General features: G+C 49.9%; 10 protein-coding genes and 3 pseudogenes across 14 annotated transcripts; 5 read left to right on the plus strand and 8 right to left on the minus strand.

Moving 5' to 3' along the window:
* The first annotated feature begins 12,153 nt into the window (after window positions 1-12,153).
* MANEAL (mannosidase endo-alpha like) lies at window positions 12,154-18,763 on the plus strand. Of its 2 annotated transcripts, XM_045859284.1 has the most exons (4): window positions 12,154-12,755; window positions 13,944-14,053; window positions 14,929-15,005; window positions 16,715-18,763. In XM_045859284.1, exons 1-4 carry the CDS (start codon window positions 12,206-12,208, stop codon window positions 17,349-17,351), a joined length of 1,374 nt encoding a protein of 457 aa, XP_045715240.1. In that variant the 5' UTR covers window positions 12,154-12,205; the 3' UTR covers window positions 17,352-18,763. The 2 variants fall into 2 exon arrangements, with proteins under 2 accessions (XP_045715240.1, XP_045715241.1); XM_045859285.1 differs by lacking the exons at window positions 12,154-12,755; window positions 14,929-15,005 and having other exon boundaries at window positions 13,983-14,053.
* A 199-nt stretch (window positions 18,764-18,962) lies between these two features.
* Window positions 18,963-23,270, minus strand: YRDC (yrdC N6-threonylcarbamoyltransferase domain containing). The gene is made up of 5 exons (XM_045858470.1): window positions 22,879-23,270; window positions 22,199-22,313; window positions 21,954-22,073; window positions 20,179-20,321; window positions 18,963-19,870 (listed from the first exon to the last, which is right to left on the minus strand). Exons 1-5 carry the CDS (start codon window positions 23,268-23,270, stop codon window positions 19,798-19,800), a joined length of 843 nt encoding a protein of 280 aa, XP_045714426.1. The 3' UTR covers window positions 18,963-19,797.
* On the plus strand, window positions 23,262-24,521 carry CUNH1orf122 (chromosome unknown C1orf122 homolog). Of its 2 annotated transcripts, none has more exons than XM_045858473.1 (3): window positions 23,262-23,396; window positions 23,619-23,820; window positions 24,048-24,521. In XM_045858473.1, exons 2-3 carry the CDS (start codon window positions 23,773-23,775, stop codon window positions 24,141-24,143), a joined length of 144 nt encoding a protein of 47 aa, XP_045714429.1. In that variant the 5' UTR covers window positions 23,262-23,396; window positions 23,619-23,772; the 3' UTR covers window positions 24,144-24,521. The 2 variants fall into 2 exon arrangements, with proteins under 2 accessions (XP_045714429.1, XP_045714428.1); XM_045858472.1 differs by lacking the exon at window positions 23,262-23,396 and adding an exon at window positions 23,406-23,531.
* A 5,061-nt stretch (window positions 24,522-29,582) lies between these two features.
* Window positions 29,583-72,330, minus strand: MTF1 (metal regulatory transcription factor 1). Of its 2 annotated transcripts, none has more exons than XM_045858469.1 (11): window positions 72,237-72,330; window positions 70,158-70,616; window positions 52,529-52,767; window positions 51,188-51,319; window positions 49,150-49,223; window positions 48,576-48,712; window positions 41,554-41,631; window positions 35,750-35,846; window positions 34,458-35,053; window positions 31,468-31,528; window positions 29,583-30,331 (listed from the first exon to the last, which is right to left on the minus strand). In XM_045858469.1, the coding sequence occupies exons 2-11, from the start codon at window positions 70,563-70,565 to the stop codon at window positions 29,901-29,903; spliced, it is 2,253 nt and encodes a 750-aa protein (XP_045714425.1). In that variant the 5' UTR covers window positions 70,566-70,616; window positions 72,237-72,330; the 3' UTR covers window positions 29,583-29,900. The 2 variants fall into 2 exon arrangements, with proteins under 2 accessions (XP_045714425.1, XP_045714424.1); XM_045858468.1 differs by having other exon boundaries at window positions 31,468-31,531.
* Window positions 39,435-39,528, plus strand: LOC123832426 (annotated as a pseudogene).
* A 1,065-nt stretch (window positions 72,331-73,395) lies between the features above and the next one.
* On the minus strand, window positions 73,396-125,055 carry INPP5B (inositol polyphosphate-5-phosphatase B). 2 transcript variants are annotated; one of them, XM_045859510.1, is made up of 24 exons: window positions 124,977-125,055; window positions 124,221-124,285; window positions 123,749-123,843; window positions 122,808-122,905; window positions 122,641-122,670; window positions 121,332-121,442; window positions 117,626-117,706; window positions 96,146-96,242; window positions 94,339-94,506; window positions 93,389-93,490; window positions 92,347-92,461; window positions 91,875-91,991; window positions 91,045-91,232; window positions 89,473-89,584; window positions 83,948-84,057; window positions 83,071-83,206; window positions 81,115-81,225; window positions 80,019-80,181; window positions 78,985-79,220; window positions 77,822-77,935; window positions 76,456-76,549; window positions 76,028-76,155; window positions 74,510-74,621; window positions 73,396-74,264 (listed from the first exon to the last, which is right to left on the minus strand). In XM_045859510.1, exons 2-24 carry the CDS (start codon window positions 124,275-124,277, stop codon window positions 74,149-74,151), a joined length of 2,691 nt encoding a protein of 896 aa, XP_045715466.1. In that variant the 5' UTR covers window positions 124,278-124,285; window positions 124,977-125,055; the 3' UTR covers window positions 73,396-74,148. The 2 variants fall into 2 exon arrangements, with proteins under 2 accessions (XP_045715466.1, XP_045715467.1); XM_045859511.1 differs by lacking the exons at window positions 117,626-117,706; window positions 121,332-121,442; window positions 122,641-122,670; ... (2 more) ...; window positions 124,221-124,285; window positions 124,977-125,055 and adding an exon at window positions 117,333-117,452.
* LOC123831637 lies at window positions 99,471-101,460 on the plus strand (annotated as a pseudogene).
* Window positions 125,056-126,528: 1,473 nt separating the features above from the next.
* LOC123832071 lies at window positions 126,529-129,803 on the minus strand. The gene is made up of 9 exons (XM_045859584.1): window positions 129,772-129,803; window positions 129,286-129,394; window positions 129,027-129,094; window positions 128,845-128,943; window positions 128,359-128,539; window positions 127,711-127,775; window positions 127,439-127,534; window positions 126,878-127,042; window positions 126,529-126,615 (listed from the first exon to the last, which is right to left on the minus strand). The coding sequence occupies exons 2-9, from the start codon at window positions 129,326-129,328 to the stop codon at window positions 126,529-126,531; spliced, it is 804 nt and encodes a 267-aa protein (XP_045715540.1). The 5' UTR covers window positions 129,329-129,394; window positions 129,772-129,803.
* A 3,665-nt stretch (window positions 129,804-133,468) lies between these two features.
* SF3A3 (splicing factor 3a subunit 3) lies at window positions 133,469-148,080 on the minus strand. The gene is made up of 17 exons (XM_045859097.1): window positions 147,884-148,080; window positions 147,546-147,593; window positions 146,170-146,222; window positions 145,959-146,064; window positions 144,774-144,846; window positions 144,309-144,400; window positions 143,095-143,177; window positions 141,701-141,839; window positions 141,120-141,188; window positions 140,630-140,697; window positions 140,346-140,453; window positions 139,238-139,307; window positions 137,249-137,413; window positions 137,043-137,153; window positions 136,075-136,165; window positions 134,994-135,049; window positions 133,469-133,766 (listed from the first exon to the last, which is right to left on the minus strand). The coding sequence occupies exons 1-17, from the start codon at window positions 147,977-147,979 to the stop codon at window positions 133,689-133,691; spliced, it is 1,506 nt and encodes a 501-aa protein (XP_045715053.1). The 5' UTR covers window positions 147,980-148,080; the 3' UTR covers window positions 133,469-133,688.
* An 11,379-nt stretch (window positions 148,081-159,459) lies between these two features.
* Window positions 159,460-159,632, minus strand: LOC123832388 (annotated as a pseudogene).
* A 2,453-nt stretch (window positions 159,633-162,085) lies between these two features.
* Window positions 162,086-169,665, minus strand: FHL3 (four and a half LIM domains 3). The gene is made up of 6 exons (XM_045859074.1): window positions 169,449-169,665; window positions 164,728-164,901; window positions 164,466-164,640; window positions 163,300-163,469; window positions 162,989-163,175; window positions 162,086-162,862 (listed from the first exon to the last, which is right to left on the minus strand). Exons 2-6 carry the CDS (start codon window positions 164,881-164,883, stop codon window positions 162,708-162,710), a joined length of 843 nt encoding a protein of 280 aa, XP_045715030.1. The 5' UTR covers window positions 164,884-164,901; window positions 169,449-169,665; the 3' UTR covers window positions 162,086-162,707.
* A 5,161-nt stretch (window positions 169,666-174,826) lies between these two features.
* UTP11 (UTP11 small subunit processome component) lies at window positions 174,827-184,438 on the plus strand. Its single transcript, XM_045859132.1, has 8 exons — window positions 174,827-175,025; window positions 178,093-178,154; window positions 179,333-179,435; window positions 179,822-179,935; window positions 180,422-180,515; window positions 180,612-180,742; window positions 183,230-183,340; window positions 184,054-184,438. Exons 1-8 carry the CDS (start codon window positions 174,963-174,965, stop codon window positions 184,135-184,137), a joined length of 762 nt encoding a protein of 253 aa, XP_045715088.1. The 5' UTR covers window positions 174,827-174,962; the 3' UTR covers window positions 184,138-184,438.
* An 18,500-nt stretch (window positions 184,439-202,938) lies between these two features.
* POU3F1 (POU class 3 homeobox 1) lies at window positions 202,939-205,095 on the minus strand. Its single transcript, XM_045859327.1, has one exon. It carries the CDS (start codon window positions 205,038-205,040, stop codon window positions 203,688-203,690), a length of 1,353 nt encoding a protein of 450 aa, XP_045715283.1. The 5' UTR covers window positions 205,041-205,095; the 3' UTR covers window positions 202,939-203,687.
* Window positions 205,096-280,789: the final 75,694 nt, after the last annotated feature.

A 280,789-nucleotide genomic window follows, 5' to 3' on the forward strand; every position in this document is an offset into this window, starting at 1 on the left:
ACTCCGTCACCCCTCACCCCTGTCTTCAAAACCAGGTCCCCTCCCCTTGGCAGTCTCTAAGGTGCCGGCCATCCAGGGACTTCAGCGCAGAGGCTCTGACCCGTGGTGCTAAAACGAAGTGCAGACTCTGTAAGCTCCGCAGGGATTGTCCCTGAGCCAAACCTACAGGGGAAGTTTTCTGGAGAGTCATGCAGAATGCCCCATAAACCCCTGGTTGTCGGGAGTCTGGTTCCTGCCCTCTCCCACCACATACACCTGCAGGCACCTCGGGGGAGCAGCCGGCTCTGGACCCTAGGAATGGAGGAGAGGAGAGAAAAAGATGTAGTGAAATAAGACTTGTCTTTCTTCTTCTGGACAATGCATTTATGATAACAATAAAACGGAGAAGCCCCAGAGTATGCGGATATATGCAAATCAGCCGGATCTGAGTAAGAATTGCGCCAAGGTGGGGCTCCCCTCTACCAGCAGGCGGCGCAATAGACGCCTCGTGAAGGAATTCACAAGGGCCTTAGAAGGACACTAATTCACGGCTTATTGTGCCTTTTAAGAGCTGGGGGCCAGTCAACCAAGGGCCAGGTTAGATCCCTCCCTGAAATAGTGGGCTTGGGAGTAAGTCGCGGGTGGGGTGAGGGGTGTGAGTATAGGGAGGAGCTTTCTGGCTGTGATTCTGAACCCACCAGAGTCTGGATCCTGCTTGCTTTCTTTCTTTCTTTCTTTCTTTCTTTCTTTCTTTCTTTCTTTCTTTCTTTCTTTCTTTCTTTCTTTCTTTCCTTCCTTCCTTCCTTCCTTCCTTCCTTCCTTCCTTCCTTCCTTCCTTCCTTTCTTTCTTTCTTTCTTTCTTTCTTTCTTTCAGATTTTATTTATTTACTTTTAGAGAGAGGGGAAGGGAGTGAGAAAGAGAGGGAAAGAAACATGGGAGAGGTACATCAATCAGCTGCCTCTCACTCACCGACAACTGGGACCTGGCCCACAGCCCAGGCATGTGCCCTGACTTGGAATTAAACCAGCAACCTTTCACATCAGAGGGTGGCACTGAGTCCACTAATCCACACCAGCCAGGGCCTGATCCCCCGTCTTCAGCTGGACCTGGGACATCTCTGCTACTACACTCTGATCCTTGGCCTGGGGCTGCTGTGCACTCCTCCAGCCGATAACCAACATCCAGCGGTTGGCGTCTCCAGGAGACCAGCAGCCTTACTCCCTAGGGTAGGAGCCGAGGGGCTGGGAACCAACACAGAAGCTTCCGTTCTCTCTTCTAGTCCTCCCAGACCCCGTCCGAGATGGGACAGAAGGGACGTTTCTCTCTACGCCTACCTCACTGTCTCCAAGGCAATGGGGGAGAACACCAAATAATGATACATTTTCTTCCACGGAGCAGACCCAGCTTTACTGCAACCTCCGTCACCAAGTTACTGAACGTCACACACCTAGGAGCTGAAAAATTGGTCTCTTTCTTTTGCACGGATTCAGAAAGTACATTAAGCCTGGCAAGACAGGACAAGCCCTCTCCTCCAGGGAGAGGACTGAGCCTGCTCCAGAGAAGTCGCGGCCGAGCCCTGGGCTCCGGAAAGAGGACGGGGAAGGAGCAAATAGCCATGGGGAGCCCTACTGCTCACAGGAACATCTCCAATTTGTCTCTTTCCTCTTATCCACCTCCCATCCCCTAGCTTAAGAAAGAAATAAATGTATCTAGGGTGGATTCTTTTTCCCCTTCTCATAAACAGTTTCATTCAGTTTTAAGAATCATGCCACACTTCATAAATGTTGCATCCTTGATGTCCCCACTCTGGTGCGCCCATGCGTGTAACTCCAGGGAGTGAGGGGGTGCACAGACAGCACACCAGTACATAAGTGTGCAGATCCTAAAGCAAAGTGAGCAAAAGCATGCAGGCTCAGGTGGACAGGACACTAACTCTCTCAGGTGAGATGGCTTAAAGTGTGCAGGTCTGTGCCCAGGAGATGTTCCAGCAGGGGCATGAGCTCTGGCTGGTGGGGGGAACCGGAGAGGGGAAGGAAGAAAGGCTCTGTGAGGGAGCTGGGCCCCCACACCGCCTGGGGCCAAGGGAACGCAGACCTGAGTGTGGTGGGAAGCAGCCACAGGCCTCCAGTCAGGGCGAATTCTTTTCGAGGACAAGCGACTCTCTGGCAAAAGTAAGATGGAGGATATAAACAAATGTTTCAACTGTATTTTTCTATGGTAAAAGAAAACACTTTTTTAAAAACATAAACAAAACATTTAATTTATCAACTTTGATAATTAAGCAAAGAGCTCTGTGGATTGAGCACTGGCCTGCTAACCAAAGGGTCATTGATTCGATTCCCAGTCAGAGCACATGCCTGGCTTGCAGGCAGCTCCCCAGTGAGGGATGGATGAGAGGTAATTATACATTGATGTTTCTCTCCCTCTCTCCCTCCCTTCCCCTCTGTCTAAAATAAATAAATAGCCCTGGCTGGTGTAGCTCAGTGGATTGAGTGCTGGCCTGTGAACCAAAGGGTTGCAGGTTTGATTCCCAGTCAGGGCACATGCCTGGGTTGCGGGCCAGCTCCCTAATGAGGGGAGTGTGAAAGGCAGCCACACATCGATGTTTCTCTACCTTTCCTTCTCCCTCCTTTCCCCTCTTTAAAGTAAATAAATAAATGAAATCTTTAAAAAATAAAAAAAAGAAAATTAAGCAAAAAACCCCTTCAGACTATCAAGCACAACATAACCTCATGAGCCTCTACTCTCTCCTCTGTAAACGAAGAATGAAAATATTTGTCAGAGTTAACGTGAGGTCATAATATAATTTTTTAAAAGATTTTATTTATTTGTTTTTAGACAGAGGAGAAGGGAGAGAGAAAAACATCAGTGTGTGGTTGCCTCCTGCATGCCCTGCACAGAGGAACGTGGCCTGCAACCCAGGCATGTGCTCTGACCGGGAATCGAACCGGTGTCCCTTTGGTTCATAGGCCAGCAATCAACCCACTGAGCCGCACCAGCCAGGGCAGGTCAGAATATAATTTATAGGTGGCCCAAACAGTGTTTAGCACATAGCTCTGGGATGTTTTATTATTCAACTCCATGGTTAATTAAGGTAAAAATCAGAAAGAAAAAAAGGAAAGGACAAAGGCAGGTTAGGTGGTGAAGCAGGAAAAGAGAGAAAGAGGATTAGAGAAACTGTCATGAAGAAAAGACAGACTGAGGGCAGGAAAGAGGCAGCCGCATGAGAAGCATGGGACTAGGAGGCAAGAAGCCTGAAGGAAATGTGTTGAAGAGACAGGAATATTGTCAGGCCAGGCTGGCTGGCCGGCCAGCTGCCAAGTGGCCTCAGAGGCGACACTTACCTCGGTGAATTCTTCGAGGCCCGAGCTCATACCCTTGACCTACCAGCACTAAGAGAGAGCCTGTACACTGGGGGGTTGGGGGGCAGATCATCCCAACTCCGCTCCTGTCCTGCTGTCAGGCCAAAGAAGCAGTGCACGAACACACAGGGAGCAAAGGAACTGCGGACAGCCGGAGTGCTCACGTGGGGGAGAACAGCAGATTCCTCCTCTGCAGGAGAATGTGCGCAGGAAGCCCACCTAGGATGTGCCGGCTGCTCTGAGGGTGCGGGGAGGTGGAGCGGGGTGGCTTAAACACCCGGTGGCATCGTCAGGCTCTGAGAGCCTTGTGCCTCCAAATCCTCAGTGGGAACGGACTGGCCCCGGGCACCTGAGGGACAGCAGGGGGCCGGGCATGGGAACAGGCCCACCAACACACGCTTCTCTGACTCTGCTTTTAGAAAACCTTAGTTCTGTTTCTGAGCAGCCAGCTTCAGGATTAGAGCAGTGCTTTTAAATTACCAAAGCAACATAACCTATTCGAAATTTCATGAGTAAAAAGTGAAATACCCATTCGTTCCACTCTACACAGTCCCATTTCAAAGTTTAAATCATGCTACTGGGTTGGTTCACACCCTTCGTGATGTTTTCTACACACACACACACACACACACACACACACACAGAAAATGAGCATATCTGTTGGCGAGGTAAACAGTGTTGATTATCTGCCCAATACCTCTCTCCGCTCACATTATTCGTGGTTGAGAAATCCCCAGTTTTGTTCAGATGCTCATCTACTGTGACCCTTTGCTCAGAGCAGATGACACACCCCCAAGTTCAGGGATGGACAGACTGTTATTGGCTAACCACCCCGTGTCTCAGGGGGAGCTCAGGCCTGGGGATGTGACACAACCCCGGCCTCCTGAACTGGGGGTTCTAGAAACAGTTTTTCCCCCTAATAAAAGGGTCACACGACAGGCAGCATCTCCTCTCTGTAGGTCAGGGCAACATTTGACACCTGGACCTGCGGCAGCCACCCTGACTCTGGGGACGGGGGAGGGTCAGAAAGGCAGGAACACCAGGGAACAGGAGTCATGGAGACCACTCCGGGGTCTGTCTGCCACAGACAGAAATATTTACTTATATTTTTTAATGAACAATTCTTATTTTAAATTGATTTTATAGGGAGAGCTAGGAAGGGAGACGGTTGGGAAGAGAGAGTGACAGACATTGTTATTCCACTTATTTATGCATTTATTGGTTGATTCTTGTATGCGCCCTGGCAAGGGATCACGCGCCCAGCCTTGGTGTATCGGGACGACGATCTAACCGGCTGAGCTACACAGACAGGGCTCCAGACAGAAACACTTAGACCTCCTCCAGGGAAGGGGGGCAGTTACTGGCGGATGGAGACACCTCCCAGGGCTGAGCTGACCCTGGCAGGACATGAGCTGGGCCGGGAGGCCGTCACAGACGGGGGCAGCTGCTCTGTCCTTTCTAAGAAGTCTCTGCTCGCTCTCTTTCTCTCCTCCTAGGGTCAAAGTTCTCTGGTTTCTTCTTCATTTAGCATGGTTGGTGCATTTTCCTCTTTGTAGACAGAGGGCTCCCCTCAGCCTGTGTATAGCCTCTGCCTCCTTATAACTCTGATCTGCCCGTGACCGTGGCTTGTCATCGTGTCTGCTCTGGCTTCTACTGTGGCTCTGACTCTGCATAACCTTTCCACTTACCTTCCCACAGCGAGTTTTGACAAATTCCTTTTCATTTATTTAATTTTTTATGGGTTCTCTGGGTATTTTTTTAAACTTATTTATTTTTAGAGAGAGGGGAAAGGAGGGAGAAAGAGAGGGAGAGAAACATCAACATGTGGTTGTTTCTTATACACCTCCTTCTGGGGACCTGGTCTGCAACCCAGACATGTGCCCTGACTGGGAATCCAACCAGTGACCCTTTGGTTCGCAGGCGGATGCTGAATCCATTGAGCCACAGCAGCCAGGGCTGATTTTTGACAAATTTCTTGAGGGAAGAATCTAACTGATTGCCTAGCTTGGGTCAGACTGATGCCGATCCAGAAGGCTTTGTTTGGGGGAACAGGACCTCAGCATAAAGGGGTGGCCACTTAAGCAAGGGGCTGTGAATGAACAGGTGCCTGATTCACGCCTGTTATTTCCTTCCACTGCATTACACTGGCCAGCAGCAAACGGAGGGGCCTGCCTTGCCAGAGGCCTCAGCCTGCCTGGGTTGCTCTTCTGGTCATTGTGACATTTGTGGGGTGGGTGGGGAGCAACAAGGCAGTGCGCTGTGGGAGGAGCACCCACTGGTGAGCAGCAGGCAAAATGGATCGGAGAGGGCCAGGGTGGACCCAAGGGTGGCGCAAGCAAACTTTGCCTGGTCCTCCAGAGACCCGGCTGAGGGTTTAGAGAAGTAACTTCACGTGGGCCTCAGTAAGATAGAGTTATCCCAGATCATCTCTAGGGGCCCTTGCAGTCCTATCTGTAATCTCTACTGCCGTGGGATTGGTGTGGTGGACAGTGGGAATAGAGGAAAAGAGAAAGGACGGTACGGTTCTGCAAGTGGTATCAATATGACTTGGTCACCATTTGGATCCTGGGAGCAAAAAAGTGCTCCGATGGTGACTGGAGTTGGAACATGGGTGCCTGAGAGGCTAGGAAAGCGGGTTGTGGAAGCGACAGTAAACCACGCCAGGGGAAATTCTAGTAGAGGCACACTTCTGTCCCCAAGAAACCGGACTTGCTGTTCCCTCTGCCTGGAACTCTCTTCCTCCAAAGGTCTGCCTGGCTCCCTTCCTCTCTGCCTGCAGGCCCCCCTGGCAGTGAGGTCTTTCCTGACCAACCTGCTGGAAATGGCACGGCCTCCGCCCTGCACTCCCTCCCCCCTGCTGAGGCTGCGCTTTACTCTGGGGCACTTAGCGCCGCCTGACCACTCTGTTTTATTCACTGATTGGCAGACGTCCTACTATGGGAACTGAGTAGAAAACAGTATTCAAAGGAGGTTTACAGCTGTGTTGGAGAGTTCAGGAAAAACAACTAATGAGAAAATAAAGGAAGCAAAAGGGAATTGTTCACCCCAGGAGAAACAAAAATTGGACAGGAAAGGAAATGTAATCATAGTTTACACTTGGCTAAACAATAAAAATGTGATGCAGTGTAATGTATCCACCGGGGATTTAACCTAAAATAATGGTACACCTGGCTGGCGTAGCTCAGTGGATTGAGTGTGGGCTGTGAACCAAAGCATCACAGGTTCTATTCCCAGCCAGGGCACATGCCTGGGTTGCAGGCCACAGCCCCCAGCAACCGCACATTGATGTTTCTCTCTCTCTCTCTCTCTCTCTCTCTCTCTCTCTCTCTCCCTTTCTCCCTCCCTTCCCTCTCTAAAAAAATAAATAAAATCTTAAAAAAATAAAATAAAATAATGGCACAGCCACATGAGGGCAATGAAAGGGGAGCACAGGGAGGCCACCTGACCATTTCAGCCACTCCGGGGCTGCCTGCCCTGGGCTGTCTCCCTGCTCCTGCCGAGGCTGCTGTTTGAACCTGCGTAACTCCCATCCCGAAGCTCCCCAAAAGCTTTTCTTCTGTGTTAGATTTTTTTTAAACCAGAACCCAAGTTTCCCCTCACCTTTTTTACTTGCCTCCTTATTGTATCCTTTGGTGGTTTCCTGAGAAAGGAGGCATAGGAGGAAAAAATTATGACCTTGTATACTTAAAAAAAATGTCTCTATTTTCTCCTTCCACCGTAAAAACTGGTTATAGAATTATAGCTTCAAAATTATTTTCTCTTAGAATTGTGGAGGCAATTCTCCCGTCTTCTGGTCTCCAGTGCCATTCTATTTCCAAATTCCTGGCATATGACTCCCCCAGACCTGCAAAAAGCTCTTTGGATTTTCTCTTTGTTTTCAAAAACCTTTTAGAAAAGATTTTATTTATTCTTAGAGAGAGGGGAAGGAAAAGAGAAAGAGAGGGAGAGAAATATCCATGTGTGGTTGCCTCTTGCATGCCCCTAGCTGGAGACCTGGCCCACAACCCAGGCAGGTGCCCTGACTGGGAATTGAACAACTGTCCTCTTGGTTTGCAGGCCCGCGCTCAATCCACTGAGCCACCCCAACCAGGCTGTCCTCACTGCCCCCACCCCTTTATATAGCACTTTGTTCTTCTTTCATGAATGTAAAATTTCTGGCATATTAGATGACAGTGTTTTGTCATTTGCTTGTTTTATTTTATTTGGCTTGCTACATCATTTCTGTTTCCTCTGTTCTAGTCACTTTTGTTCTCTCGCTTTCTTTTCTGTTTGTTTGCTTATTTTTGTCTCTGCCTTTCATGGAAGAGGCTTTCACTAAATGTCTGGGAATCACTGGCTGGTTCTTCATGTTTACAGTGAGGCACTATTGAGCTGATTGCAAGATCTGAATGACAAACAAAACAGAAACAGACTCACAGATACAAGTGGACACACTGAGGGTTGCCAGATGGGAGGGGTTGGGGGACTGGGTGAAAAAGGTGAAGGCAGGAAGAAATTACAAAATAGCCTCAGGGATGTAAAGTACAGGGGCCACTAGAACTATCAGGGAGATCACTTCATAAACTACGAGATTGTCTAACCACTATGCTCTATACCTGAAACAAATACATATATATGTACACACACACACACACACACACACACACACACACACACACACATATTTAAATACAAGGGGCAGATTTGCTGACTCATATATTTCACTCTGGATTGATCGGGCAGTGAGCTGACTTTTCAGTATGTGTGAGATTTTTCTCAAAGCTCTTTCCTTTTCCCCGGAGAAAAGCCATTCAGACTTGTGCTTGGAAGGAAGCTTCCCAGGGCCTGGGCTTCCCACCACTCTTTAAGCTTAACTGTGTTTTTCCCCTGGATTTCAACAGGGCACCTCACCCCTCCCTCTGCTGGTGCCTGGTGCCCGGAGTCAGGAGGCTCTCTTGTTCCACTTTTCCAGAGTAGATGTGCCATCTCCTGCCACAGGGTGGGGGTGTGTGTGTGGAGGGGGGGGGCTCTCTCAGCATAGTGAGAAAAAAGGGAGGCATAGGCTCCAGGCAGACAGGAGGGGCACTTCTGGCTGTTTACCCAATCCCCACATCTTCCCTTCTTTCTGATTTTATTGCCCTTCTCTGGATGGCCTGGCAAGGGATTGGCTTAAGCATGAGCACATGACACCATTCTGGCCAATGAGAAGTGATGGGAAGTCAGCTGAGAGCTTCTGGAAGAGTGTGTCTTACTCTTTAAAAGGGTTACAACACAGTCACTTCCTCGTCTGGATATTGTTTGGTGGGAATGTGATGCTTGGACGTGCTTCCATTCGTTCTCTTTTCTTTTTTGAGTTAGAGAGAGAAAGAGAGGCGGGGGAGAGAGAGAGGGAGAGAGAGAAACGGAAACGTCAATGTGCTGTCCCACTCATTTACACATTCGTGGGTTGAGTCTTTTATGTGCCCTGACCAGGATCCAGCAGCTACCCTGGCGTACTGGCGCATTGGGACCATGTTCTGACCATCTGAGCTACTGGCCAGGCCCCCATTCCTTTTCAGCCGTGAGGGCAAAGCCAACGAAACCACAGACAAGACGATCTGATGCCCCAGTGCCTTTGACCTTCTGGATTAACCATCCCGAAAACCAGCCTACCTACGGACTCCTCAGAATGTGGAGTGACAAGCCCACTCTACTGTAAGTGCTAAAATGTGGTGGGAGACCACCAGAAGCACACCATCTGAAATCTTAGTAGAAGTGCAGAATCTCAGGCCTCGCCCTTGACCTACTGAATCAGAATCTGCATTCTAACAAAATCTCCAAGGGGCTGATAGGCTCATTAGAGTTTGAGGGGCATTGCTTTAACCTATATTTAGCTATTTCCCTTCCTAGTTGCAGCTGGACACATTTTACCTGACAGAGTGACTACAGCAAACTCCTTTGAAGCCACATATCATCCCCGCCCCCCCACCTCGCCCCCAGCCACCATGGCCCACTTTGATTTCAGCAACCACTTCTGTGATAGGCAGAATTCTAAGGCTGTCCCCACCCCCAAGATTCTGTCCTCTTACTTCTTCAAACACTAATCTAGTTACTGTTGCCAAGGGACTTGGCAGATGAGGTCAAGGTTATTACTCAAGTGTCCTTAAAATAGAAAAATTCTTCCCAAGTATCCAACTGAGCCTGACGTATCACAGGAGCTCTCAAAAGTGGAAGAGGAAGACAGTGGAGATGAAGCAGCAGAGGAGGAGGTCGGAAACATTCCAAGTGTGAGAAAGACAGGACCTGAAGTTGGGCTTTGAAGGTGGAAGGGGGCCACAAGCCAAGACATCCCGGCAGCCTTCACACGTGAGAAAGACCTCTGACTCACAGCCAGTGGGCAATGAGGGCTTCAGTCTTACAGCTGCATGGAACTGAATTCGGCCAATGCTCTGGGACATGGATTCAGTCCTGAAACCTCCACAAAGGAGTCCGGTCCCGCCAACGCTTTGAATTGGGTTTTGTGAGTCTAGGCAGAGAACCAGCTGAGCCACCCTGTGCCTGCACTTTTGACGTAGAGACACTGTGAGATAACGCATTTCTGTGCTGTTTTAAGCTGCTAAGCTGGTGGCAATTTGTCATGGCAGCAGTTAGGGCGGACGGCTCTGTGCGAGCCTAGACTGACCTCTCACCAGCAGCACCCCACTGCACGTGACAATATGTCTGTCTTTGTGCTTGCCACAGCACCTTCCCTGGTGTCAGGGGAGCCTACTTGGCACAGTGGAGACCAGGAGGCCGGGGACATTAACAGCCCTGGGGAAACTGGCAAACCAGTGGGGGAGGGGCCAGTAGCGTGGCTTTAACCTTGCAGCTGCTAGTTCTGGGTGGCATTCCTGGTGGGACTACGGCCCCATTATCTGTAGCACGTTAGTTTGGCTTTTCTTTTGTGTCTCATTCTCCGTAATTCCTCACTCTTGGTCCCTAGGATTACTTCCCAACTGACCTCCCTGCTTCCAAGTTCCTTTCCCAGTCTCTGCTGGGGATTGATAGGCAACCAACCAAGTCTGCTCCATGAGCTCTTCTTGCTTAGAGTAAAAGGGTAACTTGCTGGAAGATTACTTAGTGTTTCACACTGGAACCAGGGCCCAAGGAAGACGGGGCTCAGGGGCCCCAGCACCACTAAGCTCTTCTTTGTCCCTTGCTCCTTGTCCTCCAGTGGCATCGCCTCTGCAGAGAAAGACTGAAGGTATCCTCGGCATCAGAGAGAAGGGCTGTAATCGATGGCCGTTGGGTCAGTGTCCACGATTGGTACAGTGGGAAACGGGGCACTATCTTCGGTTCATCTTGGGTCAGAATTTAGCCCTGGACTGAACAATTATGGCTGTTTTGTGACATCAGGGGAGTGGCTTTGGAATGAAGGGGGGGCGGGGCAGCCGAGCAGTGAGGAGGAAGCCCCTCTGGCTCCTAATGACATTGTTGAACCGTGGAAGCTGGGCACTCTGGCCTGCCAGCCGGCCTCCGGCATCACGGGATGATCCATTTCCACAGTGACTTCGCCAGTGTGAATCAGCTCTGCGGCTCAGAGCGCGAAGCATTCCCCTTAATTCACGGCGATTACCACGAATTCTCTCAAATTCACTTTCCTGATCTCCAGACCTACCCACATTTCCCAGTCTCCCTCCTCCTCCTCCTGGGTTTCCTACAATCAGCTACTTAAGAAATAAAAATCAGGTGCCTGCTGTTAGGCCAGCTCGGTTTTAGACACTACAGCGTGGCTGACGATACATAGTTGCTGTCACTGTGGACCAGCGAAGGAGGCAGACAATGAGCAAAACTGTTTTCTGAATGAATCGAATAATGAATAATGCAGAGCAGGAACTCAACCAGAGTTATCTTTGTCTGCAGTATACCACACCACGGCCTAGTTCAACACACGGACCTGGGAACTGAGAGGCAAACCCCGTTCTTGCAGCCCTAGAAATCTAAAAAGGGAACTACGACCCGGGCCGGCCCTCTGAAACTCCGAGTCCAGGAAGAACAGCGAACGTGTATTCGGTGCTAGTTTTGACAGGCCCTGTAAAACGTGCTTTTGGGGTAACCCTCTCATTTAGTCCTCACCGACTCTAGGAGACTGTTCAAGGACAGACGGATGGCTCTGGAGGACAACAAGCCCGAGACCAGGCAGCCCTGACAGCGAAAAGAGCTCTGGCGAGCCGGTCCTGACTCTGGGGTTTAGACCTGCTCCATGTGACCTTGTGCACGTCACAGTCCCCCTCGTCCTTCCGTGCTCTGGCCCGCGCGTGGCGTCTGACTGCACCCCGCCCCCCAGCCTCCTTCCCCAGGGGCGTGTGAGAGGGGTTCTCTGAGATCCGTAGGGAGGGTCGGTGGAGTCAGTAAAGGGTGAGCAGTGGGGAAGGAGACCCCTGGGGAGAGGGACAAGCATGGACACTCGCGTCTTCCCCACACTGTCCCCTGCTCCCACACCCTCCAGCGTCGCTGCCAAGACGGACCTTCTCTGCTCCGAGAGGAAGGCATTCCTGGCCCCCAGCGGGCGCCTCCATCCTGCCATCCCAAGCTGAAAGGCGACAAACCCGCTGGGGGCCCCTCGGCCTGACTTGGGGCCCTGCTTCTTCGGCCCAGGAACGCGCAGTTCGGCCCCTCTTCGTCTGTCCTCCGCGTCCACTCCCCCTCGGCTGGCGACCACTTGGTCTGCGCCGCCTGCAGGCTCTGTGTGCCGGGCCCGCCCGCACTGCGGGGTTGAGGCAGGAGCCGCCCACGCCGCGCCCGCCGCACGGCAGCGCCGTCTCCCTGGGACGCGCGCGGGCTCCGCGGCGCGGGAGCCGGGCGGGAGGCCATGGCGCGGCGCGCAGCGAGGTAACCTGCCGGACGCGAGGAGCGCAGGGCCGCCATGGCCCGGCGGCGGCGCCGCGCCTGCATCGCGCTGTTCCTGGTGCTGCTCTTCGCCTTCGGCACGCTCATGGGCCTGCGCACGCTCAAGGCCCCGGACGGACTCCCGGCGCTGGGCCCGGGCCTGGAGGTGGCGTCCTTTGAGCGACGCCCGGAGGGGGCCCCCGCGCCCGCCGCCCGGGCCCCGGCCGCCCCCGCCGCGCCGCCGCCGCCGCCGCCCCCGCCTCGCACGGTGGGCCCGGGCAGTCCCCCGGGACCGGCCCCCGCAGAGGCCGAGCCGGTTCCTAAACAGAGTCTGCGCGTCTACTCGGACTTGCACGCCTTCTACTATTCGTGGTATGGGAGCCCGCGGCGCGAAGGCCACTACATTCACTGGGACCACGTCATGGTGCCGCACTGGGACCCCAAGATCTCGGCCAGCTACCCCCGCGGCCGCCATAGTCCCCCGGACGACTTGGGCTCCAGCTTCTACCCAGAGCTGGGGCCCTACAGCTCCCGGGACCCCGACGTGCTGCGGGAGCACATGACCCAGCTCAAGGAAGCCGCCATCGGTGAGTCCCTCCCACCCCTGGGCGTCCCCGACCCCCGGCCTCGCCCTTCTTTTCTTCCTGCACCGCAACTCCCGCCGCTCCAGTCGCCCGGCCTCCGGCCCCACTCACCCCTCGGCCTGGCTTCTTATCCCTTCCCTGAGGCACCGCCCCTCCTTCTGGTGCTCAAACGCACCCCTCTGCCTTCTGACCCTCAACGTTTCAGGGCCCTTTCCTAGGCCGGAGCTGCTGGGAGAGCCAGTGGAAGGCAGTTGGGCCACAGCTGTCTCAGTGGGGACGGCGAGGAGAGGGAGCAGGGTCTTCATGTCTGTTGGGCGTCTAGGTTTGGGTGAGTGAAGCCTGGGTCTCCTGGCCCCGAAGGAGTCTGGGATCCAGAGGAGTAGCGCCTGGGACCGGGCAGGGCAGCAGCGCGTCCTGCTTCTGCCGGCTGCAGGAAGGAAAGGTTGCCCAGGTTGCATGATGGACGCCGCTCTGTGTGGGGTCCAGGAGCTCTCCATCAAGTCCTCTGCTTGAAAAGAGGTCCCTGGGAGACTCCTTGAGGCAGCCTGGGGTGGGAGGCTCACCTGTTTCAGATTTTGTCACTGAATTCTGCTGGATTTTACAGTGCATTTCAACTTCTCTGGAAACAATTAATGAGTGAGGGGGAAAAATCGAATTCCTGAGACACTGGGAGGAGGAGTTCACAGATAAATAACACAAAGCCTTTCCCTCGGGACTTTGCAGTCTGGAGGGGCAGGCAGCCTAGACAAATGCTGTTTCCCTCAGGAAAAATAGGATGACCTCTCGTTCAGGGCTCTTCTCAGCTCAAGGAAGCTGCCATTCTATTCTGTCCTCCATTCTGGACCTCAGGGGTGCACCTCTCTCCCGGGAGAGGACTGTAGCTTCCAGACGGGCGTGGCGTTGTCCACCTATTTCCCTTTGTCCTACTACTTGCTAATGTCAGCAAAAGCCTGGCTCCTGCCCGGACTTTTCTCAGGCTCCTTCCAGGCCTGACACGTGAAGGTTCCCCAAGCCGCTGCACTTCAGCACCGCGGGCGAGGACAGCTCCAGGGCCGGCACAGGAGCAGGGCAGGAGCCTTGCTCCGAGACTTCCTTCAGAAACCATGTTGCAGCCGGGTTCGGCTTGTGAGGAAAGAGATCCCTGTTGCGGAGAACCTGTGCGTCTCTGAAGGAGCGTGTGTTGTGTCCCAGGTGTCCTGGTCCTGTCCTGGTACCCACCTGGCATGGCTGATGACAACGGGGAGCCCTCAGATGACCTGGTGCCCGCCATTCTGGACACCGCCCATCAGTACGACATCCAGGTGAGTCTCCAAGGAGAGATCGAGCGTCCCCTGGCCCATTCGGGAGAGTCCCCACCATCCCCAGGGACAGTGCCTGCACCGAGTTCTTGGCACTAGCCCAGCCATGGCAAGTAAGTAGCAAGCGTGGTGTTAGGGGGGCGAGGTGTCTAATAAATACTTCCTACCCACTCTTATTGTCTTCAATCCTGAAAAAAAGCTGGGAAAATTAAATATAGGAGACACGGGAGACTAAAAATCAAAACTGTAGAGGTGAAGTTGGAGACCCCGACCCTGGATAGAAGGCAGGCCAGGGCCAAATGGGCCCACACGCAGCTCCAGCCTCGGCGGCCTGCCCGGGGGCAGTGCTGGGCCTCAGGGAGCAGCGTGCTCGTGTTCTCCGCAGGCAGACCCCCTTTCCAGAGGGGCGAGGGAGCTGAGCTCCCCGTGCCGTTAGCTCCCCAAATGGACCAATCACATAAGTCCTTTCCCTCTCGATAAAACGACAGACAAGCGCTGCATGCGCGTTCCTGAGCCCATCGCTGACACGGCTATCGGGCTGTAGCACGTTTGCTCATCGGCACAGCTTCCGTAAATGTCTTCCCATAGTTCCAGGCACCTAGTGCCGATCACATGGGACTGGCACATAAGGTGAAGCCTATTAGACGTCCTGTGCACCACAGTGATTCCCTGATGCCCAGCGTGGGAGGTGGGCAGACCTCCTGCCCTTCTTTCTTTGGCCCTGAGGGCAGGGGCTGCTCCTATGTCTGTTGTGCCCACCATGGCTAGGCCCTGTCCTGAACTCAGCTTCACCCCTCGGCCATGCTGGGACTGTGAGCCTTAAAGGTTGTGATCCCTGGACAGATACTCACCTGACCAGTGTCTCCTGTTTGTGGCAGGTGGCCTTTCATATCCAGCCCTACAAGGGCCGGGACGACATCACTCTGCATGACAACATCAAGTACATCGTTGACACGTAAGGCTGCTCTGGTGCATGGATTTGGGTGGGGCTCAGAATGGCAGCAGGGATAGGTTTGCAGGGGCAGGTCAAGAGACAGAGGGCAGAATGCTTGTGTCCCGAGCAGTTGTTATTATTTCTAATCCTTACCTGAGGACATTTTTTCTTTGCTTTTAGAGAGAGAGGAAGGAGGGGAGAGAGAGGGGAAAAAAATCGATTGGTTGCCTCTCATAGGCTCCCTGACCCCTGTGGGGATCAAACCCACAACCTTTTGGTGTATGGGGTGGCACTCAACCTACGGAGCCACACCGGCCAGGGGCCCCAGCAATTATTTTATAAGAAGTGCTGGGCTTAGAATCGGCAATGTGGGTTTGAATTCCGGTCCTACAGCCTCTAATCTGTAGTCAGAGGTAAGCCTCTTTACCTTTGAGTCTTGTGAGAGTTACAAGTTAATACGTGTGAAAGTGGCTTGTACAGTGCTTGCACACTCATTTGTTCACTCAAAAAATATTGAGTGCCTCTGGTGTCTAGCACTGTCCTGAGCCCTAGTTGTACGGTGATAATGGGTAGGACTAGCAAAGTTCACATTTTAGTGTATGTTGGGGATGCAGTGGAGCGCAGGAGTTACATACGGAGTCAAATAGGGACCTGTACTATGGAGAGTGATAGTAAAGAATGGAGGAGGGCATTGTGTCGGAATGGGTGGCCAAGATTGCTTTCTGAGGAGACGACATGCGAACTAACAGCTAAGTGAAGAGGTGGCCCTGCGCAGATCGGGGGCAGGCAGAAAACTCCAGGCAGAGGGCTGTGGATCCGAAGGTCACAGGACGGGACAAGCCTGACAGCAGAACAGAAAGCCCAGTGTGGCTGCAGTGCAGAGGTGGATGGGGGAGCAGCCTGGATGGAGGTGGGCAGGGCCAGACCAAGTAGGTGGGGCCTTACAGGTCTTGGTAAGGAGCAGTCAGATCTGATTTAAATGCAGAACGGAGCCCTGGCCAGTGTGCTTTAGTTGGTTGGAGAGTCCTCCTGTAAACCAAAAGGTCACAGGTTCGATCCCCAGTCAGAGCACAGGCCTAGGTTGCAGGTTCAGTCCCCGGTCAAGGTGCACACAGGAGGCAACCGATCAATGTTTCTCTCTCACATCGATGTTTCTTTCCTTTCTCTCTCCTTCCCTTCCCCGCTCTCTAAAATCAATGGGCATGTCCTCAGGTGAGAATTTAAAAAAAGAGAGAATGTGTTATAAGGAGGTAGAAGTGGAAGCTGCTGTCCAGATGAAAGATGGTGGTGGCTTGGCCTAGGGCAGGGGTTGGGGGTGAGGCTTAAATAAAGAAATGACAGGCTGGGCCCTGGCTGTTGTGGCTCAGTGGGTTGGGCATCATCGGGAAAACTGAAAGGCTGCTGGTTCTATTCCTGGTCAGGGAACATGCCTGGGTTTCCAGCCAGATCACCAGTTGGGGGCATGCAAGAGGCAACCAATTGATGTTTCTCTTCCTCTCTTCTCCTCTCTCTAAAAATAAATAAAATCTTAAAAAAAAAAAAAAAAGGAAAAAGAAGTGCCAGGCTGGGGAGAGGAGGCAGGCAAATAGGTTCTTGCTTAGAGCCATGACAGTCCAATTATGGAGACTGGCTGGATCCAAAACTGTGCTCGGGCATCAGGAAAGCTCTCGTCCACGGCTGGCCCCACAGTTGTGCTGCCGTCTCAGGCTCTTCTTCCTCCTGCTCTTCAGGTATGGCTCCCACAGCGCATTCTACCGCTATAAGAACAGCATGGGGAAGAGCCTCCCACTCTTCTACATCTACGACTCCTACCTGACAACCCCCGAGGCCTGGGCCCATCTGCTGACACCAAATGGGCCCCACTCAATCCGCAACACCCCGTATGATGGGGTCTTCATAGCGCTGCTGGTGGAGGAGGGCCACACTCATGACATCCTGGCCGCCGGGTTTGACGGCATGTACACCTACTTTGCCTCCAATGGTTTCTCCTTCGGCTCCTCCCATCAGAACTGGAAAGCCGTGAAGAGCTTTTGTGATGCCAACAACCTCATGTTCATTCCCAGTGTGGGGCCTGGCTACATCGACACCAGCATCCGGCCCTGGAATAACCACAACACACGGAACAGGGTCAATGGCAAGTACTATGAGACGGCCCTGCAGGCGGCCCTGACAGTGAGGCCCGAGATCGTCTCCATCACCTCTTTCAATGAGTGGCACGAGGGCACCCAGATCGAGAGGGCCATTCCCAAGAAGACTCCGACTCGTCTGTACTTGGACTACCTGCCTCACCAGCCCAGCCTGTACCTGGAGCTGACTCGCCGCTGGGCAGAGCACTTCATCAAAGAGAAGGAGCAGTGGCTGATGTGAGGGGCCTGACACAGGGCACCAGGTGCTGCTGTCCCAGCCACACAGGAATCCTGCTGCCACGCGGGGCTCAGCTGAGGTTACAGGCCCTTGCTGTCCCCGTCGATCAGCGGCTGGGTGCTTCTGGGTGGACCAACGAGCCTGGGCCCGTGTGGGAACAGAGCCTGTTCCTCAGGCAAGTGGTGCTGGGGCTGCTCTGCGGTGATGGGAAACCAGGGGTGTTCTGGAGAGGGAACTGTATGTAGAAGCTGGCAGAAGATTGGACTTAGCCCAGGGAAGCTTCACATCCCCAGTCAGAGCACTTTAAAATGATCCCTTCGGCTTCAACCTCGGCAGGTGGGTGCGGTGTGGTGTGGTGGCTTCGCCAGCCCACTGCTGTCAGAAGGGCGTCAGGGTTCTGTGCTAGCATGCACCCTCCCCTTCCTGCCGGCCTTCTTCTCTTCAGGCCTCCTCCCAACATCACCTATTTTCTCCAAGTTAGGGGACCATATCTGAGACTTTCTAGAAGGGAAATGCTAGGTTTAAGCTCTTCCCAGTAGGTTCCTGGACCCCATTTTCAGGAAATAATCCAGAGCATCCACACATTCATCAGACTGAGCACGTTACTGCGTGCTGAGCAGATACCAGGAGCCATTCCCGTCTCCGGCTGCCTCCGGGACCCGGCTTCCCTCATCTGGTACGGCCTCGTGGCCAGTGCTGAAGCACAGCCACGGGGTCTCCTTTTCGCAGTTTTCCCCCAGCTGGGAGTTGTTTCTTCCAAGAAAATACCTCTGTGCTCAAGCTGTTTTCCCAGATGAACATTCAGCTCCAGGGAGAGGTCTGGGACATGCCCCTCCCTTCAGCTGCCTAAGCTGAACGCGGCCCATTCACTAGAGCCATGTTCAGTGCGACTGTGATTTGTACTAATTAAATGTCGTATTCTCAAGCAAGCACTCTTCTTGCTCTCTCCACAAACCCTGACCCCTACTCAGATTCTGACAGACACACACGTGGGATGGCTGGTGTTCGCATAATGAGGAGGGTGCTTAAGAAATTCCAAGATCTCTAGAAGGAGTATTTAACAAACCATTGCTTCTTTCCAATAAACTAATATGCTAATTGCAGAGACACTCAAAAACAGGCCCTACACTCTGGGATACCTTCTTGGCAAGATTCTTAGGATCTACTTGAAAAAATGCCTATTGGAAACCACTATATTGAGTTTATGGGCTCAAGACTGAAGCCCATAAATTCTGGGAACTGGGGTCCCAGGGAGAGGGGAGGCGGTGAGCCTACGGGGTACCACAGGGACTCCCAGCTGCATCAAGGTGGCCCACACTAAACCTGGCTAAGGGCGGGGTAGGCCTGCTCACCTTGCTTGTGACGCAGCTGCGGAAACCAAGGTGAGCAGGGACGGGTGAAAACGGGTGGATGGTGAGCCGCAGTCATTTACCGAAGGAGGAGCACTGAGGCCTCATTTCGCAAATAGTTTGAAAAATACTAAAAGTATGACAATGCTGAAGGCAACCTGACTCCGTTCTTTTGAAGGCTTATCTGTGTCAAGGGCCATAGGAATGTTCATACACTTTGACCTACTAATCCTACCCCAAGGAAATAATTCAAAGAAAAACAAGCCATTTTCAAAGATGTTTAATAGCAGCATTATTTTCTATTAAAGAAAAACAAAGTTCTAATGCCCAACAATACTTATGTTTCATGCTTGGGATACATATAAATACAGATGAAGGCTGTATTCACATGTAGACACTAGACTTAAATAAAGGTATTACAGGTATAATTCATTACCATTTATTTCACGTCCAAAAGAGAGAGTAGAGATTTTCCAATACTCTTCAATCTGGATACCCCCGCCCCAATCTCACTCCCTGCCCACTGAGCTGACGTCCGGTCACCAGACCGCAAGGACGACCCTCGCCAGGCAAGCAGAGCCGCCGCACCGCCAGCTCCTGGCTCAGAGGAAACCACGTTTGGCCCGCGGCCCTGCAGCCTTTACCTTAACCTGGTTCTCGCTTCAGGAGCACGCACACTCGTGTCTTTGGTCATTTGAGACTTAAACAGCACCAACAGCTCTAGCTCATTTGGACCTTAAGTGCCACCACCTCTCACTGAATTCCAAATGTTATTTAAGTTGTACTTCAAAAATTTTTAAAAAGAGAAAAGAAACTTATCAGAATAAGAGCATCCTAGGAATGTTCTTAAAGTCTCTAATCAGCTTTTGGCTGATATGTGAGATTGCAGATAATAAATATAGCCCCCTCCCCTGGGTGTGAGGCTACACCAGCAGCTTCTGGGGCCCGGTCTACAAAGTTCAGAAAGACAAACTGCCTTAAAAGCGTCAGACTGGCGACACTAGCCTCAGTGGCCTCTGCAAATAAGGCCATGCCAGCCACCAGCAGACAGACACATGGTGTCCAGCATCAGTCCCCGGGCCCTCCTGCCCCCCTGAGTTTCACACGCAGGATCCGTGCGAGGGGAGCAGCCCGTACTTCTGCTGGAGGACAGCCGTGGTGCTTTCCAGGGCACTGAGGAGGAAATGGAGGACAGTTAAAGAGTCCAACTTCTCAAGCCCACCAGAGTCTGGTGATCAGGGACCTCAAACTCTGGTGTTACCATATTCTGATCATCAAACCCTCGATGAATCCTTTTGAATCCTGAAAAAGCCAGCAAACGCCAGCGAACACCAGCAAACTTAGTCTCACTCCACCCACCACTTCCCCAAACCTCCCCACCGCCAGGGCAAGAGAGTGTGCCCACCTTTGTCTGGTCAAGGCCTCGTCTGCATCTTCCAGCCTCCCTCACATTCCACCCCCAAGCCACAGGAGAGACTCACCAGCCTGGACGAATGATGCCGAACTTTCCAGGCACAGACAAGTCAACCACAGTTGAGCCCAGGCGACACTCAGGGCTCTGGCCATCCCCAATTGGTCCCCCGTCAATTACCAGGGACAACTGAGGCCACAGGTCCTGGAACTCCTAAGGAGGGAGAGAGGAAGACTATGGACACTGCCCTGGCCTCCGCAATGACTGCATACTGCAGGGAGGATTCGTAAGTCAGACAAAGGCTACACAGTCCAAAGACAGTGGGCACCTTCCTCCCAGCAGGGGAAGGAACCTCTTAGCAAGGTCAGCCATGCTAAGGACACAGCATTAACCTAGGACACGACTTCCTATGATGTTTGAAGCCCCTCCCAACCCCAATTAGTACCCCAAGTAGCACTAATCTAGAGCTTGAAGAGTATCTTTTTTTATTTACTTATTTTTAGAGAGGGGGGAAAGGAGGGAGAAAGAGGGAGAGAAACATCAATGTGTGGCTGCCTCTCTCGCACCCCCTACTAGGGACCTGGCCTGCAAGCCAGGCATGTGCCCTGACTGGGAACTGAACCAGTGACCCTTTGGTTAGCAGGCTGGCACTCAGTCCACTGAGCCACACCCGCCACATTGAGGAATATCTTGCTGTGCCTACAGGAAATTCCACACATTGTTTCTGGTGTGCAGATATAAGTACAATGACTGGAATCCCAGGCAGGGGCCCAAACATGTGGGCTCCAGCATGGACCTTCCAAATCTCCGTGTGACCGCATTGTTACTTTAGGCTGTAAAGTAAGAGAGCTGTACTAGGTGGTCCCTAAGGGCCCTCCTGGCTCTAGCACTCTGACCCTGGGATCTCAGTGGAACTCTGGGTCGTGGTACAGAGAGGAAAACAGGGTGTACTCCCCAAGTGCATGCCACCAACAACACTCAGTCCTTGGGCTGTGGGAAGGGTGCTCCCTTCTGGGCCAGACAGAGCACTGCCCACCCCTCACCCAGCCCCAACTCCTGATGAAGACACTGCAGTGCCAGTCAGGCCTGGGAGTCTGGGATGGGGGATGGTGACTACCAGTCGGGTAAGTCAACTGCATGCTGAAAAGGTAGGAATATCTCCCGTCACCCCCTCCTCCACTGCCTTGAGTATGGCCACCAGGACCAAGTAAAAGCCTACGGTCTGAGAATACGAAGGGATGCTAAGCTTTCACTTTCCAAGACTCCTGAACCCACTCCCTACGTCTGGGCATGGAAAACCTCATCACTTTACTATGCTCTACATTCAAGTTCAGTAAGAAGAAAACAGTGTGATAGGTTTAATTTGTGTCCTTACTTGTTCTAAGCTCTGCAGCTAAGATGGGATTAAGGACGATCCTTTCTCTGACCTGGCTTATGGCAGAGGTAAGAAAACAGGGTCAGGAGTCTCTGGGACAAGTGATTTCACTTTTCAGAGCCTTAACTTTCTTTATGGCACTGTGGTAAAGACTATTGTCTAACTGTCTTCTCCAACAACTGCTACCCCCACAAAAAGGAGGAAATTGATTATACTTATAATATTTCTTTTTTCAAAAGATAAGAAAAAACCACCAATCTTCACCCTCACTTCTTGAACTTTGTAATGAAACCTTTCCAAAGTTCTTGGATTCCCCCCACTCCACCCCCTGCCAAATGGGCAGACTGCTCACCACTAGACTCTTCTGCCTGGCAATTCCAGCAAACCTCAACCCCGCTGGCTCAGAGAAAACTGTGGTGGGCCTGGTGACACTTCTGGTGGGGGGACGGACGGGACTGGATAACTCTCACCTCGACATTCAGAGAACTGGCTTGGGAGCTGAGGTTAGCGCTGGTGAGAGCAAGTGGTCCCCCAAACATCTGGGCCAAGTCCTGCATGAACGCATGGTCGGGAATCCGGATGCCTACAAGCTATGAAACAAGGTGAAAGGGGAGGATGAGAAAGATAGAAGGGGCGGAGCAATGGGTCCAGCCTGGATCGCTATGAAAGCCATTTAAATGGCAGGAGTCTGGGGACGAAGACAAATCTGACTCACAGGAGTGAAGGGGTTCAAGTCCTTATTGAGCCCTTCTGAGCGTTCCATCACCAGGGTCACTGGTCCTGGCAATAGGTCTTTCAGGAGCCCCTCGGGTACTCTCACATGACAGTACCTGGGAAACAAAGCGGGCACAAATTTATCCAAGAACGAAGGGCCACTGCTGGTCCTAGGCCGACTTTAGGCAGATCTAGAAAAGGGGACCTTAGGGACTACAATGGAAACCATCTGTCTTCCCTCCTCTCCTAAGAGCTTGAGCAGGTTGGGCCAGAGAAGCCCCAGGCTTGGAGCCCACATGCCTCCGGTCTCTGAGGCTACAAACAACTGCACCGCTACCACGCTCCAGGTTTTATTTTCTTCAAAGCCTTCCCTACTAACCTAGACTGCTGTGTTTCCTTTACTTTCTGACCAGGGAGTGCGGCCGACCCCCCGACCCCCTACCATTAATCACAAAAACGTCAGGAGAATAGGGCCCTTGCCTGCCTTGTTCATCGCTGCGTCCCTGCATCTCGGTCAGGGCCTAGCAGACGTTAAGTGCTCAAGACACGTTTCCAGTTCCGGATTCCTGGGTGAGCCTGGACAAGCCCCTCCCGCTCTCTGCGCCTCAGTCTCCCAAGCCTGTCACCGGAAGCCCCTCCCGCGGTGCCGCCCCCAGCGGGGCCGGGTCGGGGAGGCCTTACCTGTAGACGTCGGCCACGCGGCCCAGGCACACGGCCAGCGGCTTGGCCTCGCTGCGGCCCTTGAGGCGGTACACAGCGCCCAGTGCTGCGGAGCAACTCGCCGAGCAGGCCAGGCCGTACAGCGTATCGGTGGGGACGGCCACCACGGCGCCGGCGCGCAGCTCGGCCACGGCCGCCCGCAGCGCCTCGGTCCAACCGGCGCGCTCCGGGCTTGCGGCCCGCACGGCCCCGCTCCCCGGGAGCCGCAATAGCCGGGCCCCCGGCACCGCCCGAGCGGGACTCGGAGGGCGGAGAAGGCGGCCGCTCCGAACGGAGCCCGCCGGCCCCTCGCTCAACCCCACGCTGGCAGCCACCGCGGCCCTCAGCCCCTTGCACGGACGCGCCGGAGACATCCGCCCAGGCCCGCTTCCTGGAGGAAGTGACGTACCCAGTCAGCTTCCGGTCCGGGAGGCTCGGCCCCACCTCCACGCCGGGCAGCTTAAAGGGACCACGACCCCCAGGAGGATTGAAGGAGACCGGTGGGGACGGGGCGGGGCGCGGCTTTGCGGAATCTTAGCGCGGCGCTGGGGAGGGGGGGGCGGCTGAAAGGGGGGCGGTGGTCTGGCCGCGCAGGCGGAGATGGAATGGGGCCCCGGCTCAGACTGGTCACGGGGGTGAGAGGGGGCCCGTCGGGGCGGGGGGGAATGGGCTCGGACCCCGCGCCAGCGCTGGCCCTGACTGTCTCGCTCTCTCCTGGGCAGGGAGGCTGCCGGCGTGGACCGTGGGAAGGCGGGGCTGGGGCTCGGCGGGAGGCCACCCGCGCAGCCGCCCCGGGATGAGCGCGCCCAGCAGCTGCTGGACGCGGTGGAGCAGCGACAGCGGCAGCTCCTGGACACCATCGCCGCCTGCGAGGAGATGCTGCGGCAGCTGGGCCGTCGGCGCCCGGAGCCGGCTGGTGGCGGGGTCAGTGCCCACCCCTGGCTGGGCCTGGGAGGTGGGGACTTTGCTAAGCCCCTTGCTGCCCCTAATGGGTGAAAGTGGCTCCCACCGCTTCACTTCCCACCTTTTACCTGGGTGAGAGGCTCTGAAAAAGTTCAGTGCTGTCCATATGCCAAGTGGCCATATCCTTGTGGGGCCTAATCCAAGGCCTTTCCTCCCAGTCTCACTCTTTTCCTTTCTGTTCCAACCAGAACGTCTCAGCCAAACCCGGAGCGCCCTCCCAGCCAGCTGTCTCCACCAGAGGCAGCTTTCCAAAGGATGCTGGTGATGGAGCTGCGGAGCCCTGACCGTCCCCGAGCCGGTGGCCCTGAGTTCTCTCCCTCTTCGGGGCTGGTGGCTGGACTCTGAACAACTGCCTTCAATAAAGGAGCCAGTCCTCACTGGCAGTGGCTGGAACTTGGCCCTCAGCCTGGGGTGGCAGCTCTGCTAGCAGCTGGGTTCACTCCCACTTCATCCTGGCTGAAGGCAGTGCTGAGCTTTGAAATGTAGCCAAGGAATACCCAGTCTGAGTACCCGGATTTGGGCAGCCCAGCAGTGCTCTCCAGAGCGGTGGGGCCTGCTTTGGGGGATCCAGGTGGTGTTACGTGTCCATTTCATGCTTTGGGGGCTCCTACCCCCACAAAACACTTTCAGCAGAGCCTTGATTAAAGGAAACCTGCAGACTATCCTGGTGACGGACCTTTCCTTTCTGTCCCCTCTGTAAGACTCTGATGGCTGGGGAGGAGGGAAGGGGATGATCACTGTCAACCGGGGGAAGGGTTGGGAAGAAATACCACGGATAACTACCAGATTTAAATAAGCATTTAATTAGGATTTCATTAGTATTTAATATTGCTTTTTAAATTCCAAAAAGTTAAATTTTCACTTCTTAGCAGATATTTTAAAGTACAATATTAAGTTCATACAAAATGAGCAATTAAGCAAACACCATTATTTCACATTCTTCAAAAATACAAATTCATATTTACTCTTTTGGGTTTGGAGTTTTCTTCCTTTGGAAGTACTGAACCTGTAACGTTTTCATATCGCTCAGTGGAAGTCCGTTGTTCCCATGTTTCACACTTTAAATGAATTTGATAGGCTTTGCGTAATCCAAATAAAACTGGGACTGAAAGAACTGTCACCAAGACCTCCGGCCAATGACTAGTGTGTGTCAAAAAAAAGGAGGCTCGCGTGGGTCTTGCCTTTCCTGGCCAGAAGATCTGAGTCAGAGATTCAGTACATCGTGTTTCCAGCCGCCTTCCCCAAACAGGTACTAGGAGTTCACAGGGAAAGGAAACAGCTGCCTTAAACTCTGACCCTCACCCCCACATTCACCAAAAGACAACAAATGACTAGACTGTGGGGTCAAACATCACCCTAGGGGAGGCCTGAGGACACAGGGGAGAGGGCAAGAGAGGCCTCTGACTTGGCACCACTACGAGGATAACAAGGATATTGCAAAAAACACCCCTGGGTTTTGGTGAAAAAAGGTTTTATGAAAAACTTTCCCATAAGAAAAAGTAGAAACTGCACTGAGCTGAGAAAGTGACACTACGTTATCACCCAATTTTTGGCCCAACAGGCACACCACCAAAAGGGCAGTGTGTGGTTTTAAACTTTGCATCCAGTAAAAAAGCTTGTACTATGTACACATTGACATAAAGATCCAGTTTAATTTGCATTTTTCAGTGCAGACTGAGAAGCTCTCCCCTGAACAGGAGTAACAGTGAGAAATGCCCAAACAGTGGTCATCAGCTTCCCCAAAGGGTGTGGGGAGAAACAAGGGACCCTTTTCCCTCTCCCCCAGAACTATCAAAGAGGAAACAGGCTAAGCTGATTACCAATCAGAAATATGCATAATTTAGTTTTGTTGCCTCTTCCCTCCCCAATATTGAGGAATGAACAATTCCGATCTATGTCACAGCAGAATCATGTGCATATTGGATCTCTGAAAATCTTTCTGCTTTGGCCGAAGTGTATTTTAAAACTTCTCTACTGTAGCCTGAGAATGAAGATAAAATGCAGTGGGAGGGGAACAAGAGAGGAGTGAGGGGAAAAGAAGAAGGCTGGTAAAGCAAATTATTAACAGCTTTGTTTATTGGATTTAATGAAGGCTGGAGGCCTATTTGTTTAAAGAGCCAACAGGGGGCAGTGCAGGAGCAGTATGGAAATGGCTCCTGTCCATGCCCCACTGCTAACACCTCCCTGCACATATTTCTGATTGGTGTCGTAGGAACATTGTGAAGTCTTTGTAGCAATACTGTTGCAGTTTCACAAATCAATGGTTTCTGTGGCTCTGGAGAAGTCTTTAAGATTAAGGACAATGGATGTGATTACAAATACAAAAGTCTAGAAGGTGCCAGGTTTCTACATAGGAACGGTCTGTTCCTTCCTTTCAGGCATCATTCTGTAATGGTGAAGGGGGGAAAGACAAGGAAGGGTGCAAGAAGTGGTGAGACAGGACCCACAGCAGTTCTGTAGAGAGCCTGAGGGGGCGCCCTCAGGCACACTGGGAAGGCTTGCATAGATTGACCAGTTGCTGAGAATGCATAATAGTGTTTCCCTTTAGACAGCCTCCGGGTACAGGGCTGGTGGAGCAGAAAATGCGGCCAGGCCAGGGCCACATGGGACAACGACCGTCAAGCTACACATATTGCACCAAGATAAGTGCTTTTCTTTTCACACCTCAATTTAACTTTTTATTCTGAGCAAAAAATAAAACTTTGTGAAGAGTGTGTATATATATATATATATCTCGATATATATATATATATACACACACGCACAAAAAAAATTGCAGCAATTGGGTTAAAGATAAAATAACCTAAAGTGCTTTTTATTTTATTATTTCTTTAATATACCAATATGAGGTTCTGCAAACTCGTCCCTCTGGACACATTCAGCATTATAACATAGTCTCTCGGGAAAACCCACCCACCCTCCATCATCCCCATTGATCCACTGCCTTGACACTGAGGGTACAACTCTCCAAGCTACTGGCTCCCAGAGGTGGAGAACAGAAGTCCCTTGCTTCTACCCAGAGAGGTCTCCACCCATTAAGGCCCCTCCTAGGCTTTGTACCATGATCTCCTTATAAAAGGATGGTGGGGGGTGGGGGGACCAGGGGATTCAATAAATGACACCAACTCCTGTCACCAAACGTGATGCCCTCATGAGGTTGACCAGACCCTGCCAGGAAAGGTAGGGCCACTTTCCCTCAATGCCCCTCCCCCTTGCTTGGGAAGGGCCAAATTCACTAAGGCAGTTTGGCGGGGCCAGCCAAGTTTCCTACCAGCCCCCCCCGCCCCCCCCCCCAGCCCATGAACTCCAATTCCTGATGCTGACTGGCACCCTGTAAAGGAGAAGCAGAGCTAGAGAGGCTCGTGGGAACTGGAACATAAATCTACAGGGTGAAAATGGCTGCGGTTACCATGGGAAGAAGGGCTTCATCTCACCTGCGAGAAGTCTGCAGCCCTTCCCTGACCCTACCCTAGGCTCATTCCTGGGTTTAGGAAACCACACTCCCCAGGAAGGCTCTGTCTGGCTCCCCTGTAGCCAGCTGCCAGCTCTTCTCTGAGGTCCTTGGCACTGAAGGCCAGGCCTACAGAAGGGGGAGTGGGGAGAGAGTGCTGGAAGAGGAAGGAAAGACCGTCTACCCTATGGAAAAAACCTACTCTTTACGACCACTCACTAACATTTTAAGCACACTCCTGATTTTTCAAAAGCTAATTGAATTTGATAGCCCCCCTTGTAATCTTAAGTCACCCCCAAAAGGCAGACACTTCAGCTGGAAAAGTCCTTCAGCCTCAGCACTGTTGTAAGATGCTTCTTCACCACCCCATCTTTGGAGAGCGGAAAAGCCACTGCCCTGGGTAGGCCCAGTGTGGTGGCACAGCCCTGGCTAACTAAGAAGCAACGCTTACACCATGGACACTTCTAGTGGCTTTTCCCGGACTCCCGATTCCCACCGCAGCTCCCCGGGAACTGAGGCCCAGGTGACCCTAGGCACCTAGGAGGAGGTCATTCCTGCCCCCCTCCCACATACCTCTGGGATCCCATTGTGCTGCTCTCTCTCAGAAGAGGTAGAGAAAATAGCAAGGGTCCTGACCTCAAAGCTTCCTATGGGTTCAAGGTCCAGAGACAGCCAAGGACAAGCCATGCTCGGCAGTCAGCTTTCCAGGACGAACCTGCTGTGCTAACAGAAGATTCCCCCTGCCTTATCAATTTCTGCGGAGGTCAGTGGTCACCAGAACCCACCAGCCCTGTGGGGAGGGGAGTGCAGAAGGTCAAACCAGTTCTCCCGCCTAGACTCCTGGAATGAGAAGCCGCGAGCTGCGTGTGGGGGAAACCCACTGCTCCTCATGGCAGCGATGACGCTCACCACCACGAGCCCTAACCCTGACCTTTTGTTAAAGGCAGAGCTTCTGGTTCCCAAAGTGATCTGCTCTGGATGCTGTTGTGGCTGGCCCTGAGTAATGGCTCAGAGAACAGGAGAGACAAATGCAGATCTCTGTACACTAGGAAGCGGAGAAGGAAGGCAAAATCATGGCTACTTCCGCCTAACATCATGGCCCTGTCGGTGGAACCCTGCTGCTCGCTCTGGGCAGGGAGGCGGAGGCCTCGTCGAGACCCTGGGCTGTGCCCAGCCTCTGGGCCCAGCGAGCTTGGTGAGCACTCATGGTTACATTAATAAAGCCAGTTGAGAGTAACTTCCCGTTTTAGCGTGGATTGTATTTTAGGTTTTATGTTTAGAGGCAAGGACTTGGAGCTAAAGGCAGACAGATGGATGTAATTCTATACACAAATCAAAAAACAATTCTTCTTTCCTAAATATAACACAACTTAATCAAACATTCCAAATGAGATAACTTATTGCAACATTTCAGGCTTTTTGGTGGAAGGGGAATTTTGTTTTACCCTGAGTAGAAGATCATCGTTTTGTATTTTTTGTTTTTGTTTTTGTTTAGAAATCTTACGACTAAGCTGAGCAAGTCACACCCTTCTTTGCACTGTACTAGGCTGTATGCAAAACCCAGAGGGGTGAGGGGCTGAGATGGGAGGGGCAACCGAAAGCCCGGCTAGAACCTGGAACCAGAATACCTGGCCTGCCAATGACACGCCACTTTAAAAAACCCTCCCTTAAAGCTACACCTCCTGATGAGCAAAATGCAGCTCTTCTGCTCTGAGGAAGAAAAATGCCATTGAAGGAAGGCGCAGCACAGACCAGCAGTTGGCCATAAGCCCACGTGCCCACTCTAGGACAAAATAGGGATGCTTCTCCAGAAAAACTCACTGCCATGGCCACCAACTGACCGAAAACACCAGGAAGGCAAAGGCTGTGATCGGGCTGCTAAAGCCTGCTCTGCACACACCAACGGATAGCAAACAGCTCACCTGGGGCCCCTGCAGAACCAGACCATCCCCACGGCTCTGGCCCAGGCTTTCAGCTGCCCACTGGTGCTGCGGCTGGATGCAGAACGCACCCGTCACAGCCACTCCGAGTCCCACCAACACCGAGCTCGAACACAACCATCTCGCCCAGCTCCCGCCAACTCACAGCTGTCTGACACGCTCTGCCACTCCCCTCTCTGGTGGAGCGAGGGTCTGGCCTTCAAGCAAGCTTCAGCCTCAGTCTCAAAAGATGCACAGGGAGGAGCCACACTAGACACACTGAATTCCACTGCCCAGTCCACAATGCCCCAGTGCAAGCGATGGGCAACATCAGATTGATGGAAACCACACCCTTTCATTCAGAATTTTTATGCATACAAGTAACCTTAATTTCCAAGTTCACATGACAATAAGCAAAAGTGACATACAGTGCAGCCAAACAGTTCATTTATAACTTAGCTTTTTTTTTTGTTGGTTTTTTTTTCCCCCAAAGATCAGTTCCTTAAAATGGATGCTCCTGGGATATGAATAAAGAAAATACATCTATCTGAAAGGTGAGGCTTTCAAACAGTAGATCTCCTCATCCTTCAAACTGCTGACTCCAAGATGGGGCATCACACCCTGCGGACGCTTCCTGCCGGCCCTCTTCCCGGAGGGGAGCCGCGGCCCTTTCACTTGGAGAAGCTGCTGGTCAGGCTCAGCTCCTCCTCCCCCTGCAGTAGTGCTTCAATGGGAATCAGATTGGACGGTGTGTCCAGGCTCTGGAGGGACAGGAATTCTGACACATCCATGGCACTTAACGTTTCTGTCTGAGGGTCTGGAGGAGTCTCTGCTTGTCTGCTCTGCTCACTGGAAGAGGGTACGCCAGGGGACGAGGACAGCGGGGCGGAGGGGGCGGGAAAAGTCTGTGGTGGTAGCTTCAGGCCAGGCCCATCCGGAGGCTGGGGGCTCGGCTCTGGAGGGGGCGGGGAAGAGCAGCCCTTTCTCCTGCTGGCAGCGCGCTCCTTGGCAGAGTCCCGGCACGCGCACTGACACTGACATGCCTCCTCTTGCTTGATGATGATCACAGGAACACTGAGGCCGATCTGCTGTACAGAGCTCCCTGCGAGAGAGGCGAGAGACACTGCTCTTCAAGTGGCTGCAGGGCACAGGGGGTCTAGGCCAGGTGAGAGCTGAGTGCCATGGAGGCGGGAACGATGGAAAGGCCGGCTGCCGTGCGCCAAGACCAACTCTCTCTTCCTTAGAAAGCCACACACACCATCTGGATGCACCGTCCATTTCCAGCCTCGCTGCCAGCCACCCTCCCCTCTCCCCCTCCACCGCACCCTCCAAGCCAGCCACAGTAGATGCCTCTCTTTTCCTGACATGATCTTCTTACCACCGAAGACCCAGCTCACCCTCCTCCTCTCCTGATGCCTCCAGGCAACGTTACCAGCAGGCTTACACCCAGGGCCTGCGGGAGGGTGGCGGCCTTGTGTAACACACAGAGCTGGAGTTCCCCGTCCCCTCTGTCCACACTGTTCGAGCCTTGTTCAGTTCCGCCTGACCTGGCGGCTCTGAGCTCCTCCCGCATGTCTCACTCCTCTACACGGACACTCTGTAGGTGTCCACAACCTCCTTCTACACAACCAGCCTTGCGTGCACACACACTCTGAACTCAGACAGGCTCCGTGTGTCTGGAGAGAGCCAGAGACCAAGGGGCAGGAGAACCGCGTGGGCGCTGGGAGGCCTGAGCACTAGTGCTTTGGCTCTGCCACACGCTCATCTGTGACTCGGGGGAAGTCATTTAATCTTGAGGGCCCCAGTTTCTTAATCTATAAAATAAAGACTTTGGGGGAAAAAAAAAAAAAAAGACCTTTAGCTCTATCTAGTCACTGACCCAGATGCTATTTCCTCATCACTGTTAATTAGAAGAGAGTCCAGTGAATTAACAACTGCCCTCTTTAGCACTAACTGTGATTCAAACTTTTTCTCTGGCTACATTTAGAAACTGATTCTGAAAGGGAAAGAAGTCGATTTACTAGTTAAAAAACGTTAAGTGTGGTATTTATGTCCTAAGTGCACTAACCTCCAAGATTTATGAGAATATGAAATACTCTAATAAGTAAACAATACAATCTGTTGTTTGTGACAAACTTGATTTTAAAGTTTTAAAAACCGAGGCAAAGCAACAACTAAGTGTGCCTTGAGGAGCCCAGAGAGTTGACTTCCTTTCCAAGCTCACACGGAAGAACGTACCTGTGCTACTGGCTACTGGCACCGCGGTGGTAAAGAACACCTTCTCAACTTTCGATGCTTGCTGCTGAAAAAGAAATCACATTTATGACCACTAGAATAGAGCAGATCTGTCACCCCAATAAATTAAATTTAAAAAAAATATGGCAGATCTCCAAGGACCTGAAGCCTCGCCAGTTGCAATGGTCACCCAAGAAGACAGAAAACCCTCAGTGTTAAGGGAGTTTTGCACTGAGTGATGTTTTGTTTGTGCTCTGACATGAGGTCAACCCACTGTTTGACATTCAGCTCGGACAATGGAGCCAGCTTTCTCCTCCACTACTTGGCTGTCCCCAGCTGCCTGCTCCAGGGCTTCCGTGTGCCCAAAGGCTCCTCCGAGGTTGCTTTTCCCAAGCTGATAATCTTCTCAGAGGGAGCCCCGAGGCTGGCTTCGCCCCAAGCTTTCCGCCATTCTCCAGTTTTCTCTGAGGCTGGAGAGTTCTGCCCCCACCCAGAAGGATTAAGCTGCGCGCTAAGGACACGCTCAGACTCCCTCTCACAGGCAGAACAGCCCTGCCAAAGGCCCTGAGCACAGGGCAGTGTCTCAAGGGTGGGCCTGGGACTCCGCCACCGGATTCAAGTCCTGACTCTGCTCCTTATTAGCTGTTGAGGTCAGGCAAGTGTTTGAACCTCTTAGCATCTCAGTCTCCTTCCCCATTTGTAAAAGTGGGGATGACAACCAAAGAACCTCCCAAAAGAGCCCTAAGAAGATGAAATGAGAGGATGCATATGGAGAGTCCTTGATACGTGGTGAGCCTTCGGCAAACAGCAGCTACTTACACTGAGTATCGTTACCAAGTAGGACAATAAAGTCATGCCCAGAAATCAGCCTAATCACTTCAGTACACTTCCTATTAAGTTGGCTACAGAGTTTCTACTTTCTTCAAGTCTTATCTTAAAAAGGCTTTGTTTTCTATCTCTTCAGAAAAAGGCAGGAAGTCCAGGAGGAACATGAAAGCTTCTGGTGCAGTTGCAGAAGATGACACTACAAAACGGTGACGGAAGACCCAGGCCCGTGTCTAAATGCGCGGGGGCGGACTGTGTGGGGAAGGGAGGACGCCACCAGCTCCGCCTGCTCCCCAGGGCAGACTCAGAACAAAAGGGTCGGAGGACATGGAGGCGGACTGGGTCACAGCCCTGAAAGGACCTTTCCCGAGACTCTGGGCTTCTGAGATGGCACTGGGTCGCCCCAGAGGTGGCCGACACCCCACTTGTGGAATGTGAGTGCTCGCACTGTTCAGCCCTAAATAGTTTGACATGTTCAACTGTAACAGGTGGATGTTCCAGAGCATCCACCACACATCTATCCAGACATTCTCTTACCTGGTGTACCCATTTCTACTCACACCTCAAGGCTCACCTGGCCACTGTGGCTAGCCAACAAGCCCTCAGTCTCTGAAGCCCTCATCAAGCAGCGGGATGTAGCAGTCAAGGGCACAGGCTCTGGGATCAGTCTGTGCTCAGACCCCCCAGCTTTGCCACTTATGAGTTGTGTGGCCTTGGGCTAGTCCCTTAACTGGGCCCCTGCTCACCACTGGTGAAATCACACCTACCTCCTAGGACTGCCGAAATGCATTAAGAAGTGCTTAGTTGCACAGTAGGTGGCATCTAAAGCCACAGACATACAGAAACAGTCAAAAGAGCAGCGGTTGCTGGGGGAGAGGGAAAAGGGATGGAGAGGTGAAACTGGATTTTTAGGGAGGTTCGAGTATTCTGGATAACGTGACAGTACACACAGGACACTCCGCATTTGTCAGGTAACGCCAGAGAACAAACCCTAATATGAACCATGGCCTTCAGTTAAAAATAATGTATCAATACTGATTAACCAATTATAGCAAATGTACCTCACTGATGCAAGACGTTAATAGGGGAAATGCGGGGAGGGTATATGGGAATTCTCGCTACTATCTGTTCAATAAAATAAAAAAAGTGTAACTTAAAAATAATGTACATAGGGTAATCACTTACAAATTAGATCCTCAGGTTAAAAAAGTGCTTGGTTAGCACAGTAAGCCCTTACACACAGTAAGGGCTCAATATATCATAGCTATTATTTTTTCCATTACAATTTTTATTATTATTTGGCACTTTACCTACAGGTAGTACTTTTTTTTAAAGATTTTGTTTATCTATTTTTAGAGAGGGGAAGGGACAGAGAAAGAGAGGGAGAGGGACATCTATGTGTGGTTGTCTTTTGTGCGCCCCCTACCAGGGACCTGGCCTGCAACCCAGGCATGTGCCCTGACTAGGAATCGAAATGGTGACCCTTCAGCTGGCAGACTGGCACTCAATCCACCTGAGCCATACCAGCCAGGGCTAGTAACACTTTCTTTTAAGCATTTTAGCCTCTTTAACTAGAACGGTAAACTTTTATGAAAAAGAGATCATGGTTTTCACTTTTCAGTACCCCCTAGAGTACCCATGTGGTATCTGGTAAATACCAGGCTCTCAAGATATATCTAATCGAAGGAGCAAATCATTCCCTTATCATCGAGACCAAACACTTCTGCAGAACATGGCTCTAAGTGGGCTCTGGTAGCACAAATCACTTCTCTGACTTGGCCATCTGACGGGGTCACGTCAGTCCCTCACATCAGTGTGACTCTGCCTTGGACACGGAACCCGCTTTCCTGAAATGTCGTAGGGCCCCTGGAGTTTGTTGACTGCTCTCCTGCCCTAGAAGACAGGATTAGACTGCAGGTGGAGTATTTGTCCCAGCGCCTACTGCTGCGGAAACGTGAAGGCCATTTCCCCGCCTCCCCGCTGCAGGTATCGACCACAGCGTTCCCTGGATTGATACCGCCGATTCTGGAGAAAACGACTAAGAGACAGAATTCCATGTTTCAGGTCAGATGAGACAGACATCTTCCCTTTTGAAGTAAAAGCCTCTGAGCGTGTCACCCATGTAAAAACACTTCACCCCACTGGATCTGCTCATCCACAATACTCACCATTTGTTCTTGGTTTTGCGGTGAAGTGGTGGCACCATTTAAGATCCACTGTAAGTTCTGTTCTCCCATGACGAGGCTGGACTGCAGGATAGCCGTGTTGGGAGTTGGGGTGATGGTTATGGTGGGGTTATTAGTTAGGACAGAGTTGGCACCCAGGGGCAGAGTCTGGACCATGGCTGGCAGGGGCTCAGTAGTACTTTGTGGTTGGGGCGGTGCTGCCACGGCCGATGTCACTGCCGCTGCTGGTGCAGAAGCCCCGGCAACAACAGGAAGTCCTGGCACGATGGGCTGTGGTGCCTGGGGGTGCGGAAGAAACTCTTGATGATTAGCAGCAAACTGTGTGCTGTGGGGAACAGGCACTTCTGGAGGTTGTAAGAGAGCAGGGGGGTTGCCAAATGCAGCTTGCTGGGAACCAGTTCCTAGGGAGGGAGCAGGCGGAGGAGCGGACGGTGCTGATGCTGGTAGCAGAGGCTGGGGTGGCTCGGAGATGCCAGGCTGCAGTACAAGTGGAAGAGATAAAGATGCTGAATTTCCTGTGGGTGGCGGAACATCATTGACTGAGTCTGCATCACCATTAAAACTTTCAATCAAGGCAGCTGGCAAGAAAAAGAAATAGAAATATATATACATATCCCAAGCCTTATAGGAGCCACAAAAACACAGTCACTATGGAATAAATCAAAGACAGCTGAAGTCTGTCTGAGCCGACTCCCTCATCGCTAGCAGGCTGGCTTTCTGCGTTTCATTTAATGACGCCTCTGGTCCCCACAGCATGCTTCACGGTCAACCTCACTTGCTAAATGTGAAGACCTATAGTGGAGGTCTCAGCATAAGAGATGTGTCTTAAGGCTTTTTAGGAAGGGGGCTAGACATCCTTTTCTGCCACGACCAGGGTGCACACTTGGACTCTTGTGAAGCTTCTGAGACAGACTCTCAGACAAACACAGTGCGATCTCTGCATCTGACAGCTAAGCCTCCGGGTCCCACCCTCTCGTGCACAGTGTGTCCTATCAGAAAAAGAGCTCACAGCTCCTCTCATTTTTTAAAGCCAATGAGAGCTTTTCAAACAGGAGACCCTCTTTTTCTGAGGGTCTAGGGAAGGCAGGCCCTCAGGCAGACCCTTGCAGAGGGAAGTAGGGGAAGCAGCCTTTACTTCTCTCACGGCTCACTGAAAGTCACTCCAGTCAAAGGGACTGGGAGTGTTCGTCATGCCTGTCATTCAGTGTGCGAGCAGTGTGAACTCCCACCCCCAGGGCTGAGATCTGAGCCGGAGGAGAAGCTGTACCACAAACCTGTCTGTTGAGGATCTTCCTGAATTGCCGAGTCGTCTGAATTCTGGAACATCGATTTAAAGATGATTGCTGGTGAGAGTGTGCCGAGATCCGGGCCCTGTGGCAGACGGACAAAGACAAAGATGTGAGACCTGCCGTCAGAGGAAGCTCTCCACCATGAGAAAACCCAGAGCTGCAGAACTATGATGACCTTTTGATATGCTCCTTGTTTCTTCTCCCTCTTCCTTTTTCAGCTGATATGCATGTCCCTAAACGTCAGACACTCAAGATGTGGGTCCTCAGATGCTCTAAAGAACTTGACAAGGCAAGCAGCAGGCCGAATGCCTGTTTTTAGGAAGTTTTACTGGAGCACAGGCATGCTCGCTCACCGGCTGCCACGTGCTCTCGGCCACAACAAGCAGAGCTGAGACAGAGACGGGATGGTCCACAAGGCCACAAGTGTTCACTGTCTGGCTCTTTACAAACTAAAGAAAGTGTCCTGACCCCTGCTCTGAAAGACCAAATTCTACATGAAAATGGGATTGAACACTATCTACTACCTGCAACTTGTTTTTCTCATGTAATAATATACCGTTAATTCCTTCCAAGGTCATTAAATACACTCTATTACATACACACGGTAGTGAGCCAAACCATGTAAAGAGCTTTCCATGACAGGCAGCGGTGACCGTCCTGTATGCGCTACTGTCTGTCATCACACTGACTCTTCAAGACTCACAGTGGAGACAAGACTGCAGGCATTCGCAAAGGTAAAATGTGAGAAAAACTAACAAACAAACATAACTGCCCGAGGACCTGAATCCTGATAGGCACCAAATAAAATGATCACCTCCAGGCTTCCCTTTCGTTAAGGGAAGGGGAAAAACCAGCAATTTTTTTTTTTAGATTTTATTTCTTTATTTTCAGAGATAAGGGAAGGGGGGATAAAGAGAAGGAGAGAAATGTTGGTGTGCAAGAGAAACATCAGTCGGTTGCCTCTCGCATACTCCCAACCAGGGACCTGGCCCACAACCCAGGCATGTGCCCTGACTGGGAATCCAACAGGCGACCTTATGGTTCACAGGCTGGTGCTCTGTCCACTGAGCCACAACTGCCAGGGCAGCAATTCTTTCATCTGCAACCCACCTCCAGTCCACCTCCACCCATGCCATTCTGTAGAGCAAGAGTGACAAAGGCAACCTCCAGGAGTCTAGACAAGTAATAGAAATAAGTGAAGCACGGGGCAGGGACCAGGAAGCTATGGCAGACTGGAGAGCAGGCACCCAGTCACCGGAAGGGCTTCAGCGGAACCTGGCCAGGGGGCTCTCTGTAGGCTGGGGAGCACCAAAGCTCAAGAATAGTCCCGAATTTGCATTTTTGGAGGAATCTACTAATTGGTAATTAAAAGCAAGCAACTGAAAGCAATTTAAAAGCACTGTGTAAACCAAACAAAACCTATCTCCAGGTCGGATTTGGCCTCAGTGCCAACTTGTGCTTTAAGGTCATTGTGTAACAACCCTGCCTCTGGGAGGGAGGGGGATTCCACTGGGGCTGCGCACAGCAGTGAGCAGACTGCCTGCCCGACTAGGGGTCCTCAGGGAAGACGGTGCCCTTCTGGGCCAAGAGGGGCCTCTTATTCTAGCATGATTCCACCATCTGTAAGAACAAGAGAGGAAGATGGGTGACTCTGACTGCCTGCGTGATGGAGGCCGAAAGAAGAAATCTGTGTCAGGGTTCCAGCTTTCGGTCCATAGGAAGCTAAGAACCACAGGAAGTACAGTGGCCGTCAAACTTCTCATCACGATGCAAAGTAATACATTTGACGTTTCAGAGTAAATGTATACACACACACACACGCTTCATATTACATTCATATCCATGTGTATAACAGAAACGAAAGCCTATCCTTATTATGTGCGATCTCTTCTAATACTTCTTAGTCTGATGTCCATAAAATGCTGATTATAAATACAGTTTTATAACCCAATTAAGAGGCATGACTCAGTTTGAAAAATAGTGGGCTAACAACTATCACAAAGCTATAAACTTTGCAACTTCCTCGTGGTTGTTGCTTTGCTGTTGTTGTTCTACCTGCTTGCAAACCATCAGCAATAACACTGATAGAAAGAAATGAGCCTGTGTGACTCCAAATATCATGGACAAGAATGTCCGCAGCAGTACGACTCATACTGGCCCCCTACTAGAAACTACCCAGATACCCCAGGGAAGTAGAAAGAACAAATTGTGGTGTACTTACTTAGTGTAATACTGTTCAATGAGAATGATCTATTACTTTATGCAACAACATGGATTGATTTCTTAAACATAATGTTGCAAGAAAGAAACCAGCATAAACGACTATGTACCTCACGACTCCAATTATACAAAGGACAAAACAGTCCAGATTCCTTATAGGCTGTCAGAAGTCAGGCAGCAATCACCCTCAGGGGGAGGTAACAGCTGTTGGGGGTGTGAAGAGGGTGGCTGGGGTGCTGGGATCATTCTGCTTCTTGATTTGAGGGCTGGTTACACACACGGATATGATGAACTGTGATGAGTCATTAGGCTGTACATTCATGACAGGTGTACTTTTCTTTATGTATGTTAATGTCAATAAAAAGGTTTTTAATTAAAAAAAAAAAAAAAGAAAAGTGCTGAGAGGACTGTGACTCGGCCACTGCCAGGCTTCAGGGCAAAAACCCCAGGAGCAGCTCCCAAAAGGAGAGGAACAGAGAACAGGCTGAGCCTCCGGGGGCCTGGGGCAGAGGGAAGAACACTGGGAACTGTGTGGGACTGGACGGACCCTGCTGCTCACGGCCCGGAGGCCCAGCAGGCCATGCTCCCCGCGCCGCGACCCTCCCACTGCCACCTGCCTCTTACAAACATCCGAGCTAACCAAAGCTCACTTCTAGGACCTGCTGGGCAGCCCAGAAACCCACAAAGTGATGATCGCATGAAATTTTATCATTTAACATTCCATCGTTTTTTTTGAAGCAAAGTAAAATAAAGCAAAATTAACCTTATGCCTTCAAGGAAGTATGGCCTTAGCTTGAAAGGCTAAAAATGAGGCTATTTCCAAGTCTAGGGTAATGCTGGACGATGAGGGCACAGTACGCAATTGACCCCCAGGGTAGAGCAGCCTAGGCTCTGTCTTGCTGGCAGAACTTGCGGTAGAAAAGGAGCCCCTCTTTACAAATGCTCCAAGTTCTCTCACACAGGGTGCCTCCCCTGCTGGCCCCACGGCTCCGGACAGCGCATCAAACTTATGTCACAGCCCTAGCCAGGGAGTAACCCCACCATCTAACACGATTATCTAACATCTAATCTCTGAGATTGGAGAGAGAGTGTAACCAGAAATCTTAGGCTGCGTAGCTCAAAGGTTATCTAGGCCACCCAATACAGAAATTTCTCTTAGAGCATTAGCTCTGAAATGCGCATGTGCATAAAAATCATACGAAGTGCTTGTTGAATATTTTTCTTTGTTTTTCAGATTGGTTAATTTCTACTGATTTATCTTCGGTGTAACTGATCCTTTCTTCCATCATTTCCAATCTGTTGTTAAGCTCATCCAATTAATTTCTTATTTCAGATAAATTTTCAGTTCTGGAATTTTCAGTTGGTACAGTTTGCACAGTTTCTATTTCTCTGCTGAGATTTCCCATATATCCAATCATTACCAGCCTACTCCTTTATGTCCTTGAGCTACTTAAAAACTGTTGCCCAACTTTGGAACACTGAAACAGGCTAGGAAAAATGGATAGAAAATATGACTCTATTCATTTATCTCCCTGCCAAAAAAAAAAAAAAAATCAGCTTAATCTCACATGTTGAGATTAAACATGCAAAAATATCAAGTACAAAATCAAGGCTCTCAAAACTCTGAAAATCAATAAACCACTCACAGCACTGACTCATCATTTCCTCACCTAAAAGAAAAAGCCTGGTCCACTGAGCCGCTCAGTCTAACATCCGGCTCACCTCGAGGCCTGTACAGATTACCTTTTCTCTCGCGTAGGGGTAATGGTGTGCTGTTTCTTTTCAGGTTTACTAATTTTGGATGACCCTGCACATCGCCAATCACACATGATAGAAACGCGGGGTGCTGCTACCCTTCTGGGAGGAGTGTTTGCTCCCACATCCGCTGACGGGGCTGTCCTCCAGCTCCACACTCCGCCTCCCCTGCAGTGGACAGCACTGCCATCTTCGTCCACTTCCAGCCTCAGTTGGGCTCCTCAGGGTCTGCCCTGTACATCTACAGTTCAAGGGTCAGCTAGAGATTTGGGCAGTTTAAACAAGAACATGGGGCTCCCCATCTGAGGTTCTCTCCTTTCTGGGCTACGCCCCCTCATCTTCCAGGTGCTTTGGTAGCCCTGACCTCTGTCCCCTGGCTTATCATGCCAGTGAGGCTGAGTTCTGGCCACCCTGTGCGGTGTCAGCTGGGGCTTGCTCTGAGTGGCTAAGCCGTAAAGCCTGAAAGCCCATCCCAGTGCCTTTGCTGTCTTTCAAGTGGCCTCTTCTTCCAAGTGTTACCTCTGCCTCTCTGGGTTGCTCTCTGGTGCCTTCAAGGAGTTGCTTTTTATATTTTACCCGACATATATTGTTTTCTATGCAAGAGTTGGTCTGATAGGAGTAAGGTCTTGGGGTGCTCATATGAAAGTGCAGTGTCAGATGCTACTCCCGGGGATGCTGAGACTCATCAGGCTGGGGATGAGGTCCAAGAACCTACGTTGTCCTTAGTGCTGCAGATGACTCCACTTTGAGAAACACTTTTCCATAGCATCCTGAGTCATTTAGTCTCTGTTCCTATCACACTGACCCGTTCTTATTTATCACGCACATACTCAGAAAATCTAACCTAAGCTACATTCTTTTAGCAAAGAAACACATTTGCACACTTAACAATCAGCGCTGGTGACACACTAAAGCACACAGGTTCTCAGAAAGCATAAGCTCGGGCTTACTGCAGTGGTTTGCAAGGCGCCTCATGGAGCCACGGCAAAGGTGGGGAGATTCCGAACACAGTGCCCTGAAGCAATCAGGTCTAGGACAGTGGGGTTGTGCTTCGGCAGCAGGCACAAAGTGGGGTTGTTCCTTCACAACCCCAGAGCGGGGAGCTCAAAGGAAGGGGAAGACTGACTCAGGCAAAGACTGGCAGGGCTTGACAAGTCTAGAAACTGGAATTTTGGCTCTCCCATATAGGGTACCAATTTTTAAAAAAAGATTTTATTTATTCATTTTTAGAGTGAGGGGAAGTGAGGGAGAAAGAGAGGGAGAGAAACATCTATCTGTTGCCTCTCACACGCCCCCAACTGGGGACCTGGCCCACAACCCAGACATGTGCCCTAATGGGGAATTGAACTGGTGACTTTTCCGTTCGCAGAACAAGGTCCAACCCACTGAGCTGCACCAGTCAGGGCAGGACTCATTTTAAGCTTCTCAAAGACAGACCACACCAACATTTTTACCATACAAGCTCAGCACCAGCAGGCACTTGGTAAATACTTGTTAAATGAATAAAGAAATAAATTTTCTGGGGCCGAAAGGTTGTCAAGTGAACGACCAGGTCAAAAGGCACTAGGCACCAGAGAGAACAACCTCTCCTATGAGAGAACTTTAAAAACAGAAGAAATAAGAAAAGAAAAAAGAAAAAAGAAAAGAAAAGAAAAGAGAAGAGAAGAGAAGAGAAGAGAAGGAAGCCTAAACAGTAATTGGACACGACCAAATCTGGAACATTTCAAAAATGTGCCTCCCTCAATTCCCCCACTAAAGCAAGTGCTCCGTCCTCGCACTCACTCTCCTAGCACCCATATCACAGGTATACTTACTGCACTAGAGTTTTCTCGCAACTCAGAATCTGTGGACAGAAGGCTCAAGTCACTCAGACAAAGAGAGTGATTTGCATCCTGTGAAAGAAATAACACTTATTGAGTAACAAAAAATTAGGATTTATAATAGCATATTATGTGATAAAACACTTGATTACAATGTCCCAAATATCTAGATGTAAACCTCCCAAAGCAAGGACTATGTAAATTATTTCAATTTTTAAAATCCTGATATTTTTAGAAGACTCTTACATTTCTTTTTTATTTTAATGTATTTTATTGATTATGCTATTACAGTTGTCCCATTTCCCACCTTTATTCCCCTCCGCCCTGCACACCCCCTTCCACCCACATTCCCCCCTTTAGTTCATGTCCATGGGTCACACATATAAGTTCTTTGGCTTCTACATTTCCCATACTATTCTTAACCTCCCCCTGTCTATTTTCTACCTACCATCTATGCTACTTATTCTCTGTACGTTTTCCCCCTCTCCTTCCCCACTGATAACCCTCCATGTGATCTCCATTTCTGTGATTCTGCTCCTGTTTTAGTAGTTTGCTTAGTTTGCTTTCCACCCCCCACCCCCAATTCAGTTGTTAATAGCTGTGAGTTTGTTGTCATTTTACTGTTCATATTTTTTATCTTCTTTTTCTTAGATATGTCCCTTTAACATTTCATACAATAAGGGCTTGGTGATGATGAACTCCTTTAGCTTGACCTTATCTGGGTAGCACTTTATCTGCCCTTCCATTCTAAATGAAAGCTTTGCTGGATAGAGTAATGTTGTATGTAGGTCTTTGCCTTTCATGACTTGGAATATTTCTTTCCAGCCCCTTCTTGCCTGCAAGGTTTCTTTTGAGAAATCAGCTGATAGTCTAATGAAAACTCCTTTGTAGGTTACTATCTCCTTTTCTCTTGCTGCTTTTGAGATTCTCTCCTTATCTTTCAGCTTCGCTAATGTAATTATGATGTGTCTTAGTATGTTCCTCCTTGGGTCCAACTTCTTTGAGACTCTCTGAGCTATCCTGGACTTCCGGAAAGTCTATTTCCTTCACCAGATTGGGGAAGTTCTCCTTCATTATTTGTTTTCAATTTCAAGTAAGTTTTCAATTTCTTGCTCTTCTCCTTCTAGCATCCCTATAATTTGGATGTTGGAACTTTTAAAGATATCCTGGAGGTTCCTAAGCCTCTCCCCATTTTTTTGAATGCTTGTTTCTTCATTCTTTTCTGGTTAAACGTTTCTTTCTTCCTTTTGGTCCACACCGTTGATTTGAGTCCTCGTTTCCTTCCCGTCACTGTTGGTTCACTGTAAGTTTTCCTTTATTTCACTTAGCGTAGCCTTCATTTTTTCATCTAATTTTCAACCATATTCAACCAATTCTGTGAGCATCCTGATTACCAATGTTTTAAACTATGAATCTGATAGGCTGGCTATTTCTTCATTGCTTAGTTGTATTTTTTCTGGAGCTTTGATCTGTTCTTTCATTTGGACCTTTTTTTTTGGAGGGGGTTTTGTCATGCCTGTTGCATAGTAAGGGGCGGAGTCTTAGGTGTTCACCAGGGTGGGGCAACCTTCGTCTCTGCAATGTGACACTATATGTGCAGGAGGGGTCCAAGAGGGAACAATGCCATTTGCCTCGCTCTCTGCCAGTTTTCAGTCCCTTCCCCTGCTACCCACAAGCAAATTGGGCCCTTCTGGTACTGATTCCTGCGGGGGTGGGCTTGTGTATGTTCTAGGACCCTGTGGGTCTCTCCAACGAACTCTCCTGTGAGGCTGGGAGTCTCTCCCACTGCTGCCTCCACCCCCACAGGTGTTTTCAATCAGAGGTTTGAGGCTTTATTTCCCCTCACTGTGCTGGGACCCTGGGTTTGCAGTCTGTCTCGCTCCCCAGTTGTTCCTCCCAGTTTATCTACACGTGAATATGGGACCACCCACACCATCAGCCGCCGCCTCGCTGGGTCTGCCAGCCGCCGCCTTGCCACGAGTCCTTTCCACCCAGCTGCCTGTCTCCGCCCCTCCTACCAGTCTGGATGAATGTTTCTTCTTTAATTTCTTTGTTGTCAGACTTCCATACAGTTCTATTTTCTATCAGTTCTGGTTGTTTTTTGCTTTTAAAGTGTTGTCCTTCCTTTGGTTGTGCGAGGAGGCAGGGTGTCTACCTACGCCTCCATTTTGGTCAGCAACCTTTAAGAACCTTTACATTTCTTAAAGATGGTTACTAAAGAGATTTTTTAAAAGATTTTATTTACTTATTTTTAGAGAGGGGGAGAAACATCAATGTGCAAGAGATACATCAATTGGTTGCATCCTGCATGCCCCCAACTGGGGACCTGGCCTGCAACCTAAGCATGTGCCCTGACTGGGAATCACACTGGCAACTTTTCGGTTCACAGGCCAGCACTCAATCTACTGGGTCACAGCAGATAATTCTTAGAACTCTTGCCCTTGCACAGCCAGGGCAAGAGTTCTAAGAATTATCTCACAATTCAAGCTCTAATGTAACAAAAGCCATGATAATGTGAAATTAATAATATTTGTATAACTGGTCTTATCATTTACAAAGTGACTTCACATCACCTCATTTGATATTCATATGAAACTCTGAATATTATTTTACGTTCTCATTAATGCAAAGAATGGCAGTGAACTGTCCAAAATTATACAGCTAATTAACAGAACACAAACCCAGCTCTTCTGAGAGTCCACCTTCCTCCTATTATGTCACTGTGTCCCCAGTATGGGCCTCTCACGGATCCTTCCTCAGAGTGTTTCTGAGGATTTACTGTTCAAATACAGCTGCCTAGGCTAACTCTGAACTCTGGATTCCTAGAATGCCAGTTGCAATTCACACACTTCATGTGGCAACCCTGCTTACCTCACTGATTAGATGTGCCCATGCATCAACAAATATTCACTGAGCATCTACAATGTCTTAGGCACCAGGCCCAGGGACACAATAATGAACAAAACAAAGTTCCTGCCACTATATAGCCTACATTCTAGCGAGGAGTTTGGGGTAGGGGGAGGGACGAACAAACATGTATTTGTACATAAGATAATAATAAGCACTGTGGAGGCTAAGGGGAACAAGGACTGCTGGGGCAGGAGCCGCCCTTTTGTTATACTAGGGAAGGCCTCTTAGACAGGGTGGCATCTGAGCAGAGACTGAAGGAAAGCGGACATCAACCAGGCACATATCTGGGGAAAGTGCTCCCAGCAGAGAGTTTGGCAAAAGGCCTGGGGCAGCAGTGAGCTCCCTCTGTCCAAGGAACCACAAGCACAGCATGGCTGAAGTGAGAGGAAGAGACGTGCCTGAGCCAGAGTGCAGGACCTTGCAGACCATTGCAGAGACCTGGACTTCCACTTTAAATGGTGCAAGGAGCTACCAGAGGGTGATGAGCAGAGGAAGGACATTATCTGCCTTATGGTTTAGAAAGATCACTCTGGGTTATATATGCAGAAAAATGTGTCAGGGCAGCAAGAGTGGGGAGAAGGGGAAAGATGCTAAGAAGACCACTTAGCAGGTGTCTGCAATAATCCAGGAAGAAGATGAGAGTGGTTTGAATGACGTAACCTGAAGACACGATCAGATCCTAGATACATCAAGGTAATGCTAATGGGCTTTGCTAGTGAATGTGGGATATGAAGGGAAAAAGAGGAGTTGAAGCAACTTCACAATTTTTGGCCTGTGCCACTAGAAAAACAGAGGTGCCATTTGCTGAGATGGGGAAAACTGCAGAAGGAACGGGTTTAGACACGTCAAGTTTAAGAAGAGCAGATGAGCCCTGGCTGGTGTGGCTCCGTGGACTGAACGCCAGCCTATGGGCCAAAAGGTTGCTGAATCGATTCCCAGCCAGGGCACATGCCTGGGTTGTGGGCCAGGTCACCACCCCCAGCTGGCAGTGTGCAAGAGGCAACTGACTGATGCTTCTCTCACACATTGATGTTTCCTTTTCTCCCTCCCTTCCCCTCTCTCTAAAAATAAACTTTAAAAAGTATTTTTTTAAAAGAAGAATAGATGATATCTGGGTGGAGATGTCAAATGGGAGGTTGAACATACAAGTCTAAAGTTGAGAAAGAATCATTTCTCAGCCTTTTGACTAAGACCAAGTGTAAAGTGGAGGAAGAGATCCAGGCTGAATAAAAATTTAGTACTCAAAGGAAATCCAGATGGCATCTAAAGGCTGGGACAAAGGTTTGATCTCCAAAATATATAAAGAACTCACACGACTCCCCACCAGGAGGACAAATAATCCAAATAAAGAATGGACAAAGGCCCTGGCTGGCGTAGCTCAGTGGACTGAGCGTGGGCTGCAAACCAAAGTGTCGCAAGTTCGATTCCCAGTCAGGGTACATGCCTGGGTTGCAGGCCATGACCCCCAGCAACTGCACATTGATGTCTCTCTCTCACTCCCTCCCTCCCTTCCCTCTCTAAAAAATAAATAAATAAATACAATCTTAAAAAAAAAAAATGGACAAAGGACCTGAACAGACTCTTCTCCAAGGAGGACATACAGAGGGCCCAGAGACATATCAAGGGATGCTCAGTATCACCAGTCATCAGAGATGCACATTAAAACCACAGTGAGATACCACTTCACACTGGTCAGAATGGCCATCATAAACAAAACGACAAAAACAAGTGCTGGCGTGGTTGTGGAGAAAAGGGAACCCTACTGCACTGTTGGTTGGAATGCAGACTGGTGCAGCCACTATGGAAAACAGTATGGAATTTCCTCAAAAAAAACAAAAACAACAAAAAAAACCCTTAAAAATGGAACTGCCTTTTGACCTGGTGGTTGCACTGCTGGGAGTATACCCTAAGAACCCTGAAACACCAATTCAAAGGAACCTTTGCACCCCCATGTTCATAGCAGCACAATTTACAATAGCCAAGTGCTGGAAGCAACCTAAGTGCCCATCAGTAAATGAGTGGATCAAAAAACTGTGGTCCATTTACACAATGAAATACTTTGCAGCAGAAAGAAAGAAGGAGCTCCTACCCTTCACAACAGTGTGGATGGAACTGGAGAACATTATGCTAAGTGAAATAAGCCAGGGGGTGAAAGACAAGTACCATATGATCTCACCTGTAAGTGGGACCTAATCAACAAAACAAACAAGTGAGCAAAACAGAACCAGAGACACTGAAATAAAGAACAAACTGACAATAACCAGGGAGGGGGTGGATAACAGGGGGAAGAAGGGGAAGGGTCATCAGGGAACATGTATGGACAAGATCTATGGACAAAGACAATGCAGGGGGAGGACTGAATGTGGGAGGTGGGGGTGGGTAGGGTAGGGAAGAGTAATGGAGGGAAAATGGGGAGAATGGTAACTGAACAGTAAATAAATAATTAAACAGACAAACAAATAAATAAAGCCTGGGGCCAGAGGAGATTCCCGCCACTGGAGAGTGACTCATGATCAGAGAAGCTGAGGTCTGAGCACTGTGTGCTGGGGCCTCCAATGCTCAGGGGTGGTCAACAGTTGAACTGTCCCTGGATTGTTACAAAAGTGAGAAAAATGATCATGACTTAATAAATGCAGCTTATGCCCTGGCTGGTGTGGCTCAGTGGATTGAGTGCTGGCCTGAGAACCTTTAAAAGGACACCAGACCGATTCCCAGTCAGGGCACATGCCTGGGTTGCAGGCCAAATCCCCAGTGGGGGTACTCGAGAGGCAACCACACACTGATGTTTCTATCCCTCTCTTCCTCCCTCCCTTCCCCTCTCTCTAAAAATAAATAAATAAAATCTTAAAAAAAATAAATAAATGCAGCTTAGCAGGCAAAGACTCTCAAACCTTAACATTTACATCTGGTTTTACAGACAAAGAGACTGAGGCATAAAGAAGCCATTTGCCTAAGGTAGGTCATCCGCTTAGTGGCTAAGCTTAGATCTGAATTCAGGCAGGGGAGCTTCACAGGCTGTAATCGTCATAACTAATGCTGTCTTCTCTCTTACAACACAGGGATCAAGCACCAGGCTCTGGAATCTGCCTACCTGCCTAAATAAGACTAATTACAAACTTTGGACACTTAGGCAAGTAATTTCTCCTTGCCTGCAGTTATCAGTGATATGGGGATAATAACAGTACTGACCTCACAGAGTTCTTGTGAGATAAAACATATAAAAGCACTTAGCACAGTACTCGGCACACAGTAAACATTCAGTAAATGTTAGTTATTATTACTAATACAAAACACAGGGAGAGAGTCCTTTTAAAGGGGTCTTTTGCTGTTTAAAAATGGCAAACCACAGAATTAAAGTATGCTGCCTCTCCCCAAATCAAAATCATATTACATACTTTAAGAACCTCATTACCCAAAAGGGGGTCAGTGTGTTTCAGTTTCTTTACCTATGAAGCAGTAAGATACTAATAGGACTCACTTCCTAGGTTTAAGAGACCTATGGTAAGTGCCCAATTCCACATTAGAAGTAAAAACAGCAAACTTATCCCAGGATCTCACCGGAATGATCTGTAGAAGGAAATATGGTGGAGGAGCTTGTCAAGGAAAGGACAAATTACCCAAAACTTTGCAGAGGCTTGTTCTGTGGTTCAGTGCCTTAAACTTGGGGCTCTCGAACCTTTCAGCCTGCAGACAGTTCAAAAGGGCAAGGGACAACCCAGACTCTTCCTAGGTCTTCAATGATAGATTAATAGATGTGTGAAGTAAAGCACTGACAGATATACCATTTTATAGATATGAATGGGAAAATAACACCCTTTTAGAGCATCTGGCTGGCCCTTTGGAAGCCATTCTCAGACCTCTGGTTACAAGACCTCTTCCGCCGTACCTGATGAAAAGGAGATGGAGCTGAATCACAGGCTGAGGCACAGGGAACCTGGTGAAATTTCTGGCTTCTACCACCCCATCCCCAAGTCACAGATCTTGGCCAACTTCCTCCCTCTCACTAACAGATACATAGAGATATTTTGACCTTTTATTTTAATATACACACAATGGCTGCTGTTCTGTGGTGCCCAGATCAAACCCAGAGACAAAACACTACACACCTCTGATCCATTGTGAGCTGGAAGTGCATTGTATAAGTGTCCTTTGTTATCGTGACCTTTCATGTGACTTTTGAGGCTGTACTGAGTGCTGAATGTTTTCTCACAGCCGTTACTGGGGCAGAAAAAGGGCCGCTCACCTGCAAGAATGACAAAGTAGTGTTAATTTTACCATGCAGTCATTTCACTAAATTAAGACACATACTATTCCCTAAAAGAGGGAAGTATTCTTATGAGGGTTCAGGTAACAGTTGTTTTAAGTTGGATAAATTGTATGTTACCTATCTGTCCTAAAACTTAAGGTAGAGTACAGCTTGTGAGACATTTAAAGAGAAGATTTTTTTTTCCCCAGGTTCTTTTTTTTTTAGTATCTTTGTATTGCTTTCATTGCTTAAGGTTGGATTCCTGAGTCCAACCTTTAGATCCTTTACCTCTGAAAGGAAGTCAGACATTGCAGGTGAAGGCTGAGCTGATCAGGCGCTCTCCCTCCACAGAGCTCTGCAGGCCTCCACAGAAACACGGATGTTTGCTGGCTCCATGAAGGTGAAAACAGAAAATAAAAACAAACCACACTCACCAGTATGTGTACGGACGTGAGTTTTAAGGTGGTGGCTCGCTGCAAATGCCTTTCCACAGCCGTCATGATCACACCTAAGGAAGCAATTGAAGCAAAAAGAAAACAGCAGTCATCAGCAATAGACCTTTACCTTCAACATCTCCTGTGAACACAAACACAAACTAAAACTAAAACAAATGTTAGGAACAGCAGGACCACATCAATGAAGCTGGTTTCAGGCATGAGAATGATGACAGGTCCCTGGAAAAGTAAGGTGACAAAGCTGAGATCAGAGGGAGCTGATGGCCCAGGATAAGTATTTCTTGTCCCCCAGGTAAGGCACATGTGGAGAGCACTGAAAATAATAGCCTTTGGATGACTCACTTAACAGAATTCTATTGGCAACGAGAGCCCCCTGGAACAGCTCCTGCCGGTGCACTATCAGAAATGCCGACAGTGGGTCCGGAGGCTCTCACAGACGCGTGGAGCCTGAACTGGAACACAGGAACACGGCTAGAGCCCGCTGGCTGTCCTGACTTACCCACCATCTTCAGTGTTTACGTCAGAGACACTTCTTCCTCTATTTCTTGATAATCAAAGCTAGAAGTAATCTGTCCCTCCTCTGAACTCCTAAAGCATTTAGCTTTTTTTGTGGCACCTGTCATTTCCAATCTTGCTTTATCTCCGGTCTATACAGTTGTTATCTGTTCTCCAAGACTGTACATTCTTTGAGGCAGGGTCCAAGCAGTTCTCCACATCCGCTGCAGTTCTTGCACACAGCAGGCGTTCAGTGACTATTTATATGAATGAATGTTTTTTCTTGTAAGCCAAAATATCTTATTTCTTTTAATAGCAAGCTTCTCTAAAGCATTTTACTTTCTGATTACATGTAATCATTGTGTTTCAAATCCCAGCGAATATTCAAGAAAAATCAGCAGTATTATCACAAAAATGCATGTGACTGAACTGAAATCAGAGTCTCTTCAACAGCCCTATGGGAAAAAAGCAAGGTAAGTGTCCCAGCCTCTGGAGACTAACCAACTGGCCTCTAATTATTTCTGCTTTTAGAGAGGCCATGACTCAGAAGTGCACCTGCAATGTTAAAACACAGTTACTTTTAACTGGTGTTTAAGAGCTGACTGTCCCTGAAGACTCTTTCACTTCCTGGTGCCCTGATGCGGAGATGGGTGGTGCGAACGGGGGAGCAGCACCTTCAATGCCGCGAGTGTAGCAGCCACCTTTCCTGACGGAGTTCAAAGATTCTGCCGGTATGGTTTTCAGTAATACGTCTATATTATATTTAGGGGGAATCCTTACAAACTGATTACGTCACTAAAATGTCACATCATCATCCCTAAATTGTTTCTGAGTCCCTACTGAATACCCAGAACCATATTACATGCCACAAACACAGAAGAAAGTAGATGACACACGTTTTTCCTTTAAGCTTAAACATTTATACTTATATCTATTAAATATACATGTACCTAGATGCATAAATTGAAAAATATGTATATAAGAAATGGATATGCCTGTTTGTGTATATGCATGAGGTATTACAAAGAAACAACTGAACAAGCAACAAAATACTTGCACCACTAGCCTAAGGATTGCTGCCCCTCACGTCCCCTCCCACTCTGCCCACCGAGTCACAGGCAGGCGTCCCTTCCCCTGTGCTCAAAGTCCTCTGAGCGTCTCAGTCTCAGATACGGTCTGGTTACCTGTGCTTCTTTTCCGCCAGACAAAATTTCACGAGCGGAAAACTTATGTCTTAGTATTTCCCTATCACCAATAAAAATACCTACCCTCAAGTGAGTTTCAACAAATACTTCTTTAAAATAAAAGGAAAAATGAAGCAGAAAACCATCACCCAAACTGAGGATGCTCTTGGAACCCACTGCCCGTTCTGCAGCCTGCAGGTCATAGCTGTCCTGTGGAGAGCTAACACTGCCCAAGAACCAGTGAAGGGAATTTCCTTTCCATTTTGAAAAAGTTTAGAGTGCATCAAAACACCCAGCTGAAATCTGGTCAGTAACAAACAGAAAACAGTAAGACCTACCGAAATGGCTTTTCTCCTGTATGGGTTCGGATGTGCTTCCTCAGATCACTGAGTGTGGTGAAGTACTTGCTGCAGCCTTCAGATTCACAGTTAAACGTTTTCCCTGTGTGAAGCCTCTGATGCGCTTTCAGCCTGCAAGATCCCCAGAGAAAGTCCCTCTGTCACAGCGTATTGCAGAGCCTCCCCACATCAGCTCAATAGGCTTCAGGACAAGGGCATAAGCCCACGGCCAGTAAAATCTTTTATGAGAGAACCAAGTAATTTTACGTATGGCCAAATAAATACTAAATACCAATTTAATAAAAAAAATACATATATACTGGAAATAAAATAATTACATTGGCAGAATGGGCTTTGGGAAGGGTGCCAAGTGTGGTGGAGACAGGAGAGGAGGAAACAGAGCTCCCTTAACTTCCACAGTGGGGAGTCAATATCCTAACATGGAAAAATCTAGAAGGAGCAATATAAGCCTAATACTTAAAAGCATGTAAGTATAAAAACATTAATATTAAGCTAAGAGCAGAGAAACTGGTTGCATGTGAAGGGGGAGAAATGGGGAGATGCATCTTTTGTATCAAACCTCATAGACCTACTCTGTAAATATTGAGAATCTATAACCTTATTAAAATTATAAGTGATTTTAAAAGATTTTTTAAAAGATTAAGTGCATAAAAATTCTATATTTATATATATATTTGTTCCAATTCTTTTCCTCAAACAGAAGGACATGTAAGCATGGTTCTAGAGCCAGACGGCCCGGGACCCAACCCTGGTCCCACCTCCCACCGATGGGAGATCCTGAGCCAGTTACAAAGCCTCTCCAGGCTTCCACTTCCTCGCTGATGCTGTGACAGTTGGCACTCAGAGCAGTGCCCGGCACACAGGGAGGGCCTTAAAGTGTTAGGTATTGTTATGTTTGTTATTGTCTACCCAATGGTGAAGACTAGTAAGTCTCCCGAAACATTGAGAGGACCACTCCCCCTTTCTCAGGGTAGAAAGAAATTAATCTTCAAAGTGAGAGGGGAAAGAACATGACGGAAGCCTCGGGACCAAGGCTCTGCACCAGGGAGATTGTACTCTATGCCGAATACTCAAATCCCCAGACCAGAATGCCACTACAGGAGATACAAAATCCAAACACAAATGTACTACCGTTTTCAGCCAACCCAGTACGTGCCAATCTTTAAGTGACAAGTTTCTCTAATGGCTTTTAAGCAGTTGAGCGCAACTGTGCTCCTTAAAGCCCCGAGAGTGCCCCCTGCACTGCTGCAGGAAGGAGTGCTCTGCCACCGTGATGCAGCTGGGGCCAGAGGCTGGCGGCGCAGTGGGAGGAAGGCTGACCTGTAGAGCGTGTTGAACGCCTTCTCACAGCCCTGCACGTCACATTCAAATGGCTTCTCCTTCGTGTGCACTCGCACGTGGATCCTGAGGCTGTAGGAGGTGAGGAAGGCCTTGCCACAGCCCTCCTGATTACAGACAAAGGTGTATTCTCCTCGGTGAGTCTTCTGGTGAGTGCGCAGGTTGCCTGCTGTGCTATAGGTGCGGGGACAGCCCTCAAAGGTGCACTGGTACCGCTTTACCTAGAGATAGAAGACACCTCAGCGACATGGCAAACAGCTGCCCAGGGTCTAACTACCCGCCCCCTCCCAAACTTGGTTCCCAGAGCTTGGTTCCCAGGAGATGTGGATGACACAAAACACGGAAAATCACCTCTAACAAGGCGGGGCTATCTTCCCATTGGTCGAATCACACCTGGGCAACAGAGACTGAGTAACGGGGAACAAGGAAGCTTGCAGGGAGGTGAGTATTCTAAGTGAATGTAAGAAGGGTGTTTCCAGACTTCAGTACACATCTATCCTCTAAAGGAGGATACATAATCTTACCTATATTCAAATACAATTTTAAAAATATTTTATTTATTTTTAGACAAAGGAGAAAGGGGGGAGAAAGGAAGAGAGAGAAACAATGTGTGGTTATCCTGCACACCCCCACTGGGAACCTGGCCTGCAACCCAGGCATGTGCCCTGACTGGGAATCGAACTGGGGAATCAAACTGGTGGCCCTTTGGTTTGCAGGCCAGCACTCAACCCACTGAGCTACACCAGCCAGGGCTCAAATAAAATTTTGACTTCACTTTAAGTCCAACGTCCTGCCCTCTGGCACTATACCTTGACTGGAACTGACCAATGTTAAATTGCGTGCAACACATCCTAAAATTTATATACTCAGGCATACATATTAGCAGGTATATACTAGCACAGCTCCCACTGAATATTTTTCTAGTCTACACAAGGAAAATAATGTATCATGCATTTCTTGGAGTATGACATTTCTCCAACCACCAGCCTCTGGGTTTCCTTTCACCATCCAACTTAATGAAAGGGTAGTTATCACTCCTGCCTCCGTTTCCCGCAATGCCCATTAACCCCTGCCCCTTGGTGAGCTGGCTTCACTGCACAAAATTACCCTTCTGAGCTTCCTGGTGGTCACCCTCTTTCACCCTCTCCACTTTCCTTCATTATTTGCAAAAATATCTTATGGACGATGCCCGCTCCTTCTGAAAACCTGTCCTTCAGCACACAGTAATTCCTTGGGGCTCTCTTTATCTTCTCTGAGCTACTCCTTTCCTCTAATCTTACATGTAGGTTCATTCCAAAGCTTCTCTCTCATCTCCCAAACCTTCCCCATCTCCACACTGATGCAGAGGAAGCAGCCTTAGACTTGGTGGAAGAAGACTAGGTTCTGGTACTTGTGTCCAAGACTCCGAGCAAGTCATGTCACTCTGAGCTTCAGGCTCTTTATCTCCAAAATGTGAGCATTGATACCTGCCCTGGTAGTCTCACAGTTCTTCTGAGTGGAACAAAAGATGATAAAACATTTGTGAAAATACTTTGTAAATTCTCAGCTTTAGCAAACATCTTTTTTTTTAATTTATTGATTTTAGAGAAAGAGAAAGAGAGAAAGAAAGGGAGAAGAGAGCAGAGAGAGGGAGAGAAACATCGATCTGTTGTTCCACTTTTTATGCATTCATTGGTTGCTTCTTATACATGCCCTGCTGGGGGAATCAAACCCGCAACCTTGGGGCATAGCAAGACAACACTCTAACCAACCGAGCTTCCTGGCCAGGGCCTAGCAAACATCTTTATCCTTTAATGCCAATCCTTCTCCAAGGCAAGCTAGATACCAAAATCTGCTTCTAAGGAATGCCAATTTTAAGGAGGCAGCGGTGCACAAATGATCATACACTGTGCTGCGCCTGACAACAGACACATGCCCGAGCTGCGTGCCAGCGTAAAACAGGAAACCTCCCCTTCTCAGAAAGACTAGAAATCCGTGAAGGTTGAGACCAAGTACTCTCTCTGCACTGAGGGTAGTTCTTTGCTTAACCTGTAAAAGCCTATATTTTTAGGGTCAAACTGAAAAGATATTCCTCAGACAAACCGAGGACACTCCAGAAAGAGGCAATGCCTTTCCAGTGCATGGAAAGATGGATGGGTTTGCTGGTACAGTGAACCACAAACATGCCTGCAGTATGTGAGAGACCAGCAGGGGAAGAATCTAGAAAAGGAAGGCAAGGCCTCCTTAGTGAACCTGTGGAGCAGAGAAACAGGACAATGGGGAGCCATCCACAGGTTTAAACCAAGACGACAACACAATCAGGCCTGACGTTTAAGAGAAATCATTCTGATGTCCTCGTGGAAGACGGACTGGAGTAGGAGAAGGGACAGATTACGAGAACAGGGACAACAGTGCAGGAGACAGATGAAAAGAATCTGAGCTAAGGAAGTTAATAGTGGCCAATAAGAGAGATGAGTTCCGGAGAAATTAAAGGGGGAGAGATGACAGGCTGCAGCGACGACTGGGTGCTGAGCAGTAGAAGGGGCTAGGGAGAGACAGAGTTGAGATCGACCCCCAGGATGATGGCCTGGATGGCTGAAGAGAAGGTCACACTAACAACCTGGGATGGAGCGGGGCTGGGGGAGACATGAGTTGGGTCGGAGGTGCTGCTAGGACTTGTGGATGGAAATGTCCAGTAGCCAGTCAGACACACAGGCTGGAAGCTAAGAAGACAGTCTGTGGCCGGAGGCTTGGGTACACAGAGAAAGCTGACTTCACCTGCACACCACGGCAGGCTCAGATTCCAGCCCCAGGGGCTGCTCACCGTGTAACCTTGGGAAGATCACTTAAGCTTACTGAGCTTCCCTTATTTATAACATGGAGGAAATAAAAACCTATCTTTTTAGGGTTGTTGTCAGAGTTAGGGATAGTTTGTATAAAGCATTTAAATATAGTGACTGCCATATAGTAGGTAATCAGTAAAATAATAGCTTTTATAAGAGGACAAAGGCTAGACCCATGAAAGTCACCAACGTTAAAGATACTCATAAAAGAAAAGAAGCCATTGATGGGTGAGCGGGAAAAGGGTTGGGAAACAGAAAGAGAAGCAAAGGAGAATGGTGTCACAGAAGCCTATAGAAAAAGGGTCTCTGGGGAAAGAGAATGATCAAAATGTTAAATGTGTAAAATATAAATAAGCCCTAGCTGGTGTGGCTCAGTGGTGGGAGCAGCATCCCATAACCGAAGGGTTGCAGGTTCGATTCCTGGTCAGGGCACATGCCTATGCTGCAGGCTCATCCCGGGTCCAGGAGCTGGCACGTGTGACCCCCAGTCCAGGCTCCAACAATCTCCAGTCTGGGTGCATATGAAGGCAACCAATCAGTGCTTCTCCTGCATCAATGTTTCTCTCTCTCCCTCCTCTCTCTAAAAAAGCAAATGAAAATGTCCTCGGGTAAAGTAAAAAAAGAAATTAAAAAATGTTAAATGTCAGCAAAAACAAGAAAGATAAGGACTGGGGAAACTACTGGATCCAGTAGCTGGAAATTCACTAACGACTCAGCAAGATTAGCTTCAAGGGACTGGACTGCCGGGGGCAGAGGCCTGGGCAAAGGGAACTAAATGCAAGGTGAAGTGGAGGTAGAGGCTAGCGGTGGAGAGCAGCAGCAGAAGCGGACTTCCGGGTCGATGAAGTGTTTTCTGTTTGTTTTTGTTTCTTGAACAGTGCGTGTCTTGAGCATGTTTGGGAGGGGACAGGTTCTGGGAGAAAGAGAAGCTGAGGGTCTAGGGAGGGACACAGAGAAGAGAAGGGTTAACAGCCGGGCAGAGGGGAAGCTTCAGGTAGAAAGAGAGACGCTGAGCTGCATGCAGAGAACAGAGGGGTGAGGTAAGGTGGGTGTGGGTCAAGCGTGGACAAGGTTCCCGTTTCAGGCTCTGTGGGCCGTGCAGTCTGTTACAACCGCTCCACTCTGCACGTGAAAGGAGCCATGGGCAGTACACACGTGGACAAGCAAGGCCGAGCTCCAAAAAACTACTTACAGACAATGAAACCTGAATTTCATATCATGTTCACATATCATGAAGGACTGTTCTTATTTTTATGTTAAAAATATCATTTAAAAATGTAAAAAACATTCTACAAAAACAGGCATCTGGACAGACCTGGCCTGTGAGTGACAGTCTGCCAACCTGTAAAACCCGTGGGGGGGGAGGGGGAGCAACTCCTCCCTTCTCTCCTCCCACTCCTCTCTCACCTGTGCAGCCTTCAGTGCGGGCTTGCACAAGTCTCTGGGTTCCTCAGGCAAGTGTTCTCTCACGTATGCCTTCCTGACCCTTCCCACTGCCACACAGGAGGTGTTCCATAAGCATCTGCTGAACTGAATTACTGGCGCAGTAGTCCTGGCATTCTCGTGTCTCAGTCTCTGGTTTTGAAGCCACTCACTGCCAGATTTATTCAAAAACAGTGTTCTACACATGCCACTGCTCTACTTGAACGATAAAGTTCCAATTCCTCAGCCTGACGTTCCAGATCCTCCCCAGCCCTCCTCCACCTTCCACTAGCTGCTCTGGAACATCAGGAGGCTCTGTCTAGGCCTGCAGGCGACAGCATACCCCTCCCTAAATGCAGCACTGAAGTTCCACTTGCCTGCCTTTGCGTTCCCTTTTTCTTCAATGGGAGTGCCTGCTTCCTCCGTTCCTTCCTTCTCTGCTTATCTGAATCTCTTTTCTTCAATTTAAGCTTTACCGCCCTACCTCCAAGGCCCTCCATAATCACTCCCTGTCGAAATGACAGTGCCCTTCTCTGAATTTCAGTATTTAACCGTACCATTCACTGGACACCTTGTTTACACTGTTCATTATCCTTTCACACATGTATCCTGGTTTCCCACCAAGATTAAAAGTCTCTCTGGTGCTGCCAGATAGAGATTTCCAAGCAATCACTGAGCCGGAAGGAGAACCAGGGCTGTGAGCGCTGTGGCCACGGCGTCCACATGTCCCAGTCACAGCACTGATGAAAATGATGAATGGCAGGGGCAGACTTTCATCCTAAGATGCTACAGCAGTTGATCACTTTACAGGTAACTGCAATCAATAATTAACTATCCCTCCCTATCTCTCTGCCCTTCCAACCCCCGCTCCCATCCAGGGTTTTTACTTGGCCAATTCCAGCTCCAAATGAATGTTCCTTCCCCAAGGAACTCTTTCCTGACTGACTCCCACTGCACAGTAGAATAGGTATTCTTATAGGTTCTCAGAGCTTCCTCTAGTCCTTGAAAGCCTACAATACCATTTGGATTAAATAATTTCATAAACAATCTACGCCATTATCTATTTAGTTCCTAGACACAGCAGTAGCTAAAAAACAGGAAGCACGAAACAAATATTTCTTTAGTTAAATGAATGAACGCCTACTCTCCATTTGAGCTATTGGTTCCCTGAGAACAGGGACCACGTGTGTCGTGTCTGTCTTGGTCACTGCCACAGCCTCAGGGACTAGCCCTGTGGAGAAGTGGCACTCGATTCCTACTTGAGTGAAGGAATAAATGACAAAGCAAATGAACAAAATAAAACCAGCAGGACTTAATGCTGAGGCATTATAACAAGGGCTACAAGTGACAAAGGAACAGAGTTTCAGAAGGATACTAACTAGGTCAAATGTAGCAGAGCTGACTGATAAAGCAATTCTCTGATTCTGCGGACTCACAGTCATAATTGCCCCAGCAAGACTAGCTTTACTGGAGGAACAGAAAGGACAATGTAATGGGCTGAGAAGTAAGGAAAAGCAAGGAGCTGGAGACAATGAATATAATCATTCCTTCAAGAAACTTGGCTAAGCCCTGGCTGGCTCAGTGGATTGAGCGTGGGGCCTGTAAACCAAAGGTTTGCTGGTTCAATGCCCAGTCAGGGCACATGCCTGGGTTACAATGCAGGCCATCATATCCCAGTATGGGGTACGCTAGTGGCACGCTAGTGGCAACCACACATTGATGTTTCTCTCCCTCTCTCCTCCCTTTCCCGCTCTCTAAAAATACACAAATGAAATCTTAAAAAAAAAAAAAAAAACAAAAACAAAACCTTGATTAAGAATAGAGAGGGAAAGACAGGAGAGAGAGTTAGGAGAAGACACAAACTAGGAAGATATTTGTATTTAAAGGTGGGAGCCCAGTTGCTAGGAGCATCGTCCTGTACACCAAGAAGTTGCAGGTTCGATTCCTAGTCAGGGCACATCCCTAGGTTGTGGGTTCAATTCCTTGGTCAGGGCACATAGGGGAGGCAGCTGATCCACGTTTCTCTCTCACACTGATATTTCTCTCTCTTTCTCTCCCCCTCGCTCTCCCTTTCTCTCTCTCTCTCTCTCAGTGAACATATCCTGAGGTGAGGATTAAAAAAATAAATGCATAAATAAATAAAATAGAGGTAAATAAATAAAATAGAGGTGGGAGAGATGACAAAAGCAAATGCCTGCTCCCTCATAATATGCTAAATAACAAGTAATCTCTCACCCATCTGCAGGGAGCCAGTAAGTGGAAGTCACTATTCTGTCCTGCAGAATCATGTTAAACAGCACCAGATTTCTTTTTTCTCTCTTTTTTCTTTTTTATTATTTTAATCATTGTTCAAGCAGTTTTCTCCCTTTTACTCCCATCCCATCCCACCCACCCATCCCTCCCCACTTCCCTCCCATTACTACCCTCCCCCTAGTTTTTGTCCATGTGTCCTTTAAATTTGTTCCTGTAAACCCTTCCCATTCTCCCCTGAAATTCCCTCTTCTCTCCCCTCTGGTCACTGTCAGCCTGTCCTCTATATCAGTGTTTTTGGTTATATTTGGGTTGTTTATTTGTTTTGTTGTTTAGGTTCCTGTTAAAGGTGAGATCATATGGTATTTGTCTTTCACTGCCTGGCTTATTTTGCTTAGCATAATGCTTTCCAGCTCCAACCATGCTGTTGCAAAGGGTAGGAGCTCCTTCTTTCCTTCTGCTGCATAGAATTCCACTGTGTAAATGTACCATAGTTTTTTGATTCATTCATTTACTGATGGGCATCTAGGTTGCTTCCAGCACTTAGCTATTGTAAATTGTGCTGCTATGAACATCAGGGCGCAAAGGTTCTTTTGGATTGGTGTTTTAGGGTTCTTAGGATACAGTCCCAGCAGTGGAATTGCTGGGTCAAAAGGCAGATCCATTTTTAGTTTTCTGAGGAAGTTCCATACTGTTTTCCATAGTGGTTGTACCAGTCTGCAGTCCCACCAACAGTGCACTAGGGTCCCCTTTTCTCCACAACCTCTCCAACACTTGTTGTTTGTTGCTTTGTTTATGATGGCCATTCTGACCAGCAGCACCAGATTTCACAAAAAGTAAAAACTAAACCTCTTAAAACTGGATCAGAACAGGAAGTTGCAAAAAAAAAAACCAATGTAAATTTTCCTGGCTACATAGAGGAGGTATTGCAACATGTGGTACATTTAAATACAATTAAGATTTATCATGTATGCATACATTCAAAAAATTATGTTCCAGGGTATATACTGTCTCAGGTGCTAGGAGCTCAAAGTGAAGAGGAGAATCAAACAAATAAACAGACAAGAGCAAGATAGTACAAAAAGTTGTGCTGGTAATGGATGTCAGAATATAGAGAAAGGTAGAGAAAAAACATTTAACTTAGACTTGGGGGTGACTAAGAAAAGATTCTCAAAGGAGTTGATGCCCAAGTTAAATTCAAAGAACTTGAGGGAGAGATGACTCATATTAATATGCCTATCAAAATTAATTAGAGTATATATAACGTGGACATAATGTCCCTACAGATTCCACTGGATAATAAAACGTGTTTTTCCAAAAGAGCTTACGAACTGCATCACTTTAATTTTCCTTAACTCAGCTGTCAACTGCTCAGTTAAGGAGCTCGGAGAGGGAGCAGGTTAGACGCCGAGCACCTGAGACGGGGGCCTAACGCTAGCGACAGACAGGCAGGAAGCCTGAGCTCTCTGGGAGCTGACGCTGCTTCACAATGTTCTAAACAACTCCAGAACAGAGAGATGTTTAACAACGCTGATTGCCTTGTTCAGTTAATAGAAGCAGAAAAGGAAAGGTAAATGAAATAAGCAAAAATGAGAAAGTTAAACCCTGGAACACAAGGAGACAAAAACTTTAAAACATTCAGGAAAGAGAAAAGGTGGGGTTTCTGCTTCTGCTGGAGGAAAAAGAGACGAGTCAGAGAGAATTAGACCTGCGCGCATCACCAGCACCACACCAGGAATGGGAGTCTCTGACTCTGAGCACCTGGCATGTGAGCATCCTTACAAATAAATGACCGGCCGAGATGTGGTGGCTGTAGGAGCTGCCTTTTCCTCCCCATCACTAGGGACGTCCCCTTCTCTCTCCCTAATACAAACTCATTCCTATGCTGGCACTGATCTCATTTAACTCTCATAATGTGCAACCACAGTGCTCAAAGGAGAAGCAGAACTGCGAACTGACCTTATTTCTTCAACAGGCCTTCCACTGCCCATCGCCAGAGCTAAGCTCATACAGCTGTTCCTATTCCTCCACCTTTTATCCCTACGAAACTAATGGCATCCTGCTGCCCCTCATTTCGCAGCCCTTTTCACGGCTAACAGGTATTAGTGTCCCATTCTCCCCATCTTTGCAAAAACAGTGTGTTATGATAGAAAATCGTAGGCACTGGCATCCAGAAACTCCTCAATTCAAATCTCCGTTCTACCACTTGCTCATGCAATGTTCCTAAGCCTCAGTTTTTTCATCTGTAAAATGAGCGTCAATAGTACTTACTTTGTAAGATTGCTATGAAACTTAAATACGAAGTTACATTAAAGCCCCCGATGCAGCAACCAGCACAGAGTCGGCACTCCACAGATGCTAGCCTGCGTGTCCCCTCACCATGGCCGCTGCCAGTAGGACCAGGGGTCCTCATTCTTTAGCTCTGGGAGCCTCAGCTTTGCCTGGTGCCCCAAGTGCCCACCATGGAAGTAAGTTCCAGTGGCCTGGTGCTCACAGGGAGCCGAGTACGTGTGCAGAAGATCACCTGGGGCGCAGGCTGGTGTGCACAAAACCCCTGTGGTAGGACTCCAGCCCTGTTCTCACTTTGAAATGCGGTTGTAAATGGTGATCTTTCACACTCTGCAGTGGTGTTAATATGACCACGCAGCTAGTCAGGAGTTGCCAGGACTTCTGCAGGCTGCCCTGGAACCCAACCACAATTTGCACCCTTATTTTAAGGAGAAAAGGCTTCCCTCAGAGTTCCTAACAAAGACCACTGTAAACTCTTCTCAAACTGGAGATGACCTCCATACCTCCTTCAAGACCCACGTGGGCCTACAAGACAGACAAGTAAATGAATACTTAGTGAAAAACCGTGAAGCACCAGACGTCATACTAAATGTTTTATGCTTACAGGGTGGTATAATTATATATGAATAAATCTCATTTCATCTTCACAAAAGGCAATGAAATATTTTTATTTCGATTTTACAAAAGGGGCAACAGAGCAACTTGCCCAAGGCTACATAGTATCTACCAAAACAAAGATAGAAGCTATGTCCAAATTATCCCTGTGCAAACCACAGAAGGAACAATTTTAAGAATAAGCTTGGTTTGAATAAGAGAAGGCCATGAAAATATGAGTTCTTTCTCCAAAGTTCTACAATAGCAAAATTTTAGCAATACAGAACAGGCACAGCCTGTATAAAATGTAAATCTGAGACCTGTTATTCTTACAGTACCATTTGGGAAAACTGGTATGCACACAAATGACCCTTGTCCCCTTTTGAGGCCAGCAAACCTCATTGAGGGAATCGCTGAGGTCCGCAGAGAGGTCTGTAACACACGCGGGCTGCGGGGAGAGGCTACAACAGCGTTGTCTGGAGGGGAGCGGAAACGCTGCAGAACCTGGCACATGTAGCTTCTAGCGGTCTTCACACTGGGCTCCAAGCCCTCAGGGTAGGAACTATTTCTTTCCTGGTATTTGACAAAAGTAGGTGCTAAGTAAGTAAAAGCTTGAAAGAGTGAATGAATCCTTAACATTAAAATTTCAAGCACAGTCTCTGCCTGTCCTAGTTCTGAATGACAATTCCGTGGGAGTTCAGAAGGAACCTGTAAAGAAACATAATGCTAATATGCAAAGATTGGAAGTGGGCGGTTCCCCTCGGGAAAGTCAGTACCCTAAGGGTTTGTTTGAGTAGATCACCCCACGGCCTGAGGGATGGGTAATAAGGAATGAGATCAGAAATAGATCTCCCAAAGTAAAGGGCCCTTTGCAAACAGGTTCCAAAACAATGAAGACAAATATTCTCCCTTACTCTTAGAATGTGTCTCACTAAAAATGGCGAGTCTCCTCTTTTCACTAACCAATATAGCAAGCAGCATAATTCATAAAGCATCACTGTAACCGTGCTTCTTGGCAGAAAAGGATATTCTTTCTCAATCAATGAAGTGGAGTACTTGGTACATGAAGAACATTATTTAGGGAGACTTCCAAGATGGACGCATGGGTAGACACACTGTGCCTCCTTGCACAACCGAAAGAAGACAACAAATTTTAAAACAAAAAACAACCAGAACTGACAAAAAATTGAACTGTATAGATGTCCAACAACCAAGGAGTTAAAGAAGACACATTCATTCAGACTGGTAGGAGGGGCAAAGACTCTTGGCAAGGTGATGGGCTGGCAGACTGGACAGTCCCACAGGTTTGCATGTAGATAAAATGGGTGGAACAACTGGGGAGCGAGACAAACCACACAACCCAGGGCTCCAGCACGGGGAAATAAAGCCTCAAAGCCTCTGATTGAAAACACCTGTGGGGGTGGAGGCAGCAGGGGGAAAAACTCCCAGCCTCACAGGATAGTTTGCTAGAGAGACCAACAGGGTCCTAGAACATAAACAAACCCACCCACCCAGGAATCAGCACCAGAAGGGCTCAGTTTGCGGCTGCGTAAGTGACTGAAAACCAGCAGAGAGCCAAGCAAGCACCATTGTTCGCTCTCGGACCCCTCCCCCTCATATAGCATCACAATGCAGCAACCCAGGTTGCCCTGCCCTGGTGAACACCTAAGGCTCCACCCCTCATATGTAACAGGCGAGCCAAAACAAAAAACAAACAAAAAAAAATGGCTCAAACGAAAAAATAGTTCAAAGCTCCAGGAAAAAAATATAACTAAGCAATAAAGAGATAGCCAACCTATCAGATGCACAGTTCAAAACACTGGTTATCAGGATGCTCCAGGAACTCACTGGGTACTTCAACAGCATAAAAAAGACCCAGGCAGCAATGAAGGTTGCATTATGAGAAATAAAGGAATATCTACAGGGAACCAACAGTGACGGGAAGGAAACCAGGATTCAAATCAATGGTTTGGAGCAGAAGAAAGAAAGAAACATTCAACCAGAAGAATGAAGAAACAAGAATTCAAAAAAATGAGAGGCTTAGGAACCTCCAGGACATCTTTAAACATCTGAATCATAGGGGTGCCAGAAGGAGGAAGACCAAGAAATTGAAAACTTATTTGAACAAATAATGAAGGAGAACTTCCCCAATCTGGTGAAGGAAACAGACTTTCAGGAAGTCCAGGAGGCTCAGAGAGTCCCAAAGAAGTTGGACCCAAGGAGGAACACACTAAGGCACATCATAATTACTTTAGCCAAGCTGAAAGATAAGGAGAGAATCTCAAAAGCAGCAAGAGAAAAGGAGATAGTAACCTACAAAGGAGTTTTCATTAGACTATCAACTGATTTCTCAAAAGAAACCTTGCAGGCAAGAAAGGGCTAGAAAGAAGTATTCCAAGTCATGAAAGGCAAGTGCCTACATACAACATTACTCTATCTAGCAAAGCTATCATTTAGAATGGAAGGGCAGATAAAGTGCTACCCAGATAAGGTCAAGTTAAAGAGTTCATCATCACCAAGCCCTTATTATATGAAATGTTAAAGGGACTTATCTAAGAAAAAGATAAAAAACATGAACAGTAAAATGACAACAAACTCACAGCTATTAACCACCAAACCTAAAAAAAAAAATGCAAACTAAGCAAACTACTAAAACAGGAGCAGAATCACAGAAATGGAGATCACATGGAGGGTTATAAGTGGGGAAGGGGAGGGGGAAAGAGGGGGAAAAGGTACAGAGAATAAGTAGCATAGATGGTAGGTAGAAAATAGACAGGGGGAGGGTAAGAATAGTATAGTAAATGTAGAAGCCAAAGAACTTCTATATCCAACTCATGGACATGAACTAAAGTGGGGGAATGCGGATGGGAGGGGGTGTGCAGGGCAGAGGGGAATAAAGGCAGGAAATGGGACAACTGTAATAGCATAATCAATAAAATACATTTTTAAAAAAGGAACATGTTTAGTGTATGGGTGCTGGCTTTCTTCATACTTCTTGGCTAACTACTGAGCAGAAATGTGACAAAGTCAGTTAGCCACAGGGCTGGGGAGGCCAGGGGTATAGTGCTGCAGCAGGTGGGGGTACGTTACTTTCACCAGTGCATTTCAGAGAGAGATGGGTGAACAGGTAATAAACCGCCCTGGCAGGTTCTCAGGAAGGGCACCGATGCAAACATGGGAAACCCTGGACTGCATGGCCCAACTAAAGGGAACACTTCTCAGAAACCTGGAGTAGGAAGACACTCAAGTAGCCACTCTTCAGAATGCTGATCTTGAGCAGAATGACAATATTTGATTGCAAATTTTTCAAAGCTACCAAATCAACAGGTAGGCAGTAATGAGACAGCAAGAACGAGAAGATGACACATGAAATTAGAGTCAGAATGACCCGCGTCCCTGTGGAAGGAAAAGACAGCATCTGTGGCCAGGTTCTGGTTGGTTTCTCTCTGCACAAGGCAAGCACGAGGCAAAAACAATGAAGCACCGTCTTGTGCCACTCAGTGACAGGGATCCATTCTGAGAAGTGCGTCCTTAGGCGCTTTCGCTGTTGGCAAAGGCCACAGAGTGCACTCACACAAACCTAGATGGTTCTAGCCCACCGCATACCTGCACTGGATGGTACAGCCTGTTACTCCCAGGCTACAAGCCTACACGGCCTGTTACTGTACAAAACAATGTGAGGTTAAACCAAGCGCGAGAGAAGATACAAGGTAAACACGAGATGTGCGAGGCTGCTGTCGGCCTAACCAGCATAGTGTTCTACAGCAAACTTCTTTTTTTTAGTAGAAAGAGTACACTCTAAAATAACAATAGAAAGTATAGTCTAGCTGTATACTAAACACATAAACCAGTAACGTAGTCGTTCATCGTCATTATCAACAAGCACTATGTACTGCACATCCGTTGTATGTGCTGTGCTTCACACAACGGGCAGTGCAGGTCTGTTCATTCCAGCAACACACAAACCTGTGAGTAATGCATGCGCGCGGACGTCACCATGGCTATGATGTTGGCATGGCTAGGACATCATTAGACGATAAGAATTTTTCAGCTCCACTATGCTCTTATGGAGCCACCACTGTATATGAGGTCGTTGTTGACAGGTTTATCGTGCTAGAAACATTGTTATGAAGCATGTGACTGTAATAGGTAATGCAACCTCACACTATAGAAAGCAATGGAAGGATCAGGGGTAAACAGGAAATTCAGGATAAAATCTGACTCAGAAAATAAGCTGCTTAAGAAGCCAAGAAAACTAACTAGTTTTCAAATGATTCGATTTCTCAAGAGTAACACCTGGGAATGGGAGAGGGAGAAAAAGACTAAGTTTAAAAAGAGAGGGGAGGGGGCACTCCCCCTTCTCGGGAGCACGCCTGTGCCCTTCTTTCCCCAGCGGGTGTGGTACCTTTGCCCTTCTCTCTCCTAAGCTCCAGGGGCCCTCCTTTTGCCTCTGTAACTTGTTCCCTGAGCCCATTTCTTCTACGGCTCACTTTTTCTAGCTCTGTGACTTTCTAAATAAACTTTCTCTTATTAAAAAATAAAAAAAAGAGGGGAGGGAAAGTAAAGAAATCATGAAGAGTGTTATCAAACAGTCACAAACATTGACCTCTCCAGGCCAATTAAATGGATTTAAATGCTAAAAAAATAAAACCACTGTTAAAGCAAAAGCTACGATAAGATGGTGCTTCAGGAAGGCCAGTCTCCTGAATGCGTAATCACTTAGCAACATTTTAAAAGACTAAAAGCCACTGCTGCTTCTCTCTCAATCCCCAACCAATCCCATACCTAATGATTTCAAAAACAGTTTCTAGAATCTTCCATGTTGGTCTCATGGACAGAAAGAAAAAATGTCGGGGCAGGGGAGCACAACAGGAGAAAATTGGGACAACTGTAATAGAACAACAATTTTAAAAAAATGTGATGGAAGGAAAGTCCACTTAGCTAAATCCACAATAGACTGAACAAGGTGCGCATAATACTCTTGACCTTGTCCTACTCAACATCGTTATCAATGACCTGAAGACAGGAATGGTAAATCAGGCTTGTAAGTAGCACAAAGTGGGAAGGTGACAGCTAATATCACTGATTGCATAATCATTCCCTCCCTGCCACATCCTCTTCTGCCTAGGTCAGCAGATCCCAAAATGTGTTCCACAAAACACTGACCCTGAAAATGGGACTGAAAAATGGTTTCCCAAGTTCAAAACATCTGGAGAATTCTTGCCTTTCCTTCCTTCTTAGTTATTAGCACATCAAAAGCTCTGAGAAACCTTGTAAAAAACAAACCTCTGTCCTGATTTAACTTCATGTTTCCCTTCCATTTGTTCTTGAAACACTTTCAGTAGCAATCATTAACATTGGCCCAAAGCTAGGTTCAGATTTTCTGTGCTAAAGAATGATTCAGTCCCCTTGAGTTACTACTGCCTTATCACTCTTCTTCCTCCAACTACCATTAAAAAAAAAAAACAAAAAAACCAGAAAAAACTTGACAACTTGACACTTCCTGCCTCCTGTTTCCTCACCACCTAGTCATTTCTCCAATGCGCAAAATCTGGCTGCAGCCCCCAGCGCTCTGCTGAAAGTCTTCTCCTGACATGATCAACTGCACAGGTAGAACTAATGGCTTCTCTTGGGTCCCTCAGTCCCTCTTCAGGGTCACAAAGACGTAGTCACACTTCTAGAAACTCTTCCCTCAGCTTCCACAACACTGAATCCCACCCATCTCTTTATGTGATCTCTGGTTCCTCTTTCTCTTTCTAACTCTCAAATTCTCAAGTCAATCATACTTCTCCCTTGAGTGCCCCGCCCACAATTTGAAGTGCTGCCCCTTCATGGATCCACAATCCTAATCCCAAGCCATTTCCTTGACTTTAGATTCACATTTCCAATGGGCTTCTCAATTGCTCACTTTACTTTCCTCCAAGAACTATGCATTCAGCATACTCCAAGCAAACTCATCAATTTCCCCACCAGACTTTCTCCTCTTCTTGTCTTCTTGATTTCTGTTATGGAATCGCCATTCCCAGAGGGCGAGGAGGGCAGCAGAATCAGCTGTCTTCTCAGCATGCACACGGCGTCATGAATATGCCTCTGTTAAAGTACCTATCGCAGCTGACTATAACCACGCAGCTCGTTACCTAGACTGCAAGTTCTGTCAGTCATCTGTGTGGCCCCTGGGCTAAGACAGAAGAAACTCGACACAATGGAAAATTGAATGGATCCTTTGAATCATACCCAAGTTATGGCTCACTCTTCACACTCTAATAACATACCGAGTTCCCTTATATCTCAAGAAAAACTCTAGATTTTTTTCCATATGCAAAGCCACTATCCTTCATCAGACTCAAATGAAACCTCAAACCTAAACTACAATTATCTCCTAACTGGGCCATCAAACTACCACTGCTACCAGAGCAATCCTTCTAAATGGCTTCTCGGACCACATCACTCCTTGGCTCAGACACTTCCAGTGGTTTCCTAGTTCCAGAACATAGTCCAAACCCCTTAGCATTCTATCACTGCCTCCCCGGTCTGGATCTCCACTATTTTTCCATCTTTATCTCCTGCTCCCTATGTTCTAGTCCAGGGGTAGGCACGTTACAGCCAATGCCCATTTTGTAAATAAAGTTTTATTGAAACATGGCCAACTGACATTTTGGGCCACATAATTCTTTGTCGTAGGGGGCCGTCCTGTGCACTGTAGAATGTTTTAACAGAATCTTCGGCCTCAACCCACTAGATTCCAGTAGCACTTCCTCCATATGACAACCAAACGTGTCTCCATACATACCCAAATGTCTCCTGGGGACAGACTGTCCCAATTAACAACCACTACTTTGGAGGTTTCCAAGTGCGAGCTGAGAGTATGATGTCATGGCTCATAAAATACAGACTATATGGTAATTGTCGTACAGTGTCCAGATTAAGAGATAAGAGCCACATAGTATTCCGTGCTGGTTGACTTTTATCTGTGAGACTGTCTTAATCATGAGTTTTCAGAGGTATTAGGAAAACTGGAATTCATACAATCAAAGGTGACTCAGCTGATGAGAAACAGGAGGGATATTTAAATAAATGGAGGTGTTTAGCCTGTACAGGTGAAGATGAAGAGAAACCCATGATCTTTAAATATCTGACGGGTTGTCCCTTGAGAGGAAGGTCTGACTTACTGTTGCTCAGGCAGGCAGAACTAGAGAGAGTGGGCAGCAACTGCAGGAAGGCAGATTTTGGCTCTATACAAGTAAGAGCTTTCTAACAATCAGAGCTGGCCAACAAAGCTATTAGGCCAAACTGTGAAACACTGTCTTCTCATCTTTCTGGAAGTGTTCAAGCACGGACCAGATGAATGGATGTCAGAGATGCTACAGAGATTCCTGAATTGGGGAGGGAGGTCGGACAAGATGGTCTCTTTAGGGCTTCTTCCAGCTCTGAGATCCTAAGGCCCTAAAGGAAAGGATCCTAAAGGAAAATCCATATGCCACGAATAAAATTCCCCAGTTCTAAGCCTTTAATTACAAGAAAAGAGAAAACTATTTTGCCAATTTATCCTGTGTCTGTCTGGTAACATTTTACATTTGGTCCCTGGCATTGCAACTACCAGTGATTAGAATATTTTTCTAATTGGCCTTCAATTAGTTCCCGGATAATGTACGTCACTACCTTTAAATCACACCTCTTATTCTAATAATCACCACTAGTACAATGCTTTGCGGTTTTGTTTTCAAATCACTGTGACATGAAGTACCTTACTCACATTAGCTAAATATAAGCATGAAAACTTATTTTAGACGACCTGTTCTCATAGTGTCTCTTGTCTGAATTTCTTAAAGAAAGCTAGCCTTTAATATTCATAAAACATTCACTAAAAAAAATCATATTCCAGCAGATACTCATCTCCAAGACAAATTATTTATATATAATCCCGAGGTAAGCCAAATGTAGCCATTTCAGTATCAGATATATAAATTGACCTCAGTGAAATTTCTATTTTATGTGTGATGTGAGGAGGAAAATATGAAAAATTATAATTCAGACTGCCCAAATTTCAACGTAGCCTTGAATGAGAAGTTCCAGAAAGCAGTCACAACAAAACGTGAAGTATATGTGTCCCTGACAAGCAAAGCCACCGGAGGTCCTAATTCCAGGGGCTCCTTTGTTGGCTAAAACTGCCGACAAGAGCTGTATGAGGACATTTCCAAAAGCCAGACTGAGCCCTCACCCGCTGCTTTACTTACTTCTTTACGTTTCGTTTCTGGACATTCCGATTGCAGAGTGAGCGTTGCACCTTCGATATTTCTTGGCATGGGCGTGGAGCCAGGGTTAATTGTTAAATGAATCTGATCCGGGGAGATAATGTGTTGCACATAACCCTGGGACATTGCTTCATGATCTATTAGATGAAAGCCCTCTTCACCCCCTACTAGAAAAGGCAAGTGTTCTCCACACTGTCCATCGTCATCTTCATCCTCCAAAGTGCCAGGGTCCTGCTCAATGAGAACAGTTGTCCTATCATAAACAGTTCCAGATGAGGAAGGCACCAGTCCGTTTCTCTCCACAAACCTGAGCATCTTATCATCGGGGGTCAGCTCATCTTCCTCTGCCTCAAAGTAGATGATGTTGTTGTCTGGACTGTGTTCCCCCATGGTTCAACTGTGCTCAGCCCAATTGTGAGAAATGGAAAGGTAATGACCTGTCTGCAACAGAACAAAGCCCAAGTTAGAGCCATACCACAGGACCTCGGGACCTTCTCAGCAACTACAGGGCTATTCCCACCCCACCCCCACCCCCTCAATTCAAGGGCAGGTCAATGAAAGATCATCTTCCCTGGAAATACTTTTTAAATTTCACTTTGAAATCATTAAGTCATTTTAAAAGTAATGCCTTTTTTAAAAATTGAAGTCATAAATAGCAGTTCACAAGACCTTCCAAATGTGCCTTACTGCCAAACAATTTGAAGGTTATTAAAAAATAATTAAAGGGGTAAAGGGGCAACGAGTCTGAGTTGCTATATATCTTAAAAGTAAGGAAACCCCACTCAAATATAGCCCCAAATCAGACCATGAAGCAGTGCAGCCCACAGAGGAAGGAGCAGAGTTTGGAAGGCAGGGTCCCCTACCTACAAATTCCATCTTTGCCACTTACTACTTGGGGAAATTTTCCATGCCTCACTTTTATTACGTATAAGGTGGGACTGGTAATTCCTGTTCTCTCAAAGTTATGTGGAATGAAAGCAGATAATGTACATTAAAGCAACAGTAGAGGAAACAAGTGTGAATTCATTTCTCCTTTCCAGAACAGATGTTTCAGATTCTAGGGTGAGGGGCTAATCCCTCATCAGGCATATCTAATGAAACCCATTTTATCTGTTTATCTCCTAAAACAATCTGGTGTCCAGCACCAGCCATGCTGGTATCATATGCTCTCTGCAGTGAGGGGATGATGAGTCTTATTTTTGTTTCTGGGGTCCCTAGCACAGTACACTGACACTAGGAATTCAGGAGAAGTCAACTAAATGAATGAAACACCTACAGATACACTCACTTGGGAAGACATGCTCTCTTGGGAAAAATACCAAATCTGAAGCTTTCTTGTTTTGGAATATTGATTCATTTACCTGCAAACACAGAGATTCTACAAATGTGGGTTTGGCAGGCAGTACAGAGATTTTAAAAATAATCGCATCACTTTTAGTTTTCAGTCTGGATTTGCAATTTATCTTTCTCCTCTGCTCCGGATTAGAAAGTGAACCTTTTACGTAGTGGGGCGGCTCGAGAGAGAGATAGTTACCAGAGACAGGCCAAGGGATCGGATCCGGGAAGAAACCGCCCGACCCCTTGCTCTGGCTTACGCAACCCGGCAGATGCACATTTCGCTGCATCTGCGAGGAGACAGAGGAGTACCCAGGGCCCCACTGGGCTGCCCAGGCACCATCAGCGGCAACGTGGAGACCAACTGTCCGAAACAAACAAGACCAGGAGATTTGAGGATGGCAAACGAGGAGTACAAACAGAGAACCCCTGAGAGAAGGTTGGCAAAGGAGCCTGCCTGGGACAGCTCCCAGCCTGGGCTACACAGAAAAACTGAAGACAGGTTGGGGGGCTCCAAGCCTGGCGAAGAGGGGCAGGGTCCGTCCGGGTCTCCATGGAAACAGGGGAGGGGGACTGGATACCCATTCCCATGGAAACGGAGGAGGGGTGGGGTCCCTATGGCGACCTGACTGGGGTCTCTACTGGGAAATGCTTCAGGAGGGTGCCTAAGTCCCGAGCCCCCCGGGGAAGTCCCCAGCCCAAGCAGTGTCTAGTTTCGCCTTTTACCTCCGTGGCTCCCGGCAACGGCGGCAGCGGCAGCTTCTCCCCTCCCCAGCGGCACCATGATTGCCCCCACCTTCCCCGGGCGTCACTTCCGCTTCCGCTTTCCGGAGGAAAAGGGAGATACCGGTTCCGCCTCTTCTTGGCGCTTCTGGTTGGTTTAGAGACTGTGGGGGCTGAGCTCGAGCATCCAATTGGCGAGCGGGAGGGACGGGACACCAAAAGGCGTAGACTGACAGTGAGCTAACCGGCCGTAGGCAAGCGCCCCCCGGGTCTGTCGCCCAGCGGGAGCCTGCGGGACTTGGAAAGGGGAGCGAACCCCTGCACTAATCCTTAGTCTTAATCCGGCTTGTGCTGGCCCCATTCACCATGGCAACCACAACAGGAACGGAGAGGACCAGTCATCCCAAATCAGGCTGTGACACTCCCGCCATTTCTCTGTGGCCCCAGCTTTCCCTCATCACTCATCGGAGTTAATTAATATAGGCAGGAGGGCCCAAGAAAGGAAGATTGAACCCACGTGACAGAACTAGGGCGCATCCCAAACCCAGCCAGAGCTCGCCGCCGCCTCTTGCCCTTCTCGTAACGCTCTCATAGTAAGAAGCGCAGTTCCCTCACACTCGTGCCCAGCTGAGCTGTCGCCCAACTTTTTCTCCAGCTGAGGATTGTTTGCTCTTAACCCGACTCGCGCAGGAGCCAGCGTACGCCACCTACTGGCCACTCCCTTTCTTTAACCGTTCATTGTCACACGACTGGCTCGTAACTATTGTAAATCACATTTTTACAGTTCTTCCAAGTAGTGGTGTTCCAGGTCCCAGGAAGCGATTCTGGTTGTGCTTTAATTATGCTCCTGTCTTTTCTAAATCCCTGGAAGATCTAGCTGTTAGAACCTCCCAGCACCCACAGCCTGTTTTTCCCCTAAGCTACTCCTATGGAGAATATTCATAGTGCAACAAACTCCAGAAACTAACTAGATCAGGGGTCAAGGGGTTCAGGCCATGCCTGTACCATCTCTTAATTGAAAAATGTGAATAGTGACTGTACACACCGGACGCCAGGCAAATATCTCTTTGGCCCCCGGCCAGCTGCCCCAATGCTTAAGTGGCAAAGGTCCAGCTGCAGAGAGTTGCCATCTCATAATAAGAGATAAAAACATGCAAACAACCACTGTTAAAAATACATTTATCATTAAAATATATTACACATATGAGAGAGGGGATGAATCATATACAGGTTGGAGGCTTTGCTGGCCCAGAAAATCCCACTTGTTTAACCAGAACACCAATTTCTTCAGTATTTTCATTTCCAAGCCACTGTATCGACCTCAGAGGCTGCGCGGCCAGCCCTAGTTCTTGTGCCACACCCGAGTAGGAAAGGGGAGAAGGTTTGCAGATGCATGGACACATGTCCTCAGACAGCGTGCTGGAAGTGTCTGGGGTGGCTGTGGCCTGTTCATCCAGCAGCTGCCACTTGCATTCTTACTGTTGAGCTCATTCTCTCTTCAGTTCCACAGTGTGTCCAAATATCTGACCATGGGAAGCTCAGCCCAGGCTATGGGGGATGGCTCTGACTATACTCAGCAGGCAGGCTGAGTGAGCACAAGAAGTACAGTTATTTAAACATTTCTAAAATTAAAAAAAAAATAGAGATCTATCTGTGTTAAATTAACTAAAGTCGCACATCGAATGTCAGTTTTATTGTGGTGGATTTCTCCTCATGTCCTCACAACTCCCAGCAGCACTGAGTGTGGCAGCCACGGCAGGGGAAAATGGCCCGGGCTCACAAAACAGGCACTGCCACTCTTGCTTCCAAGTGGCCTCTTGCTTCCAATGGCCAGCTTTAAGGCCATTCCTGAACTGAAACAGGTAGGGCTGGAAATTGGCTGCCTCCAGTGAAATAGGAGAAGAGACAAAGAGGCTCAGAGTGAGTTGCAGAGGAACTGGTGAATAAATTCTTGAGCCTTCTTCTTCTCTGCCATTTCAAGCTTTTGGTGACCAGCTGGGTTTCGAAGCAGTAAGCTGCCAAATATGCTAGCTGCATGAAAAACACAGAAAACAAATGATTCAGCAAAAGAATGTACTAATTCTTTGTGCTATTAGGAGTGGGGGAGGGTGCCCAAAAGCAAATTTTCTGCTTTAAAATCTATTTGAGGGTAAACTGTACCCAGAGTTTGAGACTTCAGTTTTATTACAGTGGACTTAGGACCTACCTCAGCCACATTTCTCATAATGAGTCTCTCAGTTGGCAGAGATGCTTTCCACGGGTACTTGGATGCTTACCTAGAATATTTTGATCCAAATGATTTTTTTCTGAAATTTTCAGCAATTCTTGCAAAAATGCCATCAAGTAGTAGAAGACATTTTTGTGGAATGTGGGGAGAGTAGAAATAACCTGAAAGAGGGAGAATTGGGATTGGTCTTTCCATTCAGTCAAGTATTTGTCACGTGTCTGCTCTATTCCAGGAACTGAGTACATGATCCAAGTACATTAGTAAAACTGTGCACAGAAAACCTTGATTACGTACCATTTGGCACAAGTGCCAAAAGAGAAGCACAGATCAAGTGCTACATGGATTTAGAGGTCAAACTTCCACCTAAGTGCTCTCCAAAGACAGGGAATAGAAGACATTTTAGTTGGGTCTTTTTTTTTTTTTAAGATTTTTTTTAGCCCTGGCTGGAGTGGCTCAGTGGATTGAGTGTGGGGCTGTGAACCAAAGAGTTGCCAGTTAGATACCCAGTCAGGGAACATGCCTGGGTTGCGGCCAGGTCTCCAGTAGGGGGCACATGAGAGACAACCACACATTGATGTTTCTCTCCTTCTCTCCTTCCCTTCCCCCCCTCTCTAAAAATAAATAAGTAAAATCTTGGGTTTTTTAAATACAACTTAAGAAACCATTTTTTTGGTTCACAGGCTGGCACTCAATCCACTGAGCCACACCAGCCAGGGCTTTAGTTGGGTCTTGAATGTAAGACAAGATTAGACTTGCAGAGGTAAGGACTAGGGTATTTAGAGCACAAAAAAAAAAAAAGTGTAAAACAAGGGAAGAGAAGGAAAACAGTGAGATAAGGAGACAGAACATACTGGGAGAAGTCATTGTTGGCAGAAGCATAACTGAACAGGTGCTAAGCCTGGACTGAATCAGGCTAGAATTCAGTGAGGACTCCAGCTATCTGCACATCTGAATCAGCTAGGAAGCTTGTATAAAATATATTCCCAAAGAGATTCTGATTCAGCAGATGTGGGGTCAGAAACTAGGACCTGTAGTATTAGCAGGTTTTCTAGATTTTCCTTCTATGGCCTGTTATATATGTGAGCAAGCAGAGTGGATCATAGAAAGTCTTGAATATTTAAAAAATCATTAATTGGCAATGGAAAGCCAAGTATGATCTTTGACCAACAGTAACACGATGAGAGCTTTAGAACACCATCTAATGGCAGTATTCAAAATAAATCAGCACAGGGAGAGCCTGAATACAGGGCCTTGCACCAAGGAAAGTGGAACGAGAGTGGAAGAAAAAGATGGGTGATAGATCAAGGGGGACTGGGCATGTAGAAGGTGAGAAGTGTAGGAGTCAGAAATGACTCAGGTTTCTGGGCTGAGTCAGTGCAATTAAGTATGATGCCATTAAAAGAAAAAAGGAACGTGAGAGGAAAAACAGGTTTGGGAAGGGAAGATACAGGAGCTGAGTCTCTAAGACACTGCATGTGACGGGCTGGGAGACTACTCTGCTCCCTCAGGCCCCACGAAGCCTGGGGGCTACAACATGTGTATGCTGATACTCAACGCTTCCCCTCACCTGTTTACTTGCTGTGTAGTTGCCAGAACACTCCAAGCAGTTGTGATACGCGCTGTAACAGATGACGGGCTCTGGCAGGCTCTCCAGGAAAAGCAGCAAGGCTTCAGCTACAGAATGATTGTTAATGGCTTTTGGCCCATCGTTAAGGAACAGGTGATGCTGCTGCCCATGATTAGGAAAAGGCCCAGGAACAAGCACACGCCAGAAGTGCTGCCTGCCTGATAGCCTGAAGGGGCCAAGCCCTTTGTCAGCTTAGTTGGGCCCTCCTGAGCTCCTACTATATTGGCTACTTAAAGTTGCAGAGTCTTCTCTGTGCAAACTTTAAGAAAGAAAAACATGGTAGCTGAGGACACAATATCTGATTTTGAGCCTTAAAATATTATTCTTTCCTTTCTCTCACCTCTGTTACACACACACACAAAGGATACAGAGGATATCGAGGGTATCAGTCATTCCAGTATCCAAAGAGTCCCTGATTTTCTCAAATTCCAACCGCAGGCCTGGCTGTTGAAACAGATCTTCCTATAAAAGGGAAGAAAGTCACAAAGTAATTACATTCTCAGAAAATCGGCAATGATTTCCTGACCTAGAAATACAAGTGCCAGCAGAGAACAAAAAGAAGCAGTGTCGTGAGGCCTCTGAGCCGCCCTGGCAGACAATCTTATTGAGGCTGGTGTGGCTAACTCATCTGCAGGCCTTCCCAGGCATGTTCCCACAACAGGTCTTTAGAATGATAAGACATCTCTTATAAAACTATGGGTGGGGCATACCATACAACAGCAAGATCCAGGCTAAGGGAAAACTTAAAAGTAGCTATGTTTCCTGTACTATTTATTATAGAGGGATTAACCAGAAAAAGAAAAATATGAAGAAATTCTATCATTTATAAGATGAATAGAACTAAGCTCATTGCTTTATGAAAACAATATTTATGGCAATAAAGGTATTTCTGGTAGTCCTAAGGGACTTTATATTTATGTGTTTTATAAAATGACTTAATGCCATCCAACTGTGTTAATAATGACCATATTATATGTATCACTCAAAAGTTACACTGGGGAAGAACTCCACAGAGAAGGCAGAAAAGCATGGTACTTAGGAATGTGACTTCTATAGCCAGACATGCTGGGTTCCAATCCCAATCCTGCCCATTTATCAGCTTTGGGACCTTGACCAAGCTGTAAAACACTTAGGATGAGGTTTGGAACATTGTAACACACTCAATAAACGTGAAGGAAAAAAGTGAAAAGAGTATCACAACAATATATGTTGCTCTGTCTCCCTAGGACCTATATAAATGAATCCGTGAAACTGGCCCATCTGATTTCATGAAGTTTGCCCAAGTCACTCTAGCAATCAGGCCTCCTGACTCATGGCCTGGGAATTCCACCTGGTCTCCAGCCTCTGTCTGGCTTGACAACAAGTTAGTCCCTCCCATTTCCGGAATCTGGGGCGGGTTCCTCAAAAGGAGAGCAGGCTACCAGCCTGAGAAGTCTCCAGATGGCTTTCTACCCAGGTGACCCCAGAGGCCAGGGGAGGGAGCACACTGCACTGGGAAAGCCATCCTATGTAAGGTGGCTTCCCTTGGAGGTAATCAAGTATTCTGTGTAATATCACCACCCCACAAGGGTGTAAAACAGGCACCTATTTATCCCTCATTCATTCCCTGTGGGAGGAACAGCTTTCCACAGGTTCTCTGGAGTAAATGCTTCTTATGCCAGACTCGTTGGGACTGATGCTGGTTCTCAAGGCAGCCTGGCTTCAGTCAGGTCTGACTGCATAACCATCACCCACCTGCTGGACAGCATTTCGGTACAGGTAATCAACCATCATCCAGAGTTCTTTAGGGATTTCCATGGGCTTCTCCAACTGGCTGCCATCATCTTCAGTCCAGAGCGGCATCAGAGTCTGGAAAGAAGTAAAAAGCGTAAGAAGCCCCACCCATTGAACCTGTGCCAGGCTGGCTTTAGGACAACACATGAGGTGGGGACAAGAAACCCGTGGAAGAAGGGAAGCATTTCAATGCCCCTAAACCAACATTTAACAGTCAAAAATGAAATTAGGTGGTACAAAGTATAAGGTGATTTTTGAGAATTGGGAGTGGATTATAGCAAGAAATGTCAATGAGTCAGGTGAAATACGCATCAACTTCTAAGGGAAAAAAAAACCCTGCCTATACCATTTCACTGTCAGAACTAAAAGGCAGCGTGGTCCAGTGGAAAAAGAGCACAGACTTGGGGGTCTCAAACCCGAATGCAAGGTCCAGGACCAGTGTTAACTTGCCATGTTACCTGTGACAGATCACTCTCCTTACGGGGCCTCTGATTTCATCTATATAATGGAGAGGATGGTGTTCAAGGGTACCAAAATAAAAGAATGCATGGGTCGGAGGAGCATACATATTACCATAAAGCTGCTCCAAACTAGTTCCCTTGTATTAGAACTGTCTCCATAGGAAGCTCTGAGATCTCAGAAAATTAAGTTTGGGACAAGATACTACCAAGTAATGATTAAAACCAGAAAAAAAAGGAGTGAGATCATGGGCCAGGGAACCTTCACTACATCATATCCCTGGCTGAGTTTCTCTAATGCACTATGTATGAATGACTGAAAAGCATGGCTACAATATTTCACAGCTGTTCCTATCAAGTGATGGGGTCTCTTCCCGCCCTTGAAATCTGAGCTGGTCTCAAAATCTGCCACATTCTGATTACAACTGCACAAATGAGCCTGAGCAAGACGGGCAGCAGGGACACAGGGGAGACTCAGAGAGTCAGGAGAAACAATTACTTGTTGCTTTCAACCATTAAAATTTCAGGGTGGTTTGTTACAGGGCAATACATAGCTGACACAGTAAGCCAGCTTGAGGGAGGCTGAAGAATCCTCAGGTCCCCGGGGAGTGTGACTGGCTTGGTCACTGCACAGTAGCAGATGTTTCCTTGTGGCAGATAACTCACCAGCTCTCTGACAGTTTCAAGCGGCAGGTCCAAGATCGGCTCCCTCATGTAGCACAGTGTATGAATGGGAGTTCCGAAACAGCTGGGCAGGTAGTTCCCAGACACAGACAAAAAGTAATCTTTTCCCCTGTCCAAGTGCAAAACGAGAATGTCCTCAATTTTATCTTCACCCGAGTTGAGCTTCGTAGCCATGGTCTTATTTACAAACACCTCCAATTCAATCTCAATGGAAGATTCTGAAGAAAAATTTAAAAAGTAATGTTGGCTGGTAAGAGGCTGAGAGAAAGGGGGGAACGGAGACAGAGGGGAAAGAGAGCCAGGTTTAAAGGGCTGGGGAAAGGAAAAAAAGAGGGAATAAGAGCCAACCAAAAAGTATTTATGTGCTTAGCACTGAGGAGACACATGAACAGAGTTCATAGTCCAAGGGGGAATATGAAAACAACCACCAAACTACAAACTTCAAGTTCTAAGTAGCAGAGCTCAACTAGAAATTATTACTACACTACGAGGGCAGGGATCAAAGAGCCTGCCCTGAGCAAGGTCAGGTGAAGACACCTGATCCAGTAGAAAATACAATGAAACTGTCAGCCTATGAACTGTCCACAAAACAGGCTTAATTCCGCTGCTACACAGCACAATGTAGAACAAAGGAGAAGTTACAGGGTCAGATGTAATTTCTGGATTACCACCCCGTTATCCTTCCCCATAAGAGCAGATACTTGGGAGGTGATTTCACTCAGGCAGAGAGTGAAAATGGTTCTTTTAACAGCAGCTCCTGAATCACAGGAATCTCAGGTTTTTTCCTTCTGTGAAATGATGGAACAAACACATGACTGAGAATGCTTCTGAAGCAGAACTCACGCTCTTCACTATTTTATATTTTATTTATGGGTGACTCGTCCAAGGACTTTTCAAAAGTTTCAAGCAGATGACAAAACGCTAAGAAACAAAAAACTTATATCTGGGAAGTGAGCAGAGATAGGGTAGAGTGTCCCCCAAATCAGTAACCTGGCGCCTGGAAACAGAGGCCTCACCTGGCAGGAGGAACCCTCTGCTGGGGTTGACATTCAGCCACGGCTTACAGTAAGACTCTTCGTCAGGCTTGTTGATGAACTCGAACTGACAGGGCACTTGTCCATTAAGAATGGTGAAGGATTCCACTTGCAGCTGCATGTACTTCACATCCTGAAAACAGAACTGGGAACAAGCCCGGCACCTGTCAGGCCAGCGCGCTCTTCCCGGCAACCTGTCCAAACGCCCAGCTGGGCGATCCCTGCCCTTTCTGGAAAGAAAATGAAGGACCACCTCTTTCAAATCATAATTTCTGCTCTAAGTATTTACCTGGGAGGTCACAACTACCACTAATGACCATTTGTCTATGTTTAACCCAGAAACGCCAAAACTCAAAGAACTCATATTGTTTTAGAAATAAATTTCCTGAAGTAACCTATGTTTACATCTTCTATACCCAAAAACCATCTCCAAAACACCCTTCACAAATTCTACCCCAAACAGGAAGACCAAGCTTATCCTTCCAAGCAGCTGGACATCGAAGATATTAAAAATACTTTCACTGTAAATCCCCACTTGACTGACTTCTTGGTATTGTCCATTCTGAATGATGTACACTGTGGCCCTTTCATGACAAATCCTTGGCCCTAACTTTACTCCTCCCACTGCCCACTGCTTTTCTAAACTGCTTTCTCTACCATCAACTCATGCACACCCAAGAAATTCAGACTCAATTTAACCTCAAAGAAAGCATCAGTCGGAAGACAAACGCAATGAAAGAATGCACAGCAGTTTTACCAAAATCAAACACAACACATTTTGGATCACCCATGCCATTATTTAACACATAGATGGCCCAAATGTGGGTGAAGTATATGAGCCACAAAAGGTTAAAGACTCCTGGTTCAGAAGATCAGGAGATGAACATAATCTAAACCAACAACCCCTCTCTTCCCAGCTAGCATCATCAGCCTCCCCTCCCCTAGAAGTAGCCTATCAAGAAAGACTAGAGTCCAGTAGGCCTTGGGCACCTGCTGGAATTCTGAGCCTGAGCACAGGAGATGTAAGCTCTATGAAGAGCAGAGCCTGATGCTGACATTCTTAACGTCTCCTTCCTACCTCTCGCTTGGAGAGAGACACAGAGGGGATGTTGGCATTCTCCATCTTATCCAGGGAGCGAACAATCTCCTCCAGCGTCTTCCGGTACAGGTCTTCATCTTTAACCCTCACCTGGAAGGAAACATCAGAGACTGAGCATCAGGACTGGTGCCCATTTCCTCTTCCTCAGCTAGAGGACATTCCGGCATTGGGAAACAGACAGCAATACAGAGAGTAAGACTAAACACATGTAATTAATCCACAAAGAACCCAGTTAACAGTACACACAGAAGGGTCTCGCGGAGGCAGAGGAAGATGTGGAGTGAAAGCCTGGTTGGCGGTTCTCCTCGGTCTCGAGACCAGGCAGGGAGATGCTCGGTGTCTGGCTCCACTTTGCTTGCTGCTGCCAAAAGGCCTGCAGTGAAAAACTTCTCTAGAAACTTTGATTTAAAGTGGCATTTTAAAAAATAGCATTTCTCAAGCTTTCTAAACCTGTGCTCCACCAACCAAGATTTTGTCAGGTTTTCCCTTCTGTATTTTGAATTATAAATTTAATTTTTGTCACTTTCCAATAATAGAACTTTAATTATAATATTCATTAGGCTTTTTTTCAAATTACCCACACCCTCGTGGATGCCGATATGCCTCTACTGGCACCCCTGAGAACTGGTAATATGAAGAAACACAAGTCACTGAAGAAGAGATGCAAAAGGGAATAAATGAAAAGATGTTCAACTTCAGCAGTAACCAGGGAGATGTGATCTGAAATAATGAAATATCTTTTCCTATTGGTTCACTGCGTTGGTAGAAATTTAAAAGATTGCTAAAACCCAATATCAGCCAGGGTGTGGGAAAATAAGCTCATACATGGCTGGCAGAAGTGTAAAATGGTAAAAACTGTTGGTAGGATAACTTAGCAAAATCGAATAAATTTAAAATATATTTTTTCATTGAACCACTAATTTTACCTCTAGGAATTTCACTCTATAGAAACTCACACTGGTACACAAAAATGTATGTGCAGGGTGGTCACCACAGTACTGTATATACTAGCAAAACTTTGGGAACAACTTAAATGATCATGAGTATATACATTAGGGTTCATCCATACTGTGGAACATTTTGCAGCCTTTAAAAATAATAAAGAGGGCCTTGGCCAGTGTGGCTTAATTGGTTGGAGCATCATCCCATAAACCAAAAGGTCACAAGTTTGATTCCTGCTCAGGGCACATACCTGGGTTATGGGTTCAGCCCAGGTCAAGGCGTGTATGAGAGCCAACCAATCCATGTTTGTCTCTCACATCAATGTTTCTCTCACATCAATGTTTGTCTCCCTGTCTCTTCTTTCCTTCCCCTGTCTTTAAAATCAATAAGCATGTCCTCGGGTGAGGATAAATAAATCAAAAGTTTTTAAAATAAAAATAATAAGGAGTGGCCCCGGCTAGTGTGGCTCAGCTGCTTGGGTGTCATCCGACAAAACAAAAGGTCGCCAGTTGAGGAGAGAAGCTCTATCTTTAGTGTCATATAAAGATCTCCTAAGACATAATTAGTAGGGAAAAAAATGTTCTCAGAACAATATGCACAATATGATCTCCTTCACAAAAAAGGAAAAACATCCTCTAAAAACATCCTCTTCTATGTTATATATAAAATACCGACACACATTTGTAAATGCAGGGGAAAAGGTCTGGAAAAAGTCTAAACAGTAAGAGAAACTTCTGTGTATACAGAAACATACAGTAGTAGTATGCCAAAGCAATCATGAATTAAAGTGAAATTAAAACAATTTTTCAGAGACCAGACAAGATTAGGTGCATGCTGCATGATTTGGCTGTAGACTGAAATTAAAACAACTTTTAAAGGAGCTACATCACATTCAAGGGAGGAAGACGATGCCAGAAAGATGAAAGTGGACTTGGTTGTGAGGACCTGCTATGCCCTATGAAACCATTACAATGGCACCAGCAGCCCACCTACCCCAATGTCAAACTCTGAGCTGACAGGCTTGTGGTCACTGGTCTTCAGGGCCATGTGGCTCTGGTAACTCAGCTGAGTAATGTTCTTCCCTTTCCAGAGGATCCGGTCACACCAGGCAGGAGCACGACACTTCTCACTGAAATGCAAAGTCCAGACCGGGGCCGTCACAGGCACAGCGGCACGCACTGCCTAGCCAGCACCCCGTCTCGGCTAGGGAGTGACAGGGCAGAGCCCGCAGGTCCCCACAGCCCCACAGATCTGAGGGGGCAGGAGCAATTCGGGCACACCAAGAGATAACACATATTCCGTGGATCATCCAAAACACTGTTCAGAATGATTCCCTGCTCTTTAGCCTCCTATGGGGATGAGGTGAGAGTCAAAAGGTAATCTGACAGTAAGTACTCTATGATTCTGAAAAAATGGTGGTCAAAACAGGCTCTGAATTCCTACTGCCTGGGTTCAAATCCTGGCTCTACATTTGCCTGCTTGGAACACTCTTAAATTTTTCTATGCCTCAGTTCCCTGACCTAGAAAATGAGAATATTAAATGAGATAATACAAGTAAAATGTATCGAATAGGGCATGGTATACCATAGGCACTACTATATGAACTATCATGCACCGTAAGCATAGCATAAAAGTAAATCAGTCACAAAAATTATTAAGAAACAAAGGAAAAGGCAGTAAAAAAAAAAAAAAATGGAGGAAGGCAGGCTGCTTAATGAACAGATACTGAGAGAAAAGGTTTAACCCAAGTACCAAACATGGGGAAGAAGTCACAGTAAACCTATCTTCTTCTTTAGGCCCACGAGGGCAGGTGCTTCCCTAATTTCAGGGTTTCCATTTGCTCGACCCTCTGAGGCAGCCCCTGACCCACCTGGTGTCCCACTCGTCGGAACCAGTGTCATACTTATACGTAGGCTGGAACGTGAGCTCGCCTTCCGTGAAGCCTTCAAAGACAGCCTTTGCAGCCACCTGAATTTTTAGCTATACAAAAGGATGGAAGAAAAAAAATCTCAGAATAAAAAGGTCAAACCTTTTGTTCTAAACCTTTTGTTCTAATTTAGAACAAACCTTTTTGTTCTAAATTAGCAGAGGAAAGGAAATTAATTTGAAATTTGAACCCTAACCCAAAGGGACTAGGCCCATGACAAAGCTACTCTGTGAGATCTGGAGTTAACTAACTTCCAGGAATATGAGCAAGCTAACGTTTCCTTTGCTTTTATACAGTTTTTAAGGCTTTTATGTAAGAGTTACCTACATCCAAGGGGCCTGAGTACCATCTTACTGAGATGTCCCTATGGGGATTATGTACCAACATACCAGAGTTTTTCCCTTCTAGGCACCAGGTGCTTCATCTGGGTAGCACAGTTATTACAATTACACAGAGATAAAACTGCACAGAAAAACAGTTTGGAAAGATACAGTCCATAAAGCAAAGGGGAGCTTCTATGCATGTAGAAATACAGGGTCTGGCAGAAGTAAGGCCTGCTTGAGTGTGGCTGGTAGGGTGATAACATGGCTGTACTAATTTATAGTTTTTAATTTGAACATTTCACCTAAAAAGTCACATGGTGTGCTTGAGTGTGATATTGTTATGTTACTGAATTACATGCTTATGATTTTGTAATAAAAGGTTGTGTAATAAAAAAGGGGTGTTATAGCCCTGGCTGGTGTGGCTCAGTGGCTTGAGCACTGGTTTGCAAACCAAAGGGTCACTGGTTCGATTCTCAATCAGTGCACATGCCTGGGTTGTGGGCCAGGTTCCAGGTGGGGGTGCCGCACAAGAGGCAACCACACACTGACGTTTCTCTCTCTCTCTTTCTCCCTCCCTTGCCCTTGCTCTAAAAATAAATAAATAAAATCTTTTAAAGGGGGGGGGGGGTATTATTTGTGCCAGACCCTCTGTATAGTATAAGTATACCAAACCAACTATGAATTAATTTAAGTTAAAAACCACTTTTGAAAGAAGCTTGTCCAATTAGTTATATGAACCAAATGAAGCTGTATGCCTTGGTTTCCCCATCTGTAAGTTTTGGATTCACAATAGAATCTGCTTCACAGGATTGCCGGCAATGTGCGCCATCAACTTAGAACAGTGCCCGACACATTGCAGTAATAGCTAGCATCCTTCCTGGGGCACTGATTCTACAAGCTCCATCCAAATCACACTCTCAGCAAGAGATTAAAAAACACAAGTGCCCTACCTCTCTGTGCCCCCAGCACTCAGCTTGGAACTGAGCAGACTGCTGAAGAACTGCCAGCTTTAACATAGAAGGTAACAGCTGCCAAATTCCCCCAAATGTAAATTCCTAATATAAAAACTATTAAAGAAAAAGCAACAGGAAATAATAAAAATGTAGGCATTAAGGTAAGCTGATGCTCCTTGAATGGGTACATATAGACCTTAAAACCACCTGGAAAGCAGAGAACACATAAAACAAGTACTTTTACTGGAGGAAAGACCAAAAAAGAAGGTAAGAGAAGATGAGCATTAAACTCCCGGGGAAATGAGAATGCCTTAGTCCAAAATACAGAGGCAATGAACAGGCAGTTATAGAAGAGAATAAACTGGGTTAGAGCTGAAATGGGGATTATAGAGAATAAAAGTAATTTACAAACAAAAACAGCTAGAGAGAAAAAATGGGCTAATAAAAAAAATTATTACATAGAGAAAGACATACAGTTGAGGGGTTTTCCCCTCCAATTGACCTATACTGGGGAAAAAGGTAACAGAAAGATTTAGACTAATGATTATTAAAGGGGAACATAGACTAAAAAGAAAAAGGAACTTAACATTCTGAACAATTCTGACCAAGGAACAGGTCTTCAACCTACTGAGGAGGAGCCTGAAGAAGGTCAGAGAGAAACTGATTTCTTTTATCCTGTGAAATGGCTTATGCTCCCAGACAGAAATGCTAACCCAATCGATGGTGAGAGAGAAAAGCAGGTCACAGAACCGATTCCCATTGGGAGTGAAGAAAACCACTCAGGAAAAGGAGCTGTCATTCACACTGGACAGGTCTGGGGAGGAGGAAGAGAGAGGAACAGGAGGCACATTCAAAAAACATTAGTAAATCATTTAAAATATACCGAGTGTCATGACTTCTGGTCAAGACGGCAGCGTACGCAGACATGGCTCTCTCTCTTTGCACAACCACATCAAAATTACAACTAAAATACAGAACCACCATCACTCAGAACCATCAGCAATTGAGTTGAACAGAAGTCTGATAACTACAGAATTACAGAAACCACATCCATCCAGAATGGTAGGAGGGGTGCGGACACAGAATGGGCTGGTCCCTCACCCAGATGTGATGGATAAAAATTTGAGAGGGATACCTTGGGAGTGAGGAGTCCCAGCCCCACACTAGGCCCCCCTGCCCAGGGTTCTAGTGCCAGGAAGATAAGTCCCCACAACTCATGGCTGCAAAAACCAGCAGGGATTGAGTCAGTGAAAGAAACTGCTGGAGCCCCAAGCAGTTCCTCTGAATGAACCCACACACGGACTCACCTACTCAGACTCAGTCACTCTGAGCTCCAGCACCAGGGTAACAGCTTGAAAGGCATGAGTGGCATACAGGGAGGAACTGAAGTGTCCAGCATCAAGGTGAGCAGATGCCACTGTCCCTTTTCTAAACCCTCCCCAGAAGAGCTAGCAAGCTCATGCCATATCCGGGACTCCATCAACTTGGCTAACACTGTTTGACCTGCCTTGGAGATTCCCAGAGACTCTATCCCACCCAACTTGTGGGCTCACCCAAGCTGCTTTTCCATATGAATGGCTGGTATTAGCTCATACAACTTCCTGAATCCTCTCAAGCAAACAGCTGGCCTCAGTGAGCCCCAGGCCCAGCACCAGCAGCAGCCAGCCTAGACTCACAACATGGCTTCACCTGGGAATCTCCAAGCCCAGCACAACTAGCAGCCATCTCAGACTGCTTTATAGCTCAGGCAGTGTGGCCCTGGGCAGAACACAGATGGGGGCTGACCTTGGCCTGCATCACCTGGGAAACCACAGGGTCAGCATACCCACTGGTCAGCTACAGACCACATTAGAGCACCACTACCCTGCCCTTGCACAGTTGATCCTCCATGGAGGGCAGAGGTTGGTGGGGACTAGTCACAGCCAATAGCTGCAGCTGACTGCCTGGGTAAAACCCTCCCATTGATCTGTCAACAGCAACCAAGGCTCAACTACAAGAGGAGGATGTACTTAACCCACACAGAAGATTCACCTTGAGTACTCAGCGTGGGTAATGGGGAGGCTGTGGCACTGGACCCTACAGGACACCTCTACACTACCAAGACACAGAATCAAAGCAGCTCTACCTAATACATAGAAACAAACACAGGGAGGCTGCCAAAACGAGGAGACAAAGAAACATGGCCCAAAAGAAAAAACAGATAAAAACTCCAGAAAAAGGACTAAATGAGATGGAAATAAGCAATCTATCAAATGCAGAGTTCAAAACAGTGGCTATAAAAATGCTTAGTGGACACAGTGAGGACCTCAGCAGCATAAAAAAGATCCAGCCAGGAATGAAGGCTACACTAATGAAATAAAAAACAATTTACAGGGAAACAACAGTAGAGTGGATGAAGCCAAGAATCAAATCAATGATTTGAAACACGGAACCAAAAAACAACCAATCAGAACAACAAGATGAAAAAAAGAATCCAAAACAATGAGGATAGTATAAGCAGCCCATGGGACAACTTCAAGAGGTCCAACATTCATATCATAGGGGAGCCAGAAGAAGAGAAAGAGCAAGAAACTAGAAATCTATTTGAAAAACATCCTGGCTGGCATAGCTTAGTGGATTGAGCGCGGGCTGAGAACCAGGCATCGCAGGTTCAATTCCCAGTCAGGGCACATGCCTAGATTGTAGGCCATGGCCCCCAGCAACCGCACATTGATGTCTCTCTCTCTCTCTCTCTCTCCCCCCCTTCCCTCTCTAAAAATAAATAAATAAAATCTTTAAAAAAAGAAACTATGGTAATTTAACATTAAAAAAAAAGAAAAGAAAAAATAGTGAGAGAAAACTTCCCTAATTTGGTGAAGGAAATTACATGCGAGTCGAGGAAGCACAGAGAGTCCCAAACAAGATGGATGCAAAGTAGCCCACTCTAAGACACAACATAATTAAAGTGCCAAAGTTTAAAGATAAAGAGAGAATCTTAAAAGCAGCAAGAGAAAAGCAGTTAGTTACCTATAAGGGAGCTCCCATAAGACTATCAGCTCATTTCTCAAAAGAAACTTTACAGGCTAAAAGGGATTGGCAAGAAATATTCAAAGTCATGAAAAGCATGGACCTACAGCCAAGACTGCTCTACTCAGCAAAGCTATCATTTAGAATCAAAGAGCAGATGAAGAGCTTTCCAGAAAAAAAAACTAAAGGAGATCACGATCACCAAACCATTATTACATGAAATGTTAAAGGGATTTATTTAAGAAAAACAATATCAAAATTATGAACAATAAAATGGTAAAAAGACATATTTGTCAACAATTGAATCTAAAAAACAAACTAAGCAACCAAGGAGCAGAGACAGAATCACGGATACGCAGAGTGCTTTGATGGTTGTCAAATGGGAGAGAGATGTGGAGCAGTGGGTGAAGAGGTGAGGGGATTAAGAAGTACAAATAGGTAGTTACATAATAGCCATGGGGATATAAAGTACAGTACAGGAAAGAGAGTAGCCAAAGAACTTATATGCATGACCCATGGACATGAACAATGGTGGGACGATTGCCTGAGGGAGCAGGGGTGCTGGGTGGAGGGAGGCACAGGGGGCAAAATCAGGACAACTATAATAGCATAATCAATAAAATATAGGGTCTAGCACAAGTAACACCTTTTTATTACAAAATTGTTTATTACAAAATCATAAGTGTGTAATTCTGTACCATAACAATATCACAAGCACATCTTGACATTTTAAATGAAATGTTCAAATTGAAACTATAAATTAGTACACCAATATTATTACCCTACCAATCACACTCAAGCAGGTGTTACTTCTGCCAGACCCTGTATAAAAATAAAATAAAATAAATCAAGTATCTTATTTATGAGAAGTGCCCTTTTAGTCCCAATTTGAATAAATGAATGAGCACACACAAGAGAGAGAGAGAGAGAGAGAGAGAGAGAGAGAGAGAGGACATGATCCTGCTCCCAAAGGAGACTAGGCACCTCCAGGGATGAGCCACAGAGGGGACAACTATGGAATGTGTAAGAGGGAAATGCAGGTGAAAGAAAGCCATGACTAGACACCAGCTCTTCAGCAGAACCTCCCAAGTCAAGGAAGAAGAGGCTGAGAGTTGGAAGCCAAGCTTTCCTGTGCCCTCACAGTGTGGGGACAGCTGCCTGAGAGGGCACAGGTGGCCATCTGTACCTGGTCATATGCATGCAGAGTTTGAAAGGCTTTCTCTTCAATGAGCTTTTTCACTTTTTCCACATCCAGCTCTTCTATCCTGTAGTTGAGGTCCCCCAGCCATAAGATCACACTGTGAGGACAGAGCACAAAGGTGACAGGGTTTAGCAGGGACTTTTCCCATCTTATCCAGTGGGCTTCTCACAGAAGGCCCCTGAGGCTCAGCCTCTTGGGAGCTGGGCAGGAAAGCAATGCAGCTGCTCAGGAATCTTTCTCTCTTTAATACCATATCTAACATGCTGCTTACTCAATTATCTTGGTCCAAGTTAATTAAAAACCACCTTGAGTTCTCCTTGACTATTTTATTTTTGTATGGTTGCAAAGACAGTGTAAGAGGATCTAAAAGCAAGACAATAATTTACTTCGTTCTTGGGAAGAGGAAAAAAGATCCAGTACTGAGAGTCTTGTCAATCACCCAGGAACCCCGAACTAGATGATACCACAATGTCACCTCTGCCTCCATGCACACTCCAGTCCACAAAACACACTTTCAGCCTTTGTTTCTAGACCTGAATTCCTCTGAAACAAAGCTCAACCTTTACAGGAGAGTCTGGGTTTAACCACCACCATAGCATCAGTTGGTTGTTTTTGCAGAGTGTGACAGGTGTTTTATTACCCCTGATGCTTTGGGGGAAAAGATAACTGAATGCTCCTAGATGATACTGCACACCCCACTGAAGTCCAATGCTGCTCTGTCAGAAGCCAAGCACCAAGTCATTAGAGAATCTACACAGCAGTATACACACCCCAAAACAAAAGCAAAGTGACATGCAAGTTGCAACCTCACAAACTAGGATGCTGCAGGTTTAGCAGGAGGGAAGACACCTTCCCTGCTAGGTTCCCTGGAGAAGAAAAGCTGTCCGGTAAGCTTCTAGGACACCGGTGAGCTCAAGAGAGTTCCACCACGGCAGCAGGCAGGATAAGAGGCTTGACTCTGTACACCCCCTGGCAGACACCACAGCCCCGGGGGCTTCTTCCTCTTTACAAAAGAAGTGGCGCAAGCTTCAAGTGTTACTTTCAAGTCTGAAATTCTAAGATCCCTTAAATGTAGACACAGAGGAAGTTTTAGAGATAAATGAAATGAAGAGGATAGACAAAATTAGCATAAGATGCTCCTGGCAGCTGCAACTATGTCTTTATAAAGCTGAGGTACCAAAGACTAAGTGAAGGCAGCCAAATGCAGTCATCCTCAACTACATATGCTACTGGAAAGAACTTACGTATAAAATGCTAAAACACACTTCTAAAACCTGGAATTGAGGTGCTCACTCTTGGTTGTTTTCCTTGTGATGTTATATCAAGGCAGACCCATATTACAATCAATCTTATACATTTTCCAGGGACAAGTAATTTGAGAACAATACTAGATCTGCCAGATGGCAAGTTGGGAAACCTCACATTCCCAAGAGGCGTGATCCACGCGGAACTGGGAGCTGACTAGAGCTCCCACTCCAGCAGTGGCAGGCCTGCCCCAGCCACCTCCCTCACCAAACAGAGAGCCCACAGCTCTGCACACCAGGAGCCCAGACTCACTCGTGCTTGCTGATGGTGAGAGGAGGAAGGCTTGGGTCAACCTGGCAAAACTGCATCCGAGAGCAGATGTCCTTATAGTCCTGGTTCCTCCTCTCGTACTCTTCAGTGTGGGCTGCCAAGTGAGAGTTCACAACGCAGATGCTGGTGTTGTGGAACTGGAACCTGATCGCCACTCCTCCTTTGTTGCCCTACGAAAGGAGCCCAGAGAAATCCAGTTCACCCCCTCATCGTGTTAGTCGTTTAAACCCGCAGACTTTCGAGATGTTTTCTCTTGACTAGTCTTCACAACAATCCTGAGAGGTAAGTAAAGCAGTGTTATTGTCTGTATTTTACAGGTAAGAAGACAAATCCGAAGGCAGAATGACTAGCCAGTCCGTGGCAAAGCTGAGTTCACTGTCCACTAAACCACAGGAGAGCTACATGCTCTCCCTTCTCCACAGAAAGCTGAGCTCTTGCAGTAGAACCTAAAAGCAACACTTCCACAGCCTCAAGAAGAGGAAAATGCACATCTTCATTAGCATTCTTTTGTTTCCTCTGTGACCCAATATAGTCTCTTCGATGTGTTTCACAGCTTAGAGGCGGGGATAAACTAGAGGCGCTCGTGTGGAGCAAACACAAGGATCTGTGCTAGTTGGACAAATCAGCCAGCAGTTCCCCAAAATATGATTTCTAAATGGTCTGCTTGGTCTGGTCCTGCTTGAGGGTACAGCTGACCTTGTGATACTAGCGTTCTCAAACTGGACATATGCAGTCAAGGCATCATGAAAAGTGGGGTCAAAACCTCAGGGAGCCAGGCCCTCAGAGTGCCAAACACACCACCAAGAACTCACCATCCTCCCCATGATGCCTGTCCCCACGGTCTCAGCTTCCACCTCCGAGATGTGCGCTGCATGTTCCTGTTTGACGTATAACAGCAGCATGATCCCAACCAGTCGGATGAGCTTCACCTGGAAAACAGAGCCAAACGTTCAAGTCATGGTACTGAACAGAGGTTGAAAACAGGGATAAATACCGCAAAGGAAAAGTGGTCTCAAAGCTGGCTGAGGGTGGTAATGTGTCTCCTTCTCCACACTCGTACCCAGAGTAATCACTCATTCAAATCACTTAACATGTTCTGTGGCGATCTAAACAGCCTGTAAGTGCCGAGACTTAAATCTTTCCCACCCACAGGTGCCTCTTATGGAGGACCTAGAAGCGAAATAGTAGGATAATTAGGACTGGCTTGTGGAAAAAGTGAAAGATTGTCTTAGAACTTCCCTGCGTGACAACCAGAAATTCAAAGGTCCCTGGCTCCTCTCTTACCTTCGCGTACTTGGCATCGGGATGAAGACTCTCTGACACGACTTTAAACCACTCTTCCTCTTTTGGGGTGTCATGGAAGAAAAAGGCCTCCTTACTCAGATCAAGCTCCTGGAAGCTGTCAGGAGAAGCAGGCAGTCAGAGAGCAGAGAAAGGTAATATGCAAGGTGACGTGTTCTCAGATTCCTTTGGGCGTGTAAATCCTAGCTTTCTGATTAAACTGCAGGGCCCTCAAGAGGAAAGAAAAACAAACACTTAGAGCTGAGGGTCAAAATGCTAAGGAACTTACCAGTGCTTTCACAGGCAGCCGGCCATTTCTCCTTCATGACCGGCCTGTGATGCAGCTGGAATCATCAGCATTTTACATCTGAGACCACGAGCCCACAGAAGCACCAAGCGGCAAATGGGTTCAAACCTAGGTCTATGTACACCCCAAATTCTCAGCCCGTTCCACTTTACCATACAGGCTTCTTTGCTGCCCTCTTGCCATCAACAATGCCCAGTACAGTGGTAGGAGAACAAAAAGTGTGAAACAAAAGGAACGACTGATGGGACTTTTTTTTTTTTAAAGCTAACCTTCCTTCCTTGGAAAAAGATACTTTTGCTTTGTGATCAACAAAGTGTTGAAATGTTAAGTAATGCAAGTCAGTTCAAGGTGCAGTGATTTTAACAGAGGATCATACTAAAAAAGTCAACACTAGCATGTAAATGCCAAGCACATCACTGTAATCATGCCAGAAATGTGGTTACCAGGAGGAAGAGCATCACACAGAGAAGCAGCTGCTATTAAGCACATGTTTATTCTTCAATTCCTTCACCTGCTGTGAAGGCTCAGGTATGTACAGCAGTGGGCAAAAGTAGGTTTACAGTTGTAAGTATATGAAACAGTTTATTATCATATCATTATTTATATTACTTATTGAATTATTTTTCATATCAAGAACTACAAACCCGCTTTGGCCCACCCCGTACTCATGTCCCCGTCCCTTCAGCTGCAGCCATGCATTTCTGCGAACGCAAAGGTGACTGGGAGAGAAGCACTCACCCCACACAGTACACGTCTGGGGCCTGGGTACTGTGACTTAGCCAGGGCCGGAGGCATTCTTTGGGGGACTGTCCGTTCACATTGTATGTTCCCACAAAAAACCTGTCGCCAAAGAGAATCAGTCAGTCAGTCGGGAGGACTGTGGAGACAACCGGGGAACACATTTTATGCTGGTTTCAGCCTCTCTGGAGTAGGATTTTATGACATAAAAAAATGCCACATCTAACCTGGACCAATGACTTCAGTCTGCTGTGATATTTGTTGCTTTTGTGATAACTTCAAACAGTACAGGCCTACTCTGAACATTCCTACTTAGGTTTAACAGCCATCAGAAAGCTGTAATCTACAAAATGATTCTTTACCCTGTGCATGCTACAAACACAAAAATAATGAAAAGCACCTTGGTAACTCCTTTCAGAAGGAAAGCAACCGCAGTACTCACCACGACTGACCCCTTCCGTCCCGAGAAGCAACGTTCCTCTGTCTTATGGTCATGATGCAATACTTTTAAAAGATCTAGCAGAATCATGCAATCTTTATTCATTTAACTTTCAATAATCTTACCTAAAAAGTTACCAAACACTAACTTCATCTTATTAACTTCAACTTAAATCCCTTTCTTCAAAGACCCAGAATAACCAGGGGATACACCAACGCCAGGATAGTGTTCCTTCTTTTGCACCCACACGGCTCCTCAGAGACTCCTATAACTACCCACAGGCTGTGGCGTTCCCGCCATGCCGCGCCTCCCATAGGGCCTGGCCAGAGAAGGCACAGAAGGCTTGCTAATGAAGAGTGAAAGGAATCACTCATTTAGAAAAGTATGGGGGACATTCTGTAGTAGGATTTGCTTTCAAATCCAGGGTAGTAGGGATAGGGGAAAGTACTTAAATTTCAGAGAGCTGAATGACCATCTTCCTTTGAGAATAATCTAAGACCCAGTTAGCTACCTGAAGTTCTGGATATAGGTATAATCCTCTTCTTTCTGCATCAGATGTGATTTCACTATTGTATCTCTCAGTCCAAACTTCTGCATTGACAAAATATGAGCCTTGTCTGATACTGTGATAGTGGAGGAGCGAACCATGTCATTCATTTCTGACCTGCATTTAGTCTGTCTAGAAAAAAAAACAAAAAAAAATTTTTTATCATATTTTGATGAGTCTTTCAGCACAAAAATACATAAATATAAAGCTAGAAGTTTCCACACACAAGCATCTGAGTCACAGAAGACTAAAGGAGGCTACAGTAAAACTTACTCGCCAAAACAACACTACTTCTATGTTGTTGATTATATAGTATATTGGTCCAGAGATTTTCTGAAAATAAATTCAGAGAATCTCAAATATCCTTGAAGATAGTCTAATCTAACCCCCTCTTTTTTCAAATGAGAAAAGCGAGAGCCAGCATCAATGATTCATGCAGCTGGACGGTGACAGGGCACCTCACATAACAAGACTACGGAACAGTCCAGACCCTCTGACTTGTTAATTCTGCCACATCTCTATTCCAAAGGAGTAATTCCCCCCAAAAAGGCAATGAAAAGTTATATCTTGTTCTTATTTGTGCAGTTTTAATAGTTACACTAAAAAATATTCAAATGCCAACTTTAAAGTTAAACAAAGTTTGACATGTACAGAATCATAATAATAGCTCCAGAAACTTTTGTTGAAGATCACTTAATGAATTAAGATATATAAAGCATTTGAAGTAATTTCTGACACTAAATAAATGCCACATTAAATGTTTGATATCATTCTGGTCATGTACATACAGGCGGGGTAGCAGCAGGTTTGCAGTTGTGTATATGTGAAACACAGAGTTTATTCTTTTATTATTACTTATTAGTTATATTATTTTCTATACAAACAACTATAAACCTATTTGCCCTACCTGTATTAATTAAGGCCATGTAAAACTGTATCTATGTGGCCCTGGCTAGATGGCTCAGGTGGTTGGAGCATTGTCCCATACACCACAAAGTTGTGGGTTCGATCCCCACTCGGAGTGTGTACAGGAGGCAATCAATGTTCCTCTGTCATATCCATGTTCTTCTCCCTCTCTTTACCCCTCCTCTCACACCATCCCTAAAATGAACTTAAAAAAAAAACATATCCTCAAATGACAATAAAAAAAATGTGTCTATGTGTACTAAGAAGGCTTAAAGTGAACTGAGAATGGTAGAAGGCTACTAAGTTAAAGTTCTTAAATACAAAATTAAAAGACCAACACAAGAAAGTATTATCTTGACCAGAAGATCCTGGCTACGATCAGTAGGGGGAACCAGAGTCCAGACTAAGTTTGACAGCACATGAGAAAAAAGAAAAGAGTAAATAAAAATGGAAAGAAGACAACTCTTCAGGGTCAGGAAACACCTAAAATAATAGGAGGGAGAAATCAAAATGTTTCTAATCTTCTACATTTCTAAGGTAGAGTGAGGCTGCCAGTTTCAAATCCTAGATCTGCTACTTGCTATGTCTACATCTTGGGTGAGGTATGTAACCTCTCTTCTCACCTGTTTCCTTAGCTGTAAGGCAGAAAAGATCATGGTACCTACCTGTGAGGTTACAATAAGATAATCCGTGTAAGTGTACGGTGCCTGGCATACACACTAAGGGCTCAATAAATATCCCACATTTCTTAGGCCAGCAACCTCAGGACAGCTTATGCAATACAGCATGCACAGCAATGGCTTCAGTTCTATAATGAGGAAAACCTCAGTCCTAAGAGGCAGCAGTGAAAGGAGAGCTGCATTACCTTGTCAGCAAGCTGTCTGGTTTATCATGACCCCGGGAGTTTTGGTCCACAAACAGGCCTTTCCCATTTGGCCTCAAATCATCCAAGTGAGAACCACCTAAGGGGAGAGAGAAGGAATTGAAACATACTTACATATACTCTAACATACAGGCCGCAGCTTCTCACATTGTACTAGGAGTTACTGGTAGTCCACATATTGCTCAAACGCATAGGGAAGGCCTATGCCAATGTCTGGCTGAAGCTCCCACAGAGCATACCAAGAGGGGAAAAAAGGGATTTCATCTAGACATCTTTATTGCTGAACACGTAACACTCACAGCGAGTCTGACTCCCTTTTGTTAGAGACAGAGTGCATTACAGAAAGAATAAAGCTAAATTATCTGCAAATCTAAGTTCTACCCCCAGCCCTATTATTTATTGTCCTCTAACTTTGGGCAAGTCACCTAAGCTCTCCAAATCTCAGTAACTTGACCTGTCCTATCTTCCTCACAGATTTATCGTAGGCATCAAATAATTGACATGTGAGTAAGCACTCTGAAACCACACAACAAATTATAAAATATAAGACAGTGATCACATTATCACTTTCTGCAAAGCAGACTTCAATTCCAAGGCAGAAAGAGGCAAGGGTTACATAGCTAACACTGGAAAGGCCCTAAGTACCCTAGAGAATGAGAAGAGTTTGTCACTGTCAACAAATTGCCTTTGAAAACCAAAGGGACCAAGCACTTGCAACTAAGAAATATTTCGGGAAAGCTGTTAAAACAAGGTTAGAAAATTAATAATTAGGAAGTTAGACTTCCAGCCAAGATGGAGGCATAGGTAGATACACTTTGCTTCCTCACACCAAAAGAAGGACAACAAATTTAAAAACAAAAAAAACACTAGAACTACCAGAAAATCAAACTGTATGGAAGTCCGACAACCAAGGAGTTAAAGAAGAAACATTCATCCAGACTGGTAGGAGGGGTGGAGATGGGCAGCCTTGCAAGGAGGGGACAGGTGGCAAGCGACAGACTCAGCAGGAGAGATGGAGACTGACGGACCAGGCAGTTCCATGTTTGTGTGCAGATACTCCAGGGAGAACAACTGGGGAGAAACAACTGGAGAGCAAAACAGACCACGCAACCCAGGGTTCCTGCACAGGAAACTAAAGCCTCAAAACCTCTGGCTGTAAAAACCTGTGGGGGCTGAGGCCAAGGGAGAAACTCCCAATCTCACAGGAGAGATCTCTGGAGAGACTCACCTGGGAATCAGCACCAGAAGAGCCCAATTTGCTCATTTGACCCAAGAGCCCATTTGCTTATGGATAGTGAGGGAAGCGACTGAAAGCAGGGCAAGGGCGGAGCAAGTGGCATTGTTCCCTCTCTGACCCCTCTCCCACATACAGCGCCACAATGAAGAGAAGTGAGTTGCCCTGCCCTGCCCTGGTGAATACCTAAGGTTCTACCTCTAACAACGTAACAGGTGTGTCCAGACAAAGAAATATGACCCAAATGAAAGGACAGATGAAAACTCCAGAAAAAGAACTAAGCAACGAGGAGAGCCAACCTACCAGATGCAGAGTTCAAAACATTAGTAATCAGGATGCTCACAGAAATGATTGAGTACAGACGCAAAATAGAGGAAGAAGTGAAGGCTATGCAAAGTGAAATAAAGCAAAATGTATATGGAACCAACAGTGAAGGGAAGGAAATGGGGACTCAAATCAAAGATTTGGAACAAAAGGAAGAAATAAACATTCAACCAGAAGAGAATGAGGAATCAAGCATTCAACAAAGATTAGGAGAGCTGGTGTAGCTCAGGGGACTGAACGCCAGCCTGCAAACCAAGGGTCGCCGGTTTGATTCCTAGTCAGGGCAGATGCCTTGCAGGCCAGGTCCCCAGTAGGGGGCACACAAGAAGCAACCACACATTGATGTTTCTCTCCCTCTCTCCCTTCCCCTCTCTCTAAAAATAAATAAAACTTTTTTTTAAAAAAATGAGGAGAGACTTAGGAACCTCTGGGACAACTTTAAACGTTCCAACATTCAAATCGCAGGGGTGTCAGAAGGAGAAGAGAAAGAGCAAGAAATTGATAACTTATTTGAGAAAATAATGACGGAAAACTTCTCTAATCTGGTGAAGGAAATAGACTTCTAGGAAGTCCAGGAAGCTCAGAGTCTCCCAAAGAAACTGGACCCAAGGAGGAACACACTAAGGCACATCATAATTACATTAGCCAAGATGAAAAATAAGGAGAGAATCTTAAAAGCAGAAAGAGAAAAGGAGACAGTTACCTACAAAGAAGTTCTCATAAGACTGTCGGCTGATTTCTCAAAAAAAAAAAAAAAAAAAAAACCTTACAGGCAAGAAGGGGCTGGAAAGTATTAGAAGTCATGAAAGGCAAAGACCTACATCCTAGATTACTCTATCCAGCAAAGCTTTCATTTAGAATAGAAGGGCAGATAAAGTGCTACCCAGATAAGGTCAAGTTAAAGGAGTTCATCATCACCAAGCGCTTATTGTATGAAATGTTAAAGGGACTTATCTAAGAAAAAGAAGATCAAAAACCATGAACAGTAAAATGACAATAAACTCAAAACTATCAACAACTGAAACTAAAAGCAAAAACAAACTAAGCAAACAAGTAGAAGAGGAACAGATTCACAGAAATGGAGATCACATGGAGGATTATCAGTGGGGAGGAGAAGAGGGGAGAATGGGGAAAAGCTACAGAGAATAAGAAGCATAATTTGTAAGCATAAAATAGACAGGGGGAGGTTAAGAATAGTAGAGGAAATGGAGAAGCCAAAGAACTTATATGTATGGCTCATGGACATGAACTAAGGGGGAAAATGTTGGGGAGGGCGGGGCGTGCAGAGCAGAGAGGGATAAATGGGAGAGAAAAAAAGGGACAGTTGTAATAGCATAATCAATAAGATATACTTAAAAAAAGAAAAAGCTATTACTTATGGGCCAATAGCTTCTCTGCACCTTAAAATCCAGATCTCTTGTCAAGAGAGAACAGCATGAAGGGGCCACAGAAAGATGTTGCTTCCATACTCAAGTCATAAGGAGCACCAGAGACATGAAACATCACTAAAGAATTTTGTTCTGAGGACTGTCACTCAACATGGACTTTTAAACCATGCATTCACATGAACCAGAAACAAACTTTAGAGTGAAAAGAAAACACAATCATTTGAAACATGAAAATAATGATAGGGCCCACATCTTCCTCCTCCTCCAGCCACAGGGCCTGATACCCTGACGGTGCCTAGCTGTGCCTTAGTCTGGCTGGTGCCACCCATCCCCACAATGCCCTCCAAGAAACAGGCTCGGGATGGGGACAGCTAAAAGGTGGAGCAGGAAAAAAAAGGAGATTATCGAAGACAAAGCTTTTGGCCTAAAGAATAAGAAGGGAGCAAAGCAAAAGAAGTTTATCAAGGCTGTCACTCATCAAGTTAAATTTGGTCAACAAAATCCACATCAGGTAGCATGAAGTGAAGCTGAAAAGAAATGAAGGAAGATAACAAGAAGAACTGCAAGAGCTAAATGAGCTGTTCAAAACTGTAGTTGCTGCTAAAAACAATGAGTAAAGGTGCAGATAAGTGTAAGTTCTCTCATGACCTCACTCTGGAGATGAAGTGTGAGAAGGGAAGTGTTTGTTTACATTGATCCAAGAGATAAAGAACTTGAAAAAGATACTATGGATAATTGATTGGGATGGGAAAAAAAACTGGAAGAAGCAGTGAACAAGGAGCACAGTGAGTCCTGGCTGGTGTTGCTCAGTGGATTAAATGCCAGCCTGTGAACCAAAGAGTCCTTGGTTCAATTCCCAGTCAAAGCACAAGCCTGGGTTGCCAGCCAGGTCCCCAGTAGGGGGCGCATGAGAGGCAACCACACACTGATGCTTCTCTCCCTCTCTTTCTCCCTCCCTTCCCCTCTAAAAAATAAAATAAATAATATCTTTTTTAAACACAGTGAGGCAAAAATAAAAAACAAAAACTCAAAATAGTGTGCAAGTACTTCCTTGAAACTATTGAAAACAAATGTGGCTGGTTTGCAGAATGCCCTGAAGGGGGCAGTATTTGCATGTATCGTCATGCACTTCCTCCTGGATTTGTATTGAAAAGAGATAAATAATCACAGTGCCAAAAAGCGGGTTAAGGCTTTGGTTCACGAGGCCACCAGTTATGGAGCAAGGGCTTCTTGCTACAACCCCCGAGGTAGGTGCTCTTATTATCTCTTTATATTTCAAAGAGTAAAATGACTCACCCAGCTGCTGACCCCTCATCACTAAGATTCACACCCAGCTCAGTAGGAGGACGAAACTTGGATTCTTAACTACTCTACATGCCAAAGCAAAGCTCCCAAGGTGAATCTTGAAGATGTGATGGGCCAAATCCCCGAAGGGCTGTCAGGGGGCCCAGGAGAACGCTGGCCGGCCTGTCCAGAGCTGGGCTCTCCATCAAGGAAGCTGCGGCCACGTGAGGGGTGGGGGGCTCCTGAGCACTCGGAATGGGGCCGGCCCTGACTGAGATGTGCGGGAAGTGTAGAATACATTCAGATTTTGAAGGTTTAGTATGCAAAAGAAAGGCCATTAAAAATATTGATTATAGGTTGAAAAAAAAAGAAAAAAGATAAATAGAAAGAAGAGAAAGAAGATGAAATTTCATTAGAACATTTAATTGAAAACAGCATTCCGCCCTAGTCCAAATTTTACTAAAATTACTCGTGGAAGAAAAGACAAGACTGATAAGCTTAAGCAAGATGTGAAAAGAAGGAAAACAGACTTCAAAGCAGGCAAAAAGCATTAGTGATCAGTGATCATGAGGTGTTTGAATTTCATCCTGAACTGATTAATGATGATGAGAAGGAAGCAGATGATACCCGCTACACCCAAGGAACAGGTGGTGATGAGGCTGATGCTTCAGTGGGCATAAATGACATAGATTTAGGCCTGTACATCCCAAGAGATGTAGATGAGACAGGTATTACTGTAGCCAGTCTTGAAAGATTCAGCACATGTACTTCAGAAAAAAGATGAAAACAAATTAAGTGAAGCTTCCAGATGTACAGCTGAAAACAGTGAAGTGATTTAGAGGGGTGGGCTGGGTAGAGGAGGGAAAAGGGGGAAATTGGAACAACTGTAATAGAATGATAATTAAGTAAAAAAGAAGTGATTTAGAAGAGGACAACTAAGGGAAGGGACAGGTAAATGGAGCCATCGATGCTGTTCCTGTTGATGAAAATCTTTTAATGGGAGGGAGGATGGCAGGGAAGATGTGGATGAGCTAGAAGAATTAAACATGCTTGATTTAGAAGAATGACATCAAACAAGTCAATGAAAAGAATGAAGCCAGTTCAGCATGAATTGAAATTGACATTAATTTTTTTCCACCTAGAATTCTTCAACTGGATATTTATTTCCCACACTGATTTTGGACGGCTTAGTCTCCTCCAAAAAAGGAATATTCTCCCTATGTCTTGTCTTTGGCTACAGCTCACAGTAAGTTCAGAGTAGTTCATGAATTGAAGATACGGTCATTGCAGAAAATGATTGTTTTTAACTGTCCACTCAAGTAGGAAGTGTTACTGCTTTGCCAGCTTTTGATCTTCATGGGCCATGTTACTACAAAAACAACATAAATTTAAATGTAAGATACCCTTTCTTTAATGCAGTTTTTAAAGGGTGGTTTTATTTCTTTTTTATTTCTATGTTTAAAAGACTGCCTAAAAGATGAGAACTGCACTTCACAAAGGAAACGGCATATGCAGATTTTCCTGTATGTCTTTGGACAATTAGATGAACAATTAAAATGAAACTGTAATCTGACAGGATCAGCTGCAATGCCCTGTGATGGTCTGTTTTACAAACTTATCCTTCTTCTTTTTTGCCAATAAAGTTACAAATAAAGACCACTATACATTAAAAAGAAACGAATTACATTTCAACACCCCCAATGAATCACCAAGGCCTTTCAATTTTGCTTCCTAAATGTCTCTCAAATCACTGTCTTCCTACCCCCAGTGTCACTGTACTAGTCTGGAGCATTTTGTAGTATCAGGAGGGCCTAGGAGCAAGAACACGCTGGTAGCAACGACCACACTTTATAACCAAGTCTTGGTTTCTAACACCATTCTCCAATATAAGAATCCAGGGCTCCTTGAGATACAGTTATTTCAGGAATGTGGCAAGAAATATAAAAGATGAGCCTGGAGTACTTGGTAGTACCAGAAAAGAAGAAAGTGCTCGAAAAACAAACACAAAAACTCCACCATGATCAGGGTATGTCAAAGAGACAGAGGAGCCAACTGAAAGGCAGTTGGAACAATTTGAGCAACAAAATAAAAAAGCAGTATTGGGTTATAACTCAAAGTATAAAATATCCATCAGTCCATACTAATATAAATAATTGAATGAAAAATTAATAGAGGAGAAAAAACAAACTCCTCTGAAAAATTCCAGATAATTTAGGTAAATAGTCTGCATTCAAGGAAAGGAAGCACGATTCCCCACTCCTTACATATGGGCTACACACGGTGACATCCTTCAGAGGAGAGGAGTAGGCAAGGGCAGAAGAAAGGCTAACTGCAGTGGAGACGCCTGGCCAACGTGACCTCAGCTGGGTGAATGAGGTTCACAGCAAGAGCGATGTGGATAATACACTTGTGCGTGATGAGAATGCTGCTCCACTTCCATCACCTTCCTCTCAAAGCCTGTAACCCCAGTCTAATTGTGAGAAAAATACCAGCCAAATCCAAATTGAGGGTCCTTCTACACAACAACTGACCAGCACTCCTCAAAACTGTCAAGGCCATCAAAAACAAGGAAGAGGCCCTGGCTGGGTAGCTCAGTTGGTTAGCACATTGTCCCAGTACACCAAGGTTGTGGGTTTGATTCCCGGGCAGGGCACATACAAGAAACAATGAATACAGAGGTGGGTGGAACAACAAAAAAAGTAAACATTTCTCTTTAAAAAAAAAAAAAAGAAAAAAGAGTCTGAGAAATAGTCACAACCTAGAGAAGCCTAAGGTAGTGCCCTAGAACAAAAAAAAGGGCATAAGGTATAAACAAAGGAAATCTGAATAAAATGTGAATTTTGACTAATAGTAATGTATCAACATTGGTTCATTAATTGTGAAAAACATGCCATAACTAATGTAATGTGGGGAAACCAAGTGTGGGATATCTAGGATCCCTGTGTACTACTATCACAATTTCTCTGAAAACCTAAAACTGTTCTAAAATAGCATTTTTTCTTAAGTCATACTGGGGAGTGAACTCAAAACTCTCTGGAAGGCTTATCCAGTCTCTGCCTCACCTCCCATTCTCTTCACAACCCTCTGCAGCTGGGCCTCTGTTCCCCATTACAGTCAGTACTTCCTTTTTTTAAAATATTTTATTGTTTACACTATTAGAGTTGTCCTACTTTTCTCCCTTTGCCCTCCCTCCACCCAGCCACCCCCTGCTTCCATAATCAGTCCCTTCACTGTTGTCCACGTCCACGGGCCCTTCATCCATGTTCTTTGAGTAAGTCCTTACTTAATTTTGTCAGTAGGTTCTTGGAAACTGCCTTTAAGCAAATGACATATAAGAAAACCCATTTTACCACAGGCTAATTGATATAAACAAGAAGTAAGTTCCCATGGCATAATTCTCATCACAAAACTTCTCATTAAAGACCCGGCAGCTCAGGGAGCAAGGTGGAAACCTGCAGTGGGAACCCACCCTGGACAGGACGCGCTTCCAGGGCCACTCATTCCCACACTCACTCACTCAGTCTGGGGCAGTTTAGACACCCAGCTCACCACGTGCACAGCTTCAGGACGTCGGGGGAAAACCCACGCACTCATGGAGAGGACGTGCAAACTCCACACAGACAGCGGCCACAGACAGCAGCTCTGGCCAGGAATCGATTGTTTTTTCCCTCGTCAATGTTAGAATGAAATGATGTTGAATGAAATGACGTTATTCAGGGACCTGCTGTACTCCACTGCAATGGCTTGTGTTAGGGTTACTGGTAACCTTCCAGTTGCCAAATCCAGTGCTCAATTCCCAGTTTCCAGCTAACTCCATTTCTGCTTCTCAGGCAGCACTCGATAGATGACCACTCCTTCCTCCAGTAATTACTTTTTTTATAAAGTCTTTTTTAAAGATATATTTTTAGAGAGAGGGGAAGGGCGGGAGAAAGAGGACAAACATCAATGTGTGGTTGCCTCTCAGCACCCCTTATTGGGGACCTGGCCTCAACCCAGGCATTTGCCCTGACTGGGAATCGAACCAGCAACCCTTTGCTTCACAGCCCAGCACTCAATCCACTGAACCATGACAGCCAGGGCCAATAAGTACTTCCTTTAGTCCCCGAAGATACCTGTTTTTCTCCAGACACCTACCCCTCACCCGCAGGAATGACCCCGGTCAAGGTCCTGGGATCATCTCTTCTCTAGCCACACTCTTTCTGATCTAGGTAATTTCACTGTTTTAAAAACCACGCCCACGCTGATCACTCCCACATTTACATCTCCAGCCTGGACAAAAGCTCCAGATTCTTACACTCGGCTTTCCCCCTTAGTCTTGTCATATCAGTAAACGCCACCATCATTCAGCCAGCCTCCCAAAATTAAAAACTACGACTCACTGGTGACTCCCTTTTTTGCCCCCTTATACCCATATCTAATTCATCAGCAGATTCAGGCAAGTTCTACTTTCAAAAATGTACCTGCAAGTTCCCACCAAGTCTATAATAGTTGCTTCCTAAATGCTTTTGAGCTTCCACACTTGCACTGCTATTGTAAGTTTTCCAGATAACAACCACAGTGAATGGGAAATAAGTATATCGCTATATCTGATGATGTAAGTATATCACTATATCTGATGAAGTTACTTCCCTGTTTATAACTTTCAAAGAGCTTTCCAGGCACTGAGAAGAGGATCCAACCCCCTGAAAAGAACTGATGGGCCCTACCTAACCTGGCCTCCACGCCTCTCGTAGTTGCCCCACTGTGTTCTGTGCTAAACTTCACTCAGTCTGATTTTGCCACACTTCTTCTTTTGCTGTTCCTGAACCGTGTCAATCCCATTCCCAACTCAGGGACTTTGCTCTTGCTGGTGCCTCTGCCTGGAATGCTTCTCTACACCGCCACGGTGCTCACTCCATTTCACCCAGCTCCCTGCCCAAATGTCAGAAGCTCTTTCAAACACCGGATCCAAGATGGTCCCACTGCCCCACATCACTCCAACCCCTTACGCCAGAGGTTCCTGAACTTTCCTGGTTCACAGCACCCTTACTGTCGCAATTACTTTCTTTTGAAGTGCCTCTCAGCCAAAAAAAAAAAAACCCCAAACTAACAGTTCTGTTTCAATAGTAAGGGCCAAATAAAAGGGCCCCAGAGTACGTCAGTAAACAGTTTGGGAATTTGCTATTAACATTTTTCCTCCTACTAATACCATATGATGTTATCTATTAATATATTCATTGCTTTATTGAATGCTATTTCCACTAAAATGTAAGGTCTGTGAAGCAAGGGCTTTGTCATCTTTCTGCTATTTCCCAGTGACCTGGAACAGCATCCAGTGTTCAATGTGTTAAGTGCATAAAATATCAGGAAACTTAAGTTGAAGTATAGCTCTACCATTACTTTCCTGTGTGACAAATTACTTCCTCTCTTTGGGTCTTAGTTTTCTCATCTATAAAGCAGAGACTTTAATGTAAATATCTAATGGGGCTTTAGAATATGCAAAGGCTCTTTCTGCATGTCAGTGCTTTCTACGGACCCAGGACGTTTTAAAGTAGTTCCTACTAACAGTCAGACCGAAAGGACATGTAGGCAGCTTAGTTAGGTCGTAAGCGGGCAGTGCACCGACTGTGGAGGAGCCTGCCTCTCTCTGCTCTCACACTGCGTCTGTCTCAGGACTCCATCAAGCAGGGGCTGGCAAGCCTTCATTCCCCGAGCTACGTATGGAAACTTTAAGGCATGATCTGGGGATTTCCAGCTACGGGCAGTCTTCTCGGAATCTTTTCTCTCCTGAATCTGGCACGGAAGCGGGCTGTCAGCGGCTCTTCACCAAACTTGCCATCACACAGCCCCTCTCTGGCCACAGCTTCCTGTCCTTCCTCCTCTCCTGCTTCCCCACTCCCACTCTGTCCCTTCTTCCTGTGTTCGTCGCCAAGTCCTATAAATCCTCTCTCCTAAATATTTTATTTCTTTATCCTCACCTGAGGACATGCTTAATGATTTTAGAGGGGGTAGGGGCAAGGGGAGGAGAGAAACAATTGGTTGCCTTTCCTACGTGTCCCAACCAGAGACTGAACTTGTAACCTTAGGCACGCACCCTGACAGGGAATCAAACTCTAGACCTTTTGGTTTACAGGGCAATGATCCAACCAACTCAGTCACACCAGCCAGGGTTCTCCTAAATATTTTTATGCCTCACCCTATTCTCTACCCGCTACTGCCATGCCCTAGCTTAGGCCCTGAATATTTCTGGAAAGCACACTTAGTGATTTTCCTGCCTCCATTCTCACCCACTCTGATCCATTATGCCAATGCCCAGAAGAAAGGAATTTGCACATGTCATTCCTGTGCCTAAAATCCCTAAATAACTTCCATCACCTTTGGACTAAAACCCAAGCCCTGGAGTATTACATACAAATGAAACCGAGGGTCCTTATGGCTTTGATTACATTTCATTTTAAGTCCTAGCTCTAGAAATCACCTCTCTCTTTCTCTTCACTTCAGAGACCTAGCTTTTACCTCAATAATCAGGACCTGGCTAATGGTCACACAATGGGGACCTCCAGCAGGCTAAAGATAACATCTTGACCTATGTTTAGTTCCTGAGCCCTAAGATGGAACCGCGCCCTGGCTACTTTTCCATGAAACCAGACAGAGGGATGCCAGAACAGACCTCACAGCTGTTCTCAAGGCCTGAAGAAATGATTCACTGCCCGTATGTCACCTCCGATCAGCTCCTTGCACGACCCCAAACTCCTAACCAAAGGTTGTGATTTTTACCCTGCAACCCACACACCATTAAGGTGTTCAGGCTTTTGAGCATTAGCTTTAGGTTCTCCAAAGCAGCACCATTCATAATAAAATAGCCAATATTGTCCCACAGCAATTCTCGGTGTTTAGGGTTTGCCTCTGCTAGCCCCAGGTAGATGAGCTCTCTCTGTTTTGTAACATATGGACCTTTATAATTAGTCCCAGACTACCCTTCCAGCCCCAAATCCCACCACCCACTCCTACCTCCAATCCAGTCGCACACACCCAAGCCAGTCACACCAAAATGACTTATCTTTTTAGAATGTTGCCTCACCCTACTCCTGACTCTAGGTGTATCCTAACCACCCTTCAATCCTACCTACATGTGGTGAACTACAAACCCATCCTTCAGGACCCAGCTCAGGAAGCATCTCCTTCAGAAGTCTCTCTGGTCTCCTCCTTAGATTCTCACATACCCAGTGCTTCCCTCTATCACGGCATTTATCATAGGAAAATTACAACCGGGTTTAACTCTTTTTATTTGGCTTACCTCTTTAGCTAACCAAGGACTGATGTCTTTTCTTATGGCCCCCCACGTACCACAACATATGGAACAAACCAAGCAGTCACTAACCACACACTGAACAACAGCCACAGGGCAAAAGCTCAATGCCATCTCTGGGTGCTTTCTCGATGAGCCCTTTTCACAGCTACAACTGAAAGCATTTCCCAGTAAGAGTCTACTTACTAGGTCAACCAGAGTAACAAGTGAAGCTCGATCTGGATGTATAAAAGCACGTAAATGTTCCATTTTTCTTCCAAATTTTCTTCCAAATTCTAAGCATTGCACTGAACATCTTGTACAACCAAAACCCTTCTCATATGCTTCACTGACTAGATAACGACAACCCCTCGGGCTCCTGCTGGAGCCCAAGCAGCTGTGTAGAATGAATCAGATCCCTGCCCCTTACTGAAATCCCTGGGGCTAAGTGTATTTTGGAATTCAGAACTAGAAGGGATGTACAAGAGATAACACATTACCTACACCATATATTATACAACACACCCAGCAGAGTCTGAGCCAATACCCAGTAATCAAAACTTTAATATTTCCACAGTACAATTTATGAGTAGTAACACTTTGTGAGATAAATAAAGTCTATAAATAGTCATATCAGTCAAGCAAGTCTTACTGCCAAACTGAACTTGGGCCAAGCTTACAAGAAATCTTTTTTCAGTCTTTCGAACTGCTGATAAAGGATTGAGGATGGGGGTGAAGAGCATAGCCTGACATATCTACATGCACCAGAAATAACTGAAGTGTATGTCTACACACACGTACCACATGTTTACCAACATACACTTACTTATATTTATGTAGACAAATACATATATACACAGGGGAAAGTGTGGAAGAGTACACATCAAACGTCAACAGTAGTCATTTCCCAGTGATAGGATTTTTCTTTTTGCTTATAGGTACTAAGTTCGATAAAATAATATATATATTATTGTATATATATGTATACATACACACACATATCCAGCACTATTTTCTATTTTCAGTTATATATGTAAAATAGGCTTTGGAGTCAGACTTAGGTTCCATTTCTGGCCCTGCCACTTACTAGGTGTAGGACCCTGAGAAAGTTATCTGACTTCTCTCTAAGCTTCTGCTTCCTCAACAAAGATAAGTTATCTACTTCATATGGTTACTGTCTTCCTTTACCATGGTTAACTTAAGGCTCTCTCAAACAGCATGGCCAAACCAGACCTGTTAAAGGCCCATATCTACAAAACAAAGATGGGAGGGAAGGCCTCAGTTTCACTGTCTTGCAGCTGGGCCTACCCCGACTTGGGGCCTCAGCTTTGACTAAAGTATCAGACCACATAAGGAAAAAAAGTAAATTCAACCCAAAATCCAAATACCCCCTTTCTTTTGAGAACTGTCCGAGTAGCAGCAACATTTTTCCTTAATTTAATTGCTCCTTCTCTCTCCTCCTGTTGTCCCACTTCCCCCTGCAGGTCCCCTAGTTATTTGCAGGTCAGAGACCAGTGCTGCCCAACAGAACTTTCTGTGATGATGAAAATGTTCTGTAACTGCACTGCCCAAAACAGTAGCCACTAGTCACACTTGAACACTTAAAAAATGTGGCCAGACAGGATGAGAAACTGAATTTCTTTTATTTACCTAAATTAAATTTAAATACCCAGCAGCTACCATATTGATCATTACCTGCCTAGATCTTGTTCTTTATCTTCTACAAGAATCATCAGCCATCACAGTCGATTCTAAAGGATGCTGTCCAGCTCTACCTGAGCTCAGTCCCTCCACTGTCAACTGGGGGTTTCTGCAAGATGTTCTTTCCAGAGGTGAGTCCCAGGTAAAACAGTGCTTTGATATCCCGGCCCTCTCTGTCATTAGCACCGTCTTTCTCCCCATCAGCCAGGTTGGCCATCCTGCCAGTCCTCATCCCTCTCCCGGGGGGGCCCCCAGAGCCAGTCATTCATCTGGTCTCTTCACTCTCACAGCTGCCTTGCTCCAGGCCATCTTCTCCACACCTGTTATCTCAAGAGTCTCCCAACTGTGAGGTCCTCCCACTTCTCCCTACCAATGCAGTCTCCAAACCAGGCCAGATTCAAACCTGATTTCCTCTCTCCCAGCTCTAAAACTTGCAGCGTGACCCCAGTGCCCGCAGGTTAATATCCAAACTGGCTGAACTGGCATATAGGGCCCACACTGGCTCTACGCTCTCTCACCAACCCGCCACTCGAAGACAGCCCACTCTGAATAGACTGGTTCCAAGTCATAAACTCTACTCATTTTAGAAGTAGTATTGCCAGATAAAATTCAGCACACCCAATAAATCTGAATTTCAAATAGACAATAATTTCTTCTGACATACTTATATCAAAAAAGCAGCTATTTCCCTGTAATTCAAATTTAACTGAGTGTTCTATAGTTTTATCTGATAAATATGGCAACTCTGTTTGGAACTAAATTGTTCACCAAAAATGTAATCAATATCTCCAACAAAGATCAGGTTAAATTTGTCTTCACTTCTTTCTGCTGAATTTCTAAATACACTTGAATTAATGATGGGATGATGAAGCCATACAATAACTAGGGAAATAAGTTGAACATTAATATTATTTCCCCCTTCTTTATTCATAGGAATTCAAGAGGAAATAAGAAGTTTCCTAGTTTGAAACAAGGCCAGCTAATTCAGAAACATTTGCAAGTATATATAATGCAAGTATATATAAGACAGTTTGGATCTTGGAAATTAACTTTGAATATCGATGAGATTAAGTCAATGTGGTAAAAGAACATGGATGTCATTTTTATCACTTTTTCATAACTTTACTTTCAATGGAACTGTTTTTTAAAAAATAAACAGACTGGCCCCCCATGCATGCCACCCTCACTCCTGCCTCCATACGAGGTCATACATTCTTCACTCTCCAGCCACACTAGGGCTCGGTAATCATTTCTCTGAATTCTGAAGGCCTTCTTATCCATACAACCTGTTTGAACAAGTTGTAACTTGTTAAGAGAAATTAGTGTGTTGGAAAAAGCCTTGGGCTTTGGAATACAATAGACCTGGCTATTTTACTGGCTCCATCCACTACCTCATATGAAATCTTAAGCAAATTACTTAATTTGTTTCCTCATTTGTGAAATCAGAATAACACCGCTCAACTTACAGAGAGGCCAAAAGAAAAAACAAATGAAATTTAAATGGGTCGAGAGCCTAGCACAATGCCTGGTACACAGCAGCTGTTCAGGAGCTGTTAGTCCTTCTCCCTCTGCTCCGCCACTGCAGTCCCCCACTGTTCTAATAACAGTGGTGACCACTTATTGAGTACCCTCTAACAGCTAGCTATTGCGCTAAGTGTTTTATATGTTACTTCTGATTGTGGGCCTCATTTCTACAAATGAGGCTACTGAGGCTCAGAGCAGAGAGCAGACAAGCCCAAGGACACAGAGCCGAACTCGTAAATGGCACTATTGACATTAAAACCCAGATTTGCTGGACTCCACAGCATCCCCTTTTGCAAACATGAACACATCTTCAATGAAATTATATACTCTTGGGGGTACTATATGAATAGAAGGGCTGGGTCTGTTCAGATAACAAAGTAGAAGTACCATCATGGTCCCCACAGGATGTGTAGGTGTGTGGCTGTCATTGCTGGGTGGAGATTTCGTCCTACCCTTCCTGAGCTGCTACTAGACAGGTCTAGGAGGAGGTGTCCTCTCCTATCTTCTCAATCTCTGGCCTTTGCTTCCTTTTCCAGCACACTTGGAGGCTAAAATACTGTGAGCAAAATAGCCGACAGTTCAAACTGGCAGGAGTAAGTGGGTTGGTTTGATGCTTATCAGTGACACTATGCTGTGCACACAGCACCAGGGAGCCATCCCAGGGGCCAAATAAGCCTAAGACAGGGCAACACATACCAGCAAGAGACACATACGTTCAATACACGGGGACACAAAACAGATCCAGATCCAACCACCCAGAACCCAAGTCAGGCTGAACTCAGTTTGACAATGACAGCAATATCATCATGAATACTATTTATAGCAAAGATTAAGGCTTATTACCTAGCAGGCATGGCTTTAATCACTTTACAAATATTCTTCCCCACCATTCCATGAGGTAGGTGCTCCTACTACCTGTACTTTACAGGCCAGAAGATAAACACGGGGAGGCTGAGTAACTCGCCAGGAACACATAGCTAATAGATAACCCTGCCAGGATTCAAACCCAAGGTATCTGGATCAAGAGTCTGTGCTCTTAACCAATAAACTATATTAACTATTGGAAAAGCATGGAGTTCAGAAAGCATGTCTGGCAGAGAAAAGAATTTCAGCGCCAAGACATGGCATTGTGATACACTCAGAAATAAGTAGTAAGTAGTATAAACAAGTAGTAAAGTTTTGTTTGGGAAGCATTTGGGGATGCAAAAGCAGAGTCTAGGGGTCTGAGCTCAAGCACTGGATTCAAAGAGACAACCTGAGTTCTTCCACTCTCAACTCTGTCACTGACCAGTGAGTGGTCATAGGCACGTTACCTGCCCTCTCTGAGCCTCAATCTCTTCATCTGAAAATGGGCATGCTCTCATGGAACTTCCATGGCACAGTGTGACGCACGCACCCACAAAGAGCACTTAATACATGGCAGCTGTTAATAATAATAGGCGAAACAGTACCTAGCACACAGCACATAAGGCAGGGAACTCTTGAGGGAAACCCCTAACACAGGGCACCCAGCATTAAAAAGAATGGAAAAGAATCCATTTCTCCTATTTCAGCCTGGCCACCACCCCAAACAGTTCTATTACTTTCTTAAAAGTCTATCATGCTTTTGGGTATCTTTCTTTCTTTTCAGTCTTTTTAACATTTCTCATTCTCTCATGGCTTAAAATAAAAGTATCATAGATTTTGGCATTTAAAATGAGCAGACATCACTAAAAACACATCGTGTGCCCAGCAAACCTTTGGACTCTGGACTCAAACTCCAATGTGTACCCTGTGCACATCCAACATAGGTTAGCAAGGAGGAAATACAACCTGTTCAGCCTTCAAGGAGGAAGACAGTCAATTACACTACTTTAGGCAATAGAAGGTTGGAGTGGTGACAGGTTATTGGAAGGATGACTTGACTTCTTCCTTCACACTCTCCCTCCGGTGGGCTTTCTGTGAGCCGCCTGTGGTCTGGTGATAAAGCTGAAAGAGAAGTGGACAGAAGCAAACCAGGAAGAGGGGAGGGAGGTGCAGAGCATGCTCAAAGAGGAAGGGGGCAGGAGTTGTGCAGGCTGGAAACACTTCAGGCTATGAACTGTAAAGCCCGTTGAGATTCGAACAAAGGTGGCAGGCATTTTTGAGCACCTACAAGGTGCTAATACAGGCCTTAGTGTGGCATTCGGGGAGGAGAGAGGGTGCGAAGTGCTAAGAGAGGCAAATTCAAGCTTATAAAAAGGTAGCTGAATGAGCAGTTAACAAAGAGATGAAAAAGCACAGGGGTTTATCCAGAAATAGTGAGCAGTCAAGTGTGAAATCAGAGGAAATGAAGGTGAGTTGAGGCAGATAAGACTAGATTAGGTGGCTAAACCAGGCTGTGCAGGACTTGAACTCCAGGCTAAAGACTCTGAATTTTATTCTGTAGGCAACAGGAAATGATGCAACATTCAAGTTCACATACAAATAGTAATGCATGATAAAAGTTATGTTCTAAAGAGATCCCTAAGGGAGAAAGAGGCTTAAGAGAGGAACATTCATCACTATACTACTCCTGGTAAGAGGATAACAACATTAACTACAGGAATTTTTTTTTTAATTTTCAAAAAAATTTTAAATTGCAGAAAAAGAATGAACAGAATTTGGTTATTAGACATAAGAGGGGAGGGAAGAGTCAAGGATGATCAAGTATTTTAGTGATCGCATTAACAGAAAAGAAACTAGAGGGAAGGAAGGAGTAAAAGAGAAAAATGAGTGTAGTTATTTGGAATAAAACAGTCCAGGATAGGCCCTGAAGACAGCACCCAGTTTCTAAGTTCTTGAAGGTGTGAATTTGCAATTCCTAAATGAGTTTCCCTAATAAAGCACCCCTAAGTAATTCAGCATTCCGTAAGTCATGTGTGACCTCTTCTAGGAAGCAAAAACATTCACCACCATTTTACAGATAGAAGAAAGGAAAGTCAAGAGACATGTCTAATGTTGTACCAAGTCACAATAAAGAATATAAAAATAAAAATATCCAGGCCACTTAGACATATACTTTGTTCAAAACCTCATCATTCATGCTTGCTGGCTTCAGCTCACATATGCATCACTGGGAAAACCTACAAATTTGTTACAGTGTATTTCAAGCAGCAAAGAAAGCATACAAGTAAGCTAGCCTCTATGTTCCAACACTGTCTTTCTTCTAAGAAATACTGATGCCTCCCTCTTCCTGAACCTTCTGTCCCTGAGGACTTTTCTGTGCAAGGCTCCACTGCTAACTGAATGTTTGTGGGTCACGTCACTTGCTCTCCAGGCCTACTGTAGAATTCCAAAACAAACTGTTTTCTGAAGGAAGTCTTTAGGGGTTTCTCTAGTTCTAGAAACAAACACAAGATTAAATGGGACAGAGAGGGAAAATGGAGAAGGGAACAACAAAAGGAGGAAGAAAAGTGAACTGCCATTCTCTCTTGTTTAAAGAAACAAAGTGATTCAAATGAATTTGCTTGGCAGCCTGCAGAGCTTGCTACAAAGGGGGAGGTGACAGGGCGGGCGGTAATTCTACCTGTGGGATAAACATCTAGGAATACTGATTTTCTCCTTGCTAAAAAAGGATGCTGGTCACACAGACTTCACTTACTGAGAAACAGACAGACAGACAGACAGACCCAGTGGCTATTTTCCAACATTCTCTCTGGCCTCTACCCTGGTAATTTAGGTTACCCTTTATGCTACCCTGAGTTATAAATAGCATCCATTTCCTTTCTCAGGCCAGTGAGACTTGAAGCTTTGTTTCCTGGGTCCAGGGGAAAAACTACTGACTTACTACAAAGCTGCCTCACTTTGAATCACCATGGAATAAGAAAACCACTTCAAAAGACCAAAACGTGTTTGTTACTACAACTTTGGTAAATTGGTCCAGAATTGCCCCAGTGGGAATTTTGAGTAGCTGTTTCCTTTCTAGTGCACAGCTCAGAATCCTCCTAGAACACAGCTCCGGGTCTTTGCATGTGCCCAGGATGAAAAGCAGGTGAGTATTTTACAAAATGACGTGTATGTACTGAGCCATATGCAGAATCCCCCAAAGGGCTTTCTGGGTAACAGCATCTTCAGTTGCTAGACAGAAATAAGGAGGCATTTCTCTTTATAGCTTTGTAAGGAAAGAAAAAGCTACACAAAGAAGAGCAGTTATGTAAGTGAAGAAACAGAAGCCCTCCTTACCTGCAGCAGCTACTTGTCTGAAACCCATGCAAGGTCTTAGAAGCTGAAGAGGCCAAGAGAATCAGATAAACAGGCTGCCACTCAACCAGAAGCATTACATCTCACTTCAACCTCACAACTTAACTCACTGGTCTGAACTTGAACACATGCACTCCAATCTAAAACTAGCTGCACTTCATTTTTTTACCGCAATCCCTACCAAGCTTGCCTGACACCCTGAGTTCAGCAGACACCAAAAAAACACATGTTGGAGAGAAGCATCAAAATGAGAGCTTTCCTTTCTCTACCAAGGCAAAGGTGAGGAGTAAAGACCAGATTCACCTTGTCCCCGCAAAACCTAGTCCTTTAAGGTGCTCTTACTCTTGGCTCACTCTACAAAGACCGTCTCCTGCTTGGCTGACCCTACACTCTTATTTCTATTTATGGATGGCTGGATCTCTTGGGGCTGACTGCTCCTTGGGGGAGCCATGCTTCTCCTGATGTGCATGACAAATGGAATTTTTAAGCAGCTTTAGGTTGGTTCCCCAGGCTACCAGGAAGTAGATATTTTGATTATGTGCATATAGGAAGAACCAAATCCACTACCTGTTTCCCTTGGGGCCACAGAGGAGGCCCAAAGGTTCCTTCCACCTCGTTTAGAAGAAGCTGTGACTCTCCTGAGGCCACAGCAACTCAAAACACAGCTGACCCAAACGGACGGAAATGGGGGCTTGGTGCCGTTTCTTCCCAATTTTAACATAGCAATTACTAAGATCATCTACCACCATCCCCCCTTACTGTAGATATTATGATGGGGACCAAGCATTTCAAAACAAAAATAAAACCAAAACCTTGACAAAAATGTCTCGCCAGCAAGTGTCTAGTTTCTGTTTTTCTGAAAGGAAACGAGCGATGCTGAGATCCCTGCAGCATTTATCACCCAGGGCAGGTCACCGGCTTCAGGGCTGTGCTGACTTCTCACAGAAGACCCCTCTCCACTTAACAGCCTGGTTCTGGTGTGCTGGCCCAGGAGACAGAACCCACCTTTCCCTGTGGCCACTGGGCCTGTCCTCCGCCCGCCGTCTCAATCCCGGCAGCCTCTTTCCAGGGGCAAGGATATGTTCTTAATCTTAAACCGCCCTACACCATCGCCCAGAATGTCATGGAAACTGAAGCAGTAGCTGTCTCAAGATCAGCACTTCAAGTGAGCTGAGATAAACCCTTGAAAGATGCAAACTGTCAGCCCCCCCCCCCGCCCCCAGGTGCTCTGACCACCACTTGTGGTGGCCGCAGTGAAGGAAAAGTGTAAGCGCTGAGGCAGTCCTTGGCTCGCCTGGTTTCCTCTCATTCTACACACTTGTGCGACATGCCATTCCCCTACCCCTCCTAGTTTCCAGGCCCGGTGAGAGGCGGTGAAGTGCGGGCCCACACTTCCCGCGGCTACTTGACAGACTCTCCATCTCTAGCAAGTGGCTGAGAAAAGGGGCACCTATGGGTACTAGCGGTCATGCCAAAGCTCGCCCCTAACTGGAGCCACATGGGCACGCCCAGGAGGAAAAAACACCAGGGCGCCCTTACAGAAAACCTAGGAGCTGGACAGAAAATACAGGTCTGCAGGTCCTCCCAAAGCACCCGACTGACCCAAATTTCGGCCCTCAGCTCGCGCTCTCCAAAAGACAACCTCCTGCTCAACAATTGACCTTTTGTGCGGCACGACATTATCCACCAAGGGTTGGGTGGAAAAAAACCCAGTCCCTTCACCTGTAACCTCATCCTGGTCTCCCTTCCCAGGGAGGACCGGGCTGGCCTGGACTCCGGCTCTGCGCACAGCCCGATCCCTCCCAGGGACGGACAAGAGAGCCAGACAGCCCCGATGCGCGCAGCATTCCTCACGCAAAGGGAAGGTTCCATCGCGGCGCCTGCACCCCCACCCAAGCCAAACTCGGAATGTCAGGACTGACGAAGCTGACTGCAGGTTAGGATGGAGAACCGGAGGCTCGGAGAGGGTCAGCGACCGGCCCCAGGACACACAGGGAGTCAGAGTCGAGCTTTACTACACAACTCCGGCCTCGGGATTCCAGAAGATCCCGTCGCTGCCCGCCTGCCCTCGTCACGCCCGACCTGGAATAACTAACATTCCCCCTCTGAACTTCAGCCCTAGTGCCTCCGCCTCCGCAGCGCCAGAACCTCGGTCTATGCCGCGTGCGTCCACCGGCCGAACCGCAGGCCCGGCCACAGCCGTCCCCGGCCCAGAGCCCCAGCCCAGCTTCCCACCGCGCGCCGAACCTGCAGAGCCTCGCTCCCGAGAACCTGCGGCGGCGGACATCTCCTTGCTGTTTCCTCAAGCTCTTCATCTCGTCGCCGCACCACCCCTCCCCTGCTGCCCACAGAAGAGTCCGCCCCCGCATGCCACCTCCTCCAATCAAAGACGGGTCAGCCCCATAGCCACGCCCCCTAGGCATAATGAGCCCGCCCCTGCAGCTGGGCCTGCTCCAATCCCCACCGCCTCTTTCGAGATGGATACACACCACCTCCAATTCTGGCGCACCCGGTCCAGGTGCCCAGGGCTGAGTTCCTACCTGGCGGCGGGGGTTCCGGCTCCGTACAACTGTAACGAGACAGCCACAGGAACTCCGGGTTCGGGGTCTCAGGATCCAAGCCTGCGGCAATAACAAGGAGGAAATACTCAGCCACGGGCTTGAAGAACTGGCTTCACCTGTGCATGACTGTATGCCCGTGAGCAAATCCCTCACCTCTTCCGTAGTCTCCAAGCCTGCTTCCCTGTTTCCCTTCACGCACAGGGTAGGTCCGAGATTCAAATGCAATAATAATAAATGTGTAACCAAAAGTGCCCTTCTAATGTACTCGTGCCATTCCTCCAACCTCGTGGTAACCGTGTGCCAAGTCCTGTACTTCACAGGTATATTACCTCCTTAATCCTTACAACAAATTGAGCAGGTAGGGAACTATTTATCGTCCCATGGCAACTGAGCTCAGAGTAGTGAAGTCTAAGGTCACACAGCCTGAGAGGCAGAGTGGGAACTCAAATACATGTCAGTACTAGGGAGTGGATAGGATACTTTAACTAATCTCCATCAGCAACTTGCAAGCCACTCCAAATAAATACATACTCTAAAAGCAGTGTGCTTGCTGTAAAATGCTCCTTCAAGACAAGCCCTCTGATAACCCTTAAACCAGATTGCCAGAAATTATTGATTCTCCTCTGCTTACCACTCAAACCCAGGTCTCTCTGGCTTCCAAATACTTGCTGTTACTTCCTACGCTATCTCGCCTGCATCCCTTGTAGAACTGCATGAACCTGACCAAAGTAAATGGATTTGCAAGGGCATAATAAGTTAGATTTGGGTCCTAGTCCTGATGATGGCACTGCCAGACACAGCTTTTAAATTATTGTCAGCATTTACATGTTATCAACCTATTCCGGGCCTCATCTGACCCTCATAAAACTCTTGGAGTAGTAGATAAGGCAAATTCGTGTTTTCATTGTACAAATAATAAAGCCAAGGCCTGAAGAAATAAAATATATTATTCACACTCACTACTAGGAAGTGGCAGAGCTGGGATCCGAACTGAAATCTCTGGATTCTGTGGGCTTTGGAGTTAGAAACTGGGGTTCCAAGTCTATTACCTCAACTGATCAATGACCTTTGGTAAATTATTTACCTTCTCTACGTCAGTTAACTCATCTATATAACAGAATATCTAGTCTTTATTATTGCTCAAAGACTGAACAGGAGAACATGTTTGTTGTATGTTGTCTAGATATCTAGAAAAATGTCTCGACTCATAGTAGATACTAATTAATGTTAGCTAATTCTTTTCTCTAACTGTGGTCTCGTGACCAAGGTACTTCCGCCCCCTGGCTTTTTGTGCTGCACATTATCCACCAAGGACTGGGTAGTAAAGGCCTAGTTACTTTCACCTGTAACCCCATTCTGCACTTCAGTCCCTTTATCTAAAATATAAGAGTTGGGACTGGTGGGTATCCAAGAGACTGTCAGCTCTGAGAGTCACTTATCACTCAGGCCCCACCCTAACAACTACTCAATGAAGGTGAGTTAGTGCAGTTTCCCTGCTGATTACCCCAGGTGTGGGCCCCAGAAGGAAAAGTAGCTACAGGGGTTGACAAATAACTAAGCCTAAAAGAGGGAAGTCATCCTCCACCCCTCTCCTCTGTTCATCCACTCAACACATTTATTTATTTTTTTTTTAATTCACTTACTCTTTTTTTTTTTTTTTTTTAAGAGAGAGAGGAGAAGGGAAGGAGAAAGGGAGGGAGAGAAACATCAATGTGTGGTTGGCTCTCACATGGCCCCCACTGGGGACCTGGCCCACAACCCAGGAATATGCCCTGACTGAGAATCAAAACAGTGACCCTTTGGCCCATGCTCAATCCACTGAGCTACACCAGCCAGGGCTCAACACATTTATTAAGTGCCTACCACATTACAGGTGCTGTTCCAAGCACTGGGGCTAAAGTTGTGAACCCCCAAACTCATTGTCCCCATGGCACCATCATTCTCATCTGTTTGATCTCTCTGGTCCATCCTCTCTTCCCCATCATCAGTACCAGGCCCTGGTCCAAGCCTCGTAATTTTAATGCCTAAGCATTGCAAAACTCCCCATCGATCTCCCTGCTGTAGGCTCTCCCCTTCCGCACCAGCTGCCAGAGGAACTTATTCTAACATGCAAATCCTGCATTGTCATTCCTAGGATTAAAACTCCTACAGTTCCCCCACAAGCTACAGGGCAAAGTGCAAGCTTTTTGCTCATTATTTAAGACCCTTTGTGAGCTGCCTCTACTGACTTCTCCTGACTCAGCTCTTTCCACACCCCTCCTCCCATCAAACGACCTGTTCTTCCCTCCAACTACCCTTCTCTTCTTGTTGCCCGCCTAGAAAAACACTCATTCATCCTTCAAGCTCCAGCTTAAACACCTCCTACACAAACCCTTCTGTGAATCATTTATATGATATGATACAGGATGGCATGAGCTTAGGAAACATTAGGGCAGAACTCAAGAGCTCAGACTCCTGAGGGGACTATTTAATCCTGTCTAACCCTGGCTCTGTTGTTTACCAGCTATGTACTTAGGCAAGGCATCCTCTCTGAGCTGGTTTCCTCATTTGTAAAATGGAGACATTGAAAATACATACATGCCTTATAGGGCTGTAGTATAGAAAATGAGATAATGTGTGAAAAGTTCTTAGAACAGTGTTTAACACAAGTCAACAATGAATGTTAGCTAAGTGTGAGCTGTCTTATACTGAAGGAGGAAATGTTTCTGAGCTACTATGAGCCGACTGCTTTCCCATATCTTATCCCATTAATTCTCACAGCTCCATGAGGAAGTCTACAAAACCAAGGTTCAGAGAGGTAAGGCGGTTTGCCCAAAGTCACACAGCCAGGAACCGGCAAAGAAAGGTTTCAAATGCAAGGGGCTGTGTAGCTTCAAAGACCATGCTTTTTGCTGGTTTTACTATTATTACTCCTACAAATACTAATGATAATTATAAAATAAGCTATCTTTAGTAGTTGAAGGTTTGGAGAAAAATTTCCCCTCACTTATAGAATAAACTTGATACCCCTTAACCAGGCACACCCCAGTTTGCATCCAAAGGCGGCCCCCTTCCTGGCACACCCCACAGTCGTTCCTGCTCTATAGAAGGAAACAAGTAATAGTGTTGGGTGAACACCTAAGCCTCAGCACCTGGTGGCTCAAATTTGCATGTTTTGTGGCTGATCCTCTGCCCTGTACAAACTCTCCTTTACAAATCTGCCTGGCTGATTTCCGGGTATAAACAAATTCTGCCCCAAAGGCCAGTAACCTCTCATTGTTACACCAAAACCAGGCTGTTTTCTCAGCTGCACTGGGGGACAGAGCAGGGTTCATGGGCAGGAGGGCCCATATGTCTGATTTGGTTTTAGTTGTGCCTGGCAGAGAGAGGAGAGATGGGCCTCTAGAGGCTCTTGACCCTGCCAACTTGCAAAGGATCCTGCATCGGATCATAACCCACCCTGGGCAGCTCTGCCCAGAGCCAGGAGGACAAAGGGACCCTGCTGGACTTAAAATTCAGGTCCAGAGACAGGAACTTTGAAAAGCAAACACCATGGTTGGCTGGTGGCCTGGGGGGCCTCATGACCACATGACAGCAGCTTTGAGAGGACACAGAAACCGGAGTGTGAGTCCAGAGTGTGGAAAGGCAACTGGGAGTGGAGAAGTGCCCAGCCACCCTCCCCAAGAGAGCCTGGGGTCTTACCTACCTGGACAGGCCCTGGCAACTTCCTGCAGGAACATCCTGGTGTGTGAACCAAAGGGTAGCTGGAATACAAGGCTGAGCTCTGCTGTGTTCAGCTGGACGGTCACATCTGAGCCTGCACAGAGGAAGCCAGAAATGAGCCCTTGAACATTAGGAGATTAGGATGGGTGCATCTTAAGGTTCGAGTCTCTAGAATGAAGCATCAGCAGCCCAAGCTCCCAAAGTCCCTTAGTGCTTAAATAATTCATGACAGACTGCTGTGGAGCAATAAGGGAACCCTCTGTAGCCTCGGCTCTCACTCCGTAGAGGACATAGGCCAAGGCTCTCAAAACTCATTAGCTCTTGCCACAGTAGTAGCACACAGAGCCGGCAGAGACAACTTCCCTGACCTATAGTCTATCTCCCAGCAAGTGGACTGAAAAACACATACAGGCAGACAGGAGGGATCATCCATCAGCCAGTCTACCTGACTGGGCCAGGCATGTGCCAGGCACCAGGAATACTATGGTGAAGAGAACAGTCGTGGCCTATCATCAGGAAGCTAGCTAGCCTGGGTGGTATCTTATTCATAGCAAACCCTATCCCTGGGCAGCCACATGGGGAGTACCCCAAAACGTATGCGCTGAACTAATGAAAAGTAGGAGCAATCTAGCAGAGTGATCAAGAGTGTGGGCTCTAGGGTCTGGGTTCTGAGTTTGAATCTTGGTTCCACCACTTACTAAATTACTTAATTTCCCTGACCCTCAGTTACCTGATCCATAAAATGGGGATGAACATAGTGATAACCTCACAGAACTGTATGTAAAGTTCTTAGCATGGTGCTTAGCACAAGGTGATCATTGATTAAATGTTCATTGCTATTACTACTACTAGTACTGTCTGGTGAAGAAGATAGACATTAAGTAAGTAAATTAGTACAAGCAATTAAATCCCTGTGAAGCTGGCAAGGATGAGAAAACAGGAATGTGTATCAGTGAGATACAATTTCAGGAGTTCAACAAGGCTTCTTGGAAAAAGTTAAGTGTGAACTGAAGCCCTGAAGGATGAGTGGCTAAGTCAAAAGAGGTGTGAGGGCTTTTAGAAAGAGGGAGCAGCATGTGCAGGGCCTCCGTGCTGGAAACGTGTCATGATTGAAGTGACAGAAGCAATTCAGAAGATTCTAAACCCAGCAAGCAAGGAAGCAAGTGAGAGGAACTGAGGCCCAGAGGTGGGCATGGCGGGTCCTGTAGAGCCTTGCTTGCTACTGTGACACTATCAGAGCATGCTCTGACTTCACCACCAGACCCCGCACCCCCACTGAAAGGACCACTCACCAAGAATGTAGACTTCACCATCGGGGGATACTGTGGGGAAGCAAAAAGGCCCTTAGCAACTGAGCACCCCACTCCCAGAATTTTCCTAGTGCCCCACCCCCCACAAGAGGAGAAATGACCTGGGAGCCTATAGGAGAGGGACTCATACCCCCAGCCCTCTGTGGCACCTTCTTCCAGTGTAAAATCCCGCGAGACCGGCACTATCTGGTCCAAAGAGACATCGTCCCCGGTAATGGCCATCCTCCGGTGCGTGTAGAGGAAGAGACTAAGGGCAGGAAGCAGAGGTGAGGAAAGGGCCTGACGGCCAGCCCTCAGGCCTGCACAGCTGTGCTGGTGGTGGCCAGCTATGCACAATCCTCATGCCTTCTCTGTCTGCGGTACCTATTAGAAACTGCAATTTATGGAGAGGTCGTCAAAGCTGAACATGGATCATTTTGAGGAGCCTCTGCTTTGTTAGTAGAACTCGAGCTTGATCTATCCATTGCGTATTTTAACACTGCCTGTGACAGAAACAGTGCAACCTTATCCACCCCCTTCCCTCCCTGAACCCCAGTTTCTCTATCTGTAAAGGGAGGGTAGTGGACTAGAAAATGTCTAAGGCCCCTTCCTCCCAGCTCTGAGACCCGGAGGTTCACTTGTTGGCAAAGAGACCTTTGACAAGTACTAGTATTCTCTCTGCATAGTGTGTGGGTGTTACTGAGCCCTTTTTATGTGCTTCCGAGTGTTTTACACACTTTACATGTAACAGCTCACTTTAGTCTGGATAAACAGGTGCAGAGGAGTACAACACCTTGCTCGAGACTGTGTGGCCTGAAAGTAACAAAGCCTGGGTTTGAACCCAGACAGTCAGGCCACGAGACTCAAGATCTGGGCCTGTGTGTTAAAATGCCTCTTCTTCAGAAGCCTCCTCATCAAATGTTGAGGATTATATGAGTTAATACATCTAAAGGTCTTAGGATACAGTATTCCAAAATTATTAACTATCATTATTATACTTATTCTAGAAGACTCAGACTGTGCCCCAGAGGGATGCTAGAAGTCCAACTGGAGGGTACCATGAAGAATAACCCCATGGCCCAGACAGGCAAGGACCAAACGTCCCACTTACGCGTGTTCTTGGCCTCCACGTTCCAGGCGGTAGCGCACAAGCCCCAGGAGACGGCTCTGCCTGCTGTCTCCCTCACACAGCACACCTTGCACTGCCTGCTGCTCAGGGTCAAGGGAAAACAAAGGAAACGAAACAGAAGGCCAGAGCTTGCCCAACCCAGCCCCCTGCACCTTCCCTGCTTTGCCCTGGCACACACAGATTCACTGTGTGACCTTAGGCAAGTTGCTTCACCTCTCTGAGCCTTCCCCATCTGTGAAACAGGGATAATAAATCCCAGCTTCACAGGTGGTTGGAAGAAGACTCCAGTACTGAGTAAGGATTTAGTAAATACTGTTTTCCTTCTCCCCTGATGGCTCAGAGAGAGGGAGAAGAGCAAAAAGACACAGAGACACATAGACAAGTAGGCATCTTCTATTCTACTTCCCAAGACAGGCAGGCCCTGGGGCTGGGATCTCAGCACTGGGAAGGATATGATGATGCAGTATTCTCCCTCAGCCAGAGTCTCCTGGATGGCCACAGACTGGTCCATGCTGGCCCCTGCTGAGTAGACACATGCTGAGGGGTATAGATGGGAGCCCCCTTTACTCAACAAGTAAGCCAGGAGGTGATGGGGCTGCTTCAGAGGGCCGAGGGGCAGGGAGGAGGGGCCCTTGTGCAGTGAGAATGACCGTCCTACCTAGGATGGGCTTTGTCACGTTTATAAGAAGAGGGGTTGTCTCTTCGCCCCTGGTGGGATGTTCAGTTTGGTGTCCCACCTTTTGTCTGGAAGGGCATCCAGTTGTTCCCTAGAGGGGTTCAGTCTATTTGTGGGAAGTGGGGTCCCTGGTCCCATTAATGGAGAGGGGGACACACAGTCCCACTGCTCCTAAGATGAGGCTCTGCCTCCCTTTCAGGGAGCAGTGTGAGTCCTGCTGGCCCGTCTTTGGGAGCTGGCAGTGCTGTGTCTACGTGGGGTTAGGGGAAGCATCCTGTTACTCTCAGGAAGGGAGGGGCTCGTCCTGGACAAGGCTCCCAGTCCTGTCCCACTTTCCTTGGAAACAGGAAAAGTGTCCCATTGCCCCTTGGCCCTCAACCCCACCCAGTAGGCCCCATTGCATCAGCCGCAGGCCAGGGAGGTGTCTGGTTCTGGCAGCACGGGACAGGGGTCTCAGCCCACAGCTTGCCCACAACCTCCTGCCCAAGCTCTGCCCTGGGCTCCTGCTCCCAGCCCACTGTCATTGCCGCCTACCTCCTGAGCTGTCACCGCTGGGTGTGCAGGACACCGTGGCCCTGGGCCTGCCAGTGACTACGTTTCCCAGCAGCCCTAGCGTGCCCGATGGTCACCCAGCCTGCGAGTCCCAGCATGCCTGCGTCAATCACAGCGGTGGTCTCGCCACTCCCATTAACCCCTTAGGGCCTGGGGTGCGCTGGCTCCCTATTCCTGAAAGGTTTTCCTAATAAATGCCCTAACTTCCACCCCTGAGCCTCTAAGTCACTAGGCCAGATTTCCCCCCTCCCCCAGGGCTCGGAAGGAAGATGGCCACGGGTGCCTTAGAGACAAAACAATGCATTTTTATTTGCTCCTCCATTCCGTTCTTAATTCCTCTCATCCAGGTGGGCCAACTCTGGCCTCTGTTGGAACTCTTCCTCCCCAGATAACTACCCTGCCCTAGCTTAAAGGGGAACAACACTATGAAGGACCATTACCCCCAGTTTCCAGCTGGAGAAACTGAGGCTCAGAGAACTGATGCAATTTTGCCAAGGCCCTGCAGCTAGCCAGTGGCAAAATTGGGCCTCGCCTGCAAGTCTTGAGTTCAGTTCTGTGCCTTTGACATTGCCACACACCGAGGTATTTCCCCCTTAGCCTCACGTGTGTGATGTGTGCATGATGAACAGCACCCTGCCCTGCTTGCTTCGTGGCGCTGTGTGGGGATAATGGACGTGAACACACACTGTCAGTGGTGTGACGTGGTGCCTGTGCAGACCGTGCTGAGACCCAGTCCTCTCCGCCTCCTCCTGCAGAAATGGTGTCCTTTGCTGTTCTCAAGCCTCTTCCCCTGGTTCCCCCGGTCACATTCACTTGGGCAGGGCCTTCCTCCTTTTGGGCCTTGATTTCCCCATTGAAAATGAGGAGTTTGCTCCAGGTGGACAGAAAGGGCCAGCTCAGATAAGGGAGTCCAGGACTGGTCTCTCTCAGCCTCTTGGCTACTTCACTAAGCTGTGACCTCGCTGAAGACAGGGCTACGCCTTTTCCTCACCACCCCAGCTCTCAGAATGTGTTGATTGAATTAATGATTTAATGGACGAAGTATCTTAATGAATATACCTGCTCTCCAGTTTGACCCAAACTGAAGTGTCAGTGCTGGCGAAGGAGTGACCTCTGTGACTTCTAGCCAGTGCTCCCTCTCCCCTCCCTAAGCTGGAAGCTGCCACCCCAGTGACAAGTCCAACTCTGTCCATGTAAACCGCCTCCAGGAACGGGCCACCTTCCTCCAACCTCCTCATCTTCCAGGAAACACCCACAGCACAAATAGAACTCAAGTTTATTTGAATTTGGTGTCAAAGTCATGTGGGGGATGAGAGAAAAGGGGATTGATTTGTACCCTTGGAGATAAAAGGGGTGGACCTCACTGCAGGAAAGCAGGGGAACCCAAATTCTAGCCCCACTCTTAATGTCAAAGGCTGGGGAGGAGGGTCTGGGAAGAGTGGATGGGGCTGGACACGTTTTGCAATCTGTCCCTGCAGGACTTTGGGGTCCTCCCACTTTATGGGGTCAGGGGTGGAGAAACATTTGTTCTGTTCTATTTTTCCAGAAAAACTCCGGCCTCTCCTTGGGATTGGGGCTGAGGCCCTGCCACCTTGGAGGGCACCACAGTCAGGTCCAGGTGCTGAGGGGCAGGAGGGAGGAGCCTCGAGCCCATAGCTTGGACTTGATAAACCCCTTTCACTAAAGATGCAGTTACAGGAATCAGAGCTGGGGGTGGGGCCAGGGACTTGCCAGGCCTGCAGGGTCTTTCTGGCTGCTGCTCCCTGATTCAGCTGGGCCAGCTAAGGGAATGGGAATGGGAGCAGGGCAGAGTGGAGGAGGAGCAGCAGCATGGCCCCAGCCAGGGAGCAGAGCAGGGGACTCCTGGTGGCTCCTGAGGTTGCCCGGTTGAAGTGAAGGTTCCCATCCAGCTGCAGGCAGCTGCCTGAAGCTGACGCTTGGCAGCACTCCTGAGAGCAGGCCTGAGCCATGGCCCCATGACACCTGTAGATACTTGACGCACAGGCCTGGCTGCAACCTGCAGTGTAGCCTGAGCTGGACCGGTTCAGCTGCAAGGAGAGATGAGACCATTCATCCTCCCCTTGCCTCTCTCTCCTACTCACAGAAGCAGAAAGTGTTAAGTAGGCCATGGCTAAGCTGAACCTTCCTGGGCCCCCAGCTCCCTCCCCATGAGGTCAGACAGCCAGTCCCCAGAGAACATGCAGGGTGATCAGAACCAAGGGGGCATGTCCAGCAGACTTGGGAAATTCCAGCTGCTGCCCTGGATTAGGCATAATGCAGAGCAGAGAGGGTCAAGCATGCTAGACCCCAAGCAGCCTAACTCCCAGCAGGTTCAGCTCCAGCCAGATTTGGCTGCTGACCTACTGAGTCCAGGCAGAAGGAGAAAGGCCTGCATTTATGAAGGAGAACAGCACCCCAATCCTTGGAGCACGCCAGGGGCCCACCTCACAGAAGTCCAAGCCCTTAGGGCACATGGCCACAGCTTTCTGCCCTTTGAAGCACTCACTGCCTAGGCAGGAGAAGGTGGCACAGACTTTCTCCTGGAAGAGAAAGTGGAGGGGAGGGGAGGGGTAGAGGTCACTCTTCAGACTGGACAGGGAATGAATGAGAGAGGCAATGGAGCCCCACTATGCCTGTCCCACTGGCCCCAGCCACCACACGCAGTCCATCCCTCCCTCTACCTCCTAGAGCAGGTAGGTGTGAATGAGACACTCACATTTCTGTTGGGGGCTGGTGGAGTGGGGACCAACTTGTCCTCTGGGACAATCAGGTGGTCTAGATCTGGGAGCAGAGCAGGATTGCCCAGGGAAGTGCTGTGACACCTCCACTTGGGACAATTCTGTGAAGTCCCAGCCCCAACCCTGATGGAGGGCATCTTGTGTGAGGACAATCCCAACCTGAAACTTCCCCCTTTGCTGCCACTCTAGACAAGCACAGGAGACTGTTTTGGCTGCCTTGGAGCTTGGTGAGAGGGGGCACTGGCCAAGCTGGGCTGGGGAAAGGTGGAGGCGTTGGCAAGGGGAATCTGGGAGCACTGAAGGTAGAAAGCTTGAACTTGGGGAGTTGATGAATGGGGTAGACCTCAAAGCTAAGGATCAGCCTGACAAGGTTTAGTGGTTAGGGTGTTGGTAGGGATGGGGGAGTTGATGAAAACTGAGCTCAGCTTTGAGGAACTACCAAGGGTTGAGGTTGAGTTGGGGGGTAACAGATGGGCAAGGCTCAGGGCTAGGGAGAGGGGGTGGGGCTAAGAGCTTACGGGGCAGGGGAGGGGGGGTGCCCATGGGAGCAGGAGTCAGAGCAGGGCTCTGAGGTGGAGGGCCATGGACAAGGGGCTCGAAGCTGCAGGCTTGTGGGACTGTCTTACCCAAGGCCAACTCATTGAGCGCCAGGCAGTGTGGGCCATCGCTGCAGCACTGCAGAGAGCAGGGGCTTGGGCTGGGAGCAGAGGTGCTGGCCAGCTGGCAAGGGCTGAGACCAGTTTCATATCCCCTCTCACAGCTGTGGCTGCACCGGGCCATGTAGTGGGAAGTGTTGAGTTGAATCAACTAGATAGAGAGAGTGCCAGGAAGTCCGGGAGGATGAGGATGGGGGGGACACAGCCAGTCCTGGGCTGTAGCTCAGCCTCTCCCAGCATCTCAAACGCTGACTCCTCTCCCTCCCAAATCAGTGTCTCTCTCCGGGCATCTCAAACGCTGACTCCTCTCCCTCCCAAATCAGTGTCTCTCTCCCAGCACCTTCCTGTATGTACTTGCACATCAGCCCTCCTTCCAGTGGCCCCATTGCCAACCCCTCATGGTAGCGCCCCACCCCCCACTGCCTCCTGGGGCTCCACAGCAGCCCCACCCCGCACCTCACAGTGGTGCTGCCCAGGTTCGCACTCTGCCATTTGGTTGGAGAACTTTGCCTCCTGGTAGCACATCTCTCCGAAGCAGTGGAAGCTGTGGCATGTCTGTGGAAGGGTTCAAACACTGTGGCCTCATTCCCACACATGAAGCAGCTGGGAGGCTCTCTCCTCCTTCACAGCCTGCTTACCTGCACAGGAGCAGGGGTCAGCTGACTTCTGACTGGGTTCTGGACTATCAGCGAGACCAGCAGGAGGACTGGTAAAAGGGAAAGGGACGAGGGGACTACTGCAAGGAGTAACCAGCTGAAGGATCACGGGTCAAGGAAAGGTCATGCAGTGGTTAAGTGGAAGAGGTCATGAGGCCAAGGCAAAGAAGGGGCAGTCCCAGGGTTAGGTTGGGTCACAGCATCCAGGAAAGGCTGGAATCCCTGGGCCCAGGACAGCTACCTCCCAGCAGAACAGCCCTAGGGCTACTATTGGCCAGAGACATCTTCTGTTGAGATGCTGCAGGAGCCGGAGAGAGTGCAGGACCAGTCCTGGGCAGCCCAGATGAGAGCTACAAAGAGAGAGTCCCATTGTTGTACTGCACAGATGAATAAACCGAGGCTGGGGAACAGTGGAAGCCAACCTGTGGGGGGAAAGGGATCCCGGGGGGCTGAGCTTTTGTTTCCCGAAAGTCATGCTGTCAGTGACATTGATGCAGGTACAACAGGACCTGCAGCCTGGTAACAGCCCCACTGAGAGTGAATGTTGTTGTTGGCATAGCAACAGTAGCATCCCAGAGAGACAGAGCTGGAACAGGTGCAGTGACAGGAAATAGACATCCAGTGCCATTGCCACTGATCTGGTCTCATTTGACTCCAACGGTGCTGGGGCTCGGGGTGGGGATGGTAGGCTACCGCAGAACCCAGAGGGTCAGAAATGAGGGCTCACCTTGACCAGGTTCTTCAGGTTCGAATTCCACCCTGTTCCTAAATCAGAGCTGAGCGAAGGCCAGGAGACAGCTCTCAGAAACCTGGATATCTGGATCCTGGCTCTGCCTCCCCCAGTACAGAGGGGTCAGACCTATAAGGGTCTGCAAAGCTCAAGTTCAGGTTTCTCCATGCAAAGCAGAAAACTGGTGGAGATGAGAGAGGGGGCCATTACTCCCATCTTCTCTCCCAACCCTGGGAGGCTGAGCACAGTCCAGCCCCCAACATTCCCAGGGCTAACTGGGCATGTTTCCTGTCCTCGTGGCTATAGTCCTTCGTCAGGTCAGCACTCGGATCTGTCTCTCAGCTGACAGCTGAAGCTAGGACCCACATTGGGCGGGGACCCTTCCAGTAGTAGTCTTTAATGCATCAGTGGGGTGGTGCTCAGGATTCGGGGGGCTGAGGTGAGGCAGGATAGGGACCCTTGACAATAAGGGCCTCTTCTTTCTCCACCTCACCCCTTCTTACCACCAGGAGCCTCAGCCCTCCCGGTGTTCCCTTGTTTCCAATACTATACACTTAAGAAGCTGTTCTCATCCAGGCAGCACCTGCACAGTGGGACTTCCATCCCCAGAGGTGAACAAGAGAAGGGCCCAAAGGTTCTACCCAGGTCCCTGTGTCCCTGTGAAAGGAAGAGCCCAGGCCTCCCCCACAAGCTCCTTCTTCCTCCTCCTCCCTGGTACAGGTAGATGAGGCTACAAGTGCAGTCCAGGAGTGTGAGGGGGCCATACAGATACTCAAAAGCATCAGAAAGCCAGCAAAGCCTGGATGGTTACCTCCTAGTCTGTATTAGTTCTGACTCCTTGCATATCTACTTTAGCTGGTGCTCTGCTCCATGGCTCCAGAGAATATTCCCAGTATTCCCCGTGCCCCACCCCCTCCCAGCTGTTGACCTACCTGCCGCCAGCAGGTGTGGAGCGCAGCGAGCCTGTGTGCATGAGTCTGGGAGGCTGCAAGCGCAGCCCCTGGACACTGGTGGCTGCCCCTCCTCCCCTCCGATCATTGGCCAGCTCTGGGAATTCTCTCTGATGTTGCTGCCACTGGGGACACACAAGGGCCACAGGCAAAAGAAAGAAGCACAGCTGAAGCCCAGGCTGTAGCAGGAGGGAGACAGTAAAACCAACTGGCAGCTTGGGCAGATCAAAGGACCCCCATCCCAACATCCCAGTGGGACGGGCCTGGCAGGTGGAAGGGGCTCTCAGAAGAGAGCAGAGTGAGGGGAAGGCAGTGTCCTCCCAGAGCCCACCTGGAATGGGAGAACTGGCTGATGGAAGGGCCAATGTGTGGGGCGAGGTCACAGGCCCATCCCCACCACGGGAACTTTGAGGTGAGGCTGCTGGCAGGACTCAATGAGTGAGGGGAGAGGTAGCTATCACCCCAAGGATTAAAAAGAAAATGCAGAAGAGGGACATCTCAGAACTTGGTCCCTCACCTCCTCAACACACCGGTTACCTTTAGGGTGTCCCTTTTGTAGAAATTTCCAGTACAAGCTGACCCCATGTGGAGAACAGGAGGAAAGTGGAGGAAGGGATGACCAGTTGAGACTGGACACAGATTTATTCCCCTTCCTCTCAGGGGTGGGGAATGAGGAGGCTCTTGCTCCAGGGAGGTTCCTCCCAGGGTCCATCTCAGGTCCAGCAGGATCAGGTCCAGTCTGGGGGTCACTCCCAGGAACAACTTCCCAGATGCTTCCTGCCTGGGCTGGGAGGGGCAGGCAGAGTCCTGCCGCTTCTACAATGGGGTGGCTTTCCTCCTTGAAGAGTGAGCCAAATCACCCATTCTCAGCCGGAAACACCCTGGCAGAGGGTCAGACTCCGTATCTATTGGAGAGATTCTTATACTTATGACTCAGGAACCAAGGATGGACTTCTGGAGATTCATGAACCCCTATAACTGTGTGCAGAAATATCTATGCATGTGTATTCTCCTAGGGAGAAAGTCCAGTTATCTTTGTATTTTCAGTGGAAGCCCTGATCCTAAAAAGATCAAGAACTACTGATTGAAACCAAGAAAAAGCAACACTCTACTCCTTCCCCAGCCTGATCAGTGGGCTCAGCTGAAATCCAGATCTTCCAACAGCAGACCCCCTGCAGTCCAGACTTGCAGGAGTCACCTCTGGGGAAAACCACTTCTGATGCCGACTTTGCCTGAGACTCTTTAGTAGCTCTGTGCCCCTCAGAGCTGGACGGAGTTGGCCACGAGACTCCAATTGCCTGCCCACAAGGTTGTTAATGAGCCTCCTTGCCTCTGGTTCTGCTCTCACCATTTCACCTCCGCTTACTTCTCAAGGTTTGCTAACCTAGGTATGTCTGGAACACAGAAGGCAGTAGAAAAACACTTGGCTGCATATAACAAGTGAAGGAAAGGAGTTGTCGCTGGGGCAGGGAAACCCCAGGGCTCCTCCAGACCGCTCTGGTGCATGGTTCCCAGGACGACTGCACTTATCTGGACAAGGGTGCTAGAGGACCCCTCAGAACCCAGGCCCATCACCTCCCACACTGTAAAGAAGAAAAGCAAGGCCTTGGGATGCTGTCCCAGCGCTGGAGGCCTGGGCACCCACTCCTACAGAGGGCCCTGACAGCTGCGTTCCTTGGGAGTTGCTGCTGTGCTCCAACGAGCAGCCTGCAGGGAGGTCTCCTTCCCGTATTTCTCACTTCCAGGGCTTGTTGAACTCTTTTCCCCAATGGCCATGTCCCCTTGCACCTCGGGCTGGTTTTCGGTAATCAGTTTCTAGTTGGCTCAATTAGGTTTAATTATCCACTCACTCTGCTTCAGGAGCTCAGGCCCTGAAGAGGTTGTCCTACCGGAATTTTATGCGGCTGAAGGAGCCACAGCACGAGGCAGGTGAGGAGCCCGAGGGATGGGTTGAATGAGGAAGGAGAATGCCAGCCCAGAGTGAAGTGCCACAGGTGCAGGGGTGGTGCAACCGTGCTACCAGGGAGGTGACAAGGGCGACAGGTGTGCGGGGGAGGGCCAGCTCTGTAATTACACCTGTATTACAGAGAGTCTCAGTGCAACTGAGGGGCAACTGGGGCCTCTGGAGCCTGTTCTGGGGCAGGCAGTGTTGCCAGTGAGCAGACTGGAGCTCCCATGGCTCTCCTCATTCTCTCCATTGGGGATACCAGACTTAGCCCCTGTGGCAGGGGCTCAACTCCACCCAAATCTTGGCTTCCTGGGCTTGGAGAACACAAGAATATTAATAGGAATCTTGCAGAAGAAACAGGGTCACCAGACTCATGTTCTGAACCAGCAAGCAGGTGAAGTCACTGCTGTCCCAGTTCCACGGTATGCCAGGCCGCTGAGGTGTGGGGATGGGCAGGGCTGCAGGCCCTTTCCCCAGCAGCCCCACTCCTCTAGGCAAATAAAAAAGGAAACCTCGGGGCCAACATCATTGTCCTTAGCAGAGGCCCTGGCTCCCCCTCCCCCTCTTCCCCCAGCGTGTGCACGAATGGCTGACTCATAAGGGCAGGGCGTATCCTGGGGTGATGCTCCTTTGAGGAAGTGAGGAAGAGGTCAGGTCAGATACACTGACAGCATCTGTACCTGACGGGTGCTCATTAAACCTTAGTTGCTACTGAAGTTGATGAGGAAGGTGTAGGGAGGAGTTAGGAGCTCAAGGACTGAGTTAGTCCGTGATCCAGGACTTCAGACCAATCACATTCAGAAGAAGGGCTGGTTTTATTTTCTGAATTTTTTTTAATATAAAACAAAGATAAACACATTTCAACCCCACAATCTGCCAGCATGCCTTGTGTCTACAGGAAGCACGCCAGACCGTAAGACTAGCAGAGTCTTCAGGCGCACTTGGTTGGGAGAATAGAAAAAGCAAATCTGGGGGAAGCCTGGGCAAGCCCGAGAGCTGAAGTTCGCTCCTGAACACTAGAGCAGTCCTTGTCTTTTCAGATCCTCGTATGTCTTCTTATTCACAACATTCCCACTGGAGTCTTCATACTCTTCCTGGAAAAGATGAGCACACTGTTAGCTAGGCCTCCTGGGAGAAACGGCTGGAAACAATGTCTGGTGCCCTAGCGCACCCTGGCAGGGACCCCTGGCATTTACCCAAGACAGCCCTTCCCAGCTGGGGCTCTGGATGACAAGCCAGCCCACTGCCCCAAGACATCACTGTGTGTACTGAACCAACTTCTCTCCTAGGGATCCAGAATGGTACCGATCATGACCCATCCTTGAGAGAGATGAGAAAATCATTCACTCCAATCACTTCCTATGTTTCAGATGAGGAACACCAACTGAGAAAGGCTGACCTACGACAATAGTTCAAAAAGTTCCCAAGAACCCTGGTTTCTGCCCCCGAAGCCACTGCAGGTAAGCAGGGTGGAAGGAGGCCAAGCAGGCCAAGCTTCCCGACTCCCGGAGCAGTCCTGCTTTATTCTCTCCCGTGCACTGCAGCGCTAGGTGCCGGTGTGAAGAGGGCGCCGCTACGAACACAGGCAACCACTGATCTGAAAGGAAAAAGCTGCTCCCGTCCCTCGTACACCTGACACCCTTATCTCTGAAATCTGATGCTCAGGGTGACGATCTCAAGACCAAAAAGGATGCCTCCCCACCTCATGCGAGGACCATCTCTCACGAGATGCTACCCTCTAAGTACGTCTAATGTATGAGACATGGACTCTCAGCCTCTCGGCTTACGCAGCACCGCGGCAGGACAAGACACTGGGTGCTCCTGCTGGCCACTTCAGAATTTCAGGAGGGAATACCACCTGTCTAAAGACGCAGATTTAAAGTCTGACAAATTTAGTTATTACAAATAAGTTAGGCTTACACGCCAAGAGTCAATTTTTAGATACTGTTACATCATACTCTACACCAGTGGTTCTCAACCGGTGCGCTGCAAGAATTTTTAAAACATGCAATACCTGACTATTTAGTTGGGGGCACTGACCTCTTTTCCCTTAGATTGTGTCAGATTAAGAAAATGACAACAGCCAACACAACAACAGCCATCCAGTGTGAATCAAAAAAATTTTTTTTGTCAGACTGGCAAAAAGTGTATTTTTGGCGTGCCACAGAATTTTGGTGATTAGTCTTATGGGTGCGGTGAGATGAGACAGGCCGAACGCCGCTGCTCTGCACTGCAGTGGGCCAGGGACCACCTCCCCCCCTCCCCAACCACGGTGAGGGGGCCGTTGTCTGACGCCATTCCGGACGGCACACGGCACCCACCTCAGTGTCGGGCTGCCACCGTTCTGACGCCTTCTGCAGCTTCAGTTTGGCCCACACTGCAGGACGACAACGAACAGGATGAGTGTCCTTTGGTGACACAGTGTTAACAACATCCCCGCCCCCCACCCAATTAGGACTCCCCAGGGTGACCCTGCTTTTGAAGTGCTGGCTTGCCCCAAACTGGAATTTTGGTTCTGGACCACTTGTAGATAACAACTCCATTGCAAAACTTACCATAATCTTTTCTGTAAAAGAAAAGTTACATTAATTATAACCAAAGACCTCTTAAAATAGAGAGTTGATACTCTTGGAGAAAGAAGTAAATGTGTACAACCCATGGGAATTATCGGAGAAAGTGACCTGACTGTTTCTGTGTGTGTGTGTGTGTTTTGAGAGTATGTTTATTAACGCTGGGGACTGTGACACAAGGAAGGGCTCGGCATAGAGGAAGCAACGGGAGAGCCTGGGCAGGTCTGCTTTGGCTCACTGGGAAGTCAGTGAAAAGGGGGCCTTGGAGACAGGTTCAGGGGTTCAGGGGTTTAGTCCAGAACGAGCTGCTGCTGCCCACTGCTCCCCTGGTTGCAAGTCTTGTAAGGTCTCTTATTGTTTAGGAGATGCACGACTGTGGGGGAAGAGGCTCAAAATCTTGCATATAGTTAAAAGCCCCATTTAAAGATTTTATTTATTTTTAGAGAGAGGAGGAGGGAGAAAGGGAGAGAAACATTGGCGATGCATGTGAGAGACATCAATCGGTTGCCTCTCGCACGCCCCCAACAGGGGACGTGGTCCACAACCCAGGGATGTGCCCTGACTGGGAATCAAACCAGCGACCGTTAGCTTTGTGGGATGACACCCAACCCACTGAACCATACCAGTCAGGGCTAAAAGCCCCATTTTATACTCAGCATTGGGCTCTTCCCAAAGGAGAAATGGTACTGCTGACCCTCAAAACTACAGTTATGTGTGACTGTTGAAGCTTCCACATATCCAGAAGCTGCCCTTCAGCGTGGACACACCAGGGTATTGGGACAGTGAGTTGTAGGAGAGGCCCTTGGTCTACCAAAGGAGAAAGCTCACTTACAAGAGACAGCATCTTCGATCTGTGTCACATTGGCAAAGTGGGCAGTGTTTGGGATGCCCAGACACCTCATGCCGTGTGCGTGACGCCACTCCTGGAGGAGAAACAAAGAACAATGCGAAATGGAAACAGCTGAACACAGAGCACTAACTCCATTCCCCTCATGAGCGCTAACCTGACCCTTTTCAAAGGACTCCACCTAAAGGCAGCACTTCTTTCGTGGTTTGTGTGTGTAAACAGCTGGCTGGGACGGACAAGAAGCAGATCCTTCCAAGCAGCACTGCACTGTGCTTTTACCTTGCCAGGCTGGGTTATGAAACCTAGACCCTAGGTCCAGCAGCCTTTCAGACAAAACGTGTGTGTGAAGCCCACAGAAACTCATCACAACTCTAACTGGCCACCTCACATGTAGCCCCCACCACCCGTATGAGAAGGGTCCCTGGTGGCAGGACAGCGCCACCTTTGTAGGCACGAAGACTGTTTGACAGGGACGAGCGAGGATATGAGAGAGGACAGGGAGAGACGCCGATGCAGTGACCCTCCAGTTCACAGGCTGGCCCTCAACCCAGTCACACCAGCCAGGGTGTTGTCATTTTCTTATTTGACGCTCTAAGGAAAAAGAGGTTGGTGCCCCCGACTAAATAGTCAGGTGTCACCATGTTTTAAAAATTCTTGCGACACGCTGGTTGAAAATCATTGGTCTAAGATGCTGGCAAGACAGAAAAGTACAAGCGAGAGCAAATGGAAATGAGGCTCAAACAGCAGTGGGAGGATGCCCCACACGCTGCGGTAGGCACTAACTGCACGAGGCCAGAGCTGGCGCCGCACGCCTGCCTTCAGACCCAGAGTCCTGCTCTGAGTCTCTTAAGCCCTGGGCACTGGCGGCCCTCTCGGGCGGCTCCCACCCTCTTCGAGGAAGGACTCGAGTTTTACACATCCCCTTCCAGGAGAAACGGCTCTGAATTCCTTACAGCAAAGTGCCGCTGGAAGGCCTTGGGACCTCGGTAGGTGTAATTTCCACAGATCTCACAGTTGTAGTTGATGTTTAGGCCGTGAAGCTTATACAGCCAGTAGGGGATGGGCTGAAAGAAACCAGGAGACACACAGCATTAGAGGAACAGCTGCACCTGCTCCCAGAACGGGGACTGGGGAAACGGACGGTGGCGCCAGGACTCACTTTGCCGTCCCAGCCGAGGGGCAGGTTTTTGGGGTTGTAAATGATCTCGTTCTCCTCATCCTCGCTTTCACTCTCACTGATCTGCTCCTCCTCCTCCTCTTCTCGCTCCTCTCCCGTCCGTGCCTGCTTGCGCTGGACGTTTTCGTGAGTGAGATGTCGCTGTTCCTAAGGCAGGTCCGTAAATGAAAAGGGAAGTCAGAGAAAAGTAGTGAAAAGCAAGAAAGGAAATTTCCTATTTTCCCGCAACCCTTGCTGACCCTCACTGCCAAGGACAAGGTTTCCCTTCTGACAAGATAATGAAGGGAGAGTCTGCTTTCCTGTCACAAATCCTGTCACCGGGCCCTCCCTGACCCCAGAGGGAAAAGTCAAAGGTTTTATGTCACTGGCCTAAATGACTCATAAGGCCACGGACTACCACAGAACAACAGAAAACAAAGCCGTATCTACAGTGTTTCCTGAACTGGTCCTTCTTCTTCTTCTTCTACCTTAATGCCCTCACCCAGATGAGAACCTTCTAACTTGCTCTGAGTCCACTTTGTTTTCAGATTTATCTGCTTAAAAGAAAACCAATCTAACGGTACACTTTGCATAAAAAACTTGCGTTGGGTTTTTACTGTTTGAAGGACAAAGTTGAAATTCCTGGCATAGCTCACAAAATTTTTCATGTTGTTTCCTCTACCCGAAACATTTTCCCTCCCTCTTTCTACTCAGAAAAGTCAACCTCAACGTATCACAGCGTATATCTCATTCCACCGCATCCCCGTCTCCTCTCACCACAAAGTGGGTCTTTTAGGGGCAGAAGGCTGCATCATATTCACCACTGTATCCAAAGATTTAACACAACGTCTGGAAACCAACAGAGAGCAATAAAGGGTGAAGTAACGATGCGAACCGCATCAGTGCACCACGAGAGCGACCACTGGCAACCACTCTGTCCGGAACTCCTAAGAGAATGGTGCCACCTCCTGGCAGGACAAGCAAAACGCTCTCAAAGGAGGGGAAAGTAGTGAGTACACCTTAAGTCAAGGGCAAACTGGCCTCTGGGCACCTTCAGAGGACTGGCACTGTGGACTGCTGCCCATAGTAGCAAAGCCCAAGTTTACTGTGGAGAATACCAGGTCCCCAGTGTCCAGCTAGCCTCCTTCTGTTGAAAGCAGTGTAACGGAGGGAACCAACAGGTGACTCCAGACTTATCGCTACTATATGCAGTCCTCAAACAAGGGCAGAGTGAGGATATCCATGGCAACGGACGAAGGCCCAGAAACAAGCTCTCTGACCCAGAGCCATCCACTCACAGCACCGTCTGAGCATGTGCAAAGGGACAGCCTCTAAGAGCCAGTGAGATCTGCACAAACCCGACACTACTGGGCCAGCCGGCCTACTGCTGGCCGTCTTCTCCGGGTGAGCACTGCCCTAGTCCCTGAAAGACAACTATTTTCCTCCTACTCCTCCCCCTACTTTCTGAATTAAACATCCTCATCAGCTTAGGCCTTTTCCACCCCAACTAACCCTCCTTCCTGAGAGAATACTCAAGGAGCAGCTCAGGCAGCTTTGTGCCACGAACATTCCAGCCCCAATAAGTTTCTCACCATCTTGTAAACACGTAAGTAATGCCTTTTCATGTTAAGTCATGGCTAAAAGCTGCCGTGAGTAGCCTTTCTCTTACTTGCTTTTTGAGCGTCTGGTTCTTGGGTTACCTGCTGGGTATATTCTGGAGCTCAGGCAAAAAACCCACACCATTCTGAATACTGTCCTGAGAGGAAGCCTGTTCTGTCTGCCTAGGCCCCGGGAAACCGGGCAGCCCTGGGAGTATCACCTGACAGCAGATACCAAAGAAGAGAACCGGCCCTCACCGAAGGGCCAAGCACCCCGAGAGAACTCTGTCTTCTGCTGAACTAGTTTAACATCTGCTCTTCCTCTTTGAATTCCAATTTCTCTTACTTCCATACCTTGTAGCATTTATAGTCCTTACCAGACTCAGTGACTCACCCCCAGAATCTCTACATATTCATAGATCTGGGCTTCGAGGAAAGCAATATCTTTGTTCCTCTCCGTATCTCTAGAAAGAAAAAAGTTGTATGTATCACTCAAGGGTTCTTTTAACCAGTGTCTTGTTTCCTGTGTCAGACACTTATCCAACAGATGCATTAAAAATTCTAAGTTCAGCCCTGGCTGGCGTAGCTCAGTGGATTGAGCGCGGGCTGGGAACCAAAGTGTCCCAGGTTCGATTCCCAGCCAGGGTACATTCCTGGGTTGCAGGCCATAACGCCCAGCAACCGCACATTGATGTTTCTCTCTCTCTCTCCCTCCCCTCTCTAAAAATAAATAAAATTTAAAAAAAAATTCTAAGTTCATGGGAAAGATGTTGTGAAAGCAAAGGCTCTGTTCAGCCCAGGGCTCGCTGATGAAGTACTGAGGTTATTTCTGGGAATGCGTGGAAGCTCCCTTCGACCTCCTTCCACGAGGCGGGAGGCGTGCCCAGATGTGTAAATCCCCACACTGAAACTTGCAAGGAGATGTGATGCAAAGAGCCAGCTCCAGGGTCTGGGTCCGATCCCTGACTCTGCTACTTAGTAACTGAGAGGGTGGATACATTTCTGGGTGGGTGTGGGAGAGGGTAATAAGGGGGATAGATGGTAATGGGGAAAAAATACAATAAAAAAAAAGGAAGTGGATACTTCTCATAACTTTTCTGAGTCCTTAACTTAAAAAAAAAAATCAGGATAACAAGTCCTTTTCAGGGCTGTTGTGAGAATCAGAACACATATAGAAAGTACCCTGTATGCACGTGGCTCAAGAACGGAGTCCATGTCCAAAATAAACTTAGGAAAATATTGTTTGAACCTATCTCTAGGCTATCAAGGTAACACAGGGTCCCTAGAGCAGTTTCAACAGCGGAGACTTCAGCCACTCTCAGTCACCCAAGTATGAACTGTGCCTGGTTTGTGAGAACAAAGCACCTTCTGCCGTTAGCAGAGAGAAAGAGCAGACCGGACCTCTATGGATCAGCAATGGTGACAAAATCTGTTTTGAAGAAAATTCTGCACGAGAATAACATTTTAAAACTGAAAGCAGAGGCGCTTCCCCAACCACTCACCGCTTGGTACCCTTTGACTTGGGATTCTTCGCAAACAGGGAGGTGTCGAGTGACTCCAGGGACTTCCCTTTGGTGCTGAATAGTCTCTGGGCTCGCTCTTCTAGGGTCCTAAGGAGACAGGAGGGGAAAAGCATTTCAGGATTACTTTATCATACAGACTTGCTTACTTTTGCAGTGGTGGTGGTGGTGGGGGGCGGGGCACAGAAAAAATGGTATCAGAGCCACATAGAGTGTGCAAACACAATAAATGGGACAGTCATGACAGAAAAAAAACAGTCTCTTACCCGCCACACTTTAAGCCTAAAGCTAAGAGTGCAGACTTCAATCTGTCCAGACCCAGGGAGGCCAACTCCTATATAAAACAAGACAAGTTACAACAGTTTTATTTAAACGGATTCTGACAAACAACAAATGCTCAAACGTGGATCGCTGCAGGCCGGCAGTGCGGGTGCTCCCGAAGCTGTGGCGTGCCCACACATTCCACAGCTCACACCCTCTGAAGGACTGGCTGACGCTGTGGTCAAGTTCACAAATAACCATACTGGTAGTGTTCCATGACCTCCACTACAGCTGAATATAGTTCAAATTATTATTTCATAGTTTTTAAAGCACTATACTTTTTTTTCTTTTCCTTTCTCTGTATTTTCTGTAGATGTCTGGTTCCAGAAACTTGTGTCTTACCAAGGTAAGTCCATAACATTAAAACAGGAAAAATGAGTGGTCTCTTTGAGGAGGGAACAAGCAAGACAAGTAGACTGGCTAAAGAAAACATACCTCCCAGGAGGAAAAAGCAGAGAGGTCAAGGTGGGCTCCAGCATGCGTCAGGGCACTGCTTGTCTCTTTCTGGCAAGAAGAATAATACAATGTTTGTTAAGATCGAGGTTTAGAAAGAAGGCATGGGAGCCACCTCAATTATCAGGTGCCGGCTGGCTCTGTTGTTATCTATCTCTATGAATAAGAATCAAAGTCCTACACGAGCAGAGCAAAACCTAAAACAAGAGATGGTACACCCTCTTCCTGAGAGTTCAGGAAGACTCAAGTTTATCCACCGGATTTGTACGAATATATAGCAATGATTCGTAGCACATAACCCATCCATTTCTGGTTAGTGGAAAGCATACAGCAGTGATGACATGGTTGATGAAAAGCCTGGGCTTAGCCAATGGCGAGTGGGCCCTGACAAAGCTCCTTTCCAAGTACACAGAGAAAACCCAGCACAGTGGGCAGAGCTCCTCATGGCCATGCTGATCTCAGGATCAGCACATAAAAGCCCCAAAGCAGAGGCTAAGTTTAAAGTAAAACAGTCACTTAAATTCCCTGGCATGTCCTCTGCCCACACCTCCACTGAAGCTCACCGGCCATCCAGGAAAGGTACCGTTCTCCCACTTCTTCTCAAAGTCATTTTGAATCTTCCCAAAAAGTTCATTCTGATCTTGAAGGGGCTTCACTCTATCTGTGTAATCCTGGAGGTACTCAAGCAGCATCTCCAGGTATCTAGAGGAGCAAGCAATTCAGAAAAAGCAAAGAGGGTCTCTATTTTGACAAACTGTTACGCCCTGTAAAATACATGTGTACTTAGAACTCTTTTTTTTTAAGATTTTATGTATTTTTCAGAGAGAGGGGAAGGGAGGGAGAGAAACGTCAATGTGTGTGAGAAACATTGATTGGTTACCTCTCACATGCACCCAAAAGGGGACCCAGCCCACAACCCAGGCATGTGCCCTGACTGGGGATTGAACTGGCAACCTTTGGGTTCGCAGGCTGGTGCTCAACCCACTGAGCCACACCAGCCAGGGCTATACTTATAGTTCTAATGATACGAAATTTTAAAAGTAATACTGCTGCTTTTAAAAATGAGCTTACAATCGTCTTTCTTCCTAACCTGACATCTTGATTCTGCCCTTTCCTATCTTCTTTCATCCTCACATGTAATTCCAAATACTAAAGTCTTTTATTTTTTTAATCCTCACCTGAGGATACACCTTTCATTGATTTTAGAGAAAGAGGAACTGTGGGGAGTGGGGGTGGTAGAGAGACAGAGAGAAACATTAACTGGTTGCCTTCCGTGTGCCCTGACCAGGGATCGAGCCCCCACAACCTTTTGGTGCTCGGGGATGATGCTCCAACCCACTGAGCCACCGGCCAGGGCCCGGATACTCAAGTCTTGACTCACACATAAAAGATTTCAGGTTATCCTGACTGGGGCTGGTGAACGAACACCACAGTGTACAGATGATGTGCTGTGGAATGGGGCACCTGAAACTTGTGTAATTTTGTTACCAGTGTCACCACAATATATGCAATACAAGGGGGAGAAAAACCTTTTAAAATTTATTTCAGGTAAAAACAAAATTTTATTTTAACATTAACCAGGGGTGTAACACAAAACTTAACATCTATACATCAGACCCAGGCACCTTACTTCAGTCACAACCTGAGAAAGTTTAATGTTTCCCCATTAAACTCCAAAGAGAGAGGTCCCTGGATGGGAGACTTCCTTCTACAATGAGGCAAAATTAGGAACAGTGCGGGTGTAAGACCGCAGATGGGCTCACGGACACGCATTCTTCCAGAGCCAGAGCATTACCAGGGTTTTAAAACCGTGTCACTCAAAACCCCTATCCTTCACTAAGCCTGGAAGTCACCACCAACACCTTCCACACGACAAAATCCAGAACTCCGCTCTCAGTCCTTCCCACCAAGTAATCCACTCAAACCCAGCAGAGGCCCAGAGGCTAGTGCTGCTTACCGCTTGTACTCTGCATTCTTCCTTTCCTTAGGAATGTCAAACAACTGGTCAAAGATGGACAGGTATGTGATATAATCCAGCTTCTGGAAAGAGGAGAGAGGTGACGAGAGCTTCGGTTAGGTGTTTCCACCAGGTTACAATATAATCTCCAGTAAATAAAATCAAAATTGAATGTTGCCTAACGAGCATTTTAGCCTTTTTCTGTTCTGTTGTTGAATTCCCACACTAACTGGGGAGAATAGCAGGCACACAATCAATGCTGCAAAATCGAGATCAAGTTAATAAATGGTAAACTGAAAGAAATCCTTGCTGAACATTCCCTGCCAGGCACTTGGTTAACAACTCTGATACCCACTGTATCCTACCATAACAAGCCAGAAGGTGCCATTCAATCCCTCGTTCAGTCACTTATTGAGCATCTTTGGACCATGTACACGGATACAGGTGAGAACAAGACACACCTGGAATCTGCCCTCATGGAGCTTAAAGTTCAGTCATGGAACTTTTGGGACATTTCCTCAAAACTCCAGGAGGAACTTAATCATACATTTTCTTGAGATCTTTCTGAGACTGTCACATTAAATCGCATCTCCTACGGTAAGTTATTTTTCAAATGTCTTTTAAGAAAGATATCAAATAGCCCTTTGCTGGTGAGATTGTTTTGTATCTTCCAGGTACCAGGTACCATGTGCACCTAACACAGGAGCATATGTATTTATGAGTTTTTATTTATTTATTTTAAATATTTTTATTTATTTATTTTTAGAGAGAAAGGAAGGGAAGGAGAGAGGGAGAGGAACATCAATGGGTGATTGCCTCTTGCACGCTCCCTACTGGGGACCTGGCCTGCAACCCAGGCATGTGTCCTGACTGGGAATCAAACCAGCGATGCTTTGGTTCGCAGGCCTGTACTCAATCCACTGAGCTACGTCAGCCAGGGCTGTTTGTGAGTTTTTAAAAACATTTGTTTTTGCAAAAGCAAAGTATGCTTGTATTAATAAACGTTAATAATGATTATTGTAGTCACTGTAGAAACCTGATGTTCATTTTGAATGCTGTTTCATTCTAAGAAAAACACATTACTTCTTTAGTACTTACATAGCAGTTATAAAACCCAAGGAAGACACTCTAATTGCTTCATGCCCAGTAGCCCCAGCCCAGCATCCTGACTCACCCCTAGTATGAAAACCACGTTCTCCTTTTCTGGGTCTTACCTCAGAGGCCTTCAGGTTAATGTATTTGAGGTAACAGTCGTGGAGATCCAGGTAACGACCATATCCCTCTTCATCTGTGAACTCCACCAGATCTGAAGGAATCAGATACCAATGATTCAAATGCTAAAGACCATGTCCTTGGACTCAGCTTTTCAAATGCACTGCTAGCTCCTTGTTTCATGAAGCAGCCCTTCACCAAAATGTCTTCCCTATGCTCACAAAGTGAATAGACCCCAGCTCTCCAGGCCAGGAAATCTGAGCTGGGCTAGCACAAAATTGAATATTTTGCCCAAGGACAATTTAGGAGGTTAATCCAGCCCAGAGAAACCAGCAAAGAGAAAACCACTAAGAGAGCCTGGCTACAATTTCTCTGGGGCCGTTTTCTAGGGCTCAGAGGGCAAATTGAGTTCCGTTACCAACTCATACTTCTGCTCATACTAGATAGAGAAGTTAAACCCCACTTACTTTGTGCCTCTTCACTTGGATTCTCTCGAGCCTTTAGGAGCTCCTCAAATTCCACTGACATTGGCACACAGATCTGATGAAAAGAAGGGAAAGGCTCAGGTGGATTTTTCAACATAAAAAAGTTGTAATATCACAAAAATGATCTGTGTAGAAAGTGGGACTTCTGACACTTTAGTCTTTTCTTTTATTTTGAATATATATTTACTGATTTTACAGAGAGGAAAGAGAAACAGAGAGAGAAACATTGATTGGTTGGTTACTAATCCAACCAAAGATCAAACCCGCAACCTAGCACCTGCTTGACCAGGAATTGAACCCAGACCTTTTGGTATTCGGGACGACGTACCAATCAACTAAGCCACACTGGTCAGGGCAGTCTGAATTTTTCTTAGGAGCCTACTACTGTTTTCCATTTACCTTTTTCTTTTCCTTTTTGTATTGTTTGACGAAATACTGCTAAAATAACACATGCTCACAAAAACGCAAATAATATAAAAAAGATAAAAACTCAAAGTCTTCCTTTATGAATTCTCCTACAAATAGCTAACACTGTCAACAGACTTTTTTTCAGTACCAGCCATTTCCAAAGTTTGCTGCACATCAGAAACACCTAAAAGAGCGTTAAAAAACCCTGATGCACCTGCCACTAATTAAATCAGAAGGGGAGGGGCCGCTACTGGTGCTCGTTAAAGATCTCCAGGTGATTTGAATGAGCAGTGACAATTGGAAACCACTGCTCTATGTATTTAAATATACAGAGTGGGGGAAAAGTAGGTGTACAGTTCCAAGTACATGAAACACAGAATTTACTCTTGTATCATTTATTATTTTATTATTTCCCATACAAACTAGAGCCTACGAGAGAAAGTATAAGGAAAATGGAGATGTGCCACTTAGATGTTCCCTCAAAAAAGAATGCAAGCCCTGGCTGGTGTGGCTCAGTAGGTTGAGTGCTGGCCTGTGAACCAAAGGGTCACTGGTTCAATTCCCAGTCAGGGCACATGCCTGGGTTGCTGGCCAGGTCACCAGTGGGATGTGTGAGAGGCAACCACACATTGAGCTTCTCTCCTTCTCTTTCTCCCTCCCTTCCTCTCTCTAAAAATAAATAAATAAATAAATAAAATCTTTAAAAAAATTTTATTTAGCTGCGAGCAGGTTTACAGAATATACTTTTTGAGGCCATACCTCATTTGGGTGCTTCCGGTGGAATTCTTTTATTTGCTTGAGTCTGTTATAGAATTCAGCAAATTCATTAGGTCCTGAAATGGCATTGAGCTCTTCCTTTCGTAACCTGCAATTTCGTGAAAAATTCAGAGAACACAGAGCATAAAATCGGCCCTTTCACTATGGCTCTTCAGAAGCACTAACCCCTGGGTTGGCTATGACCGTCACTTACCCATCCTTATCGTCATACAAATCCCTCAGGTTCCCACTGACTTCCATATACCTCTGAAAGACAAACATAAACGCATCAGAATAAAGCACTCTGTACAACTAAAGAGCTAAGCACCCAAGAAGGGCTCTCTAGTCAAAGTCCAGGGAAACCTCCAGGGATGTAGTGTAAAAAGTTCCTGTGCTTTCTGGTACCTTTAGTAGAGAGCACTGATTCCTGGTTAGCTTTCAAAACAGATCAATAAAGGAGTGACAAAGGGTTCCTATATTTACACGCTACTGATGTTTTACTTTCGCTAAAAGAGTCTTAACACAGAGCCATATGCTAAACTGCAGTTCCTACCTAAGACTCGCAAAGACAAAAGGGTTATCCAAGACGATTTGCACTTCCTCAGAAAGCTTGACTGAGTAGAGGGAAGGGGGGGCAGGGGCTGTGTAGAGGTGGGCAAAGGGGGGAAAAATGGGGATATCTGTAATAGTGTCAACAATAAAAATAAAGTTAAAAAAAGTCTGACTGAAGAGTGCACAGGCTAAATAAAACATCACATAGGTTCCTTCAGATTCCAACTCAGGATGGAACAGGTACATGGTCCCATCTCCAAAACTTTTGGGGACAAATCTGTTTCAGAATTTGGGATTTTTAAGGTTCAGAAATGTACTATATGCTATGGAAGATCCCTAGTGGAACCTGGAACAAATATTAGTAGTTTTGCAGTAAAACTTATGCATTACTTACTTATGCATTATTTTGCCACCAAATAATTACTGAAGCAAAGAAACAAAAAAACCCTTTTGTTTTCAGAGTATTTCAGATTTGGGAATTTATATATGGGATTAGAAACTTGTAATATTAACGATCTCCTTAAAAATCAGAAACTATGATTAGGTCTTTCATACCTTTCTTAACTGATTTCGAGCAAATGCAAGAAAGAGCACCGTATGAACCTCCATTTACCTATTACTTAGGTTTAATGAGAATCAACATTTTGATTAGTTTTCTGAAAGTAATAAATTGAACTATTCCTAGGTAAATGCAGGCAATGTAGGCACAAATAATTCAAAGATGTGTTCTGTATTGAAGAGATAATACCTTCTGCGCCTGCGTAATCCACTTCTCATAACTATTCTTTGTACATCGATGGGATACAGGACGCTACTAGGGGAGTCTTTCCGAGTAATGAAGAATGAATAAGAGTTCCCCATTCAGAGAAGTGAGGAAGAGCAGTCCAGCACCCTCAAGCTCAGCAGCCGCGTGGACAACTCCAAGCAGACAACCCGCGACTGACCAACCTGGCTGGTTATCTTAGGCCCCGCACCCCGCCTTGCCTCTCTTTCCCAGCTCGCTCTGACCCAAAGAGAAGCGGATAGCGGGGTACTCACATCTTGCATGGCCCGTGTGCGGTGGTCAGAGTTGATCTGGTCCCGGAGCTGAAGAAAAGCAGAGGGTGACACAGACGCCGTTAGTTCGAGTTCTGGAGTTGAAAAGGCCGCCCGAGGGCGGAACTTAACGCGCACAGGTCTCAGTGGCTAAAGCAGGGACCCCCGGGGGCGCCGGGCGCCGGGCCCCGGGAGGAGGTTACCAAGGGCGGACCTCGGAGAGGAAGCCCTGGGAGGGGGCGGGGAGCGGGACAGGCCTGAGAGTTAAGGAAAGCTTTCAGGGGGTACACACGGGGAGGCGGCCCAGCCGCAGACGGAGCCGCTACCCAGGCCCCACTCACTGTGGACTTCTTAGTGAGCATCTCTTTGGCCATGACATCCATGAGCCGCTCCTTTTCCTCATGATAGCGCCGCTGCTGTTCCAGAATTGTCTCCATCTTCACCCCGCCACTGCCACTTAATTCAGACCACCGACAGGCCGGAAACAACTGCTGCCGCCTTGCTCGCCAGCGTCCCTACCGCGGCGCGTCCGGCTGCACCGAAGTTCCGCCGTGCCGGAAGTACCCCGGGGAATGGAGGAAAAGTGAGCACCACAAGGAGATCCAATCTGTGCTATCGAGGTGGTAGCAGTGCCCTCTGCTGGCCGGGGGTGTGGTAGAGTTTGCAGGTTTCCTCTAGGGGGCATACAAAACTCCAGGAACCTGTCGTTTTGCGGCACCTTCCTGTGGCCCGCCAGGCGGACCAGGGGAGACTGGTAGACTGAGGAGTACTAAAGAGCACGGATGGGTGACTTTTGACAACATTCGCCCCTTCTCTGGACTCAGTGCCCTTGCCAGTAAAATGGGGATGATAGTAGTTTTATATTGTTTCTTTTGTGAACGAAAAAGGGATCATATAATAAAACCCATAAGCATAGTGATGAAATGTAACCTCACAGGGTGATCAGATCATGAATTCCTGACTGGATAGGTCATGGTGAGTAGTCATGCCACAGGCATATAACCTTTTTAGTAAAGAGTTTAAGCAAGCCCTGTTCATTGTTCTTGTGCGTGCAGGTTAACACACCTTTGAAATACCAGAGTAATCCTCTTTTCCAGACCCCTCTTGGCCAGCAAGATTCAAGAACTATGGGCTTGTCAAGGGCCACCAGAGCAAAGGGCTCTAGGGACTTTTTGTTGAGCAGCAACAGTCTTGGCCACTTCTTCAGCTGTTTGTCCAATGGTGGTGGATAAATTCCTAATTATATTCTTATTGACATCTATTCTGGCACTTGGGATTAGTATGTAGAGTACACTTTGTTCTATATTGTCATCATAAATTGCCCGCATTTCCCTTTTGGGTTTCATTATCTGCCTTTGGTCCTGTGGAAGTGGTTCTTTGTTAAAAGAATGTATGGAACCCTGACTGGTGGGGTTGTGGCTCAGTTGGTTCGGTGTCATCCCTGCAGGATGAAGAGTCACAGATTCGATTCCTGGTCAGGGCATATGTCTGGGTTGTAGGTTCAGTCCTGGTTGAGGTGCATATGAGAGGCAACCGATTGATGTTTCTCTCTCGCATTGATATTTCTCTCCTCTCTCCTTCCCTTCTCCTTTCTCTAAAAATGAATAAATAACATCTTTGAAAAAAAGAAGAAAGAACTTTTGGAAAGGCAGGGATCCTTATGAATAAATAAAGACGTGACAAGTTGTCCCAGCAAGCAACTGGCTAAACATTGATGTGCCCATCCTTTAGTCGAGGTATCTTCTACGCCAAAAATAAAATGAACCTGGGAGGTGCATAAACCATCCCCTCTCCCCCAAGTATTCTAGTTTATGGATTTATTCATAGGTATGACTGAGAGAATTTTTTCCAACCAAAGGTGAAACCATTTACATGCTTTTCAAAATCCATCAGGGTGGTATCCAATTGAAGGAACAAGTCTACATAATTTGGTTATATCTTTCTTTTTAGTTTTGTCATGTAGACATTTAGAGATCAGGTAAGGAAGAGATGGGGGAAGATTTAAATTTAAATTCAGTGGAGATGACAGGGACAATGAGTAATGATAAGTGGGGGCAGATGTCTCTGGTTTTTGAATCATGTCTACCTGAAAGGTCAAGTTGGATATGGGTTGGTCTGGGAAGACAGTGACATTGGACACGGTATTAAAGTTGGTAACTGGAGCAACAAGTGGCAGGTATTTGTCTTTTATTGATTTAGGGTTTTGGTGACTTGACTGACAATCAGTTAAATTTCTTCCCTTGGCAGCACTCTCAGAGTTTTGCTGAAATACTATCTTTTCAAGCATTAGAGAGAGAAATGAGGGAGAGAGTAAGAAAAGGGAGAACAACTGGGTTTGCTATAATATGAATAATCTTCTCTAAAACACAAGGTAACCTTATAAACAAAAATCAGCAAGAGATAAAGACCAGAAATTCAAGTTAAGAATCTCTGTAAGGACTGGTGTGATGCAGTCCTGGTCCGGTTCCTTGGGAAAAGTTGTCTTCTTCATCTGCTGTCTTTCGTCCTGTTGCCTAGATTTTGGTCAGAGTTTGGTGGCAGTGATGGGCTGGGAAACCCATTCAGCAACAGGGTCTGGGAACTTTTCAGAATGAGAAACGTGAATCCATGAGTCAGCACCGTGGAATTTAGCAGCACACGGATTGGTCAGGAGCCCCTGATAAGGCCCTTTCCAAGGGGCTGAAGAGTCTTTGAGTTGGTGTCTTTTCCAGTACACAGTATCCCTGGGTTTGAGGCTGTGAGGACATTCCTTGTCTCCCAGGAGTGCACTGTTGAAGGAATCTTTAAAAGGTTAGTGTTATGTTGTAGGGTGTTGATAAACTCCTTGCAGTGATACAGGAGATCTCCTTTGACAAGTACTGGTTAGTGCAGCTCTTCTTCCAGGTGCATGGGACAACTTGTGATAATGTTAAAAGGCTAAAATTTATGTTTTCCAGCTGAGGGGGAGCAAAGGTTCAGGAGGGTTAAGGAGGATTGTGGGCCATGACAGACTAAATGCTGTGCAAATTTTTCCATTTGGGTTATTTATTGTTCTATTGGTTTGTTTGACCAATCCAGAGGGTTGAGGATGATAAGCATAATGGAAATGCTGACAGATAGGCCAAATTTTATAAATGATCGAACAGTTTGTCCTATAAAATGAGTTCCTCAATCACTAAGTTCCCTTGGGATTCCTGAGGTTGGAATAATTTTTTTAATAAGGCCTTAGCTGCTGCCAGGGCTATGGCGAGGGAAAGACACAACCCAAGTGAAAACACACAGGTCGTGACCAGCACATATCCATGACTGTGTGAGAGGGGGAGTTGGGTACAGTCTAACTGCCTTACCTCTAAAGGACCCACTGGTAATGCAAAGTGCCCAGAGAGGCATGCAACAGTTTTCCAGGATTACATTTTGGACACACTTTGCCCATCTGATATATCTGATGGGCAAGACTGGGTGAAGGGCCCCAATAATATTGCTTTCCTCATTGGATCATTTTCTCATTGTTTCAAGGAGTTGAATCAAGGAAGAAGGTTAAAAATCTCCTTTTGGAGACTGTTGGGGAGGATGGGGCAGTTAGTAGGACCTATCCATAAGCTTTAAGAAGAATCAAAGGAACAACCAACTTTTTGTTCAATCCATTTCCCCCTTTCCTCTCCCAGAGAAATGGCATGAGGTTTAACTAGTCTTTGGTATAGGTGAGAAACCGGAGGTAAGGCAGGAGTAGATGAGGTTTTTATAGGCAGGGCTGTGGTTACCTCATATAAAGTAGCCAGTTTGGCAGAGCTGTATCAGCCCTTTCACTTCCTTGTGCCTCCATATTCTGGGCAGAAGAATGTCCTTGCATGTTAATAACAGCAAAGGCTCGGAAAGTCAGCATGGCATCTGGGAGTGCTAGGACAAAGTCTTTGTTTTTAATTTTTTGTCTGAATGAGGTAGCGAACCCTGGTTGTTTCCAGAGCCTGGCAAAGTCACGGGTTACTCTGAGAGCCTATCTGCTGTCAGTGTAGATACTGGCTGTTTTCTCTTTGGCTAATAAGCATGCCTCAGTGATGAAACCGGAAAAGCTGGCATTTGTGCTGCCCATTACTACCAGAAGCAATAAGTAGAGACAAGGATTGAATCTTTATGGGCATTTTATTTAGATGCTGGTGATCTGAGAAGACAGTTGGTTATGTACCTTCAAAATCCAACTTAAAGTCCTGGCTGGTATAGCTCAGTGGATTGAGCACGGGCTGCGAACCAAAGTGTCGCAGGTTTGATTCCCAGTCAGGGTACATACCTGGGTTGCAGGCCATGACCCCCAGCAATCGCACATTGATGTTTCTCTCTCTCTCTCTCTCTCCCTTCCCTCTCTAAAAATAAATAAAGAAAATCTTTTAAAAAAACAACAACTTAACATTTCATCTCAAGCTGACTTTTTTTTCTTTTAAGATTTTATTTATTTATTTTTAGAGAGAAGGGAAGGGAGGGAGAAAGAGAGGGAGAGAGAGAAATATTGGCTGGTAGCCTCTTGCACGACCCCTGGCTGGGGACCTGGCCTGCAACCCAGACATGTGCCCTGACCTCGAATCAAACTGGCTACATTTCAGCCAGTGCTCAATCTACTGAGCTGTACCAGCCAGGGCTCAAGCTACACTTTTTATAAGGGAAAGAAAGGGTAGGTAAGGGGTTTGGAAAAAGGTTAATGGGATAAAAGTTATAGTCCTGCAAAGTTTTTCTATTATTTCTTTATCTGCTGATCAATAATTCTTTATCTGTGTTCCCTCCCTGGAACACAATGCCTCAGATACCATCTGCAGACCCTCTGGGGCACAAAGGTTGAATTGCTTTTCACATCCTGGAGTCATCTGAGTCATGAATTCTAGTTCCTGGAATAACAGCTTTCTGCGTGCATTAATCATTTAAGCCTATCAACTATAGCTAAAGCTAAACTCTTTAACTCTTGAGTTCTCCTATCAGTATGAGGATGCAGTTGTGTTTGTTGGGCAGGTTTGGCATCAGGTAGAAGTCTGGGTTCTACGATTTTATTAATGGCATATTCACTTGGTAATTTCCATTAGTCTCCTTAAATAGCATGCACCAGTGAACCATTCCTGGTCTGCACTGGAAATGGACTTTCTTGTAGATCCAGTAGTGGGGTAAGGAGTTGGCCACTGAACATAATGCAGTCATGGGGAATGTTATCCTCTGGAAGAGGAAGTAGGGTAGCAGGAGAAGTTGCGTCAGGCGTTAGTTAGGTGGGGTGAAGGCAGAAGGGGGACGTTATATAGTTGGCTAGACGAGGAGCAGAAAGATACTGAGTATGATGGGAATTAAGGAGCATTTCAACAGAGTGTGGAACATAGACAGTAAGAGTAGATCTCATAATCATCTTCTCCTTATAAGGGTGGGAAGAACAGCAATTGCCCTAAGGCAAGGGGAAGTTCTTGAGCAATTGGATTTAACTGCTGACTAGAATATCCTATAGGCCTATTCTGCCCCACAGGAGGTTGAGTAAGAGCCCCTAGGGCATTCTCTTCAGGGTTTTGAGTGGAGAGGTAGAAAGGGAGGTTATAATTTGGATGCTCTAAAGGGGGAGCTAAGGTAACCTCGGTTTTTATTCTTTCAAAAGATTGTTGGGCATCAGAGGTCCATTGTAGAGGAGCAGGAGAGGAATTCTTTTTTGGAGAGAGAGGAAGAGGGAGAAAGACAGAGAGAAACATTGATTTGTTGTTCCACTTTTTTATGCATTCATTGATTGATTCTTATATGTGCCCTGACCAGAGATTGAACCCACAACCTTGGCATATTACGACAATGCTCTAACCAACTGAACTATGCAGCCAGGGTGGAGAGGGATTCTTGAGTAGTTCATAAAGTGGTTGAGACATTAAGGAAAAATTAAGAAGCCAGTTCTGACAATGACCTGCAGGTGCTATGGACCCCTAAAGTTGTCTTTTCCTTTGAGGGAGGGGGTAGTCTAAAATGCCATGTAGGCATGATGGATCAAGATTTAATCCTTCTGGAGTTAGGAGGTGTCCTAAGAATTGAATGGAGATTTGACAAAATTAGTGTTTCTTTTGTGTCCTTTGGAAACCAGGTTATGAAGTACATGGAGGCTGTCAGGGAGGCAAGCCTCTTCAGAAGGCGAACGTAAGAGTAAATCATCGCCCTGGCTGGTGTGGCTCAGTGGATTGAGTGCAGTCCTGTGCAGCAGCAAAAGGTCGCTGGTTCCTGCCCCCTCCCTCCTCAGGGCCCATTCCTGGGTTGCCGGCCAGGTCCCCAGTTGGGGGCATGTGAGAGACAACCGGTTGATGTTTCTCTTCCTCTCTTTTCCTTCCCCTCTCTCTAAAATAAATAAATGAAGTCTTTAAAAAAGTAAACCATCAATGTAGGAAAGAAATAGTGGCTAGGTTGGCCTTAGGATTTAGGAGAAATAGGCCGGGCTTTCTGTGATCCTTGAGGAAGAACAGTCCAAGTAAATTGTTGGCCTTTCCACATAAAGGTAGGAAGAAACTGGCTGTCTGAATCTACTGACAAATGCACTGCAGAACTCCATAGCTTTCAGAGGGAACATTAGAGAACAGGGTGTGGGTGTTGGAAACGACGGAATGTCAAGGAATGACTGTTATTTATGGCTCTGAGGTTTTGAACAAAATGCCATTTGCAGAGGGGTAAGATGGGGGTATTTCAAGGGGGCACATATATAGTCTGTCCAGGAAAAGTCCAGCCATTGTTAATATAATGAGAATGGTTTGGGCGACATCAATGTAACCTGGCAGCCAAGGAGAATGGACTACGATGCACATGTGTGAACAACGATGACTTTGCTGTACTAGTCAGTGGGGGTGGTGGACGCCATTGAGTGAGCATGTGTGCTGTGTGGCCATCGTATTCAAAATGACTGAGCAAGTAAAGTGACAAATCTACATCAAATTTTGTGTTCGGCTTGAATATTCATCTGCGGAAACTAGTCAGATGATTCGGAAGGCCACAGCTATGGGCACCTGCTGGTTGGCAGCTTCATTACAGCAACGCACCCACTCATGCATCATGTCTCGTGCAGAGTTTTTTTGAGAAACATCGAATCACCCAGGTGAATCAGCCCTCCTACAGCCCAGATTTGTTGCCCTGTGACTTCTGGCTTTTCCCAAAACTAAAATCACCTTTGAAAAGGGAGAGATTTCAGATTGTCAGTGAGATTCAGGAAAATACAATGGGGCAGCTGATGGTGATAGGGAGAACTGTGTAGTTCCCAAGGTGCCTATTTTGAAGGGAACTGAGGCATCATTGTCCTATGTACAATGTTTCTTGTATCTTCTTCAATAAATGTCCCTATTTTTCATATTACATGACTAGACACCTTCATACACACACACACACACACACACACACACACACATATAGTCATCTACTATAGGTTGTATGCTGGCTAAAACCTCAGGGCTTAGGGGGCATTGTTTAATATTAAGGAGGAGTTTATTGGGGTCTCCCTGTATTTTAATTGAGGTTGCTGAATGGATATGGCCCACATCAGTGTTGGTCTGTGCCCAAAGGCTTTTGGGCAGCACTTGGAGAACAGGATGTACACAGTTAATGTATATAGTTGATGAATCTGGTAGAATGAATGGGGATGGGGGTGAGAGCCAACCCAGAGATAGGATGCCCTGGTGAGAAAAGGGAATATGGGCTTGGTAGGTTTCTAAAATCTCTCTTCCCAGGAGGTGTAAGAGAGCTGATGGAATGAGTGAGAAATGATGACCGCCAGTGAAAAGGCATGGGTAAGGATTTAGGGACTGTCGTAGGCTGGTTAGCTACACTGAACATCTCGGTAAATTCAGAACTGGGGGGAGTGCTGAAAGCATGCTGGGGTTGATGACCAACAGGGCTCCAGTGTCAAGCAGAATTCGTCCCTGGTTTTTATATCTAATCCCCCCAATTGGTTTGTTTTAAGTGGGGGAATGTCCCCTTAATGTCCCTGGAGCATCCCTAGTCCTGCTTAGAGAGTGAGGGTTGGTAAACTTTGTCAGGGTTTAGCTATAGCCATCATTCATATTTGAGACAGTCCCTTTTAATTAAATTTTTTTTTCTTCATTGATTCTAGAGAGGGGAAGGAAGTGAGAAAGAGAGGGAGAGAAACATTGATGGGAGAGAGAAACACTGATCAGTTGCTTCTTGCACGCACCCTAACTGGGTGCTCCAGGGACATTAAGGGGACCCTAACTGGGGACAGAACCCAAAACCCAGGCACATGCCCTGACCAGGAATCAAACTGGTGACCTTTCAATTTATAGGACAACACCCAACCAACTGAGCCACACTGGCCAGAGTATGAGAGTCCTTTCTAAATTGTCCAGAGTATTTACAGAAAAAAAAAAGTTTCTGATTTTGATTTTGAGGGGCTGGCAATTCTGGGGCATCTCTCTTTTTTCTTTTATTAGTGTTTATTTTATGCTGAATTTACTTTTGGGCCATAAGTTTGCTTCTGAAGTTTCTCCTGGGGTATCTTTGTCTTTTGTGCAAACTCATTTTCTTGTTTAGGAACAATCTGCTTTTTCACCAAGGATCATCTCAATGTGGCAGGGAGAGGCTGAGTATGGGTTAATCTGTCCGTGAGCTCTGTAACTTCTATGTGGCATCTTGGGATCTTTGTTCACCTGGATGTGCTCAATGACCAGAGAATCTACACCTAAACTCAAAAGTTTGGCCCTGGTCGGGCAGCTCAGTTGGTTGGAGCATCATCCCAATACACCAACGTTGCAGGTTTGATCCCTGGTCAGGGTGCATACAAGAAGCAACCAATGAATGCATAAATAAGTGGGACAACAAGTAGATGTTTTTCTATATATCTATAAAATCAATGAAAAAAAAAAACTATAGTAAACCCTCAAGTTCAGCATTACTCTCTGCATTTTTAAGTATGTGCAGCACATAATTCGGCACTCTCTTTGGGCCACCAACTCTGTGTCCAGCTCCACTGTTTGGCCTGGGCACACCTACTGACTCCACCATGTATAGTGGTATCCTCTGAATACCTGGTGGCTTTTTGAATATGCACACCCTTGATGGCCTGGGCAGTTTCATGAGTGTTCTTAAAATAAACACAAAGATTTGAACCTCTTTATTTTTAATTTTTTAAAAAGATTTTAGTCCTGATTGTTGTGGCTCAGTTGGCTGGATGTTGTACTACAAGGCAAGGGTCACTAGTTCGATTCCCAGTCAGGGCACATGTCTGGCTTGCAGGGTTTGGTCCCCAGTTGGGGTGTGTATGAGAAGCAACTGATCAATATTTCTCCCTTGTATCAATCAATCTTTCTCCCCCCTTCCCCTCTCTCTAAAAATAAATAAATAAATACACAGAAATAAAAAAAGATTTAATTTTTTTAGAGAGAGAAGAAGGGAGGGAGAAAGAGAGGGAAAGAAACATCAAAGCACAAGAGACACATCAATAGGTTGCCTCTCACAGGCCCTCAGCTGGGGACCTGGCCCTCAACCCAGGCATGTGCCCTGACCAGGAATTGAACCAGCCAACTTTCAGTTCAAAGCCAGTGCTCAAACCACTGAGCAACACCATCCAGGAGAAGATTTGAAACTCAATTTGCATGATTTTGTGGGGTTTTGTAGGTCAACTGAATACTGAACCATTTTCAGAGGTTACTGCTGGCTGCTTTAGGGAAGAGTGGGGCATGTCTTTTTAATTGTTGGAGTTGGAGTGCCAGAGCTTAGCAGCTTTTTCCTGACAATCTGGGGCTCATGTAGCCCTAGGTTCCCTGTCTTTCTCCAAAGTCTTAGCTGGTTAGCCAAAGAGGCTATCTCGTGTGGTTGTCTTGTGGCCCAACTACTGTCATTTGTTCCACTAAGGTACCGAAGGCTTCAGGAAAGCTGGCCACAAGTGTGGAATTGAACGGCCTGAGAGCTTCATCATTCACATTTTTTTATCCCTGAATTTTGTTGGAAAGTCTGTTCAAATCTATCAAAGTAGGCAAGAACAGATTTGTCCTTTTTGTGGGTATGCGATGGTGTATGGCTTTCCAAATAACTTGGCAAGGAAAGGTTTAGGAGACAACTCCATAATTCAGTGGCCTGTTGTTCAGCCTTCTCAAAGCCCTGGGCACCAGTTAACGTCCTCCGGAGGTTTATTCCATTTAGTAGCCAACAAAAATTTCCAGGCTGAACATTTTCTACAACCACATGAATAAGTTGATAAAGATCAGGAAAACCAGGCTGATAATTAGATCTAAATGCCATTCAAATTCAAGGGAATGAAGCTTAAGGTCAGGGAAATCCTTTAGTAGGGTCATAAATTTGGATTTAGTCCGAGCTGTATAAAAATTTGGGTTGTCTCCATTGCCTGATTCAACCTTAAAAGGAGCTGTTAAGGACAGAGATGGAAGGTCTGGTGCATTAAGAGAAGTAGAGATATCAGGAGAGGAGAAAAAAGGAAGTTCGGAAAAAGCAGACAAGGAAGGAGAAAGTGGGTGACGTGGGAGTGGCAGAAGAGGTGAAGACGGCGGCTTCTGGAGGCTTGTTAGCTTCCAAATAACATGTGCAAAAATCAGAGGAAGTGTTTCCAAATGGTTCCCCTTCAACTTCAATTTTACAGATGCAAAGTCCTTTTTCTAATAATGAAGATGTTTATTCGATTTAGAATTATTCTCTTTACAAGAGATGAAAACAGGTTTTGTTTAGCGTTCTCAAGGTACCAGTTAAAAAAAGCCTCCCATGGTCTGCAGGAGGTTTAGTATGTTCTTAGTTGCCATCGTGCACACGAATAAGCGAGTTTTGAAATCTCAAAAGAACCCATCTGGGTCAGCAAATTTTAAGACCATTCTGGGTCTCAGTGATTTTTGTCCAAAGACCTAGCCAGTTACAACTTTCTGAGCCGTAGGTCTTGTGCATCAAGTCAGCTGGGGTCCCAGAGGGTGCTAAGTTCTCACTGAAAGAGAACTTAGAACATGGGCTCCCCATGTACACTCTCCCAATTAAGGTGTCCCTTCATCCCTTTGAGTGCCCCTTGAGCCCAACTGTCCCCCCAAAAACTTTATGGACGAGGTCCAAAGACTGTATGGAGTCTGAGCCTTAGGGATGAGGTTCTAAGAGCCATAATGACCAAGTCCAAATCAAACTTTATGAAGGGTCCCTTCCCTGAAGGGAATAGAGTCCCGGAGATCTCAACTGGAAGTGTGGGTGGTTTGGATTCCCCCGAGGCCTCTCTATATGCACGCTAGGAAACAACTAGGCACAAAGGGCTCTTGCGGGTACCAGGGCATTGACTCTGAGATGGCATTGGGAAGACAGCCTGGGTGCTGTGTCAGATCCCAGCGCTGCCACCAAAATATAAACACATTTGAAAAGTATTGGGATGAAGCCCTGGCTGGCATAGCTCAGTGGATTGAGTGCGGGCTGTGAACCAAAGTGTCACAGGTTTGATTCCCAGTCAGGGTACATGCCTGGGTTGCAGGCCGTGACCCCCAGCAACCCCACATTGATGTTTCTGTCTCTCTCTTTCTCCCTCCCTTCCCTCTCTAAAAAATAAAATAAAATAAAATCTTTAAAAAAATTCTTAAAAAAAAAAAAGAAAAGTATTGGGATGAGAAAAGGATAGGCTTCATTCAGGCAAACTGAGGAGACACAGACTTTGGTAAACAGGTGAAAGTGTGCTCCACCTGAGGCAAGAGGGAGGCTCCCCCCACCCTCTGAAAATCACTTAGACCACGTCCTCTTCCTCTTCCTAAGGAAGAGAAGGATCATCAATGACCAATGGTAAATGCAGAAACAACACCAAGGCCCTGGCCAGTGTGGCTCAGTTGGTTAGGCATCGTCTCCAAAAGTGAAAGGTTGCAGGTTCAATTCCTGATCAGGGCACATGCCTCGGTTGCAGGTTTGGTCCCCACTGGTGGGTACCTATGAGAGGCAACCGATCAATGTTTCTCTCTCACATCAACGTTTCCCTCCCTCTCTTTCTCCCTCCCTTCCTCTCTCTCTAAAAAAACAAAACAACACCAAGAGCTGGCTTCACGCTTAGGAGAGAATGCTGCGCCCCCTCCTTGGGGTTTCAGGTGCTCCACACATTCAGAAACTTCTCTAGTAACAAACTCTAGAAATGATCCCTGAAAGTATAGTCTTGGGAGGCTGTTCTTTATACCAAAAGTTCTCACCCAGGTTCCTCATTAGGTCCATTTTATGTAAATGAGATATCCAAATTCACATGGCTCTGATTGGTCTGAATCACATAGGTCTGATCACTGGGGGCAGGTCTCAGCCCAGTGGTTGAAACCAGGAACTCCTGTGTAATAGCTGACTCAGATGCCATAAACAAGGAGGGCAGTGTGGGAAATGGAGTTCAGCCAGAGATTTTTCATGGTATACAGAGCATGCGAGAAGCCCGGGCCAGTAGGTGGCTGCTAGGCTCTCTCTATTTGTAAAATTTGAGTCTTCAGTTGACCATGGAGTCCATCTTAGCAAGTAAATTCTGGGGTTCACATCAAATGATGTTGTGAGGGTTATATTTATGTCCAAAAATTTAAGCAAGGCCTCAACAATAGGGAGAGGACCCCAGGTACAATTCCCTACCAGAGGCTTTTCCTGTACCACTAGGAAAGAGGTCAGAAATCTCCATTCAGGACTGCAGAGACTCAGCTAGTATCTTTCTTTCTTATTTATTTATTTAGGTAAGGTTTGGGATCTACCATATTTTACTCAATATGAGATCCTGTCAAACGTTAACCTCACCATTATTTTATATTCCAGGAAGGAAGGAAGGAAGGAAGGAGGGAGGAGGAAGGGAGGGAGGAAGGAAGGAAGGAAGGAAGGAAGGAAGGAAGGGGAAATTGCCAATTAAACTATGTCACACCTTTGAATATACAATGCATCTGGGTTTCTGCTATGTTAAATCTGAAAACTTTATCTTGAAATCAATGACACAGTATTGTATGTGCACATCTCTTCCTCCTGGTGGGTAGGTCACCTAAGCAACACCATTCACCTGATGCCTTCCTTTCCCTAAAACCTTCTCCTTCCCCACTCTGTCCAACCAATCACGAAGTCCAGTCTTTTCCACCCCTGCTGCCACCTGTCTCATTATCTCTCACCTGGACCACTGCACTAGCCTCCTAGCCAGCCTGCTCATCTTACCTCCCAATCTATTATTCATACTGCAGCCAGAGTGATCATCTCATGTCCTTGCTTAAACATTTCCACTGCTTTACATTTGACTTTTCACGACCTGGCCTCTGCCTTCGTTTTAGTCTCTTGGCACTTCCTCCAAATAAAATTACTTGCTGCTTCCCTAAAGCACATATGTTTTTTTTTTTTAGGTCTCCAGGCCTTGGCCTCAGCTGTTTTCTAGGCTTGGACTACTCTTCTCAACTACTATTGAACGTGTAGCAAGTGCTGGGAGCTGAAAACGGAGGGACCAGCACGGCACGCAGGAGCCCAGTCCTCACAGAGGCTCGTGGAAGAGACAAAAATAGAAACATATCATTAATCATAAGTGGGCATTCGTTAAGGTTTGTTGAAAATGCCAACCACGGCCTCAATTTAGAATCCGAATAGGGCCAGGGAAGCAGTTTGAAGAGGATTCGAGTCCCGTATCTACCAGTGGCTACCTATGTAACTGGGGAACTTGGCAAGTGGAGTCTCCACCTCTGTGAAATGGAAAAATGCCCGCCCCATAGTATTTCTGGGAGGATTTCATATGAGATACATATAATCACGCGGTTCTGCAGTCCCCGAGGGCCCCTCCTCCACCGGGCGCCAGGGTCCGCCTGCCCCGCAGCACCAGCCCCCACCCCAGGAGGCTGCAGGCGAGACGGTGAGCGCCCGAGCTGGGGCGTGCAGGGACTGCCGAGCCCTCCGCCTTCCTCCCTGAAGACGGAGCCCAGACCGCAGGCCACGGCTCAGGCACGGACCGAGGCGTCGGATGCCGGGCAAGGCGGGCAGCGCTCCACCCCATCTCCCCACTTTGGGGGCCAGCCCCCCTTGCTCACTGGCTCATTCCCGCCCCCGCCCTTGAAGCACTGGAGGCGGGGAGGGAGAAAGGGGCGGGGGCGGGGCCATGACCCATTCATGCCGGGAATCGGATCCAGATGTTCCCGCGGCGCGTGCAGCTGCATCCTTGCCTTTTTTGGCAAAAAACGTGTGGCCGCGAGCGGATCCCGGGCCGCCTCGGCTAATCCTCGGGAAGAGGGGGAAGGGGGCTGAGGGTCTGGGCCCAGACTGGGGATCCGCACCGGGAGCTCTGCGGGATTTGGGAAGGACTGTTAAGGAAGGCGGGGCGGGATTTGTATCAGACGGGGTAACCCACTGGCACCCCTGCTTCCGTTCAGAATCTGTCCCAAATCCCTCCCTTCTCCACAGGAGGAAAAAGCCCTTAGCCAGCAGGAGGGAAGCAGGCTAAGCCCTAGAGGGACGGTAGCAGCGGCGGGGATCCCCTTTCTCCAGCGAGATTTCCCATCCTGTGGCCCGCAGCTCCCCCTCTGCCCTGCACTGAGAAGGTTTGGAATAGCCTCAGAGTCTCTGGTCTGCAAAGAAACCTTTCTTCCCCCTCCACCCCTAGACAAACACACAGAGGCCTGTGCTACCTCACACTGCTTTATTGCAGAATCTCGAAGTGGCTGAAACAATTCCACCCTTCCGCCCATCTCAGGGCGAAATGGAGCTGAAATGAGAGAACACTCAAGGAACGTGGGCTGGGCAAAACCCTGTACCCTAGGACCCCTTAACCAGTGAACCTCTGATCTGCTGCCCAAACAGCCTCAGCCCTGGGGACAGGAGTGGAATAGAGGCGGGAGGGTCAAGCCTGAGTACAGCACTTCTCAGGCACCCATCAGAGACCTAAAGTCTCTGCAGAGAAGCCTAGATTGAAGGGGCCTGGGTCCCAGAGTCCCACTTTGGAGGGTTGGGGTCTACAGCCCTGATTTGGGGAGGGGGATTGATCTGGGAACCATGACACTAGCAGACAGGGCTGAGTTCTAGAGTTCAGGCTTGGGAGGGGATCTGAATGAGAGATTCTGTAACATCCCAGGTTTGGGGGCCCTGGGTCAAGGAGTACCAGTTTGTGATGTTGCAGTGGGGAGGCTGAATCCTGGAGCCCAGGGGGAGCCCCAATTTGGGGAGAGGCTGGGACCCAGAGGTGGTTTGGAAATGGAGCCTTAGTCCTCGAGCCCTGGTTTGGGAGGTCCTGGGCCCAGGAGCCCTGGCTCAGGGCCCTGCCTGGCTGCAGCCCTGGCACAGTACTTGGTCTCCGTCTGGCACGAAGCCTTGGCCCACCAGGGAGATGGAGCAGCGGGCGCAGGCGAAGCAGCTGTGGTGCCAGTGGCGGTCTTCAAAGGACACGTACTTGCCTCCACCGAGTCCTGGAGGGAGGCTGGAGGTTAGCTCTGCAGATCTAGAGGGCGGTTCTGGCCCTCAGTCTCACCCCATCCAAGGTCCCACTCCCTGGCCTGCACCCTACCCACTCAGGTATTTGACACTTATCCCACCTGTGATGGGGCGCTTGCAGCTGCTGCACTTGGGTGCAAAGAGTTCTCCAAAACAGGCCACACAGTAGGGATCATCATCCCGGGAGGTGAACTGCTGCCCTGCCAGGGGTGTCTGGCACCCGGTGCAGACCAGGCATTCTCGATGCCAGGGCTGGTCTCGGTATGTCACGCCACCCTGTGTCAGCGTCTGTGGGGGCAGCATCTGTTAACAGGGGGGAGTGGGTATTCCCACCCCACAACAGAGTCTGGCTTACCCCCACCCATGCGTGCAGTGGAGAGCAGTGTCCCCGCCCTGCTGGTCCAGCCCCCACCTTGCTGCAGCGGGCGCAGCGAGGAGCAAACTTGTTCTCATAGCAGGGCACGCAGTAGTGAGCGCCCTTGTCGGGCACGAAGGAACGGGAGCCCAGCGGCTGCTCACAGCCGCTGCACAGGAAGCAGTGCTCATGCCACGTCTGGCCGCCATACTCCAGCTTCCGGGACCCTGTGGGGAACAGGGGCCCCACTCAGAACCTGTGTCCCAAGCTCCTGAGTGCCACCCTCTGCTCCCCAACCCTCACCAGGGAGAATCCCCACTGCTTCCATAGCCTGAGCAGGGCGGTGCCCATGCACACGCAGCAGGGCCCCCACCACGTATACTGCACGTGCTAACCTCCCCCCGACACTGGACTTGCTGGCCGAGCACCTGCTAAGCCCCCATAAACTAGACGTGAGGGTTTGACATATGCGAAGTTCCCATATGGACCAGACATGACTGTCTCATGTGACAGACATGATGACTCAGTATATGCTTAGCCCTTACACACCACATATGATGGTTTCAGCATACACACAAAGACCCCACTTATACTAGCCTAGCAGCTGTCTCTGCCCACACAAAGTTCTAATGTTTCAGACATAAGTTTGGTACATGCTAAACTTGCATATCATAATCATGCCATTCTCTACATATTCTAAATCCTCACATATATCTATGAGGCATGTGGCTCAGTGCACACGTTAAACTCCCTGTTTATCTGTCCCTGCACACACCAAGCCCCAGTGCACCAAGCATGACAGTCTCAGCATACTCTTAGCTCCTACATGTACCAAACATACAGCTCTTCAGACATGCTAAGCCCCCAGGTGCATTGGTCTGCCTACACATGGTAAGACCATAGGTATAGATCAGGCCCACTGGGCCAGCACATATTAAACCCTCTGGAACATACCAAGCTTGGCAGTTCCTGTATACGTGGGCTTCCGTGTGCATACTGGAGAGTGCCAGTCCCTCTGTCTGCTAAATCCCCCAGAGCGCACGAGCACGACAGATCCTGCATACACTAAGGTTCCAGGAACCTGCTGTCCGCGCAGGTCTTCGCTGTACACGCCTCCATGTATGTATCAGACAGGCGCGCCAGTCACTTGCACGTGCATGAGCCCTGTGTCCCAAGGTGCCAGGCATGCTGGTCCCATGTACAATAAGCCCTGGGGGACATACCCGGCATGACAGTCTCCCCACAGGCGGAGCACTGTGAGGAGAAGGCACTGCAGTAGCAGTCGTTGCAGAGCAGCTCATTGTCCTGGCAGGTGAAAGGCTCATCGGCTAGGGAGCGCTGGCAGCGGCAGCAGCGGAAGCAGCCCTCATGGAAGTGGCGGTCTTCGTAGAACAGCTCCTGCCGGAACATGACAGTGGCACTGGCACCTCTACCCCTTCCCGCCAGCCTCCACCTACTCCCTGCCCTGCCCAGTCTGGTCCTTACCCTCGAGTCATGCCCGATCAGCTGCTGGCACTCGGCACAGGTGTTGGCAAAGGTGTTGTCGTAGCAGGGTACACAGTAGGGGCCATTGTCTGTCTGGATGTATTTGCGGCCATACAGGGACTCACTGCATTTTGCACAGTCAAAGGCTTCGCTCATGGTGGCTGTGAGTAAGCCCTGTCAGGGACACAAAGTGCAGTGGGGTCACCAAGAGGGGCTGTGGTTGGCCCCTTGCAAGAGCCCTTGGCATGATAAAGAGCAAGAGAACAGGTGCAGAAAATTCTAGGTCAGAGTAGGTGGTGATGGGGAAGGGATGCCTCTGGGAACCCAGGAACCCTGCATGTTTATTTCCGTATTTAGCTTCGGGGTGGAAGGGGGTCAGGAAAAAATCAGGAAGCAGAAGTTGTTTTCTTATCTGGGCCCTGGCAGATCTGGGGGGAGGGGGCTTTTCCTGGGTCAGTGACTCATTTCCTGCCCCAGCCCGAGTTTAGCCTCCACGGTCACTACTGTCCCCACGGGGGCAAGAGCAGGGGCAGAGAGAGCTACCCTGTCTGGTCCCATACAAATAGCACTCCCACCCTCTCCTGACTCCTAGGCAGGGACTTGAGATATGAATAAAGGAACCCCTATGCATGCAGAGGGCTGGAGTGGGGAGCTTAGGGATGGGACTGGGCTGTTCCCACCCCCATCCCCATCCAGGAAACAGTGGAATGTTAGGGGGATGCTGGGCGGATGAATGGTGGAGGTGGAGGAGGCGATGTCATTGAGCCTCACCTCCCAGGAGAATCAGCTCAGCAACAAGGACTTCAGAGGCTCAGTTTAGGTTAAAGCAGGAAGGAAATCCTGCAAGCTGGACCCAGCTAAGCTTCCCCAGCTGGACCCTATGCCCTCACCCCCTACTGAGTCTCTGGTCACACCAGCCTGGGCAGCCTTGGCCTGAAACATCTGCAGCAGCTGGGGCAGCCCAGATGGCCAGATGTCAGGTTTTGCCAGCAACAGGGGAGGGAAAAGAGAGGGAGAGGGGAACGGGAGACAGATTATGCAGTGTGCCTCCCTGCCCTCTCCTGCTGGGGGCCATCACCCCTGGCAGCATCTGGCAAAGCCCCAGTATCTTTCCATCCCCTGGGTCATGATTTCCCTCCTGCCTCTGGGAGAAACAGTCTTTCCCCAGCCTTTGTGATCTCTGAGGGTTTGGGGCAGGGGGAGTCAAGGGTGAGAGAGTGGGAGCCACTGAAGATATTTTCTCCCCAATCAGGCCCCCTCTCAGATGGGGAGTCCGGCAAGGGGGAGCCCTAAGAGCTGTTCTGCAGATACCCACCCCCCAACCAAACCTCAGACACTTTCCATTTTCTCAGGAACAAAGCATATTTGTGGGATGAGGTCATCCACACAGCTGCCTCTGGAACAGGAGCATGGGGAGTGGGGCGGGTAGGGAAGTGGGGTTCCTGGTCCCTTCTGCTGCCCGTTTCCAGTCTCTAGCCCCTAATTCAGAGCTCCCCACCTCCAGGCTGCTCCATCATGAAGCCTGCTGAGGACTGGGATCCCGGGGTGGGTGGAGAGGAACCACCAGGACCCACAGGGAGGGGATGTTCTCACAGCTGCAGATGAGCCTGGGGAGTACAAAGGAACCCACCAACCCACTCCCTCCGCATTAGGCCTCAGGAACTGGCAGTCCCCAGAGCCTGTCCTGGCTCAAGTTGAAGGAAAAGCCCTCCTTCTCTAAGCCACCCCTAGTGGGAAATTCTCCCAATCAAGCATTGCTCTGGCTTGGAGTTCAGACTCCAGGCGCCAGCAGACTCCCCAAGCCTGTAGAGTCTGGCTCTTTTGAAGGGATGGCTCGTGAGCTCACAACTGTCTTTCGGTACCATGGGAGGACATTCAGTTGACAGCCCAGGCCAGGGCAGGAGGCAACCAGAAGCTGGGGTCTTCACAGCAGGGAATTCTGGGGTAGGAGCTATGCTACAGGGTGGAGGGTACCCCCCCTTCTCACTCCACTCCCCACCACTCAGGCCTGGGTTTCCTTTGGCCCTACATCTGAGGATTGCCTGGGCCATCAGCCACTGGGCAGCAGGGGGCCACCCAGGTGCAGTGTGGCCATGCCTCTGTTCAGGAGTGTGCTAGACCTTTTCCTTCCTTCCTGGCTTGACTTTGAGCAGCTGCCACCTTCCAGGCCCATGCTAGCCCTGGGCCTGTCCCCTGGGAGGCAGTAATCACTCTGAGATGGGGCACCCCAAATAGGGTATGGGCATGGCTTCTGTTCCCCTTCCCAGAATCCCCCAGTCTGTCCAGCTGGGCTCCAGTGAGGACAGAGTGAAGGGCACTATCAAGGCCCACCTGTCCCTGCCCATTCCCTCCTCCCCTTTCTCTGGCAGGTCCAGGGGACTGACGGAGCCAGTCTTGTGTTCCTTCTGGGTGGGGAGGGCTATGCAAGGGAGACTGCTCCATCGGCCAGATGGCTCTCAGCCCCTGCCCCCACTAACACCTGCCCTTATACACACACCTGACTCAAACACACACATATGGCACCTCTCAGAGCTCAGAGTGGCTGGATAAATGGTGTGGCCTGTGGTGTGCAGAGGCTTGAGCTGTGAAATATACACCTTGGAGATCTTGGGCAAGTCACTCTAGCTCTCTGATCCTGTTTTCCCTAATAGCACGTCCTGCCTCCAGGGGTTGTTTCTGGGCTAAAATGTGATGATACTTGAAAAGCACCTCACAGTTAGTTATGTCACTAAATGGAGAATATTAGTGTTTTGATTGTAGCCCCTCCCTCATACTGGGGTCAGACAATAGTTTCTCACCCCACCAGGGTCAGGGAGCTGGCCTGGGATTTGACCTGGGCATTCTCAGGGTAGGCCCAGGGAAAGAACAAAGGGGCAACCCCTAGTTCTACTGGGGGCACCAAAGAGGCCCAGGCTATGGGGCCAGCCTGACTCCAGCGAGCATGACTCTGAGACCCCTCACACAGGTACACAGGTGCACAAATCTGCATGCTGCTTTGCCTCTCACAAGGTGCATTCCCACCCACCCACCCACTATTTCATCAGATCTCACAAAAGGCAGGCAGGGTAATGGGTCATCCCCACTTTACAGCTGAGCACACAGGCCAGGGAGAGGGGAGGGGCATGCTCCAGGTCATTCAGGTATGGGGAGAGCCCAGGAGCCCTTCCTGTTTCTGTTTCCCTGGAAGTGCTGCAGTGCTGGTGGAGGGGGTGGTCAGCGTTGAAGAGCAGGGGTACATGAGATGCTGGGTGACATCAGTAGTACAGGAGCTTGGTTCTTCTCCCCAGCTGCCAGACCTTCAGTTGGAAGACACCCAGGAGCCTTTCCAATTACCCATGCCAGCCACTCAACCCTTTTGCCCCCCTCCAGCCCCCTCGGTCCAGAACCCTGGCCAGGCCCCACAGCTGTGAGTCAGAATCAGAAAAGACCCCTCCCCTAGCTCCCTGGAGTTGACAGGAGACTAGAGGCGAGAAATCTAATTCCCCCCTACCCTACCCGCTGCTACCAGGCACCTACCCCAAACTCTCGGCTCTCCCTCCCCCCCCACCCCCTATGGAGCCTGGGAGTCACAGCAGTTTAGGGGAAGGAGGGGCGGGGGTGGGAAGCGGGATCCAGCAGCTGCTCTGGGGACAAGAGAGGAACAGTTCATTCACCCCAGGTCCCCCAGGGCTGAAGCAGTCCGTCCAAGATCTGAGTTTAAAAATAAGTTGGGGCTGTCTTGGTGTATGCCTGGGGCTCTTTCTTGATCTCAATCTTACTGTCTCAGGTCTTGTCCTCATGGGGACTCAGTCAGCCCAGAGTTTGTGTTTCCCCACATTCTTGCGCCCCAGTCTTCCCCGCCTGAGTCTCTCAGGGTCTGTCTTGGAAGCTGTCAGTGTGCCTCCATTAAATCTCAGTCTCTCGGTGTCTAGCGCTGTTCCACTCAGCTTCTGTCTGTCTCTGCACACTTCACAGCCGTCTGTAAGTTGTGGGAGTCTCCATATCTCTGACTGGCTATCTCCCAACTGCCCGCCTCTGTCAATTCTACCTCTGAACACTCAGGTCTGGTCTCTTAGCGTCACTATTGGGAGGAATGTCTTGGTCCCCACCCCACCCTAATTCTCTACCTCTTAGCATCTCTGTGTGCCTGAGCGTCTGGGTCTCCAGTCTCGGAATGTCCTACAGGCCTCACAGAGGCTGATTCACTACACGCTAAGGAGGCTTACTTGTCCAGGACCCTTCAAGGCCCTGGGAAGGGCCCTATGGAGTGTTCGCTGGAGTCGTTGTCCACTTTTTCCTAAAATGCTCTACAAAACCTGGGTCTGTCCCTATGCGTCAGGTTTGTCTCTCAGTGACTCTACGCCCAAGTCTCTATCCCTGTTTCAAATAACTCTGCAGTCTCCTGTCTAAGCCTGTCGCTTGGGTCCCGCTCGGGTCCCGCTCCACGAGGCTTTTTGGGAACCTCAGTTTCTCAAACCCTCCTGGTCTCTATTTCGAGACTCCGGGCTTTTCTATTTCAAACTTGGCCCCCTCCCCCGCCTAATTCCCGCAGCAATCCCCGCCCCTCCCGGCGGCCGGGAGCCTCACGGTCCGGTCCGGAGGACGCTCTTTGGGGCTTAGCGCCCTTGGCACCCGCGGCGGGACCCAGGCGGAGGCAGTGGGCGGGCCGCCACAGCTCCTTTCGCGGCTCGAGGGCAGGGGCCGGGAGCTGGGATCCGAGCCGGGCTCGGCGGGGATCTCACCTCGAAGCCGGTGGCCGCAGCGGGGCGCGGTGCTCGTGGCGGCGGCGGGGTGGTGGTGCCAGAAACAGGGCCCGCTTCTCTCGGCGGCTTCTACCTGCGGCCCGGGCCGCGCGAGGACTAAGAGAGCTGCCGGCGAGGCTGCCGGTTGCACCCGGACTGTGTCCCGGACTGTGTGGGCGAGTGGGAGCGCGGCCCCAACCCCTCCCCGAGGAAGTGAGCGTCGGGACCCGCCCCGCCCGGACCCCGCCCCCAGCCGCCCCTGCCCGCTGGGTGCGGACCCCGCCTCCGGCCCCTGGTCCCCGAGGCGTTGGGGGGTGCAGACCCCGCCCCCACTTTCCTTTTAGACTGGAGCCCACCCCGGCCCCCCCTTCCTCAGGCCCAGCCTAACCTGGTTTTCCCAACCTTCCTGGGCGGCCAGGACCCCGCCCCTGTCCCCTCCCTGCAGCTTTTGCTGTCCTCCCTCCCTGCTCCCCTTCTCTTCTTCCCCCGCCCCCCAGCTGCAAGCAGGAGATTGCTGTATTCAATCTCAAGCAAGGGTACAGGACACAGCCAAGCGAGGTCCATTGGGGACCAAGAGTCTTCATGCCCTTTTCGTGTCCTCCCTCCGCCCCCAAATTACCCCCAGGAGTCACACTCAGCCTGAGTTTGTGAAAGAGGCCTTAATCCAGCCTGCAGGAGAGGGTGTTTTTTTTTTTTACCCTGCTCTCTCGGCCCTGTCAGTGACCTAGGTGATCTCTGGGAACATGGAGTGAACGGAGGACCCCCACCCCAGCCCCGCAACCTTAGGGCCTTGACTTTCAAAGAGTTTTATTTCACAATTCTGAGTGGCAAAAACAAAAGTAGCCACCTCCTCACCTCCAGCTGCATCCTGGGACTGAGAAGTCTGGCCTAGGTTTCCACAGTGCCCAGGAATAATTTTGACCTTTGAAGCCCAGGGGAGACCCTAATCCTTGGCCTCACAAAGTTTGGGCTTCTCTGGGAGGCGTGTGAGGAGTGTGCACGGTCAGGGCACTCCAGCGGAGGCGGAGGGAAGTGGAGGGAACCCCTCCTTCCTCACCTCTACAGTTTCCAACCCTCTGGCTTCCTCGCTGTGCCTGGAGGGTGGACTGGCGCCCACCCAGGACACAAAGCCCTACCAGGTCTTTGAGGCCACCTCCCCTGGGATCCTCAGGCTTGTCACTAGGAATAAATAGCCTCAATCTGGAAGGGGAGGGGGAGGAGGAGACTCTGCTGTGCCGTTTACAAAATAAGACAACAAACCAACCTTGGAAACACCTCAGCATCTAGGGTGGAGATTCAGGTGGGCACAGAGGCTGGGTCCAGCCGAGCTGTCAGGGCAGAGACTCATTTCCACCCAGGCTGGGGCTCCTGAGTATCCTCCTCTGCCGTCTCTGAATCAGTTTGCTTGCCTTCCTGGGTCCCAAGTCACCCCTGAGGCCAGGTTTCCTTTCAAAATTAACTAATTGCTTGTTTATTATTGTTGTTCTTGATGCCTAAACTGTAAGTCACGAGGGCAGGGAATGGGTCCTTCCTGATCACCACCCTGTCCCCAATACCTACTCTAATGTTCAGGTAACAAATATTTGGTGAGTGCACGAATAACTGATGTGCTTCAGTGTGGGTCCCTCCTTTTCCCTTAATCTGGACCACAGGCACCAGCTATCTGGAATCCAGCGAGTGAGCAGCCAGCCCATGGGTGGGTCCTTTCTCTGGGATTTGTCTTGCAGGTGTAGGAGACTCCCAGCCCTAGAGAGTGCAGGGAAGACTGCCTGTTTGGAGTAGATGGCAAAAAAGTCTCCTCTGTCCCTGACCGGTGTGACTCGGTTGGGTATCCTTCCACAAAGAGAAAGGTCACCAGTTTGATTTCTGGTCAGGGCACATGAGTTGCAGGCGTGGTCCCTGGTTGGGGCACCTCTGAGAGGTAACCAATTGATGTTTTTCTCACACGTCGATGTTTCTCTCCCTTTCTTTCTCCTTCCTTTCCCCTCTCTCTAAAAATAAGTGAATAAAACCTTTAAAAAAAAGTCTCCTCTGGGGGAAGGGAACCAGTGAGCAGCCTTCCGAAAGGGGGGGGGGTACTAGTGAATGAGTGAATAAGGATGGTGCTGGATCAAAGGTAGAGTTGGGGTCTCTGGTATTTACTCATGGTTTGAACAGTCTTAATAAGAGCCCATCTTTCCTGTGTTTCTACTTTGCACCAGCCTTGTCTGGGCGCTTTACATGTATTAATGTACTTTGTTTCCCAACAACTTTTTTTGATAAAGGATTTTCTTTTTTTAAAGGCTTTCATTTACTTTTTAGAGAGAGGAGAAGGGAGGGAGAAAGAGAGGGAAACATCAAGGTTGCCTGTTGCACACCCCCAACTGAGGACCTGGCCCACAACCCAGGCATGTGTCCTGACTGGGAATCGAACCGGCAACATTTTGGTTTGCAGGCCAGCACTCAATCCACTGAGCCATACCAGCCAGGGCCCAACAACCTTTGCAATATGTATTTTTTCCCCTGTTTTAACGATGAGGAAATGGAGGCATAGAGAAAGTAAGTAACCTGTCAATGGTGACAGAGCTAATACTGGCAGGCTGGATTCAAATTCAATCAAGTGTCAAAATTCCTAATGCCAAAAAAGAATGTGGGGGCTAAAAATATTAATAGTTTTTCTCCCACCTTTTTAAGTTCCTCTGGCTGGGCCAATCATCAAATTAACAGAGAAGATTAATAGGAGAAAATCAAAGATTTTAATACATGTTCATGGGGAATCCACGTAGGCATGAAAATTCCAAAGACAGCAAGGCAACATGGGGTACAGACTTTTTTGGACAGAGGAGAAAGTGAAGGGAATGGGGTATTAGATTTCTGAGTGTTTTGTTTGTTAATTAACAGCTTAAAATCAATATCCCAAATGGCAGCTTCAGGGTAGCAAAACTTTTGTTCTCTTCAAGAGCCTAACTGTTAGACTCGACAGTCTCTGTAGTCATTTCACCTCTTTAAGCCTCAGTCTCCTCATCTGTGAAGAGCGGATGACTTCCTGTCTCACAGCATTCTTGTGAGTGTTGGATGAGAACACACAGTAGGCATTCAATATGTGGGACCTCTCTCTGCCTGCCACATACACTCCCTTTCATGGTCAAGTGTTAGGTTCTGCTAGTGGACCTGGAGTCTGAAGGCCAGAAAAAGTTGGATTTCTGACTTGGCCCAGCCTGGGGAAGGGGAACTGGTGAAGGGCAAGGGCTGTTTATCATTGTTGTTCCTGATGCCTAAACTGTAAGTGCCCCCTCCGGTTCCCCTCTCCATTTCCAGCTCCCCAGTGGGCTCACATTTCCCTGCCTGCTCTATTTCCAGTGACTCAGGAGGACGTGCCCCAGGGAGGTCCAGGGAACAGCCACATGGACTCCCTGTTCCTGTTTCCCATCAGTCTTCCCCCCCTCTCCAGGGAACAGGTGTGTCTGAGCCCGGGGCTGGAAGCAGAGCCTGAGTGCCGGATGACTAGCCTTTTGGAAGTGAGATCTGGTTGTCCCTTCGCTCACTCAGGAGGTCCCCACACACCCTTATCTTATGGTGAAAGGGGGCTTGCTCAGGGTCTCCCAACTGTTCGCTCACCTTGGGTTTTCAAAAGGAGGCCTTGGGTGGTGACTGAGAGGCTTCTCATGGTTTCCTCTGGGTGCTGAATCACTCTGATGCTTGTAACCACAAGCCCTCCTCACAGTGAGAAAACTTCTTTCCTTCTTTGGGTGTATTGCTCACTCTTACCCCTTGGGCTGCCTAGGGTTCCTTCCCCCTTCCCAGTGTACAGAGCTGTCTTCTCCTGGGTATATCAATCACTCAGTGTCTTCTTCAGAGAGAGTGGCAGGCATGACTGGAGCTGCCACCTCCTCACTCTGCCTGAAGGCTGGGCTTCTTAATCAAAATGAGGCTGGAAATGTGGGTATGGGCCAGATCACGAAGGGCCTTGTCTTTCCACGGTTAAGTAACAAATGAGATGGAATGGTGTTAGTGCATATAGCCCTAGTTGGGGAAGGTTCAGACTCAGAGGCAGAAAAAGAATTTTTTTTTAACACCGCAGATCCCAGCTACTCTCAGCTCTTTCATGCCCACTGGTCTACTGGACTTGCACAAGGGACAGAGGGGTTTCCCCACAGCTCCTCAGCTGGAGGAGTGAGCCCTGTTGTGTGATATGGGAACAATTACAGAACTCGATGGCGGCCAGCTTTATGTGATGGGAAAGAAATGAAGTGCCTCTGGAGCTCTCTGCTGCACCCAACCCTCTCTCTGTCCTTACAGTTAGGTTTAGTAATAATAACAGTAATAGCTCCGTTTGATTGTGAACACAGCATTTTAAACATACTGTTTCATTTAATGCTCACAACCATTCTAGGTCTAGTATTATTGCCTTAATTTTACAGATGGGGAGACCAAAGTCGAGTGAAGCTAACTTTGTCTTGGCTGGTAGCAGGTAGGATCAGAACACACCTCTATGGTTTAAGGTCCCAGTCATTTACATTGTACTGCCTCTGACACTCATTCTGTCAACCAGCCGTTCTCTTGAGCATGTAAGACTCAACTGTAAAGCTACTGCCTTGATGTAACTCCTTCATTTAACTGTGAGCCCCTTGAGGGACTTATAAAGCAAGCAATGCATGCCAGTATTACTGTTTTATGGATGAGAAAAATGATGCTCATTAAAGTCAAGTGACTTGTCAGAAGTCAGAAAGCCAGTAGGTGACACAGCCAGACATGATTTTAAGATGTTGTTTCTCTATAGCAGAGGTTCCCAATCCCCAGGCCGCAAACCGGGACCCGAAAGAAGCTCGCCTGATCTCCGTCTCCAGTCTCCGCCCCCGTTGACCCCCCCGCCCGCCCGCCCGCAGTTCACTGCGGGGAGGTGCGCGACAGCAAGCAAGTGAAGCATCGCCTAGCTCCGCCTCCTGACGCCCCCTCCCCCCGCCGCCTGAGCTCCGTCTCCTATTCCACTCCACTCCGCACCCCCGCCCCCGCCCCCCACCTCAGTCCATTGAAAAACCGGTCCCTAGTGCTAAAAAGGTTAGGGACCGCTGCTCTATAGGGCGCTTTTTTCGGTATATCCTAAAATTCACACAACTCCAGGCTTCAAATGCACCGCCTAAATACCGCAAGTGGGACGCGGCCATAGGTTACTGCGCATGCGCACACTCAAGTTCAGCTCGGCGGAGACAGCGTTAGCCACGTGTTCCCAGGTGCCAACGCGAGCAGAGCGCGAAGGCGAGGTACACGTAGACAAGCTCTGGCGAATGAGAACTGGCTCCTGTAGAGTCAGGAGACTAGACTTAGAGAACTACACTTCCCAGGGTAGCCTGTGGTGGACGCCTTTGCTAGATGACGTACTTCCGGAACAGCAGGCGCCGCAAAGGCGGCGGAAAGGAAGGGGGCGGTTCTAAGCCGCCAGCAGCTGGGCTTGTTTCCCGTAGGATCGGTGGACTGGGCGACTGAGGTGGTGTGGAACCGGCGTTGTCTACTGAGCTTTCCCACGCGTGAGCAGGCATGGCGGCGGCTTTTCGGAAGGCAGCTAAGTCCCGACAGCGGGAACACCGAGAGCGAAGCCAGGTAGGACCGCATAGGCTCCACGAGCGCCGGCTCTTTGCCACGTGTCCTTCTCTCGCCCCAGCCCCCTCTCTGCCTGCGAGTACCGGTCTGTTTTGTACCCAGATACTGCGTTGAAGTGAATGCAAATATGGTAATGGCGCCTGCGTGCCTGGGGCGGAGCCACGTTCTTTAGGAAACAGTGCCTTGTTCTCTCTGGGAAGGGCATGGGTATAATCAAAGCTATCTTGCAAATTTTCAATGGGGTAATTAAATGGTATACTGTGTGTAAAGGGCTCGACCTCTGTGGAAGCTGAGGTCAAAGCTCACAGCCAGTAAGAGCGCCGGTTGGAAGTGGCCACCACATCTAAAGAAGCTCTGCCTGAAGAGGCGGGAATTACAAATACGGTGTCATCGCGGGCTTTTTGGACCATGAAGATCTGCCACATGAAATTTTTGTGTATGTCTCATCCTGTAATGTTGGTGTTTTCCATCCCCATTATACAAATGAGGAAACTGAGGTCCAGAGGGCCAAAGTGACTTGCCCAGTCACAAACACCAAGTTCAGGCCCAATAAACAGTTGTAGGTCTTCTCTGGAGGGGGTTTGTGGGGGAAGGTTGAGTAGGAATTCGCGTAAGGTATGCAGAATCAATTTATTTCACTCCTACGTCTGCAAGACAAATGATGGGAATCACTTAATATCCGATCCGGAAAGGCTCTTAGAGCTATCTGGTCTAGCTTCCTTTTACAGGTGGGAAAGAGAGGGAGAGAGATGTGGCTAAAGTCGTGGTGCCAGCTGATGGGGTGGGCCTAAGGCCTCTTAATCGCAGTTCAGCCTTCCTACTTAATAGCATTTATGAGACATTTACTGCTTATTTACTGTGTGCTCCGTAGTGTGCTGGGAACGACAGTGTAATTTGCCACCTTGTTTGGACCTACCTATGTGTGGATCTATCTAAAAGTATTAGGAGCTGGAAGTGCTCACTTACTGTGTGCCAGAGCCAGACAACGTGCAAAATGCTGCCCTCTCATTGTCTCACTTAACTCTCAGCAGTGTGTGGGAGTAGGTACAATTGCCTTCTCTCATTTGCAGGTGGGGAAACCAAGGTTCCGATGGGTAATTTGCCCAAAGACATACAGCTCTACTTGGTAAATGGCAAAACCAGGAATCGGACCAAGTGTTTTGGATCCAGAGGCTACTAGAAGATGAATAAAGAGGCAACTTTATGAATAGAGGTGGCAGGTAAAATATGGCAAGGGAGGAGTGTAGGTGGGAAGAGTAGAGATGATGAGCAAAAGCATCGTTGGACTCGGAAGGCCGTGATAATGGCTGCCACGCTTCTAGCACTGGCTGTTGGTTAGGTACAGCCCAGCGTGCTGTACAAGGATTATCTCATACAATCCTACAAGCATCACTATGAGGTGGATGTTATCCTCATTCTACAAATGAGGCATCTGCTGCTGAAAGAGATTGAACCGTGTGTCCAAAGTAGCAGATTTGGGTTAGCAGAGAAGACAGAGGGCTTTCGAGGCTGGTCATGAACAAGCCAAGGCCATGGCTGGAGAGGAGGAGGAGTAGAGGGTCTGTGGGAGTGGTGTGGAGAAGGCCACGCTGGGAAGGATGGTAAGCACATTGACAAGAGCACTCCTGTTTGGGTCAAGTTTGGACTTTATTCCATAGGTCCTTCACTGAGGCAGTGGGGAGCTGTCGAAGGTATTCTGCATGGAGAGGGGTGTGTAATTATGTGAACAATTTCAGATACATGCTAAGTTTTTTTTTAACGCTGATGTACATTCAGGTGGACGTGGCATCTTTCAGGATCTGTGCCCCGTGGTGTTGCCCTTGAGTTTTCTTTCTCCACTCTCTGTCAGCTTCCCTCGGTCTGCTATAATTAAAATAAACATGATCAGGAGAGGTTTGGGGTGCTATTTTTAAATATTGAATTATTTATTGCATTACTGCAAGGATAAACGATGAGAAGGATGACTGTTAAAAATTCCACCAAAATTACTATACAAGTGTGAACAATAGAGAAGTGGATGCACTTCCTCAAAAGTCGACATCATTCAGAGCGGAAGAGGATGCAGTGCAGTGGGGAGGGGAAGAGCGCAGACTGGCCCCAGATAGAGTGGGCTCCGCTTCTAGCTTTGCCATTTACTAGTTCTGTGTTCTTGGCCAAGTCATTCTCTAAACCTTATTCCCCTTCAGAATACTGGGATAACCATTTCTTTGTCTGCTCTGCCTACTTTCCATGGTTGTTGTGGGGGTTAAATGAGATCGTATGTGACGAGCATAGCGGATTGCTTTGTAGCAGAGTGAGTACTTAATCAACGTGGCCTGTTATGATGATGCAGGCACAGACATGTAGCACAGACCCTGACATATGTCACATGTTCAACAAATGGCAGCTCGTAGAAAGATAACAGATATAATCCTTGCACCCTTCGTGCTATCCAAGTGCCATAGAAAGTGCGTTCTGTCATATTTGGTTCCCTCTCATACCTTGTACCAAAGGTACAAAAATAACAGTAAACATATGCCAGACACTTTCTATGGGCCAAGCTGCGTGCTGCCACTACCACTTCCAGAGGCTCATTTCATCCTCGCGTTAACCACGAGGAGTAGATACTGTTCTTATTTTGTAGTTAGGGAACAGGAGCTCAGAGAAGTTAAGTGACTTGTCCAAGGTCACAGATTGTTAAGAGGTAAAGCTTGGATTTCAGCCCAATTCTCCAGAGCCCAATTTAGCTCTCTTAGCACAGTTGCCTCCCTGTTACTATGTTTTCCCTTCATAGTATTTTATAAACCCTTGGATTAAGTCTGTAGTAATTTTAGTACAACTGGCAACTGCTTGCTTAGTGCCGAGTCATTGTGGCTTCTCTCTGTCCTTAATAGGCCAAGAAACCTACTATGGCAGTGCTTGTGACCTCTCTGGCACCTGCACTGTTCCTCTCATCCTTGGGCAGTGCCCAGGTGGGGGAGGGAAGGGAACAGGGTATTGAGTTGGCTCCAAGGACATGGGTTTACTGAGCACTCCAGCGATGCCTATTCCCTTCGTATTGTATGGAAACTTAACTTTTGTCTTCTAGCCTGGCTTTCGAAAACATCTGGGCCTGCTGGAAAAAAAGAAAGATTACAAACTTCGTGCAAAGTGAGTTCAGTCTTTCTGGTGGAGACGCTGCCAAGGCAGCTTACAGCCTCCCTGCGCTGTAGCTGAACTGCCTGAGTGTCCAGCAGGGGATAATTTCCTGCCATTGATAAAACGGCCAGCTCTGGCAGCCTGTCAGATACTTGTCTGTGACCCTAAACTTCTCTCTTTATTTAGGCAGACCATTATTTATTTAACTGTAGTTGCATTGTGAAATTTTTTATTATATTGCTACAGATCATGTTCTCGCAGTGGCTTTGATTTGCCCCTGCCTTGGTGTTTGAGCCAAAAGCTGAGGCTTTTTTCTCTCCCTTTTCTTGAAGTGCAAGATATAATCTAAAATTCCAGTTGTTGAGTGTGGAATGAAGTGAAGTGAAAGATGGATTCATGAGACTGAGCGTGGGTGATAATGAACTCTGAAAACATTTTATAAAACAATTATTCCCATTCTTTCCTTCATACTTCATTTCCAAAATACTCAAAATACTTTATAATTATTTGTTAGCCAGGCATGTCAGCTGAAGTCCTTTCCATGCCCATAGTACAGATGGTGGGCGATGGGTCACTGTGAGTCCCCAGAGTTTTTAAGGCTAGTAATAATAATCGCAGGCTGTTTACTGGGCCAGACAATGTTCTAGGAGAGTTACAGGTTTTATGCTCATTTATTCTTCCCAACAACCTTCTGGGATACTGCTGTTAACGCACCCACTGTACAGATTAAACGAGGATCCAGAGTGGCTACCTAACCTACCCAAGGTTACTCAGCCGGAAGTGGTGGAGTCAAGGTTTGAACCCAGGGTGTCTGACTCCAGAGTCTATAATTTTAGCCACTAGGGTGTGACTGCACTGTGTGATTTCTGAATCTCACTGGGGCACTTGGTGCCCAGGCTCCCATCAGAACCCAGTTTTAGTTTGTGCTTTGTTTGGTTTCGCCTTTTAATGATAGAAAGGGCGCTGAAACACATGTGAGATAGGAACAGTTAATTTCAAGTAGGATTGGGCCAGGAGAGGACCTGCAGAGACAGGAGCTCAACATCAGTGATGGTGGAGTGTGGATCAAACTGTCATTGCTTTGGCTTTTTTGAGTTTCATTTTGTGTGAACTTGAGGTGGTTGTGAAGTTTGCTTGTTGTGTTTTTTTTCTTCTTCTTTGCTATGAACTTTGTTTAACCTGCCTTTTAGTGACTACCGGAAAAAGCAAGAATACCTCAGAGCTCTCCGGAAGAAAGCTCTTGAAAAAAATCCAGATGAATTTTATTATAAAATGACTCGCGTTAAACTCCAGGTGGGTGTCTAATGGATCAGTTGTGTTTTTGAGCTTCAACATAATACATAAAGTAAAGATGGGGAAGGAGATGGAGAGAAAGAGCATTGGCCTTTATTTAGCCTCTCTCCAGTTGGTCCAGGTGCTCGTGACCAGTATTCTGGGCAAAACTGCCCCTTCAGTGTAGCATGGGTTTCTGCCCCCGACTCTGAGTTGTCTTCTGCCTGGAGCTCTTCTAAGAATGGGTGGCTGGAGGTGCTCAATTGACCGTGCACCTTGAGGTCCAGTGCATTGAATGGCTGTTGTGTAAAGCATTTGGTTGCCTTTGTTCCGACCATGAACTATGTCAGCAACTTAGTAATGGTTTTAATCTAATAGAGAATGTATCTTTTAAATTTGGATTTCAGGATGGAGTTCATGTTATTAAGGAGACTAAGGAAGAAGTAACTCCAGAACAGCTGAAACTGATGAGAACTCAAGATGTCAAATATGTAGAAATGAAAAGGGTTGCAGAAGCTAAGGTAACAGCTGAAACTCTTTGTTCTGGTGTATGTATTTTTGTCGGTTAGGAAGAGATATAGATTCATGAATCTGAAGTTATACATTGATTTCTTCTGGCATTTATAGTCTTGAAGTATGCTTCATTGTGAAAGTGATTTAGAAGCATGGTAGAACGGAAAGAGTTTAATGTGGCGAATGAGACAAACTTAATTTGGATTCTGGCTCTGCCATTAATTATGCCCAAATTATGGGCAAATTGATCCCTGTGAAGCTCTTTCCTCATTTCTGTCTCATTGGATTGTTGTAAGGATTAAACAAGTTTTGGATTATGCCAAGTCTGACACACGTTTGGTGCTTGGTACATTCTACTGGTTCTTTCCTTTAAAACAATGAAGCAATTTCTTTGCTGGCTGGTGAGAATGATGTGAAACGGTTTAAGTTTTGCAAATTCATTTGTGAACCCTACAAGAACCCAATATAGAATGAGACCATATTCTGTGTTCTAGAAAATTGAAAGACTGAAGTCAGAGCTCCACCTGCTGGATTTCCAGGGGAAGCAGCAGAATAAGCATGTGTTCTTTTTCGACACGAAAAAGGAAGGTATGGGCTGGTTGAAGGTTCCTGGGACAGTCGGGCACACTTGTCTGTGTGGTCTGGTGTCCGAGACAGTGCCTCATGGATCGTTTTGACTTTCAGTTGAACAGTTTGATATCGCAACGCACCTGCGAACAGCCCCGGAGTTAGTGGACAGGGTCTTCAACAGACCCACGATAGAGACCTTGCAGAAGGAGAAAGTGAAAGGAGTTACTGAACAGACTCGGCTTAAGGTAATTTACTGTTTTTCTTTTTTGCCACTAAATTTTGTATCCTTTTTATTCCTGGAAAACTCATTAAATTCCCTTAGAAGGAGGGTTTGATGGTGGGAATGGGAGTGGAGGAGAGTTTCTTGGTTTCTAGGTTTGGAGGGTGGGTAGCATAGTGGTCAGGAGTTCAGGTTTTTGGCCTTTCGTCCTGCATTTGAATCCAAACTCTGGTCCTGGGCTTTGCGCTTTCAATGCTTGTAACAAGTGCCAACAGATTTTTCCTTTTCATTTTTTTAAAATTACTTATAGGGGGTGGGGAGAGAGAAACATCGATTTTGTTATTCCACTTACTTACCCATTCACGGGTTGCTTCTTGCATGTGCCCTGACTGGGCACTGAACCCTCAACCTTGGTGTATTGGGATGATGCTCGAAACAGTTGAGCAGCCCGACCAGGGCCAGGTGACAACAGTTTTAAAACACTGAGAAAGGAGGGGGCACTGGAGATTAATGGATCTGGGGTACTTTGATACTGAACCTTTAGCAGTGAATACACGTATCAAAAAGTCTTTAATGTGAATTTGCACCAAAAATTTTTATCTTATTTTTAATCCATATCTGAGGATATGTTTATTGACTTTATTTTTTTAAAGACTTTATTTACTTATTTATTTTTAGATAGAGGAGACAGGAAAGAGAAAGAGAGGGACGGAAATAATCACTACGTGGTTGCCTTTCAAGTGTCGCTTGCTGGGGACCTGGCCTGCAACCCAGGCATGTGCCCTGACTGGGAATCCAACTGTGACCCTTTGTTTCACAGGCCTGCGCTCAATCCACTGAGCTATACCAGCCAGGCTTAGAGAGAGAGGAAAAGGGAGAGAGAGAAAAAAACATTGATTGTCTGCCTCCTGTATGTGCCCCTACTGGAGATCACCCTGCAACCTTTTGGTGTACGGGATGACGCTCCAACCAATTGAGCCACCTGTCATGGCTGTGCCAGAATTTTGAATTGACTTCCTTATGGTGTTTTCCATTACTGTAACTGGGTTTGTACGGAAGACATGCTTTTTCTCAAAGCCGTCTGGAGTTGAACTCTCACTTCTGACTGATTCATTGAAAAAAAAAAAAAAAAACCACCGTGAATGTGTTTCAGTCAGACAGCTGTTCTATTTTGATTTGAATCATTTACACTGCATCAGCTTTGCTTCCAATGTTTAATTTCACAGCAGTTTCTCTAGCTCAGAGGCAGCTAAACTTGCTTTAGTAATATAAATACCCCTAATTAGTTTGACTATATTGGGAAATCCCATAAATTTGACAGTCTGTGCAATAAAGTGAAAACAAAAGCTGTCTGAAACCACTGCTGTGAGACTGTGCTAGAATTAGGGAATTGTTGGAGTGTGAGGCCCAGTAATACTCCCCTCTCTGCAGATAACACTTCCAGCTGAGGAGCCGGCTGACTCGTGTTCTTGTGACAACTCTGTTTGCCAATCAGTTGTGTTTTCAGTCAGCTGAGTCACTGATACTTTTCAAGTATTGTGGTAGTCCCTAAGGAGATTGGTGTTCCAAATTCCTGTGTAGAAGGAAGAATTCACTAACATACCTTTTGAGAAACTGGAAGAGTTTGCATCTTGCTGTTTTTGCCTGCTAATGTTGTTTGTTTCAATGGTTGTGTTTAAGGCAAAATTATTTTTATTAAGAGACTGCGGGTGGGTGGATCACCAAGGAACGATCAGTGTGTATATTGGAGGTGGGTGGGCAGTCCCTAAACGGGCTTTAGGAAGTCTGTGAATACCCTCTTCCCACACTGGAATTTGGAGTAAATAGGTATGTGTATATACAAATTTAGATCATTTAGTTTTGCCTTTCTCAGATGAGGTTCTATGAGAGAGTCAGCTCTACAAATTTGTACACGCATCTGTACATTTTTTTCAAGAAGTAATCCAAAGCTTTCATCAGTTTCTCGGAGGTTTATGATTCCCCCAGATTGAAGGACCATGGGCCTCTGAGGAGCCGTGGGCAGTGAGAACCCTCAGGTCAGCTTCCGCTGAGGAAGTCTGCCTGCAGTCGGAACCTGCGGTTCTCGGAGGCTCGCACTCTGCCTGGTACACCGCTCTGCTTCTCTCCTCACCGCGTGCAGGGTTTCCAGGGCTGGTTCGTTTCCACACCCCCTTAGGTAGCCATACGCTCGCTTGCGTGAAGGTTAAAGCAGCTTAGCGTAGTAGTGGAAAGATTCCTGAGGGCCGTGAGACTCAGGACAGCTCTGACTCTGCTCCAGGAGAACCGAGTGTCCGGGGCAAGTCTCCAAGGTTCTGTTCAACTCTAGAATGTCAGCGCCTAAAGTGGACAACTTTATAGTATTATTACTTAATAGTAATTTACAGTACCTTTGATTCTGGACTGAGATGGGCGTTAAGCCATTTATGCATTGGGGCTTAAGTGGATTAAGAAACAGTTGGTCACTCCTTTTTTATCCTGTTAAGTGTTTTATGAAAATGTGTCTCCTCTGCAGCGGATAGCTAAAGAAAGGCAAAAGCAGTATGACTGCCTGACACAGCGGATTGAACGTGAGAAGAAATTGTTCGTTATTGCACAGAAAATTCAAACACGCAAAGACCTTCTGGTAAGGAGAGAGAGCCTGAGGCTTTCATTCCGCCCCTTGTAAAGGTCTTCACTGAGACTGGATTTCAGCTGTGTGTAAATCAACCCCAGCGAAAATGTCTGCTCCTCAGGGGCAGTGGTTTGAGCCAGTGTCTGTTACTCTGGCATTGTTGAAATGTGCCTTGATTAAGAAGGTAATAAGAGTCTTATTAGTCAGTGCTTTGGAACAGCAAAGGGTAGGATCGGGTAGCATATGAACTTTATAGCTTATGATCAGCTATCTTTAACATTTAAACAGGTTAACAAAGCAGTGCGTGTCACTCACTGGTGTTTAAAAATAGGCAACAATGTGCAGATAAATAACAGAGCTGAGGAATATACGTGCCCCTTTCATATTATGATTCCTCTAAATGTCAAATTCTTCGGTTTTGCACATCATTTAGTTGTGCCTTACTCAACTAGGGTTTGTGAGAGAATCAACTCTACAAAAAAAAAAAGATTTGAGTATGTTTCTTAGTTTTCTCAGGAACCTGTGCACACGAACACCATTGTCCATGCCCAGGGGAGAAGCTGATTCCGTGTGTCCTGGGGTTTCCTCAGGGTGGTTGGGCTTTGTCTCTTGCACTCTGAGAAGGGCCGAAGTAGTGGTTTCCTAATAAGTAAAATAGTTTCTGAACTTCCCTATTTTACAAAACTTTCTCCTACTATTTACTGGTAACCTTTTTTATTTTCTAGGATAAAACTCAGAAGGTGAAGGTAAAGAAAGAAACGGTGAACTCCCCAGCTATTTACAAATTTCAGAGTCGTCGGAAACGCTGAGTGTTCTATAAGCCTTGTCATTCCACACGGGAAAGAATTCTATGTTCTTTTTTTCCCCCGCAGTGATTTCAAATTCCATTAGTGTAAATGACATAGTTTTCTTGTTTGTAATTATAATTTATTGCAGATCTGACATTTGATATAAACAACATTAAAGCCCCTCCTCCCCTCTTACTGCTTTTGGGTGATGAAATTAATCTTATTTTTATATGCTTATTTTTTCATTACGAAAATTACATAATCTCATCACAACAAATTTGGGAAATAAATGCATTCATTCCTAATCCCAGTGCTTATTCGAGAACAGTGAGTAGCTGTCGTGTACCTGCAGTTCTGGGCGCCAGGGCAGTGGGGGTGAGCAGGATGTGAGCGTTCCGGCTTGTCTCCTCCGTGTCTAGAGGCATGCACTGGATTTTGTGTATGTTTTTGTGTTCTGTAGTTGGAAATATAGTAAACAATTTTATATTTTCATTTTTTCACTTAAATCATTTGCTCTTACCCATTTGTTACATCACTAAATTTTTAAAAAGCGATGTATGTTCATAGTAAAAAATAAAATACTATTTCTTTTTTTTTTTTTAAAAGATTTTATTTATTTATTTTTAGAGAGGGAAGGGAGGGGGGAGAGAGAGAGAGAGAGAGAGAGAGAGAGAGAGAGAGAGAGAGAGAGAAACAGAGAGAGAAACATCAATGTGCGGTTGCTGGGGGTTATGGCCTGCAACCCAGGCATGTACCCTGGCTGGGAATCGAACCTGGGACACTTTGGTTCCCAGCCCGCGCTCCATCCACTGAGCTACGCCAGCCAGGGCTATAAAATACTATTTCTAATGTTTGCATCATGTTTTATCCAGGGGATCGTCTGATTTTACCCTCACTCATTCTACGTTTTTGGATGTGCAGGTGGCTTCGTAAGTTAGCCAAGGAGGAGTTTTTTTCTCCTACACACTACAGCTGCAGATAGAAGCCCTTGGGAACCCACCCACCTCTTCTCTATTGAAGCTCCAATCTGAACAGACCTTGCTCTCTGCTCCGGGCCTCTGCACTCCTGGCCAACTCGTAAATCCAAGGCTATAAATGGCTTGGGACAGCCCTCCTTCAACTTGGAGAGGTGGACCCGAGAGTGTGTGTGTGGCAGCTCTTTTCTCAGAGCCCCACCCTTCCCTTACTTGCCCACAGAGGGATGGTAGGTAGGCCCAGGCCGTTAGGGCAGAACTGAGCATGCTCAGCAAATGTGGGAGGAGCAGAGTTGTTTACACCTTGACCCTTGGAGGGGGAACTGCTATACATAGATTTTTTTTTTAGAGATTTTATTTATTTATTTTTAGAGGGGAAAGGAAGTAGAAAGAAGGAGAAAAACATCAATGTGTGGTTGCTTCTTGCACACCCTCTACTGGGGACCTGGCCTGCAACCCAGGCATGTGCCCTGACGGAATTGAACTACGACCCTTTGGTTTGCAGGCCAGCACTCAAACCACTGAGTCACACCAACCAGGGCATGGATTTTAATAATTGTTAAAACTTAAGTTCCCTGACGGCTAGGTACAAAGCCTGAAATGAAAGCCTGTCACCTCCTGTTATACCCAGTGGCATTGAGATCTGGAGGCCGTGGAAAATAGGAAGGGGGGCCAGGGGAATGGAAGCTTGCAGCATTTGCCCTCAGTGCTTCCAGCCCGCTTGTGAGCTCCCTTCTGGGAAGGTGCTAAGTACATGGCAATAGGTATTAGAAGGAACTTGAGTCCTAGCCAGGGGAGGAACTCCCCACATAGGTGTTGGATAGAGGAGTGAGCAGACCAATCTGCATTTTTTTCCTGGGACAAAGTGGCTTGATCTCTGCTCCGACTGTCCCTTGCCTCTGCTGGTTAGGAAGGTGACAGGTGGTAGGGTGTTTGTCTAGATGCTTCTTAAGCACACACCTACACGAAGGTACACTTCCTAGGCTCTCACATTAATAGATGGCAGAAGGCATATGCTACTCAGGCCTCAAACAGGTGCGTGCACATCTGCATACCCTCTGGTGAGCGAGCATACCGCCGGGGTTTCACACACTCATACAAGTCCTCACGTGGTCTGTAGGTGCCCGTTCTGCTTGAAGAGGCTTGTGCACGGGCCGAAGGGGGCTGGAAAGTCCATCCTCGTGGAGTAGTGTAAGTTCCAGGCTGGCGATAGAACCACAGGGATAAGCTAGGTGTCTGGAATTGCGGTCACGCTGAAGGCTGTCTCTGAGGCCCAAGCCTTGTAAGGGAAGAGATTGGCTGTCCCCCGTGAACAGCTTGAGATGTGGGCTCCAGCTTCAAGGAGGCTGGAGTCCTGAAAATAGGCCAGGGCCTCCATGGCCTTGTTGTTTAGTGGGACCTCAGACTCCTGGCTCCTTGCTTGGTTCCTTAGGATCTACCCTCCAGGCGCAGGGGTGGTTTGGGCTCTTGGCCTCCTGCTCTGGCTGTGTGTGCCAAGGGGAATGTGGGCAGCCTACAGGGATGGGGAGCCTTTCCGTGAGTCAGAGCTTGTGTGGTTCAAGTCTCTTGTGCAACCCTAGACTCCAAAGCAGCAACTAACTGGATGACATGGAACCTACCCCTCGGCCGCGCACCACCCCCACCCAGCAGAGACCTGCTCCATTACCACAGTTTAAGCCCCTGCGGACCAAAACAGGAGAGGCTTGAGCCCTAGTTTTATTCCTGAGTAAAATCTGACTAGAGAACTGATTGCTGGTGACAGGGTGGGAAAGGGCCCAGTAGGTGGAGCTGCTGCCCCTTCTCTGGGGTTAGTTCTCAGGCTGCTGAAGTCCACCCAACTTAGCACTAGCACACTGCTTCTGTCGGGCGCATCCTGTATTCCACTGGCGTTTACTGTATATTCGTTTATTAGATTTAATGCCACAGGGAAAACTCTTGTTAAAAAGACTTTTCCCTGCCCTTGCTCCCCTACCTGGAGGTTGGTTTGGCCCCAAGACAAAGACTGGGCAGGAAAGGGCTTTCCCCTGGTTTCTAGCCAGGACCACAGAGGGACTGTCCTGGAGTCCCCAGGGGTCCAGTGGGTGGCTCCACCAAGACTGGGCAGGGGTCTCCCCATGAGCAATGCCGAGTGCGTGTGAGTAGCTGGCTGTGGGGCAGCGAGCACTTAGAGCTGCACGTCTCCCAGCAGGGAAGGCAGCCAGCAGACCTGTGGGGGCTGGTGAGGCCCGGGCCAGTTGGGACTTGAAAGAGTGAGGCAAGCGGGTGTATGGTGCTGGCCTCCCTTCCTCCTCAAGCTCTCCCAGGGTGTCAGTTCACGGAGCCTTGTGCCCGGGGTGTCGGGGGAGGGCGGGCCAGAGCTCGGGTGGGAGTCCTGGCCCGGAGCCCCAGGTGAGTGGAGGGATTGGGGGCGGACCTGAAATACCATCCTGGAGCTGAGCGGGCAGGTTTCTAGGGCTTTTGCAGCTGCCTCCTGGGGTCACAGGGTGCACCCTCTCTTGCCAGTCATGTCACGGGGCCTCCCTGCTGGCAGGCTCCCTCCCAGCAGCATGGGTCTGTCTCAGCAGAAAGTGCTGGGAAGGATCAGAGAGAAGTTGTGAAACTCCAGAAGGGCGGGGCTTCCTTTCCCAAGCCCACCACCGCTTGGAGTTGGGAGGCTGAGAGACCGCGCAGTTCACGCTTCTGCTTGGTCTTTCCTAAACCGCTCTGGTCAAAGGAAAGACACCCCTCCTGCTTCTTCGGACTCCCTAGAAGTCATGTCCTTGTTCTTCTTCCTGGTTCCATCATCATCACCTTTGGGAAGTGCTGTCTGCCTGCTTGTCTCCTAACCAAAGCGTGTGGCTGCTTCTCTCTGCCCCATCTCTCCAGCGGGAGGGGAGCAAACTGCTGGGAGCTGGGGCAGGAGATCAGCCCCGGGCCCCTTGCTTCTGGGCTGGTCCAAACAGAGCCAAGGGCCTGGCTATTTCTAGCTGAGAGGAGTGTACCTGGGGACTGTTTGGGGTGAAAAGGAGGGTGGGGAGGAAGCCCTTTCCTTTCCTCCTGTCGTCTGTCACCTGACAGCCATGCTCACATCAGAAGTGTTAATGAAATTGCGGTGCCCCGGAGGCACCTGGGCAGCACCCCCCCCCCCACCAGAATCAGCCTGACTCATTTACAGCTTTCTCCTAGTTACCCCAAAGGCTCTGAGGTGACAAATGTGGGGGGGTTGGTTTCAGGTTTCATGTTTTCACATTACTGGGTGGAAAAAAAACCTTTCCAAACCAAAAAAAAAAAAAAAACAGCTTCTACAGCAGAAAGAGCATGTCCCGAGAGCACTGAAAATTTCCCCATCCTCCCTCAGCTGCTTTGCCACAGACCCGACAGACCAGTGCTGGAGGGGTTCGGAGGAGGGGGTTGGAGCCAGGCTGAGCAGAGTGTTGGGGACAGCCCCTTTGGAGGTGGCAGTACTCGCCTTCCTGCTTAAAGGTAGGGGAGGACCTTTGCACGGCCTTCTAGCTCTGGAGTCTGTGGCCCTCAGTGGCTGGCCATGGATTGCCAGTGGCCTGGGACAGACAGCTCAGGATAGGCAGGGGCTGGGGAAGAAACCAGTTTGATCCCAGGAGGTCGGGGGGCAAGTGTCCCTTAGAGAGGGCTCTTTAGGTGGAGTGGTAGGTGGGAAGGTGCGGGGTCCATCTGGCACATGGAGATGGGGTGCCACCCCCTCCTGTTACTGGCTGGTGGTAGCATTACAAACCACCCCCGCTTCCCACAGGGGCAGATGGCCTCCACGGCAGATGGAGACTAGGCCGCCAGCGGCTGGTTGAGCTTTCTGGTCTCATGCTGGCCTCCCTGGCTAATAAGACGATCCAGAGGGACAGTGACAGGACCGTGTGTGTGCGCACATGTGAGCAGGAGACCGAGTGCTGGCCCCATTGTGCCATTTTGGGGGGGGGATAGTAAAGAAGGAACCCTCGATGGAGACAGTGGAGCTTGGGGGCACATGTAAGTTTGTTTGCCGCACGGGGTGGCGGGTGCTCAGGGCCTGGCACTGCCCACCTGCCTGGGCTCCTGAAGCTGCCCCAGTTTGTTCTCCAGTGAAGGGGACAGTCCCCGGGCTGGGGGTCTCTGCCCAAGCTGGAGCCTGGTGGGCTTGATGCAGACCCCCTGCCCTGTCTGGGGAGCTCGGGGCCTGGACAGCAGCTCCTCCCAGAGGACGCTGCGTTTATTATGCGCTCGGGCTCCCTCGCTGCGCAGGCAGGCAGCGGCCTTCATTAGCGGAGGAGCTGGGGTCTGTTTTGGCTGCCTCATCAGCATCAGTGAACTGCGTCCCTGCGAGATTTGATACAATTTAATTAACCTAATTAAAAGCTCTGATTGCAGAGATGATTGGGGTAGCGCCAGCAGCGACTGCATATTTATAATGAGCTGCAAGGTGTGGGACCGCAGCCAAACGCCACGCATCCTAATGAGCGGGAGCCGGGAGCCAGGGAGCGAGCGGGAGAGGGAACGTTTATTTTTGGCAACAATGCCCAGTTCCTCCCTGCCAGGGAGTCAGAGACCCGGGGAGCAGAGACGGACCTGCCCGCTGAGTTCCTCCAAGCGAGGTGGAAGCAGGAACGAGTGTGTGTTCCCCACAGATCCTCGTGCCTTTGGACATCCGCATGGACGCACAGGGCCCGTGTTCTCTGCCTGCAGAGAGGGGGTCAGGGCCCCAGCAACGTGCTTTTCCTGCCTCTCTCCATCTGTGGGAGTCAGGGGCTGCCTTCTGAACTAGGAGCCCTGGTATGAGGAAGCAGCCCAGGGGATCCACCCTGATTTCCAGACTTCCAGGTCTCTGGGCTGTTCCCTTGCCAAGAGAGATAAGAGACTGATAGGATAAAGCCCAAAGGCTGGGTGGGGCCAGAAGAGGGGCCGGGGTGTCCCAGAGACCCTGGTGAGGCTCCTGGGCCTGGGACGGACAGGAGGAATGGGAGAGGTGAGCCTCCTGCTCACCCCAGAGCCCCATCTCCTGCCTCTCTTCTGATGACCCTGCCGCCTAGAGAGGGCCGCCTTCCGAGGACTCTCCTCTCCTCTCCCACTCCCTCTGCCTAGGGAGTCTTGGTTTGTCTGACTAAGCGTTTCCGCTGCAAATCACATCTAATAATAACGAGAGTGAGAGCTGTGGCAGAGATGCTGTGGGTGAAGGGGGCACTGGTGAGAAGGGGCATGTGCCCAGGTGCAGAGGGGTGTGAGGTGGGGTGGGAGCTCCAGGTTGGCAGGCATGAGGGCTGGGCTCTGGAAGCCACCCTCGGAGGCCTTGGGGGAAGAGGGTGGGAGCAGGCCCTCCCCCCACCAGCCCTGCTGGGAGCTTGTGTGGGTCATGAGCTGTCTTGCTGGCCTAGCCCCCCAGTGCTCTGAGTGCCGCCGGGACAAGATGAGATTTGTCCCCAGCCCACCTTGCAGAGCTGCAGCTGCTTAGCTCCCTTATCAATCTTCTCTGTGGGTTTAATCATCTCTCTGTCATCCTGCTGGGGCAGCCCTCCCCCTACCGGAGCCCCGGCTTTCCTCCAATCCTCCTCCCCCAGACACAGCTATCTTTCCCCACCTGACTTCTCCTGTGGGAGACAGAGGGTGGGCCAGGCTGGCTGTGCCCCAGGTTTAGTGTCGGTGGCGGGGGTGGGGGAGTCTCTGCTTTGGAAAGGAATAAGTATGGATTAGGGATGGGTGGAAGTGGCACCCACAGAGAATCTGTCCTAGTTGGGTCCCCAAGATCCTTGACTCGACTCTAGGCCGGGTAGGACAGGGTAGGACAGGGCCTAGAGCCTGGCCATGGCAGCCATCAGCCCAGATTCAAGAGACTGTGGGGTAGGGGCAGCATCCGTCCCTTCCTTCTTCCTCCCTTGTGTCACCTCTGGGGAACTGTGTACACCCATGGCCACCCATCCAACCAGCTCTGGTCTCCTTCCCTGGGTGGGCCCTTCGGGGCCTGGGGCCTGTGGGCAGGAGCCATGAGCCCATGGCTTCGCGTGCATCTTGGGAAAGAGGGTGTCCAGGAGTCAATGGAGCCTGTGTTGTGGCCCAGGCTGGGAGCCAGGGTGCAAGGGGCTCTGGGGCCCATCCCAGTGCTGACGTGGAAGGTGACCTTCAGGGCAGCTCCTCGACCCCCTCTGCTTTGCTCTCTTCCCCTCCGGAGCATTTGGGGAATGGGCAGGGGCGGCTGGCATGGGATGGTGTGTGTGCCCCTCAGAGGGAACATGAAAAAGTGGGTCCTTCCGCTCCCTGCTCTCCCTCCAGGCACTTCCAACAGACGGGAAAGCTGCTCTTTCCCATTTTTCAGAAGGGGATGGAAAGTCCCCATGAAGGATAGGATCCAGCTGAGCATCACCCAGCTTGTCCTCAAGGTGGGGCTGAGAGACCCCCTCAGAAGGTCCCTTAAGGCCCAGGGACCTCAGGGGCACTGACTAGCCCTGGGCTGGAGGGGGCTTGTTCCCTTCAGCACAAGGCTGGGCCCTGGAGGACAATGGTGTGTTGATGAGGCTTTGGTCCTGGTCTCACATGACCCGACGGGGGTGGATGGATTGCACGTGGCTGAGCCGCCTGGGCTGACCTTTGGTTGCTGGCTAGGGAAGAGAGGAAGCCATGGAGTCTCCTGCCCACTCAGTGCCCTGGGCACCCTGCCACCCCCACCCGAGGAACTGCCCCTGGGCACAGACACTCTGTCTTCCCCCACCTTCTTTTAGTCCTTCCCTTCCCTCCGCTGTGTGTGAGTATGTGTATATGTTGTGTGTGAATATGTGTGTCTGTGTGAGTGTCAGAAAGGAGGCGCCCAGAGGATGAGGACCATGAGAGAAGAAACTCCCTTTATTGGTTCTTTCCACTCAAGGATGAACCTAGCTTCTTCCATTGTAGGGACACCACCAGGGCATGGCCACAGTATATGTGTGTGTGTGTGTTCACGGGCAGGAGTAAGTATGTGTATGTGTGCACAGTAGAGAGCTCTGCCTCCTACAGTGCCTTGACCTATGACCTGTGTTCTCCTCTGGTGGGAGGGGGTGACTTCCATGGTCAGCCTCTTCCAGCTTGGCCTGGAGCCACGCCCCCTCTCTGGCACAGGGCCAGAGCGTTGCTTTCAAAAGAAAAAAGGACAACTTTTTTGGGTTGTGTTATTATTGTGATCAGTTGAATTAACAAAAAATTACCATTCAGCGAGGAAGCAAGGTGCACGCATGTGCACATGCACACAAGAGTTCCGTACAAACACGGGTACAAAGAGGGCCAGTCAAGATGGAGACAGGGATACATACTCACGGCACACCGATGATTCTTTCAAAAAAATTGTTAAAAATTTACTGATTTTAGAGATGGAGAGGGAACATCGATTTGTTGTTCCACTTATTCCTGCATTCATTGGTTGCTTCCTGTATGTGCCCTGACCAGGGCTTGAACCTGCAACTTTGGCCTATTGGGAAGATGCTTGAACCAACTGGGCTACCTGACCAGGGCCTGAGGATTCTACTAAAGGGGGTAACTGGTCCTTCCTCCTATTCCTCACCAAGAAGCTAAATAGCCAAGGGGGTTATCTCAAGGGAATCTTTCCCTAACGTGCCCTGGGGGTTGAGGACCCGGGCCTCTGAGATGGGGCGGGCTGGCACAAATGATACAGCACGTTGAAAGCGAGCCCATGGCCTGACTTTGTTGCCTAACACGGCAAACGTGACCTGAAGATTTTCAATGAACTTTTCCTTGGGAGACTGTATGAGTTTTTCACAAGGGCCAGTCACCCATACAACCCTTGGTGGCGCTGGGAGTATGTGGAGGGAAGTTAAATTCCCAGACCTGGGACTGGATGGGGTGGGGTGCCCAGCTGCCGGAGTGGGGAGGCCTGTGGGTGAGAAGGGGACCGCACGTGTGCCCTCAGACTTAGTCTCCAGGTGTCTCTCAAGTTAACAGCTTGGAGTGATTTGACCTTGGGGTATTTCTGGACAATACCCCTCCCTCCCCACATACTGGGATGCTGGGAGGAAGTACGGGAATGGTCCTCAGCACTGAAGCAGAAGGACGGAGCCTGGAGGGGCTGGGCTGGAGACTGGGGCTGAGGGCGGCTGGGGTGGGCGGCGGGCTGGAGCTGAGGTTGGAGGTGAGGTCTGAAGTTACAGCCGAGGTGAGCATGGACTGAAGAGGGGTTGTTGGAGGTTGGGTTGGCAGGGCATCTCTCAGTCTTGACAGGATCCTGAGGAGCCTATTTTTGGAGCCCCATAAAGAGAATGTTTGGTGTCTGCTCTCGCCTGGAAGCAGCAGGACAGGTCCCCTCCCCCTGCTCCCCTCAGCTGAGAGGAGTCATACATCACCAAGGGGCCGGGACTCCCTAGATGTATTGCCCTAATACGTCGCTATAGCAACCCCATTCTAATCCTGCATTATTCTAATGTGGTCCCCCTCCCCACTGTGATGTATAGCTTGGGTCTCAGAGCTTCAAGGCCCCTTCTCTGAGTCTGCTCCCAGTACCCCAGGGATGGGTGGGTTGGAGGCCAGCTTGGCTTCCTTGGGTCCTGCCTTGCTTCTTCTCACTCTGCACACGGGTCCTTCCTGAGGCTGTGTGGCGGAGGTGGGGTCTGGCCCATCGGCCTACTAGCCTTCCCGCCCAGGGAAGGGAAACGGCAGGCCATGTGTCCTGGCCCTGGCACACGAGTGCCTGACGCACCGACCCACGCCAGCCTGCCCAGCCTGGGGACCTGAGGCCTTGGGGTTGGGGGCCAGAGCAGGACAATGGCTGCATTCCGGCTGTCAGCCACAGGCCCCCATTGTTCCTGTGGACACTGCCTGCTTGAGGGCAGTGATTCTGGCCCTCACCCCGCAGGGGGCGTAGGATGCTCCCTGGACCACTCCCCCAGGGGACCATAGAGGGGTGATTCATGGGGTGGCTAGGGCAAAGCAAGCCCCAGCTGTGCCCAGATTCTGGGGGGCGGGAGGGGGAGGTGACTGAGGGTTGTTTGTGTCAGGGGAGGGAGGGTTGAATAGCCAGAGGACTCAGGGCCCTGGACACCAACCACGTCATCTCCTACCCCTCCTTGTGTGTGGGCTGGTCAGAGAGGCTCCATTGTCAGAGGGGCAGGCCCACCCAGGCTGGAAGGGATTTGAGAATCAAGAGGGGTTATCTCAGAGCTGGGAGGACCCACAGACCACCACTCACACCACACTGGTGGGGAGACTGAGGTCCAGAGAATGGTGGGGATGTGCTCAAGGTCACGTAGCTGGTGGTGACAGGCCCGGGACCAAACCTTTCACCACACCTCCCTCGTGCTGAGATGCCGCTGCCATTTCTGGCAGGAAAACCGAGTCCCGGTGGGGATCTTCAGTCTCGGCAGAAGTTGGGCTCGAACGCTCTTTCCTTTCCCCCACTTCCTTTCAAGTCCCTCTGGTTCAGGGCAGCACCTGGCATCTCTGGAGTTTCCTCTAGTTTCTAGAGGAAACTAGAGTTAAGGGCAGTCCTAGGCCACACAGAGGCCACACTGACTATGTCCTCCGGAAGGCCCTGGAGAAACGAGCGGGGCATGGAAGTCCCCAGTGCTCTGACCCACCAGAGTCATAGATTCGACAACAGACTTCATTGTTTCCTCCCAAACAATGGTCTCACTTGGGCCCTCACATGCCTACCCTACGTGACTGAGAGGTAGGGATGAGAGGAAGCTAATCTAGGAGGGTTTTAAGAATGGGGGACTAATAGTTTTTATGCCTGTGTCCCCGCTGCTCGACATAGGGACTGACACACTGGATGGCTGGATGGGAGGCGGGTGGTGGGCGGCTGAAGAGGCAGTTGAGGGTTGCATGGATGAATGGATGAGTGGATGGGTGAGCAGATGGATGAATGAATGGTTGTATGGATGGGTGGGTGAGTTGATGAATGGATAAATGGCTGGATGTAAGATGGACAGATGGATTTTTAAATGAGGGAAAGGCCATTTCATATATCGAGGTCTGATGACAGATGAGCCAACTTGGGTCATACTAAGAATGGACAGCGGAGTGAGGCCTGGACCCAGGTAACTGACCACTCTGCCCCTTGAAGTCAGTGCCCTGTAGCATGGTTTGGTGGTTATGGTTTGGGTGGGGGCGCAGTAGAACCAGGAGTAGGTACCTGCAGGAATCTATAGTCAGACTTTGTCTCACATTAGGTGGCTCCATGGGGTCTGGAGCCTTGATCCTGAGTTGAATCTTCTGTGCTGAGGTCAAAGGAAGGGGGAGAAGCCCACTGGCGGAAGGTCCTGCACAGGGCAGGAAGAGGCATGAAGGTTCAGGAAGGGGGAATGAATGGGGTCTGAGGGCACTGGGGCTGTGTGATTTTGCCTCCTTGGGATCAGGCCCTGAGCTGGGACCCCTGAGGCAAACCCCTACTCATTTTTCATGACCCAGCTTGGTACCACCATCTATCTGTGAGGCCCTCCTCGGCCCTCTGGGTCCTGTTTCCCCAGCATCCAGCACAGAGCCTTGGGAGAGGCTCAGTGGACATTATGGGGACACAGGATTGCCCCAAAGAGGCAGAAGTAAGGAAGGGGTTGGAAAACTGCACCTATCACTGACTTTCTGGGTCATTCTGGGTGAGTCCCTCGACACCTTGGGGCCCCCATTCCGTCCTCTGTGAACTGTGGATGGACAGCTTGGACTTTCCAGAGTGGTTTCGAGAATGATGAGAAGCAATCCAGCAGGGGAAAAGCACTAGGTATTGTTCTTCTGTACCGCTTAAGCCTGGCAAAAATGTAATAATATATATTATACATGTAAAATTAACTTTATAGCTAACATTTAATGTGTAATTACAATCTACCAGACTCTCCTGTAAGTGTTTATATACATCATCTCTCGTCTAATCCTCGCAGCAGTCCTACCAGGTACTATCTTTATTTTACTTTGACAGAAGAGGAAACTGAGGTATGGCAAGCATTAAGTAGCTTGCCCGAGGTCCCATGAGTAGTAGGCGGTGCAGCAACGATGAAAGCTTGGGCAGGGGCCAGGACCCACATTCTTGGTGAATGTATGGGCTATTCAGTGTGCAGCACTCTGAACAGAGGCATCAGGAGGGTTTACTGACTCTTAAAAATATATATATAGTTATTTATTCTTTTAGAGAGGGGAAGGGAGGGAGAATGAGAGGGAGAGAAACATCAACGTGTGATTGCCTCTCACGCACCCGATACTGGAGGCCTGGTCTGCAACCCAGGCATGTGCTCTGACCGGGAATCAAACCAGTGACCTTTTAGTTTGCAGGCCCGCACTCAATCCACTGAGCTACACCAGCCAGGGCTACTGGCCTTAATGACCCCAAGCAAGTCATCAACTTCCTTGAGCCTCATGGGATTCACCTGATGGCAGCATGGTGGGGAGGGGGGCAGATCCTAGCCAATTAGCCCAACACCCTTGGTCTGCAGCTTCCCTCCCTGGCCCAGTTCTGAGTTCTGAGACTGCCTCTGCTTTGTGCACATCCCCCAGGCACTGGGCACTGCTGCCTGCCTGGGGGGCGGGGGGCAGTGAGGGGGAGTATAAAAAGAACACTGTTTTGGGTGTCAGGTAAAGCGGGTTTCATCCCAGGTTCTATCATCATCTAGTTTTGCAGCTCTGCACAGGTCACTAAAATGCTCTACACACCCGTGTCCTTATTTGCAAAGTAGGAGTAACTAATGCGAGTTAATGAAACTAAAGAATAAAATAAGTGGTGGAGAGGTATGACGTCTGCGGACTGGGACAGAGTGGGGTCTGTGGTAAAAGTGCATTATATTTTGGTTTTCTTCCCTGTCCACCTGTTTTCATATGATGCCCTACCCAAGGCCCACAACCAAACAGCTTTCACTCATTCATCACCTACCTATGCTAAGCACTCTCTGCACATCCTCCCACTTAACTCTCAAAATAGCTCTACGGTCTAGGAATGGCCGTGACCACTGCATTAGGGAACTGAGGCAGGAAAGCGCATCTGCCTGGAGTCATACAGTGGATAGGGCATGGAGCCAGGATTTGCACCCGGGTCTGCCTGGTCTCACAGCTCCTGCATGTCACTATTCAGCTCTCTGTCTCCCCCCGAGACAGCAAGACCTTCCCCAGGGACTTCAGTGACAATGGGAGAAGGCAGGTGACCCACAGTGGCTGGAGGGGGTCTTGTTAGAGGGTCAGGTCTGTCTATGAGCCACTGGGGTCAACTGTAGCAGCTTTTGCATGGAGGGAGCTCTCCGTCCGCCCCAGGCCAGCTGGCCCCAGGGAAAGGCTGAGGACGGGGACCATTTCCCACCCTAAGCCAGGGCAGCAGTAGCAGTGCGGGGTTCCGGTCTGCTCCTGTTCAGGGCTGAATAATCTGGAGCCTTTGAAGAAGGATTTCTGAAAAGCCATCAGGAGTGAATCATTGACTCAGGGAGGCGATGAATCAACGGGGAGTTCATAAAACGGCAAATGAATCGGGTGTGAGAGCGACAGAGCCACTGCTATTCCCCAGAACCCTCTGGGGACAGAGAGCCGAGAGAAAAGAAATAAAAATAACGCGGGCCTTCCGCCTGCTACAAACCTGAGTCAGCCCCTCCTTCCATGTGGAAAGACAGAGGGGACAGAGGGATGAGACCCACTGGTGGGTGAGACCCTCCAGTGGGAGGCTCCCTGGGTCCAGGCTGCAGGTGCAATTAGCAAACGCTTCCCCCCCTTCTTTTCAGAAGCCCTCACAAGAAAGAACACTGATTTTGACGAACACCCAAAATAATGTGAGATCAGGCACCATGCATTATGCATGAGGTCTGATTTAACATGAACATTATTTCTTGTGTACGAGACCATATGCCTCCGTGCTGTCTCTGCAGCCTAATAATACCCAGACCCACCCTGGTCAGGCTCAGCCGGAGACACGTCCACTGGGTGTGTGTGCGCGGGGGGTCCTTGAAACACAGCCCTCCTGGTACTAAGCTCATCTGAGGGGAGTCCTCTCAGATGACCTGGAGGCGGGTCGTGCCCCTGGAAAAACACCAGGGAGCTGGAGGTGGGTGTGGCTGTGTGAAGTGCCAATGTATGAGTGTGTGAGAGAGACAGAGAGAGACAGACAGACATCGGGAGCCCGTGACTAGATGATGCTGGGTTCATCACATGGTGTAGTGGGGACATGTGAGTAGCTGAGGTTTTACTGCACAAGAGGAATGATGGCAGGAATGGAGAGATCTAATTGCTGTGTGTGTTTGTATATATACACGCATATGTATGTGTGGGGGTGTGTGTTTAAAAAATAAGATCACACATACATACAAACACACAGCCCAACTTTAATTATCTGAAGGGAGCAGGAGCGAGCTGGGAGGAGCTGGGAGGAGCTGGGAACAATGACGGGCAGAGATATGTTTGGAAAGTGGTTTGTGGGGTAAGTGCTTGGAAATCCTGGGAGTAGGGGAACCTCGACGAACGCTGCAAAGGAGGACTGTGCGTGCTTCATCGAATATTACAGGTGCCAGGTACCTGGTGACCCTGGAGAGCTCAGCACCAAAGCCCACAAAGCTGGTACTGGACAGCCAAACAAATGGTGGTACAGGTGTGACCACGAGTGTGTTAGCCTGAGTAACTGAGCAAGCTGGTGAGAGCGTGCACTGGGGTTTTAGCTGGTTGACAGAAGTGGTGGGCATGGGTGTGAGTGAGAGACAGACAGAGGAGACGGCTGTGAAGGCATATTCCCAAGAGTGGCCGTGGGAACAGCTGGGGTCATAGATGGAGCGAGAGGGGTCTCCGGCAGGCCTGTGTGTGAGCAAAGTGTGCCTGCACCCTTGGAAGTGACAGTTACCTCTGCTCCACCTGGCGCTCCCAAAGAGTAGGCAACTTGAAGCCGACTTTTTGAGGGGACGCTCAGCTGTGAGGTGGCCCTGGTGACTGTTGCCATGTCCCAGCTCAGGGACCAATAGAGGGCAGTCCTCCCACACGGAGGCCTCCCAGGCAGCATGAAGAGTCCCAATCGGCTGGCCAAACACTAAGGGCAAGGTTTTCAAATATGTCAGGCAAGGACGAGATTGACGGCTACTCTGGCTTCAGTCGCTAAGCGGGAGGTCTGAGTGAATCTTCTAGTTAAGCTTAGGAGGAGCAGCTGGGCCCAGATAACCTCCTCTCGCTCTTTCCTCCACTCAGGTGGGTCTCCTTTCTGGAGCTCAGGCTCTGCTGGGGAAAGCTTGGGCCTGCGTACATCATCACTGCGGGCTGGACGCTCCCACACACAGGCCCAGAGCCTCTCCGGAGGAGGCTCCAGTCCAAACAGCTCCAAGTGGGTAGCTGTGGTTGTGGGTCAGCTTGGCCAGTGGACATGCAGTTGAGTCCTGGGGTCAAGGGATGATTGCACCAGACCGAAGCCAGGCAACAGATAAGCTAGTGCAAATTCCTGGTGCAGGAGGTGGGTGTCCTTGAGGTACCGCACAGGGCACCTCCTGGGTTTGCCGGGATGACCCCAGGTGACCACAATGGCTACCTGCCTTCCTCCTGTTGTCGGGCAACCCCCACCCCGCAAATGTTCTCCCAGCCGAAAGCATCAACAGCGTGGCATAGGCCTGCTTCCCCCTCTCCTACCTCTGGGAGCAGCTATGGATTTGCAGGCGCGTGGCACACACAAATTCATACGCCGACACGTGGAAGTTCACACGGGGAGAGTGGAGCTCTAACAGGACGTGTGGCCACACGAGCATAGAAAGTGATTTTCTTCAAATGAGGAAGGAAGATAGGATCAGAAAATTCCAAATTAGCTAGGGAAAGCTTGGGCTTCCTCCAAGGACGATGCTGGGGACTCTTCCTCTCTCGAACGAAAGGAAGTCCGAGGCTCTCAGGAGGGAGCGGGCAGATCCGCACACACACGGGGAGGGGGAACGGCTCTGTCAAGCTCACAGCTGACTGTGCTTTTTCTAAACTCTATTCAGGGAGTAAGATTTCAGGGTAAAATATTTCTCTCCCTATGGCTTCTCCTTATATGGTCAAATGTGCTGCGGTTCCTACCCTCAGTCCCAGCTGGAGTCGGGGAAGGAGCCTGAGGGGCCTTCGGTGACCAGAGGTTGGTTACTGGGTAGCTGTCCCTGGCCGGTATCTCATTAAGCAAAATCCTCACAACGTGGGAGATTTTCTTCCGTCCCCTTTTCTACTTTTTAAAAATCTTTTTGTTCTACTCGTCAGCTGCTGCTGGTTCTTGGGAGACCACATTGTTTTGCTGTTTTTGAGTTGACTTGCTTAAATAATAAATCCACCCTCTTGTATGGGATTAAGCAGATAATTAGGAAATCAATCAATCAATTGGTGTCAGCTGCAGGCAGAGGCCAGTGAAAGGCCCCGTCTTCCTAGTCGCCCTTTCCAACCTCCAAACCTGCTGAGGCTCAGGGCGGCGCAGGCCATGGGGAGCTGCTCTGAGCTTCGTGTGCTTTCATTTCGGGGGCCCCGAGGCTGGGCCAAATCCCCAGGAATGGGGATCTAAGGAGGGGGCGTGGGACTGCTTTGAACGAAGTTCTGTACGTGGTGGAGCAGGAAATGAGAGGCCAAGGTAAGGTGGCCTGATGCTCTAGGACACGGTGTCACCCTGCTGGCCCGTAAATTTCTGGCTTCCTCTGTAAGGAGCATGGGGAGGCTCACTGGCCTGCCAGTATGGGGACTGGCTGGGACACGGGTGCCAATTACAGGGCTAATTGCTCACTAGGCTGGAGTGAAGGAGAGAGAGAGAGAGAGAAAAAAAAAAAGGAGCAGTGAGTGAGAGGCTGAGCATCTGAGAACCGTGGTGGCTTTTGTACTGGCAGAGAGAATTCTCCCAAGACTGAAGGGCAGAGTCCAGAAAGTCACCGGAACTCTCAACATGGGACAATCACCCTGAGGCCCCAGCCCGGCCAGGGACTGCCAGTGTGGGGGCCTGGAACACCCCTCTGAGCATCCTAGATGCCATGGGCTGCAGCCAAGGCCTCTCACAGGCGTGGGTGTGGGCAGCTTCCCTGGTGGCAGTGGGGCCACACCTACACTCTCGCCAGACACAACTTTCTCCCCAGTCATGCAATGGTGCCTTCATGCTTTGTCCCCATGCAGAGTAAAAGGAACCTCATGTGGTTTCTCTTGAGAAGGGAAAAGAATGAATCTATAGAGTAAACAGGTCTGTTCTCATAGTATTTTTAAGGAGAGTTGTTTTAAAGGCCAATCTTGGCTGGGACACAGGTGGTCTGGGCTGCGGGCCTGGAACAACGCGGATCTGCCTCCACCATGCTGACTCTGGGGAGGGCGTATGTTGCTGCGGAAGGCTCGAGATAGGGGTGTCTGAGGGGTCTGCATCCTCCCCCCGGGTGACTACACAGCTGTGGGGCCCTCCCTCAGGCACAAGCTTCACTCTCTGGGGGAACGTGGTCCTTGGGTACCATCCCTAGAGAGGAGATGGCAGAGCTTTTGATGGTACAGTTGTTTACACCCTCGCTCTTTCACAGGAGAAGTTGAGGCAGGCGGGTTTTTTTGGCTGAGAAGTAGGACAGCTGTAGCTGAAGCAAACAGATACGGTTCCCTCGCTAGACCCACTCACCTCCCGAAGGACCACGGTGAGAACTGCCAGTGGATTCAGGGAGGTTTAGCACCACTTGCTTGAAGTTGGAGAACTAGCTGGGACGGGCTGGTGGGGCCTAACCCTGCTTCCCTAGGACCTGGAATGGTGAAAACTGGCCCAGACCCCACATGAGGAGTGCAAAGTGAAACCAAAGGCAAGGGCTGGGGTGGCGGGTGGGGGATACCAAGATGCCGAGCTAGTGGTTCAGGTCAAGGCAGGCTCAGCAGTGGGGCTGTGCCTGAGGAATGGCTGACCCACGTTCAGGGTGGTGCCTGCAGGTCACTGTCCCAGCCCTGGTCTGGTCTCAGGATAGTCTGTTTATGGGAGTGAACACGAGGCAGCTCCATCTTCCCTAAACTCACCCAACAGAGGCAAGGGCTCGGCTGTTGCCCAAGTGAACAGGCTGTCCTGATCCTGGCCTGGAAGGAGGTTTGTGTGGTCACCTTTCTCTCAAACAGTGAGGCTAGGGGAGGGGAACCAGGGTGTCCCGTCACTGTACCCACAATCCACCCAGCCCTGGTAGTAAAGAGGACAGGAGACAGCCCTGGGGTACATGTTTATGTGAGTAATAAAATATTTACTATAACATAAATATAAAGGGAACTTCCCAGTCTACGTTATTATTATTTTTTTTTTGCAATAAAGATACAAAGAGAATGCACCAAATCATTGTTCCAAAAAATAATAAAAATAACAAAATTTAAATTCGAACTGTCATAAACAAAACAAGAAATGGAGAAGGGGGAAGCTCCAAACACATCCAGAAATAAATAGAGATGGGTCAGAAATCTGGAAATCATATTAAAATATCTTTTTCGGATTAGTCGGTGTACAAAATCCTTTAGGATGGGACAGAGGGCAACCCGGAAAACCAAAAATAAAAATCAAGCACAAAATGTTTCTTTCCCCCGCCAGTGTGTACATATCTCACATATTTACACGGTTCCCACCTCACCCCAAACTTGGGTAATTTCTCTCCCAGTCTCCCGCATCCCAGGGGGCTGCAAAGGGAGCAGACAGAAGCTGCTGGGACTCAGGCAGAAGGCTCTCAGGGAACGGCTTATTTCTACAGCTGGTTAAAAAATACCTCCAACTTTTCCAAGTTTCGTTTGTTTGTGGCCAAGAGGGCAGGGCCCCGCGGGGAGCAGGGGCCCTGCTTTGCGGTGGTCGGTCTGCAGTGGAGCAGAAGCCCCTTCCCCTTGGGGTGTGGGTGGGAGCACAGACCCCTACAGCGCGGCTGGAACCGAGCTGAAGCTCGGATAAAACGAAACGAAAATGAGCACTCAAAATTTTTTTTAGGATTTTTTGTTGTTGTTGTTTTTTTTTTTGTTTGTTTTGCTCTTTTTGGGGTAGGGTAGGGAAGGTAAGAGGAAAAAATAAATTAGGCTAGATTAAAGCTTTGGCTATTTCCTGCTTTTATACACAGACGCGGCTCTCGCGGCCTCCCCTCCGGGGCCCCGATAAATACAGTATACAGCGATTTAAATTAAGGGCGCGGGCGGAGTTAGAAGGACCCCAGGAACCGAGAGGCTCCATGAATAAATAAAAACCGTAAAAAACCAAGCCCAGAGGAAGGGTAAGGGGGATGGGGCGCAACCTTATGGGAGAGAAGAGGCATGGAGCTAATAAAGTGACAGTCCCCCACTCTCGATCCGCAGGCTCTAGCATCCGCGCGGGGGAGAGGGGACGGGGAACCCTCCTCTCTTCGTCCTCTCTCCCTTTCTCCCGGGGGATTCCTAGCCCCGTACCGCGTTACCTGTCGCTGTGGGGAGGCCGCTGCCGGGATCCGGCCCGAACAGCCCGGGGGTCAGGGGCGGGGGTCGTCGAGGGGATGGGGGCAGGGAGCAGGCGGCGGGCAGGATGCCCAGGGTGAGTTGGCGCGGTCCGGATCTTCCCTTCTTTCCCCCGGGGTTCGGGCGACGCAGCCTATCCGTCGTCTTCGCCGCTCGTTGGAGAAGGTCGTCCGGGTGTTTGGTTTTGTTCTAAAGTTTCTGCGCTTTTTGTAAAATCCAAAGCAACCGAACAAAAAGAGTACAGGCCGCGAGGCGCCTCGCCCCGCGCGCGCGCCGGCGGGGTCCCGGCCCGCGGGGTCACTGCACTGAGCCGGGCAGTGTGTGATGGTGGTGGTGGTGCAGCGCTGCTGACGGGGGAGGCGGGGGCGCGGAGGGCGGCGACGCACCTCCCCCGCCCGGCCCTAGCTCTCCCGGTGCGTAAACGTCGTCCATGGGTGGGTGGCCCGCGCCGGCAGCAGGGGTCATGCGCTTCTCCTTCTGCCGCCGGTTGCAGAACCAGACACGCACCACCTCCTTTTCCAGCTGCAGGCTGTCGGCCAGGCCGGTGATCTCGTGCGCTGAGGGCTTGGGGCACTTGAGAAAGTGGCTCTCGAGCGCGCCTTTGACTCCCACCTCGATGGATGTACGCTTCTTGCGCTTGCGGCCCTGAGCCGCGATTTTGTCCAGGTTGGTGGGGCTGCCGCTGGACGAGTCGGTCTCCTCCAGCCACTTGTTGAGCAGAGGTTTAAGCTTGCACATGTTTTTGAAGCTCAGCTGCAGGGCCTCGAAGCGGCAGATGGTGGTCTGCGAGAACACGTTACCGTACAGCGTGCCCAGTGCCAGCCCCACGTCGGCCTGCGTGAAGCCCAGCTTGATGCGCCGCTGCTTGAATTGCTTGGCGAACTGCTCCAGGTCGTCGGAGCTCGGCGCATCCTCGTCCGAATGCTCGCCCACTGACGAGCCACCACCGCCAGCGCCTGGGTGCAGGTGCGCTGCTGCCGCGTGCAGGCCGCCGGCGTGTGCATGTCCGTGTGCGTGTCCGTGGGCACCCAGGTGCGGTGGAGGCGACGGCTCCAGCTGTGCCTCGTGACCATCCTCATGCAGCGCATGGTGCAGGCCCGGCCCTGCGCCTCCGCCGCCCGCTGCCAGCATCCCGGCCAGGCCGCTGCCGCCGCCCCCCGGGTAGGCCGCTTGAGCGTACAGCCCGAGCGGCTGGGGCTGGTGGCCCCCGCCGGCCCCTGGGGACGGCGACATAGCCGGGCCCAAGTGGTGCGCCGTGCCGCCCTGCGCCCATGCTGCGCTCGCGTGGGCCGCCCCCTGGTGCACCAGGCGTGCGTGGAAACCGCCGCCGCCGCCGTCGTCGGCTCGACCAGTTCCACCGCCTCCTGCCTTGCCGTGTTCCAGGTGCGGGCCGCCAGCCCAGTCGCCGCCGCCGCCTCCTCCTGTGGGTAGCCACTGGGGGTGCGCTAGGCCCACGGGGTGGCCCGCGCCCGCGCCCAGCCACTCATGGTGCATTAGCTTCTGCACTTCGCGGTACGCGGCCCCCGCGTGCAGCCGCTCGGCGGCGGCCGCCGCTGCCGCTGCTGCTGCCGCGTCTGGGTGCATGAGCGGTCCCGTGCCCCCCGCTCCGCCGCCAGGGCCCCGCGGCAGGTACTGAGCGGTGGTGGCCATACCGCCCCGCGCCCTGCGCTGCACCACGCCGCCGCTCCGCTCCGTCTGCGGGCCCTGCTGCCGCGCTCCGCCGGCTTAAAGCCTAGACCGGCTCAGCGCTCGGGAGCTCCACCCCGCCCGCCGCCCATTGGCTGCACGCGGAGCCACCTCCCACCCCCCAGCCCGGCCCCCCGCCCCCCCGCCCCTGCCTGCCGCTTGGCCTGGCCGCTCAGAGCTCGCCATTGGGTTTCGCTCCCGGGGTCCCGCACGCCGGCCGTGCTGATTGGCAGCTGGGACTTCATTCAGGGACCCCCACCGTCTGCGTACACACTCACGCCCTGGGGGCGCGGCTGCCACGTGGGGAGTGGTGCGGGGGTGGCACTGGGACCGCGCCCCCTCTAGTCCTGGCTGCGTGGGCCCTTCTTTCCCCTTGCGCTGGAGGCTCGGAGCCCTTAGGGTCCCACTCTACATGCGAGCTGAATTCCCGTCCATCTCCTACCCGAGCGTCCAGAGGCGGCGGCAATGACTGAGGGCTCCGGGAGGCGCTCGGCCTCCGAGAAGCAGTCCAGCCCCTCGCTCTCGCCTCCGCTGTGCCTCAGTCGGCGGGCTAGGATTCCCGCGTGTCTTGGCGGCTGCGAGCGGGAGGCGGCGTGAGTCCCCAACTCGGTTACGCCGCGACTGCTCACCTTGCCCGTCTTGCTCCCGCGGTTTACAGCGGGCGTAGAGCTGCCATCTGTGCACCTCCCCGCGCGTCTCCTTTCCCTTCTCCTTGTAGAGTCATCGCCGCAACTGCGCCGACCTCAGTTGCTCTGACAGCACGTCCAGCGCGGGCAAAGTCGGACCCGAGGCGGCTTCACGCCTCGCGCGGACTCCCCTTCTCCGGGGCACCGTGGCACAGGTGAGTACCATGTGGACGGCTCGGGGTGGAACGGCCGCTGGCAGCGATGTGATCAGGCTGCGCGAGGTTTTCTGGTTTTGGAGTGAGAGGTATTCGATTGTAGCTTCCAGGAAAACACCGCGGACAGGGGTGGTGGATACGCTGGGGTCATCGGTATTTGTCCCTCGTCACCTTCTCTCTCCTTTTCCTCCCAGCCTGACCGGCTCACTGGCCGGGGTCATGACGGGGTCACGCCCCGGGAAGCTTGCTGTGGGTGAGGAGTGGCAGGGACTTGGGGAAAGGCATCGGCTACTTCAGAAATCTAGCGTGCCTTCGGTCTGGGAGCTGTCCAGCCTACCATGAAGCCTTGGGATGGATCTAACCCGGTTTGCTTGGGGCTACTGAAAAATGAATTGAGACAGAGTAGGCCTTATTGGCAGGGCGAGGAATGCAGTTCGGGTACCTCCTCATCCCTCCCCACTTGAGGACTCTGAAGGATCCTGAGTGGACTCGGACCTCAGCATTAGCTGGTCTATGCCTCTAAACCCCACATTGGGTTAGAGGCTGAGCAGGGTGAACTGCGGCCTCCACCTCTTTTTCACATTGAGGTTTGGCTGGCACAGACACCCAGCGCTAGCCCACCTCTTTTCTGTCCCTGATGTTGTCTCCAATGGATTCATAGATTCCAGGGCTCTGGGGTCCCTGGTCACAGGACTGAGCTGGGGGACCAGCAAGGGCTCCTACTGGGCAAGTCAGGACTGTGGAATAAAGCCTCAGAGTGCGAAGAAGGGTGATGGGAGATTTAGTGGTGGCTACTGTGGGGGTGGCTGGGGCACAGTCCACAGTGACAGGGGTCATTCTGGACACAGGTTCTGCTCATCCAGGCTCTGAAACCTAGGACTAACCTCTGGCTGGTTCCCAAGGGATAGAGTAGGACAGGGCAAGGCCCTTGTCTGGCCAGTTGCACTGTCCTGAGCAGGCTCTTTAGGGATCAGCCTTGCTGCAAGAGCTGTGTCTGAATCTAGCTAGGGATGGTGAGCTTCCTTGGACTCTGGTCCAAGAAGTGGTCACCTTGAATCACCTTTCCTTCTTAAGATCATAAAGCAGCATACCTCCTGGTCCACTTGCCTTCCTGGCCCCTCCCCCGAGCCTAGGAGGTAGGTCCAAGGCTGGGAATCCTGTAATGAAGGCTCATTTCATGCCAGCCCTAACTAGACCTGCATGACCTTGAAGCTTGGGCTTTCAACCTGGACCTGCCACTCTCCTTCTGGCCAAGAATAAGTTTGGTCCAGTCTCTCTAGCTCTTGCTTTTTTTACCTGTAAATTGGGAATAATAGTACCGTAGGCAGCCTACCTGTCTCACTAAAGTTAAGTTGGAAGGTGGTTCAAGACAATGGGGGTGAAAGAGTCCCAGCAAGGGCGTTTACTTTGCTTGTTTCTGTTGTTAGTACTCAATGGATAGGCAAGTTACTCCCCTGCTTTAACTACATCTCGGTTTCCTTGTTTTTAGAGGGGGCTATGGAGGTTTGGGCCTGCTGACCTCTCAAGGCCCTTCCAGCTCTGATGGTCTGTGATTCTATGAGCCAGCCTCAGTTTCTGTTGGAGGAAGGAAAATGTCTGGACAGTGGATGGGTGTTGTGAGGTCCAGTCTTTAGAACTGTCCCTGGGACTTGAATGACGATGGCACAGTGCTTCACCAAGTGCTTTTCACCATCGTTGTGCCTGTGCCTCACAGCGCTGTGAGAGCGCACTGAGGCTGTTGTCGCCACCGCATACCTGGGAGAACTGAGGCTCGTCCACGGGTACAGGACCCTCCAAGGCCCCGCTCCTCGTCATTCTCCCAGTGGGGTGGGCCAGGGTGCCTGTAGAGGCTGTGGCCTTGGCCACTGAAGCAGGGATAGCCCACGCCCTATCTCTGGTAGCTCTCTGGGAGAAAGCCAGGGGCAGCTGGAGCCCCGAAGCTGAGTTCTCAGGTCTGTGCTGAATTGAGGGGTGTCTGCAGCAAAGCCAGGCTCCTAGGCCACCACCAGCTTGTCAGCCAGCAAATCTCAGTCCCAATCCCTTTACTCCCGTTAGCAGCCCTGTGACTTTGTGCTGGTTGTTTTGCCTGTCGGAGCCTCAGTTTCTTCATCATCAGACGGGAACAGTAATGCCCGCTTCTCAGGATTGCTCTGAATCTCCAGAGATGAAGCAAAGCCTGTCATTTAGATATCCTCTTGATGTTAGGTGCTGCCCCTGGGGTGAGCAGCAGTGTGACCTAGGGAAGGATGACACCCCTTTTTCTGCTTTGGGAGTTTTAGACCCTCTACAATGATAAGGATTTGGTATTGAGTCAAAATTTTCTCGTATTTGAGAGTTTTATTCCCCAGGACGTCACCACATCCTCTTGGCTCTTGCTTTAAAAATTCTGTGTGGGACACAGTGGGGACTGTGGCGTGGCCACTGGCAGAGACCCCTGCTGCAGGACAGCCCTTCCCTCCCAGAGCCCTGGCCTCACAGACCCTGGGGAGAATTTGGCACACAAAAGTCGGACACCCAGCTGACCCACACGGACACAGAATGGTTTAGACACGTGAACAAGATGTATGTGCACACACATATTCAGATACACACGTGCATTTTCGCCCAGGGACAAACAGCAGGGACACAGACTTGCACATTAGGCTGGGCACTCACAGATATTCGTATTCACACAGACCAACACCCAGTGATAAATATAGGCATGTGTCTAAACAGGAACATATGCAGAACCTACGTATAGGCTGAAGTAGGCTCCAGTAGGCATTCCTTCAGCAACGACACAGAAATACACACGACCTACAGGCCCTTTGGGGTCACAAGCATGGAGCCCCTCAATAGTGTGCCAGTTCACATAAATAGGCACACCCTCATGTTCACACACATGAGCACAGAGCCAGCCACGTACAATCATCCCCCCCATCAGACAGATACAAAGAGGCCCACTTCACACATCCCGTAGACACACACACATGCACCTACACCCTGTGGGAACGAATTCATCTGCACGGGGCGGGGGGCGGATCGGAAGCAGAGTTTGGGCCGTGTGGTTCGGCAGCAGTGCTAGTCCCAAGGAAGCAGGAAAGCCCTTTCTTTTCCTGTTTTTTCACTCCCCTTGTCTGTGGAGGGCAGCTCCCAGCCAGGCTGCCGCCAGTCTCAGAGGCTCCCAGGCTTCTCTCCCCTGCGGGGCCCCTGCCCAGCCCACCCCCAGGCCAGGAGTTTCCAGGGTTTTCCCAGAGTGGCTTGGCCTCCCCCAGGCTCTGGAGTGTAACCGAGCGCCTGTTCATTTGACACAGGTCACCGAGCCTCCAGCAGATGGGGCCCTCACTGTGGGGGGTCTCCAGGCCAGGCGAGAGGGGCTGCCGGGGGGAGGCTCTGCAGGGATGATGGCAACTGCACAAGCTCCAGCCTCACACCCTCTCCCCGCACAGCCCTGAGTTACAGATGCAAACCTCTGCCATCTATGTTCGCACTCCCTCCTGGGAGATTCAGACCTGGCCTCTAGAATACAACCACACTCCCCATCAGCACCCTTCGGCCACACATGCACTGTGATATTCCAGACCCACACCACAGACAGGCGAGCCTGCACAATGGCACACCGAGCAAGATTTGGGAGGGAACAGGGGGCAGCTGGGTTTGGCTGCCTTTCCCCTTTGGACTGTGAGCCCCTGTGCTGTGTCTTGTCAGTCGGTCAGTGAGGACTCAGAGTCCAGAAATCGCTGAGAGCAGATGCAATTGCACACCCGAGGGCTTTTTAGTTCTGGGGAGAGACAGGCTCCAACACACTCCTCCTCGATTCTTTGAAGTCAGGAGTGCTGAGAAGAGCTAAAGAGAGGGAGATTGGGGCCCATGGGGAAGGCTGTTGGAGAAGCTGGTGTCTTCAGGATGCCCTGTGCGCCTGTGTCTTTGGCCAGGGCGGACCAGGCTCAGGTGGGGACAGGATGGCGACACTTGCAGCTCACGGCCTTCCCTTCTTCCTGTCTTCTCCTCATGCCCTAGATCCCGAATTTTCAGATTGTCAAGAGATCTGGGTTCCATCCTGGCTCAGACTCAGCCCTGCTGCATGGCATTGAACCTGCCTCAGCCTCATAATCACAGTGAACCTCAACATCCTCATCTGTAAGCTGGGCAGGATGGCTTCTGTTGGTTTCTTGTGAAGGCGGGGTGAGATCACTGCCCAGATGGAAACTTGGAAGGGGAAAGTGTGGCTTGGTTTTTCTCCCCAGGTGCCTGGGGTGAGTAAGAGGCTATGTGAGCAGGATCAGAACCTGCCTGCTCCCCCGACCAGTTCTTGCTAAGCGATGTCAGGGGTGACCACGCCTATGCCCTGTTGTTTGGACTGGAATGTGTTTTTGACTGCAAGAGCCTGGCAGGGTCCTGGCTGTCACAGATTCCCACCTGGGGCAGCACCAGGGTCGTCTTGTCCATCAGCTTCTTTGGTGCAGGTTGGTGTCAGCTAAACAGATTCGTAGTACTCACCACCATCCAGAAAGTTCTTCCATGTGGGATGTGATTGCTGTTCTGAGCTCTCAAGTGCCCATCTACTCTACCTCTGAACTCAGACCCCCCCAGGTGTCTGTACCTCTTCCGTTCTTCCTGTGCTCGAAAGAGCGAGCCCATAAGAGAGGAGCAGAGCGGGAGGAAGGGCAGTGCTGCCTTTGGCAGAGGAGAAAGAAGCTGTCTCCTTTCTTTAATCTAAAGTTCCCTATCTCTCAGTCTTGCTGAAGGCAAGGTGAGCTGGAAGGTGAAATATCTCTTAGGGATGAACCATTCCTTGCATTTCTCCTCCCCTGCCTCTGTCCCTAGGCTATGGGTGGAGGTGGGGGTCCTCCCAGTGCATCAGTAGAATATTCTGTTGAGGGGTGGCCAATTGCTCTTGAAATTTACTTTCATTTCTAGCAGAGTGGCAGCCTCTGAGCTGGTGTTAATGCGCACAATCCGGTTATGCAGAACACGCTCTCTGCAAATCGGTAAATCATTAGTGGGATTAATCACTCTGAAAGGCTGGGGCTAGGCTTGAGGGTTTTTTTTTTTTTAACACTTTTTTTCTAGATGGCTGCAAAATTCACCACCACAGGGTGGGGTGGGAGTAGCAAGTGATAATTTAAGTCCTCATCACCAACGTTAGAAGAGTGAGGTGCCTTCCTGGGCTGATCTTGACTTTGCGTTCCGATGACCGGGGGCAGACCGGGCAGCTTGGGTGGGATGGGATGGTGGGAGGGGGAGTTCTCTTGCTTTTGTGTGTGGTACAGTGTTTATAGTAGTGTGTTGAGGGCTTGAGGTGCATATATGTTGACTGTATGTTAACATGCTTGCATGGGTTCCTGTGCTTGTGCTTTACAGATGTCCATAAGTATTTGTGTGCTTGTGTCAAGGTGTGTGTGCTTTGTTTGTATTAATGTTTGTAGCTGTGCCAGACAGTGCTTCCTTTTGAGAGTGGTTTTAAAGATCACACCTCACCTCCCTCAGCCTGCATGTAGCTCTTGAGGAAAAGTAGGTAGAAACAGAAGGAAGTTCCATTGGACCTGCTAGGGAGGGGTGGGGAGTGGCTCAAGGTTAATTTACATATTCATGAGCCATGCCTCCTAGCTCCCCTCCAGAAGAGACTGAGTCTAGTGGAGGCTCTCACTGTACCACCTCTCAATCCCGGATCCCAGGGCTAATGGCTGCCTCCTCTATAAGCCAGAATACCCAGTAGCCCACAGTTTCCAAACCCCAGTTTCTGCGTAGTTCCTGATAGGAGCTGTGTAGCCATGAGGGGAAAGCTCTTTTTCCTTTCATGTTCAGGCTGACCCTATGAGGGCTCATGGGAAAGGAAAGTCATTCTTCCAGCCAGAGCCACCCGGGGCCAGCCTCCTTATTCCCCTTTCTCTCTAGCTTAATGCAGCCCAGCTTTGGAGCAGCAATTACCTTCAAATGTGCCAGTGATGACACTCTTAGGTTACTGACCAGAGGTAAGACTCCTGTCCAGTCCCAGAGGACAGGGTTTCAGGTAGGACTTAGTGGACCTGGTCCTTACATTAAACCGCTCCTTTCTCTTATCAGCGCCCCCTACCACCCACGTCCCCTGGCCTCAGGCAGAGTCAGTTCGGGTAGCCTGGGTGGCATTGTTAACCACTCCGCAGATGGTGCAGATGCCTGGTTCTCCTGTTCACGTGCCTCACTCACTGCCGCACAGCATGCCCCTTCTTCCCCTTCACATAGTAGCCTGGAGTCGGGGAGAAGATACAGCTCCTTGATCGTCACCAGTTGGGAGAGTCAGGAGAGAGTTGGCTGGGCTCCATGCTTGCTTTCCTCAGCTTTCTTGGGAAGCAGGTGGAAGGTGAAAGGGGAAAAGGAAGATTTAGGAATTATGTTTTCCCAGGGACCTCTTAGCATCTTTATGTATCTCTGGTGGCAGACATCTGTCTGAGCTTAGGGTAGCATCTGCCTGGGCTGGAGACAACATCTGTTGGAGGCTGGGACACCTGGCTGAGCCCAGCACACTAGCTGGCTCCGGGACAGCTTCTGTCTGGGCCCAGCACATGTGTCTGAACCTGACACAGCATCTGTCCGGGCCTGGTGCAACGTCTTCCTGGCTCGGGGGCAATGTCTGCCTGAGCCCTGGACATCTGTCTGACTTGGGGGTGTGTGTGGAGCCTGGAACAATACCTGTCTGAGCCTGGGGGTGGACTTGTCACTGCAGATAAAATCACCCTTGAGTCTCAACTTCGGTTTGTGGCTGAGAGCGGAGCATGTGCCACACTCACATCCCTGCCCTCCTTTCTACCAGGGGAGGGCTTTTAGGTAGAGTGCCTCAGTTTACCTCTAGTGGTAGGCCCCTTGGCCTGCTTGCTTTGGGCACCTCAAGGGACAGCCAGAGCCTACATTCCATCGGCCCCAGGAAACCAAAGCTAAAAGAGCGTGTCAGAGGAGCAAATGGTTCACGAAATCTAGGGGCTGGTTTAGGACAGTTCTCCCTTCTTCCAGTTTCTTTGTTGAGTCAAGCCTGAATGCTCCCCTAAGACACAACTGAGACATGTCACTTGCCTCCTCGGAAGCCTCCCATTGCTCGCTATTGTGTACATCATCGGCCCAAAGCCCCTGGTGTTTCTGCCTGTGTCTACTCTTGGAAGCCAGCAGCACGGAGCTCTTATTCCCGTGAACACACCAGGCCCTCACGACTCCCTGCCTTTGCACATGCAGTTCCCTCTCCTCAGAATGCCCTTTCTCTCCCCATCACATCCTTTAAGTCCTAGTTCAAGGGTCACCTGCTCTGGGAAGTCCTCTTGCTCCCTGTCTGGACTAAGCCATGACCTCTGCCCTGCTTTCACGCTGTACTGTGAAGACACCTCAGTGTTGCCATTTATAGGCTTGGGTTGTCATTACCCTTTGTGTGTCTGTCTCTCACATGGGACTGTGAGCTCTTGGGGGCAGCGGGCTCTGTCTCGTCCGCCTCCCAGCACCCAGCCCGACTCCTGGTCTGTAGTGGTACCGATAAAGAATACCTGTTGATTGACCTTATGGTTGTGCCACTGTGATCTCATTTCCTTCTTTCTTTGGAATGCCTTGGGGGCGGTACTGGCTTTCAGTCTCAGAAGAAGGGAGCTTCAGAGAAGAGGGCGTGTCTTCTTATTCATACCTGGTGGGTTGACAGAAGCCAAAGGGAGCTGGGCAATGGGCCCAGAGCGTCCTGGACAAGGGCCCTTTGGAGCGGGTCCTGCCCATGTTCTTTATCCGTGACCCGGATGGAGATGTACAGGAGCCAGAGATTCGATACATTTGTTGCTGACAGGAGTAGGGAAGAGCAGGGAAGGTCAGGGGCAGCACTGAATTCAGACATAACAGCCTCGCTGGGGGCTGTGGGAATGGGACTAAATGTAGGCAAGAGAACTTCCACCTGGGTCCCAGCCCAGCTCCTGGAGGGCGAGGGTGAGAACTGAAGCCTGGCTTAGCTGGTGTGGAAACGTTCCAGGGTTCCTAGGTTTGCTCTTCCTGCCAGAGAAGGAGAATCATATAGGTTGTTATTCATATAAATGTCATGTCCAGAGAAAACTGCTGTCCCCGATCAGGTCTGCCAGGCCCTTGGCCAGGTTCAGAGGAACACAGGTCCCCAGGAGAGCACATGGGGAGAGAAGCCGAATAGGGAAGGGTGCAGAACTGCAGGGGGTAGCCGAGACAGGAATGCTGGTGTTTATTCCCCAAACAGAAACGGCTTTATTGTTTTTGCTGATGATAAAAGCAATACAAATTCCTATGTCCAAATTCCTTACCTTAGAAATGCATCTTAGATAAGCCTTTATCTTAGAAACAGAAAGGGGAAGTCCTTGCTCGACCTCCCTGCCTCACCCCTCCCAACTTCCTCCTATTGGCCGCGACGTTCCAGAACTGGTTTGTATGGAAACACACAATTTAATCATAATGGCCAAGGTTTGTTGAGTGTTTACTATGTGCAGGAACTGTGCTAAGTGCTTCTACCTGGGTTTACACATTGCATCCTCACCAAAACTGAGCAGCTGGATGGAACTATTATTCCCCTTTTACACATGAAGAACCCGAGGCTCAGAGATGATACTACTAATAATAGCCCACATATATGGGGTGCTTACTATGTGCCAGGTACCATTTTAAGTACTTGACATGTTATTTCCTTTAATGCCTGTAGAAGCTAGTGGGTAAGAGGATGCTTGGCATGTAGTAGGCTGTCAATAAGTGGTGGCTGGGACTCCCAACTTGAAAGTTTGGGAATCTCAGATGCTGGATCTGTGATCATTCAGTGGCCCCTAGATGGGGGTGGGACTCTTGTCCCAAACCTGCCGAGCTATAGGCAGCCACCCCAGTGAGTGCCTGGAGATGCTAACTCAGCAGTGAACGGTGTAAATTCCTACCTTGGCTTGTTTCTGATTTACATGTATTTATTTACGTGTGTCTCTGATTAATGTCAAAGCACCTTGGTGATTTTTCTTCCAGGCTACAGGGCCCTGCAGAGGGCATGGCTCGGGCAGACGGCTGCAGGTCCTGAGTGTGCATGTGTGGGGACTGTTGGGTGGGGTGCATGTGACAGCGGTGGGTAGGTGGATGGTGGCTAGGGGGTTGAGTAGTGGGCAGACTGGAGCCTGGGACTCTGGAGTGGGTGATTTGGGCAGCCGGTGTGAGAGAGGGGTGTCTGTCAGCATATCACATGGGCCAGCTACATGGCTGGGGCAGGGTCAGAGCTGCAGGTACTGGGCTAGTGATTGGGCGGCCTCTAGGTGGCCATGGTCTTGGAGAAACCAGGATGCCGATCAAGCTTTCTATGTAGGAGCTCAGACCCCACGAACCAGCGCAGGACCTGGGGTCCAGGGCGGGGCATGCGGTGGTGGTGAGGGCCTGCCAACAAAGGAGGAGCTTGGAGGCTGGAAGGGGCTGCCCTCCAGAGTCCCTCCCCCTGGTGCTGCCCAGGGCAGGAACCCCCTGGTTGGGTGCTCTGGGAGAGGGTGTGCTCTCTGCAATTAAGGCCTTGGGAAAATTTGCCAATCAGCAAGAATATTCTGTGTGTGCTGGCTGTGCCCAGCCCTGTGCCTGGCACCATGGGGAGACCAGTCCCAGCCTGCAAACTTTGGCAGGGGCGCTGGTGAGATAAGGAGGGAGGGGCAGGCTCCTTGATTGAAGACTGCATGCCTGGCACCACACAGCACTTTCATCCATAATCTCCTTTGATCCTCTCAAGGATCAAAGGCAGCGGCTGTCTTATCTTCTCGTTACAGAGAAGGCAGCAGAGACTCCGAGAGCTGCAGTGACTTGCCCAAGGTCACACAGCAAGTGAGTAGAAGAGTCCAAATTTCAATGCTACTCTATCTCATTCCATAACCTAAGCACTTGGCCAGTTTGTTCTGCCCTGGCCAGGGGTGAAATAAGGATAATACCTACCTTGCTTGTTTGTTGTGAGGGTTAAATGAGCTCAAGCATGTAGGCAGCTTGGCACAGTGGCTGGCACACAGCAAATGCTCAATAAAAAGTTTTTTTCTCCTTAAGTGTTAGAGCTGAGACTCTTAAATCCTCGTCCAGTGGACTCTACTGGTACAGAAATTCTTGCCAGGCTAGTGCTGAGGGGAGGGTTGGGGAGGGGGTGGGACATCCTATGTGGACTGGGCCAGCCCTTGTTGTGCGTGGATACAGATGGCCATGAGCGTATGGGAGGAACCACTTGCCAGGCCAGAGCCCTGTTGGCTCAAGTGCTAGCCCTGGGTGGTCTAGTTAGAATTGTTGTGTGTGTGTGTACATATTTGGTAAGGGTCTTTGACTGGGGAAGGAGAGACAGCCTTGGGGGTGGGGGTTGCTCTGTCAGCAGGCAGTAGTCAGGGCCCTTTCTCATGTCCGGTGGCAGAGATCTGAATCAAGCAAGGGAGTGAACCATGTGAAAATGTGAGGGAAATCACTCCTGTTGGAGGAACAGCAAGTGCAAAGGCCCTGGGGTAGGAATAAACTTAACGTCAATATTGTCTTAATAGAGCTAATATTGATTTGTATCTTGTAGTGTTTGAAGTAGAGGAGCTAAGTGGGTGCAGGATTCATTCATTCAGTCAGCCAGTCATTCATATATCACTTCAACAAGTATTCAGTGCCCAGTCGTGCTGGACATGATCCTAGGTGCTGATGGCTAATGCTTACTAGGTATCTAAACACATTCATTACTTCATTTAATCTTCACAACAGTACAAGGGGTTGGGAAGCGAGGGTAGACAGCAGGTCCCCTTTGATTTCTCCAGTCTCTTTCTATTTCTCAGCCACCTTGGGACACTCAGTGCCTGCCACCCACAAAGACCAGGATCCCCACAATGGGGGAGGTGGGGTGGTCCCAAAGATATCACAGTTCCAGCGTCTTTCATGTCCTGTCTTGGCTTTGCCCAGGGTTAGGCCCTGAGCCTCTCAGAAGCCACCAGTAGACTGAAGCTGGAGAGGGTGGTGTGCCCAGGTTTATCCTATCCAGCTATGCCTGCCTCAAAGCTTCCTCTCCCAGGGAGGGGGGGCGGGGGCGTTCCCAGCTACAGGGCTCTCTCTGTTCAGAGTGTCTAGTCACAGCTCAGGGTGGAGGCTCCTAGCAAGGGGAAAAGGAGGGTCTGGACTTGTTGTCTGATGAGACTGTCTCAACATACTCCCTGTGCTTTGTACCTGTGGGAGGCAGCAGGGCCGGCATTTCCGCTGCCTGGCTGCCCCTGACCTTTCCTTAAGAACATCAGTGCACAAGTTTCAGCTGGGGTGGGCTGCTGGGTTTAGAACGCCCAGCCATGCCCATGACCTGGACTTCCCATTTTGTCCTAAAGAAAAAGGGACAGAGAAGAGGAAACAGAAAAGTTGTTAAAATATTCAGGGGCTGAGGAAGGAGTCTGGCTCTTCAGTCAGTCTTTGGTGAATAAAGAAACCCAGCAAAGGGTGATTTCTGGGTGGGATGAAGGCAAAGGAAGATCCTGTACTGATGGGCTGTGCTAACCTGGAAACTGTGACTCCATCGCTCCTCCCTCCCCCTCCCTCCCTCCCCCTCCCTCCCTCCCTCCCTTCCTTCCTTCCTCCCTTCTTTCCTTCCTTCCTTCCTTCCTTCCTTCCTTCCTTCCTCCCTCCCTCCCTCCCTCCCTCCCTCCCTCACTCCCTTCTGTTTGCTGACTGAATGCTTAGCAGGACCACCAGGTCAGTTATACTTATGGAGTGTGTATGTTGAAGAGCTGGTCAGTGTTTATGCATTTGTAACTCTTTCGTTTATGTATTTCCTCTCTCCACCGGGTTCTTAGAGAAGCTCTCCAGAAGGGGGGACCCCTCCCTATGAGCTAAGGTTCTGACTTTGCTGTGGGGTTGTCAGCAGTCGCCCTGCTTGGGCACCCTGGGGGGCCCGGGTCATGGGGATGTGGCCTGCTGCTGCTCCCACCCCTGCTGGGCCCAGCCGGGAACCCTCCCAGTGACCCAGCCAGGAGGATGCCCCACTGCTGCAGGGGCAGGGCCTGGCAGCCTGCCTGCACGCCTGCAGGGGCTCCTGGCCCTTCGCCAGCACTGAGCTCTGGAGCGGTGGGGTCGAGTCACTGCAGAGCCTCCCCTCGCTGCTGTAGTAAACAAACCGGCTGGGAGCCGGGGTCAAGGGGGCTGCTGTGTTGGCAACAGCAGCAGCCTCCTGGGGGGCTCTGAGGGTGGCTGGGCAGACTTGGAGCTGAGCCGCTGCTGTGGTCACTCTTTTTGCCCTCCGCCCTGCCCAGGACAGACCTGAGGTGGCTCTGAGCTGCCCTGGCTGGAGGCTGGAGGTGAAACTCAGAAGCAGGGGCTGTAAACAAAGACCCAGAGAGAGGGGGTGGGGGTAGGGAGAAAGACTTTCTCTCTGTCTCTCTCTGTCACTGTCTCTCTCACACACACACACACACACACACACACACGCGCGCGCGCGCGCGCACACACACAGAAGAAGGAGGGAGGTGAGAGAAGGAAGATTCGATTCGAAGGGCTGAGAAAAGAAGGGGTTTTGCGGGGGAAGTCCAGGGCAAGGGGAGAAAGCGGTGGGCTCAGGGGAACAGCTCTTCTGAAGGCAGGAAGTCTGGAGCTTACTAACAGCCCCCTTCTATGTGGATGGCACCCCACAGTGAACAAAACTTTTCCACTTGCTTAGGCTCATTCAAACCTCACAATAGCCTGGCTGAGCAGGGATTGGAGTCCTCCAGCAGGATGGGGGTGGGGATGGGCCCCTTCGTGAGGAGCCGTGAGGAGCCGTGGGGGGAGGGAGAGCTGCAAAGCTGGCACTGGCAACGGAGGGCTGGCTGAGAGATGGGTCCCACCTTGTGTGGATGGAGAGTGCTTTAGAGACAGAGCCCCCAGCCGGACCTGAGCTCCTCCGGGGATGGAAACTCCCCCCACCTGCCTGCGCTTGGTGCGCCTGCCGCGGGGGCATTACTGCTCCTCTTCCTGGGAGGATGAAGCGCAGTCCCCCTTCTCCTGTCCCCTGGCTGCCTGATCGCAGGAGTGTGGGCTGTTGACAGCGCATAGTTTAATCCATGTCCAGGAGCTGCCTTTGGTAGAAGGAGGGTGGAAGCCCCACCCAGTGTTATGCCTGCTTCCTGAGGGCAGCCTGCACCCAGGGGGGCGTTCGGTGTGGCAGCATTGCCCGTCAGTTCCTCCGGCACCCAGCGTTGCCTCCCTCGCTTGGCTGCCGTTCCGGAAAGCACTCCCCAGTAAACCTCCTCCACGCAAGTCTCACGGTCCCGGGTGTTTCCAGGGAGTCTGACCTGTGATGCCGACTCCAGCCACCTGGCCCCAGCTGGGGTTCAGGGCAGCTCCCGCCACTCCCATTCCTGTTTTCTCCCTAAGCCTCATCCCCATCTCTAACTCTAAGCCTCTTTTTTCTGCACCTGGCAACTGCCTCGTCTGAGGCTTCCTGTTGTCCCTCCATGCTGTGCGGTCCAATAGGGTAACCACGCGTAGCCAGTGGGCACTTGAGCTGTGACTGGTCCAAACTGGGATGAGCTGCAGGTGTAACACAGGCACTGGGTTTCGAAGACTTGGTATGAAAAAAAGAATGTAAAATACGTCTAATATATTTTATATAGATGGCATATTGAAATGATAATATATTGGGTGAAATAAAATATATTATTAAGATTAATTTAAATGATTTCTTTACCTTTAAAGAGAATCCTCACCCCAGGATATGTTTATTGATTTTAGAGAGAGAGGAAGGGAGAAGAGAGAGAGAGAGATGTTGATGGGAGAGAGAAACAAGGATCAGCTGCCTCCCATATGTATCCCACCCAGGGATCGAACCCACAACCCAGGCATGTGCTCTGACTGTGGATCAAACCTGCAACCTTTTCGTGTACAGATGACACTCCAACTAACTGGGCCACCTGGCCAGGGCTCTTTACCTTTTTTGATGTGACCACTGGAAAACTTTCAAATGAAATTGCACGTGTGGCTTACACCACATTTCCTCTGGACAGTGCTGCTCTGGGGCCCACTGTTCACCCAGCGGCCGGCGTGAGCCCACGAAGTCTTGATTGGATCGTGCGTCTCTTCGGCTCGCAGTCCTTTCACCGCTCCCGTCTCACACGGGGGGAAAAGCCAAGGCCTCCCATGGCTTCTAAGGCCCCGTGTGATCCACTCTCTCGTTTTCTTGCTGATCTCCCCTCCTGCCACCCTCTCCCTTGTCCCCTTGCTCCAGCCGTACTGACTGCCCGTAACTCTTTCAGCTTGCTAAGGTCATCCCTACCTCAGGGACTTTGCACTTGCTGCTCTCTCTGCCAGGAGTGGTTCCCCCACCTCTCCGCGTGCTCACTGCCTCGTACGATTCAGATTTCTTCTGAAATGCCCCCTGCACAGGGGGGCCTTTTCTGTCTGTCTCGCTAAAACAGATGCCTCACTTCTATGCCTTCCCTTCCTGTCAGTCTCTGGGGCGGACAGCATTTGTCCTCATGTAACATTACATTATCTATCAATTGTTCAAGTTTCGACTGTGTCCCCGCATGTAAACTTCAGGAGGCCAAGACTTGGTCTGTCTTGTTCACCGAAATAGTCCTGGTGCCTGGGACTCGAACTGGGATAGAATAGGTGGTCAGTAAATATTGGTCCAGTGACTGAATCTTACAGACGACAAAACAGGTCCAGAAAGATGAACTTGTACCTGGGGTTACACAGCTGGGCAGGGGCGGGGCTGGAAATAGCTCAGCTCTGTCTCAGGCCAGAATAGGTATCTGCCACTGTAGGTACTGTCTGCAGCCGCTCTCCTTCCTCTTGGTCCCATCACTCGGGCAACACGGGTGTCACCTCGGGCAGAGGGGACCTGGCTGTGAAGAGGCTGTTGTCTCTGCTTTTCTGGCATCTCTGATTTTCTGAGTGCTGGAGCCTTCCGTGCAGAGGGAGCCACATGCCAGCTGGTTCTTCATCCCTCTGTGCACCCCGACTCACCAGCCAGAGGAGGACCTGGGATGGGGGTGTATGGGAACAGGGCAACTGCAGGAGAAAAGGCATGTGGTCGTCTCAGGCTCAGGCAAGGACACTCTCTGCCTAATATTGAGTTTAGGGCACAGGGGGGAGGTCATGGCCATGAGTAAGGAGACAGAACTTCACAGGAGACAATGAAAGGGAGACACAAGAACCCTGGAAACCTCATGTGGGGTCTGGAGCAAATGGCAGAGTCCTCTGCCCAGAGAGCCACCTAAGGGTCTCTGCTGCTTGGCACGTGGGGCAGCTCCGGCTTTGTCGACTTTGCCTTTCACCCACGCGTCCACCCACTTGCCCACCCCGATGGTGGCAGGTGTGCTTTCTGGGGTCTCACCAGATTCCCTCTCCACCGTAGTCCTCAGATGAGCCACCTTGTTCAGAACGAGCAGGGCTTTCGGCCCCGGGACGCTCGTCTGTCTTTTCTCTGCTCGGCAAACTCCTATGCACCTCTCAGCTCAGGTGTCCCCTCCCTTGCCCAGAGCCCTCTGACTCTGCGGTGGAGTTAGTCCCACCCTCCTCTGAACACCCAAAGGCCCCGCTGTTCCTACAAGTAGATAAGCATTTATTGCTGGCTTTATAGTTATTGTATCACAGCCTCTCTTACTAGACTGCAAACTCCTCGAGGGCAGATCTGTCTTACTCATGTCTGTGTTTCCAGCTTGAGGCTCAGTAGTGAATAGACCTTTCACCGCCATCATCATCTTAACCACCATCACCACCACCACTGTCACCACCACTGTCACCACCACCAATACCATCATCATCACCACCAATACCACCATCAATACCACCACCACCACCATCACCACCACCACTACCACCACTGTTACCACCACCACCATCACCGTCCCCACCACCATCACCACCACTACCGTCCCCACCACCACCACCACCACCACCATCTCCACCACCACCATCCCCACCACTACTACCACCATCCCCACCACCATCCCCACCTCCACCACCATCACCACCACCACCACCACTACCACCATCCCCACCACCACTACCACCACCACTACCACCATCCCCACCACCACTACCACCATCCCCACCACCATCCCCACCACTACTACCACCATCCCCACCACCATCACCACCACTACTACCACCATCCCCACCACCATCCCCACCTCCACCACCATCACCACCACCACCACCACCACCACTACCACCATCCCCACCACCATCACCACCACCACTACCACCATCCCCACCACCATCACCACCACTACTACCACCATCCCCATCACCATCACCACCACCACCACCATCATCACCACAACCCATTATTAGGGCAACCGAGGCAGAGAGGACCAGAGCCACACAGGCAGCCTGGATCTCAGTGCAGGTGCACTCCAGGGCAGGGACAGCATTTCCAGATGGGGGGCTACCAGAGGGGTGGGGTGTCTCGGAGGCTTCTGAGATCCCACTTCTGGCCTGGAAATCCTGCAGGCACTTAGCGGGCTCTTGGAGACCCCCTGGTTCAGCCCCTTGTTTTGCAGATGGGAAAACAGGCCCAGAGAAGGAGGAAACTTGAAGAGTAATACCCAGCTACCATTTATCCAACACCTACTATATGCCAGGAATTTCACATCTATTTTTGTTGTTGTTGCTGTTTATTTCCATCATTACTTTAGTAGTCTCTGATTTTGCAGATGAAGACTCAGAGGTTCAGAGGGGTAAAGTGATTTGTCTGAAGTCACACAGTAGAGGGGCCTAGGACAGGATTCAGACCCAAATCTGTTTGACACCAAAGCTGGGGTGGTTCCTCTGCCCTCTGTGGCCTCCCGAACCCCCAGGTCTCTTGCATCCTGGGTCAGGTTTTCTGCTCTGGCCACAGCTTCTGCAGAACCCAGGCAGTGGTGGCGGAGGGAAATGACAGTGAGTGAAATGGAGGGAGCACCAGGGTCTGGCCTTGAGTGTCGGGTGTGCACGAAGCGAATGGGAGAAAGAAGAGAGGGGCCCCCCAGTACCTGCCCTACCACCTAGCCAGGCAGGCCCCCCTGGCAGCCTGGCTTTCTCCCTCCCTGGGGGCTGGAGCTGCCTCCCCGCCTCTGCCTGCCCGCCAGATCAGGGGCAGAGCTGGCTTCATGTATTATTAATAGCACTGCCAGCCTTCCTGTTTTCACGCTGATAACCTGCTGGGGAGGGCAGGTGGGAGGGAGGGAGCAAGGTGGCAAACCCTGGAGCTCCGAGCGCCCCTCCCCCCTTAGCAGAGCGGCTCTGCGGGGGCTGGCCCAGCCCCAAGTCTCTGAAGTTGGTTTCTGGAGCTTCCCTCATCTGAGCCCACAGGAGGGGGTCAGGGCCCTCAGAAGGGAATTCATGTGGGAGGTTGGAACACGGGGCTTTGGGAAGAACCATCCCCTCCCTTCTCCTTCTAGGATACCAAGGGCTCAGATCACCCTGGCCTCCCCAGAGGCAGATGTGCCCTGAAGGCCTTAGGAATCAGGACTGGTGTGTGTGTGTGTGTGTGTGTGTGTGTGTGTGTGTGTGTGTGTGTGTGTGTGAGAGAGAGAGAGAGAGAGAGAGAGAGAGAGAGAGAGAGGGAGAGAGGTTGGCTTCCAAGGTCCCCTGGGACAGGGGTCTCTGGGGTCCAGCCACACAGGGACCTCAGGCCACATCCGAGCTAGTCCCTCCCTGGCCCCTACCCCATGCCCCATCTTTTTCCCGTCTAGGGCCCAGTTTGAGGGCCCAGGGTGGGGTAGAGATGGAGCTGTCCCTGTCAGGGATTGGGGTGGTTTGGGATGGGTGGAGGCCACCCCTTTGGAGCCAATCTACAGGCTGGAGGACACTCGTATGGGCTGCAAGTGCCAGTTGTGCATCTCTTCCCAAGGTCTTGTTCAGTGGTGTCACTGCGGTTGTTCGAAATTGGCCTCGGTGGGAGTCTTCACTTCACAGAAACTGGCAAATGCTGCAAATCGGGGTCCCCCCACCACAGAGCCCATTATTCGAGTTTCACTAGCACAGTCCGGAGACTGCTGTGCTCTCACCTTGAACATGCCTGTATTTATTCTGCCTTAACCGCTGCCCAGGCTGTGCCCTGGAACTCTTTTCCCTTTTGCCCGTCAATTTTCATCAACAATAATAAAAGCAATAGTAATAATGGCTAACATATGTTTATTGATTCTGTTCTGGGTCAATTGGAAGAGCTTTGCTAATTCAATTTATGTCGTCTCACAGCCATCTGACAAGTAGACTATATTATTTCCATTTTACAGATGAAGTAACTGAGGCACAGAGAGGTTGAGGAACATCTGAGGCCACACAGCTGGTAAGTGGCTCCATGGACCTCTGCTGCCAGCTCCTGTATTGCCTTTGTGTGGCTGCAAGGGCCACCTGTGGGGTGCCGCCTGCAGGAGGCTTTCTGGTTGGTCCCGGCATCCCAGCTTCCCTGAACGACTTCCGCTATCATCTCCCAGGGGCTGTGCACTCAACACATGAAATTCTTCTTCCCAAGTCTGGGCTTCTCCGTCTTCCGGCCTGGGGGCTCCTTGAGTGCAGGGTGTGGGTCTGATCACCCCGGAGCAAGCACTGAGGGCACCGCTCCCAGAGGTCATCACGGGAAGCCTTTGGCACAGTGCCTGGCGCATTGCGCATGCTCATGTGGACGCTGCTTCATAAGAGGCGGTATGGTTGTTAGAGATGAGCGCAGTCACCACAAAGTGCATCAGTGCCTTCCATGTGCCAGGCCCTGTGCTGGGAGCTGTGGGTCACAGTCACAAACAAAACAGACCCCAATCTTTGCCTTTTTGGAGCTTATGTTCTAGTGGGGGATTCATACAACAAGATAAAGAAACAAAATATAAAGCACTTAGTGATTTTCATTAAGGAGAAACAAATAAAGCAGGGAAGGGGGTGAAGAAGTCTCCAGGGGAGGTTGAAATTTCGCTGGGTGGGGAACCTGTCAGACTTCTCTGAGAAGGTGACATTTAAGGAAGTGAGAGAGCAAGCTGTGCTGCTTATTGGGGAAGAGGCTTCTAGGCCGTGCAAAGGTCCTGAGGCGGGGACTTGCTGGGCATGTTGGAGCAACAACAGGAGGCCAGTATGCTAGGAGTGGGGTGAATGGAGGGAAAAATAAGTCAAAGGGTTATTGGGGTCAAGAGAAGCAGGTGCAGGAAAAGAAAGGGCTAGGGGAGCAGTGGGGGAGGAGGCACTGGGAGGGTTATGAGGGTTAGCAGCTTTTCCCTCTGCCCAGGGGAGGGCCAGCTGTGAGGGGAAGAGCTGAAGAAGGCTCTGCTTTCTGTAGCTAAAAACATCCTTCCAGCTCTTGGCTGTGTCCTTAGCCCCCTGTGCACCCAGGTGAAACAATTGCCTCGATTTCTCCTCTAGGCTCCTACCAGCTGCCCTCCTGTCCTGACCACGAGAAGGTCTTGACCTCAGGGTACAGCTGGGCTGGGTTTCTGCTGCCCTCTCTGTCTGCCGCCCTGCACCGCAGGGGCCACTTGCTCCATGGGCTCAGGTTCATTAGGTGCCAGCCCCTGAACGGGCCACCCCCGAAGCTCCCGCTTTCCAGCTGTTCCCCTCTCTGTTCCTGAGGCCCAGCTTCCAGCCACAGCCTGCCCAAGAACGATGCAGCCGCCTTCCCAAAGGCAGTGAGAGACCCAGGGTCTGGAGAGACTGGCAGTACGGCACGAGGCGGCGAAGAAAGACGGATCCTGGCCGAGAGGGTGGTAGTGGGGCTGTGGGTTCAGTGAGAACAGGGGAGGCCACAGGGGCCTCCCGCCGATCAGGAGTCTGGGACGCCCCCGTGGAGGTAGCGCCTGTGCAGGTGACGTGGACTGGATTTATTTGTCCAGAGCTGCACCCTACCCTGGAGCCCTAAGTGCTCAGCATCATAAATAAAACCCACCTAATAAATCTCCCCTGTAAATTTTGTGCGTAGAATTTCATTACTCGTCTCGTTTCTAGTCACTAGGTTTTAGTCCAATTTGGAGTTGTCCTGATGACTGTGTAAATCACGCCTGTGCTTTGGGGAGCGTGAACTCCAGGGAGAAATCACGCCTGGGCTGTCGGGGTGACAGCTCGAGCCTGAAGAGCTGGCCCCCGAATGGTCGCCTGTGGGGTGTCGGCTGCTTGCACAGAGCTCCTGCTCTGCCTCTCGCCCTGGAAAAGGGAACGGAACTAATATTAATGGAGCACCTCGCGTGTGCCAGGAACTGACACACATTTGGAATCTTCACACAAGCCCCACAAAGTGGGAGTTCCTGTCTCGGTCTTAAAGAATGGGACTGAGGCTCAGAGAGAGAAAGTTGCTTGCCCAAGGCTACACAGCTCAGCTGGTTTGTAACGGGCCCCTTTGGCTTTGAGCCCAGGTCTACCTGACTCCGAATGTACTGCATTCGCTGTCTCCCAGCTTCAAGGGTGGAGGAGCCCGTGGAGGACTTAGCTCAGTGCCCCCCTTCTGCGAAGCACTCCTCGGTCACTGGCTGCAGTCAGCCCCTCTGTCATCCAGTGGCCTTCTGTGACTCTCCGTCAGCTGTGCTCGCTCACATGTGGCTTCTTGGGCCTTCCAGTCACGGCCCTTTGCACGCTTGTGATGATGCATCTAGTTCTGTGATTGTGGGGTTATTATCTTTCTTCCCTGTTAAAACGTAAGCTCTGTGAGAGGAGCAGCCACATCCCCTGGGCTTACCAGGGCATTCCCAGTGCCTGGTACAGTACGCAGCACCTGGTAGGCGATTGGTAGATTTTTTTATCGAGCAGATGAATGAAATAGTAAATGAGTTGAAGTAGTCAGGCCAGAGTGGGGAGGTGCTGGAGGAGATGTCAGTGTGTCCGTACCTCCCCTGTGCGGGTCAGTTAGCCCCCGGAAGGCCAGGGGAGGCCTGAGCGGGCGGGGAGGGTTCTGGAGCCTCACATTTGGGCGGGAGTCAGCGCTGGTCTCAGCTTCCATCCTGACCTCAACCCATAACCCCAGACCCAACCCAAACCCCACCCCCAGCCTCAACCTCTTCACCCACCTCTAATGCCGATTTCAGTTCCTGCCTTAACCCCTTTCCATCTCCGACCTCAGCCTCAGTTCCAACCCACCACAGGCTCCATCTTCGTCTTTGCCCCAACCCTACTTCCATCTTGAAATCAACGTCAGTCTCAGCCCCAACTTGAACGCAGATCCAGCTCCCACCTTAGCCTCCATACCAGACCTCAACTGAACTTGAGCGCCAACCCCAGCCTCGGCCCCATCCTAAGTCTGATCTCAGCGTGAGTTTCAGCCACTTTCTCATGGCCAGTTTCAGCTCAGTTCTTGCTCTAGCCTCTCCCTCAGTAGCGCTAACCGGTCCTTTGGAAAGCACCGGCTCCTCTCACGTGTGGGGCAGGGCGCAGCCACCGTCCCAGGTGTTGGCTGCCCTGCAGGCCTGCCATGCCTCCCCTCCCCGCCTTAGAAAGGCAGGGGCGCTGCCAGCTCCCTGTGGGACCTCAGTAACCACTTCTCACACGTGTATCAAGGTTACAGTTCACAAACCACATCCCCATCCACCAGCCCCAGCTCCTCTAGTGGCTTGGCAAGATGTATGCGTTTCCTTAAGTTAAAGAGGAGGAAATGGAGGTGACTTAATGCTTTAGCTGGTTCGTGGCAGAGGGGGTGCTATAACCCAGCTCTTCTGACTCTGAGTTCCAAGCTGTCCTCGTTCTTCCCGACCTGCGAGGAAGAGGCGAGGGCTCCTGGTTCCGTGGTGAGTGTGCGTGTGACAGCAGCAGACCCCTACTACTGCCCCCAGCACCCTAGGGAGGTCTCCGCTAAGGGACGTGTCAGAAGCAATCTCAACGTTTATGACCCTGAGTTCAGAAGAACCTGAAAGGAAGAGAAGGTGAGAGAGATGAGGATGCCAAAGTGTGGGTGGGGTTGAGGAGTTAGGGATTAGGGTCTTGGCAGGAAACAGAATTCACCTCAGATAGTTTACCTGCAGAGACTGTAATGGATCTGTTACCTACAAGGCGTGGGTGGAGTTTGGGGAGCAACCAGAGAGGCTGCCTGGCAGTGGCTGGAAGCCCTTACCACACTCTAAGGCTGACGGGCAGGGGGCAGAGAGGGTGTTATTGCAGCACAGTGAGGGCTGGTGCCGGGGAGGACTTGGGATGCCAGTGCAAGATGAGTCATGGAGAAACACAGCCACGGCTAGAAATGTTGCCCAGGAGAGAAGGAGTGGGGAAGCAATCCCTGGCTTTCCACCCCTCCCTTCCTGCAGTCTCCCCCAGTTCCCGCTGCCCGCTGAACCCAACCCTGCACGCAGGGCCTGCGGTCCTCTGGGGTCAGCCTCCTGGGGCACAGAGCAGGGCTGAGGCAGGCAGGGACAGAATCTGGAGCAGGGGATCGATCAAGTGGGGAACAGACAGCACGAGGGGACAGGAGACCGAGGAGCAGGTGGTCAAGGAGGGAGGGACAGAGGAATGGTGAGAGGAGGAGAGTGTGAGAGGCAGTGGGAAAGGGCTCGGCCTGTCTGTCTGGGCAGGTCTGCTGAACCCAAATCTGGCTCTCGTCGGCATCTACTCAAACAAACTTCTGGGAAGCGGATGCCCGGAGCTGGCAGAGTGCAGAGCAGTCAGCAAATACGTGCGCGGTGGATCCCAGGCCTCTGCTCCCAGCTCCTGGGAGGAGCAGCGGGGCCTGGGGTGTCCTCCCTCTCCCCTCTCAGCCCCAGCCCCGTCTCACTGCTCTGATCCTGGGGGGTGGCCTCCACCACGGGCACATGGAGACATGGGGAGACTCTTTCCCAGACAGGCCCGAGGTCCAGGGGAATACAAGTAACTCTGAGAAGTGAAGCTGGTCTCCAAGGCCGACACAAGTCTTCACATGCACGGCTTGATGGCGCCCTCCCAGCACCTCCTGGAGGCATGCTGGGCGGCACTGTTGTTCCCTGTTATAGGCGAGGAAACGGAGACTGATAGGGAAGGACTTTCCCAAGGCTGGGTTCTGAGTCAGTAGTCGAGCTCTGATTGAGCCCAGGCTGAGCTTGACCTCACATGGCACCCCACCCCAGTCCCAGGCTGGCCCTGGACATGGCTTCCGACTGAGCCTCGCAGTACCTGGGCTGGGAGGTCGAAGGGGCCCAGGTCGGAGGCTGCCCTCGAGTACTTCCGTAATCATGCTGCCATGGACCGACTCCTCGAACACCCTTGAGGCTTGGAATTTTTCCTAAAGAAACTTTTATTAAAGGAAGATTTATGAAGCTGCTTCTTCCTGAAACGCTTGTTCTGCTCTGGGCACCACACAAAGCCCTTTGCGTGAATTGTCTTGGTGAAGCCCCTTGACAACTTGTATGTTCCATCCCGTCCTCCTCCTCACCTCGTAAATGGAGGGGCTGGGTCTGAGGGGTTAAACAGCTTTTACAGTGTCCCCCAGCCAGTACATGGCGGAGCCCAAATTCAAACCCAGGTCTCTTTGACTCTGTAGGTTTCCAGGGTTATCCTGCACTGCCTAACAGAGAGCACCATTTGTGGTTCTTCCCTCTTCTTTAAAAAACAAACACTCTACAGATCTCCAACTAGGAGGGGTCACAGGTCAGCTTGGAGGGCCCAGCTCCCAGGTCTTCTGCCCTGGCCTAGGATCTGGGATTTGCCAGATGTGGCCTGTGATAGAACGGACTGGAGACCGTGGCCTTCCTCGACCCCCAGGGGAAGGAGAGGGACACAGAGGACCTGTGGGTCATGGAAGGAACATTCCCAGTCTTACACAGGATAAGATATCTGTAGTCATTATACAACTGGGCACAGTCCACCACCTATGGCCATGTGTGCAATGCGGGACCCCAGAAACCTAGAATTATCTTCTGGAGGGTGGGCCCCTGTAGTTCAGCTTCTCCTGCTAGGTGAGTGTTCTAGGAACCCATCTGTATCAGTGTACCAGCTAGTGTTGTTGTGAGAGGCTGCGCTCGGCTTCAGTGAATTTTTGTTTGAAGATTCTTTCAAAGCGTTTGTCTATTTCACGATGGTGAATTTTGAGTGCACCTGCCCAAACTTTGCTGAGTGTTCAGCAGATTTTGACCCAAAACAATGTACATGACTCTCATGCTCCACCCTCCCTATTCACCTGATTTCCCTCTGAGCAACATTTTTTTTTTGTTTCCTCAGATGAAGAAAGTCCTCAAAGGGAAACATTTTGTCGATGCAGAAGAGGTGAAATAAAAACCAGCAGAAACACTAAAAGGCATCAAAATCGACAAGTTCAAAAACTGTTTCAAGGGGAGGGGAGTGGTGGGAGGGAAATGCAGACAACTGTAACTGAACAACAATAAAATAATTATTTAAAAAAACTATTTTGAGCAGCAGAGAAAATATCTAGATAGGTGTATTACATCATATGGAGAGTACTTGGAAGATGACTGAAGTTTAAACATGTAAGAATAAGTACACAATTTTTAATAAATAAATTCCATTTTTTGGGTCCCCCCCATATTAGTCACGGTTCTGCAGAAAAACAAAACAACATGGAATCAGACTCACGCTGAGGTACTGGCTCATGTGATTATGGAGGCTGAAAAGCCCCATGACGTGCCGTCTGCATGCTGGAGGCCCAGGGGAGCCTGTGGTGTGGTCCCAGTGGGAGTCTGAAGGCCCAGGAGCCAGGACTGGCGGGGTCTGAGGGCAGGAGAGGTGGATGCCTGAGCTCTAGCAGAGAGCAGCCTCACCCTTCCTCTGCCCCTTCATTCTATCCAGGGCCTCAGTGGATCGGGTGATGCCCACTTGCGTTGGTGAGGGTCACCCTCGTTACTCTGCCGACTCGAATGCTAATCTCTCCGGAAATGCCCTAAGAGACATACCTAGAAATAATGTTTTGCCAGCTACCTAGGCATCCCTAAGCCCAGTCCAGTGGACACATACACTTAGCCATCACAGCACGCTACACGCCTGTGAGGAGGTGCCGGGTGTGTATAAGGAGCCTCTCCCTGCCCTCCCAGTGCTATGCACAGTGCTGGGCACATGAATGATCAATGAAAGCCCCAGCTCAGAACTGGGGAGAAGAGGGAGGCAAAGGGCACTTTCAGGAATTTTGGGCTAGGGCTGAGCCCCGCAGGGAGAACCCAGGTCTCCTGCAGCATCCATTCCCCCAGGCAGCCCCTTCCTGGGTCTCCCTGTACGTCCACAACTCTCTTCTCATGTCCCTTGCCCTGGAGGTTTCCAGAAAGGAGAAGGGGACTCAAAATCCTTACCTTTGCATCTGTAGGACAGCCTGAGGTGGAGACGCTGAGCCCAGAGACCTGGCATCTTTGTGATTCTGGGAAGCCCCTTGTCCTCTCCGGGCCTGCTTCCTCCTGTGCAAAGGGAAGCAGCCGGCCTCAGAGATGCCTGGGATCCCTTCACACCGGCTTTCCCACTTGCCCTCCAGCTCGGAGCCAGGCAGCATCTTCTTATCCTGCCCCTCCCCTCCCGTCTCCAGCCTTCCGGCAGAGACTCTGGCCATGGTGCTGAAGGTGTCCACGGCCTCCACGGGGCTGGGAGCCCCGGAGGTGAGCCACATACCCACCTCGGGATTCGCCATGGCAGAGAAAAACAACCCTAGCTGAACATGTGCTGTGTACCAAGTTTCCTGCTGTTCCCTTTACATGTATTGTCACAGTGACTGACTACAGAGAAAGGGATGATCATGGGGAAACTGAGTTTCAGGAGCTGTGGGCCCCACACCTTCCAGGAAGCAGAAGGCTGCTCTTTTCTGACTTTGGGTTTCAAGCAGCCCTGGTTCCCAGAGATGGTCCTGGGACGATTAAGGGCAGCTGAGAAAACAGTGACATGCAGAAATGGTTGGTAAAACTGTGAAGGAAAGTCTGTTGGCATTGGTTCTGAGCCTGCGGCCAGAGATGAATGATTGAAACACCAGGCTTGTTAAAGTGAGAGCACATTTGATTTCTCTCTCCTGCACTGCATGCGATTTCGCTGGAGGGAAGTTAGCAATCAGCTAATTGACATTGAATTAACCATGAAACTCAGCCCGTGTCTTCTCTCTGAAGCGCTCTCCAGCAAGACTTTATCAAGGCTTTGAATTATTGATTATTACTTATAGCTCTGATGGGGTGATTTCCTTTTTATTTGTTTTCATGTTGGGTGCCCTTCATAAGTGTCCCTGAGAGTGGGAGGCACCCACAGTCTCTGCCGGGTTTCCTACCAGAGGGGTGGGACGAGGGCCAGGAGACCAAGTGCAGAGAGGACAGGTCTGAACCGTCCATCCTGCCCCAGATCAGTAAGTCCGCATTTGTTAAAGCAGTGGGTTTTGGGCTTTGTTTTTGCTGCTGTTACTGTAGTAAAGCCTAGCCTAACCTGACTAATCGGGGTCCTGAGGGTTGAAGTCCTGCCTGATACCTCATGGCACCAAGTTTATAGCCTGAATGAGCTGCATTCTCTCCCCCTGCCATTTACACTCTAACTGTAAGTATTCTTATCGGGTGTCTATTTCAGTGCCGTCAGATACCTGAATTCTCCCACAACATCCAAACCAAGGGCCGTTTGGACTCTGCTTGCACATTCTTTCAACAGGAAAATCAGTCTGTCCAGAGGCAGTCTTTTAAAAAGTGCTTGGCTTTGACCTTTACCCTCGGAAGCATCTATGTACTTGTCTGCTGGTCCGGGCTCTCTCTGCCCCATGGAGCTCCATGGAGTGGTTTTGTTCTCCTCGTCCCATGACAGTCCTTTAAGAATCTGAAATTAGATATCTGAGGCCTCTTCTCTTCTAGGCCAAACATCTTTTCAACTCTTCCTTGTAAGTCTAGATTTCAAGTCCCCTCTTCAGCTTGGTCTTCTCTTTTGTTGGGAATTCAATACGTTTGGGAGTATCTGAAAGTGCAGTACCTAGAACTGATACAGCCCTCCAGACGTGGCTTGAGAGTGGTAGAACTAAACAGAAACATCACCTTCTTCAGGTTGGATACTAGATCTTTAATGATGTAGCCCAGATGGGAGTGAATAGCTTCATTCTATAGCAGACACACTTACTTCTTACTGAATTAATGTGCTCATATTTCCCAGCTTCCTTGTGGCTGTGCAGGGCCATGTGATCGATCTGACCAGTGGTCTGTGAGCTGCATTTATATGTGACACCCTGGAGTGAAATGCTGAAGAGCTGCTGAGTGACATTCCAGCTCTTTTTGTTTGCCATGATGACCTGGAAGCTACGTGCTTCAGACAGTGTTGCTCTAAGACCAGCAGCCTGGGTCTCTGAGCCACCACTGGAAAGGGAGCTGCCCTGAAGAGTTGTTGGACCCACAGTAGACTTCGTATGAGAGGGAATAAACTTTCGTGTTTAGTCACTGACATTTTTGCTGTAGTGGTTGTTGTTACTGTAGCACCGCCTAGCCAAACCTGACTAACAGGCCCACTGTGCTGCTCACTCCCATTGGGCCTTAAGTCTCCCTCATCACCTATGTAACACAGCAGGTGAAACCTGTCCTTCTTCATCCAGACCTCGCAGTGATTTGTATCTATCCACTTTGAGCTCCTTCCGGTTAGAGAGCATGTTTTATTCTTTGTATCTCTCTTAGGACTGGCTGGCCACATGGAGGGCATTAATCTTTGCAGAAGGAAGAGAGTAAGAAAAGGAATTCTGAGCCCATCCAGATGGAGGCAGAAAATATCCTCTTTGGAATGAGACAGTGCAGAATCAAATCTCTACTCGCCCCATTGACCAGCTGTGTGCCTCTTGACCAGTTACTGATTCTCTATGCAGATCTATCAAATAGAGGAAATAGTCCCAGTCTTTCAGAATTTGAGTATGCAATGCTATATTTTATTAAACGTGCCTGGCACACAGTGTGAGTTTTAAGTGCCAGAAGTCATCACCACCATCATCATCATTGTCATTGCCAGTGAGATCAGGGGAAGTTGTAGCCCCATCCATCCAGGTGGGAAGCAGAGAGGAGGGTCATCCAGGAAGGGTCTTAGCCCGAGGTGGTAACAGGTGGAGATTTTGCAGATGCAGGATCAAGGAGACCCTCGTGGGTTCAGGGCCAGACATCCCTTTGCAGATGCTCACACGCCTCCCTCCCCTTCCTCACTGGACTTTCACTCAACAGATATGTTTGCCCTGAGGTGCAGCTTGCCACATCTCTCTGGTTGGTTCCTTTAGGACAATTGTGCTTGGTTCCGGCCAAAACCTGGGTGAGGGGATAGTGAAGAGCCATGTCTCTCTTCTGGCAGGTGCTCAGGGTGCAGGGGAGGGCGGGTGGCCTCTGGACAGATGCCACATTAGAGATGGACTGCACATGTGGGCAGATGTCATCTAAAGATGATGTTGGTGTGCCACACACACAGGTCACCCCAGACAAATGTCACCGCACACGCACATCATTTTGAAAGCCCAAAGGCCTTGTGGGTGAAGGGAAGAGAGGGAGATTATATTTTTGAGTCACATGTCCAAGCTTTAACTGATACCTAATGTGACCCTCACAATTCCATTGGATAAGGATTATTATTCATATCTGAGAGACAGGGAAAGTGAGGCTTAGTATGTGTTTCAGCTGGGGACGGAGTCCAGGTTTGCTTAACTTCAAAGCCTGTTCTCTTTTTAATCACCAACTACCTCCCAAGACTTGTCCTCTGCTCAGCGTTTCCCTGCCCGTCACCTTGACAAATGGACAATTTCCTTTGCTCCCTGAAAGAGTTCAGAATCACCTGGCACTGTGGTATGTTCTGATCCTCAGTTTCCTGTCCTGAAAATGGGGATAATAATAGCACCTACCTCTCAGGGTTGTTCTGAGGATTAATTGGGTTGACATGCATAGACTATTTAGCACTGAGTGAGCATTATTGAAGTATTGGTCACTAATATAATACTGGCTAACATATAGAGTACAATGTTTACTACATCCCAGGTATGGTGCTAAGTGCCTGCTGCATTTTATTTCACCCCTGACATGACCCTTGGGACAGGTGTCAGTACCCTCAGTTTCTGTTGGGGAAATGGAGGCTTAAGAGAAGTTAAATGAGTTATCCACGTTCACACACTGAGGAAGCAGCAGTGTGGGAGTCTGATTCCTGGTTGTCTGAGGCTGCACCGAGTGAGGTCAGAGCAAGGAATGATAGGAACATAGGGATAACGTTCACGTGTCATCACATGCCAGGCACGGGGCTAATGTGTGTACAGTCTCGGTCTTCAAAAGTTCTACAAGGAGCTGGATTTTGCACACACGAGAATTAGAGTAAATATAAGTAGGTAATATACTCAAGATCTCAATGCCAGGAAGCTGCAGCATGGGGGCCTGAGCCCAGGCCATTGAAACCCCTGCACTCAGCCATGTAATTGCCTTAATGTCTGGGAAGATGTGGGTATTAGAAGTCCTGCAACTACATTGTGTTACTTGGATTACAAACTGTTTGCAAAATGCATGCTGGAAACAAAAGGCCTCAGGGAGTTTTACGAGGAAGGGGTACATAAGGATGTTATTAGGCAAAGGCCAATGCAAAAGAGGTAGGTGGTGAATTGCTGGCCTTCCAATGGCTCCAGATGGTTTGAGCAGGTCACAACCAGTCTGATTCAGCTCCATCCAGTCTTGGCCAGCTCCATACGTTTGAGCTGGTCCCAACAGGCCTGGCCTGATCTGAGCCAGCTTGAATCAGTTAGATCTAGTGGCAGCCGTTTGGGATCAGCCTGAACTGGATTGACCTAGTTTAAGCCTGTTTGTCTCTTCAGGTTGACTTCCCGTTCAGCCTGAGAGTTTTGACTCCCTGTGGACGTTCTTCTCTTGGACTCCCTGGTGGATGGCTTTGGTTGGGACACTAGTGAGAGAGAAAGTGTAAGTAAACTGTTAACCTTACAGGGGCCAGCTCTTGGCCTCTTGGGGGTCTGCAGCTGGAAGACCTCAGCCTGTGGGCTCTGGCTTGGCCAACTCTGCCAGAGCACCTCCTCTTCAATCTCTCTTCCCACCCTGTCCCCATGGAATCCCCTTCCCGCATGCTCTCCCCACACTGTCCTGTTCTAGACGTTGACTTTTCCTTCTGTTTCATTTTGAAGGTGCAGACCCTGGGGATCCGAATGTCCCTGAGTGGTGGGGCTTATCGTGTGTGGGCGGTGCCCCCTGTACTGGGTGACTGAGAGTGTTACTTCATTCTCAGACCCTGAAGCAGATGTGACTTGCGCCAGTACACTGGCAATTCAATTAAGCATTGATGTGCACGGGGGCTGGGGGAGGAAAAAGTGGGCAGCAAGGGCAGGTGCTGGCTAATGGGATGCCACATTGCATTATCATCCCGCAGGAACCGTGCCCCTTCAGGGACTGAGCACCAAACAGGCCTGGGGCACGGGACCTCCAGGCAGGCCGGACCCCTGTCCTGGGCTTGCTGCTCTGTTCCCTGCTGCACTGGGTGGCGATGGAGCCAAGGGACCGGTCAGGCTCCGGAAGAGCTGGAAATCCAGCTCCCCTGGGACTGGCCACCAGGCCTACCCTGTGAGTGCCGTGCCTCAGGCTGTGAGTGTGTTGGTTGGAGAACAGGGAGGACCACCTGGCTGGGAATTTGTATCCTCAGAATTAAAAGGAACTTGTCTAACGCACTTACCCACGGTCACGCGGAGGAGCCAGCCCGAGCTCCTCCCACAGACCTGTGGGGCCCGTTCTGTGTGCAGAGAGGGAGTAGGGTAGGGAGAGGGAGGGCCTTCTGCCTGAGGGCTTCTCTGTCATGCTTTGCACGCCGCTCCCCGCACTGAGGGCGGGCCCTGCCCCTGAGAAGCGGTCCTGCAGTTCGCTCCCCCATGGCTGCGCGCCGCCCCCTCCACTTGTCGTGAGGCAGGTCATGCCAGGGCTCTTGGGACCCCAGAGGACACTTCCTGTCCCTTCTTTGGGTTCCAGTTCTCCAGGTCCTTTGAGGAGGGATGGGGGCCACAGAGAAGGGGGTGATGGGTTCATGCGTGTTAATCAAGGGGAGGATCTGAATGAACTGTGTCAGGGGTCCACTTTGTCCTGAGGCCAAGGCTGACCTTAGGTGCCCAGAGACCCAACTGAGCCCAGAAACAATGGTGTGCAGTGAGTGCTGACCATGCCCAGGGACCAAGTGTGCGCAGGAACCAGCCTTCCAAGGCATGGCTGTGCCTGTGGAGTGACAGGGCCCAGGGATCTGCTGTGCCCAGGGACACCTGTTCTCAGAGACCCCGTGAAGCCATGCTGTGTTTGCAGGGGGCCCATCTGTGCCCAGGGAGTGACTTTGCTTACTGTGACCTGGGACTGATTATGCCGGGAAACAGTTCTGCCCAGAGGTAACTGCATGTGGCCTGACTGCTCAGAGACTGTTTCAGGGACCAGCTGTGTCCAGAGACTAGCATTGCCCAGTGACTGGCCATGTTCAAAGGCAGCTGTACCTGGTGAACCAGCTGAGCCCAGGGACTGGCCCTGCCCAGGGCTGGACTAGACCCAACGAAGAACTAACTGAACCTGGAGTTCTAAGCCCCACAGTGCCCAGGTACCAGCTGTGTCAAGAAACGAGCTGTGCCCAGGGACTGTGGGGAGGGGCAGAGACTCTTCTGTGTGGAAGTGGAGTGCTGCCTGGCTGCATGGCACCATGCCTGGGGTCCCCTGCCCTCTGTGCAGGCAACCTCAGGCTCCCCATTTGGTGGGGACTAGAGAAGGGGAGGACACAGAGCTACTGAGCACCTATTATGTGTCAGCACGTGCTGGGTCCTTCCTTCTCGTTATGCCATTTCACCTCCCAGACGACAACGGGGATGGAGGTTCGAGGAGGGGGAAGTTCTTTTCTGGTCTCTGACTCCAGAACTCTCAGCCATGCCGCTATTCTGCCCATAAGGCTGTGGGCTTCCCATCGACCACATCGCCGCCCGGAGAGGAGGGAGAAATGGAGGCCTCTCCCATCTTATAGAAGAGGAACCGGAAAAGGAGCAGACCCAGACACTCAGTCTGCCGCTGGTGAGTGGACCCTGCTCATGCCGGTGGCCCTGACTCTGCAGGCAGGAGAGGGGCACTTGGCAGGCCCGGGAGGAAGGGCTTCCTGCAGGCTGCATTCCTGGTTGCTGTCCTGGAGGCAGGCGGGCCGGGCGGTGGAGGCCGGCTGCCTCTTCACAAGCCCCCTTTCATGGCGCTCAACAAGGCTGCCTCAGAGCCCGGGCTCGGCTGTGCAAACACGCACATCTGGGCTGCTGGCCGGAGCAGAGCAGCGGAACTCCCCACAGCTGGCCAGCCGCTCCTGACCTTCTGGACAAAGGGGGCTTTGGCCCTGTGGGGGCTCCCAGGGAACTTGGGGCTCGAGAGGGTACCGCTCCTGCCCAGCCCTCCACGGGGAGCAGCCCTCTCTGGCTGCCGCCTGTCATTCTCATCGGGACTGGAACTCTGATGCTGCCAGCGTTTCCTGCTTGGGTCGTGCCCTTCTCCTCCCTCTCAGGCCGGCACCCAGCCAGGCCAGGGGAGAACAGACCACAGGCTGCAGGCAGAAAGGGATCGGGTTGCGGGCACAGAGCCTCTGAGCCGCCATCCCAGCCTGACCCCTATCCTCATGGAGCTTATAGCTCCGTGGAGGAGAAAGGCACAAATCGAATAATCATGAGAACCGCTCATGATTAGCAACAAACTCTCGCATCGTGTTTTTCAGGTTCCAGGCCCCGTTTTTTGGTGCTTTTCACATTTTAACTCATTTCATCCTTATTAACAGCCCTATGAGGGAGGCGCTGTTATTATTCCCATCTTACAGATTAGACAGCGGAGGCACTGAGAGGCTAAGTAACTTGCCCAAGGTCACAGAGGTCGGAAGTGGCAGAGCCAGAATTTGAACTCCGGCAGTGTGCATTCTCGACAATGACGCATATTTACAAATCACTACAAGGGCAGTGACAGGAGTCGGGGTGGGGAGTAGGGATGTCATGGTGGGAATAGGAGTTGAGCTTAGGAAGACCGCTTTGGCTGTGGGTGGAGGGCAGATCTGAGGGTGTAGACTAGAGGCCTTCACACAGAGAGATGACGGCAATGTGGCCTCGGTTAGAGCAGGGCAGTGCACATGGGAAGAAGACAGGTTTGGGAGAACAGTGGTCCCAGTCAGAGGAGTGGGTGTGGGGTGAGGGCGAGGGTGAAGGTCGAGTTGAGGACTACATCCTGTGTTTGGGGAGTGAGCTGGTTCGGTCCTAGGTGCTCTCTTCACCTGCCTGGCAGGACCACCTTGCCTCTCCGGCCTCGGGGATGGGGGGCAGCCCGTGGGGCATGCTTCGGACCTTCCACCGCTGCTGCGCTCCAGCTGCCAGGAGCAGCCCTGAGGTTCAGGGGGAGAGAAGGTCAGTGGTTCAGTGCAGTGAGCCCGGAATTGGCATCAAACACGTGTAGATCCTGGCTCCTCCTCTGATAGGCTGTGTGACTTTGGGGGAATCACCTGTGTCTCAGAACCCCAGTGTCTTCTGAGACTGGGGAAATGGTGCCTCCCTTGCAGGGCCTGCGTAAGACGGGGGATGTGGAAGTCGACTGCAAAGGGAAAGGGTGGAGGAGCAGTTCTCGCTGCCGTGGTGTGGCATCACTTGAGGCTCCCTTTCACGTGATGGGGAGGACTCTGGGGGCCTGGACACGAGTCTCTAAGATGTCACGTGATGCCAGACAAGCCTTCTGCACGGGGCCTCCATCTCCTGCTCCAGGCTGTGTGCCCCCAAGGGAGACGGGAGAGCTGGGGCCACCCTGCCAGGCAGGCGGAGAGAGCACTGCTGCCTGAAGTTAGCACCTGGGGTGGAGCTGGCCAGAAAGGGCATTTCTTGTTCATTCCAGTTCTCTTTCTCACTTAACAAATGTTTAACTGAACATCTACTAAGTGCCAGACCCTGCCAGGGGCTGCAATATGGTAATGGAACAAGGTCTGCAAAGTCCCCCCAAAGCTCACTTCACAGTGGGGGCTGAGGGTGTAGTACCAAGTCACACGAATTGACAAAGAGGGCTGCAGCAAGGTGTGCTGCGGAGACAAAACCCCCAGTGACGTGAGAGAGCGATGGGGAGGGGGCTTTTTTAGACGGGGTGTCCAGGGCAGTCCGGGGGTCCCCCTAATACCGAGACAGGTGAGACCTGGCCGATGAGAAGAAGCCAGCCTAGAGAAGCTGAGGGACCACTGGCTAGCGGAGGTGGCTTGCGGGGAAGGTGGAGTGTGGTAGCAGAGGCAGGGAGAGGTGGGAGGAAGGCCAGCTCTTGTTGGGCTTTGCAGGCCCTTTTAAGGAGTGTGAACTTTACTTTAAGAGCGATGGGAAGCCTTTGAAAGGATTAAAGTCAGGGCATGACATAATCCGGTGCGCTGGTTTAAAAGGTTACTGAGCTGCGTGCAGAGAATGGACTGAATGGGGAAAAGAATCGCGGTGGCTGTCCATCCACCCCGGCTCCCACTTCTGCCCCAGTTACCACTCCCACCACTGCTCCGGGGACCACCCCTCATCAGCTTAGGCATTACCTGCTCTCCACGTGCCCCATCCCTCGACCAGGCCAGGGGTTCCTGTGTGCTGTGGCCCCCAGAGAGCACCCAGCACCCTGAGGCTGAGGTCCTGCTGGCTGACCCAGGCAGGCTGGGCTGGAAGCCCACAGGTAGGGGCCCCGAGCGCAGGGACAGTGGGCGTGGGCCTGGCTGCCCTGCCAGCTCCCACCAGTGCAGGGCAGGCCCCCCACCCCCACCCCACATGGGGCTTTTGAATTAGAAAGTCTTAACTTTTTCTTTTAAATGGCAGCTCTGTGTACTGTACATGGTAATTAATACATTAGCATTTATGCAAAATACCATCACAGCCGGGCTGGTATGTCAGCTGCCTTCCTGAGCTGCAAAAATGTGAGCGCCCCAAGGTACCTCAGACAAGCCCCCGCCCCTAGCAGACAGCTCCGTTTGACCTGCTCCGTTCTCTAGCATGTTTCGGGGAAGGCGTCTGCATGTGTGTGCCTGTGCACACCGGCCGGTGTGTGTGCTGCTTGTGAGGGTCGGTGGGTATGCCTCTGTGTCCTTGTGTGTTCACACCCATGTGCTGCCTGTGTTCAGATGAGTGTGTGCCTGTGCCTGCGTTCCTGCTTGTTAGTCTGGGTGCGGCTGCGTAGGAGTGTGGTTTTGTACATGTACAACTCTGCACTGTGTGTGTGTGCATTTCTGTGTGTCTACGTGCATGTTGGTGGATGTGTGTATTTGTGACTGGGGTGTGTGCATGGATCTACGTGTCTGTGCACACCTGTATACACTTGTGTATGCATGCCTGGGTACATGTTCATGTGTGTTGGTGTGCATCCACATGGGTTATGCACGTGTGTGCACACATACAATTATTTAAGTTCATGTTCGTATGTGTACCCCATGGACACTCATATGTAAGCATTTACATGTGAGTCATTAGGTGCCCTGTGGGGTCTGCTATTTGTGTGTGTGCATCTGTGTGTTAGTGGGGTGATACTCGTTTCTATACAGGTTTGGATATTCTCATGCTTATTCCTACAGATGTTGAAGTGTGTGTGTGTGTGTGTGTGTGTGTGTGTGTGTGTGTTGTATGAAGTGCTTGCTTAGGTGGTTCTGAAATGAAGTTGTGAAGCAGTGGAAAGAACAGCCCGCTGGAAACAGTGACATCAGTGACATCCGGGTTAAACCTTGCCTCCACACTTTGCTAGCTCTGCGACCTTGGGACAATCTGTCTACCTCTCAGCCCCTCAGTTCACCCATCTGTGAGATGGGACTGGTGAAATCTGCCTTTCCTGTAACGACAATGTAAATGTTCACTGGGCGCTGGATGCCCTGCGCTTGAGGAGCTCCCAGTGTGGGGGGAGAGATGGACCCACAGACAGGCAGTGGCCAGCAAGGTTAACAGGGCAAAAGCACAGGGTGTTTCGGGGACCGTCGTTCGGCTCTGAGGAGTTGATGGGGTCGGGAGGAGCTAGGGACAGTGTCCCTGAGGAGGCGAAGGTTGAACGGAGTCTTGGAGGATGAGTAGGGCAGTTGAGCAGATGAAGAAGACGAGGAGAGTGAGCCAGCGAGGGGCCGCAGACATGGAGTTGTGACACGGCCCGACCCGTGCGAAGTGGCAGGAGACCGGGAGGGAGCTGCTGGGAAGCGGGAGCTGCAGTGGGTCGTCTGTGTGTACCCAGGGCAGTGGGGAGCCAGTGAAGGCCTTTACGGAGGGGAGGGCCAGCGTCAGAGCAGAAGCACCACTCTGTCTTCTGCAGGGAGGAAGGACTAGGGACGGAGGCAGACAGAGGCCACATCACAGAAGACTCTGGGTGTCAGGCTCAGGAGCACAGATTCCCCCATAGGTGACATGGAGCCACAGAATATGGCTTTTAAGCAGAGGCATGGCTGTGAGTTTTGTGTTTTTTATAGAAATCCCCCTGGGTGCTGAATACTGGATCCTGACTGCGGGAGGCCGGGGCTAAGAGAGGCCAGGGATGTGGTCTCTTGTGGCTCAGTTTGGGGTAATGACTGTGCCGCAGATACCTCTCAGATGTATCTTAAGGAAGGGGTACCGAGCCTTTTTAAACTCAGGCATGCACAGCCCAGGCAGCAGGGGCCCTGGCTTCGACCCTGTGCCCTGCCGTATCTTGCCCTGTGACCTTGGCTTGGCCAAGTCAGTGAGTTTCCAGGGCTTTAGGTGGTGCTTGGGCAAGGAGACCCGCGGGATGTGATCCAGAAAGGAAAGGGGGATGTTGGGAAGGACTTTGCTTCACTCACCTCCGTGGGGGAGAGTCCCCTCAGGGCACAGGAGGGGGGCAACATCCTCCCTCCTTCCCTCTCCTTGTCGGAAGGGTGAGGACGAGGACAAGGACGAGCTCATGTATTTTCATGCTCGGCCCCACAGTCCCAGCTCACAGAGGCTGGGAGGCTGCTCTGGGGTGGGCTGACCTCGCCCGCAAGCAGACACTCCGCTATTGTTCAAAATGGAATTGGTCCCAGGAAGCTTGGAGCCTGTGAAAACTGCTATGAATTTTGCAAAACAGCTCAGAGGCGGTAAAACATGTCAGAAGAATCAAATGCGGAAATCCCTGTTTAGAAGCTGCACTCTGGACAGGGCATGAGGTGCCTGGAGAAAGGACAAGACAGGGCCACAGCCCGGAATGTCCCTCCCCTGCTGTGTGTGTGGGGGGAGGGGTGCCCAGCCCATGCAGAGGGGAGAGGGCCCTGCAGCCCCCGGAGCTCAGCTTCTGTCCTGGTCATCTGGCATCCCCATCTTTTCCCAATGTACATCTATTTTTCTTTTTCTTTTGAAAGCAGCTTTACCATTTTGTCAAAAAGGATACATATGCTCATTGCAAAAAATTCAGACAATGTGGAAAAGTTCAAAGAAAAATGTGAAAATCACCTCAGACTGTGCCATCCAGAGCTAACCACGTACCACTTTGGTGGTACGTCCTTCCAGACTCCTCTCCATGTGTAAAGATGCACAGACAGACTCCACGCACGCAACGCCCCCCTGAGCGGGGGCAGCCGGCACCTGCTGCTCTGTCACCTGTCTTTCCCCTCCTCAGCAGTGTGTCACGGGCCCCTTCATGTCAATGCACATAGATCCACCTTGTGGTTTTAATGCCTGTGGTACACGTGTGGCTGACCCTCACTCTACCTGCCCAGTCCCCCGCTGATGGCAGTGCATGTGTTCCCAATTGCTTTGCTCTTGTAAACATCCCTGCAGTCAATGTCAGTGTACATATATCTTTGTACATTCCTTCCTTCCTTCCTATATTCCTTCCTTCCTTCCTTCATTCATTCATGTGACAAATGCTTATGGAGTGTATTCTACGCACCAGCCCAGTGCTAGGCTGGCGATAGAAATGATGAATAAAACAACATGGTCGGTCCCTGCTTTTATGGAGTTTATGATGTAGTGGGAAGACAGGACATCCAGCCCCCGCCAGCAGGGCAGACAGCAACTTTATGCAGTGGGTTTATGGCTGAAGCATTTACCCAAATAACCATCTAATGAACAGGGGACACGGACACCAAAGGAAAACTACCCACAATATGAAAGACATGCATAGGCTATGAGAGTAAGAAAAGGGAAGGTATCTTAGACTTGGGAGGCAAGGAGGACTTCCCCGAGGAGGTGACACTCGGGTTGACAGGTGGGTGTACCAGAGGCAGGGGATGGAGGGGGAAAGAGTGGGCAGGCACAAAGAGGGACTGGAAGCAGATTTCACTTAGAGGGAGAAGTATTTCGATTATGAACATACAGAAAATTCCTAAAAATGAAATTGTTGGGTCAGGGTAAGCAGAGTTTGCACTCAGTCATGTATTGTAAATTGCTTTCCACAAATGTTTTACGAATTTACGATCCCATAAGGGATAGATGGGGGGTTGTCTCGAAGATTCAGTAAGAGTCGTGTGGAGGGCTGGTCGCTGCTGTTGCCATTATTATTATAATTATCTTTGCCAATCTAATTGGTGAAAAATGATATCTCATCTTTGTTTTTAACCAGCGTGTCTCTTTTCGACTCTGCAGGAAATTGAGCTGTTGCGGGGAAATGAACTGCCCATCTTTCTTTCTTAAGTCACCTTTGTCAGACGCCTTCCTGCGCCCCTTGCAGAGGCAGGAAATGTCCAGCATCCCTGACTGGCGGTCCCATCCACCCAGCAAAAGCCCTGGGACTTAGAGGTGGCTCCTAATCCTGCATGGCTCTGGGTCTCCGAAGGAGCTGCCAATCAGAGAGTCCGGTGGCTTAACAATCTGTGTAAGATGGGCGTCCTGCCTGTGCAGAGGGACCTACGGAGAGGTGGGGGCCCTGGAAGCAGAATCCACATGCCATTAGGGGTGTTTAGAGATCCCAGGTGCTCCTGGACGATATTAATGCGGCTATATGAATATTAACAGCACAGCCATTAATATTAATGACAATAATAAACAAGTGTGAGGATTATTTTTAAAGAGGGCTGCTGCTCCAGCTGTTGCCTCCCTTCATTAAAAAGCTTCTGAGGTTCTCTGCCTTCCTCTCCCCAGACCATGTGCAAGACTCAGTGGCATCTTCGTGACCTCCGCTTGGGCAGGGACTGCACCAAGGGGCACTTCCGGCACTTTGGATTGACGGAGAATCAGTGCAGAAGACCCCGACCCGTGCAAGGTGCTCTGGGCCCTGTGAGCGGTAGGGCGCAAGGAGGGATGAATCGGCTTGTGTATGGGCAGCCAGCTGTGAAGACTCCACTTCTGACCCTCCCTCTTGGGCATAAGGCCCAGCCGTTTACATCCCCAGTGGAGTGTGGAGGGGGCTTGCAAGGGGCCAATCTCCCGCAAAGGTGGCTGGAGGAATTACCCTGCTAAAGTGGTCATGAATTATAGAAAGGAAGAGGGGGGAGGAAGGCCCAGAATATCATATGTGTAAATAAACTGGAGTGGCGGCCAGACACAGCAGCCAGCCACCAAGCTCTCGTACCCACAGCGCCCCTTCTCCTGCCGACCCGCTCGTCCCAAGTGCTACGGCGAGTCGCTCACAACCTCCTTCTTCAAAGGGTTTGTTAATAAGTCAATGACGGAACATCTAAAGGGGAAAAATATTTCTCTTTATAGTAGGAGATAATTGTCCCAGGCAAAAAAAAAAAAACAACAAACCTTTAATTACAACTCACATGGAGAAAGCTTGATTTGTGGGCTGAGCCCAAATGCTGAGGAGCTGGATGTAAAATATTTGTAATATTTAGGGAACCTAGAGTTTTACATAAAAGTAAACAGCATTGCCTGAAGGCACAATTTCCAGCAACACAATAAAATGTGCAGTGAATTTATGGCGGCCATCCATTAGCTCTTACCAAGGCAACGTCGCCCCTATCTGTCGTCCATCATTATAATAGAGGGTTAATGCACCGAATTTACATAAAAAAGTCATATTGTCTGCATGAATTATTTACACTCGAAGCTGTTTTTACAGCTTGGTTTCAAGCTGGATTCTGGGAGAGATTCTGCCAGTAAATTACTCTGTGGAGACCTGGTTCTATAACTGTGTGGAGCCGGCAATGAAAAGAAAGGAAAATGGGCAGGCCCTGGCGGGTCGTTGGTGCTGACGCCTCTGGAGCGGGGGCTGGAGGCAGCCGTGGAGGCTTTGGGACGCTGTGGGACCTTGCTGCAGGTGGGGCTCCGTCTCTGGGCCTGTGCCTTCCCGGCTGCCGCCTGGCAGCCCGTGTGGGCAAAGCCTGTTTGGGCCCAGGGAACCACAGGCATCTCCAGAGGTGGCTGAGGGCTCTTAGTGGCTGAAGCCAGAGGTCTTTTAGGGATCAGGGTCCTAGGGAGGGGGAGGAGCTGCTGTGTTTGTTGGAGCAGGAGCCTAGCTCAGCAGTGTGAGCATTGTAACCTTCTTGTCCCCATTGTGCAGATGGGAAGATTGAGACCTCAAGAGGCACCCACTCAGGAAGCAGGAAGCTCACCCAGTGGGCCTGGGGCATGTGGAATGTGTAGATGCTTCAGACTTGGGGGAGGGTGGGGTTGGGTCGGGGCATCCTTAGGAGGACATACCAAGTCCTGTCTCAGTCCTTGTGTTTTCTAGGACCTTGAATTGAAGGCAGTTTTAGTGGTGGGAATGGGATGAGCTGTTTTGTGGCACTGGGTTCTTACATTCTCTTCCCTTTGGAAGGGGGTCCTGGGGAGAACTGCTCCTGCTTGTAGGTGACATGGAGTTGTGGGAGGCTGGTCATTGCAGGGGAAACACACCCGAATTTTTAATTCCATGCCAGCTGTGTAGACTTGGGCAACCCTCCTGGGGGCTCAGTTTCCTCATCTGTAAAATGGGATTTCTATTCCCTACTCTCCCAGGCTCTCCCCTCCCTCTCAAAATGATGAGAGGCTCAGAGGTGATAATGTGCCTGGGAGGTGTGTGATGTGTTACAAGCAAGGTTACAGGTGAAGGGGCAGCAAAGGGAAGTCTTGAGGTTAGGGTGGATAAAGGAACTTGAAGAGTGCAAGACAGACAGATGGAGAGAGAAGGCCAGACAGTCAGACACAAAGACACAAAAGAACCCCAGACAGAGGGATAGGGAGAGACAAAGAGCAAACACAGAGAAAGGAAGAAAGGAAGAGAGACGGAGGGGAGGGCGGAGGTAACTGTTGCAGGGAGAGGAGTCAGGCAAACTCGGGGAGCCAAAGGCTCTAACTTCCTGGAGTCCTGAGGATTTTCCCCTGGCCACTGAATAGCTTGGCAGGGCAGGGTCTGCCTCGGGGCCAGGGCTGCCTCTTGCCTGGACCCTCTGTCTCTATCCAGGCCGAGAATGCTTGGGCTCCTTTCTGGCCTGTGGGTTCCTCTGCTTGTCTATAGACAAGGAGGCCGAGCTGGATGCCAGCCCCATCCCTGCCCCCACCCCCCAGCGCTGGGAGGCGCATGTGACTGCCCCCGCCGCTGCACTCCGAGGTCTCCAGCTCCTGGAGCAGTCATCGCGGGTCCCAGGGGCCTGGAGACAGCAAATGACTCCCCGCTGACGGGCTGCTGGCTGCACACCGCAGATAATCATGTAAGGCCAGGGAACCCCTCCTGCCCGTGCTGGTGTGATTTAAACCAGAACTTTGCTTTCATCCCCTGGAGAAGCCAGATTTAGATTATAAATTTCTTCCTGGGAGCACGCACACACACGCACAGACACACACCTGCATACACACGTGGAGGTGCTCACACATGGCAAAGTCCCCTGTGTGAATACTCACACACGAGCGCGTCCACCCCATCTGCAAACCACATGTGTACACACTCACATATGATCCTTTTGCGTGCACGCACATGCCATCTAAGGAGCTCCTGGCCGCAGGTTAGGGCAGGAGGAAATCGTGGTGGTGGCCGGAGCAGCTGGGATCTGCGGGATGGGTCGGGGAGGGCGACGTGGACAAGCAAGGCCGAAATTTGAAGAAGATCTCCAAATCTCACCCCGCTGTGTTGCCTGGAAGAGGGGAATGAGCGAATGAGCGAATGTGTGTGTCTGCATGCGTGTTCCTGTGCACAAGGCTGTGTGCTTGTCTGTGGGTATTCACAAGTGTGGGCACCTTTGCTGGGTGCTAAGGGTGATAGTGTGTGGCCAGGGCGGGCCTGGAGTCTTGCCCACTGTGTCAGTGGCCTGCCACTGGCCTTGGGGGAGCTGGTGTCTCTCCGGTACAGTTCCTTCTGGCTTGCTTCCCAGGGTCCTGCCAGTTCTGACTCTCCAGTCTCTTTGTGTGATCTGGAGGGTGTGTTTCTCTTACGTCTGAGTGAGCTGGGCTTGGGGGTGTGTATGTGTATGTGTGTGTTTGTGCCCAGTGTGCCTACGCACATGTTCATGCCGAGGCGTGGTGTGTGTATTTGTGTGCACAGGTATGGGTGTGTTTTGGTGAGTGCACTCTTCATAGCAGAGAGGATGTCCATGTGCACACACATGGTTGTGCTGAGGTTGGTGTTGAGTCCAGTGTGAGCGTGTGAGGGAATGTGCGGGGAACATCCTGTGGTGTGTTTGCCTAGTGACAACATTCGAGGTGAAGGCAGGAGGCCGTCCTTGCTTAAAATTGCACCCCTCCCCCATTCGTACTCCCTCTCTGCTTTAATCTTCTCCATAACATTGACCTCCATGGAACACACTGTATTTACTCAGAGTAGACCCCCTTATCCATGGGGGACACATTCCAAGATCCCCAGTGGGCACCCGACGCCCCGGATAGTACTGAAGCCTGTATGTACTGTGTCTTTTCCTACACATACATGCACATTATTATGGCTTCTCCTTGGCCTGTCTGAACTGCCAGCATCGCCACTCTTCTGCTTTGGGACCGCCAGTAGGTAAAATGAGGGTTGCACAAACACAAGCACTGCGGTAACCACGACCGTAGGTCTGCTGGCTGCAGCTGCTGGCAGTGGTTGTGTGCAGTGTGGGCATGCTGGACAGAGCAAGGGGTGATTCCAAACAGCATGCAATTTGAAACTTATAAGTTGTTTATTTCCAGAATTTTCCATTACATATTTTCAGGCCATGATTGACCACGGATAACTGAACCCATGGAAAGGAAAACCTCAGATAAGGGGGGCTGCTGTATTTATTTTGTTCATGGTTTCTCTTCTCCCTGCCAGGAGGTGAGCTCTGTGCGGGCAGGAACTGCGGCTGTGTTGCTCGTGCCTCTTCCCTGCCATGGGAACCATCTCCGGCACACAGTGGCATCGTGGGTGTTCAAGAAATACTGAGTGAGTGAGCGAATGAATGAATGAGTAACTTTAGCACCTTCTTCAAGAGTTCCCTTAAGTGCCACTTTTTCCCCCTAAAAAAATGCGGTTACTCATAAAACACCATTTGCAGATCAGCGGGAGCTGATACCACCGGAGTGCAGAAGTATGGAAAGCAAGGCGAAAGGGAAAGTGACCTTTAAAGCAAGAGAATGTTGCTTCCCTCTGATGGGGTCTGAGGATGGGGGCAGATTTCAGAGTGTCAGGAAGGGAGGTGGAGAAGATGGAGTAGAGCCTGGAGGGGCAGACGGTACTGGCAAGAGGAAGGAAAAATCACACGGTCTGGGAGAGGCGGTGGGGTCCCGCGATCACTCCTCTGACTTGGTGCCGTGTATCAGCCTTCCCGTCAGGAGTGTTCTGGGTTCACGGCATTCGGAATCTTCAGTAGGTGTTTGGGTGTTTACGACAGGGAGTATCTGACTTGACGTGGGAATCAGTGTTCGTGGAAAGTTGTCTAGAGCTGGGCTGCCCCACATGGGGGCTGCCGGCCACGCCCCCGAGGCTGTCGCGCACCCTGAGTGTGCACAACACACTTGGTGAGGCCCCAGCCGCCCCACTTCAAGTTGCTGCCTGCCCCTCCCACGCGCTCTGTCCCTTTATCTTGTTGTATTGTTCCTTTTGCCCTCACCTCCCTCAGCGCACTGAATGATTTAGTAATTCACGTCTGTTTTGTGCTGTTTTCTCCCCATCAGAATGAAAGGCCTCACCAGGGGTCGAGCCATCGTCTGGTTTGGCCACTGGTGAGTCCCACCTGCCTAGAAGTATGCCTGGCATGTACCAGGTGCTTAATCAATATTTATCAAATGAGTGGATGGGTTTCTGTCTGCGGAGTGAGGGTATGAGTGGACTTGTGAATTTTTATTTTTTAATGAACAGCCTTGTAAAGCGAGTGCTCATGGTGGTGTGACTGGCAAGGGCTGTTTTGATTGCCGGGTGACCGAGTTTGGGAAGAGAGTGAGTGTGCTCTGAAGCCCTGTCCTCTGAGGCCCGGGGAGTAGTCCGTTGATCGGGGCCTCAGGGACGGGGCTCCCTGCCTGGACATGGCTGAGGGTTTGCAAACAGATCCACGGGTGGCTTCCTTCGGAGTCGTTAGGAATCCTTGCCTTGGCTGGCTGCCCCCTTGGTGGCCACGGGCCTGAGCCCCAGCCCTGGCAGCTTCCTGGGTTCACTCCCTCCTTTCTCCATGGGCAGACCTGGGCCCCAGGCTTAGGCAAGGGTGAAGACTGGTGGTCAGTGGTGGGCAGCCATGCTGGGTGGCTGGACACATACTCCAAATAGTCTAGACACACAGCATTGACTGGGAGAAAAGGCTTTGGGGTGCCCCTTGGGCGGGTGGGGATCCTGGCAATTGGGGGTCTAGGAGGCAGTGGGCAGTTCAGAGGCATCAGGGCCTGCAGCAGGTGCCTGGGTCCTGAGGAAGGGCTGGGTCCCAGCTGGCCTGGTGCTCAGGAGTCGAGGGCCCAGGTGTCAAGAAGCTTAGGACGTGCATGCGGAGGTCAACCCGCTGATCCCAGTCTTCAGGGAGCAGTGGGGCCTGTGCCTCAGTCCAGTCCCTTTCTATGTGGAGGAGGTGGTCCCAGAGCTGCAGGGAGATGGGGAGTGGCCATCCCTGCGGATCACAGTATCGGGACCTAAAAGGTGCTCAACCAAGTGGACTTTGGGCTGAGGTCTGTAAGGCAAGTGCAGGAGGGCCAGAGACAGAGGCCCCTCTAGGCCAATATTTAGGAAATGATGCTTAATGCTGAGAGTCTGGTGCTCAGGGTCAGACAGAGCTCTGCTTAGCTTTTACCTTGCCAGCGGCGTGACCTTGGAAAGGCCATTTAGCCTTTGAATCCCAGTGTCCTCATAGGCAAAATGGGGCTACTTTTTATTTCATAGTGGGACTGAAAGGATTCAATTGCTATTACTATTGTTATTATTTTACTTAAAAAAAACCCCGCACTGATCCAGGGAGGGAAGACTGCCTTGACAGAAATTCACACAATAAGGACCCAGGGTTGTGGCTGATGTCGAAGTCGTGTGGCATCCGTGACACTCAGAGGAGAAGGCAGTGGCCCCTGGAGCCAGCACGGGCTCACCAGGCCAGGCACCCCTCCTCCATCCCCAACAGCCATGGGTGGTGGATGAAGAAACTGAGCTTGAGTGGAGTGGCGCAAAATCGGTTTATTAAGCACCTACTGTGTGCTGGATATACTGCAATACATTGTCTTAATCTTCACAGACGTTTGCATTAGACCTGACTGGCTTCATTTTACAGATGAGCCGCTGAATCTCCGGGGAGTCAAGTGACTGGCCCAAGACCAGTGGAGCTGGGATTCGAGCCTGGACCTATTGGGTCCTCTCTGTGATATCATGCTGCCTCCTAAGACACAGAACAGGGTCTCTCAGGACTCCCGAGGACATGATAGTGGCTGTTAGGGCACAGAGGGGCCTCCCATCTGGCTGAACAGTAGCCATGGGGTGTTCATATAAGGAACCAGGTCAGTCTGTGAAGGGCTTTAGCAGCTGCTGTGGGGCTCTGCCTTCTACCCTGTTCTGATCAATACTTGCCAAGGGTCCAGGAGAAGACATAAGGGGTGGGGGCAGGCCTATAATAGTAGGATGTGGTAGAACAGAGAAAAAGAACAGAGAAAAGGTCAGAGAGCAGAATGAGGACCCAGAAGGATCTCAATGGGCTGGAGTAGCAAGTTGCTGAAATGTCACAGGGATAAATGCTGGGACCCATCTTGGCTACAGGAAAAATTGTAGAGAGGAGCAGCAGCTCATAAGAAAAAGATTTAGTAGTCATGGTCCATCAAGTTCAGTATGAGTTAGCAGGATACATCAATAGAGGTATGAGGTTTTCCACAAAGGAGGGGAGGCCACCATCCTGACCTGGCCTGCTCTCTGCCATGTTGTTTGTATTTAAAGGTCATGTGCACTTCTGGTTTTTTTTTCAGTTCTTCCTCTGTTTTTTTTTTTTTTTTCCCCTCCTTTTGGTGGGGGGTGGTTCTTAGAGGAGCAGAGCCCTTCTGGAATTTGACCCTTGGATTCCTCCAGAGCAGCCCTCTAAAATGATATTGAAGGAGAGAAAGAGGTTGCACATCTTCTGAACTCTTGTTTGAGCAGCAAGTCCTGGATCTGACCTTTATGTCACATTGCCCTTATTTGGGGGAGATGGAAGTCCTGGTCCCTGAATATTCTGAAACTGGGAGAGGTCCTGGTCCCCTTGGACACTGGCCAGGTGTGTCCCATGCATCCCCCCCACCGCCATCTCGGTGCCCTCATCCTGGTGGTCAGTGGTTCACCAAGGCCTGGCAGGGCTGCTTCTCCTGTGTTGGAGGCTGGTAGGCACAGAGAACCTTGCAGTTGCTCACAGCGCGGCCGGATCCCCACATGAGCCACGGAGTCACCTGCCAAGCTGAATCCGGCACAGGAAGCGAGCGCCCAGCCCAAAGGTGTGCTGTTTAATTGGGAGGTTCTCTTCCCTCTGAAACGCACTTCTGGCAGCTGTGGTGAAGTGATGCCGTTGAGCTTCCCTCTCATGCCAGCATCACAGCCACTTTTCCCCGAGAAAGAAGCAGGGATGCAGACAGTTTTACTCGTTAAATACTTCCTTTCCTCTTAAATCTGTTTTCGCAATTTTTTTTTTTTGCATGAACAGAGAAGTAAACGGATGATATTGAAATAAGCGAGGCATTTGTGATAGGAAGGTTAAAGCATATTGCTGGGGGTGGGGAGTGGGGTTGGATATGTCCCCCCGTTTCTGCACGCAGGCTGCTCACAGCCCGTCGAGGATGGGAGTAAGGGCAGTGGTCACACCTCTGTCACCTCCCAGCCCACAGCAGCTGTCTCCTCCAAGTGTGTTGGGGGTGCTCTTGGGAAGGGAACGATATATGTTTATCAAGAGCCGACTAAGTGCTGGGCCTGTGATATAGGTGAACTCATTCAGTCCTCATAACAATGCTGCGGGGGATATGACCCATTTTCTAGATAAGGAAAGTTGAGGCTTGAATGGATTCAGGTCAACCAGTCTGGGCTGTATAGGGCTGGGATTTGAACCTCCATCTATCTACCTGGCCTTAGATGTCACCCTCTTTTCGCTACACTTTGTTACCCTGAGCAGTTGTGTATGGAACTGGGGCCGTGAAAGGTGGAGGAGGCAGCAGAGGAGAAGAAAGAAGATGCGGAGACATCAGCCAGCTCTGAGGAGTGGACATCCTACATAGACAGATGAAACAAGGCCCTGACCCCGTGAGTGAACTGAGCCCCAGTTGCTGGGTTCTGATAAATATGGGGGGTTAGGGGGAGGGTGTGGAGTGTGGATGGATTTGGTTTGATAACCAGGAGGGGCTCTCTGGAGGCGGAGGGCCCTGGCAGTTGAATGAAGATGAGGGAATGGCCTCGCTGCAGCTGCGGCGAAGGCAGGAAAGGCGAGAGCCTGGCTTGCGTGCGAGGAGATAAGTCAGGGAGGGCAGGGCTGGTTGCGGTGAGGATGTAAGTGTGGAAGTGGGTGGGCGGGAGGGGGGGTCAGGTTGGAGAGTGTGTTGCAGAGAAAGAGCCCTGAGCTGGAAGGCAGGTGTCTGGGTCTTGTCCTGGCTCTGCCACTGAGTTGCCATGCGATCTGGGTTCCCTCTCTGGGCTTTAGATTTTCTGTCTGTAGAATGATGGACTTGAACTAGAAAATCCCTGATGATCCTTACAGGGTCCCATGAAGAGAGAAGGTGACTGTCAAATCCAGGAGGCCTTCTTAGCATTAGAACAATGAAATGTTAGTGCTAAAAGGAATCATCTATTCTTACCATCTTAATTGACGTCTTATAGGATATGTAGGGAAGGGAGATGGGAGAGGGAAGGAAAGGCATTTCAGGCAAAGGCTATAGCATGAGCAAAGGCACAAGTGGAGGCAAGACGCTTGTTTGCTGGTGCTGAAGAATGAATAATGCGGGTGGAGGAAGAGCTAGGTGATCGAACAGGCGAGGGAGGCGCAGCCAGACCTGGGAGGACCAAGGGGCTTCGATGCCATCCTCTGGGGCACCGAAGCCATTGAAGGGATGCGGCACACTCAGAGGGACAGTTTTGAAAGATGACTTTGGCAGCTTCCTTGATGATGAACTTGACAGGGGCTAGAGATGAGTCCCCGTCCGGGGACGAGTGCGGGAAGGCCAGTTAGGCAGCTCTGGTGTCAGCACGGCGAGAGCTGGTGACCGTCCGAGGCAGGCAGCAGAGTGGGTGTGCGGAGGACAGCATGCGTTCCAGAGGAGCCAGGAAGTGGATAGCTAGCACCTGGTGATGGAGTACATGCGGGAGGTGAGGGGCAGGGGGAGTCAAGGACTCCCAGGTTCCTGGCTTGGTGATATTCACCAAGACAAGAAACACAGGAGGAGGGTTAGGTTTTTTGGGGGGGCAAACTGATTAATTCAGTTATGGATTTGGTGAGTTTGAGGCATCAGTGGAACATGGATGTAATGGTTTTTTCTTTCATCTATTCATTCATTTCTTATTGAGCACGTACTATGTGCCATGCATAGCTGGGCCCTGCCCTCCTAGAGCTGTCCATTTAGAGGGCGTTCAGAAAGTCTCCCTGAGCTGAACCCCAGGCTGCTGAATTCCTACCCACTGGTTTTCTTCTGCCCTTTAGGACCTCTCAGGAGTCTACCGTCCTTCAGAGATTAGAGATCAGTGATCGTGGCTCCCCTCATCGCCTCTGGTTCAGGGAATGTGGAGCTGTGGGGAGAATGTGGACTTTACAAAAGTGTAAAGAAATGCAATTCCGCCCGAGTGCCTTTCCGTATGGTCGTATTTATAAGTGGGCTTAATAAAACCTCTCTTCCAGACAGTGGTGTGCTAGAGTTGGTTCCTACTGGCTTTTTGTTTGGACATTCGATGTTAACTTTAGTTTCAGGTATACGGCATAGTGGTTAGACATGATATCGCCTACAGAGTGATTCCCTTTTAAGTGTCGTACCCACCCGGCACCGTATATCGTGACTACTGTGCTATTAACTACACTCCCTCGCTGTGCTCCTGTAGAACTGACTGAGGGCATCCCTTCCTGACTCCGTGTCCAGTGACATCCCAGCGGTAGCTCCCGGTGGGCTGCGGTGGGGGCATCGACACCGCAGATGCCAGCAAGTGCTGTCCGTCAGGGCCCGCTGCTTCTTCCAGATTCTGGTTGGTGAACATTGGCCGGCATGCCGCTGTGTGCACCTTAACTAGGTTAGCACATCGGGTGCTGAGTGCCTGGCACATAGCACCTGCATATGCACACAGTAGGTACATCATAGTGTGACCACCTTCTCCTTTGACATTTCCTTTGTATGCAAAAAACTATTGTCTCATTTGCTCAGAGTAACAACTTCCCTTCAGGCAGGGACTGTCCCCTCTCTTTTCTCAGATGACGTGGTTCCAGTGAAAGCTGCCATCTTCTCACTTTCCTTGGCCTCCACAGAGGGCTGAAGTCAAAAGCACAAGGATTTTAGAGTCTTACGAATGCTGGCTTGAATTTTGGCTCTGCTCCCTGCTACCTATGTAATAACCCTGGGCAAGTTATTTAATCACTCCGAGCCTCAATTAAGCCACCTGTAAACTGAGGCTGGCCATGCCTCCCTCATTAAGTTGCTGTGAAGGTGAAATGAGGTAATGGGTGTGTGGGTGGGCAAGGACCTGGCATCGAGGTGGCAGTTTCAGTGAAAGCTTGACCAATGCTGGCCTCCTCCTCCTAAAAAGTCCAGTGTGGACTTGGGAGACAGCTCTGACAATGCGGCGGGGGGTGGGGGGATGAGGGGGAGGGAGGAATTAGGGCTGCATCCTTGGGAGAGAGGTGTCCTGGTGGAACATGTAGGCCAGGAGAGGCTGTGGGCTATAGGACCTTCCAAATGTATTCCGAGTGCAGTGGAGGGGAACTCCCCAGGCCGCAGTTCACCTGCAGATCAGCAGATAGACTCCTCTCCTCAGCTCGGCTTGTGGCTTTCTGGGGCGGCGGCGGCAGCCTGGGCCGAGCTGATTTACCACCCCAGCCCCAAGCAGATTAAATCACCCAGAGTCATTTGAATTTTACCCGGCCTTGTCACACAAATCTTAGAAACTGCTGTCTGGCAAGAAAACTTTGTACTTTTTGGAGGAAGTATCAGAGCTCTAGAAATTGAGATGAAGTAGGAAAAAGGAGGTGGTGCCAGGGGGTTTCTGCATCTTCAGGTCAGGCCTGAGCTGGGGAGTGGAGGAGGAGTAAGGTGTGTGTGTGTGTGAGAGAGAGAACTAGAGGGAACTTGTAGAGGCCTCTGGGGCAAAGTCATCATGTTGTCTCTGGCTGTGTGACACAGGGTGAGTCACTTAACCTCTCTGAGTCTCAGACAATTGTTGTGAAGGTCAAAAGGACTGGCTTGTGTAAAGTGTTTTAGTCAGTTCTGTGATTACTAATTGGGCAGAGTAGACAAATTGTTATGTAAAGAAGTTACATATGGCCGCGGTTACCATGTGTTGAGCAGAGAGTAAGATCTCTGGAGCTAAAGGGAGGAAACACATTATTGGAGGTGTGGGGCCTGACTTGGGTCTTAGAGGAAGCCTCACTCCCAGGAAAGTGAAGCAGAAGCGACTGTAGTGTAACTGAGGTTGTCAGTGTCCCATCCAACCCCAGTAGTGAGCATGTGTGGCTCTGGAGAGGAATCTTGATTGGTTCAGCCTGTCAAAATAATCCACCCCCCTCCACCTTGGCACACTGGTTGATTGTAAACCAATCAGTATGCATATTTCCTTGGTCATAGGGATTGGTTTAGATTGGCCCAATCAGAGAGAGGCTCAGAACTTCCGTTAGATGGCTGGAGAAAGACATCCAATCTCTGTCTATATCTGAGTGAAGAAGCATGTCGTCCTAATTCCTGGCAGGCGCTTGGTGACTAGGACACAACAGAAGATTACTGTCAACATAGGGAGACGGGAAGAGCCTGGAAAACCACAGAAACATGGCATCCCAGCCCTGTTCAAACTGTGCCTGAAGCCCGTTGCATCTGGACTATTTAGTTAAGGGAGTCAGTGAATCTAGTTTTAAAACCAGTTAGGACTTCCTTTTTGTATTCCTTGCAATGAAAAGCTGGTAAAAGGACTGATGAAGGGCTCTGTGACCGTGAGCTGGGGAGGAGACCTGTATGGTACCAGGCAGCCATTAGCGAGCAGAGACTATCTCGGTTGCAGTAAGGGGCAGGTAGGGGTGTGTGATGGGCAGGGGCAGCAGGCGGCTACAGGAAGTAAGGCTCAAAGGAAGTTTGTGGTTGAGTGATGGAAGGGCTCAGACACAAGTTTAAGAATTTGGACTTGACTCTGTTGGCCATGGGGGATAATCGAAGATGGTGGGCAGCAGAGAGGGAGTGATAGAGCGATGTGAACAGAGGTATTTTGGGAAGATCAACCTGAGAGTAGGATATAGATTGGATTGGAAGGAGAATTGGGGGCTGAAACTTAAATATTATCATTTCCTGAGACTGTGCAGAGTGTATGCATTATCTCAATCCTTACAACAACTCTGCTTCTTATTTTTTAAAACTGTGTTTCAAAGACCTTGAGTAACGTGACTAGATCATACAGTTAGTAAATGCCAGTCAGGACCAGTAAACACAGGTCCTCTGACCTCAAACGCCTGCACTCCTACTCCTCATGTTGGTGATAAAACAGACAACAAACCGTCATGGGCTAGGTTAGAACAGTGGTCACAGGAGTGGAAAGGTGGACAACAGACAGTAGGCTGGAGAAGCCCTAGATATGTTATTATTAAAGTAAGAAACTAGGCCAGGGTCGCTGTTGTTATCGATACTTAAAAAAGACTTTTCCTAAAGGGCTATATGTTGCAATTAGACAAGAAGATGAGATGGAAGGTGTGAATATTGGGGGGAGGAGAGCAGATAATCACAGGTTTTTGATAAGGTGATTATTTATCTGGAAAACCCAATTTCCCCGAAACAATTAAAAAATAGTTTTATAAAATGGCCAGTAACAAAGCAATAAACAAAAACAAATAGCCTTTTTATTTATAAAACAATTCTCTAAATGGTAGAATAAAGGGCCTCTACCATAATATCAAAAGTAAAACAATAAATAGCATAAAATACCCAGAAATACATTTTATAATAAATGTATAAAATTTGCATGAAGAAAACCAGAAATTTTTTCTGAGGTATGTGAAGGACTTGAATAAATCTGACACATACCTAGTTCTTGGGTGGAAAGACTGAATGCTATAAGTATGTCAATTCTCCTTAAATGAATGTACAAAATTAAGCAATCCAATCAAGACCCAACAGGATTCTTTTTTTTTTTTTGAATTTGACAAAATTATTATAAAACTAATCTGGAAGAATAAAAAATGAGAGTAATCAGGAAAATTCTGAAAAAAGTGATGAATATTTACTCTATCAGATAGTAAAATGTTTTATAAAGGGACACTAATTAAAATTCTGTGTAAGAATGGCAGATCATTGGGACAAAACAGAGTCCTGGAAATGGATCCAAGCATTTAAGGGAACTTCAGACAGGATAAAGTGGGGTTCCTGTTGAGCTGGGGAAATAGGGGCTATTTTATAAACGACGTTGGGATGATGGGCCCGCATTACAACACAAGCTGGTTTTCCACCGTATCCAGTACGACCGAGCCCCAGAGACCACAGAGATATAAATAAGAGTGAATATTTTGGTCATCTTAAGATGGGAAAGGTCCTTTTAAATATGATGTGATATCTAGAAACCATAAAAGACTGACAGATTCAGATATATCAAAATTAAAAATGTAACACTTGAAAGACCATTAAAATGAAAGTAAAAGAGAGAGAGAGGAAACATACATGGCAAGCAGATGCTGACTCTGCTCTCGAATGTCCAGAGACCTCTCACGGCTCATTCAGAAAAATGCGATGATCCCAGAGACACAGGTAAAGGACATGAACAGGCCGTTCACAAAGAAAGTCACGACAGGGGGCCCAAACACACGAAGAGCTATTCCTTTACTCTCGCTGATCTCAGCAATGCCAATAAACACGGGTGTCATTCGCCTTCTATCGATCGGCCCAAACACGAACACCCGCCCAGGGTTGGCAGGGGTGTGGGCGGGCAGGTGCCGGGCTGCCGCGGTGGGAAGCACGCAGCTGTGCGTTTTCCGAAGGGCAGACGGACGCGAGTGAGGAACGGCCCACCCTCACCCCGGCCTTCTCTCTGGTGGGTCTTCATTCCAAGGAGATAATTGCAAAAATGAGCAAGGAGACGTGCACATGGCTGTTTATCGCAACGCCGTTTAGGAGAATAAAATCTTGACAACATTCTAAACGATCAATAAAGACCCAGTATCAAGTATGATACATAAATACAATGAAATACTACGAAGGAATTAAAATAATTTTGTAAAGCTCTATTTATTGACATAGAAAGATGCCTATGACATATTGTTGAGAGGAAAAGTAGGTGTCAGTGAGAACAGTATGTATAATACGATCCCTCGTCGACAAAATTATACACATAGATTTCTGTGCATATGTCTGCATGCAGATATGTCTGGGGGGCTGTGCACCAAAATGCGCGGAGTGCTTCTGTCTGGGAGGGGGGGTTTGGGGTGATTTTTACTTTCTTTCTCAGTATTGATTTGATTTCTTAAGATAATGAGGATGTGTTGTTCAATCAGAACAAATAATAAAGCTCTTTTCATTTTGGAAATATGATAAATATTAAATAAGAGGAATCAGCACGTGGTGATTTAATAGACGTGGAGAAGAAGCCGAGAGGAAAGCTGAGGGTTTGATCCTTATGCGTGGTGGAAAGCCCAGCAGGAGCTGGTCCTGGAGGAGCGGGGAGGCGCTGGGTGTTCAGAGCGTTGGCTTGTGGCGGCTGGGCCTGCAGGCAGCCAGGGCTGCAGCGTAGGCTCGGGGCAGGGAGGTCTTTTCCCACAGATCACAGACCACCAGATCCGCGGTGAGACCTCGGAGGGTGGGAGTGCTTCGGACTGCAGGAGTAGGTTGAACTGGGCCCTGGATCTCGGACACATTTTTGGGATGGGAGAAGTAACAGGATGAGTGGTCGGAAGGCGAGGGACAGCCAAGGGCATAGAAATCCCCCGTCTCAGAAATCCGTGGGGGAGGGGGCCAATTTCCAGAGAAAGGTCAACCATAGCTAATGCTGCCAAGGCACAGAGACCAAGGAGGGGGCACAGGACTTGACAAATAGGAGTTTGTTCAGTGACTTCAGAGAGAGCAGTTTTGGAGGGAGAGTGTGTGTGGGGAAGTGGGGGACAGTTTGTCATGGGAGAAAAGAGGGTTCGAGCTTGGGGAGCCGATTTGAGGGAAAGAGACTGAGCCTTGATCAGGGATGGCAAAAGCTGGCACAGGAGGCACCTTGCCCGCTCCCCAGCACGGGCGGGCATCACTAATCATTCTGCCAAGCCCAGAGGAAGCCTCAAAATGTTTTTCCCAACAGCCAGGCCAGGGAGCCACCGCAGTCTAATGGACTTGGCCAGGGAGATGAACCTGCTTCCCATGCCTGGGCTTGAACACATAATTGAAGGATGACGAGAAGGCAGGCATGGAGGGGTGATTACAGGCGCAGCAGAGAGGAGGCCTGGTGGATCCGGGGCCTCCCGGTGCAGGTGTGGACAATGGCCTCGGTCCCAGAAGACTTCTGGGCCCGGAGCCCAGGATTACTGTAGTGTTCTGTCTGAGTCTGAGGCGATGAGATGTTAAGAACAAATGTATGCTTTAGGCAATGCTGTGAAAACAGCCCCACTGTGTGTCAGTTACTAGTTGGTGGTCAGATATTTGGGGGCTCAGTGTGGCCCACCATCTGGCTGCCCAGGGAAGGCCGAGCAGGAACCCCATTGTGTGGGACCCCTGGCACAGAGGGGGTCTGCTGGAGGGTCCCGAGGCGGGGCTGGAGAGCAGAGTAAAGAACTGAAGCTCCACTGTGGCTTGTTGGGAGGCCTTTCAGGAAAGACACTCAGTGTGATTCAGCTGCCGTGTCCCCACGGGTGTTTTGATCGCTTCAGTGGGAGCGTGGGGTCTGGATAGAGGAGGTGAAGGCTCTTCTGCGCTCCGGTAGCCAGCGCTCGTCCGAAGCAGTGGAGCAGCACTGACACGTGGGCAGAGCTCGCCTGCAGAAAGTGACCCGGACGGGAAGGGGCCCAGGCATCCCGTCCAGTCTAGGAGGGATGCTTGAAGCAGCTCAGGCCGAGGTTTAGACGTTTGGTTTTAACCTGCTGAAGCAGTGTTTCCTCAAGCAGCTCCGTGGAATCCTAGTTTCTTGAAGTTGTTCTACAGAAGAGGGTTCTGCGAGCAAATTCGTGCATGAACTGTAGCACCTGCAGCCCAGTGCTCGTGAGCTCAGCAGAGGCTCTGAGAAGTCCCGCAGCAGAGGGTATTTGACATAGAGTTTTTTCAAACTTACTCAGCCCCAGAAACTTTTCTCATTTTATACCAGTTTAGCTCCCGCAGGGCTACTGGCTGAGCTGGGGCAAAGGGAGCAGCATGTACCATGTGGTCCCAAAAGGCAGTGTTTGCCCTGATGTGGGGATGTTGCAAAGAGACAAATTTTGGCTCAGGTCAAGAAGGAGCTTTGCAACAGTTGCAGGTGCTTTAACCATGACAGAGACGGGGAAGGATTTCCAGGCCCTGGAGGCCTCAGGCAGAGTGTGGGCTTGTCAGGGATACTGCAGAGGGGGCCAGGCTCCGTGTGGGTGTCGCCACTGTTTGCTGGGGTGCTCTGATCCCTGGGAGGGGGCTCTTTGGCTACCCAGAGGTGGAACTGTTCCCTTGGAGCCTGTCGCCTGGCTTCTACTGCTGCGTACTTGGCCCAAGAATACTTGGGATGCTTGAAATGAACAGCCGGTTAAGGTAAGATGTGAACACATAAATATCCTCATTAAGTCCCAAATACACATCCCAAACTTTACATAACAGGAGCAGCAGCTGGAGACGCCCACAGCCCTAATTGCTTTTCTCTGCTAAGAGAACATCCTCTCTCCAGCTCGGCTTCTTCCATTCATTTAGGTAATTACTGGAAGGAGCCAGCTGCGGCAGACGGGTGGGCAGGCGGGTTTGTAACACCACAGAGTGGGTGCCACCATGAGCAGGGACGCCACGGGGAGCTGGAACCTCTCAGCTTTCCTCATGGCGAGTGCGGCCTGAGGACAGGAGGCCAGCTGCGGAGCACCCGCCCTGATCCCAAGGGGCCCTGGCTGAGCTGCTGGGTCAGGATTATCACCGCCCAGGGACTCCACACAGGATTCAAGGCAGCGAAGGACCCAGGACCAGGCACAGGCTTGGGGATGGAAACGAATGGGAGAAAAGCGCTCTGTCCAACACACTGCCTTCTCTGAATCTCGAGCTGGGCACAGCTCTCCACCTCACAGTCCCTGGGGCAGGCACAGCCATGGGCAGGGAAAGGGCTCACATCAGGGCAAACTTCTGGGATGGAGGGACTGAGGACAGGGAGATGGACTCTGTCTTGGGGAAGGTCCTCAGACACTCCCTGGAATAAGACACAGGAGGACTGGGCCTTGGAAGTGACCGTGACCCAGAGAGGCAGGAGCCTTCTCCAGTTGGGATATTCCCTTCTGCAGATCGGGGCCAAGGCTACTGTGGAGCTGTAGGCCCCCAAAGTGACATCTAGTTTGCCCCCTTGCCTCTGGGTCTCTAGTAACCACTCAGGACCCACGAGGACCCTCCTGAGGTTTCTTTAAAGGTCTCCCAAGCTCTTGCCATTGGGACCCAGGCCCTTGGGAGCTGGCCAGAGTGGGTGACCTCGATCAGTCGGGTGTGAGCTCTCTTTGGAGAGGCTGTGGCCCAGGCGCCCTAACCACCAGGCTGCCCGTGGGTGGCGAGTGAAACTTTTCCTTCTGGTTCCCTCCCAGCAGCCAGCTCCATTCCCTCAGCCCCAAGTGGCGGCTCCCTGGGCCGGAAACAATGTGCTTTCTCCATGCCTGGGAGTGGAAGTCAGCAGTTTGGCACCGTCTGGCTGGCAGCCTCCACCGGCTTCCTTTGGCACTTTATTGGCAAAGGCGGTGACATTTCTTTCAGTTGGGTGGGTGGAGCTGTTATGCAAACTCCCGCTCTCCTTATTCACCAGATGAATATTCATGACTCAGGCAATCTGTAGCGGCCAGACTTTCCTGAGGGCGGCAGCTTTTCTTCTCTTCCTCCCTCTCTTTTTCTCTCTCCTTCTCTCCTTCCCAGCTCCTTGGAAAGCTGGAGTGCAGCTATATTTAATTTACAAATACGGAGCTGTTTAGCTTGCCTTTTGAGATGCAGGCATTGGGGAGGAGGTGCTGGCGATGGGAGCAGTGGCTCAGGCATGTGGTCCCTGACCCTGAGCGGCCAGGCCCCAGAGTGAACACCTGGACCCCCATCCCGGGAAGCCTCATGGGTGTGGGACTCCCTTGGAGCTTGTCACGTTGGTGCCCACATGCCTGAAGGTGCAGCAGCCAGTGCCGCCCGTTCCACCCTGGCCCCTGGGGTCAACGTGGACATTCTGAGGCACTAATGAGGCTTTCCTGCTCAATGCCTGGGCCAGGCCCCCCTCGCCTGCCCCCTGCCTCCCATGCTCTCCTGTTTGTCAAAGCCCACCAGACCCTGCTCCGAGCCCTAGACCAAAGCCCAGAAGGCATTGGGGTGTTCCCCGGTCATGGATTTCCTAGAGAAGAAACCAATCCTTACTCGAGGTCCCATCCCTTGGGGAGACACCCGCTCCCTTTCTAGAAAGGACGGCTACCTAACTTCCTTTGTCTCTTCCCGCAGAGGCACCAGGAACTCTGGCAGAGGGGTCAGAATTTCCAGAATCTGCCTGGGAATTGGGTCTTAGCAAAGATGTGCTGGTGTATGGCTTATGTGTGTGTGTGTATGTAAATATTTACGCACAGCTTAAGTGAGTCTGTATGCCTACATCTATGTTCAAGTGTTTGAGTGTGTGTCTGCATGTGTAAGGGCGTGAATGTGTATGTGGCGGGAAGTCTGGGAATGCCTGCATATGCGAATGCGCCTCTCCAGTTAGAGTTGCATGTGTGTGTCTCTCTGTGGGTCTGGGGGTGCTGTGAGTGAGGGTGCTCCTGGGGGGGTGAAGGTTTGTGTGTATGTGTGTGTGTGTGAGTTTGCATGTGTAAGTGAGTTGATTTGTGTAAAGCGTGTATGTGCCTCTGAGATGCTGGGGGGGGGGTCGAGAGGGAGTTAGGGTGCAATTCCTCCTGACCTTCACTCACTCCCAAACCTTTTCCTCTCTTCCGAGGTGGAGGGGGACATCCCCTCCTTTGCAAGTGTTACAGATTCTATCCAAGGACGGGAACAGAAGGCTTCCCAGCACAGAGAGTCCTGAAATTACTTTATATTCCCCCCTCCTTGTTTCATCTAATCAAAATAGCAGCATTAGGCTCACCCTTTCTCCGTGACCACCACTCAGCCCCAGGGGAGTCGGGGGAGGCAGGCCGGTCTTGTCTGACCCCCTTTGAAAGCCCCTTCAGCTCTGAGCCAAGGAGCTGTCTTCCAAATCTCGTTCTGCGGCCCATGCTTCAGTGGCAAGAGCCAGCTGCCTCCCTGCCTGCCAGCAACTGCCAAGCTCTTCCAGAACCCACATCCAGGCCCGGCCTCATTTACAAATATGCAAATTTACATCTTTTCTGGTATGCAAATGGAGACATGACAAATAGCTAATTAGGGTCAAAAGAAGCACTCTGAACCAATTAGTTGTAGGGTCAATTCCTTTCTGCTGGGAAGAGACTGGACCCTCCTGCTCCCCTCCCAGCCCTGGCTCCCCGTGCCCACACGCTCTGGCCTGGCCTGTCTGGCTGCAGTCGGGGACTTTCGAGGAGCACTGAAACTGGAGCCGTGCCTGCATCCCGGCCCCACCTCTGACTCTTGGCTGTGTGGCTCTGGACTCACTTGCTCGATCCCTTGGTCTCTTTCTTCCTCTGCAACAGGGAGCAATGGCAAGTCACTGTCGTGTCCCTGATCTTCTCCCCAGTGTAGTGGGGACTCGGGAGGCCTTGGATGTGAACAGCCTTTGGAAACTGCTAAATTCCTCCGACAGGCACATCACTTGTCCTTCCTGACCTTGATTTCACTGAATCGTCACATCCACCCTCTGAATCAGATGAATTAGTTGCAGTGAAAGGATGGCAGTAGGCTTCATCCTGCGTGCCAGCTCTGGCCAATTATCGGTGTCTGCCTGGAACGCGATGTTGAGAAGGATTCTGAGGCCAAGTCTGGATCCCCAAAGAGGAGACCGTGATCGATTAGTGATGTCTGCTGTGGGCAAGTGGTTGGACCCAGGAAGCCTATGTGCTGCGTATTTGCTGAACGTGAAAGATGGAGCAGGGACCTGGGTTCCAGTTGTGTCTGCTCCCTTAGGTAAGCATCTTACCTTTCCGTAGCTCAGGCACGTAAGTCTAAAAGAGGGGGAAATAAAAATAAAGCAAGGGAAGGCTAGGCAACATCCCTGTGTCATCTGGGAGATGACGTGTGTATTGAACTGACACATCACGGGGCAGGCATGTGGTCCCATTTCAGAGGTGAGGGGCCTGAGGAATGCCGAGGGTGGGGGACTTGGGAAGAGGGAGCCTGCAGCCTCGCCAGGCAGTCCTGCGTGGCAGCTGGGGCTGTTCTTCTCTCTGCCACTACGGGATCCTGGCTCCCTCCCCACCACCCCCTTGCTGGTGCCCCAAGCGGGCTGCAACAAGCCCTGCTGGCCTGGCTCGACTTCTGGGTGTCAAATTTGGCTGAGTCAGCACCTGGGAGAATGGGGCAATTGCCATCCTAGAGCCTGGGGCCTGGGCCAGGGCCAGTGGGCAGATACAGGGATGGTGGGAGGGCCTGCGCACCAGGGAGCTAGCCAAAGCGTGGCAGCTGGCAGGAGCGGGGCAGGAGAGGACCTGGCTTGAGGGCAGCAAGCTAGGGGATGCTGAGAACTGGGGCCTGAGGTCCAGAGAGAGCCCACTTGTGTTCACATGCCTGTCTGAATGTGCTTCTGTGCACATGCATGTGACTGAGGATACATCTGGGAACATGCGTCCTTATAAATGTGTGTATGTGCATCACATATCAGTACAAGAATAGGTGCATCCATGCAGTTGTGCACATCTGTGTGTCAAGGTATGTCTGCTGTGGGCAAGTATGTCAGTGTATACCTATGTGTTGTGTGCCCACACATCTGTGTATAAGTGAACTTCTTGCATGCACACGCCTGTCAGTGTCCACGTATGCATGTTGGTACCTTTCTGCCTGTTTTTGCGGATGCCCATTCGTACGCATCTCTCAATATCTGCATGGGCCCGTCCATGTTGGTGCACGTCTTTATATCTCTGCATCTGCGGACCTGGGTCCACATCTTTCCACTGGCCCCGCAACAGCACCACTGTGCAGCCTCTGTGCCTGCCTGTGTGTCGTGCACATCTGTACATCTGTCCATGGACATGTGCCAGTGGGTGGCTGTGCCCATATGTTGGTGCATTTCTGGGTGGGCACATCTACCCGTGAGGTATTCCTTCAGAATGCAGGCATGGCTGCATCAAGGTGAGCAGTGCCAGGTCTTCACTTTGGTCTTTCCCGTGTGGCTGGAGCCCCCGGACACTCACGTCCCTTTGCTGTGCGTGAAGGGAGCTTTGTTCCCATGTCCCCAGACCAGGGCTTGGTGCTTCTGGAGGACCTGCCTACCCTCTGGAGCTTATTTAATCTCTCCTTTCTCTTTTTCCTTACCTCCTTTCCTTTTTTCTATTCGTCCTCCCTCCCTTTTTTCTCTCCTTTCTTTCCTTCCCTTCTTGCAACTTACTTGAAGAGACTTGGCTGTGGGCTGCTGTGGAGGTGACCGATGAGCCTTAGAACCTCACTTCAGCTTCTAGAGTGGGGTTCCCCACACTCCTCCCTCAAGTGGACTCAGCCACAGAGGCACGCAGGCTCCTGGGACTTTTAAAATTAAGGTTGTTGCATCCCAAGCTGTGTTCTAATAACTGCCCAGCAGTAGTGCAGAGCCAGAACCACTGATTTCCTCTCCTTCCTTTCGGAGGAGTCCCCTCTGAGCCTTCCTACAGACCTGGTACAGGACAGCCCCACCCCCTGCTAGAAGACCTGCTGGCTCAGACTTCAGAGCACCTACTCCCAGCACACCTGTGTGTATGTCTGTCTGTCCACTGTCTCTTCTGCCATCACTGGACCTTTTCTGGGGTTTGCCTTGGTGCTCTCTCTGTCCGTGCTCAGCTCCCAGCCTTCCCTGGCTGGCTCTCCCTGCCTAGTTATTTGGACCACTCCCAGGCAGCCTCGCCCTGGGTATGGTTCTCCTCACCTGCTGGTCGTGAATCTCTCTCCTAGCCCACCCTGCAGGGGCCGGGTCACAGGCATCCCTGCCTGCCGCAGGTTCCCCGGCCCGGGGCCTGGCCCTCAGCGGTGTTGGGACAGGAATGCTGATAGGGGCTTCTGGTAAGAAACGAGGTGCTCTTGCTCACATCTCCAATTATCCTCCTTTCTCCTTACAGGTTTCTCCACTCACTGAATGCTTTTGGATGGAACTTAAAGCAAAAAGATTGATTAAAAGGTGGAAATTGTATAAATAAAAATAAAAATGCTTGACACCAATAAGTATCATTTGGGCTTTAATGGAAAGAGGAAGCATGTTAGGATGACATTTTACGGACCATTCCAAATTAGGAAGCTCTTGGCTGGTTGGTGTGCTGGCTTTGCTTTCCTCTTGTGGGGTCTCCGGCTGGCTGTTGTCCTTGTTGGGCCCCTGACAGGCACACAGGAGGTGGGGTGTGACCTTGGGCTCCAGGCTTGAAAAAAGCCTGGGTTGTGTCTCTCACTTACTGGCTGTGTGACCCTTCTGAACTCAGCCTCCTTTTCTGTGCAATGGGGATAAAGGACCGACGTCCATAAGGCGGTTGGGAGCGTGAGAGAAAATGGAGCACAGGGCCGGCCAGGGCAATGCCTGGTGAGGATAATTCCAGCCCCAGAACATACCCAGAACCCACTATTTCCTCCCACCTCCACCACGTGGCAGCGGGCTGAGCACCACCACCATCGGCCCCCCACTCCCCAGAGGCCTGTTTGCTACACTGTAGTCACAGTGATCTGGTTGACATCCAAGACACATCACATGATTTGTGTGCTCAAAACCACCAGGGGTTCCTATGTCACTTGGAGCAGAGGCCAAGGTCATCCTCATGGCCTCGAGGCCCCACACAATCAGCTTCCCTACCTGTCACTCACTGTCTCTGCTATTGGTCCCCATCTCACTTGCTCCTCCCCACACTATCCTCCTGCTCTTCCCCAGACATGTCAGCCACATTCTTGCCTCAGGACCTTTGCACGTGTTCTGTCCTTTACTGGGATGCCCTCCCCAGCGTTACAGCTCCCTCGGTCATTCCGTTAGGTCTTTATTCAAATGTCACCTTCCCTGTGAGGAGCACCCTGCTCTTTCTGACTTATTTTTATCCATGGCACTTACCACTCTCTAGCAGACCATATTGTGTATATATTTTTTATTTTTCTGTGTTGCTTGTCTCTCCCCAAGAGAACGTAAGCTCTTTGAGAGCAGGCATTTTCGTCTCATTTCCACCACCTGAAGAGAGTGCCTGGCAAATAATGGGCACTCAGTAAATCTTCGTTGAATCAATGAACTGCTCATCATTTTGGAGAGTGCCAGAGCTTAGGAGTGGCTGCCTACCAACACAGGCAGTCACAGGTTGTCATTCTCTGGCAGCTCTGGAGCTGATTCCTGACGCAGTCTCGGAGTCCACAGTGTGTTCTCAGGGGCCGGCCTGTGGCCCGGGGCTGCCTGCTCCCTGGCATTCTCTGTCTTTCCTCTCCACGCACCATGGCTGCAAGTGCACCATCCAAGACTGAGGTGGTCCTTCTCAGAGGCTCCCACTCAGCGGGGCCTCTTCAGGGAAGCAAGAGCACGCAGACTAAGGTAGGTAGTGCAGCTGGATGCTGGAGGGCTGAGGGGTGGGGGGTTAGCTACTGGAAGGGCTTGAGATGGGCCCCTGGGCCCAGGGAGCAGCAGGGACAGGCCGAGCATGTAGGGAGTCCCTGGTGTGCAGGGGATGGGGGCAGCGGATTGTGGCTGGAGTGTGTCAGCCTTACCTGGTCAGAACTTTGGAAGCCAGGGTTGGGTTTGATCCATCTTTGTCTGCCCTTCTAGAACAGAGCTCAGCCCTCCTTAGGGGTCTGCTGGGTGGCCTGTTCAGCGCAGGAGTCTGGGATATGGGTGGGCTAGTCACCCCAGGGCCTGGAAGGAACATGGTGGGGAAGGTTAGACCTGGGAGCAGGTCTGGGCCAGACTCACCCTCACTTTTAAAGCAGTTTCTTCAAGACATGGGAGGAGGGCTTGACCAGGGCCGTGAGACATGCCCAGGCTGGAATGCCCTCCTCTGACTGGACACAGCCATGGCTAGCGTGGCTTTGCTTGGATTCTACAACAGGCTTTTAAAACCCATGGACTTCAGCAGTCCGGTGAAGCTTGTGGCCGCTTCTCGAGCAGCGTTTTTAACTGCGTAAAATAAGATACATAGGATTACAGAAGACACTCATGGCATCGAACTGCCGTTCTAACTGTGGGCTCCAGGTTAAAATCTGTGACGCCCTTTGATGACAAGCATTCCGCTCTCTGAAAACAGCAGGGACCCTGGCTGCTTCTCCTGCGCACTTTGGGTGGGGGGTGGAGGCGAGGGGGAGGTCGGGAAAGGTGTTTGTGCATAACTTTGCAGGGTCCCGGGACAGAGGGGGCAGCTGTGCCCCACCGGGCCCAGAGGGGGAGTTTGGACCCTTGTGGGGGGAGCCCCAGGGAGGGCGATGGCTGGGCTCCCTGGGGGGAGGGTGAGCTTCCCATCCCTGGAGGCAGTGAGCTGGAGGCCCATCTTTGAGGGATTGTGGGGGGATGTGATTGCTGCTGGGGAGGAGGATTCGGATTGATTTAACCTAAGGTCCTCTCGGAGGGGGACCCAGGAGCTGCCTGCCCACGGCTGTGGGGTCTTTCGCCTTCTGAGAGCCTGGCGCCACCCAGCCGCCTGGGATGAGAACGGGCCCTGTCTGCCGGCCTCTGCCGGCCTGGCCCAGGGGAGGCATTTGCCTCAGAACCAGGAGCTGGTCCTGGTGTCTTGAAGACACTGGGCTTCAGGCTGGGTTTCCCTCTTGCTCTCCTGAATCTGCCCCCACAAAACCATTCCTGGGGGTGGACACTGTGAACCCAGTCTCCCCCAGCTGTCTAGAGTTTCGGTTCCGAGGCGAGGGTGGGGTCCCTCTTTCTCACCTCTGTGGCACCACCCCCTTCCCCCCAAGTTTCAAGGCCCTCAACAGGGGCCCAGGGAGTCTTTGAAATGGTCTGGGCCCGACCCACTGGGGTGTGGATGGGGTACCCGAGGCCCAGAGAGCAAGGACTTAGCCCCCGTGCCAGGCCCGCTGGGTGGCAGAGCTGGTTCTGAAGTCCCGGCACCCGACCTCTTCCGCTGCCGAGCAGAGGCGGTCCGGGGGGAGAGGCTGCCGGAGGAAGACACAGCCCGCGTCCCCTTTGACAAACACATCATGCTTCCCACCTAAACCACCTCCGTGGGTGGGAGCCGGGCTGGTCTATTAGTTTTCCCCTGCTGTCCCCCGAGGGTGCATTTGTCTGTTTTGCATTTTTTCCAGGCTGTAGTTAGACAACTCCTGGTCCTGGGGGGAGCGCAGCGAAGAGAAATGTCAGGGCGACACGCCGCCAAGATAACATTAGCGAAATATCAAGTCCTTTATGATGTCAGGAGGGATTCCTTCCCGCTGCCGAAGCTGCCTAATGACATCATAAAATAGGCCGGCAGCCGCCGCAGTCCCCCCGAGCCATCAATCAGGCCTGTCTGTGGAGGGCCCCAGCACTTCGGGGGGGTGCTGGTTTTAAAACCGAAAGAGGCCCCAACACAGCTGCACTGTGACGAGCGGAGGGGCTGAAGACACCCACAGACTCCAGAAAGGGCCAGACCCTGGGGGCGGTGCCCCATCATGGCTCCGAGGCCCCTTGGAGATCCTGAGGCTGGGCCGCCTGCCCTGGCACAGGGCCGGCCCCCTGGGAGGCCAGTGCTCGGCCCAGAGCACCTCAGTGGTGCTGAGTGAGAGGAGGGGGCCTAGGCCCAGCCTTACTGTTTGCCGATATTGTCAGGGACAGACAGGGGTGCCGTTGTCTGGAGCAACAGGACCAAGAGTCACGTACGGAGGCAGAGGGAGGAGGTCTTTGCGTCCTTCATCGCTGGTGGGTGCTCCTGCAGGTTTGGCGTGTTTGCGTGTGTGTCCCGTGATCTGCCGACAACTGTGGGTGTTTGCAACAGATGGGTCGCTCCTGTCCAGGCTGCCTGGGTGTGCCTGCAGCCCTACTGCCGGCCTCTGTGTGTGTCTGAGGCTCCGTCTTTACACCTCTCTGCATGTCCGCGTGTTTGTGTTCACATGTGCCAAACGCCCACGGATGCGGGCAAGGAGATGTGGAAAGGAATGGAGGACCGAAGAGAGGAGGGGTCCCGGAGGGTGGGTGGGGACACGCCAGTGTGCATGTCTGAAGCACTTCTCACAGCCGTGGGCTGAGGACTTCGTGCGTGTATTAGTCTCACCCAAGGAGACAGTAAAACCTGCCCCTGCCCCAGTCTCATCTCAGATCGGTTAAATCAGAATCTCTGCAGACAGGCCTCGGCTCTGGGATTTTTTGAAGACTCCCCAGGCGGTTCTAAGTACAGCCAGAGTTGAGAACCAGCGTGTGTGGGACCTTGCTGTTCCAAGTTCAGCCCTCGGACTAGCAACATCGGCCTCACCTGGGAGCTTCTAAGAAGTGCTGAGTATCAGGTCCCTCCCAGACCTCCGGCATCATAATCTGCGTTCCCCCTCCATCAGCCGTGCTGGAACAGCATTCCCAGGTGATCTGCACATCTGTTAAAGTTTGAGGAGGACCCCGGCGCTTCTAGCTGCTTCAGATCTGAATTTCCGATTCCGTAGGTCTGGGGTGGGGCCTGAGAATGTGCTTTGCTAACAAGCTCCCTGGTGATGCTGATGCTGCACACTGAGAACCGCAGGCCTGGTGTGGTATGATGAAGGAGGCAGGCGGGAGTGTGTGTCGAGAGGATGAAGGGGGGGATGGCAGGGGAGAGGGTGTCTCCGTCACCCGAAGGTGTGGCCTGCCCTCATCTTAGGGCCTCAGTTTCAGGGACCAGTCTAGGGATGAGGGTAGTAAAGAGAATAAGACACGTAAGTTGGTCTCTTGAAAGCTTCTGGCATTTGTCCCCCATTTCTGATCCCCGGGGAGCCTCCTCCCCACCCCACCATTCTGTTACAAAGAAGGATCCAGGGCTGAACACTATTCCGGTTTCCCAGAACCTCAGGCTGAAGCAGCGTCAGGCTTTCTCAGAGCCTAAGCTCATCGAAATGCTCATGGGCCTTTTTGGGGGTCCGGCACACAGTGAGGGCTCAAGAATCAGAGCCCCTCTATATTCGTTTGCCAGGGACAGTCTCAGTGTATGATTCTCCTTCTTTCATTCTCAAAAGTTTCCTTGATAACTTAGGTTTGGTTGAAGTGGAGATGAGGAGGCCCAGAGGGTAGGGTGGGAGGTGACTAAGTGTGTTCCCAAGGGGAAAGCCCTCTGGGAACCTGCTCCCCACCCCCACTCCCAGGCTCCCTCCTCCCGGCCTGGCTTCCTGGGTGAGGAGTGGGAGGGAGGGACCTTCCCAGGACACCTGGCCTGATGGAGGTGGTATACTGGGGAGCAGACCTCTCCCTCCTGATATAGCCAACCCTCACTGTCTGTCGGTCGGTTCATCTGGTGGGTGGCAGGAGGTAGGGCAGAGGTTGTGGGTGGAGCCTCAGACAGGCAGGCCAGGCTCAGCTGCAGCCCTGTCTTGCCTCCGGCCTGATTAGCAATATCAGCACCTCTTTTACCTGCATCTCCGAGGAGTAACCGGAGGGCTGGGGGAGGAGATAGAGATCAGCCGGAATACCAGAGGTATGAGGCAGGCATGACCTCACCCAGGGTGTGCCTGCGCTCTGAGCCCTGTCAGGCCACCCTCCCCGCCCGCTCCCAGGCACCCCCGGGCCGGCTTAGACAACAAGCTCCAGCCAGCCATGGCAGGGGCGTCCCCACGCACTGGGCTGGGTCCCAGGCCAGGAACTCGGTGATTCTTCTGGGAGCAGACTGTAGGCAGCCTGGGGGTGAATGTCGGGGTCTTTCAGGGGATCCCTGCTCTTCTCTGGCTCCCTGGGGCTGGGGTATTTGAGGGAGCAGCAGGGAGGGAGGGCTGGGGCTGGAGAGAACAATTCAGGACTGAAATTGTGTGCTAGACTCAACTGCGGTCCCGAAGGAAGGAAAGGTGTGACTGCAGAGTGACCGTGGGAGCTCGGACACCAGTGTCGCTTTGGGTGGGAGGTGGAGATCGGGAAGAGGTGGGTCCCGCTGTGTGGGCCAGCAGGGACACCTCTGTGTGTCTGGCCACGTGATAGATAGCGAGAGCCGATTTGGAAATCAAAGCCGGAAAAGCCCAGAAGGGACTGAGAAGTATTCACTGAGTCAAATATATGAAAACACTCCTTGTCAACTTCAGATCCAGCCCAGTGAGGTGAGATAGGCTCTCAGTGTCAAACAGTTCCCTGTGGGCTGTGAGGGTCTCGGAGACCCCAGGGCAAGGTCTCTAGCAGAAAGTATCCCTCACTCCTGAGTGGCTAGAGCAGAAAGTGAGCTAAGCAGTGGCTGTGGGCACTGATCCTGAGCCTGTTGTCTGGGGGCTGCCCAGGACCTCCTCCCACTGTCCTGGCTCTGCCCTGTCCCTCAGTGACTCCCACTGGAGCCTCCAAGCACGCTCAGGGCCTTCCCATACACATTCGTTGCCCCACTGGGTCTACAACCACACCCACTCCCGATCTTCTGGTGGGGGTGCCCACCACCTCCATGCACATCCCTCACAGGGAGGAGAGTGGACCTCACCCAGAAGTGTTGCACAGTCACTTGAGACACCTTTTTGATATGAATAAATAGGTCCACCTGTGAGCTGCTGGCCTTCTCCGGCCGTGCTCTGTGTCTATGGGCTCAAGAGGACCAAACTCAGAAGGGCAGACAGCATTTGCCCCAGTGCCAAGGCCACAGCCCTGCTCTTCATAGCGCCTCCTGGTGTCTGCCTCTCCCTGCCTCGTGGATCCAAGCTGCTCCAGGGCCCCCTTTCCTCCACGTGCCTGTATGGGATACGGCTGTATCGCAGTGCCTGTCCTGGGAGTTGTTTATTCAGGTCAGAAAATGTTTCCTGGGCTTTCCATAGGCCTGGCCCTTGGCTCAACTCTGGGATCCAGAGACGAGCATAACTCACCACTTTCAAGAACTGGAGCTGAGCGAGATCCTCAGGCAGGCTTCCACTCCGTCCTGGAATTCCGCTCTCCCTGGGCCCTTCCCACCTGTTCACCCTCCCACTGGCCCTCACACTTCTCTCTGCCATGTGACAGCCACCCTCCTCTTCCTCATTCTCTTCCGTTCCCTGGTTTTTCTGCTTCATACTCACTTTGAATGGCTGTCATCTGAACTGACCCGGTCAGGTCCCCTGGGTTTGAGAGCAGCGTCAGGAGTGTGTGGGGAGGCTCAGATTTCCCCCTGGCACCTCCCACTCCCTCACTGCCCGGCTTTGGCCCTGGGGGACACGGAGCCAGGCGGAACCCAGGGCTGGGGTGAGGGTTGTCCCCGCTGGGTTCTGGGTGAGGCTATTGGCTTCTTGAAGGCCTGAAACGTGGTGGGAAGTGGACACAGGAAAGAGGGAGAGAGAGGGAAGAGGGGGGAGGGGAGGGAAGCGAAGGGAGGGAGAGAGGAGAGAAAAGAAAGGAGTAGAGAGGGGAGAGAAAGGGTAGAGAAGAGAAAGAAAGAGTGAGTGGAGGGGAGGGAGGGACAGAGAGAGGGGAAGAGAAACTGGAGTTAAAGTCACAGAAACTGAAAGTAATATGGACAAACAGACCAACAGAAAGAGGTTCTGATCCAGTCACCAGACACTTCTAAAAAATAATCACCCCCGTAAGAGTGGACTTGGGTGTCTCTCAGTGCATGATTGCACAGCCCTAGACTGGTCAGAAAAGGGGGGCCTGGGTTCGTGCCCTGGACTCTCACTGGCCTCAGCCCCCTCTTGCTGAGGTGGGCTGGGGAGCACCCTTGAGGAGGAGGAGACCCTGAACAGCGGCAGTGAGGTTCCTTGGAGGGCGGTCCATCCAGGAATTTTCCCATCTCCCCTTCAGGGTCCCCTGCCTTGATCTGGTCTTCATGCCCTCAGCTCAAGCTTTCGGGGAACTTTGTCAGAGATGAGAAATCAGCTTTGTGGGGAAGTTTTGAAAATTCCCAGCAGCCTCTGGCTCCACTTCGTGTGGGTCATGCTGGATCCCTGGGCCTCCTCCCTTCTGTGCCCCCCTGGCGCTGCAGGGTCCTACGAGCAGCCTTCCTTAGGAGGCTGCCTGGGGTGGGAGTAGGGGCTCAAGAGAAGGGGGAGTTGGATCTCTCCTCCTTCCCAGCCGAACTGCCAAGAAGCTCCTGGGCAGTTGCTGATTGGACCCAACCTGCTTTGCAAGCCTCCCTGGGCCTCTCCCCTTTGCCTTGGCCTGGGGGACAACTCCCCAGCCCGGGCCAGGGCCCAGGAGTCCTGCTGGGAGCCAGGAGCAGTCTCTGAACTCAACAAGAGATGCAAGGGCTGCGGCAACTTCCATTGTATCCCTTTTCTCTCTGTGGCAGGCACCTGCCCCAGGACAGAAGGGCCTTGGCAGCCTCCAGCCTGGTTATCTGATCTGGGGGCTGATGGGGTTTCTGATGGAAAACAATATGGTAATTTCAGAATGTTCCTGATTAGATGAAAATGATATTGCATCAAAGTTACTTCCTTAATCTATTCAGAAAATAACAGAGAATTTTCTCCTTAGATCCTTAATTAAACCGGAGCTTCCACAGTTCAGGCAAAGCTGGTGCTCAGCTCCAGGTGTCAGGGACAGAGGCCACTCCTGGCCGAGTTTCCCGGGCACTGCCGCTGGCCGCAGGGCCAGGCAGGTCTCCCCGCACAGGCTGCCTGCTCGGCCTGCGGGGAGCGCTGGCAACTCGAGACGAGGCTCCTGCTGCTGTAGGTCCCGCTGGGGAAGCCATCCTGGAATCGTCCCAGCCCCTTTCTGTTTTCTCCAGCTTCATCCTGTGAGTCCTCAGGGACCCACCGCCACGAGGACCCAACAAATGGGTGGCAGAGCTGGCACCCAGGTTGTCTTCAAGACATACACAGAACAGCCAGGTGAGCGTGGACGATGCTGAGAGGTTCGGTTATGATCTGCACTGGGTGCCACTTGGGAGGGCTGATACACCCAAAAAGGCTTAACTGAGGGTAGTTTGATTTGAAAGGTGAAACACGTGGACCTTAGTGACAGGAAGAAGGAAGCTATGGCTACTCTTCGCTGAAGGGCCAAGAGAAGGAGGGACAGAAGGGCCCCTTGCCAGGGCTGTGGCTGCTGTCACAGCCTGTGTCAGAATGCAGTGAGTTAGAAAGAAATGGGGTCACGGTCTCAAGCTCTCTCTTTTCCTGCTTCCGGTGCTGCCCAGGAGCTGGACTAGACTGGAAACCACGGGTGGGGGACCCTGGGTGACATTCCTCATGTTGGTGGGGCTCCTGGGGCACAGAGCAGGGCAGAAAATGGGTCTGGGGACAGCAAACAGCTAGCACAGCCCAAGGTGATGCTTCAGGATTTTCTAGCATATTCCTATTCACTTTCCTCGTCCCTCTCCATAATGGCCCTATGTACAGATTCTTGTCTCCAGAAGGGGACAGGCTCAGAGAAGTCGAGTGATGTCGCAGACATAACACAGTGGGGAGGTTAGGGATTTGAGCTCAGGCCTGCCTCAGTCCAAATCTCCCCCTTTCCCTCTGAAGTACAGGTTTGGATGCATAAAAGTGGTAGCCTGAGCTGGGTGTTCGGAGAGCTTCCTGGTGGGGAAGGGCCCTGTGTGGAGCTTCCGCTAGGCTGCGAGGGAAGTTCTGCCTACCTCTCATGAGTGCCGATCTGGCGCTCCTCGGTCCTTCGAGGATGGGCCACAGCACAGCACCCAGGAAACAAGCACTTCCAATTCTGGTGGGACCTCCTGTCCCCGGGTCTGAGGTGAGGGCTGGCTGGGGTCTGCTGTGGCAGGAGCTGGCCAAGGAGGCGTCACTGCTGAGTTGAGATCATTTTGGAAGGAACTCCTCATCCCGCCGGGGGCCATCCCCACTTGCCCACGTGCCTGCGCCAGCCTCACTCCTATTTTCTCTAGGCCCCAGCCCCCAGGGAGTTAGAGCCTAGCAGGGACCAGGGTGTGCCTACTCCTCTGGGCAGTGGTGGGAACCCGAGAAGGACTCCTGGGAGCTCCTGACTTTGGACTCTGATGTGGCAAAGGGGTAGAGAGGTCGAGACCAGGGCCCTGACATGGCGGCTGCAGAGGAACTCAGGGAGAGAGAAGAGTTTTGAGGGTAGGAGGCTGGTGTGAGCATGAGGGTGCTTGTAGGCATGTCTGTGTGTGTGTTTGTGTGTGTGCATCCTCGTGCATCTGAATGTACAAATCTGGGCATATACGTGTGTGAGAATGTGTGGGTGGGGAGAAGGGGAAGGAGCGAAGAAGAGGGAGAAGAAGAGGGAGGAGAAGAAGAAGAGAGGAAGGAATTTGTCAGGGTCATGAGGGATGGGGGGGTCAAAGGAAACGAGATGATAATGATGATAATAATAATGGCAGCCACCATTTATATAATACTATATGCCAAACCTGTTCCAAGCCCTTTATATATGTTAACTATTTTAACCCTCACAATCAACTTAAGAGGTAAGTACTATTATTACCTCCATTTTATAGATGGAGAAACTGAGGCACAGAGAAACTCAACGATGTGCCCAAATATTACAGCTATGAATTGGGCCTAGGCCCAAACCTTAACCACCGAGAAGTATGGCTCGTTGGAGCTGTGGCCGGGTCTCTGCCTCATGCACAGGGCCGGTGGACCACTACTTCGGTGCTCTCTGTCTCGTGCTCTCTGTTCCCAGCAGGACTTTTAGGGGAGGATGTGAAGTTGATCCCACAGAGCCTGAGTATCAGGCAGGTGATCCTAACTGAGCCAAAGCAGGGGGAGTGTCCACGGAGCTTGGGTTTCGGAAGGCCATTCATTCCCAGTGGTTGGTGTAAGGGGTGCACAGGCATGAGGCACAGAAGTGAGCAAGGGTGGCTTGTGAAGGGTCCCTGCAGGTCAGGCTAAGGTGTGAGACCTCCGTCCTGTGGCACAGGTGGCGGGGCTCTCGGGAAGATTTCACACAGGCATGTGGCTTGGTCGCCCTGGAAGGCTCAGTCTGGCTGCGGCGTGGCTTGGAGAGAGACTGGAGGCAGGGCAGCCGGTGACCAGAGGGATGCAGGGATCCAGGCGGAGGGGTGATAAGGCCTGGGCTGGGGTTGGGGCGGGGTGGAGATGAGGGGATGCGGTTTCGGAGGTAGAAGCCTCAGTATCTGGCAGCAGACTCGATGTGGTGGGGAGAGGTGAGGGAAGGAGTGTTGAGAATGAATGACTCCTAGGTTTCTGGGCACCTGGGTGGATGGAAACCACTGCAGGAGAGCAGCTCCTGCTGTAGCCACGGGTCCCTCAGCAGGGCAGGGAAAGCTGTGGCCCCGGTAGCCTAGACATGGTACCCTTAAGAGGTGGCAGGGCGTTGCCTGGCCCCGGAGAGGGGCTGCTTGTCCCTGGGTTTTCCCCCGGTGAGTGCCATCAGCTGAGGTGGCAGGAGGTCGGAGGCATGGCCTGGACAGACAAATAAGGACATGGGGAATTCTCCTTGAATATTTCTCATTACCTTTAGGTGTTCCCATTTCTAAAACACCTGCACAGGGCATTGTATACACATAAACTACATGTCATCCATTCTTAACTCTCAGCTCCCAGAGAGGGCCTGTTAAAATGGTCAGAACACTCATTCTGTGTTCATTTGGGAGTTCAAATTCCAACTCTGTAGCTGTGTGTTCGTGGGCAAATCACTCTACCTCTCTGGGCCTTAGTTTCCTCATCCGACAACTAGGGACCATTAAAACACACGCCTCACAGGCTTGTTGTGAAGATCATATCGATAGATAAGCCGCTTTACAGCAGTTCTGGTTGTGGTTATTCCAATCTGGGCAGGATGACGTAGAACAATGGTTTGGTATTTCTCCTCCCCCAGGTCTCATGGGAGCCCTTTCCCCTGGTCTCGACGCTCCCCACAGGTAGGGGATGCAGCCATTCTGTTGGGACTGGGAGGGAGGGGTCTCCCAGACAGGAAGGGAGAGGCCTCTCTGGCCTGCGAGGGGCACGAGGGGCACGCTGGGCCTTCCCTGCCTGGCACCCTTTGTCTGTCAGGCCCCTCCCCATTTCCCAGCCCTGCCTTTCTCCCCTGGTCCTGGAACCAGACCTGGAGCCAACCCAGACACAGGCTGAAACTCAGACGCCCGCCACCCCTGCCTGGGATAGGATCTGGACCTGGCGTTGCTCAGCCCTTTCCCCCTCTGCAGGCGGCCTCCACCTCGGCCCACCAGCCCCCACCTCGGCCCACCGGCCCCCCCCTCCTCAAGGCAGCGCCTAAGCCCCAAGCAGCCCCTGTGCCTACAAGCTCCCCATCCCTGAGTTCGCGCAGATGCCCGGAAGGGGATTCTGGGGTCAGGGCTGGCGCGGGTGGGGGGCAGTGTTGCGGCTCACCCCTCAGCCTGGTGCCCAAAGAAGGCAGGGGGAGTAGCAGGCTGCCTCTCTTCTCTTTCCCTGCCAACGCCCTGCTCTCGACCCCCCAAGGGGCCTGAGCCCCGGGCTGAGCTCTCTTCCTACCCCAACCCCAACTTGGAGAGTTTGCTGGCAGCCGCGGAGATGACTTTGGTGTAGTTTCTGTGGTTTAATAAGCTACAAAAACGACATTATTTTAAGCCAATCTGGATATAGCACAAAAACTCTCACCCCGTCTGTTCTGTGAAACTCAGATACCCTGACGAGAACACAGCTCACAACCAACTAATACAATATTCTACTGGGCTCGCTGTCAGCGGGCCCCACGCGGGCGCCGGCTCCCCGAGGACCGCCCAGGCGTGCGCACCGCGGGCCGAGGAGGGAGGAGGCGGACGGCCGAGGTGGGAGCCGCGCTGGGACTGGGGGTGGTGCTGGTGCTGCCTTTCCTCCCCCGGGGAGCCGGGCCGTCCACAGCCCCTCCGGGCTCCCGCCCCCGCCACGGGGACGCGGAGAGGAGAGGAGTGTTTCTGGCCTGCTGACAGCAGCTTCGCTCCCACAACTTGCATATGTCTGATTCCGAAGCAGGGAAGTGTGTCCAACACACCCAATGCAAAGACAGGTTGTTGAATATTTTTTCTCTCATCACTAAAAAGGATTCCCTGCTGGGTGCAATCAAGATCCATAAACTGCCGGCTCGAGTCGGTGTGAAAGCAGCGCTCCAGCCCAGACTCCCTCGCTGGCGCTAAATGCAGGCTCCGGGTGGAGATGCGCAGACATCCGCTCGCAGTCTGGCCTTGCGACCGGCACTTCCCGGCACATTAGGCAGCGCGCTTATTTTGGGCTACGCTTCAGCGGATTAACTTTCAGTGTAAAGTTTCGGAGCTCCGGGCATCGTCCTTGTGGCGCTGACTGCCTCCTCTTTCGGTGGGTACAAAGGTTTACAGAGCCAGAGGCAAGGGTAGGTCAATGCCACGGGTTCTCAGCAGCTGCAGGGGTCAGCCGTGGGAAACGAAGGCAGGGCAGGCAGAGGCCCCACTGGGGCTCCTGGCAGCCAGGAGGGACCCGCCTTCGGGTCCTGTCTCAGGCTGGACCAGAGGTCCATGCCTAACTCGCCCTGCAGACAATCAATCTACAGGCTTTGAAGATGTTGCAAAGTTCCCTCCAGAGACTAGTCCTGGGTGAGAGCCTCCCCTCTTTTGCTGGTGGTGGCGGGCCTGGTCA

The sequence above is a fragment of the Phyllostomus hastatus genome, unplaced genomic scaffold, assembly GCF_019186645.2.
Source record: "Phyllostomus hastatus isolate PE091 unplaced genomic scaffold, TTU_PhHast_1.1 phas_scaffold_182, whole genome shotgun sequence".
NCBI lineage: Eukaryota > Metazoa > Chordata > Mammalia > Chiroptera > Phyllostomidae > Phyllostomus > Phyllostomus hastatus.

Coding starts and splice junctions, on each gene's coding strand:
- INPP5B (XM_045859510.1), bottom strand. CDS start 124,277: ATGGACCAGTCTGTGGCCATCCAGGAGACTCTGGCTGAGGGAGAATAC. Junction 94,507..96,145: donor CCAGACAGCTTGCTGACAAG/GTAATGCAGCTC, acceptor TTTTTTTTCTAG/ACAGACTAAATGCAGGTCAG. Junction 84,058..89,472: donor CTCTGCATGCATATGACCAG/GTACAGATGGCC, acceptor CCTTTTGTATAG/CTAAAAATTCAGGTGGCTGC.
- SF3A3 (XM_045859097.1), bottom strand. CDS start 147,979: ATGGAGACAATTCTGGAACAGCAGCGGCGCTATCATGAGGAAAAGGAG. Junction 144,847..145,958: donor ACCGGAAGCACCCAAATGAG/GTATGGCCTCAA, acceptor TCTTTTCATCAG/ATCTGTGTGCCAATGTCAGT. Junction 139,308..140,345: donor AAGTCAAAGGGTACCAAGCG/GTGAGTGGTTGG, acceptor TTTTCTTTCTAG/AGATACGGAGAGGAACAAAG.
- MTF1 (XM_045858468.1), bottom strand. CDS start 70,565: ATGGGGGAACACAGTCCAGACAACAACATCATCTACTTTGAGGCAGAG. Junction 51,320..52,528: donor GCGTTCAACACGCTCTACAG/GTCAGCCTTCCT, acceptor GGGATCTTGCAG/GCTGAAAGCGCATCAGAGGC. Junction 41,632..48,575: donor CAGCTCACAATGGATCAGAG/GTGTGTAGTGTT, acceptor TTTCTTTCACAG/GATGCAAATCACTCTCTTTG.
- CUNH1orf122 (XM_045858472.1), top strand. CDS start 23,497: ATGGAATGGGGCCCCGGCTCAGACTGGTCACGGGG. Junction 23,532..23,618: donor GGCTCAGACTGGTCACGGGG/GTGAGAGGGGGC, acceptor TCTCCTGGGCAG/GGAGGCTGCCGGCGTGGACC. Junction 23,821..24,047: donor CGGAGCCGGCTGGTGGCGGG/GTCAGTGCCCAC, acceptor TGTTCCAACCAG/AACGTCTCAGCCAAACCCGG.
- MANEAL (XM_045859284.1), top strand. CDS start 12,206: ATGGCCCGGCGGCGGCGCCGCGCCTGCATCGCGCTGTTCCTGGTGCTG. Junction 12,756..13,943: donor GCTCAAGGAAGCCGCCATCG/GTGAGTCCCTCC, acceptor GTTGTGTCCCAG/GTGTCCTGGTCCTGTCCTGG. Junction 14,054..14,928: donor CCCATCAGTACGACATCCAG/GTGAGTCTCCAA, acceptor TGTTTGTGGCAG/GTGGCCTTTCATATCCAGCC.
- LOC123832071 (XM_045859584.1), bottom strand. CDS start 129,328: ATGTCTCTGGCCAATAGTAGCCCTAGGGCTGTTCTGCTGGGAG. Junction 127,043..127,438: donor AGGGCTTGGACTTCTGTGAG/GTGGGCCCCTGG, acceptor CTCTCCTTGCAG/CTGAACCGGTCCAGCTCAGG. Junction 126,616..126,877: donor GGAACCTTCACTTCAACCGG/GCAACCTCAGGA, acceptor CCTGCCCCTCAG/CACCTGGACCTGACTGTGGT.
- POU3F1 (XM_045859327.1), bottom strand. CDS start 205,040: ATGGCCACCACCGCTCAGTACCTGCCGCGGGGCCCTGGCGGCGGAGCG.
- UTP11 (XM_045859132.1), top strand. CDS start 174,963: ATGGCGGCGGCTTTTCGGAAGGCAGCTAAGTCCCGACAGCGGGAACAC. Junction 175,026..178,092: donor AACACCGAGAGCGAAGCCAG/GTAGGACCGCAT, acceptor TTTGTCTTCTAG/CCTGGCTTTCGAAAACATCT. Junction 179,936..180,421: donor AAAGGGTTGCAGAAGCTAAG/GTAACAGCTGAA, acceptor TCTGTGTTCTAG/AAAATTGAAAGACTGAAGTC.
- FHL3 (XM_045859074.1), bottom strand. CDS start 164,883: ATGAGCGAAGCCTTTGACTGTGCAAAATGCAGTGAGTCCCTGTATGGC. Junction 163,470..164,465: donor TGGGGAGACTGTCATGCCGG/GTATGTCCCCCA, acceptor TGTTCCCCACAG/GGTCCCGGAAGCTGGAGTAT. Junction 163,176..163,299: donor GCTGCGCCCGCTGCAGCAAG/GTGGGGGCTGGA, acceptor CTGCCCCCACAG/ACGCTGACACAGGGTGGCGT.
- YRDC (XM_045858470.1), bottom strand. CDS start 23,270: ATGTCTCCGGCGCGTCCGTGCAAGGGGCTGAGGGCCGCGGTGGCTGCC. Junction 22,074..22,198: donor ACTTGAACCCCTTCACTCCT/GTGAGTCAGATT, acceptor CTTGTTTCATAG/CTTGTAGGCATCCGGATTCC. Junction 20,322..21,953: donor CCAGTTCTCTGAATGTCGAG/GTGAGAGTTATC, acceptor CTCCCTCCTTAG/GAGTTCCAGGACCTGTGGCC.